The sequence below is a fragment of the Schistocerca nitens genome, chromosome 5 (genome assembly GCF_023898315.1).
Source record: "Schistocerca nitens isolate TAMUIC-IGC-003100 chromosome 5, iqSchNite1.1, whole genome shotgun sequence".
NCBI lineage: Eukaryota > Metazoa > Arthropoda > Insecta > Orthoptera > Acrididae > Schistocerca > Schistocerca nitens.
The window spans coordinates 765,902,790-766,155,213 of record NC_064618.1 but is presented as its reverse complement, the minus strand read 5'-3'; the positions used below and the strand labels follow the sequence as shown (position 1 = coordinate 766,155,213).

Sequence of the window (252,424 nt, the reverse complement as noted above, 5' to 3'; positions counted from 1 at the left end):
TTCAATGTCCACGCTTCCATTCCGTATAATAATTTTGAGAATACATAGCATCTTAGCAACCTCATTTTTGTGTTTAAACAAATGTCTCTCGAACAGAATGCATTTTTCATCTTATTAAAGATACTTCTGGCCTGTCCTATTCTCGATTTAATTTCTTCTGAGCTTTCAATCTCCTCATTTACAATTGCTCCGAGATATTTAAATTTACGTACTTGATCGACTCTTTCCCTATTGATTGTAAGATGTTCTTGTTGGTGTGTTTTAGATATCACCATGAACTTAGTCTTGCTTACGTTAAGAGTCAAGCCAAATTCTTCACTTTTTTCTGCGACTTTGTCAAGAAGTAATTGTAGATCTTTGAGGTTTCCAGCTAGTAGTGCAGTGTCATCAGCAAACCTAACATTGTTAATGTTTAGCCCATTCACTTTAATGCCAGCTATTTCATCTGATAGAGCTGCCTGGATTATGTCTTCTGAATACATATTAAACAATAAGGGTGAGAGAACGCAACCTTGTCTCACACCCCTCTTTATTTCTATATTATTCGATAACTCATTTTCTACCTTCACGGTTGCGGTTTGATTGTAGTAGAGGTTATATATAATGCGGATGTCTTTCTTATCAAGTGTTTTCTTTTCTAACAATTCTATGAGATGATCATGACGAACTTTGTCAAATGCTTTATTATAATCCAGGAAGCACACATATAGTGGCTGGTTAACCTCCATACATCGTTGCGCTAATATGTTAAAAGCAAACAATGCTTCTCTTGTACCGAGGGAACTTCTAAAACCGAATTGTGTTTCACTTATACCTTCTTCTACTTTTTTGTATATTCGTTGGTGTATAACTTTTAGAAATATCTTTAAGGTGTGCCTCATTAAGCTTATTGTACGGTGATCATTACAAGTTTTGGCATTAGCCTTTTTGGGTAATGTAATTGATTTCCAAATGGGTGGCAAGTGTAGACTGTGAACCTGGCTTCTTAAAAGATGTTTTCAAGTACATTGATTTGAACCCAATTGTAAGGGACCAGTTCAGCGATTCATGTCTAATTGTAGACAGTATGGGAATTAGGAAGCAAGTAGTTTGGGACCAAGGAAGTAAGCAGTACATAGGTTTTTTAGACTTTGGAGGGGAAGTGCCTCAGTCAAAAGAAGTAATAGAGGCATCTGAGGTTCTGGTTTTCATGCTTGTCTCTATTAAAGGCAAATTTAAATGCCCGATTGCATATTTCTTTATCAACGGTGTACAGGCAAATAATCAGGCCACACTGATAAAATCTGCTTTAGAGAGGCTGCATAATTCTGGCATTAGGGTTTGGTGTGTTACATGTGATGGCTGTAAGGTAAATATAAGCACTTTACGTTCACTTGGCTGTACTTTAAATTTTTCCAAGGGTGATTTTAAAAGCTACTTTCTTCATCCTGTGGAAAAATACAATGTTTATTGTATCTTGGGCATGTGTCATGTGATTAAGTTTGCCAGAAATGCTCTAGCAGAAGTATCTGCTATTGAGTCTCCAACTGACATTATTAGATGGCATTTCATTGAGAAATTGAACAAGGTACAACAAGAAGAAGGCATGACATTTGCCAACAAACTATCAGGACAACATATAAGTAGTGTAAATATAAAAATGAATGTTTCATTAGCTGCACAGACTTTTGAGTTCTAGCGTGGCAGATAGTATATAGTTTTTGAGGAGGGTTGGTGGTCCAAATTTTAAAGGAAGTGAAGCAACAGTAGAATTTTTGTATTATATTGATAGGATTTTTGATGTTCTGAACTCCAGAAATCCATTAAGTAAAGGGTATAAGAGCCCCCTGAGACTTCACAACAAATCTTGTTGGCTTGGTATTTTCAGAGACACTGAAAATTACATCAAAAGCTTAAAAATCATTGGTGTTCCATTGCTGCTCCATGCAAGAAATACTTTTGCTTTTGGGATAATTTTCAATATCCAATCAGTCAGGCACATAGCTCTGGCAATTATGCTTCGTGTTGAATCTCCTAAAACCACATAGAGCTTTTTTTTCCCAGCATTCACTCAAGGTGGTTGGAACAACATTGCAAATGCATACCAGTTCAAATGTGCCATGAGAAAGTTGGTCTTGAGTAACAGTGTCACTGCAATGAATGGGAATTGCTCAAATTTTAATGTGTGTTGTTTGCCACCTGTTTATGATTTCATGCAAGAAAGCATGTAGTTCAAAATGGTTCAAATGGCTCTGAGCACTATGGGACTTAACATCTATGGTCATCAGTCTCCTGAACCTAGAACTACTTAAACCTAACTAACCTAAGGACATCACACAACACCCAGTCATCACGAGGCAGAGAAAATCCCTGACGCCGCCGGGAATCGAACCCGGGAACCTGGGCGCGGGAAGCGAGAACGCTACCGCACGACCACGAGCTGCGGACAAAGCATGTAGTAGAAAGTGATGAAAGTGCTGCAGAAAATGAAGTAGAGAAGTGGTGTGCAATTCTTGATGATAAGATTAAGTTCTCATTTTTCAAGCAAAACATACTCTATTATATTGCAGGGTATGTGTCATTGCGCCTTTCAAGGCAGATCACATGCAAAGACTGTCTTCACATACTGAAGCCATCAGTAGTTATATCTGCATTAGAATGTATTTATCTCTATGCTTTTCCCAATATGGCCAATAAAAATGCATTTGTAAATTTTGTTAACTGGGGAAAACTGGTTAAAACAAGTGACTGCGTGTACTCTGTTGTAGAATACTCAGAAACTGTTTCAGATGTTTGTGATTGCTGGGGATATGCGACAGAAATATATACAGGCCAAGATTTTGCATTGTGTTAAAATTAAATTTGTAGATTACCCATCTCCTGCTCCTGCTCTTGGTCATGATTACCATTATGAAATTGGGATTGAGGACTTACATCAGACTCAACTTGTTTGTAAGATTGCCCTGTACTCCTGTACACACTTAAAAACATATGGAAAAAAAGCCTGCTGAGAAAATTTTAAACAAAAAATCAAGTACAAGGCAGAAGTTAAATAAACTCATATTGTTTAATCGTGTATAGTGCTCAAATTGGAAAAGATTATGTATTGGTACATTTCATGCAGATGGGTGTGACATTTTGACAGATTTTTTAAAACTATTTTGTCCATAGATTTGTTTTTGTATAATGATGAACTTCAAAGGATGAATCACATTGAAGTAAAATTAACTCTTTACATCCTGTGTAGATATTGTAACAAAATTATAATTGTTTATTATATAAGCTTATTTTAAGATGTTTGGTGTTACAAAACATGCACTTGCATTAAAAACAGGTGATTTGTGTGAAATTAATGAAAAAAAAAGTTCTGAGACTTATTTGACAGATAGCTTTCAGTGTGAGAAAATATTTCCCTCAATAACTATGTTAACTTGAATTTTTCACTTTAAGAAAACAGTTTAATCACAGAATGGGTGTGATCTACTGGAGTATGCAGTGGCCCTATGTTTCAAACAGTAATGTTTGTGGATACTCTGCAACATAAGAGCAATAAAATTGTTACTCTCTTAATTCTTGTTTTAATACGTCCTAGAATGAACACAATATTCCAATTGATCGTAAGCATTCTTATTACTTTAGAACTATTCTAGAATAAGGGGGCCTGATTCCGGCAAAATCTAATTTTCCGAATTTTGTCTTTATTTTGCTAGGAGGTCTTTCTATTATATTTTCCTGTGTTGAGGGAGGGGAAGAGAATGCAAATAATCATATAGAATTATCTTTCTAGCACTACAAAGTACTGAATACAGTGATTACAGTTACACTTGGAAATATAGGAAATTTCAAAAAATGGTTCAAATGGCTCTGAGCACTATGGGACTTAACATCTATGGTCATTAGTCCCCTATAACTTAGAACTACTTAAACCTAACTAACCTAAGGACATCACACAACACCCAGTCATCACGAGGCAGAGAAAATCCCTGACCCCGCCGGGAACCGAACCCGGGCGCGGGAAGCGAGAACGCTACCACACGACCACAAACTGCAGATTAGGAAATTTCAGTATTCATGTTACAGGCCTAATTTTCATCAACATTTACCTTAATTATACAGTTACACTTTTTGCTGATTTGAACTGTGTACTACATGTTAAAAAGATTTTGTTTGGTCGTAGTAATCACAGCATTTCATTTCTTTTTTTTTATGTCATATGTCCCATATGGAACTGAAATTATCAAGTTACGATGAGAAAGGAAGAAATTAACATTAAGGAATCTTACTTCACAGAAATTATGTAACAATGGTTACATTTTTTGCAAGTTAACTTTAACATAAACCATTTAGTTTTCCATTAAGAGTGAAAGCAGTTGCTCGAGTCACGTAAAGAACAAAGTTTCCCATAGGGCACTAAGGTATTTTACGTTTGAGTTATTGCAGACCCAAAGTATTATGATCTTCATATTTCTATTTTAAAAAGTTTGTAACTCAAATTCACAGACATTTTGGAATCTGTACATACATGTGTGTAACAAGGTACTTTTCATGTGTCATGTGGAACCTATAATTTTCTGGTTTAAATATAATTTATTTCTTAAATTACCTTTAATACCAACAATGTCTGAATGCAATATTTACCATTTAGAAGAAGAAATATTAGTGTACAGAATAACAAACCTCATGAAAAATGTGAGAGATTGTAATGTACAGAACTTGGAATGGCTCTTTATCAGTAGCAGGTAAAAAGAAGGCTTCTATTAAATGTTCAACGAAACCAGTCAGTACCTCTTAATTCACCATAGAGGTGATACAGTAATAAAAGAATTTACTTTTTTCAGAATTTCTGCTAAGTATTAAAAGTGTGAAGACCTATTCAATAAGTATTTGCTTTACCAATAACCTGTAGTACAAGCACACGTATAAGCAGGTAATTAAGGGAGTCAAGACTTATGTTAAAATTAAAGATACTGACTGGTATTACTTGCTCACAAAACATTTTAGTTGCTGTACAGTTTATGCTGTAAGTGGTGTACCCAATGTGATTCCTGGAGGACATAATATTCTGTTATCCTATGGGAATTCACTGCTACCACACCTATTGAAAGTAAGTCTTGCTGTGGAATAGTTGTATCAGACGTCTGTACCAGAAAACAAATCTCCACTGTGACACCCTCCTGTTCTTGGTATTCTATTAGCTATTATTACAGGAATACTCTTCACATGAAGGAGGATATAAAAACAAAGATGATGTGACTTACCGAACGAAAGTGCTGGCAGGTCCATAGACACACAAACACACACACAAAATTCAAGCTTTCGCAACAAACTGTTGCCTCATCAGGAAAGAGGGGAAGGAGAGGGAAAGACGAAAGGATGTGGGTTTTAAGGGAGAGGATAAGGAGTCATTCCAATCCCGGGAGCGGAAAGACTTACCTTAGGGGAAAAAAGGACAGGTATACACTCACACACACATGCTTGTGTGTGCGTGAGAGTATACCTGTCCTTTTTTCCCCCTAAGGTAAGTCTTTCCGCTCCCGGGATTGGAATGACTCCTTATCCTCTCCCTTAAAACCCACATCCTTTCGTCTTTCCCTCTCCTTCCCCTCTTTCCTGATGAGGCAACAGTTTGTTGCGAAAGCTTGAATTTTGTGTGTGTGTTTGTGTGTCTATCGACCTGCCAGCACTTTCGTTCGGTAAGTCACATCATCTTTGTTTTTAGATATATTTTTCCCACGTGGAATGTTTCCCTCTATTTTTATATAAGAAAATCATGTTCTTAGGAGGAGCAAGCTTTACAGCAGCATATGCTGTTAAAAGCATAGTGAGATTTTCTTTTTCATCATTTCCAACATTGTACACAACTTTCTTGCACTTTTATTTTATCACATTTTTCCCTTGAGAATGGAGAAGAGAGAGGAAGAAGAAGAAGAAGAAGAAGAAGAAGAAGAAGAAACTGGATAGTTTGTAATTTGGCACTACCTTTGTACCACTGGTATTGGCGAGTGTACTTTTGCAGATAAGAAAATCGACTGGACTAGAATGTCCTGTCAGTATAGGACAAATTCAGACAATATGGAACTTTTTACACTAAATTTGCAGTATAATGTCACCCTTGCCTCACACAGATTGTAGCAGCCATTGGGGTGGCTGTCTGGCCAGCTTCTGCAGCTTTCGCTTTCAGGTTTGTTTTTTGCTTGGGCCATATCATGACAACCAGTCATTCCAGTGATTGACACCATGTCAAAGACTGGAACCAAGATTCACAGAAATAAAATTCCATGGTTGTAATTCATAGTGTAATTAATTTTGCTCACTGACATGTTTTGAATTCAATTTTAAAATAAAACCATGGTACCAGTCATTATTTGGGTGTCAGACTGGAAAAAATGGTTCAAATGGCTCTGAGCACTATGGGACATCTGTGGTCATCAGTCCCCTAGAACTTAGAACGAGTTAAACCTAACTAACCTAAGGACATCACACACACATCCATGCCCGAGGCAGGATTCGAAACTGCGACCGTAGCAGTCGCGCGGTTCCGGACTGAGCGCCTAGAACCGCGTCAGACTGGAAAATTACAGTTTTTAGACAGCCCAACCTTAAAATTAACAGCTGTGATCGATGTTATTTTCAACAAGTTCCTTCACTTCCTACATCATCATGGATCAGTCCAATGTAATATTATTACTACACTTAACTTCCAAATGATACCAGTTATGCATTTAAGAGGAGCCTTAACGTTGGCCTTTGTGTTTGTCTTATTTAAATGTATTTCTTGTCTCGTATCAAAGACTGAAGCACTGTCAAAAACTGGTGCTTCTACCTTATCACTCAGTTAAAATACACCGTGTCATGTACAGGCGTTAATAAAATAATGGCATTTAAATTTCTGATCAAAGAGAGAGCCAAATTCGTAAGTGCATGTTGCAATTACAGTGTCAGCATATATGTTGATCGGTAATGCATCACTTCAGATAAAGAAAAATAACAGTTTTTCCGTTTATAACTAAGTAATACTTTAATAGTTCAGTTGTAATTTCTGTTGCCAGTAAAGATACCCCTCAGCAAACGATGTCAACTTTTTTTCAAGAGACGTCTTCACTGTTTTCCACACTTGATTTTCCGAATTATACCTGCAGTTAAAAGCTTTGGCAACCAAGGTAATTTGTTGAGATCCATTGAATCTTAAATAGTATTTTAAAACGGGCAAATAAGTAAAGCGCTCATAAAATTAATAGTAAACAATTTATAGGCCAGCTTGTTAAACTTCCAAAACACACTCGAATTTAGGGATTTCATAGCAGAACTGTCACTGTTTTTTCTCGCTAGATTAGAAACACTTCATTATGTTGATGTGTAGATATCTAGAACATCCAATATAAAAGACTTATCAGGGCGCAGGACGAAAAGCATTTTCATCCGTGTTTTGACACTTCGTTTCTCGCCAAATTCAGATATGGCGGACTACACTCAATGATATGATCTTTGGCCGGCACGCGCTAGAGCCATCTATCGGTAGGTCCGGTAGTTGAGCATCCCTCATTTCGCTAGCTTTAGACGCCTGTTTCCGACACACTCAAAGATCATAGTGTTTGTAAGATATGAATTGTATATTCATGAGGGCATCGATAACCGTTGTAAAACTTGTTTCTTTGCGACCAAAACAATTTACAAAAATTGACAGCCTTGGAATATTTAAAAAGCAAATTGCAGATCCGACGTTAGTTAAACAAGAAATGGAACTTTTCCGAACATCTTAGTCGGACCAGAGGCATTCAAAATAGTTCAGGGCATACTGTTCCATAACCAGTTATGCCTCAAAACTCGATCGAAAGAAATATGGCGATGTTGGGAAAATCTATATACGGGGTAGTCGGAAGCAATTTGAAAAGCTTGTAAAAGTGCTGCAGGGTAGGTTGTGCTGAGAAATAAATGTTAAGAAAAACGTTCGATACGTTGCGTCTTTTCCGAATTCATTAGCATTGAAGGTAGCCAAGCAGGGCGTTGTGCGCGACGCCAGATGCAACGTATCAGTTGTTCTCCTATCGTAGCTGATAACGTACGACATTACTCAGCCTACGGCTCGGGTTCGACCCTTACTACTGTCCCATGTCCAATTTTTATATCGCTCTCTTGTTCGGTTTGAGGAAACCAAAAGAAGAACACGTTCAGCGTCACTTTCTCTGGTGGGTCGCTTGAATTTGCGCTCGCAACGGTCTGGATGGGAAACCTCAAACTTCGGAAACGGCGTGTGGGGACCGAACAATCGACTGTAGCAAATGACTCCAACTGGAAAGTGTTGTATATCTTTCATACTTGTACCTCTTGTAATTGTGATTCTAATAGAGTTATCCAGGGTATGTGCATCAACCTCGCGTTTGCACTAAGCATTCCTATAGAGATGATCCTGATTATAACGAGAAATGTCGACTTCACTAGACAAAGGAGGGATAAATGGAGAGGACGACGGCAACATGCTGCCTCCACACTTCAACGCCAGTATGAGTGCTGACCCCTCCTCCCCCCCCCCACACACACACACCATAAATCAACAACAGCATCTACTACAGACAACAACGCAAGGTAGGACAGTGTAACAAATGAAATTACAAGCTTTCTGGACGTCCAGACCAGAGCTTTGGTTCTTACAAGCAGAAGCATTTTTGCCAGCACGAAATCGATAATGACATGCAGTTCCATTGTGTTGTGGCACACCTAAATAAATTGGAAATAATTCTCGCCAAAGAGGTTTCGCTTTACCACAACAAAACGGGTCTCAAAAAAAAATCTTTGCCCCCTCTCCAGAGCTCAGGCTGCAGGGCTGATGGCAGACAACAGTTTAGGCACGAGGGAGCAGTAACTGCTGCGCAGAAGCAAACCCATTTCTGACGTTCTGCGCATGACGTCACTGAGGAACAGCCGAGGCCAACGAGAAAGACTTCTTTCTCGTTGGCCTCGGGAACAGCTCTTGGCGCGCGCGAAGTGTACGTCTAAGCTTTGTGTTGTCGTGGTTCGTCCGTGTTGTGTTTCGTCACAGACAAATATATCCAGACAGGCAACCTCCGTAAGGGCCTGTTGACGCGGACAGCGGTGCGGGATGGGGGGGTTACAGCAGTTCTGTCAGATGACACGGGATGGCGCTGGGGTGCGAAACTGCTCGGACAGCGGGCAGCAGGTAACTGCACACGAGGCCGTGGCAGTGGAAATCCCCACCACCACTTCCCCTCAATTGCCGGCACAGGGCACCATCCAGTTCTGAGACATTTAGTCGCTGCGGAAGGTTACGTTATCGCTACCAGTTTTCGGCATAAAACCTAGTTATGAATATTGGCTCATCACGGCTCCCTATTAGAGAATAAGCCAGCTGCTACAGCCAAAATTGCGCACAGCGGAGAAGCGCAAACTTTTGTTGCGGCGCTCCTTTCCATTTTTTGTTAGAAGTATTTTCCAACATTGCTTATTTCAAAAGGTCTGTCTTCACGTACTGTGAAGAACCTGTCTCAAGCTTTGCTGCCTCAGGTAGGGCCCATAGTGTCTGCGCAGAACTGCTCCGATCTGCGCAATACGTCACCGTCGAGAAGCTCGGCACGGTTCGCGCGCACTGTTACGTGTTGAAGCGATTACGTTTCATGTTGTTGCTGTTTATTTTTGTCTTCTTTCGATTTTGTTCGTTATGTTTGACATTAATAATGCCGAATTGTCCTACGGCTGTGTGTGAAAACTGTAATCAGAAGACTAAAAGGCAGTAGTATTACTTGTCATAAGTTCCCTCGAATTCCTGAAATATTTGCTCAGTGGGTTCAGCTCTGTAGCAGTAGTGACAGCATTAACATTAAAAATGCTACTGCCTGCAGCAAAAACTTTAGAGAGGACGTTTGTTTACAGTATCTACAAGCTGAAATAAAGAAACTTCAACCAAAATAGGTTTTAAAGCCGACTGCAAATTCTATAAGCTCGTGAAACTCGTAAACGTGCACTTAACATGCTAGAAAAAGTAGATCAAAGCATAGAATCAGAGAAAGGTATTATCGAGGATGAAATGAAAAAAACTTAATGAAGAATTATCACCATTGAGAGAAAACAATTCAGTGTTTAATTTGCTTTTCGTTCTCAGTATATTGTTATCCGCTATTACGCGTTAAGCAAAGAGAGGAAGTAATGCAAATCATTAAGTATCTACACAGTGCTGACGACTAAAGTACACAAAAGCTTTGCTAAAAGCACTTCACGAGTAAGCAAAAAACAAGCTTAAGTAAAGCAGAAAATTTGTGTGTGTTGAGAATTTGATGAAATGATTGGCATATGCTACGACTAAGAAAGTGACGCCGTATACGGACCACATAGCCAGGTACAGGTTGTGAGACCTGAGTTTCTCCTGGCGTATACAACTTTCAAATAACTTCCGGGAATTCAGCCAGGTAACACTTTCAGCAGTTTGCCTTGAAAATCGCGGGGTGTTCTCCCGCCGAAATATCGGCGGTCGCTGAAAGTGTTACCTAGCTGAATTCCCGGAAGTTATTTGAAAGGTACAGGTTGTTATTGCATGTGGTTTATATGGAGCCTGGAGGCAGTCTGTATACTGCTGGCCACGAAAGAGACGCAAAAATACATCACTGGATGTATTTCTTCCAGATCCGACTCCATAGAGCAATCACTTGGACATCATAGTGACAAGATAATAGTAATATCAAAAGGTCCTATAAGCTCTGCGGCAACTCAGGAACTATCTCGTCCTAGCTTAATCGTCTCTTCAAACGCAGCTCTCTGTGTAAAGAAGCAGATGTGAATAAAAACCTGCCAAAACTTTTAATCGAAAGCTTCAAACTATTTCTCAAGAGATCTCCCCAATTTACACTAAGATCATTACTGTACCTACATCCGGATAAGGCACCTAACACGTTGGCAAAGACAATGAGGGCTAAACAGCTGCAGAAAGGAGCACACACATGGAGAGCTTCCGCAGTTCATTCCAGATGGGATTAAGGTATTTAATTTGTTGTTGTTGAATTGTTGAAGTACGGCGATCAATACTGAAGCTTCAGGATCATCAAACGCAGAAATGACAATTAAATGGAATTATATCGTTTCCTTTCTACTTAATATCTGCACGAAAAAAAATGTTATACACTATTGCTGATTTTGACGAAAAAACTGTGTTTAGAAACTGAAAGCTCTTATGATTGTTGCGTTTCCTGTACTATTAAAAATGTGTAATACTTAATAACGACTGAAGGATTCCAAGTTATAATTTATGTCATAGAAAATGTTAACCAATAGAATGTATATGTCAAGGTGATCCAAAATCTGTCATTACTAGAAAGACAATATGATAACTTCATTTCCGTAGGAAGCAGTAAGTCCCTGTGTAGGTAAGCTTCAATCGAACTCATATCTTATTACATCGCCCTTCAGTTTAGCAAATTAATGGTGGTTTAAGCGGAATACGGCCATGCACGAACGTGAAAAATCGTCTCTTCTCGACAGTGACGTCACGCGGAAGCGATCGCTGCCGAAAGCGTTGGCCCAAATTTTCTACATAAGTATTGCTTGTTGCTGCCTACACAGATGCGGCTACGCTCTCTCGGTCTCACCCCTCTGTCACCCCACCTCGCTACCCATGACGTCAGGGAGGCCGTTGCCGAAGCGCCTCTAGCGTGATCTTCCGAAACTAACCAGGCGACACGCCTGACATCTACTGTCGTCTAACGGAACTACGAGCACACCCCCGGGACAGTGGTTTAGGGGGGGGCTTCATCTCTGTATATGTTACTCTGTGGTTTCGTGCGTGTTGTCGTTTCCATTTGGTTATCTTTGTGCAGTGAGTGTTTGTCCGAAGTATTTGAGTGTGTGGAAGCAATGCCAGGTTGTGCTGTTGTTGGCTGTAACTCTCACAATCACAATACAAAAGGGACTGAAATAGTGTTGCATTGTTTCCCACGTGATGAAAGTCTGCAAAAGGTTTGGCTTTCAAAATGCTTTAGGAAAGATCCTGTGAACGTAGGGAACGCTAGAATATGCTCTCGTCATTTCAACGAAACGGATTATATCCGGGACTTACGTTCAGAACTGTTAAATTTACCGCGGAAACTAATCCTTAAGAGTGATGCGTATCCGTCTTGCAATTTGCCTTGTGGTAGTAGCGCCAGTGATAACACACCGCTTGCAATAGAAGAAAGGAAAGAACGTTTTAACAAACGTGAAATTCGTAGAAGAAGCCTAGAGACTTTAAAGAAGCTCTCACCATTGAAGAGGAATGTTGACAAGTATACATTTACAGATGAAGTTCTTTGTAGTGATCCACATAAAGTCACTTTGCAGAATTCTGTAGCGTCACTACAGAGAAGAAATGCTCATCTAAGGAACATGTGCATGAAATTGCGAGCACGTAATAAAGACCTTAGAGGTCAGCTGCCCTCAATGAAACGACGTCTGCACGAAGAAGAATTTAATAAAAAGGAACTTGTGTCTCGTGAAACTAATCAAATACTGGGCAAAATATTTTCACCCAATCAAATAAGAAGTTAGTTGCATGGTTCAAAACGGGTTCGATGGGGCAAAGAGGACATTTGTAAGTCTATTACTTTATGTGCTCTGTCGCAGAAGAGTTACAATTTCCTCAGAGAAAAACTCAGATATCCTCTACCTGCAGTGTCAACCTTGCGTTCTTGGATTAACCGCAGTTTCAGTTGCCAACCAGGAATTTTGAAGGATGTTTTAGTGATGATGAAAATGCAGGCTGCAACACTGACTGACAGGGAACGTATTTGTGTTTTGTCATTTGACGAAATGAACATTGACAGTAGAATTTGTTACGATCAGCAAGATGACAGGATTCTTGGACCTCACAGTAATGTCCTTGTTGTCATGGTCCGAGGCTTGTTTACAACGTGGAAGCAACCTATCTATTTCAATTTTGACGTTCAGATGACAGCAGCACTCTTGAACGAAGTAATTGTTTCCCTGGCCAGCATTTGCTACAATGTTGTGGCTGCAGTAGCAGACATGGGTGCAAAGAATAGCTCTGTCTGGAAGGAGCTTGGCATTACTCATGAAAATACTTGTTTTCCACACCCGTGTGATTCTCTGATACGTGTGTGGGTGTTTGCTGACGTTCCCCATTTGCTCAAACTCTTAAGGAACCACTTGCTGGATCAAGGAATAATGTTGGAAGACAAGGCTGTGACAAAAACTGTGTTCGAGAAACTGTTAGTTCTGGACAGTGGCGAGATGAAAATATGTCCCAAGTTATCTCAGCAACACATTACAGTGAAGGGCAGAGAGCGACAGCGAGTACGCTTAGCAGCTCAGCTGCTATCAAATACAACTGCACAGGCGATTCGGTATTTGATGCCTGAAGAAGGACACGCCAGTGATTTCATACAGATGGTGGATGAGACTTTCGATGTACTTAATTCAAGGACAAAAGAAAGTAATAAATCACTAGCCTGTGGATTTGGTGTCAATTTTCAGGCCCAAGAACAGTGCCTACGTAAATTTTCGAAGTGTTGTGAGAAGAGGCGTGTTGGCAACTCAAAGCATCTCCTACCCTTCCAGAAAGGATTTTTGAAAGCTGTTCGGTCACTTTTGGGTCTGTTCAGTGACTTAGCTGTTTATAATATTGAATATATTCTTACAGCAAGATTAAATCAAGACTGCTTGGAGAACTTTTTTTCTCTTATAAGAGGCCTTGGACGTTTTTATGATCATCCATCGCCAGTCGAGGTAAAGAGCCGGATAAGACTGTTGTTGTTGGGAGCAAACGCTCATGATATTCCACTTTCAAATGCATCGTCTGTTGAGCCAGATGAAGAAGGAAGATTCGTGACTGCAACTGTTTTTAGCAATATCCTGCCTGATATGTCTGAGGCGTTGGCAATGGTTGAAGGAGAGAAGGAGATAGAAGGTTTAGATTTTGGAGTAGGAGAGTCCGATGTGCCTCCAATGTCACTGGCTTCTGATTGTAGCACTGAAGGATTTAAATATCTTGCTGGATATGTAGCTTACCGATGCAGACAGTATGACAGATCACTGGCCACACCCACTGGAGAGTTACTGACACTGCCTGAGGAGACATCGAGAGGATGGCGGGCATGGTTTCTCGTGGGGGTTTGCTTGTGCCTTCAGAAACGTGGCTCGAAACAATTAGCAGATTTGAAATAATTTTTGCCCAGATCCATGGACACGACAGCTTGTCCAGGGAAACTGGTGTCATCAAGAACCTGTGCGCTATACTTACCGAGCGATTCCCCACTATTCACCCAGAAATCATTAAGATTTACGCTAGGACGAGAACATTTATCCGACTGCGTTGGCTGTCTGCAAAGGACAAGTCGAAGAAAGCAGTTGCCGCTCAGCAACGGAAAGCAAGGAAGTGGTATTTGTCTTCGCTTTAGAATGTAAATAAACAATATTAGTGAAAGTTAAATAATATATAAACTTAGTGATAGAAGTGAAGGTCTTCTGACTGTGTGTTTCACAACTAGCAAGACTCTACACTGACAGTGTCAAGGATTGGCTTATTGTTTCCCACACTACATACCAACTTTGCTGAACGGCGGACTCGGTAAGTTAATTTACCACTATTTCCTGTAAATCGTATTTAGCAGCACTTTTTTTGATTCAATGCTCTTTTATATAAGTGAATTTAAACAACTAGGGGAAACATTATACAGCCACCTTGATAAAAATATAAGCCAAAGGTTTGAGGTGTGAGAAAATTAAGAATGAGTGTGTGTGTGTGTGTGTGTGTGTGTGTGTGTGAGTTCAGGTAGGTAATTCAAATGCTTCCTACAAATAAGGCAATTGCATAATTTCTTGAGTGAAAATGAAATTGTTTTTGTAGACATGATGTAAAGAGAATATAAATGAGCGTTACATAGAGCTTGTCTACAAGTTAACACTTTTCCCAGAGCCAAAGTTAGAAAACTGAATGCTCATTTCGAACGTTTACTTCGTCGAGTACTGCAAAACAGACTGTACTTTGCACTTATTTTTGTATAGTTTGTTCTATAGACGCTTGATTTTATTAAAGTCAGCACTCAGCAGTGTCTGTTTAAAAGCTGGACAAGTTACAGAATATAGCAGTAACTTTCTAGAAATAGCAGAATAACAATTTACCTTTTACTATTTCTGTAGAAACTGAAACATTTCACAAATACATCGCTTAAATGGGCGGGCTGCGTCTTGTAGCGCTGTTCAGAGGCAGCGGCGGTTCCTTCGTGACGTCACAGCCTCAGCCAATGGCAGGACAGAACGCTTACTGCTCAACCTTATTTTTTTTACGGACCTTGAGTTTAGGCAATAGATCACCATGTCAACTTCTACACGAATTTCATTCTCTCTCAGGAATAGATTTAACACAAGAACTATCACTACACACACATTGGCTTAATAGACTTCCCAAAAATATGAAAATCATTTTGGTCATGGACAAAAAGTGCCGGCAGAAAGAGCAGAAGCAATGGTGGCATGCATCGAATTCAAAACAAACAACGTTGTAGGTGGAATTATTTCGATTGAGACCTCTGGACTGAGCATGTCAGAAGTGAATCAGCACATGAGCGAGGCGTAAGCCATCACAATGGAACAGTTGGGAGATGCAGTTCACAGTTTGGCTGCACAGGTGGCAGCACTGAATAACAAACAGCGCACAGGAGGAGGATTAGATTAGATTAGTTTATCGTTCCATAGATCCATGCTGAGGAGATGCTCGTGGATCGTAGTGACAGCAACGGCAGGGGTCGAAACCACGTGCAAAATGATAAACATTGATGAACAAACAGATCTTCGTGGTGTTGGTTTCACCAAAGATTCACTGAGAAGACTCGCAAATGCTTCACATCATGCCAGTAGCCAAACACATTCAACAACCTCTCTAGGACGCTCAGTTGTTACATACAATCATTAAGTTACCCGCAGAAATATGTCAATTGTTCCTCTATCGCCCCTTCAATGCCAGGTTCGCAGGAGGCTATCGCAAAATGTAATTTCCCTGGTGCACAACAGGGTGTGCAACGCAAGAAGATATCTGCAGTCACGACATTGGCTCCACATCCATCAAGTATACAGATGGCAAGTCTGAACAGAATTTTCCAACAGGATACTATGTTCTGCATACTGGAAGCAACAGGCAACCAGCTAGGCAGCCTCGAGCTGGTAGCCAGCACAGAAGTAATATGCACAAGGTGTCATCACATCACAGCAACATCTGGTTATGAAAATTTCAGTTGTCAAAGGCAGCACTTTTTTACAGACACTATCAGGATGTGAGGGTAGGATTCACAACTTTGACAAATTGGGCAAAGCTACTATTCATAACAGGCAGGTACTCCCAAAAGGAGTTTCTGGTAGATATGGGTTCACATGTCTGAGTGTTACCTGTAGGATTGTTGCAATTGGACTGTACAGCCACTCCTCTACATTTAACAGGAGCAAATACGTCAGCAATCTAAGTGTATGGAAGCATATCATTGGTTTAGATCTTGGTTTTCAAATAGCACATGATATGGAATTTCTTGATAGCTGATGTCACCAAGCCAATTCAACGTGCTGATTTTGTACACAGTTTCGACTTTGCAGTGGATATTAAGAGAGGACTACTGCAGAAAGCAGTAGTAGGTGAACACGATGACTGGCACAGCAATAGTACAAGAATCTCTAGGGACCATGTCAAGAGCAAAGGCGCAGGTGAAGGCATGACACATCATGCAACATTTCATTCACACCACACCAGAAGAACCAGAAGTGGTCAAACCATAATTTTCTGCAGCTAGGCAAGACATGGAGGGGAAAATACACAAGAATGTGACAAGGCTATCAGGAGACATAGGAGATTAAAGAGAATTCGCAGACTGCGCTTCGTGCTATCCAGCAAAAGGCCAACCACTTTGGGAAGTGGAAACGGTGTTGGGAGCGATGTATCAAGAGGAAAGTATTTTGAAGGAGACCATGTACAACAAGTAAAAGGTAAGCGTAGAAAAATTTTGTGGACAAAGTTCCGGAATTTTTTTCAGACAGACATTGTATGAACCACAGGAAGAATGACTGAATGCCTTTATGCATGCAGTAATTATTCTAATCTTATCTCACGATCCCTATGTGAGTGATATTTAGGAGACTGTACTATATTCCTGAAATTATCTTCTAAAGCCAGTTCTTGAAACTTTGTTAATAGACTTTCTTGTAATAGGTTATGCCTGTCTTCAAGAGTTTTCCAGTGCTGTTCCTTCAACATATCTATGACACTCTCCCATGGATCAAACAAATCTGTGGCCATTCGTGCAGCACTTCTCTGTATGTGTTGAATATCACCTGTTAATCCTATTTGGTATGGGTTCTACACATTACACTTCGTTTCTATGAAAATTTATCAGTCAGAAAGCTCACCTATATAAACAGGGCTGCCATCTTTCGAATTACAGAGATACAGTTTACTGTAACAAAAGCACCATATCTCACAGCAAACGAAGCCAAACATTAACAAAGTACATAGAACTGGATCAGTTCAGTAGACCATCTTCACAGCGTTGCCACTTCTCACGACACTGGCTTGTGTAAAGGTGGCTATGATCATGGTCATGAAAATCTGCTAAAGAAAATGCTGCTCAGAAACTGATGATTAACTCAACTTTCTCTGAACGGACAGTCAATTTTTTAATAAATGTGTTATTTTGCCCTCACATCGAAAAATAAGACACTAGTATGTAAAAATTTATTTTCTTGTCCTTGGTCCTTTAATGACAGTTCATTAAAATACAACAACATGGGAAAATATACATCATCTGTAGAAGAACCAGAGAGCTTCAATTTTTTATTGTTCTCCTCTTGTATGTTGTGCATAGAATAGGCCTATAGATTTCCTTCTTGACCTATTCCTGTGTAATAGGCACAACACGGCTCATTTTGGTAACTGAAAGTGTTATTTCATGTTTGCCCTTCATCATAATTTTTGTAGCTGTCGAAACTCATGATACACTGAGATAAATCATAATAAAACTCTTCCTCGATACACATGTGCGGTAAACGTCAACACAAATAACGTCTGTCATCTTGTCAGAGCTGCTGTAAATCAAAATTTCCCCTTAATAGGTCAAACACACTGTGTCTGACAAATGTCTCAATCATTGGTGTACACTGTCAAACATAATTAAGTTTGACAAATTCCTTTTGTATGAGGTCGTAATATCCGCAGTAAGCTGTCTTCACAGTATCGCTGCTTGTATAATGGTGACTATACCTCAGTGCAGGCATGTGAGAGCTGGAAACTGCTGCTCAAACAAACCAGCTAGCTTTATGCAAATGAAGCGATGTTACTGTAACACTAGACAATGATTGAATACATTTGCTTAAAATTGTAATGAGTTCCTACCACAAGGTATAAGAACATTTTGGCACGTTACCAACTATTTATTTATATACTACACCTATGTGTATTGTTAAGACTATGATCATATAGGATATTAAATGAAATTTGTGACTAGACAGGACTTTTTGGTAGGGTGAATGCAGCTTGTTATCTTGGATGGAGAGTAATTGTCAGACGTAGAATTAACTTTGGGTGTTCCCCATGGAAGTGTATTGCGATCCTTTGCTGTTCAAGTTGTGTGTTAATGACCTTAATGACAATATTAATAGTAACCTCAGACTTTTTACAGATGATGCAGTAATCTATTATGAAATACTGTCTGAAAGAATCTGCATAAATATTCAGTCAGATCTTGATAAGATTTCAAAGTGGTGTAAAGATTTACAACCTGCTTTAAATGTTCAGAAATGTAAACTTGTACACTTTGCAAAACTAAAAAATGTAGAATTCTCTGACTACAATATCAGTGAGTCACTGTTGGAGTCAACCAAGTCATACAAATACCTGAGTGTAACATTTTGTAGGAATATGAAATGGAATGAGCACATTTGCTCAGTCGTGATGAAGCAGATCCCAGACTTCGGTTTGTTGATAGAATGCTGCGGAAGTGCAGTCAGTCTACAAAGGAGATTGCTTACAAACCACTTGAGAAACCCACCTGAGAATATTGCTCAAGTTAATGGGATCTGTACCAAATTGGACTAATGAGGTGTATTGAACATATACAGAGAAGAGCAACACAAATGGTCACAGATTTGTTTGATCTATGGGAGAGTGCCACAGAGATACTGAAGAAGCTGAACTGGAAGACACTTGAAGATAGATGTAAACTATGCTGAGAAAGTCTTTTAACAAACTTTCAAGAACTGGCTTTAAATGATAATTCTAGATTATACTACAATCACCTATATATTGTACACATAGGGATCAAGAGGATAAGATTAGAATAATTACTGTACACACAGAGGCACTCAAACAATCATTCTTCCATGCTCCATACCAGAATGGAACAGGAAGAAAACCTAATAATTTGAATGTGGAATGTATCCTCTGCCATGCAGTTCACTGTGAGTTGCAGAGTTATATGCAGAAGATAAAATTAACATTTTTCGCTATAAAGTTGGGTTTCTATAGCCATGAATTACATACACAGGCATGCCCCCACCACCACTCACATAAGTGAACTTAAACCAGGAAACTCCTTGTTAGCACACTCTAATATCAACTTATGTTTAATGTATGAAAAACTTAAAACGCATTTAACAATCTTTCTCACACTAAGTCACTAACCCTACCAACACCTACAACCTTCAGCAACTGCCATTAGGTGGATCTACTCCCATTCCACTTTCATTAAATCGACAGTGTAGTTCTTGAGTCGTTTGTTTACATATTTGTGTAGTTATGCCATGTTAAAATAATGGACGTAGTCTTTAAATAATGAAATAAAAGATTTGTGAAAAGGCTATATTTTCGTACACTACATGACATAAATCTGATTATAGCATTCAGATATTCTTTATAATCATTCATTTGTAATAAAGACAAACAGCTGTAGAAATTCATGATACAGTGAGATAAATCGTAATAAAACTCTTTGTCAACAAACACGTGCAGCAAAACGTCAGCAAAATAACGTCTGCAATCTTGTCAGAGCTGCTGTAAATCAAAATTTAAAGTGACCACATGTATTCGAAAAAGTATTTAATTGAGAATATTGACTTGCTGAGGTACATATTACTGCATAGCAAATACTTTTCATTTCAGTATATTGACAATTTGTTGCTTCAGTCATTGGGTGTAAATATTACAGTGAAGTGGAAATTCAAAATTTATTTATGGATTTAGAGATTTAAAGCTGTTCTCGACCGCAATTAAAATCTACAGTATTGCCAGCTGTCGCCTAAATCCCACCCGCCAACTGTACAGCGAGATTTCTCCGCCATCTGCATCATAGCCAAGAGAAATCTGGCAATTGTGTATGGAGCCTTTCGATGCAGCCACCAACAACACAGCGCTGTGGCGCACTTGCCCTCTCTCCTAGGCGCCTGCAGCAACTGTTGTGGCATCTGGTGGCTCCACATTCGCCAGATACAGCGCTGTTATCATCGGCACTAGCTCGCCCCGTAAGCCACATGATATTGGCATAAGTTCTAGGTATTCCTCCACAAGACAGCTTAATAGGATAGCACCCTGCCACTCACCAGTTAATCAGCATCAAGAGTTTACAGCTATGGTTAACTGTGCCAGGATTTTTATTTATATTTATTTATTTCTTGTTCTGGTGATCCATGTTATGAGAGTAACACAGGATATGGAACGTGTTAGAAATCTATGGTAGCACATAAAAACAAAACAAAATGATTTCATCTTACAGTAAACAGTAACTTAGGTTCTACTACAGAAAATCAGTTTTTGAGAGATAAATAAATATTACAAAATAATAAGTGTCACAGAAAATAAATATTACAAAATATGTGCTTGCAATAAGAAACAGTCAGGATTACAAATGTAGATTTGGGCATATATTTGCATTTAACAATATGAGAAATGCTAAATATTGTAGTTCAGGAACTCTTCTATCGTAAAAAATGATACTTGTAATAGGAACTTCCTTAAAGCTTTTTAAACAAGAGCTCATTTTCTACCAAACACTTAATTCTTGAATGTAGGGCGTTAAAAATCCTACAGCCAGTGGAATGGACTCCTTTCTGTACCATACTTAGATTTACCTGTTCATAGTGGATATCATGTTTTCTTCTCATCTCATGACTATGATACTCATTATTCAGCTTAAAAAGGATTTTTCTATCCTTATAAAGCACATCAAAGATAATATATAGTGTGCAGTGGATGTAAGGATTCCTGCCTGTGGCTCTAGGATGGATTCCACATATTATCCTTATGGCTCTTTTTTGTGCACACATTACTTTTTTAGCCAGTGACTCATTACCCCAAAATATAATTCCATATTCCGTAATGACCATAATAGGCTGACTTCATGGTTTTCGTACTTTTATAACAAGAAACAATACGTAATGCTTAAGTTGCTGAACTCGATCTTTTGCATAGATCCAGGATGTGGTTTGACCAGTTCAGTTTGCTGCCACTATGCGAGCCTAGGTATTTTGAGGTATACACCCTGGTTATCATCTGCTCACCTATTTTTACTACTATCACTTCATCTTTGAGTGTTGCATGGAACTGAACATAGTTTGTTTCGTGTAATTTAGAGAAAGTCCATTATTGTTAAACCTGTTTGTTGTTTCACTTAAAACCTTATTTGCTGTCTCCTCAAGTTTATCTAGTGAATTATCAATAACTAGTGTAGTGTTATCAGCAGAAATGGTGAATCTACAATGTTCCATACAAAGAGGCAGATCATTTATAAAGATAATAAAATGTAGGGGGCCCAGAACTGAACCTTGGGGCACTCCACATGTGATGGTACTCCATTCTGAAGGTAATGGGACTCCATTTTGACTATCCACTGTAGCTTTCTGTTTCCTGTTTGACGGGCACGAGTCAAGCAATTTCCCTGATGAACCACTTATACCGAGATGTGCAGCTTTTTATAAAAGAATCTGGTGACTGACACAGTCAAACACTTTTGTTAGGTCAATAAAATCCCGACCACCTTTAGTTTTTTGTTGACAGATTCCAAGACCTTGCTAGAAAATGCAAATATTTCATCTTCTGTTCTCAAACCTTTCTGAAATCCAAAACTGACTTTTGCTGACGATATTTTGATCCCTGAGATGCTTAACTATCCTGGCATGCATTAGTTTCTCTAAACCCTTTGAGAAACTTGTCAGTAGTGATACTGGCTGATAGTCAGCAGCATCCGTCTTATCTCCCGTCTTATACAGCACTTCTACAACTGCATACTTAAGCCTCTCAGGAACTATTCCTTGCTTAAGTGATGCATCAAAAATATGGCAAAGGACTTAACTTCCATGCCTGTAGCAGTATTTTAATAATTTCTTAGAAATTTTGTCAGTCCCAGTAGAGTTTTAACTTTTCAGAGATTTAATAACTCTTTCAATTTTTTTAACATGACCTTTGTTACCTTCATGTGTTGTACTGAGCCAGGTACTCTGGCTTCAAAACATTGATGGATTGGTTCATAGAGCCTTGTAAACCTATTTTTTCTGTTACTGTTAAAAATGTTTGTTTAATGTGTGCAGCTATTTTTGGATTGCTAACAAGATGACCCTCCCTTTTTTTTATATTTTGTATGTTGTTTCTGACCAGACAATAATGTTGAAAGTGTGTCTGTGTCTTTTCATGCCATTTACTTCTGATGTCTTTCCAAATCGGATCTTTATCTTGTTCATGAGCAATGTCCTTTAAAGATGTGGCAATGAAGTTTTCAAAGGCGATTTCCTGAATGTAAAGAATACTGAACTTTTTCTCGAGGTTGTCTTCTGTGTTACTTTCCTCAAGCCCAGCCGGTGCACGTGATAGTGAATCCGCAACGATGTTCTCCTTGCCGGGAATTTAGACTACTGTGAGGTGGAATTCTTGCAGAAACAATGCCCAACGTTTTAACATGTCATGATTTAATTTTGAAGACATAAGAAATTCTAATGCACGATGATCACTGTATACTTTTACATGTTTATCAGAAAGAAAGAAACGGAATTTTTTAAATGCCCAAACGATAGTTAAAGCTTCTAATTCAGTAACGGAATAATTTTTTTCAGATTTTGTTAGCACACGGCTAGCAAAAGCAATGGTTTTCTGAATAGTAGTGTCATTTTCTATGGCTTCTTGAAATAAATGGGCACCAAGACCGATCTTAGAAGAATCCGTGCTAAGGCAGAAATCTTGTGACAGATCAGGGTGAGCTAGTATTGGAGCATTAAGTAGCGCTTCTTTCAAAGAATTAAATGTGCCTGTTTGTCCCAGCTCAAAACAGTATTTTTTTCCAGTGAGAGAACAAAGTTTTGGTGTCACTTGAATTTGCATAGTCAGAAAACGACGGTAAAAATTTATGAGACCTAGATAACTGCAGATTTTGTTTTGTTTTTTTTTTGTTTTTTTTTTTTTGGTTTGAACTGGAATGGCTCTGATTGCTTCTAACTTTTCAGGATCAGGCTGAATGCCTTCAGAAGAAATAATGTGTCCCAAAAATTCACCTCTGTCCTACCGAATTCAGACTTTTCTAAGTTAACTGTAATTCCAGATTCTGCAAAAATACGTAACACACTGTTGAGGATGCGATTATGTTGTTTCCGTGAGGCTTCTGCTATTAGAATATCGTCCACATTTTAAGGTGATGTGACGTTTTAAGAACTCAGGTAATGTGGAATTTAACCCACGAATGAATGCTGCCAAAGAAATGTTCAAACCAAAAGGAAGTTCCCGAAATTGATAACAAACGCCGAAATAAAGAAAAGCTATGTATTTTCTATATTCTGGATAAAGTTCGATATGATAAAAGCTGGATCTGAGATCAATAGAAGACAATACTTTTACATCATTAAAATTTTGAAGGAGTTCTTCCAACGTTTGCGACCTGTCTGTTTCAGGAATGATGATAATATTTTTTGTCTCAAAAGTAAGACAAGCCTGATCGATCCACTTTTCTTCTCAACAATATGCAATGGATTGTTGTATGAGCTTACTGCAGGCTCAATAATGCCCTCGTCAAGCATAGAATGTATTTCTGTTCTAACATGGTCTCTATAAAGTGCTGGAATTAAGTATGGTCTAACACAAAATTTAGAATGCTCACGAACACGAAATTCGTATTGAAATCCCTTGATTGTTCCTGTTTTATGAGTAAAAACTGTGTAACGTGCTTGTAAAATCTCAAAAAGGTCCTGCCTAACAGTGTCATTACAATTCTCAATTGTTTGAATTTTATTCTGAATTAACTCATTAGTATCAAATACGCCATCGATATCATCTTTGTCAATACTTGCAGAGTGATTGTTAGTGTCAAGTTCCATCGAGAGTTCCGACCTGTTGTCTAACAAGAGGTAAAGCCGATTAATTTCCTCGTCATAGTTTGAGAGCCAATCTTCAAATTTCAAAGCTATTGACTTAACTTCTTTCTCTAAACTTATTTCAGCATCGTGAAAGTTTAAGATTGCATTGTATTCATTCAAAAATTCTACTCCCAATATAATTTTTGTCGACGATAATGGAGCGATAAGAAAGTTCATAGTGAATCTGTGGCTTTCACAACAGGATTCTAAGTTGGTTTGTTGGCGTACATCTACACTTTTTCCAAAAATTGTACCTTGTAATTTAATCTTACGTAAAGGAAGTGTGGGGCAATCGTTCAATTGGTTGCATCTGCTAAAAGCTGTTTCACTAATTACTGAAATGGGACTGCAAGAGTCGAGTACTGCCGTAAATTTTATGACATTTACTGTAATGTGAATTACAGGATATGCAATGTTGTTATGTTTTACATCGTGTTCCTGGAGTATGATGTCCCTAATGTCTTATAATTTTATGTAATTAATAGCCACAGCAGCTGCGTCGTCAGCTTCATAAGTACGTTTTGTGGCTGCCACTGGTGTGAGTCATTGTCTACTGTCTATTTGTTGTCGTGCGTTGTTATTGAGATTTGGAGATCTAACCTCTACAATTTCAGCTTGTCGAGAGAGCCCTGCCCTGTTTGAATCCCACCAGTTCTGATTAAATTCTGGTCTATTGTTAATGTTATATCGTCTGTCATTATGTCGGTACTTTCTGTAATTTCTTTCTTGTCGGTTACGTGGTAGAGAATTTCTCCATGAGTCGTAAGTGCGCCATAGACTGTTGCATCTGAAGTTATTCTGTCTCCCTTGATAATAATTATTTTGGTTTCCATATTGTCTGTTTCTCTGATTGTCTCTGTCATACTCATTATTGCAGTGAGGTGATCTTTCCCTGTAATTATTATTACTCTGCCAACGGTTGTCATACGGGTGGTGTCTGTTTTGGTCACGATTTGCGTTGTAAGAATAGCCTTGTCGTGTCCAGTTATTATTTCTGCCATCGCGGAATTGTGATGGATGTGTCCTGTAATGATTGTTATCCTGTTTTCGCATCCCGCAACTGTCTGTGTCAATTTCTTATTCTTGTAAGAGTCCCTGAAAACCTTCGATGTCGTCTTTGCAACGTCCTGCCAAAATAATATGTCTTAAATGTTCAGGCAATTTGATTAAGCAAATGCAGATGAGTTCTGAGGGGCTGTATGGGTTTGATAGGTACCGATTTTTGTGCAACATGTCTTCAAAATGTTTTGCTGGACTCGAAAATTCAGACTGTTCAAAATGCTTCATCATTATGACGCTATGTTTTACTCGGTCTTGGGTAGCTTGAGACCAGTATGCTGAGAGGAAGGCATGATAAAATTCTCCTTCACTGTGACAATCACGAATGACCGATCGCATTCTTACAGCTGGTTCATTCTCTAAGTAGCCACACATAAATTCTAATTTGTGTTCTAATGACCAGTTGGGAGGAAAACAATGAGAGAATTGATGAAGCCATTGCATGGGGGCTTAATTGAATATAATGAAAATAATTTAAATTTTAAATTTTAGTAGCTGTTTGTCCGATTACAAAGTCTCGTAACGGTTGGCCCTGACTAGTATTATTACGCTATCTGACTGCATAGAACAACAACAAAGAATGAAATGGAAATTTTCATTAACACAATTAATTAATTCATTAAGTCCCCAGCAACTATAAAACCTACGAAACCAAGGCACAAGTATAACTGTTCTGTGTGTGGAAGTATGACTCAACGTACGCATCTGGCACGGTTCTTCTTCAATAACACAAGAATTTTTAAATAACATTTGTACTGAATTAATTAAAGAAAATAGAAATACCATAATTACTCAAGAAAACCAGAATTGCACTCTAATACAAGAACACAAGCCAGATGCTTTGTTGACTGAACCTGTAATGACGCATTGTTTAAAACATGGAATTAATGAAAAATAAATCAAGTTTCGTTACCTTCATATATTGACCAAAATCACTCTAATCATTACAATATATCTCCACACCGACTCGCTATTACCACATCTCAACAAGAACTTTTCAGTATCACATCTCAGCAAGCACTCCCTACTAGCACATCTGAACACGAACTGACTACCACGAGTCCTGGACAAGCACTGCCCACTACGACAATAATCACTGCCCGTGGAGGCGGCGGAACAATGCTCTCTAGCGATCTCTGGCGCTGTGGCTCAGTGTAGCCACCTTTCATATGCCCTTCCTCCACGGCTAGAATTTGATGGTATTTTTGCCAGCATTGGTGGTGAAAATACCACCAAATTCGTCAAAAAAATACAGACAAAAATAAAAGATAATATTAATACGTATATATCATATAACTAGATAAAATTTTGGCTTTGCACTGACCTTTCAATAACCTAATATATAAAATACAGTAAGCAATACAAATTCTTTCATACATGTGACTTTACATAACAGTTTACACAAGTATTATGTGGTTAAACAGTTCAATCAATAGCGTCAGCAATGACGAATATGTGCAGGTAAGAGTCTCATAACTTTTCACAAACAGTAATACACAAAAAATCAGTTTATACAAATATTCACATAAACGCTTTCCATAGCCCAAGAATAAGCAGTTGACAGTTCCAGCAGTAGCACCCAGCAATGGTCAACAGGTGCTGACACCAACAAGTGACATCATCTCAGTAGAAGCAGTCCATCAGTGGCACCCAGTAATGTTGAGCAGGTGCAGACACCAACAAGTAACACCATTTCAGTAGAATCAGTCCATTAGTGGCACCAGCAATGTTGATCAGGTGCACACAGCAACAGGTGACTTCATTTCAGTAGAAGCAATCCATCAGTGGCACCCAGCAATGTTGAGCAGGTGCAGACATCAACAGGTGACATCTTTTCAGTAGAAGCAGTCCATCAGTGGCACCCAGCAATGTTGAGTAGGTGCAGACACCAACAAGTAACACCATTTCAGTAGAAGCAGTCCATTAGTGGCACCAGCAATGTTGAGCAGGTGCAGACATCAACAGGTGACATCTTTTCAGTAGAAGCAGTCCATCAGTGGCACCAGCAATTTTGAACAGGTGCAGACATCAACAAGTAACACCATTTCAGTAGAAGCAGTCCATCAGTGGTACCCAGCAATGTTGAGCAGGTACACACAGCAACAAGTCACATTTCTCAGCAGAAGCAGTTCCATAAAATTCAGTATCACTGATCACACTGTTCATCAGAGTTTATAAGCAGAAATTAAACATGTCCTAGTGGCACCAATCATGTAGAAAAGGTACAAGTAACAGTCCATAATTTTTACAATCACTGATCACACAGTTCATCAGCAGAAATTAAACATGACTAAATGTCACACATCATGTTGAAAAGTGCAGCACCAGCACTAATCACACAGTTCAGGCATGAACAATAGTTTGAATACACATACAATGCTTTTACATTAAACATACAAATCATAACAAACACACAAATGATATCAGATAATTGTCCTATTAACTATTACAATACACAAATACCAGTAAACCTATAACATTTATGGGTGTCAGTGCAAGCCACTACCAACAAATAAAATAATATTTAGGAGATAGGTGGGTAGGATTAGAAAAGGAAAACACACAAAACACATCCACTCATCTTTCATCCACATTAAGTACTACTGTGTAATTGAATAGTGTTAACTGTGTAAATGTACCTCTGTCCAAGATTTGATGTTCATCATGTGTACCAAGTACTAGTGGCAGCAATGTATAACAGTCAATAATAGTTAAGTCAATGTCATAGTCATCATGTCAAGACCAATGTTTGCCAAGCCAGATCAAAATGTACGGTTGCTGAACAACTGTCAGTGTACCAAGATATGCAAATGCTTCCTCTCTCAAAAAAAAAAAGTGTATACTGCTTAGTGATTTAACAAAGTGTGTGTATAGACAATCTTCCTTCCACTTTAGTGTTCTAGTCTATCTTCATCCTCCTTGTTCCATATAGACCAACAAAAACAATATGCTCCTCATTTACTTTACCTCTTATTCACCAAAACTCCAATAATCATCATCATCACTTAATCTTAATACTTCAATAATACCTCTCCAATACGTCGATCATCAATATCATTTACCTTACCTCTTGTCCACGAAAACTCCAATAATCATCACTTAATCTTAATACTTCAATAATACCTCTTCACTACGTCGATATATATAAACCTCAGCACCAATATCATTTCACTTCCATAACAACTCTTTCCTCTAGTCAGTCTCCTCAAACAAGTACAGGCAAAATCCTAGTGCAACTTCAATTCATCATCCCATACAATCCGAAGACACAGTGTCCACACACAACCTCTGTGTAATCCATCTGACCCAAATTTTCTACTCATTATAAATTATAAGATACATTTTGATTCCTTGTCCATCATTAAATAAAAGAAATGCATACATGACCTCTAACAGACTTTAGTTCGAATAACTCTCAGTAATTAAGTGCGATTACGGAGTGTGACTGATCATAATATTTCACAGTGTGTACACCACTTCAAGAATCATAGCAGAAGCAAACATGTGGAGTATTTTTTGTGTCAAGTGTCACTTCCTATTTCAATTGCTCACGAAAATGCAGTGTAATACTGTCAATGGTCTAAACCTAGTTTTGGTCTGTCATGTCGTTAGCTTCCTTCCTATTAGCATAAATTTATACAGCTTCCATAAAACCTCAGCTCATGTGACTTCTATGACTTTCTTGTACTAATGTCGTTCGTCGAATTACTGCAGTTCATTTTCTTATCTTAAAAATATAAGGCACTGAGCGTAAGCAAAACAAGCAATAGCGAGTAAATATACCAGTAGAGAACAGAATGTCAACAAGTGGATGCAGCACAATTCTTACAACGAGGCTCTGCCAAGCGAACAATCTATAATTAATACAATAGTGTGACCTAAACTCTATGTACGTACACAGTATATCAGCATTTCTATATTCTAAATTGAAGAGTAGTTATGACAACAAAACAGAAACGTGTAAATATGCAATCCATACGCACAGCAGCAAACATGCCTTACACAATAAACAGGTCATTAGCATCACATCGACATAAGCAAATAAATGTTCATATGTAATCTTAATAAGTACCCATGAAGGCGCAAGCAGATAAATCACAAAGTATAACTTACATATCTAACCACATCAGCACAATTAATCAGGTGACAATTATAATTTAAATAAATAAGCACAGCAGGCACATAATTAAAAAATATGACATCAGTGAAAAAGCATAGCAGCCAAGCGATGCATAATATACACAAGTAATAACACTGTTCATTAATCAATAATTGTCAAAATCAGCAAATGTACACAAGCACGTCGCTTCACAAGTAAATTCATAGAACATGAAATTTAGCACAAAGTATGAATCACGTAATCGCAAGCAGCAAATTACGTCTAAAGTACGTACCTAAGTGGAATTATGTTACCTGAAAAATAAACTCAATCAATAGTTACCCTTTTTAGTTTATTACTTTTTTTTTTTCGAAATTACATTCTTCCTGAAATTTTCTCCAAAGCAAGTCGTCTTAACGTCGGACACGCACAGAATTTACCTGAAGGTCTTAAATATTTTACACAACCGTATCCTGAAAAATACTGAACGTTAATAACATAATTTATAAAGTCACCATAGCTTTATACAGAATTTATTCGGAGAAATTAGACTGTGTATTTGTTTACGTCTGTCAGCGCATTCGCACTGAGCGCTCGATCAGCTGTAGGCGCGTGACGTAGGAAGTGATTGTTTGCGATCAACGACTGCCTTGTGCGGCGCGCAGACTTCACCGTTGCTTTCAGTATCTGCCGCCGCCGGAACACGGCGCGGTATCCTTGTACTTTCCGCATGTTTACGTATAACTGTTGGTTACTCAAAAGTATGTCATTCCACAAAATTTTTTTAAAAGTATATCATTCCACAAAAATTTTGGAAACTACGAACCTCACGTTTTGTGGTAGGAACAGCGTAATTACGAATAGCGTCTAGTTTCTCTGGATCAGGAAGAATACCTTCTGTAGAAATAATGTGACCGAGAAATTTCACCTGAAGGTGCGTTTACACTGCGATTTGTATCGGTACATGTATGAGATACATGTATATGCGACTTTGCGACATGTATCGCGACTTGTATGAGTTGACAAGTATCAATCTCATACATGTATGAGCGTGCGTTTACACTGGTTGATATGTATCACTGTGCGATAGCTTCCGACGACGATTTGGAAGATTTCACATTTTTATGTGCTGATACACTTGCTCTTTTGTAAGATGATAGGAAGAAAAGGCGGAGGAAGCGTAGATGGTGGCACAGAGAGTTTCTCGCGAATTAACGCTAGAAGATGGCGCATATTTTAGAAATTATGTTAGGACGAGTACGGAGGATTTCCGCGGTTTGTTATCACTTGTGGCTCCTCTTGTGTCCAAAACCAACACAAACTTTCGGGAAGCGATTCCACCAGAGGATCAGTTGGCAGTAACACTCCGTTTTTTAGCCACTGGGGTTTCCTCATAAAACGAAGATTTCATGACAAAACATTTGCATTGTCGCGCGATTGCTAATGCCAATGTCTCACACACGATTGTCGGCATCCGTTGTCAACATTATCACGCGAGGCCCGTTGTCAACATTATCACGCGAGGCCGCCGGAATAATAGCAAAACATTGATATACGTGCCAGATGCATGAAAAAATTATATAATGTATTACATACTCTGATATATATATAAAACTTTTACCTTCACTTCTTGGGATAAAACTTGCACAATGGCCTCGCAAACACGAAGAATAATGTTGCATATGGCACTTTTTGATATTCTATGCAGATACATTAACGTCGAAACGACAGTCTGCACCTTCAAAACTCAAACAGCCGCCAAAGAGCCTGGTACTACGCATGCGCTAATCGTCGAAATAAGCGGCAGTCGACAAGACGACAGGAAATGATGGTACTGCGCATGCGCGAGTTCTTCAAATGTCGCTCATACATGTCGCGTATATGGCCAAAAAGCGATATACAAAATGTATACGCGACATGTACGAGCTCGAGGGTCCGCATACAAGTGCCGTGAATTTTTGTATGAGGTGATGTATCGCTACATGTCAAATTGACATGTCGCTCATACATGTCGCGATACATGTATCCCAGTGTAAACGTACCTTGAGAACGACCAAATTCAGATTTTTCCAAGTTCACCGTTCTTGCAAAAATACGTAATAATGAATCCAAAATTTTGTTGTACTCACTCCAAGAATGTTTAGCAATAAGAATGTCGTCAACATATGAAGTAATATTGTCACGAAGATAAACAGGTAAAATTTCATTTAAGCTACGAATGAATGCTGCTGAAGGTACAGTAAGTCCAAATAGTAATTTCCGAAGTCACTTTTGGGTAAAATCGTCATATCCGGTTATTGTTTACCTACTGTCTAGATAGATGGATAGTAGAAGAATTGTTTTTTATAGATGCAAAGAATAGTGAAAGAGTAGGCAGCGGTGCAGAAAACTAAAAGGGAAATAGCATCACTACAGCTCGGGGCCCTATGCTCGCTACGGCACATATTCACTTAGTGTAGTGAATCCCCTGAGGACTTAATAGCTGCACATAAATTTCAGTTTGTGACTCAGTGGCACATCTGGCGGAAGTGCGCACGTAAATCGATCCAACCATGAACATGGACGTATGTCATTCCTAGAATTGCAAAAGATCTTAAATTTCCGAACAGTCAAGAAGTGTTTACAGTCAAAGCTTCCGCCTCGCGGCGACAAAGACCTACCGCGTCTGTCCCAGTCCAAATGTCGATTATTGTCAAGTTCCCGCGCCTGGCGCTCTCTTGTTACATCCCGTAAATGAAACAAATTACTTTCTTCAAAGCCCTCTGCTATCTGTGATACTAAAATTCGTCTGCTGTCTTTTCCTACGATTTCGCTTTCAATATATTTGTCTTGCTTTTGTAATGCCTCAAATTCCCTTTTGATGCGTTCATTAACTTTTCCCTGATTTTCAACATGCTTATTTATGTTCTGGTACTCTTCGGTTTCTGCAAATGGCAATGGTGCTGTATCATCTGAATCTCTGTCCCCATTTAAGTTAAGACTTGTCAATTTATCTGGAATCTCCTCAACTCTTTCCAATAAATCACCTATTTGTTCTTTCTGTTTATTTACGTCTTCCGTAAGTGTCGCGACTCGGGTTTCAGTATTGTCACATTTAGTAGTTAACTGTTCACACTGTTGCGTTAAGTTATTTATTCTGTCATTTGGAACGGATTCCTCGATTCTCTCAAATATTTCTTCCTTATCGTGTGCACGTTGTAAATTTAACTCTGAAAATTTTTGCACTATCACGCGATCTCTTTCTTCCTGTTCTCTATCCTGTTCCCTTTGTCTAATCTCTACTACAATTAATCTATTATTGTGAGCATTCAAAATCGGTTGTACTTCCTCTCTAATCTCTTTCTTTAATTCATCCTTCATGTTTTTGAAACATGTCCCTATTCGTGAGTCTAACCGTGTTTCCATTGTTTCCATCTCTGCTTTAATTGTTCCTATTTGTGATCCCAACTGTGATCCCAGTGAGTCTAACCGTGTTTCCATTGTTTCCCTATCTGTTTTTAATTCAGATCGTAACTGTGATCCCATTGTTTCCCTATCTGTTTTCAATTCAGATCGTAACTGTGATCCCAAATTTAATATTGCACCCAACAACTGCTCCATAATAGCCGGTTCGAAATTCTTTTCGCCCATAACATTTCCCGCGAAACCAACTTCTTTCGTCATGGCTGTAAAGCTATCTGTGTTCGATACTATTTCAGAATCTTCTATCGTTAATCTCGTATTCTGTGAATTTTCTGATTGAGAAAAATTTTGAAATGGTTCCGGACTATTTTCCCGACTTATTAAATTGTTTTCCACTTCATTATTCATGATACTGTTTTCCTCTGTTGGCGAGTTCGCCATGTTAACAATTTCGTCATTCTCACTATCCATCATTTTTGCCTTTATCATCGATCGCGTAATCATTTACAAAACATACAAAACTCGTCACTATATGAAAATTACACACAATGACACTTTATCTCCAACAATACCATTCACACGAAATGTTTCCCTCAAACACGATTAATCGAACAATTGAAATAATTGCACTAAATTGTCAAACGCGTATACAAGACAACAAAATTAAATTCTGAAAAAAATACCATTATAAGAATTACAATTACCAAATCTACACATGCAAAACAGACTATAATTACTAAACTACAAATTGCTACAACAATGCTACTGTCTACTATTTTTACAATCAGAAGATTCCAAGGGACGATCCGAAGCAGTGGTCGCCACGTGCATGGGGGCTTAATTGAATATAATGAAAATAATTTAAATTTTAAATTTTAGTAGCTGTTTGTCCGATTACGAAGTCTCGTAACGGTTGGCCCTGACTAGTATTATTACGCTATCTGACTGCATAGAACAACAACAAAGAATGAAATGGAAATTTTCATTAACACCATTAATTAATTCATTAAGTCCCCAGCAACTATAAAATCTACGAAACCAAGGCACAAGTATAACTGTTCTGTGTGTGGAAGTATGACTCAACGTACGCATCTGGCACGGTTCTTCTTCAATAACACAAGAATTTTTAAATAACATTTATACTGAATTAATTAAAGAAAATAGAAATACCATAATTACTCAAGAAAACCAGAATTGCACTCTAATACAAGAACACAAGCCAGATGCTTTGTTGACTGAACCTGTAATGACGCATTGTTTAAAACATGGAATTAATGAAAAATAAATCAAGTTTCGTTACCTTCATATATTGACCAAAATCACTCTAATCATTACAATATATCTCCACACCGACTCGCTATTACCACATCTCAACAAGAACTTTTCAGTATCACATCTCAGCAAGCACTCCCTACTAGCACATCTGAACACGAACTGACTACCACGAGTCCTGGACAAGCACTGCCCACTACGACAATAATCACTGCCCGTGGAGGCGGCGGAACAATGCTCTCTAGCGATCTCTGGCGCTGTGGCTCAGTGTAGCCACCTTTCACCATGCTTGTGGATGAATGTCGTTACCAGAATTCTTATATGTTTTGAATTTACATGTAGTAATGAATAGCTTATATTCAAAGTCATCGTGTCGGCGATTCGCATATGAACAAAGTATGAGCATATGGACTATCAGACCAATTGTGTGAGTGGATTGAGGAGTTCCTAGATAACAGAACGCAGCATGTCATTCTCAATGGAGAGAAGTCTTCCTAAGTAAGAGTGATTTCAGGTGTGCCACAGGGGAGTGTCATGGGACCGTTGCTGTTCACAATATACATAAATGACCTGGTGGATGACATCTGAAGTTCACTGAGGCTTTTTGCAGATGATGCTGTGATGTATCGAGAGGTTGTAACAATGGAAAATTGTACTGAAATGCAAGAGGATCTGCAGCAAATTGACGCATGGTGCAGGGAATGGCAATTGAATCTCAATGTAGACAAGTGTAATGAGCTTCGAATACATAGAAAGATAGATCCCTTATCATTTAGCTACAAAATAACAGGTCAGCAACTGGAAGCAGTTAATTCCATAAATTATTTGGGAGTACACATTAGGAGTGATTTAAAATGGAATGATCATATAAAGTTGATCGTCGGTAAAGCAGATGCCAGACTGAGATTCATTGGAAGAATCGTAAGGAAATGCAATCCGAAAACAAAGGAAGCAGGTTACAGTACGCTTGTTCGCCCACTGCTTGAATACTGCTCAGCGGTGTGGGATCCGTACCAGATAGGGTTGATAGAAGAGATAGAGAAGATCCAACGGAGAGCAGCGCGCTTCGTTACAGAATCATTTAGTAATCGCGAAAGCGTTACGGAGATGATAGATAAACTCCAGTGGAAGACTCTGCAGGAGAGACGCTCAGTAGCTCAGTACGGCCTTTTGTAAAAAGTTTCGAGAACATACCTTCACCGAAGAGTCCAGCAGTATATTGCTCCCTCCTACGTATATCTCGCGAAGAGACCATGAGGATAAAATCAGAGAGATTAGAGCCCACACAGAAGCATACAGACAATCCTTCTTTCCACGAACAATACGAGACTGGAATAGAAGGAGAACCGATAGAGGTACTCAGGGTACCCTCCGCCACACACCGTCAGGTGGCTTGCGGAGTATGGATGTAGATGTAGATGTGTCGGCGGTTCCACCTCAAAATTCGTTGCACCATACCAAATTCATTCATAATTTCCAAAATACCCTGTATTATTACTCTGTGACTTTTCCTTATTTCTGAATCCCTCTTCCCGTGTCGGAGCGTGAGTCTCCTCTGAAATATGTAATTCTTGTAATACTTGTGCCAACTGATCTTGTACTTCCCGGATTTCCCTTTTGTGTTGTGTATTAATTTGATTCTGATTTTGTTTGAATATTCTAATTTGTTCGTACCCTTTTGTGACAGTAAAGGATACTGGTCTTGTATCATTCAGATCGTCATCTACCTTTGTAGATAAGTTAGTAACCTGATCCGAAAGTTCGGCTACTTTCTCCGATAATGAACTGATTTCCTTAGTGTGCTTTTCTGAACCAGGTTTCTGAGTGTCCATTTGTGTTGAAAGCGTATCTACTGTGTCCTTTAAGTTTCCCTGAGTTTTTGCAAGTTGCATAAACGATTCGGTAGATGCAACTGAGTCAATTTTAGCCTGCAGGGTCTCGTGATTTTCATGAACAATGGTTTGCAGTTCTATTGTGGCTGCTTCGTGATTCTGTAATGCATTTAATGTGGCGAAAAAATAGGTTGAAAAAGGTCACAAATTTGTGTTTTTTTACGTCATTAAAGACTTTTTGACATTTAGATTCAATTTTAAGTATCTCAGCAGTTAAATCTTCACGTGTTTTTTCAAGCATTTGCTCGATTGTATTTAACTTTTGAAGATTTTGTTCCATTGCATCTAACTTTTGTAACTGTTGCTGTGTTCGTTCCTGATTTTTTTCCATTGCTTTTAACTTTTGAAGCTGTTGTCCCATTAGTTTCTGATTTTGTGCCATTCGTTGCATGAATTTCAAACCAATGTATTAGTGTCTGCAACATGTTCCTCTGTGCTTTTCGGCAGTGCATTTGCACCGGCAACATTCGCATTTTGAAAAGCAGAGAATAAGTCTTGACTTAATTGAGCAAAAGATGAGGAAGCAAAACCTGAATCTACGGTTTTTGCAAGATTGTGTTCTGTCATTTCGGGTTCCTGGGGCGAGCTGTTGCCGACCGATCGATCGACAATACTACCATGTTCACTAATTGTTTCACTGTTTATTACTTGCCGTCTGGTCCACTTCCCTATGCACAATTACTAAATTACTATGTTGAATATTAGTTAATTCATTACTCAGTGACGCTAACACACAACTCGCGTCTTCACTGTCATTTCTTAGTTTACTTTGGAGCCTAGTATTACGTTTATCACACGCCATAATATTGCAATATTTCATATGATAACACAGAAAAGCATAATTTGAAGAGTAAAACAAGAAAACACATTAACATAGCACTGAAAATAATATCTAATTAATTGCAAGCGAAGCTGCGAAGTACTTGGTGCAAATCTACATGCACACTACAACTATTTTACTATACAACAATGGAAAACTACAACTAGAAAGGAAATTCTCTCTACAGTTACACACTAGCAATAAACAATAGCTACACTAATTACACAAACTACAAGAAAGTTTCACAAGATTCCAGTGAGGTATCCTGGCAGGGTCGACATACGTAATGTACCCTTAGAAAAATTATAAATTACTGTGCTGGTAAACCTCTTACATTATTTGATTTACAAACAGCTGAGTAAAACTGAACGTACTCAGACATTTCTCTCTTTACTTATTCTGATCATCACTAAACTGACACAGAATATTTTTAGCGCAACACAATCTGCCTTTCAATAATCCCTACAAAAGAATGGCCCTTACTAACAATAACCTATACCTTTCATGAATCACTCACCTCACAAAAATCTTCGTTACTCGAACTACTGCAATGCAGTGAGCGCCAATACTGCCAGCTAAATAAAAGATTCTAATGAAGGCACTAACTACTGATAGGCATAGTTAGCAAATGAAAGACTTTGATAGAGAACAAACAATGTATTTAACTTAATAATGTCCAAAAGTCATCATATGTATACCGGTTCATGAGATCCTGTCTTATAAATTTCCTTTTTCTGATAGACACCCGTTCAGATCGTCCGCTCTCAAAACTCTGGCATCTCTCTCTGCACATCCACCACTGCTGGTGGCTCACCTCCAACTGCGCAACGATACGCACTGTTCACATCCAACTGCCAACACTACACTAGCGAATATTCCAACAATGCGGACCAGCCACAGACTGCACACAGCACAGTCAGTGATTTTCATACAGAGCACTACGTGGCGTTACCAACATAATAACCTAAACAGCCTACTTACAATAATCACTAAAAACTGCATTTTTCCTTGTTTCCTTCATTACAAAGTAAGAGACCAGCCAGATGGTAACGCTATGTCGTTGACACGTTCATAGTATGGACACATGGACCAGAGGAGTTGGATGCCTTCCTGACACATTTAAACAGCATTAATCCAAAAATCCAATTCACTATGGAGACAGAAAGGAATGGGCAATTGAATTTCCTGGATGTGTCTGTGATTAAATGACGGGACGGAACGTTGGGCCATAAGGTGTATAGAAAGTCCACACATACTGATCGTTATCTACACAAAGATTCAAACCACCATCCTAGAGAAAAAGAGGTGCAATGAAAACTTTGGTAGACAGGGCATACAAACTTTGTGAGTCTGTTTATTTAAAAGATGAGATTGAACATCTATGGTCAACTTTCGTGAAGAATGGCTATTCTAGCAACGATATAGATCGAGCACTTCGCTCTAGGCAGACAATCAGGAGTAATGACGAACAACAGTCGCCCAAGGGCAAAGTTTTTCTTCTGTTTATTAGTAAGGTCACAGATCGCATTGGGAAAGTTTTAGGCAAGTGTGGGGTGGAAACTATTTTCAGACCCACCAGGAAAATAAAAGAATTTTTAAGGTCGGCAAAAGATGCACGACACCCTTTGGCTACACCAGGGTATATAAAATTCCTTGTAGTTGTGGACAGGTTTACTTCGATACTACAAACAGAAGTGTGAACACCCGTCTTGTTGAACATAAGAGGAATTGCCACCTGGGTCACACGGATAAATCGGCCGTAGCGGAACATGTTTACCAGGAAGGTGATCATGAAATAAAATTCAGCGAGACGAGCCTCATATCAAAAACCTCGCATTATTATGCACGCTTGTATAGAGAGGCTATCGAGATTGATAAACATCGTAATAATTTTAACAGGAAAGATGAAGGTGTTAACCTGGATAAAATTTGGATGTCAGCGTTGCACCGCAAGCGTGACGGTCGATTACTTTCAATCGAGAATGTTGGCATTACTAGAGACAATCTCATAGCTGACACCATGTGATCGACAGTTGCGCCCTCTGTACCGCCTATATAATCAGCGCTTCCTCGAGTTCTCTTTGCAGTTCTCCCCTTTACCTTCAAAGGATGTCTCCTACAGTCGGAGACGAAACGTCAGGAGAGAATTTTATACTTCGACCATGACCTATCAGCCTGGAAGTTTTGAGTGAAGACAATACCGGCCGTATGATCAAAATTCCAAATAGTTTTTACTTTATTGGTCGTGTGATCAGTTTCTGTCTTCAAGCACGTGTCCTTTGCTGCTTGTATGGTCTTATTCAGAACATTATTGTAGAGTTTATAGTGCATACTCCTACTGAGATCATTTGATCTCCTGGCTGCTGCAAATAGTTCTCTTCTTGTTTCACAAGAAATTTTGATGGGTTTAGTAACCCAAGGCTTGTTTCCAGTTTTTAAGAGGTTTTCTCTCAGGACTTTTTTGGGAAAGTTTCTTCAAAAAGACTTGCAACTTCATTGATAACTATATTGAATTTTGAGCTAACATTAATTGCAGCATACACAGGAGACCAGTCCACTAGCTGTAATTACTGATAAAACTTTCAATGGTGTGTACATTTAAAATCCTAAAGTTTTTAGAAATGAAATTTTCTTTCCTTTGTATATTTATTTGGTTTAGAGTGAGGAATTGCCCTTCATGATCAGAGAAGTCATTTATAATATTTTTCACAGTTAAATTATTGTAAATATCCTTATCCACAAATACATTATCTATTAAAGTGCTAGAACTGGCTGTTACTCTAGTTGGAGTGTCCACCACTGGTACTAAGTTGTAACAGTACATCAGGTGTTTAAAGTCTGTTTTCTTTCTATTTTCTGTAAAGAAGTCCACGATGAAGTCCCTCCGTAACAATGGTTGATTTAGTTTTCCTACATAGGTGGGACAGAAGTGATTCTATAATTCTTAGAAATACATTCAGATTTCCAGCAGGTGCCCTGTAAACAGCCAGTACAATAACTGTTGCACTGTCTGCTGTTAACGCAATGCCACACACCTCAAAATGCTGCTCACCACTGTATTTGCTTAAATCTAGAGATTTATACACTAAATTGTTTTTTACAAATATTGCAACTCCACCTTGTCTCATAATACACTCCTGGAAATGGAAAAAAGAACACATTGACACCGGTGTGTCAGACCCACCATACTTGCTCCGGACACTGCGAGAGGGCTGTACAAGCAATGATCACACGCACGGCACATCGGACACACCAGGAACCGCGGTGTTGGCCGTCGAATGGCGCTAGCTGCGCAGCATTTGTGCACCGCCGCCGTCAGTGTCAGCCAGTTTTCCGTGGCATACGGAGCTCCATCGCAGTCTTTAACACTGGTAGCATGCCGCGACAGCGTGGACGTGAACCGTATGTGCAGTTGACGGACTTTGAGTGAGGGCGTATAGTGGGCATGCGGGAGGCCGGGTGGACGTACCGCCGAATTGCTCAACACGTGGGGCGTGAGGTCTCCACAGTACATCGATGTTGTCGCCAGTGGTCGGCGGAAGGTGCACGTGCCCGTCGACCTGGGACCGGACCGCAGCGACGCACGGATGCACGCCAAGACCGTAGGATCCTACGCAGTGCCGTAGGGGACCGCACCGCCACTTCCCAGCAAATTAGGGACACTGTTGCTCCTGGGGTATCAGCGAGGACCATTCGCAACCGTCTCCATGAAGCTGGGCTACGGTCCCGCACACCGTTAGGCCGTCTTCCGCTCACGCCCCAACATCGTGCAGCCCGCCTCCAGTGGTGTCGCGACAGGCGTGAATGGAGGGACGAATGGAGACGTGTCGTCTTCAGCGATGAGAGTCGCTTCTGCCTTGGTGCCAATGATGGTCGTATGCGTGTTTGGCACCGTGCAGGTGAGCGCCACAATCAGGACTGCATACGACCGAGGCACACAGGGCCAACACCCGGCATCATGGTGTGGGGAGCGATCTCCTACACTGGCCATACACCACTGGTGATCGTCGAGGGGACACTGAATAGTGCACGGTACATCCAAACCGTCATCGAACCCATCGTTCTACCATTCCTAGACCGGCAAGGGAACTTGCTGTTCCAACAGGACAATGCACGTCCGCATGTATCCCGTGCCACCCAACGTGCTCTAGAAGGTGTAAGTCAACTACCCTGGCCAGCAAGATCTCCGGATCTGTCCCCCATTGAGCATGTTTGGGACTGGATGAAGCGTCGTCTCACGCGGTCTGCACGTCCAGCACGAACGCTGGTCCAACTGAGGCGCCAGGTGGAAATGGCATGGCAAGCCGTTCCACAGGACTACATCCAGCATCTCTACGATCGTCTCCATGGGAGAATAGCAGCCTGCATTGCTGCGAAAGGTGGATATACACTGTACTAGTGGCGACATTGTGCATGCTCTGTTGCCTGTGTCTATGTGCCTGTGGTTCTGTCAGTGTGATCATGTGATGTATCTGACCCCAGGAATGTGTCAATAAAGTTTCCCCTTCCTGGGACAATGAATTCACGGTGTTCTTATTTCAATTTCCAGGAATGTAGATCTAGACTATGGTGCAGCTAAACTTGTAAGTTCTCAATTTGCAGCGTGTAGATTCTACTCATAACGTGATGTTCTGAGAAACACAGTATGCCAGGCTCACTTTCACCCTCGTCTTTTAAATTTATTAGTAACTGGTCTGTTATATTCTTGACACTATATATATTTTGGTGGAATAAAGACGAAGTTTGATTTTTGATCACTCTTGCCTTTGCATGATGTTTGGTAGGAGTGGCTGTATCCGTTACACTAGTTGATAGTATTGCTTCAGGTGTGGAACACTCATATTGAACTCACGAGAGAGATGTTTCACGCAACGAATCCTTTTCTCTCGTATTACTCACCATAAAAAACCGTGGGTTTGCTTTCCGTTGCGTGTAGGACGGGCTACAGCTTCTGCTGCATGTGTTGTTTCATCTGTTGGTCCTGCCACTGATGATTCTGCTGCTTTTAACGATGCTGTTGCTTCTTCTGCTACTGAGATTGGTCCTGTACCGGTACACGGAATTTTGCTGTTCACTCTCACTGCTCGCAATGATTTCATTTATCATTTTACACACGAAGATTTTTTCCTTCGTAATTTAGATGCATTCCGTGTTTGGTATGCTAACACCTGTCCAATTTGCGTATATCAAGGACGCTACATTTTCCAAACAAAGAACACATTTGTTTTATTTTAATGTTACTTTTTCTAATTTCGTTGTTGACACACAAGGGATACAATAGGTCATATCTGTGTGGTAAAGTTGCAACTATCGTATTTCGTTGTTTATTGCGTTCCAGGAACTTTTTCAGTTCCATTAGGCAGTTATTTGCTTAGATTTTTGCAATATCATTTGCACCCGCTATACACACGACCTAGTCATTTTTTCCCGCATTTTATCGTATAAGTCGACATCAATAATGCTTTTCGTTGTTGCTCCTGACTTCACAATACCTGTTGCGTCGTATTTTTTGTTTCCTTTGAAAAGTCTCATCATGTTTTTGCCGTGACTGTCCGTTAAAAATAATAGACTACTTTCGTGTTACCACTGTTGTCGTCCTTGTTGATATTGTCTTTATCATTCGTCCCATTATTTCGTTTAAAAGATGGCATGCTCAATTTCTCACCATCGCTGTTTGCCTTAATTCTGAACTTAGAGCCTGTATCAGCATTCTTTTGATAAAGTTCTTTCTAAAGTTCATGTTCCCTTACTGATGTTAGGCCTAAATCCGCTTCTTCACTCATAGAAAGAACATGAAATTTGTTTTTAACCTCCAACTGACCATGCTAGCAGTCCCACAATCAGACTTACATTCATCAGAATGTAGCATGTGTCAGTTGGACCCTGCATCCTCCCAACTCTCTGAGATATTGCTAGATCGCTAGTGGATCATCCAAGCAATATACAGACTTTGTGTCAGTGCTAGTCTACTAGGGCAGACAGTATACTCAAATGTTCAAATGTGTATGAATTACTAAGGGACCAAACTGCTTAGGTTCAAAAATGGTTCAAATGGCTCTAGGCACTATGGAACTCAACTGCTGAGGTCATCAGTCCCCTAGAACTTAGAACTACTTAAACCTAACTAACCTAAGGACATCACACACATCCATGCCTGAGGGAGGATTCGAACCTGCGACCATAGCAGTTGCGCGGTTCCAGACTGTAGCGCCTAGAACCGCTCGGCCACCCCGGCCGGCAAACTGCTTAGGTCATTGGTCCCTAAACTTACACACTACTTAAACTAACTTATGCTAGGAACAACACACATACCCATGCCCAATGGAGGACTCGAGCCTCTGGCGGGAGGGGCCGCACAATCCGCGATATGACGCCTCAAACCGCGCGGCCACTCCATGCGGCAAACAGTATAGTCAAGTTTGGAGATGTAGAAATTGTTTGGTGTAGAAACTGTTATTACATTGGTGTTAAAGTGTTAGCTTCAGGTCTGGACGATCTAAGTTTCTGTTGCATTTGCTCAAGGTTTTATGTAACACAGTTCCATTGTTCTTTTGGCTACCTGGGCACATCTCTTCATTATATAATGCACCACTCACAACTGGATTTAACAAAATATTATGCAGTAGTGCTCATATCGGCACAATCACAGAGTAATGACTATTCTGCACAGTAGTACAAAGGTTGTTACAAAATTAAGAACCATACCAGTAAAGTAAACATTATATTTGCTGCACCTGTGACCTATCAGAACCTTGATTAATTTTAAAAACAAAAACAAATCAACTATTGAGACAAAAATCTTACTTTCTAATGTACCTTCAGTGTCTACAGTACTTCACATAACAATTTAGAATTACCGTTCTGTGGAATGTGATTCTTGTATTGGAGTGTCTATAGTTACTCTTAATTAAGTTGACCTGGAATGGCATCTTGCATTTGTAAATTATACTTTATATAGAGCCATAAATGTGTCTCAGAATAAATACAAAATTTAACAACGGAACATCCGGTAGGAATATCAACAATGTAGGAAAAGGCAGTTACTTACTGTAAAGATGGCACCTAAGTTACAGATGGGGACAATCAAAAGACACTTTCAATAAAGCTTTTGGTAGACCTGGATCTAGGGGTGGGCAAATGGGGTATCTGCCCAAAATGGAATTTCAGGGGGACCCGAATTCATATCCTTGAAGAAAAAAACTTTGTTTCACAAAGTGCCTAGCATCCAGCGCATGTTGGTCTATCGATTATTCATATGGTTTTGAAACACGTCCCTGCCGGTTTTTGAATATTTTTGAACACATTCTAAGTTGATTTCTGAACAAATCATAAGTTGATTCTTGAATCCGTGCAAAACATATGCTATGTCTCTGCCAGGGGAATCCCTGTCGCGTCTAGAAACAAAAATTTTGCTGCAGACAAAATGGGTGGGGCTATATGAACTGAACCAAATAAATCCGAGTGGGTCAATGCCAATCGCTGTTGCTTATGTAGTTGATTAGGTGTGAGAATGATAAGTGTTATTATAATCAGTAGCGAAATTCATACATTCAGGCTGGCAGTGTGGAAATAAACGACTAACAGGAGTAACAGGTAAGAAAGATTACATATTATCTTCTTGGTGTATTGAAGAAAATGATATTTTTGCCAGATCGCTACACCTCCAAAGCTGTCAGCACACAGAACGAAACTGATTATCTTGTTGTGGCGCTCCACGAGTTTTTGACATCACCTCCTGCTATTTCATGTTGAGAAGCTATTGCGTCATGTGAAATACAAAATAAGGTCTGTGATATTTTGGCAATGTGCCTCGCAAAGTAGGGCCAATAAGAAGCAAGCATACTCTTTTCGTCACATACAGATTGTTCCCACTAAGTTCAGACTTCATTTGGTTGCGACATGGTTATAAGGTGGTTGAAGGAACAAATGTTTGTTTTGATTCAAGCAATGAAAGAACAATGTCTGTACAATGTAAAAAGAAGGAATTAGTAAAACAAACATTGTTGTACAGAAGATCTCCCACGCGGTTTTTCCTAAAGTGAAGGATGCTAGACCTTAATAGAGCAACCCAAAAGAGTGTCAAACGAAATTTTATAACATGCATGAAATGTATAATGCAGAAAACAGAAAGAGATAAGAGAGTGTCAGAATTCAACAAGAGCAGATGATTTAGGTATTCACCATTCATCTATTGGTTTATTAATAACTTAAGTATGTACTGGTATTCTACTGTACACTGTGACCAAAAAACAAAGGGCAGCACATTTCTTAAATCGTTTCGAATAATTTTTCAGGTATGTATGCCAGCTGTGTGGTATTTCCACAATCTGGAATTTCTGGACGAATGTTACATACCACGAAATAGTGCGGCAACATCTTTGCCTTCATCCACCCCATCAGCAGAGCAGTTACAGTTTCCATGTTTGTACATTTACCTAAAACCGACTTTGTCCCAATCTTAAGTATTATGATGTTCACTGATAAGTGTTTAGAAATATTTTCCACTTAATTTTGTCGTTATATTCAAATTGCCAACTATTTATGGGCTTTTGAAATAAATGTGTACTATACTGTGTACCAGTTCTTTGCTGTTCTGCCAGTAGCATGATGGTTACATAGAGCATGTATTTACATAGTAGCATCATACATAACATCTAAGTGAAACATTTTGTGATTTTAATTCAAACAGAATGCACTAGTGAGGATGGGAGTATTACTTTCTCGAGAAATTTCACCTTTATATGTGAATCTGCACTTGTGTAAAACTGAAGACTTCGTTTTTCACTTCTACTGTCTGTCTCTGTATTTCATTTGTAAGTATGCATGGTTCTCCTTTTTTCATGTTAAGTATACTGTTGTTAATTGGTTGAATTCAATATTTACCAGCAGAAAGAGTGCACAGATGACTTCATTATTAATCTTAATTTGGACTTTATATCTCCATATTTTTTTTTAAATCCGATTTTGATGGTCTTTGGCAACATGCACTATGTAACACATCCAAGTCCATTTTTTGCATCTGCAGAGCAAGTACTGCTACTACTCCTACTACTACTAGTATTTACTGTTACAAGTGTGCATTTATTCTTACTTGCTTATACAAAGTAATTTTTGTTTATACCATCCTAACACCCAAAGCTGAATACTTTTATCTAAGTCATTGTTTTATATATTTCAGATACATGAAAGTTCTAATGAAAACGATTCTGTGGGATCTTCTACAAATAGTGGAATAATGATATCGACTTTGCAGAAGAAATGGACATTGTAGTTGAAATCCTGCCACCAGCAACGATGAGTGTAGGGCAGAATGCTGCATCAGGAAAAATAATGAAAAGTGAATGAGATTATTGTAGTGCACTTCAGTTGAGTACTTACAGACTGCAGTCCAATACCAATGATGATGATGCTATATTTGTTAAATACTTAGCCACTTGTGAAACTTGTTTATGATGTAATCAATCACTAAATGTGTGAATTTCGTGTGCTGTTTTTTATTCTTTCATGGAAATACACAAAATCCTTATTACCTCCTTAGAGATCAGTGTATCCATATGATACCTGGCTTAACAAAATAACTGTCAGCAGTAGTAATGTACCCTTGAGCTGGCAAATCACTTTAAATCTTGACAATCATAAGAACTGCGCGGTATGGCATGGGTGTTGTCATATTTTGATCATCATTTATGGGTACAGCTGTGTCAAGTCATACCGTGCTTTCTTGAATTTGTCCATCATTGGTGTGAGCTGCACTACAATCCTTAAAGCAATACATGGTAAACCAATATTCAGAAATGTTGTGTAGTTTGTATACCATAACTATGGGACCAAATGAAATATGATGGCTGCATGATTTGTGTGCAACAGTACTGCTCAACTTAAATGAAATATGGCTCTAAGATTTGTGTGTATTTGCACCACAACTCCCACTTATAGTGTAAATTTTAACAGGCAAATAGGTTAATTTTTTTTAGTTGCCAGTTTATTAGAGGAATGTCAGTGAGTATAGGTTTTATATATGAATTAGTTTGAAGCCATAAGTGGTTACTGTAGCGTTCAACCACAATATTTTACATTGATTATGAGTAAAATAATACCTAGAGGCAATGTCTAACACCCAGTTTTTTCATCTTTGTAACCGGTAGCAACAGAAAATTATTAATGTGTTATCAACAAGTGCAACTGTAAATGACTTATAAACAAGTACAAACTAAAACAAAGATAAACTTAGTATAATAAAGTAAAAAATGTTGAGAAAACGTTTAGGCCTATAATTGGCTGCAAATTGAGCTCAAATTGTCACAATCATGATAGAATTAAAACTTTGTCATGGGATTGTCAGGCAACTCAACCATATAGCTGAGAAAAACTGTCTTCTGAACACTACTTAGCCCTTTTTATCTTATGTTTCAAATGATGTAAATGTATCTTTAACCCAAAGCAGTACTGCCTGTCTATGTTCTGGTGATAGTTTAATGTTCCATGGATCATTTGCATGATAAACTGAAATGATTTAGAACAAGTCATTGCAAATTCACTTTTAAATGTGGCTCCAAGCAGAAGATTTAGAAAGTTATATGTGTACATACAAACATGTGTTAGAAATTCCTGCTCACCATGTTTCACACATAGAAATTCTTCTATAGAAGAGAAATTAAGGAGAAATGTTAGTTTTCAAATTTTACTTTGCTGTTTGTCAGACATATTAGATCACTGGGTAATTTACTAAATTTTTGTGGCAGCATAGTGCACACCTTTTCGTACTAGAGAGACCATTAATATAGATGTCATTTTTCCTTCTTGTACTGTATTTATACACATCATAGCTTCTTTTGAACTGCAATTAATTATTTACAACAAACTTCATGAGGGAATAAATATACTGTGGAGCAGTAGTCAGAATGCCCCACTCCTTACACAGATGCCTACAGGAAGATTATGGGTGTGCACCACATATTACCCTAACAGCATTGATTTGAGGAGTAAAGAGTTCCTTTCTCAAAGATGAGTTGCCTTAGAACATTATCCCATGAGAATATACAAAATATGTCATCTTACAGATTCTTCTATCCCCAATATTTGCAGTGATTCTAAGTGAATATGTAGCTGAACTACGTAAACTGATAATATGCACATTAATGTGAACCAGTATTCATGTAGCACACTTCAACACTTCTTGAAGAATAATTCAGTGTTCTTGGTAAATCGTTTATCTTGATCAAGAATAAGACAGCCAAGTACTACAAAATTGTGGAAGACTTTCAAAAAATAACGTGTGGAATATTTATCCTGTTTAGTTCTAACAGAGCAATGTTCTAGAGCTCATATATTCTCAAATCTATTTCATGAAATACATTACTAGCCACTGTTCCACTATTTCCTAATACTGTCTGAAATGTTACTGTAGTGACCAAACCATTGATGGAACTCAGTAACTATGTGCCTTCAATCAGTGGTATTAGACATGGAATAAATATTGAAACTACAACCTATGATGTAATAACTATTTATATTTACCCTTCTCTAGAACTGTGAGTGATAAGCACAGCTGCTAGACAGCTAAAGGTCAGCCACATCTCCTTCCAAATATGTTCCTCCACGGCATGAAAATAGCATAGGCAGTATTTACAGCATCATCTGTTTCTAATAGCAACTGCTGTAATCTTTACTGTTAAGGAAAACTGTATAATTTTTCCAGTGCTAACAAAAGCAAATTTTTGTGATGTATCTTATGCTTGGGAAAGTATGTTAGGTTGTTGATTACAATTTATGTATACAACACATATTGAATGCAAAATGCAGAGTAGAAACATTGAATGATTTACAAAAAAAAATTATTTGTTATATAACAGGTATAAAATACATGAATTATTATCACATCCAAATTTGTACAAAAATATATCACATAGAAGTCGGTACTGTTTGTTAAAGCTCTACATTAGCCACCACCTTCCAGAATCAATGGACCCTTCTTGCCAAGGGACAGCACCTATGGAGTTGAAATATATCTTGAATTCATTTCTGCCATTCAAAGCATCTGCAGCTGCATGCCTTCAGTGTTGTCTTGGAACCCCTTCCATCCCAGAATTCACAGCTGTGTTATGCGTGTCTCCTGGAACAGACCACCTCAGATTCTGTTCCAAGATAGAATTGTGCGGAGAATAACAAGTTCTTATCATTGTGACAACCTTATTTGAAGCTAAACGAATCAGGTTTAGTAGAATACCAAATTCATTGGGTATTATACCAAAAGCATTCCCTGCAACTCTTCAGACTCTACTTAACGTAATTAATTAAACACCCTCTGCTCTTTTTGACAACCCTCTTTCCGGATAGGATTTCATCATATACAGTTTGAGAGCAAAAGCGTCATCTGCTTCAAATATGTATGGCAGGTCAGGTCCACCAAAACTCTCCACATTCTCGGGAGGTGACACATTCATGTTATTGCTCTGGAACATGTCTGACAGTTTGCTTTGGATAAAAACTGCCCCTTCATTAATTCTACCATTGGCACCAATGCTGGTATGTAGGAAACTGTAATCTGTATCAACGAATGCCAGGAGCACAATGCTGTTGTGACCTTCGTAATCTCTGAAGTAGGCTCCTGTTGATCTCAGTGCCTGGAATGTAACCTTTTTACTGTCAACTGCACCTATACAATGTGGGATCTGCCACAATAAATTAAGTGAATGTACTATTTGTTTGCATTCATTAGCTATGTTTGGAATCTGAAACAAAATATTTACATTGTCCATTAACATCTTTAGTGGAAATCTTATAAAGTCCCATCTAATAATCGAGATGAGTAATTTAAAATGTTTATGTTTAAATAGCTTAACAAAACAGTTCTCAAGAAGTAGGTTTCACCATGTAAAATGAAGCAGTCTATTAAGAACAGTTGTTCTATGCAATAGCAAAAAAAAACGTAATGTTACGTTTCATGAAAGTCTTTCACTTTACAGCTACCACTCCTTTCCAAAATATGCATTCTATGACAAATACGTTAACCTGCTTGTACAGCTTAGTTGTATGCATTACAGACCGCTGGTCTATGCAGAAAAATACAGCATGCAGTGTTGCAAGCTGCTACTGTAGAACTGCCTTATGGGCAGTAGTGGTACATCACTACTCACATTATACGTTGTCTGGTATAAAATGTGTATTATTGAAAAACGTTGTACAAAGGGACCAATACAATGATGCAGTGCAGTTATTAAGACACTGGTTCTCTTAAATCATTTCAAGCAAATTCTGGGATTATTGCACCAGCAGGGCCACAGCTGACCAACTGTCCTACCCTCCGAAAAATATAGTTACATATTCTGAGTGTACATACATTTTAGCTATCTTTCATTGTACTACGATGACAGATAGTATGTTACTGATTGATGATCACAATATATAAGTAAATAAATACACAGACATGGTTACCAACAAAATTGGACAGCACTATATACTAATATATTACAGATCATTACATTTTCAAAATCAAAATTAAGTTCACACAACTAAAAAAGAAACCAAAAAGAAATAAACGAAAGAGGAACTTAGATCCCCACCAGTTAATTGGAAATGATAAATATAGAGAAGTCAAACAAAACATAAAACTGACTGATAATTTAGAAGAACTGGTTCAAATTCTCAGGCAACATGCAGAAAATTTAGCCCCATTGAACCCACATAAGAGACATTTCTGGTGAAACTGAGAATGTGACAAAATTCATGAAGAAAGACATCATCATGGATAAAATTTCAAACACACAAAACAGAAGAAAATGCAACCAACCTCAAAAATATGAGGAAAAATTATCAGGCAAACCAAGAGAAAAACATAGAAAGATCTAATCGACCCAATAGAAGAAAATTACCATAAAACGAATTCCAGAGACTTTTACAAAATGTTTGGAAGACAGTTAACAAAATTTGCCCCTCCCACGTTAATGCTGAAAAGGAAAGATGGAAAAAGGCACATCATGACAACGAAAATGCCGAAATCATGCCAAAAGCATTTAGTAAACTTTTGAATTGTGAAGGACCACCGGAACTTATAGCAATTAATACTGACACACGCAGCAAGACTCCACCTGATCTCATAAATCCTCCCACAATCCAAGAGAGATGGAAAATTATAAGGCATGCAGAGAAGACCACGTTTTTGCAGAAATGTAGAAATATGCCAGTGATACAGTTAGAACATCCTTACACATAGCCCTAACAAAAATCTGGACAGCAGAAAAGTTTCTCGAACATTGGACTACAGCCATAATCCATCCACTCCACAAAAAAGGAGATAAAAGCAACCCAGATAATTACAGAGGTATCTCTCTCTTAAGCAGCCCATTCACAGCCTGACCGGTCCGCCAAACCGCTCGCTAAACGGTACCCCCGACAAGTCGGGCTATGTGTGGCCACCTCCGACGGCTGGGCGGCCTCTAGCTGTGACCGCACAGTCGTGTGGCAGCGCTCACCATGCCAAAACAAAAAGGAAAACTTGCTGTGGCTGCAGCAGTGATGTTATGTGTAGATGAAGACAAGAAAAAGAAACGTTTGTGGATGAAAGAATGGTTAAGAGATAAATCCAAGTTTTCTCACATAAATCTGTTACGTACCCTCCACGTTCAAGAGCCTACAGACCGTAAAAACTTCTTACGTATGGATGACAATACTTTTTGTGAATTACTGGACCTCACACGGCCTAAAATCGAGAAGAAAGAAACGCATGTAAGACCTACCATCAGTGCTGAGGAGCGACTAGTAGCAACATAGCGATTTCTGGCTACAGGCAGAAGCTATGAAGACCTGAAATACAGCTGTGCCATCTCATCTCAGCTGCTTGGAAAAATCATCCCCGAAACGTGTTGGGCCATCTTTGACACACTGCAGCCAATATGTTTAAGAGTAAGTGGATCACACTTTAATCAAATTACAAATAATGTTTTCAATATTTGCAGCCACTTTCCCTAGTTGCTACTTCAGTTATGCTTCATCATATAGAAAAGAAAAAACTTATTTCGCTATGAATGTTTCATTTGTGTGTACAAACATGTTTCGCCTATTCACGTTAAGCATTTTCAGTGGTCTTATTAGTCTCTGTCGTTTTTGAGGTCGTTGTTTTATAGGCTGATTCTAAATATTTCATGCACGCTGAAATAAAAAATGAAACTCGTTTTGTTGAGTCAGGTCAGGTTTTATTGCTATTTCATGTTTTAAATAAGGCACTTAAGAAATTTTTCAAAATAAATATGCGGATTATGGTTTGAAAACTGTCTTACATATGGATGAAGGCTAAATCATGTATACAAGATCGTACATTAACATCATTTTATGGAAGAAATGCTCTATTCAAAGACTTTCGTAAGTGTTTTGTAACTGGAATGTCTCTCTTGAGGCGCCAAGAATAGTCCACAAGCATGTTCTCATCCTAGCGAACCTGGTAACTTTCCTCCATGACTCTGATACACTTTATGAAGCTCACCCTGCCCCTGTCTATAGTCTCCACAGTTGTGTCAATGAAGTAATCTAATGTGAGCTGAGAAAGTGCATTTTTATTGACGTATGAACAACATGTATTTTGAAGTTTTGCCGAAATTTCTAGACTGTATTTTCATGTTTTGGGCTCATATAGATGCCAAGAAATATTTTTTATTATAGATTTCAATACCAGACAGGCATTTATCACTGTATCCTCCACACTCTCATCGAATTGTGAGTCTTTCACAAGCTCGCTGATCTGAGGACCAGCAAAAATACCTGCATTAAATTTAGCCTCAATGAAACATGGAAATTTGTTTTAACAAAGTAAAAGCTCTAGTTTCTTTGTTCATCATATAGAACCTCATCAAACCAATTTTAATGTGCAGCAGTGAAAGTGGCATTTTCTGAGGATTCAGGAGGGCTTGTGACTTAACGTTGTGCAAACCAGATGAAAGGGGAGGTCTTGCTTATTAGATGCTTAGGCTCCAAAGAATTCAAGATACATTTTCGTCACTAAAGGAGTGGTGTTTAACTTCTAGTGTGGCTTAATGACTTATCCAATATGCAGCAAAATCGGTCAGGACAATTCTTGCACTTTCGATTCGTTTTGTAACAATATTGCTTTCACTCAGGAAACTTAAGTCATGCTACTTTCCAGCTTACTGCAATATGACATGGAAATAATTCTGCCTTGTGACAAACCTAAGAACTTCGAACGCTTGAATCGCTTATTACCTAATAGGCCACTACCTGAAAATTGAGGTAGAGAAGAAACCTGACCTGATGGAGCAAAGTGAGTTACATTTTTTAATTCAGCATGCACTAAATGTGCAAGATGAACTAAAAATAACCGTGACCTCAGAAAAGAAGTTTTGAAATACAAACTAGTGTAATAGAAAGAAAATAATTTTCTTTCCAGAATATTTATAATTAATTAAGTTTCTTTTGGTTATTGAGCACTCAGAATGCCTAGCATGAATAGACGAAACGTGTTTGGTACACACAAGTGAAATATTTAGTTGGTAAAGTCAGAATTGGCATGTAAATTTGACTAAAACGTATAGGGTTGCTTACGGGAAAATTGTTATTGAAAACGTGCTGTTTCTTAGTGAAATTCATCTTTATTGTTGCAAAATAAAATCAGTAATACAGTAAATGTTGTTGACTATCACTTGTCGATGGCTTACATGCGCCTCCATCAAATGTTCTTCCATGGGGTTGCAGTTGTGTAGCTTGTTGATACGCGCCTGTTTCGTATATTCTGCTATGGTGTTGCAATTGTGTTGCATCGTATGGGAGTGGAAACTGTGGTGGAGATTGCATTACATGCATATACGGATTTGAGTGAGGCGTAAAAATTTGGGAATCACAACTTAATTTCCTCCTCTTTGCCAAAAAGAGTACATCCGAAATAATTTTTTTGCTATATCCTTTTGCTCGTTATCAGTAACTGCCTGGATCTCGAGAGCCACGCTTTTACCAAAGGCAGTGGCATCAGTATCAGGGGTAGAGACGTCAGCCTGCAGGTACTGGGACACAATATCTGCTAACTGAGATCTCTTTTTCGTCCATGATGTTCTCTCCTGAGTTCGACCACATCTCTTTTTCCCTGTAGTGGGCGTTGCAGCTGGTGGGCTTCCAGATGAAGGTAGCTCCTATGACAGATTCACCTGGAAAGCTCAATGTCTGCATCAAAAACATGCAGTGTTTTCACTTTTTGTACAACTTTGCCACTTAATCGTGCATTTCGGTAATTGTATCAATTTTAATTTCAGACTCCTTCATCTCAAGAACACTGAGGAAACGTTGCTCGTCAGTTTAAAGAACTATGGAATTTTGAAAACTGTTTAGGGGCATTGGATGGTAAGCATGTCCTGGTTAAAAAAAACCTGTGGGTAGTGGCTCCTATTACTATAATTACAAAGGTACTTTCAGTGTTGTCCTTTTCGCTGTTGTAAATGCAAACTATGAGTTTATATATGTTCACACTGGCACGAATGGTCGAGTGTCAGATGGTGGTATTCTAAAGCTTACAGACTTGTACACTTTACTAGTATCTGGAACTCTAAATTTACCAGATCCGTTTATCTGGAAGGAGTGGATTCTACAGTGCGATTTGTGTTCTTAGGTGATGAAGCTTTCCCTATGATGACGAATTTAATGAAACCGTATCCTCAAAGGAGCTTAACAAGGGAGAAAAAGATCTTCAATTACAGGCTTAGCAGAGCTCGGCGGGTAGTTGAGAATGCTTTTGGAATAATGGCAAACAGATTTAGAGTGTTATTAACGCCAATAACGGTTGACGTAAAAACTGTTGAAGGAATCGTTCTTGTATGAACAGTTTTGCACAACTTTTTAAGGAAGAAAAGCCCTAAATACATTCATACTGCCGCTGATTGCAATAACTCACAAATTGTAAACCTTACTGATAAAAACTTGCAGTCAGGTAGTCAACAAATGTTAAGACTCGATACGACACGACAAACCAGCACAGTTGTTGCAGAGGACGTGCGAGGAAAATACAAGCAATATTTCAGTGACGTGAATGAAATAGAATTTCAATAAACTTTGATCATTTAGAGTTTATGTCCAGAGCAACATTTATTTATACTTTGTATACTTAATAAAAGAAGCGTTTGTATACTTACAACATCAATATCTGACTCATCATTTACTTCCTCAGTCTGTTCATCCTCCAGAGTCCTCCCCTGTGTTAGTAAAGATATCCCACATCGCACCTCTTCTTGATCCAGGGTGAACTGCAGGAGATCGTAGTACCAAAGCGTCGGTTCTGGCACGTTTTCAGCAGCGCTTCCAATTGCTGATTTAGCGTCCTGTATTTTTCTGAACTGTCGCCGGAAAGAGGCTCGTAGAGAACTAATTTTTTTTAATAACAAACGCCTGGTCTGCTGCACGATTTATCTCTTTGCACTTAGCTATAAGAACTTCATAGGCTTTGTTCCTCATATTCTTATTGTAGTAGTCCTTCGATTTTATCTCCCACAAACATGGCCATTCTCTGTACATATTAAAGAAACACGCCCAAAAGTCTTTGTTTTCCTCGAACGACATTATCATAAAAGCAGCGAAAAGGAGTGACAACGAAAGAAGTAGTGAATAACACAGAGTCGGACACTGTAGTGACGGAATGTGGGCTAGGAGGAAGTGGTCGGCCTGAGCTGTGGCCCCGGCTCAGCAGGTGGAGGTCGGGGAAGCAGGTAGCAGCTCGCCAGTGGAGGTAACGCACCCAAACTTCGGACAGAAGCGCGAGCCACGCCCACACACAGGCGAGCCGGTCGGGGACAACCCCCTCAACGGGTCGGTCGGCGGACCAGTCCGGCTGTGAAAGGGCTGCTTTAGACTGCACATACAAGATTTTCTCCAGAATCCCATACAAGAGGATCCAAGAGCAAATAGAGGAAGAATTAGATGAATACCAAGGAGGCTTCAGACCTTGGAGAAGCTGTGCAGAACAGATCATCACTTTAAAATTACCCGTAGCATATTACAAGAAACGAAATAAACCTCTTGTAATAACCTTCGTGGACTTTAACCCTTTCAGACCCTGTGGTTACAATTGTGTACATTAATTTTCACGACGTCTTAACTGCAATAGAAATATTTTTCCTCAATTGGGAGCTGATGTACACATTTGTGAACGTTCATTCTTTTCACTGTGCACAAGTGCTGCCATCTGTTGTGCAGCACTATAAACATATCAACAGATTAATGTAGCAGTGCAGAGCAGTTTGTGACCTTGAAAGTACCTGGTAGTCTTTGGTAAGCTATAACCCACAGTATAGTAGAGTACCATTATTGTTGTTTTGCATGAACATTGTAGAATGTTCGATTTATTTATTACAACAATCAATATTTCAAAATCATTTGTTTTAGTCAACAAAAAGAAGCGATGTTTTTCCGATTGCACAATTGTAGCCATGAGGTCTCAAGAACAATGTTTTGCATAACATTGAGTATCTTGTGTTTCCTTCACATGAAGTGCTTGTTGGAACAGTTTCTTTTCATCCTGACGATTGTATGAGTTTTGACTGGAATTTATTCTAAACATATTAAGTATGTTGTATTACTAGGTATTGCTATGAGCAACAATTAGGAAGATAGACATAGCACTGAAGCTCCAGTTGATGACAATGTCATTAGATCTACTGTAAATTATTATTTTAGGAAAATACCACTACTGATATTATTTGTGAATATTTCAGTTCTGTTCATCATGTCGAAGAAACAGTATTTCAACACTGAGCGAGATGCAGATGCCATTTTAGAGATGCTGCTGAATGGAGAGGTGTCAGATTTCGATTTATCATCAGATGAAGAATCAGTTCCTGATGTAGAATCCTACTGTTCTTCAAGAGAGAAGGAAGTGAGAGTGGGGGCTGACAAAATAAACAGGGGAGAATCCAATGATGAGTCAACTGCAAATAATGAAAGTGGTGTGTGCAGTGACAATGACAACAACGACAGTGAAATTCAAGACAGTGATCCAATTACCTACAATGAGTTCAGTGATGTAAAATACGTTTTGTCAGGAAAAAAGGACATCAATTGGCGTCATCGCCCTCTCTCTATACTGGATTCATATTACGAATGGGAACAATGTATTGAAGAACAGGAAATACTTTCTCCTTCAACTTATTTCAGCAAGTACATTACCAATGATCTGTTCAGTACTATGGCTGATATGACAAACCTACATGCCTTGCAGAGTGGAACAACTAGCAATTTCAAACAGACTACACTAGAGGAAATCCAAATCTTGTTTGGGCTTCCTATAATTATGGGAACTTTAAAATTTCCTAGAGTCCGAATGTATTGGGACACAACATTGAAAATGCAATTATTCTTGGATAGTATGTCCAGAAATAGATTCTTCCAACTCAGAACAAATTTACATCTTGTTAACAACATGGCTATACCAGCAAACAATAAAGAGAAGTTCTATAAAGTTCAGCCTATATATACTGCCATCTGTAACAGATGCCTGGAGTTATCTGTGGAGGAAGAGCTTGCTGTTGATGAGGCAATGATCCCATTTACAGGGAAGCTGACAGTAAAACAGTATGTGAAGGGAAAGCATTCTCCATGGGGTATCAAAATGTATATGTTATGTGGTAAGAGTGGAAAAGATTTTATTCTTTATCAGGGAGCATCGACTGAATTTCAGACATCTTTGTTGAAGGAATTTGGCCAAAGTCCAACAGTAGTTTTACAATTAGCCCAGAGAATAAAAAACCAAATGGGGTATAAGATATATTTTGACAATTTCTTTTCTTCATACAAGCTTTTCCAAGCATTGAAACAAGAAAAAATTTGTGCTGCTGCAACTGTCCGAGTTAATCGTTTTGCAGATACTCCTCTAATACCAGATAAGGAAGCAATGAAGAAAGAAAGAGGATTTTCAGAAGAAATTTGTAGCGCAGATGACATAACACTGGTAAAATGGGTTGACAACAAAACAGTTGTTCTAGGCTCTAATTTTATTGGAAAAGGAGAAATTGACAAAGTTGAACACTGGGACAAAAAAGACAATAAATATGTTACTATCGATCGACTATAGATTGTAAAATGCTACAACCATGACATGGGCGGAGTTGATCTTTTTGATCAATTGATGTCATACTTTCATACTACGGAATTTTTATAAAGTCAAAGAAATGGACACTCAGAGCTATTTTACATGGTGTAGATTTTGCTGTGGTACAGAGCTGGGTCGAATACAGGAAAAATGCCAATGCAGTTGGTCTACCATCGAAGAAAATAATGGATCTCCTACAATTCCGTATGAAGCTGACTGTTGATACCTCGAATAGAAAATGAGGCTGACCATCTGCCACACCTCCAGATACACCTTGTAATGTTGTTGCTCTAATTTGTTCTGATTACGGTGCTGATATTCAATAAAAGCGGTTTAAAAGCTGTGAGCTGTCTGGGGGAGTTAACCTTGCATTACTGCGCAACTGTTTCTCCAGGTATCCAGTCTAGCTTACCAAATTCCCAACCAGACTAACATTCATTATAATCTTTTAATAGTCACATGACAACCGGTGATATATATAAAATAGAGAATTTAAATAAAAAGAAATAAATCAGTTTATATTTGGAAATTTATTTTAACATTGATCATTGAAATTCCAGCATATTAAACTTGATTCATAATTAAATTGGTGTCTTATTCAGGATTGTGAAAATGTGAGTTTGTAATCTTACGGAACACATCAAATATAGAGCCAAGATTGTGAAACTGCATACTACACTGCATTCAATAAAATAACACACAAAGAACGTTGAAACACATGCAAGAGGAAATTAACCACAACCAACCGATTCAATTTTCACCCAAAGAAGTTGCGTTCATAGCGCAATCCTGTCCGTCATGTAATTACCACACACTGGTATACTAAATTCATACTAACTCTCTGTGAAATCTTCCCAAAAAGAATAGCTGAGGGCTACTTTGATGATTACACCACAAGCTACACGTGGTCAACTTGGTTTACACAAAGAGCGTAACTCCACAATAATTTTGATAACTAAAATAAATTACATCGAAATGCAATTTACAAAAGAAAAACCTCGAACTGGTTACTATCGTCTTACTATTAACCTGATGGGTCGAACAATTGTATAAGCACATGGTACTGGTCTCACAAAGTATACCCCACGTGGGTTGAACGTAAATAAAAGTTGCTATATTGAAAAATATTGTCAAGACGATACGTTATAATCTCACGCACATTCGCATTTAAGATTGATGATCTTAGTTAGAGTTACTGATCAACACGTGGTTCCACTTTACTCACAAAGTAGTGACAAAGGAACTACTGGAAGATATTCTGAACTGTACACTCGAATCACACTGCGTTGCAGTTTAAGATAACATTAGATATTTTAGAGCTAAACCTGAAATGAAGGTGATTAAATTTTCAGTTAGGCTGAACTTAAGAAATCCATTGTCCTACGGACTTAGCAGACACGCGCTTAGCCAGAGATCTTACCACTTCAGACGCTCGCCACGGACAGACTGCCCTGGTCCCTTCCTGAGGGTGGCTCACAAATACAAACGGAAGTGGCCAGAGGGGCAGCTTCCTATACCAACATGACAAGGGACGGACAGGACCATACTAAGAATAGAAACCTCTCTGCTTTTAGAAAGCGTAGCTACCTGTTCCAACGTTGGTCCTACTGTTCTCTAGCAGACAGGCTTGTCTGCTACCCTCAAGCATGCAACTAGAAATACATTTGCTCATTCATCCTCTCCCACAGAAGGGAAGGGGGATGACAGTATCTTATCATATACAGTATATAAAAGAAAGCGGATGTAGGTTCCGTATGAGACTGTGTGACATGAATTACATATAAACTGTGTTTTAAAGTGCAGTAGAGTGACAGATCGTTCTTGTTTATGTGTAAAAGTAACACGTTCCACTACTCAGTCTCCTCCCAGATAGTCAGAAACGGCACAGTAAATTTAGAAGAGGAATTTATGCCGTAAATGACAACAGATTTAATTAATTAACATGAAAAGAATCCAACAGAGACCTTTCATAACCCCAACGCTCCAGGAAAAGACTGTGCAGGGAATTTTCTGGCCATGCTAGGACATTCCCAAGAAAGATTCTCACACCCTACTTAAACCAAAAATGTAAAGAAAAGGCAAAAGGTCACCAGTTATTTGCTAAAACACAATAATTTCAACAAATCTTTAAAATCTACCAATTTCAAACAGAAAAAGAACACAATCTGTGACACCTATTTAAAAGATCGTGTAGACCTAATTCGGTCAGCAAGTAAAAACAATGGTCCCTGTGTCATTAATATGAAAACAATTTCTGGTTGTTACCCTTATGGAGTTCACCAGTATTTGCTCATTGCAACTGATCACAGGAAAATTTATGACTGTTTATTAACAAGTAAAATTTATGAAAATAGCAAAGGTGGCACAGCAATAAAAAAAAGAACATGAAAATAACATCAGTATTATAAAGCAGAACATTACAATGCACAATCCGCAAAAGCAAAAAAAATGTGATAGGAGAAAAAAAACATGTTTTACAAAATGGTTATCACAAAAAAATTCTATATCTTATAAAACTAATAATTTGTAGAATTAAAATAACTTTGTGGCACTAATTTAATCACTCTACTATATTTCAGTTAGTTAGCAAACAATGACCACTGTGTCATTATACTGAAACTACAATTAATTATGTGATTGTGACCCTTAAGGGGTTCCTCGCAATAAATATGCCCAAGCAAATGCTAATCGATCACAGTCCAATGAGAATGAGTAGCTATCTGACTGATAATCGAAGCAATGCCACGGGAATGAATTTACGAAACAAAATATCACAAATCTAATACATCACACAAGAACACACATTGATCAATAAAACAGCTCTGAAAGTACAATAGTCAACATCTAAAAAAAAAAAACACCAATAAATAAAACACCTGCAAAATACAAGAGTCAAAGTCTAAAAAAAGCAATAAATAGGACACCTGCAAAATACAAGAGTCAGTCTAATAAACACCAATAAATCGAACCCCTGCAAAACACAGGAGTCAAAGTTTCTCTGACAGAAACACACGTATATGCATTGAACTAAGAACCGTATAATCACTGTTCACTGACACACTCAGTAGCTCCACTGTTCCGAGGCACAATATAAGAGGGGGGGGAGGGGGGGGGCCTCGTCGCTGCAGCTGTCAGTAGGGATTTGTGTCCATCTGTTGCGTGCAATCCCGCCGTCTCTGCCCTCTCATGAAGTTTCTCTTGGTGGCCTGAGTCACATACATCTCGATTTCGGTCCATGTTTGTGTTGTCAAATTCGTGCAGTATCCTCGTTTGACACGCCAGGTTGATATTCCTGGGCAAGGATGACACTTAATGGCTCTTCTTTGTGCCACCCTTAGCTACCAGAGAACATCGAACTATGATTTACTGTCGCTTGACAGTAGGCATCCGCCAGGAAATGTTGATAGGCGTCGTTGAAGTCTGCCAGTTTCTCTGGACAGTATGTGTCAAAAGGCTTCACGCCGCTTGTTAAATTCTTGAGTTATCTTCAATTGGCTCGCTGGTTTGATATTCCTGGGCAAGGATGACACTTATTGGCTCTTCTTTGTGCCACCCTTAGCAACCAGAGAACACCGAACCATGATTTACTGTCGCTTGACAATGGGCTTCCGCCAAGAAATGTTGATAGTCGTCGTTGACGTCTGCAAGTTTCTCTGGACAGTACCTGTGAAAAGGTTCCGTGCCCCTTTATCCCCTGTCGTTTCGCCGCGGCCGTCTCGTCACGGTCGCGGGCGTGTGGTGCGTTGCCACCAGACGGATTTCCGCGCGGTGGACCGCTCGGCCATCTCAGGTCATCGACTCCACGAAGGGTTGCACTGGTGCGGCCGGCCATTAGCTCCGGGTGCAAGGGAAAGTGTTTGTCCCGTCCCCATCTTTTGTTGTCGACCGCGCTCCCAAAGTGGCCCGGTTGACAGTGTGTCCTGCTGGGAAACCCGCTTGGTTACAACTAGTCCGGCTGCTCCCACTGTCTCGTAAGAGTTTAGCCGGTTCTCTTTCACGTTCTCAACTGCATTCACAAGAATTGTTCATCATAGTTATGTGATTACAGAATGCCATACATAATACCACTTAGTATTGTCTTTCACAATTTTTAAGAACAAAAGTGAGACTTATTTATTTTTTAAATAAAAAATTAGATGAATCGACAATATAAAAATAAAAGTTAAATGACTTGACAATACAAAAAATAAAAGTGAAATGACTTGACAGTATAAAAATAAAAATTAAATGAACTGACAATATAATACCTAAATCCACATCACTAATGTGGTTTACTTGCGTTTTAAGAAATCAAATGTTATTTACACACACACATGCTCACCTGTTGTCTATACTACAAATTAACTACCCATGAACATGTATTACTCAAAATTCTACTTCAATCCACTACTAGTTAATCCAACAAGCTACTTCAATGCTACTTCAACACAGTGTTTATACCACTACAACATCGTTCTAATTCGTCCTCTTCCTGACGCTCGCCGCATATGTCTTGTCACATGATAAATATTGAGAAACTTTCCTGAAACATACACAGTAAAAAGAACAATGGTTATTTACACGCCAAAACATTTATACCAATTGACACACCTGATAAGAGACTCGAAATTATACATTTATCATACTCATACGTTTACACATAAAACAGTAAGACAATTTAATCTAAAATTACGTTATCACAAGAATTAATCACACAGATGACTCTGAGAAGGGTAAAAATATTTTAATTATACAGGTTATACTACATTTTCTTACCCATTTTGCTCCCATTTCGTTCTTTCCTTAAGTTACCTCTCGCTTCCAAATCAGTTATTTCGCCTGTGGTGGTTATTCTGGATTCATTTCTCATGAATGGCAAAATTGTGGTCTCCTCTATTCTGTAAAACAGTTTCATCTTAACATCCTATTGAACTTACAACTGACACAAAATATCCGAATCCTTCTGTAGTTTAAATGACAAATGTTTTGCCTCATCCTTATTACATTAAACCAAGCTTTCCTTCGGCCCATTAGTCAAAATTATTTAATCTTCCTCTACCGTCAAGAGGGAAATTTCCTCAGTACAACTCATATAGGCTGCAGTGCATCCCGCACCAGCGAAAACAGTAAGCTGTAATGCTCACAGCATCAGCAAAACACATAAACATCACTTTTCTAGGACAAGTATTAAAGCAGAATAATTTTTCAGGCTCTGGCTCAACATCAGTCAAGACTACAAAAAGGATCCATATTTCCGTTCCATTCTCCATTTGCTGAAAAACTGCTCGTATTTGACTACCACAATAATATTTCAGGGCGACGTAAATTACACAAACCACAATTCTTCTTTCACCTTGAAGGGAATCAATATACTGACGAAATCCACAGACAGCACTTTACATACTCATCTATAAAGAACAAAAAAGACATATCATCAAAATTAACATATTAGCGCATATTGGGAAGCCATTGGTTAAACAATCGTATTATCGCATCCTGTTTTCAAGATTCCAAACTTACTCATTCCTTTCTCAGAGTTCTCCTGTCTTTAAATATTCATACAGGATAGTAAGAGATCCTCATTTATACTGACAGATATAGAATAGTAATAGATAGATAGTAGCAGTGAAAGCAGAAAATCGGAAACAAGGCTACTAACAACTGGGGACCTGGGTTTGCCAGACCCATAATACCCACAGATCGGATATTCCCCCCAGTTTTGCATTAATTCAACACAGATCTTGCTTCCCTCAGGAGCGACTCGTTTCAATTCACACAAAAAAAACATAAACAGAATTTCACTCGTTCACAAAGAAACCTTTTATCTTCACATTTGAACCAACCTAAATCTTAATTGCACAAGGAAAGAAAAAAAAACTAAAAACATCACTTCAATCAATCGCATAGAAAAATCTTTATCATTATTTTTACCAACATATAATTCAAAATGCATTTATCACAAATGTAAACTAATCAATTCTTTCTCTTCACCATCCTCTCTACTCCTCACTGTCCTTTCTACTCATTTGCCAAGTCGATCATTTGTTCCGATTGGGTGCCTTCTGGGCTGATCATTTGTCATTGCCGGTTTTGTTCATTTCAATTTGCTGGATTATGTCTAGAGTTAGCAGGCCGAATTTCAACATCATGAGGTGCTCCGCCTACAGTCCTATTCCCACCGTATTCATCGTAGTATCGATTCTGGTTGCCGTACCTGCAGCGTTCACGATCTTGTCTACCTCCTCGATCATTTCCGTTGTTCCGCCTGTGTTCGCGACTGTTACCCCAGTTTCTATACGGCCGGTCCTGATTATTGTTCCGTTCGCGTCGCGACGACCAGTCACGCCGTTGATTAGTACTACGGCCACGACTGCGATCGTGCTGCTGTGCCCCGTATTAACTTTGTGCCTGATTAGGCGGGCATTCTGCTGTATCATATTCCAGCTCTCGGAGAAGTGTCTTAAACGTTTCCACGTCCTCTTTGCATCGTCCCACAAGAATGACGTGGCGCAAGTGCATCGGCAATTTGGTGATGCATATCCTTATTAGTTCCGCAGGCCCGTATGGGTCGTATAGAAATTGATTCGCCTGCAGCATGTGGTCGAATAGGCATGCTGGGCTGCCAAAACCAGACTGGTTCAAATTTGGCAGCATAATTATGCCATGCTTGACCCTATCTTGTGCCGCTTCCGACCAATAGGCGGACAGAAAGGCTTGTCGAAACTCCCGAGTGGAGTTACAGTGACGCGCTGCCGACCTCATGCGAATCGTCGGTTCGCCTTCCAAATAGCCACACATATATTCTATCTTATGTGAATTTGCCCAGTCGGGGGGAAGACAGAACCCAAATTGCTCGAGCCATGCTCTTGGATGTATTCCTTTTTGCGAATTTCGAAATAAGTCAAACTTTCTCACCATAAGGAAATGTTTGAAATCAAATCCCCGCATTTCCTCCCGGTGAGGCCCTTGAATGTTTCTATTTTTCTCATGTCTGCCCCTCAAAATACATTCTTCCCTGTCGTCAAAATCTCCCTTGTGGCCGAAGTCCCTCTCTGCACTGTTCGTACGGCTATTTTTAGTGCTATTGGCGAGTTCGGAATCACACCCGATGCGGCTTTCCAGATGTGCCACGCGTTCTTGTAATTCGCCTTTACAGCTTTGTGCCGCCTGTTCACTTCGAACTGTCCTTTCTGAAATCTAAGAAGCGAACGCACTTCTTCGGTCTCTGCGACCGCTACCTGTGTGGTATTGTTATCGCTCTGCGTCACCTTCATCGTGCCTACGATGTCTGCTAATGCCGCAATCTTATCATGTATTTGTCTGTTGTCCTCCGCCCCAGTCTGCTTCAATTGTTCTACTTGCTGTTCGAGTGCGTGAATCGCTTGACTGTTGTCCGCTACTGTGTTGCTAACGGACGTGGGACAATGCGTTTCCACCTCCTGGATCCTCGAAAGTACCTCCTGGCGTTCTCTTTGGCATTCTTCTCTCAGTGCTTGGAAATTCCTAAGTAGCTGTTCTTCGCTCTCTTTCGATTCCGCATCGCGACTCCGCTTGCCCTGTTCTAAGGCTTGCAGACGATCATCGATTTGTTTAAAGGTACGGCCTAATTCTTTCATTATATCACTTTTTATTTCACTTGCCAGATTGTTTATTCTTTGTGAGATATCATTGGACACTCTCTGCATCGACTTGTCAACTTTATTTGTCTGCTGAATTAGTTTTTCGTCTATTTGTTCGCCTAGCTCGCGGATCGATTTTTCAGATTTCTGCGTCATTTGTTCGCCTAGCTCGCGGATCGATTTTTAGATTTCTGCGTCATTTGTTCGCCTAGCTCTCGGATCGATTTTTCAGATTTTTGCGTCATTTGATCGCCTCGCTCTCGGATCGATTTTTCAGATTTTTCTGCGTTTTCTTTATTTTGTTGCAATAAGGCTTTCATGAGTTCTGCCAAATCAATTTGGTTAGCTGGAGCCAAATTAATTTCTGGCTCTGATGTGAGCCCGTTCGTCCTGTTCTGCATTTCCTCTGAAGTATTCCCCAATGCATTTTCGGAACCGTCCGACGCGTTAATATTCGAAATCAAATTATCCCCTTGTCCATGTTGCTTAAGTTGTTGGGCCGCCTACTTTTAGCTTGGTTACGTGTCTGCATTAGTTCAATTTATACCCGGTACGTGACACAATAATCAAAATAAATGTATCCCCCAAAATTTACGACAGTCACACGAAAGGTACCCAACCAAGTACGCACTTTTTCACACGCAAAACAAATTTATATCTTTGATCGAAGTCAGTGCAATTTCCAAGCGAGAAAAAAAACACATACATATAAAACTCATAAAAATAGAAAACAAAACAAGACAAACAACACAAAGCCGCTCAACAACGCCGTGAATCTTTTGAAAGTCTGCTCAGAAACAACGCAGAAGTTGTTTGAGCGCTGCAGGGAAAAAAAATTAAGATTATACAACGCTCGCAATCTAACGTTTCAGAGATTCCAGAGCCTAGAGGAATCACAGAACAGGGTCGCCATGTGTAATGTTGTTGCTCTAATTTGTTCTGATTACGGTGCTGATAATCAATAAAAGCGGTTTAAAAACTGTGAGCTGTCTGGGGGAGTTAACCTTGCATTACTGCACAACTGTTTCTCCAGGTATCCAGTCTAGCTTACCAAATTCCCAACCAGACTAACATTCATTATAATCTTTTAATAGTCACATGACAACCGGTGTTATATATATAAAAAAGAGAATTTAAATAAAAAGAAATAAATCAGTTTACATTTGGAAATTTATTTTAACATTGATCATTGAAATTTCAGCATATTAAACTTGATTCATAATTAAACTGGTGCCTTATTCAGGATTGTGAAAATGTGAGTTTGTAATCTTACGCAACTCATCAAATATAGAGCCAAGATTGGGAGACTGCATACAACACTGCATTCAATAAAATAACACACAAAGAACGTTGAAACACATGCAAGAGGAAATTAACCACAACCAACCGATTCAATTTTCACCCAAAGAAGTTGCGTTCATAGCGCAATCCTGTCCGTCATGTAATTACCACACACTGGTATACTAAATTCATACTAACTCTCTGTGAAATCTTCCCAAAAAGAATAGCTGAGGGCTACTTTGATGATTACACCACAAGCTACACGTGGTCAACTTGGTTTACACAAAGAGCGTAACTCCACAATAATTTTGATAACTAAAATAAATTACATCGAAATGCAATTTACAAAAGAAAAACCTCGAACTGGTTACTATCGTCTTACTATTAACCTGATGGGTCAAACAGTTGTATAATCACATGGTACTGGTCTCACAAAGCATACCCCACGTGGGTTGAATGTAAAGAAAAGTTGCTATATTGAAAAATATTGTCAAGACGATACGTTATAATCTCACGCACATTCGCATTTAAGATTGATGATCTTAGTTAGAGTTACTGATCAACACGTGGTTCCACTTTACTCACAAAGTAGTGACAAAGCAACTACTGGAAGATATTCTGACCTGTACACTCGAATCACACTGCGTTGCAATTTAAGATAACATTAGATATTTTAGAGCTAAACCTGAAATGAAGGTGATTAAATTTTCAGTTAGGCTGAACTTAAGAAATCCATTGTCCTACGGACTTAGCAGACACGCGCTTAGCCGGAGATCTTACCACTTCAGACGCTCGCCGCGGACAGACTGCCCTGGTCCCTTCCTGAGGGTGGCTCACAAATACAAACGGAAGTGGCCAGAGGGGCAGCTTCCTATACCAACATGACAAGGGACGGACAGGACCATACTAAGAATAGAAACCTCTCTGCTTTTAGAAAGCGTAGCTACCTGTTCCAACGTTGGTTCTACTGTTCTCTAGCAGACAGGCTTGTCTGCTACCCTCAAGCATGCAACTAGAAATACATTTGCTCATTCATCCTCTCCCACAGAAGGGAAGGGGGATGACAGTATCTTATCATATACAGTATATAAAAGAAAGCGGATGTAGGTTCCGTATGAGACTGTGTGACATGAATTACATATAAACTGTGTTTTGAAGTGTAGTAGTGTGACAGATCATTCTTGTTTACGTGTAAAAGTAACACGTTCCACTACTCAGTTTCCTCCCAGATAGTCAGAAACGGCACAGTAAATTTAGAAGAGGAATTTATGCCATAAATGACAACAGATTTAATTAATTAACATGAAAGGAATCCAACAGAGACCTTTCAACCTGTTCAAAGATGACGAGGAGAAACTAGGCCTACTGAAGAGATTCAGTATGATGGAACACAACACTTGCCTCTTCATGAAAGTGGTTCATTGCCTACCAAATGCAAATTTCCGGTGTGCAACGGACGTTCACGAGTAAAATGTGAAAAATTTAACGTACATCTTTGTTTGTCACAGGAAAAAAAACTGTTTCCGTTCATTTCATGTCAATTACAACCACATAATGAACATAATTCGTGACTCATTTCATTTTTAATTAAAACTATGGTGAAATTTGCATGCAATTTGTGTGTAAATGATTTCAAATTTATGTGTAATGTTTAAATAAATTAGTTTTGTCTGCTATGACTTCAGTGTTGATTGAGACCCAGTGTACACAAATGTGTACAAAATTGTTTTCGAAAATGGTAACATATCTTTTTATAAATGTTGCTTGTAAAATCATTAAAAAATCATCCAAGTCCATTACAATAATTAAAAAAAATTTCCTTCCTCCAGAAAAAATTCGGGTCTGAAAGGGTAAAAAAAGCACATGACTGTATCCATAGACCTTCAATGTTAAAGTCTTAAGATATTTTGGGGTCCATACAAAGTTAATCAAATTGATAGAACTCACCTTAACCAACACTGTAATAAAAGTCAAGTTTATGGGGGAACTCTCTGAGCCATTCATGGTAAAAACAGGGTTAAGACAAGGATATTGATTAGCACCCCTGCTGTGCAACTGTGCTTTAGAATACATAATGAGGGAATAGTACAAGATTAACCCAAAGAACATCCAAATTGGAAGACCCAAAGACAACATAAGTTTAAATAGTCTAGGATTTCTGATGACCTTGCTCTCTTGTCCAACAGTATTCAGGAAACCAAACAACAAGTTACATCACTACAGGAAATAGCACAGAAAATTGGTCTTGGAGTATCCTTTGAGAAAAGTCATCATGTTAACTGATCCAAAATTCGTAAACAAAATTGTCATAGGAAACCAATAAATGAAAATTGTAGATAAATTTAAATATTTGGGAGAATTCATAACGTATAACCTCAATGAAAAGCCAACATGGCATAACAGAATAAACAAATTGACTAGAGCAAAATATATCACCAAGAACACCTACAACAAAAAGAGCCTGTTGGTAGCAACAAAATTAAAACACTACAAAACAATTACTCAACCAGAAATAGCATATGCACATGAAACCATCTTCAAAACAACTAACACTGCACAAATAAACAAAATACTCAAAATAGAGAGAAGACTCATCAGAACGTGCATCAACAAATCGTACCAGAAAGATGGACACTGGAGTGGAGCTACAAATGGAACAGTCTACAAGGAAATATAACCAGTAATGAGTACAATCAGGAAGAAACGCATTTCATTTTTTGGACATCTAATCAGAGCTCCAGAGAACAGGGTCATCAGCAGAATAATAGAAAAATTGTGGAATAGTAAGTGCAACATTAAGTGGATTACAGAAATCAAGGAGGAGATGGATGAGCTACAGATTACATTCGAAGATCTAACATAATCAGGACACTCACAGACAAACAAACCAGACTACAAACGAGAATCAACAAACAAACAATAAGTCGGGGGTGATTTCTGATGAAGAAAGAAGGATGAGATCCGAGAGAATAAAGAAGTACTGGGCTGACAGGAAACTGAAAAATATTTTGTATAAAGTGGATTAGAGTTGTCCAAAAAAGACCATGAAATGTAAATAAATAAATAAATAGATTACTCGTCCTGTGGCACACAAAACTAGATAATAAGATCATCATAGCCAGTTAATGAGTAAATAATGTATGTGTGAGGTACACATTACCTTTGTGCACTTGTTTTACAAATTATTAAGAACTACCTGCAGTGTTTCTGGGATGATTTTTGACAATGTATTTGGCGCAATTTTCGTTGTGTAATCCGGAGACTGGAATGTTTTTCCAGTCGCCAAAGATCTTAAAGTGACTGCCAGTGTCCACCAAAATAAGTATAAACATAACATCACGCACAGGACCTTTTTGCTACCAGTGAGCATTTAAGTAGAAGATACTTACCTATCTCCTGGTTTCATTGATTCTCTCATATTCGTATGTTGGTGGCAAATGTCATTGTTAATTATACTCAGTAACTATGAAAAATGTCCTCATCCATTCTGGTGAAGTTCCTAAAAGACTATGAGTGTTGAAATGTAAGTTTTAAAGTAAGTTACAGAAGAGCAGTAATTCTATAAAAGTTCGAGAAAACTGTAATTATTTACGTGAAAGCTGAAGGTTGGCACTATATTTTAACTGTGTCCAATACATTCCATAATGTCTGACAAATTTTGTGTTGTTGAACAACTACTGCAGGCATGTACCTCAGATCATTGTGCAACATATGAATTGTTTCTCTACCATTATCATGCAGCCGAATGCAGCGACGTGTCCATTAACTTATGCAGGGTTTTCTCTGCTCATCTTCCACAATAAACAACAAGGCCAACAAAGCTAATTCAGTTTGATTCATTTTCACCTTTTACTACACGTGCTTCGCGCGCCAAGCAGACAGCTAATGATTCGCCCACCAAATAAATTCAACAATTGCCGCTAGAGAAAGCTGAGAGTGCGAAATCACGTTAACTGGCTCATAGCGTGTGCCGACGGCGCTGTGTCTCGTGACGTGGAATCTCTCGTGCACGTCCATGTCAACGTTACATGCCTCATTCCATGTGTCGACGGCTTATGGACCAGTTGTACGGTCCCCGGTTAGCAGTCATGTAAGTTCTATTCTTGCAATTGCGTGGAAAACACAGATAACTGAAATGGTGATTGTGGCAGGGTCAGTGAAGTTACCCAGATAATAAGTTTCGACAATGGCAGGAATAGTTACAGAATTAGTGATGACAAGATTGTTTGTTAGAAATAGGAGGGAGAAGAAACATCACACAAATTATGTGGAAAAATATGACGATTCCAAATTTATAAAAAAATTTCATACTACTAATACTACTTTTCGACCTCATGAGATTGGTACTTCTTGAATTATGTTATTTATGTAAATGAGGCACATAAAGATGACCATCTGTACCAAAACAGTCTTTTTTGGTGTGTGTTACTGTTGCTTCAATATTAGAAAGGCTAATTTTGTTTTATCTAGCATACAGTGACAAAATAGACATAATAAAATCAAGAAACCACACCAGTCTTTGGTACTCTTCATATTAACAGCTTTTTCAGAACAGACAACATTTTTATTTTTCATGCAGCAAAACTTTTGACAAACTTTGATAAGGTAATAGATTCTTTAACAAGGGGAAGCATGCCATGTAAAGCTGTAGTAAAATTAGAGAAAAAATGCTGGGACCTATGAATTGAAGAAATGTGTACTGTCTTGCTTGTCTGTTGTCTTTACTGGATTTATGTTTCGTATATTTTAACCTTATGTCACATAAAAGAGAAAGTTATTAGCTAATAGGCAATAAAGAGTCTAAATTATCTAAAGAGTTCTTATTCTCCTAGTCACAAATAATCACATCCAGTATTAACTGTGAGTTTTTTAAGGGGTTTATAATGTCAAACCGCCGACTGGGAGTGGGAGAGGCTCTACAGAATATTTTAATTTCCATTGTCCTCAACATAGGTTTGATGGCTTCCGTTACAAAATATACACGTTTGAATTCCGCAGATCGAAATATAGTGATGTACGATACACGAATGGTGTGTGAAGAGGTGTGACACCGCACTTTGGCACAGTTAAGGACAAATAACATGTCTTACATTTCCTCCAACATATATGTTTTATACATCAGGCTCTGTAGAAAGATGTGTGCTACAGAATCGATTATTTAAATTTTTGACATCCTATCTCAAATGCTCGTGAGAAAGGGGGGTGGTAGCATTATCAATTTTTTGCCCTGGTTTGGAAATATCTTAGAGCCGGGGCTAGCTTTGTGCCACAGTCTTTGTCAGAAAATAGAAACACATATCATTCATTCACACAAGCAAACAGACTTCATGCACACTTGACCGCCAACATCACATGGGATGAGAGGAGCCCCCTCCAAACTGCTGCTTCCATCCTACATGATAGATATAGTCTGGCCCAAGCTACCAGAGTTGGCCATCATGTGTGTGAGGTGTGCTTGCTTGTGTGAATGAATGGTGTGTTTCTCTTTTTCTGACAGAGGCTGTGGCCGAAAGATTATGTATATGTGCCTGTCTGTAACTTAACATGTCATCTTTCCAGTAAGTAGCAATCTATCTTTTCCTACATGGTAGATGCAAAATTGATTTCACTCATCCTAAAATGTTTTCCGAACGAAATGTCGTCGTCGGCAGATAGCTCCCCTATTAGTGTGTTAGATGTCTCCAAACAATTTATTTGAGATATCCATTTCTGAACAGGACATTTGTTGGTCCTTTGTGTCAAAGTCACTATAAGCTCTTTGGCTAAAAGCGCCACAGCCATATTAACTACGGTAAGAATAACTTCACTTGTCACCTTCATGAAAGTCAAGTAAGTAGTGTTTCCAATTTCGGCACGTGGAAGCGCTAACTTGTATGTAAGAGTAGTGTTGGGGGGATACATAAGTATTTGGTGTCTTGGGAACCTGTCTTAATGTCAACAGTTCACAAACAAAAACAAACTACTTAAGACCGTTATTGGTACGCTGACATTCCAGCTGGTCCAGGAGATATAGTCGGTGTCCAGCTACAACGGTAACACCCCTCCACTAACACATCCGAGCACCCACACACGAACTGTCGCTACTGGCATTAATCTGCCAGCAGCCCTACTACCCGTCCCGACTGTCGCACAGGTTTTTTTTTCCCATGGCGCTTGCCGTGTCATTTTTTTCTCTCTGCCCTTAAAACCATCAACCTTCAATCGTTTTTCTGTCTACTATCGTCTCGATGGAATAGTATTAGTGACCGATCGCACCCAGACGTAAGCCTAGCTTACACGACGACACTAGGTTGCAGTCAACTGCGCTACCGGCCGCTGCGCATGAGCGCCGCTGGTTTTCCCAACTCTTCGGTGAAACTAAACACTTTCGGCGTGATCCAACTTTGGCGATACTTGTAGCATGAGTTTTGAGGTTATGTGTGTTCGTAGAGTGAGACAAATTGAAATATGCAGTGAGGAACGGAGTACAATGTTCGCTTTTTGGATATCTATGCTTTGCATAGGTATTTGTGGGATTTCATTGATGCTTATTACAGAAATAAGCAATATATTGCTGCTTATGAGACCTTCACGTGCGATCAGAACACAGAAAGTTTGAACATATCTGAGCTGCAGGGTAAAATGTATTGAATTAGAAGCACATATACAACAGAATTAAGAAAAATACAAGCAAATGTAATTCTAGCTGGGGAAATACTGTCGTCTACAAGACTAAAATCCCATTGTTCGAGTTGGCCGACTCTTTTTTTTTTAAGGAATATAGTTGACAGGAGGGAAGGCTACACAAATCAAGAAGCTGCATTCTTTATTCAATATTCATCTATTTAAAACGTCGCAGCAGTGCTCAACATTCACATATGTTTGAATTTTGAACATTTTGCCACTGTCAGATGTATCTTCAAGACATTAGTTTGCAAACCATTCTCGTCTTAATGCGGCCTGTTCGAGTAATTACTGCTGTTAATGTTAATAGTTATTACTGTTAATGTTAATAATTATTGGTGTTAATGAAAAAATGTCATGGCCATCTAAAACCGCATTTTATAGCATGTCGAGTGTTCTCAATTGTAATGCACGCAATGTGATATGTAATTTCAGTTCTGGCTAAGTATCTTTATTCCTTATAGCAAAATTAACTCTATTTAGAAGAAACGTGAACAGTTCTGGTGACATTCTAAGATAATTAAAAGAATTTCTTGGGACTTCCATTACAATTTATTTCTGCAAGAATGCCGAGCAACCGAGCTGACGTCTTTTCTTCATCCAGTCACGAATCGAAACACGTTTCTTATTTTTTTTCTTATGCAGCGATTTCGCGCAACAAGCTTTAACTCCACCACAACTCGTTCGACGTGCACCTGCCAAAACTTTCATTTCAGACACGACTCAGGAACCCACAAAACGACGAAACTTAAGTGTATACCATGAAACCATTTGCGTGCAACTCATTCCAGGCAACGAGTGGCACAACCCAAAGTCGTCGTGTAAACTAGGCTGTACGGACGATATCACAGACCCACGTGCTATGACTTCTTGATTAGCATACTGACACTTTTCGCAGAGGTGACAGTAGTACTTTTTGTGTTGGGCACCATGCTAGTAGAAAGTAGATTAAGAAATGGAGAAACCACCATACGTTGAAGCTGTTGGGCGGTAGTGGGGAAATCACGTGAGACTAAGCTAAACTGTTTTTAGCATTTCTGACTGTATGATGTATGTGTTGACCAATTGGACGACACAGGGGGAGAGGTATGCATATGAAAGTTTTCATTGCCTATGGTAGCTTAGTTAAAGACAACAGCTACAGAATATATCTTTGTAATGGGGACTTTGACATGTTACGCCCTTTTGATGTGAAAACAAGAAGTGGTTGTAGTTGTGAGTGTGGGTGTGGGTGGCTGGTGTATTGGTGTCGTTAAGTGATTGGTACTGAATTTGTGTGTTGTTACGATGGCTACGAACAGTGATGATTCGTTATGCTTGTGCGTCAAAAACCTGGAGAACTGGTTCCCTGTTGTTATGTTTGAAGGCCTAAATGTAAGTCTTGTTGTCAAACATTGCAAGACAATCCACAAGTGAATTTAGATCTTATTGTCGTGGCAGAACTGTACAGAACATCTGGATAATCTTATAAGAATTTTTATGTGTACATTTATTTTGCGTGTTCTTACTATTTAAAATATGATTTACTATCGATGAATGAGTTTCTTAATCTACGGTGACATATTTTAGGTCACTTTTTCACTAAATAATAAACTGAAATTGGTCACTTTTCTCATAACATATATATATATATATATATATATATATATATATATATATATATATATATATATATATATATATATATATATATATATATATATATTAGGGCCTACAGCTCTTGGAAAAAACAGATTATGAGTACGTTATGTAGAGTCTTTACTCGGTGGTCATAATGTTTAATCTGGCACTGAACTATCAAGGCTTGTTTGCGTGATATGGAGCACAAGAAAATTCACATTTAAAGTAAACTTTCCAACAAAGTCTAAAATGACATAGTTAGATATGTGATGTTTACGGAAGAAGAAATTAGAAAAAATTATTTATTTACCTGGGAATATCAGGACTCTCTTTCTCTCTTATACATACACACATTCATAATTAGCAGAATTGCTATTTTCTGGAGTGACCTGATAGCATTAGAGTAAAATTGTTAAATGTTTATTATACTCATCATTGTTTATATATATATATATATATATATATATATATATATATATCCCAATAACTGAAAGAAGAACAAGAGTAGTAACAGTGTCACTACTACGATGCTTGTGTCAGATTACTATTAATTCTGCTCATTATGGCAGTAACCTGAAGTGAAAAAATGAAATGATTGTATGGCATTCATGGCTGGGAATCCCCACCTGGGGAAGTTTCGCCACCGAGTTGCAAGTCTTTTTCAGTTGATGCCACATTGGACGACTTGCGTGTCAATGATGATGCAATGGTGATGAGGACAACAGAACACCCAGTCTTTGATCGGAGAAAATCCGCTCGGGAATTATACCAGGGCTCGCTGCATGCCAGTCAGACTCGCAGGACACTCAGATAAGGGGACGAATAGTCATTTGGAGTGATTAGGAACTATGGACCATTTGAAATCCTGGGTACACATTGTAATGGCTATGTACAGTATGTAACTGAGCAGATGAAAAAAGAAAAAGACTTTTGGAATTTGAATGTAATAAAATACCTTTTTCTAAGTTAATCGCAAACTATATCTTATAGTCCTTGGTGATTTTGAGAGATGCCAAGAGCCTCAATGCTTCAAGAATAAATTAAGTAAAATTTGAAGATATTGCCAGAATAATGATAGAACTCAGTGACATAGATAATAAGCCATGTCAGTTGAGGAAGACAGTAGCATGGATTCTAAATGTTACCAAACATAATCAGCTGCTGTCTGATATCCACTGCTGTGTAAAAGCATCCTTCAGACTTCCCCCATGCATTATAGTCTTCAGGCATGGCCATTCATTTTACTCCTTGCTGTTTTCTCATCTCTCAGGAGCAGATTTTCTGTTTCCTTCAAATACTTAAGCCAGTTTCTGGGTGGTTCCTCCTAAAGGGAATGGCCAATTTCCTTCCCCACCCTCCATCAATCTGTGCTTGTCATCCATCTCTAATGAACTTGTCGTCAGTGGAACATTATGCCCTAGGCGTATTCTTCCTTCTTGTTTTTCCTTTTGACCCCCCAATATCTCTCTCTCTCAGTTCAGATGCACTACTTCAGGATGATATTGGTTGATTTTTTTTGGCGGTCATTTGCAGCTAGTTCTTGGCTCTTGGAAATCTAGTCTGCAAGCAGATTTCCTCATGAATCCATAAATATTATAAAAATGGACCGTGTGTATGTGTGTGTGTGTGTGTGTGTGTGTTGGTGTGTGTGTGTTGTGTGTGTTTTTTCCACAACTCTTAAACCACAGGAGTGTTTTCAACCAAACTTGGTACACATATCACTTACTTTCTGGAAAGAATCGCTGTTGTGGTAAGAACCACCCACCTATCAAAGCATTGGGATCAGGGTGAAAAAGGAGTGTAACCCACGACATGCAAAATCCAGAATTTATTCATCCAGTATTTGTGAATGAAAGCAACCCAGGACATGCAAAATCCAGAATTTATTCATCCAGTATTTGAGAATGAAAGCACTTAAGTGACTTGGAGCAATTTTTTATACATAATTTTAAACCTTTATGAAGCTATTTCTCACTGACAGTCCCCACAAAATGATGAAAGGAAAGAAAATTTATCAAGACATGATGTTTTCATTTATTTTTCTTTTGTACTAACTGTATTCAAGACACATTTTGCAGACAGTGTTCAAAGAACCTCTGAATGCAGTTGCAAAATTATGTCATTGTAGGACCCAAAGTTCCAGAGACATGACATCATAAACAAAGAGATAGGCCCTATGTGAAAAACTGCCACTTAATGCATGATTTTTAAATTTATGACTTCTTTGCTACTTACTCTATCCGCAACACATTTTGCAGACAGTGTCCCGATTTGCCGCTGAATGTACCTACCAGATTATATCATTGTGCATTTTAGTTCAGGATGTATGACGTTATAAACCTTAACCTGTGTGAAAACAAAACTGCAGGACAAAATTCGCTAGAGATACAGGTTAACATATTTGTACAAATATGTGTGAAATATGTTAAATGTATGTGACATACACGTGATATGTGCGTACGCAGGCAAAGCCATGGGTGAAAATCTGCTCCTAAACCCCACTACTTAACGTCAGGAAAGAAATACTGTAAGGGCAAGAACCAGCAACCTCATATTGGGAGAGGGGTGACACCATAGAGTGAGAAGTGGGGAAGAGGAGATGGACAGAGAGGGGGAGGGGGAGATGCACAAAGAGAGGGAGAAGAGAAGAGTGACAAAAGAGAGGGGGTGAGGAGGTGATAGAAGGAGAGTAGATGGGTAGAGACAAGGGAAGGAGGAGATGTACAGAGGGTGAGGAACACGGATGGACTGAAACAGTGGAATGAGGATATGGACAATTAGAGGGGGTAGGAGGTGGGCAGAGATAAGAGTTGGAGAGAATGGACTAGTAAAGGGTTGGAATAAATGTGTACCTGGTGGGCAATACTAGATACTCAGCTAGGTGTGTATATTACACTCCAAATGAATACTGTAAGATTTCTTACAGTATTCGTTTGAAGTGTCCCATTATTTGGAAGTTGATAAACAGTAAACATAAAATGTGGATAGAAGCTTTTCAGGTGTAGTGTTGTAGAACAATGCGGGACATTATGCAGGTTGGTTGATTTCTTAGCAATGAAGATGTAATGCATCAAAATGGGCAAAAAAGAGCTGTATGGTACAATTTGAGTAAGTGAAGGGGTAAGTTTTGAAGATTCATCCTGAGAGGGAAAAAAGTTAATTTGGTAATGAAGGGAAGTGGCAGGGGTGGTAGACCAAGGCATGACTACAGTTAACAAGTTCATGTGGATATTGATTGCAGTAGTTATTTAGGTATGAAGATGCTTACGCAGGGTAGACCAGTGTGGAGAGCTGCTTCAGACCATTCTTCAGCCTAAAGGCTGCAATAACCTGCCGGACTGATGCTGTATATGATGCCATTGGCAGGAAATGAGTGCGTCAAAAATCAAGACAAGAGTACTCTTTGCCAGTAGGATGCAAGTAAGGCAGATGGAGTTATCTTAATGTGGGGACTGTTTGCACTGGATGAAGTGAGGTCCGTGATGAGTCTTTCTTCATCTCTCGCTGGTGAGCAACATAGAAATGTACTGTCCTATTTTTCACCAATTTAAGGTAACCTGTACCTTAGGTAATTCACCACTCCACTTATCTCAGTAGCCCGGCTAGACACCTGAGAGTTTTACAAGTTAGAAACACACTGGGAAAATGTCAGACTGTAAAGTTACAGCTTTGTTTCAGTCTGTGATGAAGCTCTGTGTGTCTTCATAGTGACTTTCTAACACAGTTACCAAACCACCTTTTCCATCCCTCACAACCTTGCTCATCACATTTTTGCAACTTCAAAGATAAATGCTTTTAGTTGTGTGCTGAAGTTACTAGCAATCTGTTTCTCTTAACATTTGGTAAGCAGAAATATTTTTTCCTACCATATGAACATCAGCATAAACTTATCCGAGCTATATTACAAATATTTGTGTAGTTGATGCAGGTCCCCCTGCGGGCCCAGGGGTAAGAATAGGCCCGTGGTATTCCTGCCTGTCGTAAGAGGCGACTAAAAGGAGTCTCAAACGTTTTGGCCTTAATGTGATGGGCCCCTAAAGGGTCTGACCTCTACTTTTCAAAATTTTCTGTTAGTGCATACCATATGGGGAAGGATACCTTATGTGGTGCATCATAAATCCATCTTGCCCCAAGATCTGGCACACTCGATATTGTCATGGAGTTGGGCTTACACTGAGCTTCTGGCCACTTTGGCTGCAGTGTGTTCCAGGTGGCACACATTCTCTCCATTGCGCACTTCCATCTTCGCCCTCATGATACAAATATGGATTTTCGACACCCGAAATCCAGCACCGTAGCCAGTCCATTGTGGTGGGGTCGTCATGTACCCTCTTGGTAGTAGCCCCCTAACTACACAGGGATCGCACTGCTGATACCTGAGCTGCTACCTCCCAATGTATGCTGAGGGGTAGATGTCCGTCTGCCTGGGGCATCAGGACTCCCGGCAAAGGCCATCCTGCCAGGTGGTCTTTGCTGTGGCTGGGTGGCACCCATGGGAAGAGCCCCTGCTCGGAGTGGGTGGCATCAGGGCGGATGACCCACACAATGAAGCGTGGGCCTCCACCAGCAGTCTCTAAGCGATCGAGGTCTAACCTCAACGGCAGGAAATATGATCTGAGATCATTCCCCTCCCCGGCCACTCCATGGGAGGAACGCATGGCTAAAGAATGCAGCGAAAGTTATTCAGCCCGGTACCTCGTCTGTACGTGAGTTGATGGCGAATCATTTATGTCGACAAAGCCTCAGTTTTTTGGGGAGCATTTAGAGGACAAGTTTGGGGAGGTGGAGGGCTTGTCCAAAATGCGCTCTGGCTCAGTTTTGATCAAAACAGCATCCTTTGCCCAGTCACGAAGGTTACTCACTTGTGACAGGTTTGGAGATGTTTCAGTTACCATCACGCCCCATAAGAGTTTAAACATGGTCCAGGGTATTATATTCCACAGGATCTTCTTTTGCAGTCAGACGATGAACTGCGCGCGAACCTAGAACGACGGCGCGTCCATCGGGGTCCGAGGGTAATCATGTAGCCGCAGGTGCCCTCATCTTGGCTTTTGAGGGTGACGCCTTCCCCGAAAAGGTCAAGGTGATGGTTTACCGCTGTGATGTGAAGCCATATATGTGTTAGCTGTGGAGAACACCATTCCCCTTGCTAGCCAGACTGTAGGATTGTACAGAAAGAACGAAAGATAATGGTATATAAGGCCCTGGACCGCCTGACCCTGAGGCTAAGCGGAAGTACGAGAGACTCCTTCCTGTGCCTATGACATCTACCTATGCCGCCACTGCGACAACGGTTGTACCATCTCCTGTTTCGTCGCATGCAGTTGTCTCTCTTATCCGCCAGACTCCACCTGCCCCCTTGATGGTGGGGAGGCACTTCACTCCCTGCTGCTCCTGCTCCACCTACTTCAGGAGTAACACCTCCCTAACCATCGGAGACATCAGTCCCCACTTCCCAGCTGGAGAAACGTAAGTCTTCTTCGGCTCCTCTCGCCAGGAAGGGGTCCCTTGGGTCCCTCCCTTCCTATTCTGGCATCCGCTGAGGACCTAGATCTCGCCAGACCCTCAGACACAATGGATGTCAGTCGCACAGGTCCTCGATCGGTGCCAGCAGGTGACCCAGCAGCATAATGTGCCTCCTCAGTCCCTTCACACCTTTCTCGGCCATGGACAATGTCATCCTCCAGTGGAACTGCAGTGGTTTTTTCCACCATCTTGCTGAACTCCGACATCTTCTCAGCCTTCACCCTTGCCTCTGCGTTGCTCTTCAGGAAACTTGATTTCCAGCGATGCGAACCCCTGCCCTCTGTGGCTATCGGGGTTATTATAAGAACCGGGCAGCTTATGAGAGGGTGTCTGGTGACGTCTGCATCTACCTCCTTCACTCTCTTTACAGCGAGAGTGTCCCTCTACAAACACCTTTAGAGGCTGTCACTGTTTGGGTGTGGACGCCCCAGGCTGTTAGTGTCTGCAGTCTCTATCTTCCAGTGGATGGTGATGTCCCGCAGCATGTCCTGGCTGCGCTGATAGCCCAATTGCCGCCACCTTTTCTGTTACTGGGCAACTTCAACGCCCGTAACCCTCTGTGGGGTGGATCAGTGGCAATGAGCCGAGGCAGCGTCATTGAGCAAGCGTTGACACAGCTCGACCTTTCTTTTTTAAATAGTGGTGCCTTCACACATTTCACTGCCACAGCGTCACTCTTCTGGACGCCCCTGTTGATGGGCTATGAATGAGGCTAATTGGGACTTGTTCACCTCCATTGCCACTATTGAGCCTCCTTCCAATGACACTGTTGATGCGGTGGTTCACTCGGTCACCACCGGCATCGTTACTGCCACAGAATCTGCCATTCCCTGTTCTTCTGGGTCCCCTCAGTGGCGGACTGTGCCTTGGTGGTCGCCTGATATCACTGAGGCGATTAAAGATCGCAGGCAGGCCCTCCAGCTTCACAAGCGGCATCCGTCATTGGAACACCTCATCGCATTTAAACAGCTCCGTGTGCAAGTCTGCGCCTCATTCGCCGATGCAAGCAGGAGTGCTGGGAAAGGTATGTCTCCACCATTGGCCTCCGTACCTCTCCATCATAGGTTTGGGCCAAGATTAGGAGAATCTATGGCTATTGGACCCCCATCAGTGTACCTGCGCTTTCACTGAATGGAGCGATCTGTACTGACTCTGACACAATTGCGAACCACTTAGCGGAGCATTTTGCTCAGAGTTCTGCTTCTGCGAATAACCCGCTGGCCTTCCGCTCCCTGAAAGAGCAGTTGGAACGTTGGAGCCTTTCATTTCACACGCGCCACCCTGAATTGTACAATGCTCCGTTTGGTGAGTGGGAATTCCAAAGTGCCCTAGCTGCTTGCCCCTGGTACGGCTCCCGGGCCAGATCGCATCCACTGTCAGATGCTCAAACACCTCTCGGTGGACTGCCAGCGACGCATCCTAGACCTTTTCAACCGTATCTGGGTTGAGGGTGAGTTCCCGTCGCAATGGTGGGAAAGCATCCTAATCTCCGTGTTGAAACCTGGCAAGACCCCCCAGAGGTGGACAGCTACTGCCCCATTAGCCTCACCAACTTTCTTTGCAAGTTGCTCGAATGCATGGTGAGCTGGAGGTTGAGTTGACTACTTGAGTCTCGAGGCCTTCTGGCTCCGTCTCAGAGTGGGTTCCGTAAGGGCTGCTCTGCTGCCGATAATCTGGTGTGCCTGGAGTCTGCCATCCATATGCCCTTTGCCCGCCGTCAGCATCTGGTCGCCGTCTTTTTTGATATGCGGAAGGTGTACAATACGACATGGCAACATCACATCCTCTCCATGCTTCAAGGGTGGGGTCTTCGGGGTCCGCTCCCGATTTTCATACAAAATTTTCTGTCGCTTCACTCGTTCCGTGTGTAAGTTGCGGCCTCCCATAGTTCCTCCTGAGTCCACGAGAATCGGGTAGTGCAAGGATCTGCGTTAAGTGTCTGCCTCTTTTTAATTGCAATTAATGGGCTCGTCGCGGCGGTGGGAACGTCTGTCTCAGCTTCCTTGTACGCTGACAACTTCTGCCTATATTATAGGCGCTATCTGCAAGGTGCAGTCTTGGGCTGTAGCACATGGCTTCCAGTTTTCGGCTGCCAAGACCTGCATTATGCATTTCTGCCAGCGCCGCAGTGTTCACCCTGAGCAATGGCTTTATCTTGATGGCGAACCTCTTGCTGTGGTGGAGACGCATCACTTTTTGGGACTTGTTTTTGATACCCGGTTGACCTGGCTGCCTCATATTCAGCAGCTTAAACAAACGTGCTGGCAGCATCTTAACACTCTTCGTTGCTTGAGTCACACCAGCTGGGGTGCTGATCCGTCTACCCTTCTACAGCTGTACCAGGCTTTAATTCAGTCCCGTCTAGATTATGGTAGCCTGGCTTATAGTTCGGCATCACCTTCCACGTTATGGTTGCCTGACCCTATCCTTCACAGCAGGATTCAACTCACCATTGGAGCTTTCCGGACAAGCCCTGTCAACAGCATCCTTGTGGAGGCTGGTGTCCCTCCATTGCAGATCCGGTGCCACCAAATGCTTGCCGCTTATGCTGCACAAGTTTGTAGCTTGCCTGGACATCCCAGTTACCATCTGCTGTTCCCCAACTTGGTCGTCCATCTTCTGGAACGGCGGCCCCGATCAGGGTGTATGATCGCGGTTCGCATCAGGTCAGTTCTCTCTGGGCTTGAGGTTTTCCCTCTCCCGCCTCTTTGCTGGGCCTCTCTACGTATACTCCCGTGGTGTGTGCCCTGCCCATGCCTTCGGCTCGATCTGGCACAGGGACCGAAGGAATCAGTTTCTCCTGAGGCCCTACGCCCCCACTTTCTTTCTATACTTGCCGCGTTTTGAGACTCTGATGTGGTCTGTACCGATGGTTGCTGGTCACATAGGTTATGCTCTTACTCTGGGGAATCATTATGAACAACGCTCGTTGCCAGCTGGCTGCAGTGTTTTCACTGCAGAGCTGGTCGCCATCTCTCGCACCCTAGAGCATATCCGCTTCTGCTCAGGTGAGTCCTTCGTTATCTGTAGTGACTGCCTGAGCGGTTTACGAGCTATCGACCACTGTTTTCCTCACTCTCGTCTGCTGATGGCTATCCAGGAGTCCATCCATTTTCTTGCCCGTTGCGGCCACTCCATCGTTTTTCTGTGGATCCCGTGTCATGTCGGCATCCCGGGTAATGAACATGTTGACACGCTGGCGAAACAGGCTGTCGGTGCAGTGGCCTTGGAGATAGACCTTTTGGAGTGTGATCTCCAGTCAGTTTTGCGGCAGAAGGTACTCAGTGCCTGAGGTGATGAATGGCGCACCCTGCCTTCACCCAACAAACTTCGCATAGTCAAGGCGACTACAGGTGTCTGGCGCTTCTCCCTGCAAGCCTCCCACAAGGACTCAGTTGTTCTCTCCCGTTTATGCATTGGCCACACCTGGCTGACGCACAGGCATCTCTTGCGCCATGAGGACCCACCTCTCTGTCGCTGTGGATCAGTGTTGACAGTGATCCACATCTTGTTGGCCTGTCCGTTTTTAACCATGCTCAGGCAGACGTTTGCGCTGCCTGATATGCTCCCTGCACTTTTATCGGACACCGCCGCTGTGGCAGACTTAGTTTTGAGTTTTATTCGTGCAGGGGGTTTTTATCGCTCAATCTAATGGTTCGTGTCTTTTTTTATGTTGAGTCTGGCCTTTGGCCTCCGGTTTTATATTGTGGTTTTTAGTGTGTTTCTTGGTGGTTGGCTTTTCCTTTTTTGTTTTCATGGTCAGCCAACCACTGTCTCACACTGTGTGATTTTAATTCCTTTTGTCTGGTCTCTGTCTGTGTCTTTCTTGTCTTGTGTCATCCCTTGCCGTCTCCGTTGTTTGTTTTTATTCTTTGTGGGTGTTTAAAGTTCGTGGAAAAAGGGACCGATGGCCCTTGTAGTCTGGTCCCTCCAATCCCACAAACCAACCAGCCAAGTTGATGCAGGTGCCCATCTCTGTATTTGTATTTCATGCATTTAATTCAGTTCATATATATACTCGATTGTTACATATTCAGATGAGGAACTGAATGAAAAACAAATAATGTACATAAGTATATCAGGTACTGGGTTCCCAGTTTTGGAGCTAATTCTCAGTTACAATAAAACACAGTACTATCATCTCCTTACATATTCTGTTGATGTCACATTGTGGTTTCAATAGTAACATAAGATAAGGGATCACACTTACGACTGTGTGAAGAAACTGAATACACTTATGTCACAGGTTGGGTGCAGTGACCACTGTAGAGGGGTGGAAGAGCTGTTCTTATTGTTTGTAAGGATGGCAATGTCTTTTCTACCAGGGCATTGTGGGTTTGTTGGGTTGACAAGGGCTACGGAAATCTGTTAAAGATGAAGGTGGCTGCAGCAAGACAGATGGTGGGCATGTAAACTCTTTATCATTCCAAAAAGTTACAGTAGTTTGAAATGAATGTCCTTGTTTCGCAGACATGTTCAGACGTTGGTCTTGTGCCACACACTAGTGAGAAGAGCCTAATAGCTACTGCCCCAGTAGCGCCAAAGCCTTGCATGGTTGGCATACTAGCCTGTGCTGCATCAGATGTAGCAGCTTTATGTTGTTATACTGCTGGTGTGGTGGCTGAGTCCTGCCCAGCTGAGGCGATTGATGAGAAATGCAAGGTGTCCACAGCTCAGTGACTGGTAGGGCGTTGGTTCGACTGTCAGTTGTAGCAGCAGCCTGCAGTGGAATGGGTGGCAGCCTCGCCAGCCTTACGGCACTGGCCAATGCACAGCATACACCATTTCAAAGCCCAGCTGTGTCAGCATCCCAGCCTGGCTGCATGAACAGCTTTTATTCACATTCAGGCAGGTCTTGTTGCAGTTGAAGTCACATACATGGCCTGACAAGTGTCGTCGAAATGTCTTGAAACGAAAGTTGCGGCCCCAGTGATGGGCGGAGCTGTTAGTGTGGCGTTAAGTGCTGAGCTCATGAATGTTAGCGGGTGCCTAGATTTTGACAACAGACCTTGAGTCAGACCCTTGTCACTACATTTACCTCTACAATCAGTTTGTTGTCCACCATCAGCAACTGCTATATACTGGATTGCTTTGTATGCTTTTATTCTTTGCTGTCATATAGTATAACATTGCAGGTCAACAGTTAAATAACGGGGCACTTTTTACCCAATAGCATAGCATTCTTGTGACCTGTGGTATGACAGTGTGAACCATTATTTAATACACTCAGAATTCTTATATTATCATTACACTAAATTGACTCTTATCATGTTTGCTGTTGACCGCATGTACTTGTTTCAAAGGAACAGTTACATCAGTTTCGCAAACACATAGCAGAGAAATAACCAGTGTGTTGACCTCACATTCTTATATATCATTCTAAAAAGTGTGCAGTACTCTTCTGTATATACAACAAATGCAATAGATGTAGTTTTATAACCACATTGTTCCGATGGAAGAAACTGTACTGAAGTAAGTTAGCTTCACGTTCCAGGGTTCATTTGCACAATAAATCATGATGATGTGGAACAAGTCATTTTTCATTCCCGTCAGATATTATTTTGTAAATATGGCTACATGCTTGTCATTTAAGATTTTTTAAGGAAAAAAGCGACATACAGATGTGAGTTATTAATTCCTACTCACTACCTTCTACACATTACCTTAATAGAAATTCTTCTATGGAATAGAAGGAGTTGTCAAGGAGAAACTGTTTCAGTTTGTTTTCGAAATTTATGTTGATTTCTGTCAGACATTTTATATCACGGGTTCCGCACTTACGTTTAGTGAAAAAAATACGAGCTTACGGAATATCGGACCAGGTTTGTGATTGGATTCAGGATTTCCTAGAAGAAAGAACACAACATGTCATTCTTAACGGTTCAAAATCGGCAGATGTAGAGGTAATTTCGGGAGTACCTCAAGGAAGCGTGATAGGACCTTTATTGTTTACAATATACATAAATGACTTAGTTGACAACATCGGTAGCTCCGTGAGGCTATTTGCAGATGACACGGTTGTCTACAAGAAAGTAGCAACATCAGAAGACTCGTACGTACTCCAGGAAGACCTGCAGAGGATTAATGAATGGTGCGACAGCTGGCAGCTTTCCCTAAACGTAGATAAATGTAATATAATGCGCATACATAGGGGCAGAAATCCATTCCAGTACGATTATGCCATAGGTGGTAAATCATTGGAAGCGGTAACGACCGTAAAATACTTAGGAGTTACTATCCGGAGCGATCTGAAGTGGAATGATCACATAAAACAAATAGTGGGAAAAGCAGGCGCCAGGTTGAGATTCATAGGAAGAATTCTAAGAAAATGTGACTCATCGATGAAAGAAGTAGCTTACAAAACGCTTGTTCGTCCGATTCTTGAGTATTGCTCATCAGTATGGGACCCTTACCAGGTTGGATTAATAGAAGAGATAGACATGATCCAGCGAAAAGCAGCGCGATTCATCATGGGGACATTTAGTCAGCGCGAGAGCGTTACGGAGATGCTGAACAAGCTCCAGTGGCGGACACTTCAAGAAAGGCGTTACGCAATACGGAGAGGTTTATTATCGAAATTACGAGAGAGCACATTCCGGGAAGAGATGGGCAACATATTACTACCGCCCACATATATCTCGCGTAATGATCACAACGAAAAGATCCGAGAAATTAGAGCAAATACGGAGACTTCCAAGCAGTCGTTCTTCCCACGCACAATTCGTGAATGGAACAGGGAAGGGGGGATCAGATAGTGGTACAATAAGTACCCTCCGCCACACACCGTAAGGTGGCTCGCGGAGTATAGATGTAGATGTAGATGTAGATGTAGAAGTGATCAAAATTTTGGTTGCAGCATTATGCACCCCTTTTTGTGCTAAAGACAACCTCAATGTGACATAAAGAATGACATTTTTTCTTCTGGTGTAGTAATTGTTGTGTACAGCATTGTTCGTTTTGAAATGCAGTGGACTATTTATAACTAACTTCATGATGAAATAAATATACTGTGAATCAGTAGTCAAAGTACCCATCTCCTTGAACAGATGTCTACAAGATGATCATGGTCAAGCGCCACATATCGTTCTTACAGTATTCTGAGAAGGAAAATTGCTGTTCACCATATAGTGGAGATGCTGAGTCGCAGATAGGCACAAGAAAAAGCTTTTCACACTTAAAGCTTTCGGCCAATGGCCTTTGTCAGCAATGGACACACACACACACACACACACACACACACACACACACACACACACACAAATGCTACTCACACACGCGACTGCAGTGTCAGTAAACTGAAACCACAGTTGCCTGAGACTGTAGTCGTGTGTGTGAGTTGCATTTGCATGAGTGTATGTTTTTACGTATGTGTGTCTATTGTTGACAAAGGCCATTGGCCGAAAGCTTTAAGTGTGATTTTTTTTGTGACCCAGCATCTCCACTATATGGTGAATGGCAACTTTCCGTCCTTGATTTTCCATTGTTTGATATTGTTCTTACAGCACATTTTTGAGCAATGAAGACTTTCTTTCTTAATGAGTAGTTACCCCAGAACATTATTGAGTGAAAATATGTCAGCTTACTGACTTGTCTCTTCCCAAGATTTGCAGTGATTTGAAGTACAAATGTGGCTGAACTAAGTTGTTTTAAGAGTTCTAAAATGTGCTTTTTCCTATTTAAAAACTCATCAATATGGACAACTAAGAATTTGAAGTTTCCACCATATTTGTTATTCCCTCACCAAGTGTTACACTTATAATTGGTGTTATACCTCTACATGTGCAGAACTGAACATGTTGTGCATTGTTTACCATTTCTTCAGTTGCTGTATGTGTGCTTGGATTGATTACAGTACTAGTTTCAGCCGCAAAAAGAACTTATTCTGCTTGTATGGGGTGGTTAAAATTAAACTTTCGCTACTTGTGCCTGTGCAGACAGAAAACTATTTACCATATGGGTACCCAACCCTATAGGAATGATGCTCAGATTGTACGTTGCAGGAATGTGTTTCTAGTAGTACTATTGTCATCATTTGCCATTAGGCAGTGGTACTGGAATGACGATGTAGGGTAGAAACAAAAAGTCAGTGCATATTACGGCTACTGACAATTGACATGGATCTGGGCAAAGTGAGCAGGGCTTTACTTGTAAAGCTGTTTTATGAGAACAACAGCAATAGTGCTGCTGCTCTTCATGAATATTGACTCATTAAAGGAATACAGAGAAGTCCTCCTCCTTCACTCTGTTTGAAGAACATTATTTGGAAGTTCGAATTAACTGGCGATTTGGAAAGTGCTCATGGGAGAAGCTGATGGACAGTTGCACCGCAAATTGTTTAAGAAGTTACTATTGTCATGGCTGAGAGTGCTGAGAATGTGCAATCTTCAAGAAGAGCAGGAGCTGTTACGATAGCTGAACATTCCATGGGCCATCATTTGAAAAGTGCTGCGAACGGTTTTGACATGTATCCATGCAAACTTCATTATTCACCAACTTTTAGTGTGTGATGCAGACATTCAACTAAATGTTGCTCTTACATTTCTTTCAAGGGCCAAAGTTGACAATATGTGACCTTGGAAAATTTTGTGTAGTGATGAAACATACTTTACACTCATTTGGGCAGTGAACACTTACAGTTGTTGCATTTTGGGATTTTCACCACCAACGAATATTCGTGAAATTCCCCTGCATAGTGAATGCATCACTGTTGTATTGTGGCTTCACAGCAAAGTTCATGATTGGTCCGTTTTTCTTTGAGGATTTCAGATTCCAAGGACCAAGAAAATGCAGTGTGAATGGCACACATTACTCTGATTTCCTTCACCACATAATCCATGCTCTGTGAAAAAGAGGTGCTGTGGATGCAGCTGTTTTGATGCATGTGGAGCTCCACTTCACATTGCTTATGAGGTCACTCGGTTACTCTGTAGCACATTTGGAGAAAACTGAATAATTGGCCAATTGTTCCATGGCTACTAAGATCACCAAATTTGAACCCTCTCATGTGGAAATTAAAATGTGTTTGTTTCATTGGTTTATTTGTCATTTCTCTTCCGCATATCCTTACAAATGTTTTCACAAAGTTCCATTGTTCTATGATCACTCATTTTTCATGCAGACTCTCTCTCAAGTAGCGAAAGTTTAATATATAATGAGGAACAAAAGCAGACCTAAAATTGAATCTTGGGGAATCCCATATGTGATTTCTCCCCAGTCAGAATAATATACAACTTTCTGCATTCTTTTAATAAGGTGAGACATTATCCATTGGTTGGCTGTACCATCAGTCCCACAAAATCTCAATGATCTAGGAGAATATTGTGTGTCATAGAAAATACCAATAGACACTGTTTTGTTATTTAATGCTTGTAAAATTTTGTGGATGAACATGTCAATGGCATACTAGGTAGAGCAACTCTTCTGAAATCCGAACTTTGGTTTTTGATGTTATTGTTCCTCAGGTGAGATACTCTTCTAGAATACATCACCTTCTCAGAAATTTGGGAAAATGATGTCAGCAGTAAAATAGGTCAGTAGTTATTGATATCTCTGCTGGGAACACCATCAAATTCATATGGGATTTTATTTTTGAAAGAACATATAATTTTCTTAATTTCAGAAGGAGAAGTAGGTGATACACTCTATGATAGAATTTTATGAGAATGCATTTTCAATATACTGTTGTGATTTTTCTCTTGAACTGTTCGTCCCTATATTGTCTACTATAATTAGAAAATGGTTATTTGACATATCTCATACATGTGATCGTGATCATTTAAAGCCCTTCCATTTGAGGCAATAGAGATGTTATCCTATTCTGTGGCTGCTTGTCTTGTGTCTCATTTCACTACAGTCCATCTAGCCCTTAAGTCTGTCCTCGGAACTACTGATTTCTGACACAGTGTACCTGTTTCTTGAGTTTATAATGACTTTTTGTAGTAATTTTGAGTAGTTCTTGTAGTGTACATGTACTGCACAATCTCCACTTGTTCTTGCCATCAGACACATTTTTTTTATGGCTTGGTCTTTATGAGGGGGGGGGGGGGGGGGGTGAAGACAACACACAGATGAACAGTTCATGGTCCTGCAGCAGAATAAAAAATAAGAGCCACTTTCGGTAGAATGACCTAGTTCTCACTAGTCACAATCAGTGTCTGGTCAATTTCTGGTTGATGTCCTAGATGATTATCCGGTTGGTGTCTGGTTCAGTTAGTAAAGGCAGGTTGTTTTGTTGGTTGGAGTCTGGGGCAGCACTGGGTCACATCCAGTCAGAGATAAAGATGGCACTGAAGACTGCTGCTGAGAATCGCTACCAATGGATGAGCCGCAAAGAGCAGTTGGTGTTGAAGTGGCGTGGGAGCGAATGCTGCTGGTTAGTAGTCGTGGAGCATCTAAAATAGTCCAGCAGAAGGATGTCTGTGAGGATCATGTGGGTGCACTTCACGTGGTGTGTGGACAGATTATAGTGCCAAGGTCATGGTGCATGGTACTGGCAGCCAATGCTGGTACCACTTGTGTAGCCCACTGGAGTCTGGCGTGTTCACAGAGGGATGCGCATGTTGCTGTTACCCTCTGACTTGTACACAGTGGTGGTATTTGTTGCTGTTTTCATCTGGTGCATACACAGAGTGGCTTGTCTGGTCAGAGTTGGGATTGCTACAGAGGATGCCCGAGGGTATGGAAGCTGGCCAGCCACATGTGTGTTCTGTTGTGGTATGTTGCCAGGCAAGTGGCCAGATACTTCAGCCCCTACCCCTTCAGAGATGGTGAAGCCATCGGATGTCGATGGGTGGAGGGAAGGAGGAAATGAACAGGAGGTGGAGAGGTGGCTGTGGGTGTAACAGAGGCACCAAAAAGTGGAGAAAGGTTACGAGCAAGCAAGGATGCTGGAGGACAGGGACGAGCCCCATGGAGAGGGCACATCAGATAGAAGAAGCTGTTGTAGGCTGTGACTTCAGTGATGCACAAGGATGAAATGGACCAAAACATTTGAAGAAAAGTCACTGAAGGAAGAGGAAAACCTGAGCATGAAGAATGTGTGGTGATGGTACTCATGACTCCAGTGAGTATCTCACTGTGGTCGATAAGCCGCACTCGAAACAGTTGTAGCTCAGCAGCTGTTTGGGTTGGCAGTACAAACTAAACTATATCGAGGTCCGCAAGGGGCCGCAGGTGCCATCCCATGGGCATCATGTGTGTGGATAGCGATTGGTCAATGTGACCTTAAATACTGGAGCACTGAGATACAGTGGACAGTTCTCTTCAGAGAGCCAAGTCATGTTCAGTTTCCACTTACTGCCGAGTCTACAAGCTGCAGTGTTCGTCCATTGTCTCCAAGACTTAGGCTCCATAGACATTGTACGCCATCTCTGGACTCTACGTAGGAATAGTGACAGGACTTTAATATTTTGGAGGACTTTCAATAATTTCAGACGTCTAATTGTGCTGTACATTTCACAAGAAGAAACACCATTTAAGTTGAGTATTTTCTCATATATAATAAATATCATTTTGTTGCTAATTGTTGGGAATCTTTCTGATTGAAGATCACCTACGCCATCCTCCTGCATTCCCAACAGAATGCACTGATGAATACATTTGCATTGAAGAAGCACAAAAGGAAAATGGGAGACCTATCCATAAAAGTTGGCATCAGACAGTGTAGCAACACCTTGCAGATATGTGGGCCCAGATCCAGTTACGGAGGCAGCCACAGGTGCGGAAGGCTGAAGGACATGTGTGGACACCCGCAGTAGTGCACATTGGAGCATGGCAGTGCATATAGGAGCATGGTGATGCATGTAGGAGCATAGGTGGGGACCTCAGTGCCAGTAGACAAGGTACGCTACCCTCGAAGGGCAGGCTGTTCATGGCTGGCTACATCATTGCTACAAAGGGACAGGAGGACGGAAGTAGTGTCGGGCTCATGGCTAGAGGGAGCAGCAAGTGAGGTCAGGTGCAGTGATGAGTGCTGTAGGAAGATTGGTGGACACCCTGTCTCCAGCACGTGCACAGAGGCACCCTCGAGAGAAGAGACGACCATAACACAAGTTTCAGTCATCAGTCAAGATGCTCAGTAAAACTGTGAAGCTTTTGTTGACTGCAAAAAGCTTCTTAGACACACAAAAGAAATCTGCATACCAGTGATGGTGGTTGAAAAGAACTTCGGATATTTAAGTGTCACGAGCAGCCCCAACTCACCCCTAAATACGAATGCACGGAGGCATCTGAATCAGTCCAGGAAGGACAGCTTAGTGTCATTGGTGAAGAATCATGCTCCACTATCACCACAGACAGTGCAGGGAGGAAGCTACTACCAAATTGGCAATAGGCTGTGGTCTAACCGAGGAACAATGTTGGCGATTGACAGTCATTCTACTTACAATTTTCATATTCTTTGAAATCTAGAGTGGAGAAAAGACAGACCAAGTGGCCCACGGTAAAACACTGTATCATTTCTGGGGATCAACCACGCATTATCTGTGTGAGCCACTGTAACAAATGCTAATAATGGAAGCAGGTGACAACTACCTCTGGGGCATCTAGTACAAATCCCGGCTGCAGCAGTGGCATTCCACCAAATTGGAATTGACCTCTTGGGTATGTTCCTGAACTCAACAAATGGGAATCAATGGATCTCTGGATCTGATGTGACCCTCAGGGAAATACTGAAGACACTGCATGATCACTAGTCAGCAGTATTTGCTCTTGCTCCGGTATCAATGCCAGCTGCTTCTTGCAGCTAATACATCAGTAGCATTCATCAGCAGCAGCCTCCAGCACCGCCCTGATCTCCAACTGAATGTCAATCCAGCGAGGTCCAGGACTCCACTCAGCACCTACACTGGCTGGATCACAGTCTAGGACATCAACCAGACAATGATTGTACACCGATTTGGACTATAGTGAGAACTCTTATCATTCAATCAGAATGGCTCTTATTTTCTGTTCCACATCAGAACATGAACTGTTTATGTGTGTGTTTTTTCATTGGAAACTGTGGAACAACTTTATTATGTGCTGTCCTTGCCATCTTGTAAAGACCAAGACATAAAAGTGGTGGTGAGGAATGATCTTACATGTGCTCCTTTTGTTTCATGGACATGTCTCTAAAGCATCATTGTGATCCGCATGGCTCCTTCCATACTAGATTTCACTACTGTAATTTTCCCAGCTACTGGGTCTGCAATTGCAAGTGTCAGCCAGGGCATTGCTTGCTTGACTCAGCACTAATTGGTGATAATGCCCCCATGTGCCACAGACAGGACAGCACAGCTTCTCCATTTCACACACCACCACCTGTGCACCACTGAACTTCTTCGATGGCACCTCACCTGTGCCGATGCACAAACTCTTACCCCTGGTCAGAACTCAGCACAGTTGCCACCATTTCCTCTAGAGCTCGAAAATGTTCAGATTTGTGACCCATCTTCATTGCAGGAGTGAACCATCTTCTCCACATCTCTGCACTTCCCAGTGCTTCTCTCCTGGCTGCCTCTGGCTCCTCTGCCTCCAGCTGCTCCACCTCTGGCACTACCATCTCCAGTGCCTTTTCCTCAGACTTCAGTGCTACCCCTTGCTCTCGCTCACCTTTGGACTCCGATACCCTCTCCTGCTCTAATGCTTCCTCGGCCTCCACTGCCTTCTCTGGTTCTGACACATTCGTTGGTTCAACTGTCCTCTCTGACCTTGCTGTCTCTTTAGGCTCTGCCACTTCTCCTCAGCCTGGAAGCCTCCTCTGAACTAGCTCCTACGCCACCAAACCCACTGGCTTCACTGCCTAGGGCCCCATCAGTTTCACCCCCACAACTCCAATGCCTCCACCTGCAACAACACTGACTCCTATGCTGCCTGCTCCAGTGCCACTGCCGCCCTCACCACTGGTCAACACCCATCCCAGCTCCAGAAAGGCCAGCTCTAGCACCACTGACGTGTCTACCACTGGCCCACACACCTCATGCCTTCGGCTCGCACGCCACCAGCCTACCCGACCTCCACCCTCCTTCAGACCTCCATCGCTTTCTGTGCCCTTGGTTCCCACCCACTCCTTGGACCCCCTTTCTTTGTCCGATGGTGACGTCGTCGCTCTTTTCTTTTCTGACTCTGTGAACCCAGGTGTGTCACCTCCTGACATGTTGCCCTTTGTTCTGCCTTCCTTTCTGCTTGCTGCAGATGATTCCCCCTTGTCCCTGATCCCCTGGTACCCTCCTGGGCCTCTTTCTTCTGCATGTGGGTCATGCCCATCTCGTTGCACTTTCCTGACGATGACTTTGCCTGTCTCGTGTTTTCTAGGTCTACTTTGTGCCTTGACTGCCCCTCCGTTCTGCTGCCCTTCAGCAGCCATGCCCATTGCTACCATGCTGCTTCTCCTGAATGATGCAAGCAACCGCACATAGCAATCTTTGTTCTGCGTATGTGTTGGAATAGCTGTGTCAGTCTGGAGCTCTGATCTATCACAGTCTTTGACTGCTTGTGATCCCTGGAAGAAGTCCCATCTGAGAATATCATTATGATGACTACATTTAGTTAAAATGACAGATTCAAAGGCTAAGTTCTGTTATTGATGGTTATTCTTGGCAGTACTTGTTCCATCGTCTAGATGTACTTTCCATTTGTGACATTCTGCACGATCACTTTTGTATCACAAAACATAGTTTCCTTTAGCTTACGAATACAAGCAATTAATGTTACTGAAAAAGGAAGTCTGACTCAACTAGTGTCCGCACAAGTAGCCCATGTCCTGGCATCTTGTGACTGCTGTCCATGGAGTATTTTCATCTGTGGCGGCCTCACCACCATAGGTTGTCACCTCACTTAGTTTTCATGACTTTGGTAGTCAGGTAAGTGCCTGGTACATCTGTGCAGCAACAGGGAAAGGCTACGGTGTGTTGGTGTACGACTACGTCCAAATACAGTGATTAGCTTCGCCCACATGTCGACTATAATTGGCTGCAGTCAACTGGTGCTATTAGGACTGTTGTGATGGTTTATGTCTTGCAGCATAGTAGTCAGACATGCATTTTCTCTCTCTGCAGTAGTGCACAACTTGTCCAGGACACTTACAACAAAAAAATACCTGCATTTTGTTCTCTATCCTCCAAATGTCTGTTTGTTTGCTGGCTGTTGTACTTGTCAGATGAGTTGATTACCCCAGGGGGCTGACAACTCTTTTGTGAGTATGTGCTTGCTACAATGGGGCACTATCCTTTGCAGCACTACTGTGCTGCAAGTGTACACTTCCACCATCCCTGTCCTCCTCTCCCTTTCCATCAGATGCTGTTTCTAGTGCAGACACAGCTGGACCTGGTATGTGATTTAGGACCTTGGTTCTCCTTTACACTCCCACTGCTGTCTACATCTTGTCATTAATCAACACATGGTCCCCATTGTGGGCTTGACCTGCCATCACTTTTCCAAATTTTTCAGAAGTGTAGATCAAGCAGGGAAGGTTGCCCAGTGTGGTGTATGTTACTCCTTTGTGCCTTCCCATCTTAGCACCCTTTCTTTCTAATAAGATAGTACACAATACGCCCAGAACCAACACAGTAGCCATCCCTTTGTATGTGTGTGGGGGGAATCGTCTCACTTACTTGCCTGGAAGTAGCTCCCTGACCATTCAGGGATCACATTGTTGGTGCCTGAGCTGGAAACTTCCTATGTATGCCAAGGAGTACCTGCCCATCATGACAGGTACCAGGACTCCAAGCAATGGATTACTACTCACCAGAGACTGGGTGGTGCCCATGTGGAGAGCCCCCGTTCAGAGTGGGTGGCATCATGGCAGATGCCTTACAGATGAAACTTTCTCAGACTGGTGATAATATGGTCCCGTCTGTCTCTTCAGATGCAACCCCAAACTATTTCCTGACATTCTGGTGAGTAATCCATTGATTGGAGTCCTGGTACCTGTCATGATGGGCAGCTCCACGATGACCTGTGTCGTAGTGACCACTTCCCTATCTCCCTCTCCTCCCTCAGCATCACCCCCCTTGGCACCTACTCAGAATGGCTCTCAGCAATGCCACCCGTGATGATTTCACCTCCAGTGTAGTCCTTAGCTCCCTGCTACATGGAGGTATTGATGTGGCTGTCCAGAGTACAACAGCAGCCATCCTATCAGCAGCCAACTTAACAATCATTTATTCTTCGGGATCATCCCATCGGAAAACAGTACCTTGATGAACCTCAGAAATCACCAAGGCTATTAGAGATAACAGGTGTGCTCGGCAATGCCATAAGCAGCTTGATTGGTGGAGCAACTCATTGCCTTTAAATAGCTCCAAGCCTGGGTATGCCACCTAATAAAATGACAGAACCAAGACTGCAGGGAACGGCATGTTTCAACCATTGGACCACAGATCCTTCCTCCACAGGATTGGTTGATGATCAGATGCCTCTACGGATACCAGTCCTCTACAGGTGCATGTGGTATTTCCTTGAACAGTGCTGTCTTCACAGACCTAGATGCTGTCACTGAACAGTTTGCTCTGCACTGTGCTCCAGCCTCTGTGTTTGAGAACTATCAACCTTCCTTTCATGACCTCAAACAGCAGTTGGAGCGGATGCACTTATCCTTCACTACATACCAACTGGAGCCATATAAATGCTCCATTCAGTGAGTGGGAATTCTTCAGTTCTGTAGTCATTTGCCCTGATACAGCCCCAGGGCTAGACTGTAGCCAAAACCAAATGCTAAAACACCTATCGCTGGATTGTGAATTTCATCTCCTTACTATCTTCAACCATATATGAAGTGAGAGTGAGTTCCTATCTCAGTGGCATGAAAGTGTCATCATCCCAGTGCTGAAACGATGTAAGCACCACCTAGAGCTGGACAGGCATCACCCAATTTGCCTCACCAATGTTCTTTACACTCGAACACATGGTGGTTGTGCAGGCTGCTTGAGTCTCGGGACCTTGTGGCACCAGTCCAGGATGGTTTTCGCTAAAGCCGTTCTAGTGCTGATAACTTTGTTTGCCATGAGTTTGACCAAATGTCAACACATTATTGTTGTCTTCTTCGACCTGCAAATGCACGTGATACCACATCCTTGATACCTTACATGAGTGGGGTCTGCAGGGTGTGCTTTCAATTCTTGTCCAGAACTTCTTGTCTCACTGTAGTTTCTAGATATAAGTTGGTGCTTACCACAGTACCCACCATATACCATATATAAGAAAACAAGTGTCCCGCAGGACTCTGTGTTGAGTACATCCCCCCCCCCCCCCCCCCTTTCTCTCTCTCTCTCAGATCTAGCAGCAGCTGTGGAGTCCTCAGTATAACCCTCTTTGTATGCCGATTATTTTTGCTTTTACTGTTGCTCCTTTAGTGTGGTTGTTGATTGAACACTGACTGCAGGGCACCATTCAAAAGGCAGTCATGGGCCCTCACCCACTGCTTTCAGTTTTCAGCTGCCAAGACTTGGGTTATGCACTTCTGTAGATGTTGTATTGTTCGTCCACAACCAGAACTTTACCTCAACCACAAATTACTCGATATGGGGGAGCCTTACCACTTTTTGGGACTGGTCTTCAATGCCCAGTTGATGTGTCTTTCCCATCTTAAGCAAAAGTGCTGGCTACCCCTTAATACACTTCACTGCCTCAGTAACACCAGCTGGGGTGCAGACCACTTTACCCTTCTGTGGCTTTACAAAACCCTGATACTGTCCCATCTCGATTATGGGAGTCTGGCATAAGATTCGGCATTGACCTCAGCATCATGGCCACTGGACCCAGTACACCACTGTGGGGTCCAACTTGCAACAGGAGCTTTTAGAAATAGCCCTGTGAACAGCCTATTTGAGGAGGCTGGGGTCACTCCATTACAGATCAGATGGCAACTAGAGCTACTCAGTTATGCTATGCACCTTCGCAGCTTCCCTGAGCATCTGAACTACCATGTCCTTTTTCATAGTAGGGCGATTCACCTCCCACCATGGGGACCCAGAATTGGGGTCACAATTGCAGTTCGAATATAGCGCCTATGCTCTGAACTCCAACTTCCTCAGTGCCAGGTACATCCCCATGATGTGTACCCTGACCTCGGATTTGTCTTGATTTATCCTTTGGATGGAAAAATTCAGTTGACCCCATGGTTTTTTGCCACCTGTTGGTTGCTGTTCTCAGTGCGTTTCCAGGTTCAGAAGCAATGTACACTGACAGCTCAACAGTCGATGGATGAACCGGCTTTACATATGTACATGCAAGGTGGAGTGAACTATGCTCCCTGCTGAGTGGATGCAGTGTCTTCGCTGCAGAATTGGTGGCCATCAAACAGGCCCTTAGCCATGCTCGTTCTTACAGATGGAAGATGTTTCTGATCTGCTGGGATTCCCTGAGCAGCCTTCAGCCTATAGATGAGTGCTACCATCATCACCCATTAGTCACAAACATCCATAATCTTCTTTCTGATCGTCTGGATGGCCAGTCATCTTTGTTTGGACCCCTGATTGTATTTGGATCTCAGGGAATGAACATGCCATAGCCCAGGGTCCTCCAACAGCATTCTGGGCAGAGACTCGCTCATCTTACTCCCTCTCACTCCTCTCCTGCTTCTCCCTTTTTTTATCTCTGTCTTATTGTATCTTTGTTGCCATCAGGCTTCCCAGTATTTGTGTTTTGTATCCTTCCTTTGAGGATTATTCCTGGTTCGATAGATAAAGGATGATGGGACTACTGACATCACAGTTTGTTCCCTTTAACTCCAAAAAACCAACCAACCAGAGGAATTGGTTGTACCTGTCTTGGTTGGATGCTATTGGCTGTGGTGGTGTATGTCAGAGATGGCCAAGTTAAATCTTCGAGGTACATTGCACTGGTAGTGAGGATTGGTACCAAACACTGGGTTAATGTTCATGGGTGCTACCTCTTATGTACTCGGTTAGACAGTTCTGGCTCCCATAAAATGCCATGTGTCTTCTCTTAGAAGCTGGTATGTGAGAGAAGTGAGGTATTGGTGAGGTGCCGTGCCACAATTGCCAGAGGGACTACACTTGGGAGTCAAACATAGCTCTTTCATCTGACTCTTTTTTTGTTGCATTTCCTTGATGCATTGTCACTACTTGATGAATTCTTCTGTTGTGATGTCCTTTCCAGAAGGACTTCATACATGTCTCCTGTGACTCCCTTCACAAAGTGTGAGGTTTCGTTGGCTTCTGTCATATTTAGATTTACAATGGTCCAAAGGGCCACACTACTCTGTCTGTATGACTGTGTTGGTTCACCATGTTATTGGGCTCTGTTTTTCAATTGTTCATCTACTAAGAGGATTTGCTGGTGACTGTCACCAGAGGTTTTCTTCAGTTCGGCCTGGAATTTTTTTATGTTTATTTTTCACATCTGGTTCTATAGGACCAAATTGAGGAGCAAATCTCCTAGGTCATGGAACATGTCAGTACATGAAATTACAACTTAAAAGTAATAACAGATAAAATAAAATATTTATGAATCGAAAAAAAGACACTCCATAAGTTTATGTAAACGTAATCAACAATATAACACAGGAATCAGCTTAATTTTTCAGGGAACTCCTTGACAGTATAGAAGGAGTGACCCATGGGGCCGGCCGAAGTGGCCGAGCGGTTCTAGGCGCTTCAGTCTGGAACCGCGCGACGGCTACGGTCGCAGGTTCGAATCCTGCCTCGGGCATGGATGTGTGTGATGCCCTTAGGTTAGTTAGGTTTAATTAGTTCTAAGTTCTAGGGGACTGATGACCTCAGCTGTTAAGTCCCATAGTGCTCAGAGCCATTTTTTTTACCCATGGGGAAACACTTCAGCATGAATTGCTGCTAAGATCTTTGAATTATTGTGGTAGCTTATTCAAAATGGATGCAGCAGTATACTCCACAACTTTTCTGCACAAGAATCAAGGAAGTGTGATCCAAATGCAGATTAAATTTCTGCCTACTATTAATTGCCTGAAATTTGCTAATTCTTGGGAATAAGCTGATATTGTTAACAAGAAACGACAGTAAATAATATATATAGTGAGAGGCCAAAGCTAAAATATCCAGACTTACGAACAGGGGTAAACAAGAGGTTCGCAAATTTACACCACTTATTCCCCAAACTGCCCATTTCTGAGCCAAAAATATCATTTGAGACTGGGAAGACTTACCCCAAAATATAATACCATATGTCATAAACAAATGAAAATAAGCAAAGTAGACTACTTTTCATGTCGAACTATCACTTACTTCAGATACCATTCGAATAGTAAAAATGGCAGCATTAAGTCTTTCAACGAAATCCTGAATGTGGGCTTTCCACAACAGTTTACTATCTATCTGAACACCTAGAAATTTGAACTGTTCAGTTTCACTAATCATATGCCCATTCTGTGAAATTAAAATGGCGGGTTTTGTTGAATTGCATGTTAGAAACTGCAAAAACTGCACCTAGCTATTAAGCTTCTCATTTTTCTCAAACCACTGTTGAACTGAGCTTCCCAAGTAAAAGTACATATTTACAAAGCACAACATTTCATCCCACCTGTTGTATATGGTGACTCAGCTGAATCCTTTCATCAATTTTGCTGTCTTGAACAGCATTTCTGCCTATTTGAAGCGACAGTGATGTAGATGGTTTGATGTAGTGGTACCCAGTGCCCCCACCTAATGATGTCATGTTGAAACCACTATACCAATATGAAGTCCAAAGCTGAAGGCAAGGTCGTCAGTGAAGTAAGACACTTAGCACTGAAAGCACATTTATTACTGACACCAACGTACAGCCAGAAGAGAACTGATCTCATGTGCAGAGCTTATAGCTATTTATACAAGTATTGAATATTCCATAATGCTGGTATTTATACAAACCTCAAATACTCCTGATCATACAAATATCATAAACATAAGATATTTCAAGAACCTCCCAGAAATGATGAATACTAAATAACAAATAATTGCTGATGGTTGGATTTGAACTGGTGACCTGCAGCACACCAGCCAGCATGGCTAACTACTATGGTACACTGCACACACTAGAGCTCACGGCAGTATATCTGATTATAAAGGAGAACCTTTAGGAACATACAGCTGGTCAGGATATGCATCGGCTGAAAGAGAAACTTGCCAAAAATAAATATGTGAGGCTGTTTTAGTAACTATTATTGAATTGTTGTACTCTGTTGGTGCTTATGCAGGCTCCAAATAATAAAGTAATAAACTTCGAAATATTCTCAAGTCATTTCTGTCTCCATGAATTGAGGGATTGATCACAAGAAATATTTTAGTTTAATGGTATTATTCATTTAGCCTATTTAATTATAGCTTTTAATAATAGTTCTGTCTGTCTTTTGGCATAATATGTTTTCTTATTATGCCATTTATTTCTGTTTTTAGACTCTCAAATTATGCGGACAAATAGTTGGATGATATCAGTGGAAGTAACGTTATTTCCTTGCATTCACAGGTACCAGCATATCATCTTATTCTGGAAATATTCTTGGGATTATGGGTCCTATGGCTTATATTCCATAAAAGCTACAATCCTAATGACTTGGTGAAGTTGTCCAAAAAGGTATAGTATGTCTTTGCTATTGATTTTACTGAATGCTTTTGCTGGAGAAAGATGGAAAATTTTAAAATTTTTATGTCTAATATATATATATATATATACAGGAGAAAGAACAACTTATAAAAGAATGGCAACCAGAAGAACTTGTTTCGGATGTACCAGAAAATCACAGAGCATTGAATCCATACATTCTGAGTGGGAAGGTAATTTCTTTCTAATAATTATCAGTTATTGAAACTATTTACATATGTCTTTAACTTACACCATATTTACTTAATTAAGAACTATATGTCTTTTGGATATTTCTTCAATACACATGCCACTATGACCTTCAGTTTGGAAGGTTGGCACATTACTTTACCATGGCATTTCTATCACTGAATATACTCAGACGTTATTTTTTTAAAAAAAGAAGGCATTCTTGTTAATCTGAGAGCATATTTTTCCTTCATTAGAACTTCACATATGTGTTTCCTGTTTTCATTGTACTTGGGTCGCACAGTGGGAGAGGAGATAAATAGCAATAGCAATAATAGTAGTAGTAGTAGTAGTAGTAGTAACATCAGCAGATTATTCAACTGAAGATCACTGTTAGAGTGATGTTGTACATTTTGTGGTAGTACAATTTAATAAGAACAAGAAAAAGACATAAATCATATATACAGGTGTTTACATACAGGTCTAGTTTGGCAAGGATGGGACAGCTGGTTAGCTATGACCTACCAGTGGGAACCATCCCGGCACATATGTCTCAGTTTTGTAAAATCGTGTTGTTAAAATTTTAAGAATAATTACTCACATTATGGCTGAGATTTGTCTTGTACTGTCTGCTGTTGGACCCCTTTTTACATACATGTCATGCTCTAGTGTTACCTAAACTGTGAACCCATTCTATAAGTTTTCTTTGCACATCCTGCTTTTGTTTAGGTATTCCAGGACTTCTGTAAATAACAAGAAATCTGGGTGAACAAGTGTCTTTTAAGTACTTTGTGAAGCACCCTCAGCTAAGTTACTGGGCCTGTATTAAAGCTTAAAATTTTTACTACCCTTAAATGGCACAACATGCATATATTATACCTATAGATTTATTTAGTCCTGTTCAAGAATTCATCTACAGTATAGATAGATTACCAAGGAGACATGATTTCAATTTATTTTTAAAACTTACTGCTGACTGTCAGACATTTTATTTCATGTGGTAATTTATTGAAAAACTTTACAGCAGCATATCTTACCCCTTTCTGTGCCAAAGATAGGTTAAGTAGAGGATAGTGTAAGTCTTTCTTTCGTCTGGTGTTATAATCATGAGTGTCACTGTTGTTTTTAAAGTGGTCCACGTTATTGAGACCAAGTGAGGTGGCGCAGTGGTTAACATACTGGTCTAGCATTCGGGAGGATGACGGTTCAAATCCGTCTCTGGCCATCCTGATTTAGGCTTTCTGTGCATAAGGCAGATGCCGGGATGGTTCCTCTGAAAGGGCACGGCCGATTTCCTTCCCATCCTTCCCTAATCCGAGCTTGTGCTCGATCTCTAATGACCTTGTTGTCGATGGGACGTTAAACACCAGTCTCCTCCATGTTGTTAAGAACAAATTTCGTTACTGAGTAAATGTACTGTGTGGCTGTTGTAAGAATTCCTGACCTTTTAAACAGATGCCTTCAAGATGTGTGACTATTATTCTAACCACTTTCTTTTGGGCAGTGGATACTTTTTGCCTAAGTGTTGAGTTACCCCAAAATATTATTCCGTGTGACATCAGAGAGTGAAAGTATGCAAAGTATGTTAGCTTGCTAATTTCTATATCATCAAAATTAGCAATTTTTCTGATTGCAAAAGTTTCTGAACCAAGTCCCTTTAGGAGACCCAAAATATGAATTTTCCAATTAAGATTATCACTTATATGTACACCCAAAAACTTAGTATGCTCTACCGTGGCTACTGATTTCTGTTGATGTGTTATATTTATTGAAGGAACTGTACTCCTTGCAGTAGAAAATTGGATGTACTGTGTTTTATCAAAGTTCAGAGCAAGTTCATTTGCAGGAAACCAATCAATAACTTTTCCAAAGACATTATTTGTATCATTTTCTGTTGGAGTTTCTTTTATTGGATTAATAATGATGCCTGTATCACCAGCAAACAGTGTCAGTTTAGCTTCTTATTTCAGATAAGAAGGGGGTCATTCACATACATCAAGAACAGAAGGGGGCCCATAATCGAACCCTATGTAACACCTAATGAAATTTCACCCCAGTTGGATGAGGTGGGAAATTTCCTTAAATCACTTAAACCATATAAAGAAACTTTTTGCTTCCTGTTCTATAGGTATGACTTGCATCACTCATATGCTGTTCCATTTATACCATAGAATTGTAATTTCTGTAACATAATGTCATGGTTCACACAATCAAATGCTCTGGATAAGTCACAGAAAATTCCTATTGGTGACATTTTAGTATTTAAAGAATCTATTAAGTGGGCAGTGAAATTGTATATTGCTGTCTCAGTATAACAGCATTTTTAAAATCCCAACTGTGATTTACTAAGTATCCCATTACTGCTGAGGCAGCTAACCACTCTTGAGTACAATACTTTCTCAACAACATTTGAAAATGCTGTGAGCAATGCTACTGGCTGGTAATTGTTGACATCTGTGGTGTCCCCTTTTTTATGGAGAGGCTTGACAATGACATATTTTAACCTGTCTGGGAAAATACCTTTAAGTTATTGATGCATTACAGATGTGACTCAGAACATCAGCTGTAACTGCTCCACATTGTGTTAATATCTTTTTAGGGATGTCACCTATTCCAACAGAACATTTAGTTTGCAAAGATTTAATGGTTTTCCTTATTTCACAAGAGGTTATTGGATGAAAACTAATCTGACTAGGATTTCTCAAAACTGATTCTTCCTTGTACTGACTGCTTGGCTTTTTCTTTTGAACTGTTCTCACCAATTGTTTCACCTACATGTAAGAAATGGTTGTTAAATACATTAGCTACTTGTGTACTGTTGGTCCAAATGGTCTCATTCTCTTTAATAGTAATACTACCTACTCCAGTGGTTACTTTTCCTGTCTGTCACTAACAACATTCCATACTGATTTGATTTTATTGCCCAAGTTGTTAATTTCATTTCTAATATGCATATTCTTTTATTTTCTGACAACTTTCCTCAGTATGTTACAATAATTTTTATAGTATGAAATTACTTTTGGATCTTTACTAATTCTTGCTGCCTCATACAATTTTCTTTTCCTTTCTGAAGACAGTTTAATACCTGTAGTGATCCAAGGTTACTTTGACAACTGTTTGGTGTTACATATAGTAATTTTTTTGGGGCAACAATGTTCTAAACGGGATATAAATTTATCAAGAAATATGATGCATTAATCATTGGCATTTGACTCGTTATATACATCTCCCCAATTAACATTTCTTGAACTTTCTCTGAAGTGCTCTATAGATACCAGGTTTACAAGCCTTACACTTTTACTTAATGGTTTCTGAACAGCACACCCTGCATTTTGTAAGTTAATTAGTTGCCCATCATGGACTGATAATCCATTTATTACGGGGAAAGCATGTGTTAGTTTTACATCCTCGTGCTGCACAAATACATTATCTATGAGAGTACTACTGCCTTGAGCTATACATACAGGGAAATTGATCACTGATTGTATGTTACATGTCATTAATAACACTTCTAGTTCACTTTTCGTATCAGAACTGCATAGAAAGTTTACATTAAAATCACCACAGATTAATGACTTCTTCTTTTGGTCTGACAAGACAGCATAATAGGGAGTCAAATGTTTTGATGAGTAGCTCCAAGTCTCCTAATGGGGATTGGTACATTGTTGCTAATATCAACACTACATTATCTAGCTGTAGTTCACATGCACAAACTTCAAAGTGTTGATCGACACAAAATTTGCTTCCTTCTACAGTTTTGTACTTATACCTGACACTTTCCATCCCCACAATTATATGATGTTCAGAGAGACAAAATATATTAATCTCATTCTTATTGTTGAGATCATCTAAACACACTAACAGCCTATCTAATTTATTTTGTATTCCCCTGATATTTTTATGAAGTAAATTGATACTACCCTTAACCTTATTCCTATTTATGGTACATGAAGCTTCTTTTATTTTTCTTGATTATTGTCTGTCTGGACTTTGGCTTTAACCTAAAAAAAAACCCATCTTCCTGGTCCCATTAACCACAAGTATCATCCCTTGTGTGACTGTGCCCCCCCCCCCCCCCCCTTTACAATATGTGCTAATAGAGAAGCTAACTTATCTTTCTCCCTCCTATTTAGCTGCAGGCCATGTGTAGTGTATCCCCACCTACCAATAGCATCAGCTGGAACAACACTCGTGAAATTTCGACGGTGTCTGGAGCATCCTGTTCAGTTCAGTGTTAACATGCCTTACAGCAGTGTTTACCCAGAGCCAATTGTTGTTGTTGTTGTTGTTGTGGTCTTCAGTCCTGAGACTGGTTTGATGCAGCTCTCCATGCTACTCTATCCTGTGCAAGCTTCTTCATCTCCCAGTACCTACTGCAACCTACATCCTTCTGAATCTGCTTGGTGTATTCATCTCTTGGTCTCCCTCTACGATTTTTACCCTCTACGCTGCCCTCCAATTCTAAATTGGTGATCCCTTGATGCCTCAGAACGTGTCCTACCAACCGATCCCTTCTTCTAGTCAAGTTGTGCCACTAACTTCTCTTCTCCCCAATCCTATTCAACATATCCTCATTAGTTATGTGATCTACCCATCTAATCTTCAGCATTCTTCTGTAGCACCACATTTCGAAAGCTTCTATTCTCTTCTTGTCTAAACTATTTATCGTCCATGTTTCACTTCCTTACATGGCTACACTCCATACAAATACTTTCAGAAATGACTTCCTGACACTTAAATCTATACTCGATGTTAACAAATTTCTCTTTTTCAGAAACGCTTTCCTTGCCATTGCCAGTCTACATTTTATATCCTCTCTACTTCGACCATCATCAGTTATTTTGCTCCCCAAATAGCAAAACTCCTTTACTACTTTAAGTGTCTCATTTCCTAATCTAATACCCTCAGCATCACCAGACTTAATTACACTACATTCCATTATCCTCGTTTTGCTTTTGTTGATGTTCATCTTATATCCTCCTTGCAAGACACTATCCATTCCATTCAACTGCTCTTCCAAGTCCTTTGCTGTCTCTGACAGAATTACAATGTCATCGGCGAACCTCAAAGTTTTTATTTCTTCTCCATAGATTTTAATACCTACTCCAAATTTTTCTTTTGTTTCCTTCACTGCTTGCTCAATATACTGATTGAATAACATCGGGGAGAGGCTACAACCCTGTCTCACTCCCTTCTCAACCACTGCTTCTCTTTCATGCCCCTCAACTCTTATAACTGCCATTTGGTTTCTATACAAATTGTAAATAGCCTTTCTCTCCCTGTATTTTACCCCTGCCACCTTCAGAATTTGAAAGAGAGTATTCCACTCAACATTGTCAAAAGCTTTCTCTAAGTCTACAAATGCTAGAAATTTAGGTTTGTCTTTCCTTAATCTAGCTTCTAAGATAAGTCGTAGGGTCAGTATTGCCCCACGTGTTCCAATATTTCTACGGAATCCAAACTGATCTTCCCCTAGGTCGGCTTCTACTAGTTTTTCCATTCATCTGTAAAGAATTCGCGTTAGTATTTTGCAGCCGTGAGTTATTAAACTGATAGTTCGGTAATTTTCACACCTGTCAACACCTCCTTTCTTTGGGATTGGAATTATTATATTCTTCTTGAAGTCTGAGGGTATTTCGTCTGTCTCATGCATCTTGCTCACCAGATGGTAGAGTTTTGTCAGGACTGGCTCTCCCAAGGCCGTCAGTAGTTCTAATGGAATGTTGTCTACTCCCAGGGCCTTGTTTCGACTCAGGTCTCTCAGTGCTCTGTCAAACTCTTCACGCAGTATCATATCTCCCATTTCATCTTCATGTACATCCTCTTCCATTTCCATAATATTGTCCTCAAGTACATCGCCCTTGTATAGACCCTCTATATACTCCTTCCACCTTTCTGCTTTCCCTTCTTTGCTTAAAACTGGGTTTCCATCTGAGAATATTCATACAAGTGGTTCTCTTTTCTCCAAAGGTCTCTTTAATTTTCCTGTAGGCAGTATCTATCTTACCCCTAGTGAGATAAGCCTCTACATCCTTACATTTATCCTCCAGCCATCCTTGCTTAGCCATTTTGCACTTCCTGTCGATCTCATTTTTGAGACGTTTGTATTCCTTTTTGCCTGCTTCATTTACTGCATTTTTATATTTTCTCCTTTCATCAATTAAATTCAGTATTTCTTCTGTTACCCAAGGATTTCTAATAGCCCTCGTCTTTTTACCTACTTGATCCTCTGCTGCCTTCACTACTTCATCCCTCAAAGCTACCCATTCTTCTTCTACTGTATTTCTTTCCCCCATTCCTGCCATTTGTACCCTTACGCTCTCCCTGAAAGTCTGTACAACCTTTGGTTTAGTCATTTTATCTAGGTCCCATCTCCTTAAATTCCCACCTTTTTGCAGTTTCTTCAGTTTTAATCTACAGTTCATAACCAATAGATTGTGGTCAGAATCCACATCTGCCCCTGGAAATGTCTTACAATTTAAAACCTGTTTCCTAAATCTCTGTCTTACCATTATATAATCTATCTGAAATCTGTCAGTATCTCCAGGCTTCTTCCATGTATACAACCTTCTTTTATGATTCTTGAACCAAGTGTTAGCTATGATTAAGTTGTGCTCTGTGCAAAATTCTACCAGGCAGCTTCCTCTTTCATTTCTTAGCCCCAATCCATATTCATCTGCTACGTTTCCTTCTCTCCCTTTTCCTACTACCGAATTCCAGTCACCCATGACTATTAAATTTTCGTCTCCCTTCACTATCTGAATAATTTCTTTTATTTCGTCATACATTTCTTCAATTTCTTCGTCTTCTGCAGAGCTAGTTGGCATATAAACTTGTACTACTGTAGTAGGCGTGGGCTTCGTGTCTATCTTGGCCACAATAATGCGTTCACTGTGCTGTTTGTAGTACCTCCTGCCACCGAACTTCACTAATTCCCACTGTATCTAACTTTAACCTATCCATTTCCCTTTTTAAATTTTCTAACCTTCCTGCCCAATTAAGGGATCTGACATTCCACGCTCCGATCCGTAGAACGCCACTTTTCTTTCTCAAAAACTGATAACAGCGAGGCTGTTTTGGTTAGTGTTACAAGGCCAGATCAGTCAATCATCCAGACTGTTGCCCCTGCAACTACTGAAAAGGCTGCTGCTGCCCCTCTTCAGGAACCAAGCGTTTGTCTGGCCTCTCAACAGATAACCCTCCGTTGTGGTTGCACCTACGGTACGACTATCTGTATTGCTGAGGCATGCAAGCCTCCCCACCAACAGCAAGGTCCATGGTTCATGAGGGGCAGAGCCAATTATGGCGCTGAAAGACCTCCACAAGTTCCACATTTGTGCGCCCAGTCTCTGCTCCTAATACTATATATTTGGATTCATAGACAGGCTGTTTCCTGCTCCCCCACTATAATTATCTGATCTTCCTTCCCAAAGTCCCTGCATAGCTGACCTATGTTTTCTGTCATCAGGCTAAGGCTAGCACATGGTTTCACAAAACTTGTGACCTGCTACCCTTCACCTAATTTCTCCTGAAGCTACTGGCCTACAGCACTCCCAAGACTGCTATCTAGAAGCAGAATTCTTCTTTTCCTATTCTGATTTGATCCTGACCTGTCTTTGTTTTCTTTAAGCTAATATTCTGCTTCAACCTACATTGAGCCACAACTGGGTGTGGTTTTCATAAGTCACTGCAGCCAAATGACCAGATGCTCCTTTAAGTGGGCCGCATTCTAAAGCTCTCCATGTGAGCCTCTTCTCTGATGATCTTAGCATCAAAAGACATTAACTTTAACTCTTTTTTTCTTGTTAGGAGACTTGTAATTATCTTGTATTTGACAGTTTAGTATGTAGATGTAGAGTCATATGCAGGCCAGAAGGTGCAGCATCACTCACGTCGGTTTTTAATTGTCCTGAAGCCAAAATGCGCATAAAAGCATCAATCACTTCAGTTTTTAATTGTCCTGAGGCCAAAAACCGCATAAAAAGCATCAATCAAAATCAAATCGAATTATTAATTTCCTTGTGACTGGCACAAAACAAGTTCCGTATGCTGTCCACCATTTTCTGCAACAAGTTGAAATCGAGAAATAGCATGTCCCACAACTGATCGAAGTATTTCTGGGGTCATGTTCAGAATGGGTTGTGCAATGCGTGCCTTCAGTGCAGCTAAGTTTACAATCGGAACACTGAACACAACATCTTTCAGATAGCCCCACGGCCAGAAGTCATACGGCTTGAGATCAGGTCATCAGGACGGCCAGTTGTAGGGAAATGGTGGCTGATATTCTAGCATTTACAAAATGGCGCTTCAGCAGCTGCTTGACTGGATTTGCAATGTGCGGAGGTGTGCCATCTTGCATAAAAATGATCCCATCCATGCTGTTGGAGAGGTGGAATGGCGTGGTTGTGCAAAAGACACTCATTGCACTTACCAGTGATGGTACAGGTAACAGGACCAGAAGCACTTGTCCCTGGAAGCACCTGTCTCTTCAAAAAAATATGACCCTATGATAAATGATGCCGTAAACCCGCACCACACAGTGACCTTTACAGGATGAAGTGGTGCTGGTTGATTTGCGTGTGGATTTTCCGTTGCCCATATTCGACAATTCTGTGTATTGACATATCATGTCAGATGGAAGTTGGCTTCGTATGTCCACAAAATCTTCCACAGCCAATCATTGTCCACTTCCATGTGAGCAAGAAATTCTAAAGCAAAGGTCTCTCTTGCTGGCAGGTCAACAGGAAGCAACTCGAGCACATGAATAATTTTGAATGGATAACAAAGAAGGACGTTTTGGTAGGATTTTATGCACTGTGCTCACAGGTATGTCCAGTGTTCGGGCAATTCTCCATGCACTACACATTTGCACACCAACACTCATCTCCTCCTGCATTGCTGTGGCCACTGCTTCCACTGACATTGAATCAGTTCGTTTCCTCTCTCCCCCTGGTTGCACACCAAAGAACTCATTTTCATTTTCTCCAGATTCATGGCAGTCATTGGACCAACGCCTTTTTTCAAACCCTTCAGTGTCTGGAACGTCTGCAGAGCGATGTATGCGCAGTAATCATTCTTGTAATACAGCTTTTCAAGCAGAGTGCGATTCTACATTGAGACAGTCACGGCAAACGTCACAGACATGAAAGGAGGAAAAGCCGTGTGTCTAGAGTGTTTATACCAACTTCAATAGGTTGTGCACATGACAGATGTTTTCATTTCTGTATTCTGACACATACAGCGCCATCTATTGATCAATTTTCACACTATTTTTTTTCTTCTGCCGACATCATTCTTACCAGTGGTATTATTTCTACAGCGTTTTCGAAGTTTAACTTTAATTATAAAAAAATGTATTTGAAAAAAAAAAGTTATATTGTTGATTATTTTTCGACATAATTGCCATATCTTTCAAAGCATGTGTTGAGCCGTGGCACAAGTTTCTTTATTCCCTTCTCAAAGAACTCTCCTGCCACCTACTTCCCCACATCAGAATCTCTTTCTGCGCATGCTCATTGGTTGAAAAGTTAATTCCACTTGTGTGTGCCATCTGGGAAGAGAGTGGATGACAGTCTGCTGGCGCCAAGTCAGGGCAGTGTTGGAAGGGCGTGGGGGGGATTCAAAACATTCCAACCAAATGAGTCCAAGTTCACCTTGGTGATTAAGGCTGTGTGAAGATGGGCATTGTTGGGCAACAAGCACACTTCTCTCATCAGCATCCCCCTCATTTTGTTTTGAATGCTCCATTTGATTTTTTTTAGGGTCTCGCAATATTGCTGTGAATTGGTGGTCATCTCTTCCCCAACGAGAACAATGCCTCTTCAGTCCCAGAACAACGAGACCATGATTTTTTACCCAACATTGTGATTTTGAATTTTCTGGCAGATGGGAAATTAGTGTGAGCCACTGTGGTGATTGTCTTTCTGCCTCAGGTGTGTAGTGGGCCACCCATGTTTCATCTCCTGTCACAATAAAGTTCAGAAAATCCTCATCATCCAATTCAAGTCACTTAAGAAACTCATGGGCGCTATTAACACAATTTTTCTTGTGCTGCTCTGTCATCTGTTTTGGAAACCATCTTGCATACAGTTCCTGGTATCCCAGTGTTTCTGTGAGTGTCTCGCAAAAGAGAGTTAATGAACAGTTCCCTCGTGTTTTTTTGCACCAACTCATCAGTCAGAATAGAAGATCTTCCACTCCTCTGTTCATCATGAACATTTGTTTTGCCTCCACTAAACTTCATACACTAGTTAAAATGGCTGTTTTGTTCATAACGTCTTTGCCATAAACCATTTTGATTCGCGAAGAAATTTTGGTAGGTGTTATTTCTTCTGCAAGTAGGAAGCGGATCACAGAACATGACTTGCACTTGGCGGTACTTCTCACCGACATATTTCGTGCAGCTGGACACAACAACATGAGTTTATATGCTATTGTATGCCAGAAATGCTTGCTGTGGTCAGGGGATCTCTCTCCTCTCTCTACCACTCATTGTTGAGATAAGGGGAGAAAAGAAGGCCTCTTTTGGTCACATTACACTACTTTCTGAATATGCCTCATAGATTGCATGTTTGATTGAGTGAAGAACTCTGATTTCCATACTTACCACCAAGTGAGTCAGTTTACAACAGTGAATATTGTCCAAACGATTCAACATGTTCCTTATTTATTAAAACAATAATGAGAGTTTCAGAGCACACACACATTCTTGTAAATGAGTAAGCATAGATTACCGCTTATGTGGTATTGAATGTAACATTGCCATGCAAGCTGTCATTTCATTGCTGTGTGGATGTACCAGGATAACAAGTAGGTAGGTTGCTATCAGTTAAAATCTTCTTGTTCCATGAAGTTTTGGGCAAACTGCCAGATGTCTGCAACTCACTGCCGAAGTATTTCAGCACAGTCTTCTGGTAATCTTCAGGTGAATACCAGCAAAAATACACTGAGCTCCCATATTTAACACTGTGCTGGCACATGCTTGGTGTACCCAGTTGGTGCAGCACATATGCTGCTTGAGCACTTTGGTTTCTGCTGCAACTCTGTATGCTGCTTCACATAGTGCATGGTGAAAGCTCGGCTCATCAGTATCAAATTGGCTATCTTCACATGGTAAAATCACAGAACAACATTAGCTGCATCACGCATAATATTTTCTCCATGACTGGATTCCATCCTGATTGAATTCCACTGTTTCATTGATGAGGGAACTCCGAAAGTTTGACATGTGAGCCACAATTTTTGTTTCATTATATTTCATCAGATGACCTGTAGAAATACCCTGTTCTAAGACTTATTGACTTGGAGGAGGTGAGTACGCCACTGATATTCCATGATACAGTCTTGAACAGGTGCATCTTTTGCTCTATGAGGGAATTGTCACATTTGTATGGAATCCTTTAAACACCTGCTTTGCTTAACTCTAAGTCAACTTTGATAGATGTCAGTAGTGCCGAGATTTTGGAAGGGTGAGTAAAGTTCACTTTAACCTTAGGTCGTCTTAACCTCCTAATGTACCTACTGCCACAAAACTTTCAAAATCTTACCTATTTTGTCCTACTTAATTTTACACTTTTTTGAAAATATATTGCTTTGGCAATTCATTCCTGTGTTTATCTTGAAAATATTAGTCAATATTGTGGGTGGAAGTGGATAAAAAGTATTACCTCGTGATAACTCAGTTCATCAAAAATCTCCGCAAACAGTCATTATAACACAGTATTTCTTACAAAGATGAAAATTTTTGATTTGAATATACAAGTAAGATGTTAGATAAGTTGTGCGTATGAGAATCACACATTAAAATGGTATTAGAAACCCATTAGTGTGTGATAGATTCTGAAACACAGTATGACACACAGGGGGACCTGGCACTGGGGGGCAATAGTATCAGGACGTGGTTTCCACATGCATCCTGCTTCTTGGAGCAAACAATACACACTTTTGTCAGATTGCTCTTTGTCTCCTCTGTTGGCTCGATTTTTTCTGGGAAATGTCTTTCTGTCAATCAAAGAGGGTGGGACCTTCATCCTTGCAGCCTGGCTTAGGAGAAATTACACTCCCTTTATACTTCGTAACTATTTTTTCTGAGAGTTTCACGATAAATTCCAGTAAGTCCTTTTTCCCTCCAGATATGCCATGCAAAATAAGTGAATTCCACACAGAAATTTCCAGCAAACAGTCAAAGGTTTTCTTATAATACTTCTTGCCTTGCTTTCTGGGTATTATATACAATGCCATTCTCTGATTGGCTCTATCCACTCCTCACAATTTCATTGTAGTGAAGTACAAGCTTTGGCTTCATTATTTTCTTTGATCTTTTCTCAGTCTCCATCATTTTATAGTGTGGATAATTGAAAGAACTTGTCCTTTCATTGCAGTGCTAGAACTTTTCCTTGTCTTTCAGGTGCAATTTCCTTGTTTCACATTTTTATTTTTTTTTATTTTGGAGAGATTTTGGCACCTCTTTCCAGGTTATTTTTGTTGTTCTATAACTACCAGTGGACTTCAAAATTAGCAAACCTGCTAACTGTGGGGATGTGTAAAAGTTGTGTGTCATTAGACAGTAATCTTGCTTCAGGAGTTGTTTTGCAAGTGTTAAAACAACTTGTGATGACATTGGAAAATCCATAAATTCTGAATTCAGCTTTGTCCCTTTCCCTGTGTAAATAATTAGGTGTCACTCATATCCACTAGGCAATTCACAAAGCATGTAGAATTTTATTCCAAATCTTGCTCTTTTCATCAGCATATATTGTACCCAACCCAGTTCACCCTTGTACAAAAGTAGACTTTCATCCATCGTAATGTCCCATTCAGGAACATAAGAAGTTTTGAATTTGTTTCCAGGGTGTTGGTAAACTGGCCAAATTTTGTTCAGCTTTGTAGGATTTGGGTGATTTTCAGCATCATACATTTCATTACTAGAAAGCTGAAGGTACTTGTTAGATTTGAAAAACCTCTTGTAAGATATTACGTCATTGAAAAATGGATTTGATATGCTTGCCCACCACAACCAGTACATCAAATTCCTGAACAACACTTTGTAGAATGATTAGAACAAGGAAAATTCTAACAAGGGAACTTCCCCATCGCACCCCCCTCAGATTTAGTTATAAGTTGGCACAGTGGATAGGCCTTGAAAAACTGAACACAGATTAATCGAGAAAACAGGAAGAAGTTGTGTGAAACTATGAAAAAAATTAATATAATATACAAACTGAGTAGTCCACATGTAACATATGCAACATCCAGGATCATGTGAGATCAGGAGCGCCGTGGTCCCGTGGTTAGCGTGAGTAGCTGCGGAGAGAGAGGTCCTTGGTTCAAGTCTTCCCACAACTGAAAATTTTACTTTCTTTATTTTCGCGAAGTTATGATCTGTCTGTTCTTTCATTGACGTCTCTGTTCAGTGTAATAAGTTTAGTGTCTGTGTTTTGCGACCGCACTGCAAAACCGTGCGATTAGTAGACGAAAGGACGTGCCTCTCCAATGGGAACCGAAAACATTTGATCACAAGGTCATAGGTCAACCGATTCCTCCACAGGAAAACACGTTTGATATATTCTATATGACACTGGTGACGGCATGTGCCTCACATGACAGGAATATGTTGTCGGCCCACCTAACTTGTACACTTAGCGAATGGGTAAAAAGATTCTTCTGCCTTGCCCGATTTAGGTTTTCTTGTGGATGTGATAATCTCTCCCAAAAAAGTGATGAAAACATAAGAGTATGTCACATAAACTGAAAATAAAAAATTAAACTTTTCACTCGAGGGAAGACTTGAACCTAGGACCTCTCGTTCCGTAGCTGCTCTCGCTAACCACGGGACCATGACGCTGCTTGTCTCCCATTGTCCTTGAGGTTGCCTATCTTCGCATGGACTACTCAGTTTGTATATTTTACCAATTTTTTTCATAGTTCCACACAGCTTCTTCCTGTTTTCTCGATTTATCTGTGTTCAGTTTTTCAAGGCCTATCCACTGCGCCAACTTATAACTAAATCTGAGGGGGGTACGATGGGGAGGTTCCCTTGTAAGTGATTCACAGGAAGGCAACAAACATAACATCTGGTGGTTGAAACACATTGGCTGGCATATTTAATTGTTTCCACCTGTATCATTTCCATCAAATCCCTATCAGAAAAGTGTTCAAATATTTGAAGTTCATCCATCAAAAAAAGTGATCTTACATCTGGGATTAGCAGTAAATGGAAATCTTGGTCAAGCACTATCAGTATTTGGCTCAACAACATGCCACACTCTAACCTGTGACCAATCTATATCTTTGTCTTTTTCGTCACTGGATGAAAGTTCAAAAGAGTCATCACCAGATTTCGAAACAGGGATCTCTTCCCACTGATCTTCCTCACTGGAATAATCACTATTCATTTTAGAAAACTGCAAGCACACATAATACAACTGCACCAGAATGCTATGAAACAAGACGGTAATGTTGCAATGACTTCATGAGATCAAGCCAGTAGCAACAGAATGTGAACATGCAAAAAAACACTAACTAGTGACAGCAGAAGGAACTACAATGTTTATAATCAGACAAGCGAAATTTGGGGCCCAATTTATCTCATGACAGTCAGGAGGTTAATATTCTGCATATTTTTATGGAAACATGTCCAGTAACCAGTCTTTCTGAAGGCCTCATCCTCATCTCTTTCCTATCACTTATATATCTGTAGCATTTTCTGTACTTGCTAAGATTAAAATCCATTGTTGAGAAATGCAGCCGGCCGTGGTGGCCAAGCGGTTAAAGGCGCTACAGTTTGGAACCGCGCGACCGCTACGGTCGCAGGTTCGAATCCTGCCTCGGGCATGGATGTGTGTGATGTCCTTAGGTTAGTTAGGTTTAAGTAGTTCTAAGTTCTAGGTGACTGATGACCTTAGAAGTTAAGTCCCATAGAGCTCAGAGCCATTTGAACCATTTTTTTGAGAAATGCAGTTTGCAGGTGTTCCGGTTCCATTCACAGATTATCAGCATCTGAGATGGCATAGGTTTGGTGTATTAAGGTCCTCAAAATGCCCATTGTGTGTGCTGGATGGTGGCAAATAGTAGCTTGTAAACACAAGTCTGTATGAGTGGGTTCCAGGTCACTGAATGTCCAAGCATACCATTGCTCTTATGTCACACCAACACATTTAAAAACAGCAAACAACCTTCTTTATGCATCTTCATAGCAAATTTGGTGTTTTCATGTACGGAGTTCAAATGTTGGAGGAACCCTCGGAGGCTGTCCAAACCAGGAGGCCAGACTACAAAAGTGCCATCATTGTATCACCAAAATACTGTCACTTTTGAAAAAGCTGAGGCAAATGCTCGCTCCTCAAAACCTATAAAAAGGTTGGCCACCAGGGGTGACAAGGACTTCCCATGGCAACACTGTCAAGTTGTTCAAAAAACTATTTTCAAACATCCATTGAGGAGAGAGTATGCTTAAGCAATGCTCTAATGACAGCCCCAAAACATTTGCTGATGAGGTGTAGTGAGCCCACAAGAGGCGCATTTGTAAAAAGTGAAATGACCTCAAAACTGACCAAAAAGTTGTTGCTTTCCAACTTAGGTGACTTAAGTCTGCTGATAAAATCAGCAGAGTTTCTTACTTGATGTGGACACTTGCTTACAGTGGGTTGGCCAAATCACAGGTGGCTACTCGCAACAGGATGTAGAAGCAAAATACAGCAATATAAAACTGTTGACCACATGAAATACACAGAGGCATGAAAAAAAAAAATGAATGCCTACACCCTGTTGATATGATGACCAATTATGAAAAGTCACAGCTTTCATCCCAATACCTCAGTTTTTTTCAAACCAGCTCTACCACTGCCCTCCCCTCTTGTGTTTCCCATGGCACCATCTTCGGAAACCAATTCCCGCACATAGCCAGAGGCGCAGCTCCCTCCTATGGCATTTACCAGCGAGTCCCACCCCCCAGAAAACCACAAATCAGAGGCTCAACACCAGCTAGTGGTTGAAGGAACTGTGGCTTGTGGGTTCCAGGGCTGCCCACTCTTTATCTGTCCCCATGCTTCCAGAATGAGATTTTTCTCTGTGCAGCGGAATGTGCACTGATATTAAACTTCCTGGCAGATTAAAACTGTGTGCTGGACCTAGACTCGAACTCGGGACTTTTGCCTTTTGCAGGCAAGTGCTCTACCACCTGAGCCACCCAAGCATGACTCACGACCCGTCCTCACAGCTTCAATTCTGCCAGTACCCCATATCCTACCTTCCAGACTTCACAGAGAGCTTCTGTCCCCATGCTTATTGCACGTAGGCCCTCGAAAGAATCTTGGTTACCAAAGACTGCAAATGAGAAGAAGAATCGAGGGCATCAGAGGCACCAGATCCCCCCACACAACCAGTTTCTGAAAGCCAATCACCACTGATGTGTTTCCATCACCATTAATGACAGGCAGTGATCCTGGGACTTGACCAGTTTGCCTGTCCTCTTAACCACCTAACCTGGACACCCATAAAGGGAACATTCATTGGAACTGTATTGAATATTACTATCACCTGCCTGAATTACAGTACCTTATTTCCTCGTCTTCTGCAATTTGCATTGGTTTGTAAGAAACATGCATGAAAGATGAGCATTCCCCAACACTCTGCAGGCACTGTGCATTCTGTCTCAAGTGTGCTGGACCCGAGAGGTTATCTATAGAGTCTGTACGTTGATTTGCACAGATTTCGGCTGTGAGTGGATTCCCCTTCATACGACAGTTGCAACAATAGCAGTGTGGGTGCAAATGGCCTTAGTAATCACCGTTTGCAACGGTCTCCTCCCCTGTCCCCTTTTTCTCCTTCTTGAGTACTTCAGTGTGCACCACATTCTGTGGGAGAGTACCATTTCATCTGGTAGGGGCCTCCAATTGACAAGCTTCTTACAGACCATAATCTGTGTCTCCTCAATGGCAGTGCTCCTCCCCACTTCGGTGCTGCCCATTATACTTATTCAGCTATCGACCTAAAGATCTTTTCCCCAATCTTGTGACTTCACATCATACTCCGCGGACCAATCTTATCACTTTTACACATCTTCATGCTATGTGACGATCTTTGTGACAGTGATCACTTTCCAGTGATCCTTCACTTCCTTGCCACCACTAGATGGATGAGCTACCACACTTGGTTCTTCGAAGAGCTGATTGACAGTTGTATGACTGTGCTGTTACCTTGGCCCCCTCTCTGCAGATTGGTTCGACAAGGTTGTGCAGGACATCTCCAACGTTATCACCTATGGCACTGGAACTGCTATTCCCCTTTCCACAGGTCTCCTCCATTGCCAGCCAGTGCCCTGGTGGATCAAAGACATTTCAGCAACTGTTCAGGATTGCCAAGGAACCGTGCAATGTTTTGAGGTACTTCCTTCACAGGCCGACCTTATCACTTTAAAGCATAATCATGCTAAGGCTCACCATCTAATCAAACACAGCAAAAAGGAATGCAGGGACCACTATGTCTCCTCCCTGGGATATGCCTCGTCATCCCAGCTGAAGATCACCCTCCGTAGCCTTCTGGGCCACCACAGAACCTCATCTGTACTGGGTCTCTTACTTAGTGATAGTCTCTGTACTCATGCATCACCACTTGCTGAACTCATTGTGACCCACTCTGCAATGGCGTTGGTATTCTCTTCTTATGCAGCTGCCTTCCAGATGCGTGAGCGATGAATTGAAGACATCCATGTCTGCTCTGCCCCTTGGCATGCCAAAGTGCACAAATAACCATTCATTGACTGGTAATTGCTTAAGGCTCTTGTCTCCTCTCATGATTTACCCCAGGTCCTGATTCCATTCACATTCATATGATGCAATATCTTAGTGTTCCTCAACGGCTACAACTCTTCAGAGTCTTCAAATGTATTTGGCTTGACAGAGTCTTCTCTTCAAAATGGTGAGATAGCACCAACATTCCAATCCTTAAGGTAGGCAAAAGCCCAACATCCATTGACAGTTATTGGGTGATTAGCCTCACCACCATGCTCTGCAAACTGTTTGAAATGGCAGTTGTACATTGATTGTGCTGGTCCTCAAATCTTAGAGCCCTTTGTCTCCCTACCAGTGTGGTGTGTGGGAGGAGCAATACATAACTGACCATCTGGTTAGGTTTGAAATGGCAGTCCGACAGGCTTTTTCTAATTGCCAACATTTCATTGCAGTATTTTTCAACCTACTTATAGCTATGACACTGCTTGACGCCATCACATTTTATTACTGTACATGATAGGCTTTTGAGCCTCCCTACCCATTTTTATCTGTCAGTTTTTATCCCACTGGTTGTTCCATGTTACAGCTGGCACTTCACACAGCTTGCTACAGATCCAAGAGAATGGCATCTTACAGGGCTCCATGCCAAGTGTCACACTTTTCCTCAGTGCCATTATTGAGCTAGAGATCTCTGTTGGCGATATGGTCACTCCTACACTATGTGTTGATCCCACAGCCTTGGCTGTGTGCCAATTTCAAGGCACGGCACCACAGGTCTCTGCTTGTATCCTTCACCATAGTTTCCAGTTCTCTTCTGCAAAAACAAGGGCTGTGCATTTTTGTCATTGTACCACAGTTAATCCTTACCCAGAACTTTACTTGGTTACACAGCATCTGCACAGTCCCAATTTTGAGACTCCTCTTTGATAAGGAGCTGAATTGGCTCACCCACATTTGTCAACTAAAGATTAACTGCACACAAAATCATAAACCTCTCTGCTTCCTTGCCCACATCTCTTGGAGTGTAGATCACGCTACTCTCCTTGATATCTACCAGGCTCTGCTCTAGTCTCACTTGGACTATGGTCGCCAGGTTTATGGCTCAACACCCTCATCTTTGAAATTGTGAGACCCATTACATATTCCATCATCATGGAGTGTGACTGGCCACTAGCACCTTCCATATTAGTCCCATAGACAGTCTCCTTGTCAAAGTGTTGATCTTCCTTCTATAGTTCTGACAGTACCAACTGTTGCTTGTCACTCTTCCTTTATTTCTCCCGGAAATAATCCACCGTTGTATGTCGTCTCCACATTTGTCATACCAGACCAACCCATAATTTTGTTGTACTTTATGATCCGTATTGTGTTGTGGAGCCTTACTGACAGTAGCTCATATGCTGATAGAATGTTCCCTCCTCCTGGCTCTCCATGTTAAGTATGGTCATGATCAAAACTAATTGCAAAATGATTTACATAGTGCGAAAATTGGCAATTGACCCAAAATAATGAAAAGTGTGAGGTCATCCACATGAGTGCTAAAAGGAATGTTAAACTTTTGTTAGACAATAAATCAATCAAATCTAAAGGCCGTAAATTCAATTGAATACCTAGGGAATACAATTATGAACAACTTAAATTGGAAAGAACACACTGAAAATCTTGTAGGGTAGGCAAACCAAAGACTGCATTTCATTGGCAGAACACTTAGAAGATGCAAAAGGTCTACTATAGATACTGCCTGCAATACGTTTGTCCATCCTCTTTTGAAGTACTGCTGCTTGTTGGGGAATCCTTACCAGATAGGATTAACGGAGTACATCGAGAAAGTTCAAAGAAGGCAGCATGTTGTGTATTAACGAGAAATAGGGGAGAATGAGTCATGGACATGATACGGGATTTGGAGTGGGCACCATTAAAACAAAGGCATTCCTCATTGTGAAGGGATCTTCTCATGAAATTTTGATCATCATCTTTCTCCTCTGAATGCAAAAATATTTTGTTGTTACTGACCTATACAGGGAGAAATGATCAACATAATAAAATAAGGGAAATCAGAGATTGTACAGAAAGATATAGGTATTCATTTTTTCCGCATGCTGTGCGAGAGTGGAATAATAGAGAATTATTGTGAAGGTGGTCCAATGAACGCTCTGCCAGGACTCTGGGGTGATTTGCAGAGTAGCCATGTAGCTGTAGATGTCAATGGATTCTTTGCCTCTCTTATTGGTGTCGACTCACAGCCAATTGAACTGGTTCTCCGTCATCTCCATGACAGTGATTTTTGTTCTCAGATATAATATTTTAAAATCCCTGCAGGGGGGGAATGGGGGGGGGGGGAATCTGGGGGACCATGCGTGCTTTGCCTGCTGCTTTGTCATCCCTCCTATCCTTTGTTTTATTGCTTTTAGGCAGTTTGCCTCTTTTTCTACCACAACCTGTTTTCTGCTTTGGAAGTAGCACTCTATTGATTAGTGGGTACTGTCCTCCTCTTTAATGTTTTGCTGATTAGTGAGTAGATAACATTCCATTGGAACTACTGACGGCCTTGGGAGAGCCAGTCCTGACAAAACTCTACCATCTGGTGAGCAAGATGTATGAAACAGGCGATATACCCTCAGACTTCAAGAAGAATATAATAATTCCAATCCCAAAGAAAGCAGGTGTTGACAGATGTGAGAATTACCGAACAATCAGTTTAATAAGCCACAGCTGCAAAATTTTAACACATATTCTTTACAGACGAATGGAAAAACTAGTAGAAGCCGACCTCGGGGAAGATCAGTTTGGATTCCGTAGAAATACTGGAACACGTGAGGCAATACTGACCTTACGACTTATCTTAGAAGAAAGATTAAGGAAAGGCATACCTACGTTTCAAGCATTTGTAGACTTAGAGAAAGCTTTTGACAATGTTGACTGGAATACTCTCTTTCAAATTCTAAAGGTGGCAGGGGTAAAATACAGGGAGTGAAAGGCTAATTACAATTTGTACAGAAACCAGATTGCAGTTATAAGAGTCGAGGGACATGAAAGGGAAGCAGTGGTTGGGAAGGGAGTGAGACAGGGTTGTAGCCTCTCCCCGATGTTATTCAATCTGTATATTGAGCAAGCAGTAAAGGAAACAAAAGAAAAATTCGGAGTAGGTATTAAAATCCAGGGAGAAGAAATAAAAATTTGAGGTTCGCTGATGACATTGTAATTCTGTCAGAGACAGCAAAGGACTTGGAAGAGCAGTTGAACGGAATGGATGGTGTCTTGAAGGGAGGATATAAGATCAACATCAACAAAAGCAAAACGAGGATAAAGGAATGTAGTCGAATTAAGTCGGGTGATGTTGAGGGTATTAGATTAGGAAATGAGACACCTAAAGTAGTAAAGGAGTTTTGCTATTTGGGGAGCAAAATAACTGATGATAGTCGAAGTAGAGAGGATATAAAATGTAGACTGGCAATGGCAAGGAAAGCGTTTCTGAAGAAGAGAAATTTGTTAACATCGAGTATAGATTTAAGTGTCAGGAAGTCATTTCTGAAAGTATTTGTTTGGAGTGTAGCCATGTATGGAAGTGAAACATGGACAGTAAATAGTTTGGACAAGAAGAGAATAGAAGCTTTCGAAATGTGGTGCTACAGAAGAATGCTGAAGATTAGATGGGTAGATCACATAACTAATGAGGAGGTACTGAATAGGATTGGGGAGAAGAGGAGTTTGTGGCACAACTTGACCAGAAGAAGGGATCGGTTGGTAGGACATGTTCTGAGGCATCAAGGGATCACCAATTTAGTATAGGAGGGCAGCGTGGAGGGTAAAAATCGTAGGGGGAGACCAGCCTGCAAGATGGCCGCCGAGTAAGTGACGCCAGAAACCATTTCCAGAAAGTTAAGTGATTTAGACAGGAATATAATTTAGTTTAACGCCGACAACAAATTAATTACGTGCATTAGTGTATCGTTTAGTCTTGCCATTAAAGGTTTGACTTTTCTTTGCGTATTTTTTCAGAAAACACGAAAAGATCGTAACTTCGCGAAGTCGCGCTTAGGCTTAAATTTTGTAAACGTGTTTGTTTCTTGTTTCTCGGTAATTTAACTAGTTTCTCGGTAACAAATAAGTAAACTACTGTAAATAGCGTATAACTTCTTGTTTTAATACAGATTTCAGAAAAACAGCGGAATTTTAAATCAGAAACTTGCTTATATACATTTGTGAATTGGCTTAATTCTTGTAACGTCTTTTTTGATTTTCGGTAATTTAATTGATTTATTCTAGCTAAAGTATTATTTTTGCCATGAGTGAGAAGTGCCTGACTTGCCGTAGAATTGTTAGTTCCGGGGTTTGGTGTGATGGATGTAGTAGTTTTTTTCACTGGGGGGACTGCAGTGGCGTGGGTGTTGGGAAAGTGGATCAGGCTCATCAGTGGTTATGTAGGATTTGCAGCAGAGATAGGAAGATAGTGGAACAGGAGGGGAAAATTGCTGCCCTTCAGGCTGAGCTAGATCAGGCTAGGGAAGATCTGGACAGGTTAAGGAGGGAGAAGGGCAAAGAGAGGTGGGAAGTGGCAACAGGTAGCAGAAGGAACAGGCCTAGAACTAAGTCTGACAGTTTTGTGGTGAATGTCAAAAATAAGTTTGACCTGTTGCTTCAGTTAGAAACTGATGAGCCTCAAGCAGAGGTAGGTGTAGACAGGACACAACAAACTTTCAATAGGAAATTGAAAAAGAATGTAGGAAAGTCATCGAAAAGGAAGAAAGTTTTGTTGTTAGGCAGTTCTCATGCCAGAGGTGTAGGCCAACTTCTGCAGGAGGAATTAGGACCAGAATACCAGGTCACAAATTTTTTCAAACCAAGTGCTAGTCTGGATCAGGTGACAGAGGATTTAGGTTCACTCTGTAAAGGATTTACCAGGGAAGACACCGTGGTTATTGTGGGAGGGCCAGGGAACAGCATCGACAGAGATCCTGGGTACAGTATAGAGTGTGACCTGGTAAAGATTGCGTCAGCATCGAGACACACCAATGTTGAATTTGTATCTGTCCTGAGACGCCATGACCGGCCTCATTTGAACTCTTCTGTTTGGAGAGTTAATTTGGAGTTGGAATGGCTGCTTGGGTCGGGTGCGGGGGCTCATATTGGTGTGGTTCCTGTTGATTATCTCAATAGGTGGGACTATACCAGGCACGGCCTACATCTCAACAGGAAAGGGAAGGGGAAACTGGCTGGGGTAATAGCAGGAAATTTAAGGGGGGGAGGCACTGCCGTGAATGGTAAAATACCAGTGGTTACAGGTGTTGGAGCAGCACCTTTTTTAGGATAGGTAAGACAGAAAGATTTCAAGTTCTACGAGAGGTCAGGATTGAAACAAATCTTCAGTTTAGGAAAGAAATTAAACAGCACAATTCTAGCACATTGGATCACCAATCACAGCTATCAATTATAAATTTTCACCAATCACCAGAAATTTTATCTCCACCAAGTTGTATCTCAGTCCTAGGTAATTGCATTGATGAATTAAAGTCACCCAACCCAGTTGACATAAGCTGCCTCTCTGAACACCATGTGACCACTGGTATAGGAACTAGGCCTAAGCACAATGAGAAACTCAGACAGGAGAGTACTGCAAATGTTAGAATAAGGAAAGGTTCTCATAAAAGTATAATTAAAAATAATGTAAGTATATTTCATCAAAATATTGGGAGTTTAAAGAACAAAGTAGATGAGCTTCTGGTTTGTTTAGAAGATTTAGAAGCTGAGAATGAAATAGATATACTATGCCTGTCTGAGCATCACATTGTTACTGATATGGATAAGGTAAATGTAAGTGGATATAAGCTCTCTGCACATGTAATGAGAGAAAATATGGAGAAAGGAGGAGTTGCCATATATGTCAAAAGTTATCATTGTGCAAAAAGTATAGAAACAAAAAAGTTTTGTGTAGAGAAACATTTAGAAGCATGTGCCTGTGAGCTTAAATTAAATAAAGGCACATTTATAATTGTAACTGTATATAGGTCCCCATCAGGAAATTTTCATCTATTTCTGAAAAATTTGGACTCCTTGTTGTGCTATCTGTCAGACAGGGGGAAGCAAATTATTATTTGTGGGGACTTCAATGTAGATTCTCTGAAAGAGGGTAATAGGAAAAATGACCTTGAAGTATTACTCGGTTCTTTCAATTTGACACCCGTTATTGATTTTCCTACTCGGGTGGTAAAGGATAGCAGCTCACTGATAGATAACTTCTTTATAGACCACGATAAGTTTAACCAGATAAATGCTCAGCCTGTTGAGAATGGTCTTTCTGATCATGGTGCACAGCTAGTTACAATATATGACATAGCTCCATTCAGCAATACTAAACAGTCCTCCAAAGTAGTATGTTCAGTCAATGATTTAACAATTGCAAATTTCAGGGAAAGCCTTCAGCAGTTAGACTGGGATGAGGTGTACCGTGAACCTGATGCCAATTTAAAATATAATTTATTTCATGACATTTTTGTAAATGTATTTGAAAACTGCTTCCCCAAGAAAATAGTTAAATATACTCATAAGAAACCTTGTAACAAACCATGGCTTACTAAGGGTATAAAAATATCTTGTAACCGGAAAAGGGAAATGTATCTGACAGCAAGAAAGAGTAGTGACCCAGAAACTATCAAAAATTATAAAAACTACTGTGTTATATTAAGAAAAGTTATTAAAAAATCCAGGAGTATGTGTATCATGTCTGAAATCAGCAACTCTGATAATAAAATTAAAACAATTTGGAATATTATTAAAAGAGAAACAGGTCAATGAAGAGCAGAGGAAGACAGTATTACCATCAAATTGAATGAAAACTTTACGAACAAAAAGTCAGAAGTTGAAAACATTTTTAATAATCATTTTCTAAATGTTGTGGATATAGTAGGATCCAGGTGTTCATTAGAAGATGCTAGGCTGTTAATGGAAGAGGCCATACCTATGCAATTTGATACAATTGAAATCTCACCCACTTCTCCCTCTGAAATTAGGAAAATAATAAACTTGCTTAAAAGCAAAAACTCACATGGAATTGATGGCATTTCCAGCAAAATACTAAAAGCTTGTTCTCAACAGATAAGTAAGATTCTCAGCCACCTGTGTAATAGCTCTCTGGAACAGGGCATTTTCCCTGATAGACTGAAATATGCTATTGTTATACCTTTGCATAAAAAGGGGGATAGATCTGATGTCAACAATTACCGTCCAATCTCCCTTCTAACAGCTTTATCCAAAATTTTTGAGAAAGTAATGTATTCAAGAGTAGCTTCACATATCTGTAAAAATGAAGTACTAACAAAATGTCAGTTCGGTTTCCAGAAAGGTTTTTCAACAGAAAATGCCATATATGCTTTCACCAGTCAAATTTTGAATGATCTGAATAACCGAACACCACCCATTGGGATTTTTTGTGATCTCTCAAAGGCTTTTGATTGTGTAAATCATGAAATTCTGCTAGACAAGCTCAAGTATTGTGGCATGAGTGGGACAGTGCACAAATGGTTTAATTCGTACCTAACTGGAAGAGTGCAGAAAGTTGAAATAAGTAGTTCTCGTAACATGCAAAGATCAGCACATTCCTCAAACTGGGGAACTATCAAGAATGGGGTTCCACAAGGGTCAGTCTTGGGTCCTTTGTTGTTCTTATTATATATTAATGACTTACCATTCTATATTCATGAAGAGGCAAAGTTAGTTCTCTTTGCTGATGATACAAGTATAGTAATCACACCTGACAAACAAGAATTAACTGATGAAATTGTCAATACTGTCTTTCAGAAAATTACTAAGTGGTTCCTTGTAAACGGACTCTCACTGAATTTTGATAAGACACAGTACATACAGTTCCGTACAGTGAATGGTATGACGCCATTAATAAATATAGACCTTAATCAGAAGCATATAGATAAGGTAGAATATTCCAAATTTTTAGGTGTGTCCATTGATGAGAGATTAAATTGGAAGAAACACGTTGATGATCTGCTGAAACGTTTGAGTTCAGCTACTTATGCAATAAGGGTCATTGCAAATTTTGGTGATAAACATCTTAGTAAATTAGCTTACTACACCTATTTTCATTCATTGCTTTCATATGGCATCATATTTTGGGGTAATTCATCTCTGAGGAATAAAGTATTTATTGCACAAAAGCGTGTAATCAGAATAATAGCTGGAGTCCACCCAAGATCATCCTGCAGACATTTATTTAAGGATCTAGGGATATTCACAGTAGCTTCTCAGTATATATACTCTCTTATGAAATTTGTTATTAACAACCAAACCCAAGTCAAAAGTAATAGCAGTGTGCAATACTAGGAGAAAGGATGATCTTCACTATTCAAGATTAAATCTAACTTTGGCACAGAAAGGGGTGAATTATACTGGCACTAAAGTCTTTGGTCACTTACCAAATAGTATCAAAAGTCTGACAGATAACCAAGTATTTAAGAAGAAATTAAAAGAATTTCTGAATGACAACTCCTTCTACTCCATAGAGGAATTTTTAGATATAAATTAAGAAAAAAAAGAAAAAAATATTTTAAAAAAATAAAAAAAATAAAGAAAAACAAAAAACACAAAAAATAAAGTTGTTATATTAACTTAAGTATGTTGTTAAATTAACCTAATTATGTCATGTATTGGAAAATTCGACTCGTTCCACATCATTACGAAATATCGTATTCATGATCCATGGAACTAGTATTAATCTAATCTAATCTAACACTAAGCAGATTCAGAAGGATGTAGGTTGCAGTAGGTACTGGGAGATGAAGAAGCTTGCACAGGATAGAGTAGCATGGAGAGCTGCATCAAACCAGTCTCAGGACTGAAGACCACAACAACAACAACAACAACAACAACGATTAGTGAGTGCTATCCTCCTCTTTAATGTTTGGCTATGTTGGACTGGGGGTGGAACAGCTGTGGGAGGGCCTGCCCCTTCGCATGCAAGGTCTGTGGGGGACACTCATATGACATCCCAGTTGATGTTCTTTAAATTTTTGATCTTTTCCTTTTTCTGGATTCACTAGAAGGCATTCTGTAGTCTGTAGCTGTCTTCGCCCTTAATGGGTTGTGGGTGTCAGTTGCGGGTGGGTTTTTCTCGTCGCCATGGCTGAGCACTGGGGGACAAGGACACTCATAACTGGGGACAAAGGGCGCCTGCAGGCTCCTCCTAGCTCTCAGGGAAAGGAAAAACTATAGTGTAGCCAGGTGTTTCTCTTTCAAAAAAGTATTACACAGGTCTTTAACAGGATCAGAACTGGAACTTATTTATGGCTGCTTTTAAGTTGCCATTCATATTCCAGAATATTAAAAATACTCCATACCCCCCAGTTGTAGCACCCCACCCCCCCTCCCCTACAAACTACAGTAGGGGTGCCCTTACTGGGAGACCACTAGCCTGCTCTAGCCTACATGCCTATCCAATCCATATACTGTTACTTCTCTGTAAATAGTTTTTTTCAGCTCTGGCATCACTATTACCTTCAATGCATTGCTTGTACCGCTCCTGCATATACTTTCCTCATCCAAACACATTCCTGGTGGACACCACTATCTCCGTATCAATGAACCCTTGACCGAGGTACTGATGACCTTGCTGTTTAGTCCCTTACCCACAGTCAACCAACTAAGAACAAACTTGGTGCTCACATGATCTATTAAAGATGACTTAAAGTTGTGCAAGGCGCATGTTAGCAGGATTACATGTGAACAGGGCAAATCTTTTGTTGGACAAATGATGTTCAGGATCACAGCATCGAACATCATAACCATACCAATCGGGATGGTGGCTTTCAGTTGGATTGTGCATGGAATTCTGTCAGAGAAATACAGCTGCACGGCACAGCACACAGACTTGCAGAAGAAGCATATGCGCTCAAGCAATGCATGCACAGCTTCAACTGGGTACACCATACATCTACTTGTGAGATCTTAAATACAGGAGCTCAGTGCATTTTTGCCAGCATTCACCTGAAGATGGCCAGAAAACTGAAATAGCTTGGCAGCAAAATGCAGACATCTAGCAGTTTGTCCAAAATTTCATGGAACAATCTGTATGCTGGGGGTTTTTTAAATTTCACATGAAAACTTCTTGCTTAGAAAGAACAAAGTGATATCAAGCATTTTTTATTTTTAATCTGGGACTTTGATGTATGATTTTCATGCTGATAGTGTGACACACTAAATGGTGCATACATAATGTGAAATTCATTACTCCAAGTTTAAAAATATTTCAATATATTTCATTATAAGAAAATAGGACTGTACAAAATGTTTTACTTCTGCTTTTAGCAATAATACAGGGATCACTTTGTTGTAAGGACACACATTAAGTTTGCAAGAAGGGTGGTTCTTACTGTTAATTGTAAGCTTTTTTGATGTATGTTACCAAATATATATGTGCATTTACATTTTCATTTTTGGAGTAGCATGTTTAACTTCCACACCAGGACTCATGTTACGGTCCATTTTTAAGCTGATGTCCTTGTCTTCTTTGTTTAAGGCTGGAAAGTACATAACATTAAGTGGACATCATTGCTTGAATTTGGCTTCCCACAATTATCTGGGATTTATTGGAAATTCTGAAATTGAAGAATGTGCTGTTCGAACTTTAAGGAAATATGGTGTTGGTTCCTGTGGTCCAAGAGCATTCTATGGGACTGTTGGTAAGATCTGACTCTCTTGAAAGTTCTCTGTTTCGTATAAAATTGCAGTAATGTGTATTAAAAGGTATTATTTCATCCATAATTTTGTACAGGTTGGAGATTAATGATGTTAGAAGTATTGAATACACACAAAACTCTTGACTGAACACAGCTAAGTAAAAATCAATTTTTAAATTATTCCATTAAACACAGAAATTGACAATTGTAGGTGGTGTGGATTTATTTAAAAAATTATTAGCACCTGTGGGACAAGATTCAAAGAAAATTTTTAAATTGGAGGACATAAGTTACATATCACGACTTCATTGTAATTGAATAATGATGATCCATTCAACATCCATTGCTGGACTGTGTTTTTGGTCTTCAGCCATAAGCATCCATGTTGCTCCTGCATGTTTCTAATGTCACTATCCCCCATTCATTGGGTCATGGTCTTATGGGTGTGTGTTATGTGGACTGCAACTCAACAGAATACTTCCTTTCTGCTCCTTCTACCTGTTCATCTGGCTACAGGTTCCACACACCTCCATTTCATGCTCATTATGGTTCATAATTATTTCATCCATTTCAGCTTGTTTTTGCGAGGGTCTCCCCCTCCTCAGCAGTTTCCAGTGTCAGTGAAATTATCTCCATTTCTGCTGTGGAACCCCCCCCCCCCCCCTCCCCTGCCCGCCAGTTTTTGAATAGTTTAGGCATTGAAAGTTCATGTCTCACTGCCCTCATTATCGGAAGCTTTGTTATGAAAAACTTGTCCATTTTACTAAAACACTCTAGGCCATTTATACTTTCCTGTTACAATCAGACCAGTCATTTTTAATTTTTTTAATTATACTATATACAAGAACACAGCTGGTGTTATGACTTCATACAGTTTTCTTTTTGATGTGTCCCTTGAACGTTACATTAGTCTTATTGTAATTACTTTGTAGCCCATTTTTAAGCTTGCCGTATTAAGTTTTTTCATTCATTGTTGAAATACATCTAGTCTAGTTGACTGAGTACAATGTCATCAGCAAAGTAAAGATTGCTTTATCACATCCTCTTTCCCTGTTGTCCCAGTTTAACAATTTGAAAACTTGCTTTGGAATTGCTGAGAGTAGTTCTGGTGATACAGAATCTCCTTGCCTGCTCCTTTCATTTCTAACTTCACACTATTGTGATGAAATCAGAAACTATTGTTCATATAATTTTTCTTTAGTATACTGACTTAAGTTTAATTTTTACCTTGCTTCTCAAGGGCTGTTAGTACAGATTTTTTCGAAACTGAGTCAAATGCTTTCTCATAAACGATGAATCCCCTGAACGGTGATGATTTATACTCATTGATCCGTACCATAATTATGTTAATATTTTGTTCTACTATGGTCGATTCACTTTTAAGGCAAGTGTGTTCTTTTGCTTGATTAAATCCAGTTTTTTTCCTATGTGGCTGGTGATAATTCTAATGAATATCTGGCTGATGTGACCTGTTGTTTTTTTGTCTCATTTCTTCAGAAGTATAATGATTACATTAATTGTAATTAAATATAATATGTCAGATCATTAAAGCAACATTGGATGACTACAGATATCAAAGTCACACCAAAATGGAGAAAGGACTTGCACAAAATAGCCAGAAAAAAGTAATGAAATCAGTACAGAATATTGCTAAAAGAAAGCCAGGGATAGAAGCCACAGAAGATGACATTACTTCTGTTCAAGAGAATAGAAGGATTGTAAAAGGATGTTCATATGTGGCAGATATTTTTAATAATTAATTTTTTAAATAAGATGAGAAAATTGGTGAAAGTAGTTTGGAAGAGAAACCAAAACAGTGAACTGAAGATGCAACACAGATATTTCATGAATTAAAAATTAATCTCCCATCCCAATCTAAAATAAGGAAGATTGTCACAAAGTTATAAATTAAAAGTTCAAATATAGTGGATAATATCTCCAATAAGACACTAAAAGTTTGTGGCCCTGTAATATGTAATGTTCTTAGTCATTTATGTGATGCATCATTAATGCAGGGTGTTTTTCCTGAAAGATTGAAGTACGTAATTGTTAGGCCTCTTATAAAGCGGGCGACTTCGCAGATGTTAATAACTAGCAGCCAGTGACACTCCTTAAATCAATTTGTAAAATTTTTGAGAAGGTAATGTACGCCAGTGCTGTTACCCACCTGTGCAGTAGTGGGATACTTAACCTATCATAGTTTTAACTTCAAAAGGGGCTGTTCTACAGAATAAGCTATTTATATATTTGGTGAAAACATAATAAAATCTTTAAATGAAAAATATCATCAGTTGGTTTCATTTGTGACTTATCGAAGGCAATTGGTTATCTTAGTCATAATATTCTGTTAGAGAAGTTAAGTTTTGTGGAATACATAGTTCAGTAAATGACCAGGTTTAATTCTTAATTAAGAAGCAGAATGCAGAAAGTTACTCTAGGCTGTTCAAGTAATACAAAGAGGGAGCCACACCATCAGCATGGGGAGGAATTACAATTGGAGTCCTACAGGGTTCGATCATAGGCCCACTGATGTTCGTGCTTGGTGTTAATGAGCTGCCATTTTATTTGAATCAGGAGACAGAATTAGTCCTATTTTCAGGTAATGCAAGCATTGTTGTAAAGCCAAGCAAAGAACCAGTAATGAGAAAAATGTTAAATGAAGTGTTTTTGAAAGTTAGTAAATGATTTTGCACAAATGGGCTAGCTTTAAACTTTGAAAAAACACAAATTATTCAGTATTGTACTGTCAGAAATATTCCACCTTCTATTACTGTAGTATATCAGTGAGAAACAATAAACTAGGTAGAAAATTGTAAGTTATGAAGTGTGCTTTGTGATGATAAATTGAAATAGAAACACCACATAGTAGACCTGCTAAAACATTTTGGTTTAATTTCTTTTGCCATAATAATAATAATGGTCAACTTTGTGGATAGAGAAGGCAGTAAGTTAACATATTTGGCATATCTTCATATATTGATGCAGTATGGGATAATATTCTGGGTTAACTCTTCAGTTAGACAAAAAATATTCACTGCACAAAAGAAAGTAATTAGAGTCATGTATGGAGTTCACACATAAACATTTTGCAGGTATCTCTTTAAACAACTGAGAATATTAACCACAGACTCAGAGTACATTTATTCATTTATGAAATTTGTTATCAACAATCCATCTATGTTTGAGAGTAAGAGATACACACAAGTGCAACACCCAACACCAGAAGGAAAAAGGATCTCGTTACCCTTTAATGAATCTAACTTTTGCACAGAAATGGGTGAAATATGCGGCTATAAATCTCTGACAATCTATCCTTGGAAATGAAATGTCAGGCAGCTAGCAGAAATGTTTACAAATGTAGATAAGGAGCTATCTTTTTAGCAGCTGCTTCTGTAACTCACAGGGATTGTTGCATAGAGATAGCATGTGTCCATATAAATATTATTTTTTACTTAGATTAATAGAAGTGTTCTAAGTTACTTCTCTTGACATATTTTACATCAAAATGTTTATCATGAATTTGATCTGTAGAACAACTGTGTAACATTATTCATCTTGAAATTTGTAGTAGCCACCAGAACGATCGCGGGAGGCGCACATTGGCACGGCGCGTCACGGGCGGTAGTTTCCGCAAGTAGAGTCCCGTCCACCAGAGGGCACGCGAGAATTCGGACGCGACCTCTGCCGGCGTAACAACAACAACAACTACTCCGGCAGCACGGGCCGTGCCCAGTCAGTCAACATCGGGAATGCCTAGGACGCAGTCCCGGTCTACGCTACGTGAAGTGCGACGTAAAGTGAACAGTGTTACTACACAATTGGCGACGAGTAGGGTCGTTCTTTCGCGTGTTGCGTCGTTGTTCCGGTTTCGCAGCTTCTCCACGGCATGGAGGATTTAGTGCAGGTTTTGGTTGCGCAGCAGACGGAGCTCATGGCCACCCTGAAACAAGTGCTTCCGGCGTTGTTCTCCACGCCGTCTGCTCCGGCGCAGTTCCCTCCTCCCTTTCCCCCGTATGACGAGACGGCGGAGGATTGGGACGCATACGAACATCGCCTTCGGCAGCATTTCCAGGCGTTTCATGTTGCCGATGCGGAGGTATGTCGTGCTCTCTTTTTGTCTTCGATATCTCCCTCGCTGTATCAAGTTTTGCGGCAGCTAGCGCCGTTGCAGGAACCCTCGTCCTTGTCTTTTGACGCATTGTGTTCATTGCTGTCTTCACATTATCGCCGCCGCACGCATGTTGTGGCGGCTAGGGTCGAGTTCTATCAATGCAAGAAACAGCCCCATCAGTCTTACCGGGCGTGGGCCGCTACCCTGCACGGTCTTAGTCGCAAGTGTCATTTTGTCACGGCGCAGTCGCGAGAATCGTATGCCCACGTTATGGTGCACGACGTCATTGTTCGTTCGGCCCCTGATAGGGAGGTCCGGCAACGGGCCATGCAGTTAGAAGACCCTTCTCTCGAGGAAGTCCTGTCCATTGCTCAATCGTATGAAGTCTCTCACGCAGCAGGTCAACAGCTGGAAGCGTGGTGCGACGTCGCGGAGGTTCAGGGCGGCGCGGCCGCGTCCACTGTGTCCTGGGTGGACGACGTGCGAGCGGTACAATCCGGCCGTTACGGCCGCTCCCGCACGGCGCGTAAACAGAATTCCGGCCGCCGACCCCTGTTGCCGTCCTGTGCGTCGTGCTATATACATCACGATCGATCAGAGTGCCCCCGGCGTTGGGCCGTTTGTCGCAAATGTAATAAAAAAGGTCACATTGCTAAAGTTTGCCGCTCCGCCTCGAAAGAATCGAAGGAAGCAAGTCCAGAGGACATGGACGTTGACATTCAGGAAGTTTCATCGGGCCAGGCTCCCGACGCGTCGGCCCGCAAACTCTTTATCGAGGTGTCGGTTCGGTCGCGCCGGTTAAAACTGCAAGTCGATACGGGCGCGGCAGTTTCGTTGTTGAATGCACAAACTTATTCCGACCTTGGATCGCCCCCGTTGGAGCCCGTTTACCGGCGTCTACGCGGTTATGGTAAACAGTTCATTCCCCTACTGGGTCAATTCACTACCGACGTGACTTACAAATCAGTCACTCGGCCTATTACTTTTATTGTTGTCAGTGATGCGAGTTCCGCTAACCTTTTTGGCCTGGATGCCTTTCAAGCTTTCGGTTTTTCTATTGCTGACACCATACAGTTGGTCTCCGAAGACGTTCCCTATCACTCATTGGAATCTTTGATCTCAGACTTTCCCGATATTTTTGAGGAGGGCCTGGGGCGTGTTTCCGATTTTGAAGCTCACTTAACGTTGAAGGCGTCGGCTCGCCCGCGTTTTCTACGCGCGAGACAGATCCCCTTGGCTCTCCGCCCTCAGGTAAAGGAAGAGCTAGACCGGCTGACAGCCCTAGGGGTCGTTCTTCCCAGTTCTTCTAGTGAGTGGGCTTCGCCCCTAGTTATTGTCAAGAAGCCCTCGGGAAAATTACGTCTTTGTGGCGATTTCAAGGCCACCATTAATTCCCAATTGGTGGTGGACACCTATCCTTTGCCTCGTGCTGATGAATTGTTCTCCGCCGTGGCGGGAGGCCAATATTTTTCGAAAATCGATCTGTCGGAGGCTTATCATCAGATACCACTTGATGAGGACTCCAAACGGCTGGCGGTCGTCAACACACCGTTTGGCCTTTACCAATACCAGCGGTTGGCTTTTGGGATATCCAGTGCCCCGGCGATATTCCAGCGTTATCTTGAGCATGTCACTTCGACAATCCCTCATTGTATTAATTACCTGGATGACATAATTGTCACAGGCCGCAGCACGAAGGAACACTTGCACAACCTTCGCACCCTCTTTCTGAAATTCAGGTCTGTGGGCTTGCGTTGCAACCTGCATAAGTCAACCTTCTTCCAACCGTCCATTGAGTATGTGGGCTACACCATATCTCGGCATGGCATCCAGCCACTAGGAAGTTTGGTCCAAGGTATCGTCAACCTTCCTCGGCCCGCTTCGCTGAAAGAGTTACAAGCTTTTTTAGGCAAGATAGCCTATTACCACCGGTTCATTCCCAGGGCTTCCACTATAGCCCACCCCCTGTACTGCCTTCTGCACAAGGGTGTTCCTTTTGATTGGTCGCCTGCATGCGAGCGAGCGTTCACCTCCTTGAAGGGCCTCCTCACTTCAGCCCCTTGTTTGGCTACTTTTGATCCCCATAAGCTGTTGGTCCTGGCTACAGATGCTTCGCAGTATGGGGTGGGGGCAGTCCTGGCCCATCGCAACGCAGATGGTTCCGAGCAACCACTGGCGTTTGCGTCTAAAACGCTTAGTCCCGCGCAGGCCCATTACTCCCAGGTGGAAAAAGAAGCTTTGGCCATTGTCTACGCTGTTACCAAGTTTCACCCTTTCTTGTATGGCACGAAGTTTCATTTAATCACTGACCATAAGCCGTTAATATCGTTATTTGGCCCCGCCTCTCAGATTCCGGATAGGGCGGCCCACAGACTACAGCGCTGGGCCTTGTTCCTCTCTAAGTACCATTATGACATTCGTTTTCGCCCTACAGGGCAGCATGCCAACGCCGACGCTCTTTCCCGTCTTCCGGTGGGCCCGGATCCTACGTTCGATCGGGAGGAGATTGTGTTTTCAATTGGATGTGGCGTCCCGCCAAGCAGTTGATGGCTTCCCGATCACTAGTTCTCGAGTCGCCAAGGAAACGGCGGCTGACCCGGTTCTCCGGCAAGTAGTTCGCCTCATTCAGCAGGGGTGGTCATCCCGCCCTCCGGGCCGGGCCTCGGACCCTCTTCGTAATTATTTTCTTCTACGAGACCGCCTCTCAGTCTTGGAAGGAGTTCTCCTTCTGGCTACCGATGATACAGCTCCTCGCGTGGTTATTCCTGCAGGTTTACGAAGGGAGGTCCTGACGTTATTACATGCGGGGCACTGGGGTGTTTCCCGTACTAAAACCTTGGCTCGCAGACATGTGTACTGGCCCGGTATTGACAGAGAAATTGAGCACTTGGTGGCCGCCTGTTCCCAGTGTGCGAGCCAACAAGCATCTCCCAGGGCAGCGTTCTCTTCATGGCCGCCGGCAACCCAAGCATGGGAACGTGTTCACATCGATTTTGCGGGCCCGTTTCTCAATGGCTTTTGGCTCATTGTCATTGATGCTTATTCCCGATTCCCATATGTGGTTCGCTGCTCCTCCACCACTTCAGAAGTTGCAATCCAGGCACTAGCAAAAATCTTTTCTGTGGAAGGTCTGCCAATCACCCTGGTCTCAGACAATGGACCGCAGTTTATTTCACAGACCTTCCAGGATTTTTGTAGGCGCTTCAGTATTCGGCACGTTTGCTCTCCCCCCTTCCATCCACAATCGAATTGGGAAGCCGAGCGCATGGTGCGCACAATTAAGACGCAGATGAAAAAGTATGTGCACGAATTTCCTGCAGAGGAAGCCTTGACGTTTTTCTTGACGGCATACCGGACCGCACCAATGGGTGAACGCAGCCCCGCAGAGCTCCTCCATGGGCGTCAACCTAGGACTCTGCTGCACCTTCTCCGGCCTGGTCCTCGCCAGTCTTCACAAACCGGAGTACCTGGTTTTCCACTGGGTATGTCGGTCTGGGCCCGTGGGTTTGGTCGCAATCCACGTTGGATACCGGCGGTGGTCCTGCATCGAAATGGCCGCCGGCTCTATACCTTGCAGGCGGGGGATCGGGTGGTACGTCGTCACCAAAATCAGCTACGTCCACGTTCGGGCACCCACCCTCCGACCTCTCGGGCACTGGCTTCCCCATTGCCGGCACCTGTATTGGTTTCACAGGGGACGTCACCTCCTCTCCCCACGGTGCCTCTGCCGCACTGCGATGGTTCTCCGCCTTGGCAGCCTCCAGTAGCTCCAGCACCGGCATCGCCGTCATTCGCGATGCCCCAGCGAGAGCTGGCCCCCCTAGCTGGCCCGGTTTCTCAGGGGGCTAGTTCACCTGTGGTCGTCCCTTCCCCTTCGTCCCCACCACTGGGTCTTGGCCCTCCCGAGGTGGAACATGATCCGGAGTTCGACAGCTTGTCACCCGTTCTGTCCCGAGCTCCGGTTGTGGGACGACGGGGGCCTCTTCGGGTGGGTCACTTCCAGCCGTATTCGAAGGTTCCAGCTCGAGGGTTGGCAGATCCCCTCGACTCCGGCCATCCAATGGATGTGGAGGTCATCGCTCCTGCCCGACGCTCCACCTTCCGACGCAGTGGATCACAGTGGCTCCACCCCCCGAAGGAGGAGGAGTGTAGTAGCCACCAGAACGATCGCGGGAGGCGCACATTGGCACGGCGCGTCACGGGCGGTAGTTTCCGCAAGTAGAGTCCCGTCCACCAGAGGGCACGCGAGAATTCGGACGCGACCTCTGCCGGCGTAACAACAACAACAACAACAACTACTCCGGCAGCACGGGCCGTGCCCAGTCAGTCAACATCGGGAATGCCTAGGACGCAGTCCCGGTCTACGCTACGTGAAGTGCGATGTAAAGTGAACAGTGTTACTACAAAATTGAAGCTTATTCTCATGTCTGTGTCTGCTTACAAATAAATTAGTTTTTGGATGGGATCAGCCTTGAGTAAACACATTTTTCTTTTTCTTTCTTTTTACCCATACATATTTAGCTGAAATTTCAGCATCAGTGTGTGGTAATAAGAAAGAAGGAGAAAAACCACTGATGAAGCTGTAACATCGGCTAAACATACTGTACACAAGAAGAAATGAAATATATGATGGAAATCACAGTTATTACTCACCATATAGCGGAGATGAAAATATCTGCAACTCAGAAAAAAAATGGTTTGCTCAAGGCAGATTCCATCCAAAAACAAATTTAACAGCTTTATTTTAGTTAATAGGTATTGCTGTCCTCTGGAAATACTCTATAAACAATGTTATCTATTCTTTCTGTATTTTCTTGCCTGCAACTTTAACTGTTTCTATTAAAACACCATCTCCCAATGCCCATGCTTTTCTTCATACCCCATATGGCTTTGTACACTCCATCTGGCTTTAGTTTCTCATTATTTTCATCACTTAATATATGTTTCTGATTTATCTCTTTCAGTGAAACCTAGGACTGCTTGTACAATGTCCTTTTTGTTGATGTTTCTTGTGCCATCTGCTATCTTAGCTAATTAAACACCATGTCTGCACAACAAGAATTTCTGTTCAGTTTCTTTGTATTTTCATGGTTTTTCAGTTATTTCTATTATCAAATTTTCATTGTATTTTCCAACATCCTCTTGATGACATTGTTTAATTTGGCATATGTTGTAATGTTACTAATATCATTTTTTTTACACTCGCATCTTATTGTTAATAATTGCTGTGTTTGATTTATATTTTTCTTTTCTTGTGCATACTTCAAATTCACTCATAAAATTGTTTGTTGTTTGCCTAAGTCCTTCATTAACCCTTTGACTGCTGCATTGTGAACTCATTGGATGTACTTCAGGACTTGTCTCTCAAAATTCCTTGGCTTTTTTGTTGTTCTGGGCTTCACATAGGCTCTTGAAGACTTAGGAGTATTCATTCACAATATTTACTCTATATGCTGCAGTATTTAACAAAATTTAGTCTCACAATAAAGCACAACAACATAAAAGTCTACTAAAAACTGAATGTATTATGAAATGTCACCTATTATATTTACACTAAACAATGTATTTGTATACAGTACACTGCCAATTTTATGGGTTTTAGAGCGAATGATTAAAGTTTTTCAAGAACCCTCCAGCAGCACAGTAATCAAATGGACCTCTTATTATACCACAGCTAAAAGATAAACAAGCAAATGTCTGAAAAATTCCACAGCATTTCAATGCACTAATTGCAGATTGCCACTGAACTGCTGTAGCAGTCAACAGTACAGGGCATCGCGCACTTCGATTGCTGAGGTAGCCAGTTGCATTAAAAAAAAAACTGAATAAGCGCCCCTTTATCCTTGTCTGCATAATCTTTGTTTCCTAAGATGCTACACTTGTTGGTTAATTTAATCTGCCAATATGAACTGTCCAAAAAGCACTTTGCATACCCCCCCCCCCCCCCATGACTTTCATCATTTGTATTTTTCTTATTGGAAACCTTTTTTTCAGTACTCTTTTGAGCACAGAAAATCACTACGTCCAACTGCCTGTTTAACAGAGGTAAAAGTAAATCTACATTCTCAGTAGAGCACACTACCTCTCCAACCACAAATGGGACAGTCCGGCTTGTGTGCACTTTTCAATCTACCAACATGCCTTTAAGGGTTGTTTGAAGCATAGGCCATGTGTACATTTTATTTAATAACAAGAAGTGTTATCAACAGTGGAAGTTGCCTACAAAGTTATCATGTACCATGACGGCACCATTTGAACATTCAGCCGCTATTGTGAGTTACAAAACAACAAAGACCTGCTTCATAATGATTGCCTACAGTCAAAAACACGAGCCCACTACATAATGGATTGAAGATACTCAGATGAGAATGATACAAAACCATGTGCTGCCTCTTGGGAGGCAATTGGGAGGGCTGTGTAATGTCAGGTGGTACACAACCAGTCCCACAGCATCACATCAGCCTTTAGGGATCTATTGCAAACAACAGTGCAAAGCTTCCAACACTTTTGTGCACTATGATGGTTTGCAAGGGAACATCTGCGATAGAAGGGCTACAGCATTTGGTTCTCTTCACCAGCAAGTAGACAAATTCTCTGATCTTTGATGATTCTCATGTAAGTGGATGGAGGTGGAGGGGTACCAATGCACATCTCGTACATGCACTTACACGGGTTCAGTAGGGATGTTCAGCCTAGCATCTTGCCTGAGTATCTGATATGTCTTGTCACTACGAAGAGGATTTTGTTGGCCGGTGCAGTAATGCAGCAGGATCCTCCAATCTACTGTCCAGTCTCACAATCAACATTAGTCTTTAAAGATGATAAAGCGTGAGCAAACTGTGACTACCTCATGAACACTTTCATTCGGCGGGTGTAAATCAAGCTACTGACATGAACTCGACTGAGCATTCTTGAGTATGGTTGAAACTTACAGAATGTTGCAATAGTTCTCTTCACATGCTTGGTGACCTCAGGAGGATGCCCATCAAAACGTGGATAGGCATAGGCTTTAGCAACATTTTGACCTAGTTAGGGACTATACGCTACAGAAGATTCCTGTTACAATCCACAGGCTGGAGCAACATGTTACCGAACATTATCATGTTACCCTGCAGCAGATAGTGTTTCCATACATGTGTAAAGATGTGTTTGTAGACACACGTGTGCGCGCACGTGCGCATTCACGTAAGCGCGCCCCCCCCCCCCCCCCCCACACACACACACACACACACACACACACACACACATACACACAGAGAGAGAGACAGTGTGTGAGTGAGTTTGTATTATAAATTACTGTGAAGTAATTTTTTTAATTTCATAAAGCTTATTTTTTCATTTCCTGCTTCCCTAGCATCTAAACCCACATGTGATTTTATGTTGGGTACCACACTCATTTTGTCTTTCCTCCAAATTCCCCACATATCCTGGTAGCCAACTTCACAGTAATATATAATACAAACTCTCTCTCTCTCTCTCTCTCTCTCTCTCTCTCTCTCTCTCTCTCTCTCTCTCTCTCTCTCTCTCTCTCTGTGTGTGTGTGTGTGTGTGTGTGTGTGTGTGTGTGTGTGTGTGTGTGTGTGTGTGTGTGTGTGTGTGTGTGTGTGTGTGTGTGTGTGTGTGCGCGCGCGCGCAGTAGTTCATCTATAGGCTTCCACTAGTTTTAGCCGTTCTGGGAGCAGAGACTGTTCTCATGCTTCGCCAAGGGTTGAGATGAGGAGCTTTGGTGAGTAAAATGTGGTAGCCTGGTGGACTGGACTTGTGATGGCAAGGTCATGCCAGGCAGTGTGAGTCATGTAGTTTTTGTGGCTGCACCCAGTTTGTGTCGCACTATTTTGTCTTGTTCGGCAGCTACTTCAAACAGTTGAAACCCCTATGACCAGTGATGACCCATTGAGTCTACTCCAGTGTATCTGTGAGTGCAGACCATACGTTAGCACATGTGTGTCCTTGTGGGCTGTGCTCAATGGTTTGGGCCCATCACCATTTTGTTCTTTTAAAACATGAAAATCCTGACCAACTGCTCTACTTCAAAGTTTGATGCAAAGTGAATGTCATGTGTGTTAAGCTGTCTCTTTGGAAAAGGAACGGTACTCAGCCATTGTGAGCTGTAGGCCATTGTCAGATATAAATGCATGTGGTGCTCCCTCCATAGTTAAAACTGTCGCATGTAGTTCCCTTTAACAGGCTTCTGAAGGTGATATGACACCTTATCAATGCCTGTACCTCAATATCCTCCAGTGTGCCTTGCTTAGTAGCTTGATGGTGTTAGGTTGAAACATAGTCAGGATTTTCACCTGGCACTCGGACTCCTCTGTGGCCAGCAGGTGTTTCTGGATGGATTTATCAGTGACACATAAAAAATAGGTCTGTAGTATCAGTTTTGGGTAGATGCTCTAACTGAAACATGCCTAATATTGTACTTCGCTGAGTGTGAGGCCCTGATCTGTGAGTCTACCCACATGCTAGGTCTTCACAGTTAATATGTCCTCCATGTTCCTAATGCTTTCGTGAAGATGTAGACAAAGTGACTTGCTTTTTGAAATTATTATCTGAAACCACCAATAAATGCAACAGGGCTTTGGTGTGGTGAGCTGTGGGCCTGGGCCAGCAGTGATGTTTCGTAATGGTAGTTGCTAAAAAAACAATGCCAATTACAGTAATCATTGCACCATCTTATCAAGTAGGTTTGCTCGGGGTAAAACAAGTGAAATTAGTTATTTGTGGTCTGTGATCAGGTGGAATTTTGTACATGTGAGATGATGCAGAAGCTTTTGATACTAGAAATAACAGCCGTTACCTTTTTGTATTTGGCTGTAATTCACCTGTGCAACTGTTAATGTTTTATATACTATTCAATTGGTGCTCCATGTCGGTGAATTTACTTGACATTATTGCAGTGTATCTGTTACCAGGACTAAATATTTTCCTGGTGTAAACTTGGGCAGGCAGAAAGCAGACTTCAAATCAACCCTTTCTGAAAAGTAATGGTTCACTGAAATTTGACTCCCTTTCTTTTAAGCTGTTGGGGGGGGGGGGGGGGGGTCGTGGTGAAATCAGTGTAGCATTTGATATATTAATTTACCTTACCTGGGAACTAACAACTGGAGCTCCTTAAAACGTTTAGGCATAGTTGTTTCAATGTGGGTTGACGTATTATGTGTGAGACCATATTTGTTCAACATATGGTTAAGGTACTGAACACTCAGGTGGAAAATATCTGTACTTAACTATTTTGTGTTTGAACCCACCTAGTAACTCTAGGTTTGTTAAATAACTGTTATTAGTTGTTGAGGAGATGTTCCTGAATAGATACAGAGACTATTGCCATGTAAATACACTAACAGAAAAAAAATAGCAACAGCAAAAAAATGATTAATGCTGAGTTATGAAATTTCGAGAATACATTTGTCGACCACCCCATGAACCATGGACCTTGCCGTTGGTGGGGAGGCTTGCGTGCCTCAGCGATACAGATGGCCGTACCGTAGGTGCAACCACAACGGAGGGGTATCTGTTGAGAGGCCAGACAAACATTGGTTCCTGAAGAGGGGCAGCAGCCTTTTCAGTAGTTGCAGGGGCAACAGTCTGGATGATTGACTGATCTGGCCTTGTAACATTAACCAAAACGGCCTTGCTGTGCTGGTACTGCGAATGGCTGAAAGCAAGGGGAAACTACAGCCGTAATTTTTCCCGAGGACATGCAGCTCTACTGTATGATTAAATGATGATGGCATCCTCTTGGGTAAAATATTCCGGAGGTGAAATAGTCCCCCATTCGGATCTCCGGGCGGGGACTACTCAGGAGGACGTCGTTATCAGGAGAAAGAAAACTGGCGTTCTACGGATCGGAGCGTGGAATGTCAGATCCCTTAATCGGGCAGGTAGGTTAGAAAATTTAAAAAGGGAAATGGATAGGTTAAAGTTAGATATAGTGGGAATTAGTGAAGTTCGGTGGCAGGAGGAACAAGACTTTTGGTCAGGTGATTACAGGGTTATAAATACAAAATCAAATAGGGGTAATGCAGGAGTAGGTATAATAATGAATAAAAAAATAGGAGTGCGGGTTAGCTACTACAAACAGCATAGTGAACGCATTATTGTGGCCAAGATAGACACAAAGCCCATGCCTACTACAGTAGTACAAGTTTATATGCCAACTAGCTCTGCAGATGATGAAGAAATAGATGAAATGTATGACGAGATAAAAGAAATTATTCAGGTAGTGAAGGGAGACGAAAATTTAATAGTCATGGGTGACTGGAATTCGTCAGTAGGAAAAGGGAGAGAAGGAAACATAGTAGGTGAATATGGATTGGGGGGAAGGAATGAAAGAGGAAGCCACCTTGTAGAATTTTGCACAGAGCATAACTTAATCATAGCTAACACTTGGTTCAAGAATCATAAGACGGTTGTATACATGGAAGAATCCTGGAGATACTAAAAGGTATCAGACAGATTATATAATGGTAAGGCAGAGATTTAGGAACCAGGTTTTAAATTGTAAGACATTTCCTGGGGCAGATGTGGATTCTGACCACAATCTATTGGTTATGAACTGCAGATTGAAACTGAAGAAACTGCAAAAAGGTGGGAATTTAAGGAGATGGGACCTGGATAAACTGAAAGAACCAGAGATTGTAGAGTGTTTCAGGGAGAGCATAAGGGAACAATTGACAGGATTGGGGGAAAGAAATACAGTAGAAGATGAATGGGTAGCTCTGAGGGATGAAGTGGTGAAGGCAGCAGACAATCAAGTAGGTAAAAGGACGAGGGCTAATAGAAATCCTTGGGTAACAGAAGAAATATTGAATTTAATTGATGAAAGGAGAAAATATAAAAATGCAGTAAATGAAGCAGGCAAAAAGGAATACAAACGTCTCAAAAATGAGATCGACAGGAAGTGCAAAATGGCTAAGCAGGGATGGTTGGAGGACAAATGTAAGGATGTAGAGGCTTGTCTCACTAGGGGTAAAATAGATACTGCCTACAGGAAAATTAAATAGACCTTTGGAGAGAAGAGAACGACTTGTATGAATATCAAGAGCTCAGATGGCAACCCAGTTCTAAGCAAAGACGGGAAGGCAGAAAGGTTGAAGGAGTATATAGAGGGTTTATACAAGGGCGATGTACTTCAGGACAATATTATGGAAATGGAAGAGGATGCAGATGAAGACGAAATGGGAGATAAGATACTGCGTGAAGAGTTTGAAAGACCTGAGTCGAAACAAGGCCCCGGGAGTAGACAACATTCCATTAGAACTACTGACGGCCTTGGGAGAGCCAGTCCTGACCAAACTGTACCATCTGGTGAGCAAGATGTATGAGACAGGCGAAATACCCTCAGACTTCAAGAAGAATATAATAATTCCAATCCCAAAGAAAGGAGGTGTTGACAGATGTGAAAATTACCGAACTGTCAGTTTAATAAGTCACAGCTGCAAAATACTAACGCGAATTCTTTACAGACGAATGGAAAAACTGGTAGAAGCCGACCTCGGGGAAGATCAGTTTGGATTCCGTACAAATGTTGGAACACGTGAGGCGATACTGACCTTAAGACTTATCTTGGAACAAAGATTAAGAAAAGGCAAACCTACGTTTCTAGCATTTGTAGACTTAGAGAAAGCTTTTGACAATGTTAACTGGAATACTCTCTTTCAAATTCTGAAGGGAGCAGGGGTAAAATACAGGGAGCGAAAGGCTATTTACAATTTGTACAGAAATCAGATGGCAGTTATAAGAGTCGAGGGGCATGAAAGGGAAGCAGTGGTTGGGAAAGGTGTGAGACAGGGTTGTAGCCTCTCCCCGATGTTATTCAATCTGTATATTGAGCAAGCAGTAAAGGAAACAAAAGGAAAATTCGGAGTAGGTATTAAAATTCATGGAGAAGAAGTAAAAACTTTGAGGTTTGCCGATGACATTGTAATTCTGTCAGAGACAGCAAAGGACTTGGAAGAGCAGTTGAACGGAATGGACAGTGTCTCGAAAGGAGGATATAAGATGAACATCAACAAAAGCAAAACGAGGATAATGGAATGTAGTCAAATTAAGTCGGGTGATGCTGAGGGAATTAGATTAGGAAATGAGACACTTAAAGTAGTAAAGGAGTTTTGCTATTTAGGGAGTAAAATAACCGATGATGGTCGAAGTAGAGAGGATATAAAATGTAGACTGGCAATGGCAAGGAAAGCGTTTCTCAAGAAGAGAAATTTGTTAACATCGAGTATAGATTTAGGTGTCAGGAAGTCGTTTCTGAAAATATTTGTATGGAGTGTAGCCATGTATGGAAGTGAGACATGGACGATATCTAGTTTGGACAAGAAGAGAATAAAAGCTTTCGAAATGTGGTGCTACAGAAGAATGCTGAAGATAAGGTGGGTAGATCACGTAACTAATGAGGAGGTATTGAATAGGATTGGGGGGAAGAGAAGTTTGTGGCACAACTTGACTAGAAGAAGGGATCGGTTGGTAGGACATGTTTTGAGGCATCAAGGGATCACCAATTTAGTATTGGAGGGCAGCTTGGAGGGTAAAAATCGTAGAGGGAGACCAAGAGATGAATACACTAAGCAGATTCAGAAGGATTCAGGTTGCAGTAGGTACTGGGAGATGAAGAAGCTTGCACAGGATAGAGTAGCATGGAGAGCTGCATCAAACCAGTCTCAGGACTGAAGACCACAACAACAACAACAACAACAACATTTGTCGAGGTAACATATTTAAGTGATTAACATTGCAAGATCACAGGTTAATGTAAGTGAAAAATACACCATTGCAAAGGTGAAATGCTGGTACGTTAATAACCGGTTTAACCACCAGAATGTTGAATGCAAGCAAGCAACTGTACAGGCATTGTGTTGTACAGATGCCATATGTCGGTTTGTGCGATGGAGTTCCATGCCTGTTGTATTTGGTCGGACAAGACAGGGACGGTTAATGCTGTTTGTGGACGACACTGGAGTGGTTGTCCAGTGATGTCCCACATGTGTTACATTGAAAACAGATCTGTTACTCGAGTAGGCCAAGGTAACGTGTTGATACTCTGTGGAGCATGTTGATTTACAGCAGCAGTATGTGGGCGAGCGCTATCCCATTAGAAAAACTTCCTGGAATGCTGTTCATGAATGGCAGCACAACAGGTCAAATCACCAAATTGACGTGCAAATTTGCAGTCAAGATGCTTTGGATAACCACAAGAGTGCTTCTGCTGTCACATGAAATTGCTCCCCAGACCATAACTCCAGGTGTTGGTCCAGTTTGTCTAGCAAGCAGACAGTTTGGTTGCAAGCCCTCAACTGACCTCATTCTAAAGAACACAAAAATCACTGGCACTGAGACAGAAGCAGCTTACTTCAGAAAACACAACAGACCTCCACCCTGCCCTCCAATGAGCTCTTGCTTGACACCACTGAAGTCACAAATGGTAGTGGTTCAGGCTCAGTGGGATGCACGCCACAGGGCCTTGAAGTAAACGATGTGTAACAGTTTGCTGTGTCACTGTAGTGCGAACTGCTGCCCAAATTGCTGCTGGAGATGCAGTACGATGTGGAGGAAAGGGAAGGAGCTAATGATATCAGCTGCATTGGGACTTTATGCGGAATCAGCAGCGGCAAGTGAAAATGTGTGCTGGACTGGAACTCAAACCCAGAATCTCCTGCTTAGTAGGCATTTGCATTAACCATTTTACCACCAGGACACAATGTGTATAACAGATTTGTGGACTGTCTTCGCACACTCCCTGGCCAGCACGCATTCCTATCTAGCACCATCTACCTGCAGTCCCCGTTCACGTCTTCCATACTCACTAATTTTAGATTCCCACTGGAGGCCAAACGTAAATGTGCATATGCACTGAAGGTTGTGGGTTCATTGCCCATCAGGGTGAATCAGTTATATGAATGTGTGGTGTCTGTTCTTTCTATGGCTGAAAACATAATACAGAGCAAATGTTAAGAATGCAAGTAATGTGTGCTCTAATTGGTGCAGGTGAAAATAAAAGCCATAATCATCTTCAGCAACACCACACACAGTGTTTCATAATCAATTCAAAATCCAGAAAGTGAGTTAACAGTTGTTTTGGGTATCAGCGTAGTATAGGCTTCAGTGGCGAGGTATGAACTGCCAATCCAGCCAGTTGGTTGGATATGCGTTTCCTGCAGCATCATCAGCACTATGTGACGTGTTTGGTATAACAATTGGCATCCAGGTCACCGCAAGTGGAGCTATCTGCTACATAGAAACTATCACCGTCACTGTCTTAGTCAGTTGTGATATCTCAGAAGTCAGAAAATCAATTTCCATGTTTTGTATTTTTGTTTTTAAAGTGTGCTATACAGTTCATTACATCACTTACGGTTTAATTCTTCTGTCAGAAACAAAAATATATTGAAGGAATTTATTCACTAAGCACTATCAAAGATTTATTACACTACCATTTTTGACAATGGTCTTTCCCCCAGATTTGCCACTTTATGCCCAGGACATCACCAGCTTATAGGACTGTGTGCCATAAAAAGCGAATTCAACTTAAGTTGCATGTATGTGGGCAGACAACCTGATCACAAACACTTGCAGCATATAGTTATATGGTAAAATTGAAAATTCATTGTCACTTTCTAACTGTGGTAATGGTTTTTTTCTAACTTTCTTCCAGATGTTCACTTCGAGCTTGAGCAGAAATTAGCCGATTATATGCTAATGGAAGATGCTGTTGTGTATTCATATGGATTTTCAACTGCTGCGAGTGCAATACCTGCTTATTCCAAACGTGGTGATATAATTTTTGTGTGAGTTGTAAGAAGAGATTGTAATGTGTTTAGATAGATTGGCCAGAACTAGTCTATGCTTTCAACACAGAAATCCTTCAACTCTAGTGAATGTATGTTTGGGTAGTGCCTCCATTATTTGGCAAATGTTGACAATTCTGCAAACATATATAGTAGGTGCATATAGGGGAAATATCTTTTTCTGGCATGCTCTACAGTTGAATTACGAGGGATGACCATAAAATTTACTTCCTGCAAATAATTTCACTTTCATGTGTTCACACAACAGAGCACACTGTGGTAATCCAGAGGCATTATAACCAGTGGTTGCAATTATTTTGAAACATAGTCGTTGCACATAAGTTGAATGAGTTAAGGTGACCATATAACTGGAACATTGAGACTGTGCAAAGCGCTATTTGAGTGGGGTAACTTAGTTGTAAATGAATAAATTTTTTTTTTTCAAAAATCAAATAATACTTTTTTTATTCTTAAAGAAAGAAATAAGAAGAAAGCAGAGCTCATAGTTGAACATTGAGTTGTTGAGTAGCCATTAGGCACATAAACAAGACTGAAGTGTTACTAATCTTTCAGGCCCAGTTGAGCAGTGTAAGTACAATTAGGACACCAATACATCAACGTTCTCAGTCGTGTTTATGTGTCTGTCAACAGATGAGTACCACATATATACGGTGTGTTCAGAAAATAAAAGGAAATTTTGTTTTTTTGGGAAGAATTTTATGTGGTCATCTACGTCAGTGTTGTTGGTTATAGTTGTTGTCTTCATCATTGTTGTGGTCTTCAGTCTGGTGTATAGTTTGATGCAGATCACGTCAATGTTACCTGTCAATATAGACCCCAGTAGATATTATACATTTATGTTATTGCTTTGTCCAGTCTCTGAACCTACAGGAGCTCAGTCTTTGAGATAGCTTTTAGCTCTCTCAGCAGTGTGCTTTTAATTTTGTCTATGCTTTTTAAATAACGGACCTTCAAGGTTTTCTTGAGGTTTTTGGGAACAGAAAAAGTCGCATGGGGCTATGTCTGGCGTATATGGAAGCTGATAACTTAATTTCTGGTACTACCAAAGCACATGTAACATTTTGACAGCTGAAATAGACTAAATGTCCAATACAACTAATACTTTACAAATACATTTCATCCATGATTACAGATACAACAAAGACAAAATTGCACAAATCGGACTAATACAACATAAGAAATTACAAAATTCCTATTATCTTTTTTAGTTCTTCCATCATTTTTATATTCCATCCAGGTCTTGCCATTATCATAGTTATATAACATTAATGCATACAAAATCGTTAATGGAAATTTAAGTTTCAGTAAACACACATTGGCCATACTGGACCACACAGTGTACATCAAAGGACGTTTCAAAGTTTTGTTTTAGGCCTTTTTTGTGCTCATGTTACTTATAATCTCTCAAAATGGCTTCTTTTTCTATTATCAGACCAAGTAGTTTCAGTCTACTTTTGTTTTTTTACCAGGCTAAGTGTCTAGTCACGATTTTTCTACTAAGATTTCTTTTGCCTGGTATGCCATTTTGAGTTACACCTCAGTCTTTCACATCTTCTTTTACTGCACAGATCCGCTTTTATTTCCTGAACTTTCAGCTCTACTGTGACTTTCATAGAATTCAGCATCCTGTCTAGTTAATCTGGTTTTTTCGATTCTGTTTATGTTCCCATAAAATTTTATCCTATGTTTTTATCATATCCATATAAATGAGGCATATTTCTCAATTTTCTTATTTGCACTTAACGTGTGTATTACTTATTCAGTATGATTTGGTCAGGAGACGTATACCTGACAGCTTGGCTAAATCAATTTTTATTCGTATGTTCAAAAAAGGAGACCTGAAAAATTGTGATAACTACCAAGGAATAAGCTTATTGAACTTGAAATATAATATTTTTTCCGACATCATGAAAAATAATTATACAGACAATATGAAACCATCATGGGTGAGGAGGAAATTGGTTTTTGAAAAGGAAGGTCATGCTGTGATGCCTATTTGTCATTGAAAATGCTTATAGAAAAACATGGAGAGTTCAGTCTAGAAGCACACATTGCCTTCATTGACTTCACAAAAGTTTTGATAAAGACAATAGAAAAAAAAATATTTCAGTTTCTGGTAGATGATCATATTCCCCAGCAACTTATTGATAGTAGATACAAAATTTACTGAACAGATTTGATTTGTGTCAAGTAAGAGGACAAATTATCAGAGTGGGGCAGACTATATGCAGGAGAATGACAGTGATGTGGCCTTTCACTACACTTTTTTTATTATTTCTATGCATAAAATCATCCAAGAGTAAAGACAAATGCCATACGGATTCATTCAAATCAACAGAAAAACAAAGCTAGATCTCTTACTACTTTCTGCAGTTGATTTAGCTCTTGTAGGATCTTTAGAGGATGACCTGCAGTGTTCTCTACACTATTTACAGATTTATTTCCAAGCAATACAGCATGGACATCAAAACCTAAAAAACGAAAACTATGGGCTTCTGCGGAAAATACCCAATATGCGGTAAGGTCTGTTTGAGAAAAACCAGGCATACGAAAAGAATGGGAGTCATTAATAATGTGATTAAACCTTCCATAGCCCTGGAATGCCACAAAACACACCTTTATAAGACCTTGTAATTGGATAATAATAATAATAATAATAATAATAATAATAATAATAATAATAATAATAATAATGTCTGAGAAAAGAAAGGATAATATAATAAAGATTTTATTGTCTTTAGGCCATTACAGCAATTGACAACGTCAAATGAAGATACAATTTATAATACAGTGTGATAAGGTATTGATTTCTGAAATATTTTAACTTACGTTACAATAAATGTACAGTGAGTCATCTGTTGGATTACTGCATTTTACAGTTGAAGAATTCAATGATATCATAGAACGGGTGGGCAACAAACCGTTCATGCAGACTTTCTTTGAATGTATGTTCAGGAAGATCCTGTATAGCATGTGGCAGCTTGTTAAATAGTTTGTGCCCTGTGACTTCATAGCTATTTATTGATTTTGATAATCTGTGGTAAGGTGTGTATATGTGTTTGATGCTTCTTGTATTGTAACAATGTACATTTTCTCTACATTTCACATCTTGTAGGTTCTTCTTCGTAAAGATTAAGACATTGCATATATAGAGGTTTATTACTGTCATAATTTTTTGTTTAGTAAATAAGGGTTTGCAGTGAGCCTTACGTGAAGAATTTGTAATTATCTTAATGGCTTTCTTCTGCAATAATAGGATGTCATGTATATGACTACAGTTACCCCACAAGATAATACCATAGGATATTATACTTTGGAAAAATGCAAAATAAGATGATCTGATGTATGTTTCAGGTACACAATTTCTGAGTTGTCTTAATAAATAAATTACTCTAGATAGCTTACTACTAATATAGTTTACATGTTGGCCCCAGGATAACTTTTCGTCTAAATAAACTCCCAGGAATTTAACAGAACTAGGGTCATCAGATAGTGGCTTGTCTCTTAGAGTGAAGATTATCTGCTGAGTTTTATTTTCATTTAGCAGGAAACCATTTGCTCTCAGCCAATTTGCTACGTGAGTGAGTGTATTTTCAGCACAGGTTTTAAGATCATTAAGATTGTTACTGCTATGAAGAAAAGTCATATCATCTGCATACAATACAGTGGTGGATCTAATAAACGAGGGGAGGTCATTGATCATTATCAGAAACAGGAAGGGGCCCAGTACACATCCCTGAGGCACACCTACTTTAACATTTTCTATGTTTGACATTTCCTTACCAACACAAACTACCTGTTTACTGTTGTTGAGATAAGCTTTTAATAGTCTGAGACTGTTTCCTTTGATACCGTAGAATTCTAGTTTCTCTAGTAGTGGCGTGTGCTCAACACAGTCAAAGGCCTTGCTTAGATCACAGAATGAGACCTGAGCAAAGCCTTTGTTCTCAAAAACTTTGAGGATGTAACTGACTACCGTGTCGATTGCACCAATGGTCGACAGATTCTTCCTAAACCCGTATTGTGTAGCATTAATTATTCCTAGATACTCAAAGTGAGATGATAATTGTTGGTACATGATGCATTCTATTACCTTGGAGGACGCGGGTACTATTGAAATAGGCGTATAACTAGATGGATAGTATTTATCTCCCTTTTTGTATACTGGGACGATGCTAGACAGTTTTAACTCATCAGGAAAATATACCTAGTGTAAGCACTTGTTTATGCAATGGGTTAAATGGTACAGAATGCAATCACACACTTTTTTTAGCAGGTTGCATGATATGCCATATATATCTAAGCTATCAGATGATTTCAGTTGTTTTATGACCCATTGTACAAATTTAGGCAATACTTCAGAGAAGGTTAGCATGCTTGTATTTAGTGACTGTCTACCCCAATTTTGGGAGAGAAACTCTGATGGACTAATGTCTGGTTTGATAATTGACTCTCCTATTTCTTTCACTGAATTAATAAAAAACTCATTGAGTGTTTGAAGTGGGATATTAATTTTGTCTTTTTTAGTATCTATGGCAGCACTGTTAATTACTTTCCAAGCGGTTTCGCATTTATTGGTTGAATTATGTATGCTGTTGGCATTGTAGGATTTTTGGCTTGCAGGATGGCTTTTTTGTATTCATTCGTGTATTCCACATAGGCTGATTTGGCATAGTCAGACTTCATACTATTGTATATGTTGTACAGTAACAAAACTTGTTTCTTTAGATCTGTCAGCTGTTTAGTGTACCATATATTTTGTCTGTTTTGAGATCTGGATTTGTGGCTGACATCCATTATTTTGATTTTCTTTATGGGAATACTATGGTTAAATAGGGTCAAGAATGCATTTAAAAATCTATCAAATATTATTTTGGCTGGCAGGTCATTACTTGATGTGTAGTGTCCATTGACACTACAATGGCCAAACCAGATACATAAAAACTCCCAAAACACACACACACACACACACACACACACACACACACACACACACACAATGATTTAACTTTTACAAGTTTTCAGAGACAGTGGCTCCTTCTTCTGGAAGAAGAGTTGAAGAGGAAGGAAGAGGGGTGAAGGAAAAGGACTGGATTGGTTTAGGTAAAAGGGTACAGTTCAGGAAAGTCATCCAGAACCTCGTATCAGGGGGGACTTACCAGATAGTTTGAGAAGGAAAGACCTTATTAGCAGGACACCTGGACAATAAAGGCTAAAGATACAAAAAGACTTAACAGCCTATGAAATGAAATTCTTGAGACAGACAGCTGAGTATACCAAATGTAATCACAAAAGGAATGAAGATTTGGTGGAGGAACCCACCACACATTATATTCTGAACATCTAATGAGCTCAAGGAAGATCCCAAAATCCATGTTACACTACACCCAAATGGTGTGAGATTGCTAGATTGACCACTGAAAAGATGGATGGAGAAATAATTTCTCGACGACGCCATAAAAGTCAAGAAGCTTAATATTTGTAAAGTGGTGGTGGTGGTGGTTGTGGTGATGACGACGATGATTATGATTACAGGTGATTTGTCCTGATTACTAAAAGGATCGTTTCAGCCCCATGAAATAGGCACTCTGGTTTATATCTGCAAAGCTCTTGTTTTAGTTTAATTATTGTGTTTTATTGCCAGATTCCATCAACATGCATCATTGTTCCTATATCCTGTACTTCATAATATTTAAGTAATAAATTATAAAGAAGTAGCATTGTGTTTTAATTTTTTCCAGTCATTTGCATTTTAAATGTTCTGTTTCTGATTATAAATCTCCTGAAAGCATGATTCTTTCTATGCTATTACTATTAGGTACACCAGGAAGGAAAGGTTCAGACATAAAATCAGAGTCGATGAATTAACTCTGTGAACTGTGGTGAAATGGAAGGTGAATTACTTTTTATCTTGTTCACTAAAATTTATTACATGGTCATTTAAAGAGTAGAGCAAGACGTATCTACACTACATGCTCTGTTTTACACATTTTTGCAACAAGTTCAATGTTGTATATAAGATTCACTCATTGCAGCTGCCAGAACATATTATCTGTTTTGGAGGCAATGTGATGAATTTGTAGGTGGAATTAAAGAACTTTCAATTGGGTAACTCTTCCAAGTCATTGAAGAATATCTTAACATAAACACTAAAAATGAATGTTTCAAGTTATGGTAGAATTAATATTAGCACTCACTTGAGAGAAGTGTAAAATTATGAGACAGAATGGCTGTCCAGTAATTACAGTTTGTAGGTGACGTGTCAAAACTATTGATATGCACATTAAATAAAGAAATAAGCATGTTGTTGGAAAAAGTATGACTTTCCATGAACATACGTATGTGTGTGTTTGTTTTCATTTTGCCAAAATCTATGAAGAGCAGCTACTGCTTATACCTTTCTTGAATTTTTAATTTTGATTGCTATTTTCTAAAAGCACACTTAGCTACATGTCACTAATGTCACTCATTACACATTATAATTTCAGTGATGAATGTGTGAATTTCGCTATTCAGAAAGGACTTGATGCATCTCGAAGTACAATACAGTTCTTTAAACACAATGATGTTGAGCACTTGGAACAGCTTTTGAGAGCTCAATATGAAGAAGACATAAAGGTATGAATATATATTACCCCTCATATTATTGTTTTGTACTAATTTTGTTCCATTGGAATGCCAGGGGATTATTTCTGTCAATTTTCTAATGTGTACAATAATAGAAAACCCTTATGGAATAAAACATGAGTCAAGACTACCACTCACTGTATAGATGAATTATTGAGAAAGAGGCAAGAACAACAATTCGTTCAGCAGAAACTAATGATTAAGGCCATTGTTTGCAATGAGAAGAAAGTCCAAGCTTGAGTCCTAGTCCGGCTGTTTGCAGGGAAGGCCTTCAGACTGCTTTTTTAAAATTTGTATTGGTTGGTTGGTATGTCATTCTAATTTTTGTGTTTAATCCAAATAGCACTGCTATTCTTTCAATGTGCTACTGATTGTGTACTATGTTTATCATTAAACAAGTAGAACGGAGATACCTCCAAAGAAAGTATCTTAAAATTGTTCTTAAGTACTGCCAAGGACAGGAACAGAAAGGCTGTGATATCCTATTATAAAGAAGTGGGAAAACTGTGCAGATTATTTCAAGGCACTGTGAGAAGGCCAGAAATAATGGAACATATTATAACATTGGACAAACACAATACCAGAATTCCCGCCAACCAACTTTAATCTGCGTACACTTGAAGGAACGTAACTAAGACACTGAGCGACTTAGTAATCAGTATAGCCACACAAAACCAAGGAATCATTTATGGCACATTTTGAAAATGAGGTGTAAATTTTTCCTATAAATTTTAGAGTGACAGAGAGCCCAGTGCACCAGTTTATATAATGCTGTTTTTCACACAGCGCAGTGCTTGCTGCGCCATCTGTGTTGATGTGAGGCAGCCTCTTTAGGCCAGCCATGGAGGCATGCGCTGTTTAATTATGTGCTCTCCTTGCCCTGTTGGGGGATAAATGTTCATCATGTAGATGTCTATGTATTCATTGGAAGAGGACGACTGCTGGAGCAGGTGTCGTGCCATCATAAGAGAAAACAGTCTGAAATGACACTGGTGTGGGCAGGTCCCCACGAGAGACTGTAAGGGAACACCAGCGACAGAGGCATCATATCCATGTCCATATCCAGGCAGGCACTCGTTGACAGGGGCAGCAGAGAAGACAAAGGCAGCAACTGCAGTATCGACAGGAACTGCAGAGAAGTTTGGAAAATACGGACCATCTGAACTGCATCACCATTGGACTGAGTATGAAATGGAGAGGCCATAATGTGCCAAATGCCAGTCTTTGTACAAAAATCTTCAAAATTCTGAGACACAAATTACAGGCTATTGTCCAGTGCAAGAATAAATTGTAATCTTTGCGAGGGCCGTGACCTAAGTTGCCGTGGATGTGGACAAGCAATGAAACATGTAAGGAAATTTTGAGAAAGTGTCCCTGCAACAAGCCAAAAGGAGTTAAGGAAGGGACCAGCAAAATGGGCATGAATACACTTCCGGGGGCACTGGGTGGGGGGGGGGGGGGGGGGGGGTCTTGGAGAAAGAGAGGGGAAAGGTGCTGCTTGATGGGTAGCACACTGTAGGCAGGCTGACACAACACTCATGAACTCATTGTCAATAACCGTCCAAAACCCATGGCAGCAGGCCAGCAATTTTGTACGAGAAACACTCCAGTGGTTTAGGTGGAGACGGCACATGACATCCTGGCACAATGCGGACAGGGTCACAACCCTGGGTGCCTACTCTTCAGTAGCCAACAGTAAGACACCGGACCGATGACCGTAGCAGTCTGGTCCCATTAATCCCACAAACCAACCAAGTAAGACACCATCAAGAATGGAGAGCATAATAACTACTCAAGGGATCCAACACCTGTCCCAGCAGTTCATCTACGAGGCATGTTTTTTAAGTAAGTACCATTTTGAAATTAAAAAAGACGTGCTAAGATATCTTAATAATTTTATTTTTACATGAAAGCCTGTACCTTAATCTACTTTTCTACATAATTTCCATCAATATTGAGGCATTTAACATAACGTTGTATCAGTTTTTGAATACTCTCCTCATAGAAGTCTGCTGCCTGACTTGTTAACCACTGCATCACCACTGTTTTGATTTCGTCATCGTCTTGAAGACGCTGACCGCCCTGATGTTTCTTAAGTGCAGGAAAAGATGGTAGTCACTGGGCACAAGATCGGGGCTGTATGGAGGATGATCTAGAGTTTCCCATCGTAAAGATGTGATTAGATCTTTGGTCTGATTCACCACATGCGGACGGCCATTGTCTTGCAGCAAAACAGTACCCTTGCTCAACTTCCATGGACTGTTGCTTTGATTCTGGTGTGATGTAGGCCACCCATGTTTCATCGCCTGATGTAGGCCACCGATGTTTCATCGCCCGTAACAATTTGGCTTAAAACGGTGATGACCGTCGTCATGGTACGCCCAGGGAAAGTCAATGCACTCTCTAAACGTTTGGTTTTGTGCACATCCGTCAACATTTTCGGTATCTAACGTGTGCACAATTTTTGGTAATTCAAGTGCTGGGTCACAATGCCATACAAAACACTAAGAGAAACATTAGGAAAGTCATCCTGCAAGGAGGAAAAAGCATCTGTTTTCTCTCACCTTATTGTCCACTTCCTGCACCAAACTTTCATTAACGACCGAAGGACACCCACTCTGTTGTTCATCGTGCGGCCGTGTTTAAATGCTCTCACCCACTTTCTTACCATTCCATCACTCATAATGTTTTCTCCGTAAACTGCACAGATCTCACGACGAGTATCTATCACTTTTAGGCCTTTAGCACTAAGAAATCTTATAACTGCCCGTACTTCACAGTCGGCGGGACTCACGATTATCGGAGGCATCTAAAACACTCATTACACAATGCAAACGAGGAAAATCAGACTGTAATGGTGTCAACACGTAGATTAAGGTACAGGCTTTCGTGTAAAAATAAAATTATTGAGATATCTTTGCACATCTTTTTTTAATTTCAAAATGGTACTTACTTAAAAAACATGCCTTATAGTCAGCTGTGGTGGATAAGTTGAACAACCTGACTTAAGACAGGATCAGTCACGACAGCTGCTGAAATCTGACATCTGGTAATGGGAAAAACATTCATGGCATTCTGGGTGTCAACGTCTAAATGAAACCACAGCAATGCAACTTGATCAAATGCTGGATTGGGTCCAGCCAGCAATCTAGAAAGAGCGTGTTGTGCTATGGAGTGAAAATGTAGTTATAGTGCAACAAAAACAGAGCCCAGCATTGCAAGTCGTGGGTCACTTTGTCCAGAACAGATGCCGAAGAATGGAACAGAGAAACCAGAAGTTTATGATTAGTAATTGAATTTAGAACCTATAGGAAAACATGAAATTTTTTTAGTGTGCACACAACAGCAAGGGCTTCTTTTTCTATCTGTGAGTAGTGCTGTTGAAACTTATTCAGGGTTTTGGAAGCATACACAATGGAGCGTTTGGAACTGTCCATTTTTTGTCCACGAATACAGTCCCAGGGCCATACTGGGAGGCGTCTGCAGCCGAAACGAGATATTGGCTGGTTGGGAGGTAACCAGGCAAGGTGCCAAATGTAATTTTGACTTCAACAGGGTAAAGGCACAATCACAGTTGGACGGCCAGTGAAAAGCAACACCTTTATGTAAGAGAGCATGAAAGGGCTGAGCCACTGTGGCCACATCAGGAAAAAATTTATGGTAGTATGCAATCTTTCTGAGAAAGGCCTGCAAGTCTTTGTTATTGGTAGAATGCAGCAAAGCCACAGTGGTGTCAGCATGATGGCGTCAATGCTTTACACCAGTATGCAAGACTTCAAAATTGAGATAGACAATAGAGAGTGAAAAAATTGTAATCTGTCCAAGTTACATTTCAACCAGATGGCCTGCAGCACCATGAACAAGGCACAAAGATTCCGCAAGTGTTCATCTGTTGAGTTACTGAAGACCACAATATCAACCAGTTAGTTAATGTACCCTGGCATAGAGACAGTGAATTGCCACAAAAATCATTGGAAAATAGCAGGGGTGCTAACTGCGCTGAATGGCAGGTGCTGGAATTGCTATAACCCGAAGAAGGTATTCACTATGAGGCCATGTTTGGAATCATCATACAGATGCAGTTGCCAATAGGCTTCTGACAAGTCTATTTTGGAAAAATATTGGCCCCGGGAGAGCCATGCTAAAAGTTCACCCTGACAGGATAAGGGATAGATATCAGTTACGGACTGTATATTTACAGACTTTTTAAAATCACCACAGAGCCAAAGGTTGTCATTAGGTTTTGTGACAATTACCAGTGGAGCAGACCATTCACTATGGGAGACAGCTGTGACAGTTGTTGGTACAGAACTTGATCCCATACCAAATGTATTTTGTCAGAAAGAGAATCCAAAAATTCTGAAGACAACTAACCCAAATGGTTTTCAGTTTTGGCATTATCCACCACTAGAAATGTCGAAGGTTGAACAAGCACTTTATACACTACAGGAGTAGAAAACTGTCCTAATATGGGTATTTGTTGTTTGTTGTAACTCATCAGCCAATGAGAGACGGGGGACAATACCTGTGATCCAAGATCCACCTAGGTTTGAGAATGTAACAAAGTCACTACCGCACCTCTATCTACTTGCATTTTTTAATGTCTTGTTTATAACACATACTTCAATATAAAGTTTGTTTCAGGCTACCATCATGTGGGAAACATTGTTCACATCCATGTTCATCTCTGATGGAGGAGGTTGAGGGCTCCACACAGAAGCAGTATGTCCCTTCTTTTTTTACAACAGTTGCATGTCACCCAATGCTTTGGGCACACAGCCCACTCATGTTGAACAAAACAATAAGGCGATGACGTGAGAGGAGCACATATTTACCTTTGTGACACTGACTGCTGTTGCTGTTTAGCACGGCAGTGCCCCATGCATCATGGAGACCGTGACTGCATGGCCACGAAATCATCTTCCCCCAATGTACGAACCAGTGGTGGCTGAGGAGCAGAAGCAACGGCTACTTCAAACCAAGCTTCTATCTGATTTTCTGCCTCCCTAGATACTTCAAAATATTGGGCAGTGTTCAAAACCCCTGTGAGAGAGGGGTTTTCACATTGTAAAGCGTGTTCACGAACTTCTGTATCAGGGGCTAAGCATGTTATAACATCACAAACCATCAAATCAGATATGAGTCCCAGTGACCTTCAGTAATAAACTGGAAGATGGCTAAGCCTTTGATGTTCCTCTGCACAAACTCTGTACGACTGCAGCTGCTTTTGACAGTGGCAGAACTCATCACGAGCAGCAGTATCATGAGTAAGTTTGCAGTGATACATAGAGAGCAACTGACACATTTCATAAATGGAGAGATTGAAAGGTTCCTGAAGAGGAGCTAGCTGACACAAAAGGTGATGAACACATGGAGAAATCCATTACATAAAGAAAGTCTTACACACATTGGGGTCGGCAATGCCAAAAGCTTTGAAATGTTTCCGAAGGCATTTTTCTTGTGCATCCCAATTTTCTGCAGCGTCATCATATGGTGTGAAGCAGTGAACTGTGGTATGTCAAAGATGCTGCAAAGTTGTTTACTGTCACAGAGAGAGCCTGCTGCTAGTTGATGAGAGCTTGCTGCTATTCAAAAAGAAACTGATGAATTTATTCCACTGACAAGTTGGCCATATGAGCCATGAAACGAAAACACACGGAACAGATACCATATTCATGGTGAAAAATATCATAATGTTGAACAAACACAGTATCAGAATTCCCAGCAACCGACCTTAATCCAATTCCACATGAAGAAATATACTAAGACACTGAATGCTGTTAGGAAATCAAGGAGTCAGTTAAGGCACAGTCTAACAGTGAAGTGTACATTTGTTACACTAACATTAAAGTGACCGAGGGCTGGCGTGCCGGTTTATGTAAGGCTGTTTTGCACATGGCGCAGTGCTCGCTGCACTGTCTGTGCTGATGTGAGATAGCCCCTTTAGGCCAGCTGTGAAGGCTTGCGCTGTTTAATTGCGCCTGCTCACTGTGTAAGGTTACAACAGAACAGACAGAATACACTGCCATACACCAACACGTCTACATTGCCTCAGCCAACTGTTTTGTACCGATACTACAGCCGATAATACAGCCGTCAAGCGTAATAACATGAGACTTGGGGGTGCACTGATGACAGAAGGCATGAGTCACATTTCAGTGGTGTCGGTGGAGTCTATCAGCAGGACGGATTTCACTAGACATGGCCTGCACCTCAACAGGTATGGAAAGGGAAGGTCGGCAAAGCTTATAGGTGACAGCATGGGTGGGGGTGGTGGGATCACACATGGGAAAATTCCTGTACTAGTGGGTGTTAGAGCTGCACCTTTTTTTAGATTGAAGTCAGCTGATAGGTATTCCTGCTTAAGGGAAGTCTCTCTAACAAAGAAGCCACTTTCGACAAAGCTTAGGTATCCAAGTAATGAGGGAATTAGTATATTTCATCAAAATATACAAGGTATTAGAGATAAAGTTAGTGAACTGCTTATAGATGTTGGCTCTGAAATTATTGGTATATCTGAACACTTCTTAAATAAGGAGATAATTCAGAGGCTTCCTTTACCAGGCTACAGGTTGTCTGGCAGCTTTTCTAGGAGCTCTTTGCGGTGTGGGGGAGTAGCCATGTATGTGAAAAACTGTATCCCATTTGAGTCAATTGATGTTTCAAAGTACTGCACTGAAAAGGTGTTTGAATGTTGTGCAGGTGTGGTTAAATATAGTGGAGTTAAACTTCTAACTGTTGTTATTTATAGATCCCCAGACTCTGATTTCACAACATTTTTGCTAAAGCTAGAGGAGGTTCTTGGTTCACTTTATAGGAAATACAAAAAGTTAGTTATATGTGGTGACTTCAATATTAATTGTATAAGTGATTGTGTAAGGAAAAGGATGCTGGTAGACCTCCTTAATTCGTATAATCATATGCAAACTGTATTCTTTCCAACTAGAGTGCAAGGGAACAGTAGAACAACCATAGACAACATTTTTTCTCATTCCTCATTACTAGAAGGGCATTCTGTTAGCAAAAAAGGGGAATGGCCTTTCAGATCATGATGCACAAGTTTTAACTCTAAAAGGTTTTTGTGCTGCAACACATGTTAAATATAGTTATCAACTTTTTAGAAAAGCTGATCCAGTTGCTATAGAGACCTTTGTAAACCTTATCAAGGAACAAGGGTGGCAAGATATTTATAGTGCTGATACAGTAGACGATAAATATAATGCTTTCCTCAAACTTTTCTCGTGCTCTTTGAAAGTTGCTTTCCGTTAGAACGTTCAAAACAGGGTACTAGCACAAACAGGCAGCCTGGGTGGCTGACTAGAGGGATAAGAATATCCTGTAGAACAAAGTGGCAATTATATCAAAACGTTAGAAACAGTCAAAATCTAAATGCAGCAGCCCATTACAAACAGTGTTGTAAGGTGCTTAAAAAAGTTATTAGGAAGGCAAAAAGTATGTGGTATGCAGATAGAATAGCTAAGTCTCAGGATAAAATTAAAACCATATGGTCAGTCGTAAAGGAAGTGGCTGGTCTGCAGAGACAGGTCGTGGATATAGAATCAGTGCGTAGTGGGAATGTCCGTGTTACTGATAAGTCGCATACATGTACAGTATTTAATAATCACTTTCTGAATATAGCAGGTGAACTAATTAAAAACCTAGTCCCAATCATATAGTGCTCGTAGAAAAAAGTGCTCCGAGACTGTTATCTGAAATGCTCCTCCATGATACTGACAAGAGGGAGATTGAGTTAATAATTAAATGACTAAAGACCAAGAACTCTCATGGATATGACGGGGTATCTAGCAGAATACTGATGTATTGTTCTATGTATGTTAGCCCAGTACTTAGCCATATCTGTAACTTTTCCTTTAGGAGTGGTCGGTTTCCTGACTGATTAAAGTACTCGGTAGTGAAGCCACTTTATAAAAAGGGAGACAGGGATAATGTTGACAATTATAGATCTATTTCTATGCCATCGGTGTTTGCTAAAGTTATCGAGAAGGTTGTATATACAAGGTTACTGGAGCATTTAAATTCACATAATTTGCTGTCAAATGTACAGTTTGGTTTTAGAAATGGTTTAACAACTGAAAATGCTATATTCTCTTTTCTCTGTGAGGTTTTGGATGGATTAAATAAAAGGTTACGAATGCTAGGTGTTTTCTTTGATTTAACGAAGGCTTTTGACTGTGTTGACCACAAAATATTACTGCAGAAGTTGGACCATTATGGAGTAAGGGGAGTAGCTTACAATTGATTCGCCTCTTACTTTAAGAACAGAAAGCAGAAGGTAATTCTGCGCAATATTGAGAGTGGTAGTGGTGTTCAGTCCCAATGGGGCACTGTTAAGTGGGGCATTCCCCAAGGGTCGGTACTGGGGCCGCTGCTGTTTCTTATTTATATAAATGATATGCCTTCTAGTATTACAGGTGATTCAAAAATATTTCTGTTTGCTGATGACACCAGCTTGGTTGTGAAGGATCTTGTGTGTAATATTGAAACATTATCAAATAATTTAGTTCATGAAATAAGTTCGTGGTTGGTGGAAAATTATTTGATGCTAAATCACAGTAAGACTCAGTTTTTACAGTTTCTAACTCACAATTCAACAAGAACTGATATTTTGATTAGACAGAATGGGCATATTATAAGCGAGACGGAACAGTTCAAGTTCCTAGGCGTTCGGATAGATAGTAAGCTGTTGTGGAAAGCCCATGTTCAGGATCTTGTTCAGAAACTAAATGCTGCTTTATTTACCATTAGAACAGTATCTGATATAAGTGACAGATCAACACAAAAAGTAGTCTGCTTCGCATATTTTCATACGCTTATGTCATATGGTATTATTTTTTGGGGTAACTCTTCTGATTCAAAAAGGGTATTTTTGTCTCAAAAACGGGCTGTTCGAGCTGTATGTGGTGTAAGTTCGAGAACCTCTTGTCGACCCCTGTTCAATAGTCTGGGAATTCTGACATTGCCCTCACAGTATATATTTTCTTTAATGTCATTTGTTGTTAGCAATATTAGCTTAATCCCAAGAGTTAGCAGCTTTCACTCAGTTAATACTAGGCAGAAATCAAATCTGCATGTGAAATGCACTTCCTTGATTCTTGTGCAGAAAGAAGTGCACTATTCTGCTGCATCCATTTTCAATAAGCTACCAGAAGAACTCAGAAATCTTAGCAGTAGCCCAAACGCTTTTAAGTCTAAACTGAAGAGTTTCCTCATGGCTCACTCCTTCTATTCTGTCGAGGACCTCCTGAAAGAGCTGAAAAATTAAGTAAATTCCAGTGTTACATTGTTGATTTTCTTTATTTAAACTTACGAATTGTCGCCTGAATATGTTTCTTGTATTTCATTTTATCTGTTTCTGCTATCGTGCATTGACTCATTCCATGACCATGGAGACTTCTTCTTAATTTGGCCCCACGGAACAATAAATAAATAAATACTACAATTTGACTGGTTTACATAGATGGATTTATATTTATTACACAGCAAGTAATTCTTGTCAGCATGATGAGATTCCAGAAGTCATGATAAACCTATGTGCTGGTGTGAGAGAGATTATAATGTGGGCTAGGAATTAAATGGACTCCATTGAAGGCACGATATATGATTCTAAACTGCTGTCGCAAACTACCAAGATGAGATGAATATTACAAATTGCAGTAAAAAGTTGGATGTACTACTCATTCTAAACCCCCCCCCCCCCACCCCCACCCCCCCGCGAAATGCATTATTGTGCTCTGATAGTATTGTTGAAACCTTTCCAAAGCCTGTTTCTATAGATTCCTTGTAAGCATCCAGTGATCTTATCTTGCATGCACACCAGTATTTAGAGAGTTGAACTCCCATGTATAAAAGAGCTACAAATGTCTGATTCTTTACAAAGGAGTTAATGTGTTACATCTTTGGTGTTAAGTGTGTAAGTGAGTAGTAGTTTGGAAAAGGTTTTAAATTACATTTAAAGTTTGTTGGAACACAGTAAGTGCTCTCATTATGAAACACTGGATGAATATATTCTGGGTAATATGTGCTCTGCTTTAAGCAAAACATAGTTTTCACACATATCAACATTTATGATGTCGTATCTCCTAAACCACGTATATAGTTAATTTTTCCAGCACATGTAGTGATATATGTGGATACTGTGCGAAATGTGTTGTGAACAGAGTTTGTAGTAAAGAAGTAATAAATTAAAACATGGTACCTGATGCTGAAGTTTCATTGTTTGAACAGCAAACATGCAGTAAGCAATAAATTTTTTTAGTAAATTTATGACTCTAATGTATCAAATTTCTTTTTTTCCAGAATCCAAAAAAAGCGAAGAGAACTAGAAAATTTTTAGTAATTGAAGGAATATATTTAACTCAGGGTGATATATGTCCCCTGCCTGAGCAAATAGAAGTTTGCAAAAGATACAAATTACGAATTTTCATAGATGAAAGTGTTTCTTTTGGCACACTTGGTGCACATGGGAGAGGGGTTACGGAATACTATGGAGTTGATGTGAGTATTGTTTTGCAAGTTATAAATTATAAATTATAACTAATGAGAATCTTTTGTCTATGATTTGTCCTGTATTGCTTAGACTTTCATGGTGAAAATGTCCAAAAGCTGCTTGCATGTGTACTTCGCTTTCATGCAGTTGCGGCTTGTGGTTTCCAAACTGGAGAAATCTGTGAAACTGTTACCAGTGTGGTCAAATTCTTAAGAGCGAGAGTCCTACTGATTCTTTTGTTCGCATCGGTTATTACTTAAAGTACTTGTTTTTGGCAGTTCTATCCCATTGTGAAGAAACCTTCAAAATGCACCTCAAGTAATAACAAGAAATTTGCACTATATCAAACAAACACAGTTAATAAGCAAGGAACTTCTTGGAAACTATGAAATAGTCTTCAAAAATCTTGTAAGGTTGCTCAAAAATTTTAATTGGTTTATTGTGAATTTCTTAACTTTTTCTTATGACATGTTTTGGGATTATTGCATCATCTGATTTTCAGTCCAATGTAGATTTCTCAGCAGCTAAAAATAATGGAATGATGTAATCACTCATGAAACTTTCACTATGTCATGGCAAATACAGGGTGTTCATAATTAAAGTTCCAGTTTCAAAACACTGTAGGGAAAAAAATGCCAATATATGGCACTGCGAGGACCAGAATATCCATATCAACAAATGTGGAGCTGTTCCTCATTTTGCGTCCAAGATGCCCAGCATTGCTGTCTCCATGAAGGATCGCGCTGTTGGTAAAGTTCTTTTACAAGAACAGTGACTGTGTGCCAGTAACTCTGCAGGAGTTCTAGACACTCAAGGGTATGAAAAAAGGCATTGGTCTGATGTTTGCTAAGAGCCAGGAGAAAATCATTGCAAAGTTCAAAAAGACAGGTTCTTTTGAAGTAGAGTGTGGCAGAGGGAGGAAGGAAGTTGATCCAACATCTGTTGAAGATGTGGCCACAGTATTGCAGGAGAGCTTGAGCAGTGTTGAGCAAACATGCAGTGCACGAGGAATTGCCCAAATGTTGGACAAGCTTGTGAGCACGGTGTAGGAAATCCAACGAACCATTCTTCATTGCTATCGATACAAAGTCACCTATTTTCAGGAGTTGCTTCCTGCTGACCTACCGGCAAGACAAATGTTCGCTCTGGAATTTCTTCTCACACAGAAGTGGACAAGGAATGGCCATGGAACATTCTGTGGACAGACGAAGCCCATTTCCATCTCTGAGGACATGTCAATATGCAGAACTGCAGCATATGGGCAATGGAAAATCTCCACGCACATGATTCTGCAAATGTGACTGTATAGTGTGCAGGTTGATGGCATTGTTTTATCATAGGGCCTTATTTTTTCAAGGAGATGAGTCCTGCAGGTCCTGTTACCTGTGCCATCACTGGTAAACACCATAAGAGTGTTTTGCGCACCATCATCATTTCAACCCTTCAACAGGATGGAGGATGTGTTGGTAGGGTCATTTTTATGCAAGATGGCGCACCTCTGCACTTTGCACAGTGAATGACGCAGCTGCTGCAGAGGTATTTCAGAAATACTAAAATTATCAGTTATCATTTCTCTACAACCAGGCCATCCAGATCACCTGATCGAATCCATGTGATTTTTTGCTGTGGGGTTATCGGAAAGAGGTTTTGTTCAGTGCTCCAGTTATAAACATAGCTGAACTGAAGGCATGCATTCCGTGATGCATTCTGAATGTAACCCCATGAGTCCCACTCATCTATTGTGAAACATGTTATTTCTCAATTTCAACTTGTGCAGAAAATGGTGGACAACATATTGAATATGTCTTGCACCATTTCACAACAATTACAAACCAACATCATTTTGCTGTTTATGCAATTTTTGGCCCCAGCACAGTTAGAAACAAGTGTCATTTTGTTTTGTTCTTTTTTTATGCGGTTTTTGGCCTCAGGTTGTAATGGATCTGGAAGATGTTATTTTTTTTACCATATTTGTCGATACCGAAGTGTAAATGTTTTCTTATATTTTTTGTCAGAATTTATTATAATTTGCCTTATTATGTGTTAATTTACTTCTGTTTTTGAGAGTGAAAACATTTTGATTACTATTAGTAAATGTATCGAAGAATAGCAAAGAGACATTACAAGTGGAATCTTGTGTGTTGTGTAAAATATCTTTGACGTTGGAGTCGTCTTTGACTATAGTCAGTCGGCAGCTAACTCTTGGTGTGTGTTGACGGAAGAACAATGTGAAGGTTGAAGTCCTAAATAATTTTGAATTATGTTACTATTTTTTTGTATTAACTAAAAAAGAAGAAACTACATTTGAAGAAACTGTATTTTAAACACCAAAATGAGGCAAACACGTTGAACCACGTCAATTCTGCAGCCAACAACGATGCATTGTGGAATCATACTTAGACAACTGAAGCCAAGACTAATATCGCCTTGCAAACATCTAACGGAAAAGGTACTGTCACGAAATATGGCAAATTTAAGTAAATAAAAAATAGTGACCATATTTTCAACTTGTGTCTTAGGTGGGAACCGTATTTCAACTGGGGACTGTAGCCGGTAAGCCGTATTTCAACTGGGGGCTCAGTGCCGGGATATTGTGTTCACGAGATCTTCAACAGTGCTACGAGGAAGAAAATTTTTGTGTGTTAATACCAGTTTCTTCAGAATGTGTGTTACATTGTTTGTGTTCATCGGGCAGTAAAAGTTTTGGAGAAGAAATGTTTCGGCAAAAAATATAATTTTCGACAGAAGAAAATACTTCAAGAATTTTGGTCAACAATCACATGGATGGAAAACGTGGTTTTGCAACAGTAGAAGAGTGTTCCAGATAAGTCACGAAACCCTCGTATTTTGTTAAAACAATATTTTTATCTTGTTTTGTATTGTTGTGTATAAATTTTTGTTCTTCACAATGACTTATGAGATTTTCGAGAGTATTGTGCCTAAAGTAGAAAGTAGTAATTTAATAGACTTCGAACATCAGGACAGGTCAAATGAAACAGAAAGAACCGATCAATTTGATTTAAAATGTTTTCTTGTAAATTTCACGAAAGAAATTAAACAATCAGTTGACGACAATAAGACTTACTGGGATGAAAAAATTGATAACATTTTGTTGCAAGTCCAAGCAGTCAATACCCAAGTGGGTGATCTTTCGAACAGAGTTGGCAGTGTTGAGGAAAAAATTGAATCTGTGGAAGCAAAAGTAAATGAAATTGATGCTAAATTGAGCGGTGAGATTAATACTGTAAAAAATGAGTTACTGGCAGATAGGGAAATAAATTTAATTTATTTTAATGAGATAAAAGGGGAAATTAAAAATTTGGGTGAGAACACAAAAGTTTTAGTAAAACATGTACAACAAGAAACTGACAATCGTTTGGTTACTCTAGATAAAAAAGTAGAGTGTAATGATTTAGAAAACAAAAAATCTGTCAAAGAACTTAGCGAAAAAATTGAAAGTTTTGACATTGAATTTCAAAGCAAAAATCACAATGTCAACACATGCAATCTTGTATCTAATATTCCAATGAAGCACTTTTCGGTAGATGGACCCGTACATCCCGTTGATTTTATACAGTATTGTAAGGATTGTTTTTTACCTCACTCACCAGATGATATGAAAATTAAATTTGTAAAAAAATTCTTGGAAGGGGAAGCTTTGACTTGGGTAAACCAGATTGTAACTTTGGGGATGACCTTTTCAGAATTTGAATCAAAATTTCTGGAAAAATTTTGGGATGATCTTAAACAAACTAGAATCAAAAGTGAATTTTTGAATGGGAGAAAATATAGAGAATCAGATGGGAGCATGAAACAATTTTGCAAAAGTGAACTTCAAAAACTTATTCATTTAACAAAACCTTTGGATGACGTGATCAAAATTGATACCTTAAAGAGAAGATTGCCATCAGCAATGCAGTTGAGTTTAGTTCATTGTCCTGATAGTAATGTAGAGCAGTTTCTCAATTATATTGAAAAGTTGGATAGGGTAACAACAAGAACACACAGTGGGTTTACTCAGAAAGGTAATGGTCAAAATTGGGGAAATGACAACTTTCAAAAAAGGGAACAAAACAATTATCATGGTGTCAGTCAAAATTCAGGGAGATATAACAATTTTCAAAAGAAGGACCATAATTTTTATCCAAAACAAGAACGACATTTTCACGGAAATAATCAACAAAATAGAGAACACTTTGGGGATCAAAATCACAGAAATTTTGCTAGAGATCAGTACAATAGTAACTACCAACAATCAGGTAATGTTTGGCATAGGAATGGGAACAGAAATGTTGATCAGAGACATTGGCAGAACCACAATCAGCAGTTCAAACAGGAACCGGAAATAAAAAACAAGTAGACGCCCCCTTGAAGGTCCGCAAGGTTAAGGCAGAAGGTGAGCATGAAGAAAGGACCAATGGATGTGACTATCATAAACCCAAACATGACAGTTCCAAACCTAAGCTATCACATGAGGTCATTAGTTGTTACTTATTGAAAAAATTTCAAGAGGAAAATAATGATGATAAAGATAACATTTTCAGTACACAAGAACATACAGTAGATAAAAGTAATTGTGATTCATTTAATTTAACAGAGTTTTACCCTTGGGCAGAAAAGAACAACACTGTGTCAGATGATGTAATTTGTAGTAGTTCAGAGATGTGTGTGAATGAAAGAGAGAATGCATGCTGTGAGAATGAAAATATTGGTGAAAGGGCTGTGGTAACTTTAGAAAGGGGAAATAATATTTTGGGGGATAATTTGAATGTGTATGACCTGAATATGTGTAATGATAATGATGTTGATGATAAAGTTGATAATGATGGTAATGGAATTGATGATGATGTTGAGGAAAGGTATTTCATTAGTTTAAATAGGGAGTTGGGTATACACATGGTTGAAAATGGATTAAATAGTGAGAATATTATAGAAATTCCCAGGGATGTTACCAGGATGAATAAGGCTCACAAGCTGGATGTATGTGAAAGTGTGAATTTTGGTGTTTGTAAAGAATCTGACTACACAAATAACAATGACACATGTATAACTTCTAGCCTAAGTGAAACTTTTACAGATACTAATGACACACACACATTTCTTATGAATATATGGCTGAACAGTGAAACTATTTCTTTTGACAAGAACTTTAGAAAGATGCTTATTAATGTATGTGAAACTGTATGTCCTGAGTGGTGGAAAAAGATATTTTATTTTTGAAAAGCTGAAGGATAAGTACTTCAATAGTATACCATGTGATTTGGATGAAAATTCTTGGCTATTTGAGATAATAGAGAGTACTAATGACAATTTTGTATCTTGTGCAAATTTTATAACTGTAACAAATAATACATGTAATGATATACCATATGATTCTGATAAGTATAGGTTTGGGGAAATTGAAAGTGATTTATTACATGAGGATACAGGTTCAGAGAAAAGTGATCAATTTTGCAGTCCTTATATAAAAGTTCAAATTGGGTCATGGATTGGTAAATGTTTAATTGATACAGGAAGTGAGATCTCGGGAATATCTGAAAGGTTAAGCAAGAAATTGAAAGTGGGGAAAGATTATGTTGAAATGCCAGTTGTTGGGGTAAAGATAAAAGGTGGTACTGGGAAGAGCAGTAAATTGGTAAAAAGCCAGGCTTTAGTGACATTTTTAATTGAAGGCAAGTTGTTCACACATGGATGTTTTGTAATTCAGGAATGTAATGAGGATTTTCTTTTGGGTATGAATTGGATAGTAAAAGTAAATACAGCATTTGATTGGGTTGGAAGAAAACTTTTGATAGAAACTAGTGAAAGGGAATACATTCAGACAAATTTTGTGAACACACTTGGTGATCAGAGTAATGGAAATTTTGACAGTATCAATTTACTAAAAGAAAATAGATTGGAGAATATTGAAACTCATAGATTTGATACTGATGAAGTTGAATTTGGGAATTTAGTAAATTTGAAAATTTCAAAAACGCAAAATTTATCTGGGGAGCAAAAACAACAGTTAGAAAATCTGCTGTGGGAATACAGTGATGTTTTCAGTGACATACCTGGTAGGGTAAAGGGTTATCAGTGTGAGCTTCAGGTAAAGCCTCATGAACCATTTTTCATAAAACCATACAGTATTGCAATATCAAAAAGACCTGCTGTTGAGAAAGAGCTGAAAAAGATGGAAGGATGTAATATAATAGAAAGGAGTATCAGTGCATATAATAATCCTCTAGTAATAGTTTCGAAAAAAGATGGTGGAGTAAAACTATATAAACAGAAATCATAATTTCAAAATTTAAATAACCTATTATCATCTAAAACAAAAATCCTCCACTGGAATATGCTTGTTAGAACAAAACTGCCTGTATAACCAAGTGTGTATATTTGCATGTATAAATTAATAATTTGAAGTCACATGTTAATTGAAACTGATGAAAAAAAACACTGTTGTAACAAAGAATGAGAGAAAGATTTATTTTTACTTTTTTACAAAAAAAAAAGTCTCCATAGTGAGCATTTCTGAATTTTTCTAATTTTTGGAAGCTAAGTCTTCCCTGTGGGTGAAGGCATGCATGTGAGGACATGCATGCAAAAGTATAAGTTTCGAAACCAATTTTAGATAAAGCCTCATGATATATGAGCAGTTTATTGTTGTTTATACTGATGTTGTGGGGAGCAAAAGTACTCTTCACAATAATGTGACTAGTAGTAATATTGTAGTAGAGAGGAAAGTGTACATAAATAATTGCAAAAAATTTAGATAATACTGATGTACCTTTAGCTGTACTAAAAGAAGAAAATCATAAGCAAAAAAAATACAAAAAAAACATGAGTAAAAATTTTTTTTAAAAAGAAAATCATGAGCAAAAAAAATATACAAAAGAAAAAAAACATAAATAAAAAAAATAATAAAAAAATCAAAATAAAAAAATATGTCTATATATATATATATATATATATATAAGGTAAATATAAAAAAAAATTAAATCTTATTCTAGGAAATGAGTTTTACCTTCCAATTATTTTCAATCTGTATGCTGCATGTTAGAATATTTCTCATGTATGTTTTATACCATATATATTTGTCATGTCAAATAATTTCTTTACTTGAATTTTTTTTGTGTATGAGATTGATGGTGAAATATCATTGCAACAACAGCCAGTAACAAGTCCACAGATTCAAAGAGTCCAAATTTGGAAGAGGTTATCAGACTGAATCATTAATGTACTAATTGTGTAATACAGATCCATTTCTGAGTGTGGTCGGGATTTTGTTGTATATGTCCATAACAACAAAAGCCCTGGGGAGCAATTGTAATGGATCTGGAAGATGTTATTTTTTTTTTTTTACCATATTTGTCGATACCGAAGTGTAAATGTTTTCTTATATTTTTTGTCAGAATTTATTATAATTTGCCTTATTATGTGTTAATTTACTTCTGTTTTTGAGAGTGAAAACATTTTGATTACTATTAGTAAATGTATCGAAGAATAGCAAAGAGACATTACAAGTGGAAGCTTGTGTGTTGTGTAAAATATCTTTGACGTTGGAGTCGTCTTTGACTATAGTCAGTCGGCAGCTAACTCTTGGTGTGTGTTGACGGAAGAACAATGTGAAGGTTGAAGTCCTAAATAATTTTGAATTATGTTACTATTTTTTTGTATTAACTAAAAAAGAAGAAACTACATTTGAAGAAACTGTATTTTAAACACCAAAATGAGGCAAACACGTTGAACCACGTCAATTCTGCAGCCAACAACGATGCATTGTGGAATCATATTTAGACAACTGAAGCCAAGACTAATATCGCCTTGCAAACGTCTAACGGAAAAGGTACTGTCACGAAATATGGCAAATTTAAGTAAATAAAAAATAGTGACCATATTTTCAACTTGTGTCTTAGATGGGAACCGTATTTCAACTGGGGACTGTAGCCGGTAAGCCGTATTTCAAGGTCAATTAAAAACTTATTTTTCCCATCTAATGTGGTATGACCTTGCCATGGTGGATTGGCTTACCTATCTAATAGTGCACAACTGTTGACTGCCAGACTTGTGTGGTAGTGCGCATTGAACAGTATAGATGGTAGGCCTATTGTGATCTATGTGTCATTTGAAGTCGATCCCATTTGCATTAAGTCTCTTACAGCACCATCTATTGCTAAAAATTTCTTTAGATGGTTTTGTTCCATGTTGTTTTGCCCGGCATCAATAATGCACTCATCAAATACACCTCATTCCGAGCAGTGGTTCTCTTTTTACAGCCTTTTTGAAACTGGAGCTTTAATTATGGTCATCCTGTATATCCACGGATTCTAGTGCACTCCTATGAGACAATTACAAACTTGACATCTTCACTACAGTGGATATAATTTCCATTGCAAGAAGCAACACCATCAAAACATGAGTATTAAACATTGATTAATAAAGCAACATATCTTAACAGAGCGATATAGAGACTGAGATTCGAGATGGAAGTTCAGGAGTCCTATTGATTCCCCTTCTTTGTACGTAGCAGAACATGAAAAGCATATCAAGGTTGGTAGAATACCTTAGGCTATGACTGATAAGCCTTGTAGGGGCTCATATGAGCCTTACCGTGTAGAACCCAAAGCTCCAAACCCCTGTCACACAAAGCTGATTTCATGTCAAGGTGTTGCTTTAGCTACTAGCTGTTTTTCCAAATGATCTGAATTCTGTAATACATTATTGGAAAATATATTTTAATCTATCTTTTGGCGTGGCTCCAGCTCAGGGTTTTTAACTGTGAGCGACTCCTGCTTTTATATACCAGTACTTTCTTCAACACACATGGTAATGCTACTAGTCCACAGAAAGTTGTTGATAAAGTTGCAAGTTGTTATATGCTGTCCATCATTTAGAAATCAATAGAAAATCCATCCTTAGGCTGAAAATGTGAACAATTTAGTAAGTAGACTAACACTGATACATCAGAAAAGCATTAAACTGAACAATAATATGGTAATGTAAAGGCTTTACAAATGTCTGCTTGTGTCTGTGTATGTGCGGATGGATATGTGTGTGTGTACGAGTGTATACCTGTCCTTTTTTGCCCCAAGGTAAGTCTTTCCGCTCCCGGGATTGGAATGACTCCTTACCCTCTCCCTTAAAACCCACATCCTTTCATCTTTTCCTCTCCTTCCCTCTTTCCTGATGAAGCAACCGTTGGTTGCGAAAGCTAGAATTTTGTGTGTATGTTTGTGTTTGTTTGTGTGTCTGTCGACCTGCCAGCACTTTCATTTGGTAAGTCACATCATCTTTGTGGGCGTTATCTCTTTCTCTCTTCACTGTTGGAGAACAACTACTATACATATCAGTAAAGTACCATTGTAGGTGCCCAGGCTGCTTCTACTGAAAACTGGCTCTCAATATATTTCATAGAGTAAAAGTAATAAAATCATTTATGTACCAAATTAGATTGAAATGCTGTAGAATACTACTACACATATTCGGGTTAACAAAACATGTTAAAAATTCTTGAGTTAGATATAGGTATGATAAAATAAAAGGAAGAGAAAGGAAAATTTTTAAGAAATACCTAAGAAACTTACCTCAGAAACCAAATCAAGAGACAGTCACACATTAAGCGATAAGACTTGCGTTAGCTGTGAATGCAACAGATGAGAATAGAAAATTTAAGTACTGTTTACAAAAGTGGCATAGGGAACACTGAGCAAGTGAGCAAATCAGCAGATGAAAGACAAGAGAAGGAAAGACTAGGAAAAGTAATGTACACTATATGATCAAAAGTATTTGGACACCTCCATGTAATGCAGGATTGATCACTAGGTGTCACAAGAGGCAGACGCACCAATATAAAAGAAGATGGGGAGCATTGTGTTGTCATCAGATAAGCAGTAACAGCAAAGTGGTTCATTGAGAAGAGCTCAGTAACTTTGAACATGGACTGGTCATTGGATATCACGTTAGTAACAAATCCTTCAGAGACATTTTACCTTTCTAAAGCTTTCCCAAGTTGACTGTTGGTGATGTGACTGTGAAGCGGAAACATCAAGGAACAACCTCAGCTAAACCAAGACTGGGCTGACCTCATGTACTAATGGATGAGCATTGCAGAGGATGATTTTAAAAAATCGCTTGAAATTATTGGAAGGAATCACTCATGAGTTCCAAAGTGCTATCTGTAGTCCAGATCGCACAATGACTGTGCATAATAGTTCCTAATAAGCCACAGATTTCTGTAATCAGCACTAAGTGCAGCAATGTTTGAGTTCATGCAAAGAGTGACACCACTGGCCAGTGGATGACTGGAAACAAGTAATTTGGAGTGATGAATCATGCTGTACCCTGTGGCAATCCAGTAGAAGGGTTTGGGTTTGACGAATGCCTGGAGAATGTTATCTGCCATAATGTGTAGCGTCAGCAGTGATGTACAGAGGACTTGGTGTTACCGGCTAGGAGTTGGGGGAGATTGCAGTTGTAGCCAAGGTATGGTCTCCGTATTACACATACAAAAATGCTAAGTACAGAAGGATATGAATACATTTTACAGCATTGTGTACTACAAATAGACGGACAGTTTGGAGATGATGAGAGTTTATATTAGAATGACAGTGCACCCTGTCACAAAGCAGTATTTATGAAAAAAAATATTTGTGGACAGTATCACTCCTGGAATGGATTGGCCTTCCCAGAGTCCTAACCTGAATCCAATGGGATGAGTTAGAACATCGACTTCGCTCCAGACCACAGCAACCACCATTGTTACCTTTTGTGGTTTTGACTCTTGAGGAAGAATGAGCTGCTATTCTTCTACAAATATTAAGACACGTAATTGAAAGTGTCCCCAGCAGAGTTCAAACTGTCATAAGGGTGAAGGGCAGACTCAACTGATATTAATGTCTCTAATACGTGTCCAAATACTTTTGATCAGATAGTGTACTGGAGATGCTGGTATTTAGATGTTGAAATAGAACAAACAATTTAGGATGTAGGAAGAACAAAAAAAGAAAGAATAACAAAACTTGGAAAATCCAGCAAAAATGATTCAAAATAAGTAAAAATGATTGAATGATGAAAAGTGAAATATTCAAAGGTAAGAAACTGGTGAGAACAACACAAAGGCTTAAATAATGGTGAGGAAATGAAGAGATTGATTGTGGCTACAAATTGCCATCTGAAAATATAATTTCATATAATTTTACTGTGTGTCAGAATTTGTGTTGTTTAAATGTCATTGTAATCTTTGTAAGGCATCTTCATTAATAGATTATAGTGTTGACACACATTACTGTGAGTTATATCTCTCTCCTTTTACAGCTTGCAGATGTTGACCTGATAATGTGTAGCATAGAATGGCAATTAGGCACAATTGGTGGATTCTGTGTAGGAACATCCTTCATTGTGGAGCATCAGCGCCTTTCTGGCTTAGGTAATGTACTGTTTGTAAAGATGCTCTGCACACTTTAAAATGTATATTTATATTCTTTATTTCAGTATAGTGTATTGGCTTATATTTCTCATCATGTATAATTTCTTGATCTAGTTTGTTAATTTATTATACAGTGGTGAGGAAAAAATACACATCTAGGTTAAATTTTTGTTTCTAACATCCTGCTGTTTGAAATGAACATCAACTACTGGATTTTTGTTATTGTGTACATATACAATAATTCCACATTCAGTTATGCTTTGGGCTCTTTTTTGTGTAACAGACTCCTTTTATTTCCCTACCATACTCCTCCTTTTCACTTTTCACCTGTTCCTCAACTGTAAGAATTTCACAGTTCTTCAACTGTTAACATATGAATTGAGTTACATTGTCACTCTCAATGATTTTGTCATTCACTACACCAGAAAACTACTTCCTCACTTTCACAAATGATGGATCACTATGAGAGATTGACTCTTGGGTATATAGTTTACTCCTGCAGCACCTAATAGGCTACTTCAAAAAATAGGCTTCTCACTAGCATACGGGAATATAATATAGTGATCAACAGATCATTTTTGCCTTAACTTTCTCTTTGTGTCCAACATATGAATGGCCATTTGTGTGTGCTGCACCCACTCTGCCATTTATTTATGCTATGTGTTGGAACCACCCCCATGAACCATGGACCTTGCCGTTGGTGGGGAGGCTTGCGTGCCTCAGCGATACATTTAGCCGTACCGTAGGTGCAACCACAACGGAGGGGTATCTGTTGAGAGGCCAGACAAACGTGTGGTTCCTGAAGAGGGGCAGCAGCCTTTTCAGTAGTTGCAGGGGCAACAGTCTGGATGATTGACTGATCTGGCCTTGTAACATTAACCAAAATGGCCTTGCTGTGCTGGTACTGGGAACGGCTGAAAGCAAGGGGAAACTACAGCCGTAATTTTTCCCGAGGACATGCAGCTTTACTGTATGATTAAATGATGATGGCGTCCTCTTGGGTAAAATATTCCGGAGGTAAAATAGTCCCCCATTCGGATCTCCGGGCGGGGACTACTCAAGAGGACGTCGTTATCAGGAGAAAGAAAACTGGCGTTCTACGGATCGGAGCGTGGAATGTCAGATCCCTTAATCGGGCAGGTAGGTTAGAAAATTTAAAAAGGGAAATGGATAGGTTAAAGTTAGATATAGTGGGAATTAGTGAAGTTCGGTGGCAGGAGGAAAAAGACTTTTGGTCAGGTGATTACAGAGTTATAAATACAAAATCAAATAGGGATAATGCAGGAGTAGGTTTAATAATGAATAAAAAAATAGGAGTGCGGGTTAGCTACTACAAACAGCATAGTGAACGCATTATTGTGGCCAAGATAGACACAAAGCCCATGCCTACTACAGTAGTACAAGTTTATATGCCAACTAGCTCTGCAGATGATGAAGAAATTGATGAAATGTATGACGAGATAAAAGAAATTATTCAGGTAGTGAAGGGAGACGAAAATTTAATAGTCATGGGTGACTGGAATTCGTCAGTAGGAAAAGGGAGAGAAGGAAACGTAGTAGGTGAATATGGATTGGGGGGAAGAAATGAAAGAGGAAGCCGCCTTGTAGAATTTTGCACAGAGCATAACTTAATCATAGCTAACACTTGGTTCAAGAATCATAAAAGACGGTTGTATACCTGGAAGAATCCTGGAGATACTAAAAGGTATCAGATAGATTATATAATGGTAAGACAGAGATTTAGGAACCAGGTTCTAAATTGTAAGACATTACCAGGGGCAGATGTGGATTCTGACCACAATCTATTGGTTATGAACTGCAGATTGAAACTGAAGAAACTGCAAAAAGATGGGAATTTAAGGAGATGGGACCTGGATAAACTGAAAGAACCAGAGGTTGTAGAGAGTTTCAGGGAGAGCATAAGGGAACAATTGACAGGAATGGGGGAAAGAAATACAGTAGAAGAAGAATGGGTAACTCTGAGGGATGATGTAGTGAAGGCAGCAGAGGATCAAGTAGGTAAAAAGACGAGGGCTAATAGAAATCCTTGGATGACAGAAGAAATATTGAATTTAATTGATGAAAGGAGAAAATATAAAAATGCAGTAAATGAAGCAGGCAAAAAGGAATACAAACGTCTCAAAAATGAGATCGACAGGAAGTGCAAAATGGCTAAGCAGGGATGACTAGAGGACAAATGTAAGGATGTAGAGGCTTGTCTCACTAGGGGTAAGATAGATACTGCCTACAGGAAAATTAAAGAGATGTTTGGAGAGAAGAGAACCACTTGTATGAATATCAAGAGCTCAGATGGAAACCCAGTTCTAAGCAAAGAAGGGAAGGCAGAAAGGTGGAAGGAGTATATAGAGGGTTTATACAAGGGCGATGTACTTGAGGACAATATTATGGAAATGGAAGAGGATGCAGATGAAGATGAAATGGGAGATAAGATACTGCGTGAAGAGTTTGACAGAGCACTGAAAGACCTGAGTCAAAACAAGGCCCCGGGAGTAGACAACATTCCATTGGAACTACTGACGGCCTTGGGAGAGCCAGTCCTGACCAAACTGTACCATCTGGTGAGCAAGATGTATGAGACAGGCGAAATACCCTCAGACTTCAAGAAGAATATAATAATTCCAATCCCAAAGAAAGCAGGTGTAGACAGATGTGAAAATTACCGAACTATCAGTTTAATAAGTCACAGCTGCAAAATACTAACGCGAATTCTTTACAGACGAATGAAAACTGGTGGAAGCGGACCTCGGGGAAGATCTGTTTGGATTCCGTAGAAATGTTGGAACATGTGAGGCAGTACTAACCTTACGACTTATCTTAGAAGCTAGATTAAGAAAAGGCAAACCTACGTTTCTAGCATTTGTAGACTTAGAGAAAGCTTTTGACAATGTTAACTGGAATACTCTCTTTCAAATTCTGAAGGGGGCAGGGGTAAAATACAGGGAGCGAAAGGCTATTTACAATTTGTACAGAAACCAGATGGCAGTTATAAGAGTCGAGGGGCATGAAAGGGAAGCAGTGGTTGGGAAAGGTGTGAGACAGGGTTGTAGCCTCTCCCCGATGTTATTCAATCTGTATATTGAGCAAGCAGTAAAGGAAACAAAAGAAAAATTCGGAGTAGGTATTAAAATTCATGGAGAAGAAGTAAAAACTTTGAGGTTCGCCGATGACATTGTAATTCTGTCAGAGACAGCAAAGGACTTGGAAGAGCAGTTGAATGGAATGGATAGTGTCTTGCAAGGAGGATATAAGATGAACATCAACAAAAGCAAAACGAGGATAATGGAATGTAGTGTAATTAAGTCTGGTGATGCTGAGGGTATTAGATTAGGAAATGAGACACTTAAAATAGTAAAGGAGTTTTGCTATTTAGGGAGTAAAATAACTGATGATGGTTGAAGTAGAGATGATATAAAATGTAGACTGGCAATGGCAAGGAAAGCGTTTCTCAAGAAGAGAGATTTGTTAACATCGAGTATAGATTTAAATGTCAGGAAGTCGTTTCTGAAAGTATTTGTATGGAGTTTAGCCATGTATGGAAGTGAAACATGGACGATAACTAGTTTGAACAAGAAGAGAATAGAAGCTTTCGAAATGTGGTGCTACAGAAGAATGCTGAAGATAAGGTGGGTAGATCACGTAACTAATGAGGAGGTATTGAATAGGATTGGGGAGAAGAGAAGTTTGTGGCACAACTTGACTAGAAGAAGGGATCGGTTGGTAGGACATGTTTTGAGTCATCAAGGGATCACAAATTTAGCATTGGAGGGCAGCGTGGAGGGTAAAAATCGTAGAGGGAGACCAAGAGATGTGAATACACTAAGCAGATTCAGAAGGATGTAGGTTGCAGTAGGTACTGGGAGATGAAGAAGCTTGCACATGATAGAGTAGCATGGAGAGCTGCATCAAACCAGTCTCAGGACTGAAGACCACAACAACAACAACAACAACAACAACATGTGTTGGAAAGTTAATGGCATAAACATTAGGGTTTTTTCTGTACATGTAATTGCTTCAGTAGCCTATATGATGAAAAAAACATTCTTATGATTCAGACTTGATTACTTTCATAGTACTTTGCTAGAAGTTTCTTAATTTACTCGTAACATTACTGTCATGAAGATTTGCTGTTAATGGTACAAAGATTTCAGATATAACAATAATAAAAATTCCTGGATGGATACAACAATGGAATAGTAACCACTTACCTACAGAGACTGATGGGTGCTGCATAGATACGTGTAACAGGAAACCGTATTCACTAGCTCTTGAGCTCTCACTGTACTTGTACCAGAAAGTATACACATTCACTCACACAACCACACAGACACCCAAACGCACACTACGGAGGCCATGGTAACACTGATTATTGAGAAAAATTGCTTGGGCTGTGGAATGTGTAGGAAAGGATGCACGAAGCAAGGAGGCTGTTGAATAGTTTAAGGCAGATGAGGGATTGGCAGAGGGCACAAAACAAATGGAGTTCTGAGGGGGTAAAGAGGATATAAGAAATATAGAAAGAGGATAGGGGGAAGGGAGCAGGGAAATGAGGGATCATGAGGGGATACAGGATGTACTGGAGAGAGAATTTCAAACCTGAGTAGTTCACAGAAATTTGTATTGGAAAGGAATATCCAAATGGCACGCATAGTGAGGCAGCTATTAAAGTCATTTGTGTTGTGGTGCACATCATTTCTGGCAGTGGATGGTCAGTTTTGCAGTTTGCCATTCGTGTAGTTGGTTCTGTCATGCCCACTTCGAATGCTGCCCAGTAATTGCAATGTAACTGATTTATAAGATGTGCTAATATAACAACAAAAACAATCAATTTTTGACATAATAATTTAAGTGGATGGATAAAAAATCTACTCACCAACCAGCGTCAGTGTCTTTCCTTCTCATCCCATGTGGTAAGTCTCCCCTGACCCGCGGTTCTGCCCCCCTGCGGGTTCGGGGGCTAGAATAGGCCTGCGGTATTCCTGCCTGTCGTAAGAGGCGACTAAAAGGAGTCTCAAATGTTTCGGCCTTATGTGATGGTCCCCTCTCGGGTTTGACCTCCATCTTTCTAAATTATTCCGAAGAGCGAGCCAGTTGGGGAAGGGCGCCTTACATGGTGCACTGTATCCATTGTGCATTGAGACCTTTAGCCGACTTTTTCGTCCTTGTAATGGTGTCCCGCTCGTTTTCCGTCTCTTGGGCGGGGATACGTCACTGGGTGCGATTACCACACTGCACTCTGCAGTGTTGCTTTTAACTGCGACAACGACCTTGGACATTTTTGCACCTAAGAACCAGCACGGTAGCCAGTCCGTTGTGGTGGGGCCGCCAGGTACTCTGTTGGTTGTAGCCCCCTGACAACACAGGGATCGCTCTACTGATGCCTGCACCGTTAACTCCCCACGTATGCCAAGGAGTAGATGCCTATCCTCCTGGGGTATCGGGACTCCCGGCAACGGCCATCCTGCCAGGTGGCCTTTGCTGTGGCTGGGTGGCGCCCGTGGGGAGGGCCCTTGGTCGGAGTAGGTGGCATCAGGGCGGATGACCCGCAATGAAGCGTGGTACATCATCTCTCGCTGGCGGCCAGCAGTGTCTAAGCGTTCTCGGGCTCAATTTAATGCTGAAAAGTACGATCCGAAAACGTTCCCTTCTCTGGCCAAGCCGTGGGAGGAGCGTAAGTCTCAGGATGGAGGTAATAGTTATTCGCCCCGATTCTTAGTTTGCACGAGAGCTGATGGGGAGTCTTTTCTCTCCACAAAGCCTCAGTTCTTCGTCGAGTATTTAGAGGACAAGTTTGGGGAGGTGGAAGGCTTGTCCAAAATGTGCTCTGGGTCAGTACCGATACAAACGGCATCCTCCGCCCAGTCACAAAGGTTACTTGCTTGTGACAAGTTGGGGGATGTTCCCGTTACCATTACACCGCATAAGAGTTTAAATATGGTCCAGGGAGTTATTTTCCACAGGGACCTACTTTTGCAATCTGATGACAAGCTGCGCGCCAACTTAGAGTGTAGAGGTGTACATTTCGTCCGGCGCGTTCATCGGGGTCCGAAGGACAATCAGGTTGCTACCGGTGCCTTCATCTTGGCCTTCGAGGGTGATACATTACCGGAGAAGGTCAAGGTGATGGTCTACCGGTGTGACGTCAAGCCCTATATCCCTCCCCCGATACGGTGCTTTAAGTGCTGGAAGTTCAGGCATATGTCTTCTCGCTGCACTTCCAGCCTCACATGTCGAGATTGCGGACGCACATCACATCCCAATACTCCATGTGCCCCGCCTCCCATCTGTGTCAACTGCGGAGAGCATCATTCCCCTTGCTCGCCTGACTGCAAAGTCTTTCAGAAAGAGCGCAAAATCATGGAATATAAGACCCTGGACCGGTTGACCTATACTGAGGCCAAAAGGAAATATGACAGACTCCATCCTGTGAGAATGACATCTTCTTACGCAGCTGCTACAACGACTGTGCTAGCGTCATCAGTTTCAAGACTTCCAGCCAGCTCGATAAGCAGTACGACTCCAACTGCCCCCTTGCCCGTGGGGGGCTCTACCCCACTGGTTGCTCCTGCACCACCTACCTCAGGAGCAACATCCTCCCACCCGTCGGGGACGTCCGTCCCCGCTTCTCAGCCGGAGAAGTGTCTAACTTCTTCGGCTATCTCGCCCGTAAGAGTTCCCTTGGGACCCTCCCTTCGCAGGGTTCCACCAGCGGGAAGGATGACGGCCGACAGTGGCATAAGTCGACCTTGATCTCGCCGGTCCCTCAGACGCCATGGATGCCACTCGTATGGGTACTGAATCGGTGGCAGTGAGTGAACAAGCAGCGTAAATTGCCTTCCCAGTCCTTTCACACCTTTCTCAGCCATGGACAATATCATCCTCCAGTGGAACTGCGGCGGTTTTTTCCACCATCTAGCTGAGCTCCAACAACTTATCAGCCTTCACCCTTTCTTCTGCATTGCTCTTCAGGAAACTTGGTTTCCAGCAATGCGAACCCCCGCCCTCCGTGGCTATCGGGGTTATTATAAGAATCGGGCAGCATATGAAAGGGTGTCTGGTGGTGTCTGCCTCTATGTCCTTCACACTCTGCACAGCGAGTCTGTCCCTCTCCAAACACCTTTAGAGGCTGTCGCTGTTCGGGTGTGGACGCCACAGGCTGTTACCGTCTGCAGTCTTTACCTTCCACCGGATGGTGATGTCTCGCAGCATGTCCTGGCTGCGTTGATAGCCCAATTGCCGCCACCTTTCTTGCTACTGGGCGACTTCAACGCCCATAACCCTCTGTGGGGTGGGTCAGTGGCAACAGGTCGAGGCGCCACCGTTGAGCATTTATTGTCGCAGCTCGATCTCTCGATTTTAAACGATGGTGCCTTCACACACTTCAGTGTGGCGCATGGCACATACTCCGCCATTGACCTTTCAATCTGTAGCCCTAGCCTCTTACCGTCTGTCCAATGGAGTGTGCATGACGACCTGTGTGGTAGTGACCACTTTCCGATCTTTCTGTCACTACCACAGTGTCACTCTTCTGGGCGCCCTAGCAGATGGGCTATGAATGAGGCTGACTGGGACTTGTTCTCCTCCACTGCCGCTCTTGAGCCTCTCTCTAATGATGACATTGATGCGGTGGTTCAATCGGTCACCACCGGCATCGTTACTACCGCCGAATCTGCCATTCCCCACTCCACTGGGTACCCTCGGCGGCGGACTGTGCCTTGGTGGTCGCCTGCGATCGCTGTAGCGATTACAGATCGCCGGCGGGTGCTACAGCGTCACAAGCGACATCCCTGCATTGAACACCTGATCACCTTCAAACGGCTGCGTGCGCGGGCCCGCCGCCTTATCCGCCAAAGCAAGCAGGAGTGCTGGGAGCGGTATGTGTCCACCATTGGCCTCCATGTCACTCCATCGCAGGTCTGGGCCAAGATTCGACGCGTCTACGGCTATCGGCCACCTGTCAGCGTCCCTGTGCTCTCACTGAATGGAGCAGTTTGTACTGACTCCGACGTAATTGCAAACCACTTAGCAGAGCATTTTGCTATGAGTTCCGCTTCTGCGAATTACCCCCAGGCCTTCCGCTCCGTTAAAGAGTGGATGGAACGTCGGAGCCTTTCTTTTCGCACCCACACTTCTGAATCCTACAACGCTCCATTCAGTGAGTGGGAATTTCACAGTGCCCTTGCCGCTTGCCCTGATACCGCTCCCGGGCCAGATAGCATCCACTGTCAGATGCTGAATCACCTTTCAGTGGACTGCAAGCGACGCCTCCTCGACCTTTACAACCGTCTCTGGGTCGAGGGTGAGTTTCCGTCGCAATGGCGGGAAAGCATTGTCATCCCCGTTTTGAAACCGGGCAAGAGCGCTTTGGAGGTGGACAGCTACCGCCCCATTAGCCTCACCAACGTTCTTTGCAAGCTTCTCGAACAGATGGTGAGCCGGCGCTTGAATTGGGTACTGGAGTCTCGGGGCCTTCTGGCTCCGTCTCAGGATGGGTTCCGTAAAGGCCGCTCCGCCACCGACAATCTGGTGAGCCTGGAGTCGGCCATCCGTACTGCCTTTGCCCGCCGTCAGCACCTGGTCGCTGTCTTTTTCGACATGCGGAAGGCGTACGATACGACATGGCGTCATCACATCCTTTCTACGCTTCATGGATGGGGTCTTCGGGGCCCTCTGCTGATCTTTATCCGCAATTTCCTGTCGTATCGTACCTTCCGCGTGCAAGTCGCAGCCTCATATAGTTCCTCCCACGTCCAGGAGAAAGGCGTGCCACACGGTTCTGTTTTAAGTGTCTGCCTGTTTTTAATAGCCATTAACGGGCTCGCTGCGGCCGTGGGAAATTCTGTCTCCGCTTCCCTGTATGCTGACGACTTCTGCCTTTACTACAGCTCTATTGGCATTGCAGCTGCTGAACGTCAGCTACAGGGCGCAATCCCCCAAGGCGCAGTCTTGGGCCGCAGCGCATGGTTTTCAGTTTTCGGCTGCCAAGACCCACGTTATGCATTTCTGCCGGCGCCGAACGGTCCATCCTGAACCGCGGCTTTCTCTTGACAACGAACTTCTTGCTGTGGTGGAGACCCACAGGTTTTTGGGGGTGGTTTTTGATGCCCGGTTGACTTGGCTGCCTCATATCCGGCAGCTTAAACAGACGTGTTGGCGGCATCTAAACGCTCTGAGATGCTTGAGCCATACCCGCTGGGGCGCCGACCGATCTACCCTGCTGCGGCTCTACCAGGCGTTAATCCAGTCCCGTCTGGATTATGGGAGCCTGGCTTATGGCTCAGCATCCCCATCTGCGTTGCGGGTGCTGGACCCAATTCTCCACAGCGGGATACGCCACTGGTGCTTTCCGCACCAGCCCTGTGGACAGCGTACTAGTGGAGGCAGGTGTCCCTCCAATGCGGTTACGACGCCAACGTTTGCTGGCCACTTATGCTGCCCATGTTCTAAGCTTGCCCGGGCATCCAAACTATCGTCTCCTGTTCCCGCGATCGGTCGTCCATCTGCCAGAACGTCGGCCCCGGTCTGGTTGTACAATTGTGGTCCGCGTCAAAGAGCTTCTCTCCGGGCTTCGGGTTTTCACTGTTCCACCTCCTTTCCGGGCCACTTTGCATACACCCCCATGGTGTGTTCCTCGCCCTTGCCTTCGGCTCGACTTGGCACAGGGCCCGAAGGACTCAGTCCCTCCAGAGGCCTTCCACCGCCGCTTTTATTCCATCCTGGCCACGTATCAGGGCTCTGGCATTGTTTACACTGACGGTTCGATGGTTGCTGGTCGTGTCGGGTATGCGCTCACTCTAGGGGACCATTCCGAACAACGTTCCTTGCAGGATGGCTGCAGCGTTTACACTGCTGAGCTGGTCGCCATCTTTCGTGCCCTAGCGTATATCCGATCCTGCTCAGGTGAGTCCTTCGTTATCTGTAGCGATTCCCTGAGCGGTTTACGAGCTCTCGACCAGTGTTTCCCTCATTCTCGTCTGGTGCTGGCAATCCAAGAGTCCCTGCATAATCTTGCCCATTGCGGCTGCTCTGTGGTCTTTGTGTGGACCCCCGGTCATGTCGGTATCCCGGGCAATGAACATGTTGACCGCCTGGCGAAAGAGGCCACGAGTAAACCATCTCTGGATGTTGGCCTCCCAGAGACTGATTTGCGGGCAGTCCTCCGCCGAAAAGTTTTTGCGCTTTGGGACGCTGAATGGCGCGATCGGATCACGCCCAATAAACTCCGTGCCATTAAGGAGACGACGACTGTGTGGCGGTCATCCATGCGAGCCAACCGCAGGGACTCAGTCATCCTTTGTCGGCTCCGCATTGGCCACTCCCGGCTGACACACAGTTATTTACTGCGCCGGGAGGACCCTCCTCTATGTCGCTGCGGGGCGGCTTTGACAGTGGCCCACATTTTATTGGCCTGCCCCCTTTTAGCTGTGGTCAGGCAGACATTTGCGCTGCCTGATACGCTCCCTGCCCTTTTATCTGATGACCCTGTTATGGCTGGCTTAGTTTTACGTTTTATTCGGGCAGGGGGTTTTTATCGTTTACTCTGAGTGTTTGTTCTGTTCTTTTGTGTTGATTCTGGCCATTGGCCTACGATTTTACGCTGAGTTTTTAATGTGTTCTCGGTGGTTGGCTTTTCCTTTTTATCTCTATGGTCGGCCAACCACCGTCACACTCTGTGTGATTTTAATTTGTTTTGTCTTATCTCTGTAGGAGTATTTCTTGTCCTGTGTCGTCTGACGTTTTTCCTGCTGTTCGTTTTTATTCTCTTTGGGTGGTTTTAATTTTTTGGAAAAAGGGACCGATGACCGTCGCAGTCTGGTCCCTTTAATCCCCCAAACCAACCAACCCGCGGTTCTGGGTTACTTTCCCAAAATCTACCCCTTTTCCTAGACCTCTCCACTCCTTTTCCTTCACTCTAATTCCTTCCCCTTCAACCCTTCTGCCTGAAGAGGGAGCCACTGGCTCTGAAAGCTTGCCTAATTACAACCCTCTTTTATGTGTGTCTTCTGCCCCCGCTTGGTGAGTAGATTTTTTTTATCTAAATGATTTATAACGTGGCTGCTTTCACAAGTGGCCCTGCCTTTTATTGGATAGGAAATTCCTGTGACTGGGCTGTCATAGGTGGTGTGTGTGTGTGTGTGTGTGTGTGTGTGTGTGTGTGTGTGTGTGTGTGTGTGTGGGGAACAGGCCTTGCACCTGGGTCATCCTCAAGTAAGTGATCTGGGGGGGAGGGCGGGGAGCAGGATTGGAATAGGCATGGGCAAGGATAAACAAGGCCCCAGGGGCCAATGGAATGTCTGTTACATTCCTTACAGAATTTGTGGCTGAGTTAGCCCTTCTTCTAAATTTAATATTCTACAGATTCCTCAAACAAAAATATTTGTTATGTGTATGTAGATACTTCCACATTCGGGTTTCTCGATTTCTCATAGCTTTCACTTTCTGCATCTGAAGTAACTTACATTACAACCATGTAAGTGCAGCTGGACAGATCTTTGTCGATACTGTAGTTTTTGAGTATACTGGAATTGAAATGTTTCAACATGTATGAGACTTTCATTAACAGGCAGGAAGAGCTCCCTTGCTACTACCCTACATTGTCTCAAAAGTGCAACAGCTTCATATGTTTGCAACTTTATAACTTGGAGAGCTGGACACAAGTTGAGTTCTTAGCCTCCGACATAAAAGTTGTAACTCCAATAAATCCCATGTATATTCTTTTGGGTTAAAGGATTGAGGTCACCAATAGGCAAAAACAAAAAGAAAGAAAATTTGCTGGCTTTTGGAATAATCATTCTCCGCGCGTGCGGAGTATTGTACCACAAGGAAGCAATGGAGGGAGTGTTGTTACGGTTGGCCGGTATCCTCTTTCTACAACACAAATGCACAGGTGGATTAATACGATTCTTTATTCACATAAACTGGAACATTTATGTAGCTTGAATAGAGTCCATGTTTGTAGTACAAGCTCATCGGTAATAGTCCTGCTGTAGTCACTAAGTTGGTCACTATGCACTCTCATAGCCTGTGATTAACTAAACCCTCTTTGTGAGTAATTGACAGGCGCCAAACTGGATGACTGGGTGAGTGAGGCCCTACAGTTAGCGGTGGCGACCTAAATACATGCTGTCGAGAGGGTATTGATGGCGTATTGATATTGCTTGTGGGAATGTGTCTGGCCTCTCTCGTGATAGGCACACTTGATACAGCACCTACTAATTGATCTTCGCACTTCATCTTTGCTGACTGGTTTGCTGGTGACAGCTTACACCAGCACATTGCGCCCCCCCCCCCCCCCAAATGCCGCACCATTGTCATGTAGAGAGGATGTGGATGACAATGGGGGAGAGGCAGGTTGCTGGATGTAGAGATGAGCCAGGAGCCGTGACTGTGGAGGACAGCATACTCCGACCAAATCCCACCATCTGGCTTGCGAGGCAACAGGAACATCCTCCAGAAAACTGCTGCCTGGGCACAAGTCAAGGCCTGAGGGCGTGTGCTGGGGTGGTGATGGCGATGGCGACAACGGATCCACATCCATCGGGTTGGCAAGTGGGGATGGCAGGGGCGAGGCCACATCGTCCACATGCTCCTCCTGGGATGCCCTGGTGGCATCAGCAATTGGCTGTGCGGTTCTGTAGGCCATGAATCTTGGGGAAGAAGAGTAGCAGAATCACAGGGCAGATGACACCCACGAATTTGGTTCTGGTGGTGGCACTGCAAACCGTCAGACCTGCAATCAAGTACATAAAAGAGCCAATGCGTTCCTGGATCACACCTCTTTGACAGTGCCCACAGTTGCAATAAAGCCTGAAAAGAGCAAGATTGCACAATGCAAAGTGATACTTGTGGACCATTGGTGGTGCCAGATGTTGTGGTGGTTGTAGCAAGTGGAGCAGCATTCGATGGTGGCAGCCATGCAGAAGTTCCGCTGGTGATGGTCCGTCTCATGGGTGGGAGCAATAGGAGGTGAGAAAGAGTTGCAGTGCCTGTTCCCGTGTGTGGGAAGTGCAAAGCTTCACAATCTGTTGTTTAAAAGTGCGTATGAAGCATTCTGCTGCTGCGTTGGACTGAGTGTGGAAAGGAGCACTTGTTAGATGATGAATGCCATTTCGTTCACAAAACTGTTCAAAATCACGGGACGTGAACTGCAGTCCTTTGTCTGACACAAGTACTTCTGGCAAACCTTCTATGCAAAATGTGGAGGACAACACTGAATGGTGCTACGTGATGTAGAAGCCGTAGGCATTGCAGATGGGTAGTTGCTGAAAGAGTCTACCACTATGTGCCAACGAGTGTTCCAAAATGGTCCTGCAAAGTCTATGTGTACTCGTTGCCATAGGGATTGAGTCTTGGGCCAAGCTGAGAATGTCTGTGGTGGAGCGGATTGGTTTTCTGCACATGCATGTCACTGTGATGTCATCTGTTCAGTATGGGTGTCCATCCCCTGCCAAGTACAGTGCCGTCACACAAACTGTTTAGTGCGAACAATTCCCCAATGTCCTTGGTGGAGCAATTGAAACAATCCTTTTGTATCACTTTGGGAATAAGCACACTTGATTGCCCACTGTCATTTTGAACTAGAATCACACCCTGTTGAACTCAAAGGTTATGCCGATTAGCAAGGTATAGGTGCATGACTTAGTTCTGAATACTGTTCAATGAGCGAGCCAAGACGTGCGAATGTAATGCAACAAAATCATCAGATCGGGGTTCGCTTTTGTGGCCTGTGCAATTTGTCTGTAATTCAAGGGAAAAGATTACAGCAATTCAGAGCCCGCCATATCGATTTGGCAGCAAGAGAGCGGCAGATGCATCAAAATCTGAGTCCGGACCAATCAGGAGGTGAGACAGGTTGTCTGCATTGCCATGCTTTGCAGTAGGTCTGTTCACAATTTCATACTGATACTGCAAAAGCAACAAAGCCCAACGTTGCAATTTTTGAGCAGTGCATATAGGAACCAGCTGTGATGGATGAAACAAGGACTGCAAAGGCTTGTGATCTATCACTAAAAAGAACATGTGACTATACAAATAGTGATAGAATTTGGTCACACCATACACAATAGCGACAGCCTCTTTTTCTATTTGAGAATAATTGCACTGAGTTTAAATTAACAACTTTGAGGCAATAACAATAGTTCTTTCTTGTGCACCAATTCTGTGCAAAAGCACAGCGTCATTTCCGTAAGAAAAAGCATCGACTTGCATAACTACTGGCTTTGCAGGGTCAAAATGCACTAAAGAATTGTCACTAAGCAAAGTATTTTTGAGTTCCTGAAATGCATCGTGACAGTCTTTAGTTCACACAAAAGGTACATCTTTGTGACGCAAGCGATGCAATGGAGCCGCAATCTGAGCAGCATTCAGTATGAACCAATTGTATTATGTCATCTTGCCTAGTACTGACTGAAGTTCAGACACATTGCAAGGAACAGGCAGGGCACAGATTGCAAGCAAATGAGATTGGAAGGGGTGCACACACTGATTGCTTATCACATGAGCTAAGTACTGTAGTCCAGTTTGAAAAAAGTCTCACTTTTTGGGGGCGACACTTGAGTCCTGGTTCCGGCAACACTCAAAAAAGAGTATGCCAATTGGCAATGTGTTCCTCTGGTGTATGACCTGAAATGACAATATCACCAAGGTAGTTTGAACAAAATGGCACTTTTGCAGTCAGCTGTTCCAAGTAACTTTGAAAAATGGCAGGTGTGGAAGCACTACTGAAGGGCAACTGCAAATACTCGAACAGTCCTAAGTGTGTATTTACAACAAACTCTTTCTGTGATTCTTCATCCAATGGAATTTGCAAGTAGGCATCATGCAAATCTATCTTAAAAAAGTTATGTCCTGCGCGAAGCCTGTCCATAAGTTCCTCAGGGCAAGGTAATGGATAAGTATCAACTACTGTCTGTGGGTTAACTGTAGACTTGAAGTCAACACAAATGCAAATGTGACCAGAAGGCTTAGGCAACAGAAGGAGAGGGCTTGCCCATTGTCTGCCTTGAATGGGAGCAATTACCATTATCTTGCAATTCTTTCAATTCACTGGCTACTTTGTCTCTTAAAGCAATTGGAACAGGGCGGGCCTGGAAAAATTTAGGCTGTGCACTGTATGTAATGTAACATGCACTGCAAAGTTATTAGCTTTTCCCATTCATTCTGAAAATAATTCAGGAAATTCTTTAAGCAAGCTAGCTACACTGTCTTGTGGTTCAAAAGCAGACACTGAAAGTACATTTGTTTGTGACGCTAAGTCCAAACAAATCAAAAGCACCTAAATTGAATATGTTCTCACTGTCTCTTGATTTCAGCACAGTAAAATTCACTGTCCTAGTGTGAGATTTGTAAGTGGCAGGCAAACTACACTGTCCAGGCACTGGAATTTCCTGTATGTTGTAAGCAGTGAGGTTCTTGTTAGATTTAGAAAGGTGTGGTGAGACCAACTGTTTTTACATGGCACGATTAAGCAAATTTACTGTGGCAACTGTGTCTAAATGAAAGTTCACACGACGGCCAGCAATTCACAGTGAGACAAATAATTTGTTAGAACGTCGTTGCACAGCACTAGGGCGAGGAGGCGGCACAACCTTAATCTTACTTTTGTCAGAACTTGTAGGGTTTGAAAACACAGCAACTGTATGTGCATGAGCCTGTTGTTCCTGGAAGCATTTTCGTGCCATTGAAAACAAACTGCTTGGACATGGCCTTTTTTTCCACACATGTAACATGTTGCGTTACTTGATGGGTGATCCTGTCTTTTATGGTGAGCAGAACATCTAGGGCAAGACTTCACTAAATTCACAGGCTTGTGTACATGTCTGTGTGGCTGTCTGTGCAGTTGTGGCTGCTTGGGGCAGTCACGAAAAAGGGCAACTCGACCCGACAAATCGAGGCCTGGTCAAACATACCAGTCGCTATGGCACTAAATCATATTGCTCAAAGATTTGCAGTACTTGGGAAAGTGATGGATTAGAGTACTTAAAGATCTGCTCCTGAATTCTACTATCTGGGACATTGAATGTTATTACATCACGTATCATTAAATCACTGTAAAAGTTCCCACAATCACACTTAAATTTAGGCTTCTTAGTAATGCCCATTAATTCTGTGTGCCACTGGCATTATGTCTGTTCTGGATTTTTATGCAAGTGAAAGAACTGATGTGTATCTGCAGCTACTTGGACTTGCTGGCCATAGTATTTAGTTAATGCAGCAATTACTTGGTCATATACAAGTTTGTAGGGAGACGTGGTTGGGAATAGTTTTTGTATTAACCTGGGGATCCTGCAGTCGAAAGGAGGTATTGTACCTTTACAGTACCTTGAACACAATGAACGAACTGAGTCAGGTATTCAATCCATTCCTCCTCTGTTTTCTTAAATTGCCAGAATGTTGGTATACTGGTCAGTGGCACTTGTTGGTGTGAACGGTTGGTCAGTTGTGTTTGTGCAGCCTACGCAGCTTATGCAGCCGTAGTTATTGTAGCGTCATCAGTAAGTCAGTGATTTGTTGGTTCTGAAACTGAAAAGCTTCTGTTAGATCCATCACATTGATGGTCTGTAGCTGAGACGTGGGAGCAGGGGCTGGAGGGGGCAGGGAATTCATGGTTTACACAAATATGTTTTATATCAAAAAGCAAGCAAAGCCTCTGAAAAGAGAAATTTGATTAGTTCTGCAGCTGCCCTCCTGGAGTACATGCAAGAATACAACAAAAAATTTGCAAATAGAAATGCTTGAACACAATCACCCCTAAAAGCTAAAACACAAGAGAAGCAAGCAAAATCTTCGGCCAAGTTGGTTGTCTTAATCGCCTCTGAATTATCCTCATTCGCCACCTTAGAGTCTTGTACCGCAAGGAAGGAAGGGATAGGATGTTGTTAGAGGTAGTCAGCATCATCTTTCTGCAACACAAATGCACACGTGGATTAATACGGTTCCTTATTTACATAAACTGGAAAATTTACTTAACTTGAATAGAGTTTATGTTTGTGGTACAGAGCTCATCAGTAATAGTCCCACTATAGTCAATAAGCTGGTCGCTATGCACTTTCTTAGCCTGTGACGAACAAAACCCGTTCTGGAAGTAACTTACAGATGCCACACTAGATGATTGATTGAGTGAGTGAGTGCGTGGGTGGGTAGGTAGGTGGGTAGGTAGGTAGGTGAGGCCCTCCGGTCAGCTGCAGTGGCCTAAATACATGCTGTCAAGAGGGCGTTGACGAGGTTTTGCTTTTGGGTGTGTCTCTGGCCTCTCTCGTGATAGGTATGCTTGATCCAGTGCCTACTAATTGAACTACGCACTTTATCTTTGCCAACTGGTGTGCTGGCAACAGCTAACACCAGTGCACTTTAGGTGGCTGTCCCCCATTTCAAGGTATGATGAGGGATACTTTAAAGCCCTGTTTCAGTCCAGCATGATGAGAGAGGGAGGTGGGGTGCTCCTTTGTAGCTGATTCTTGGGCTTTGAGGGGATAGGAGGTCTGTGAGGACATTGCATGGGATACCTGAGCGTACTAGTTGGGGGGGGGGGGCTATTCCTGACTGTGTAGGCCTCCATGAGATCTTCAGCATACTGGGCAAGGAAGTTCTCATTACCGCAGATACACTGTCCACAGATGGTTAGGCTGTATAGGAGGAATTTTTTGGTGTGGGAGGGATGGCAGCTATCAAAATTCAGGTACTTTAGTTTTTAGTGCATTTAATTTGGATAGAGGTGGGGTTGAAGCCATCAAAAAAGTGGAGGTCAATGTCCAGAAAGTTGGCATGTTGGGTTGAAGAGGACCAGGTGAAATAGATGGGAGAGAAGATGTTGAGGCTGCAGAGGAATGAGGATAGGATGCCTTGGACCTGAGTCCAGATCATAAAGATGTCATCAGTGAAACTGAACCAGACTAGCTGTTGGTAATTTTGGGAGGCTAGGAAGGTTTCCTCTAGATGGCTCATAAACAGATTAGCATAGAGGGTTGCCATGCAGGTGCCCATGTCTGTGCCATGGATTTGTTTATATACCTTCCCTTCAGAGGAAAAGTTGGTGTTGGTATAGACTTGGTAAGATGTATAATGAATGAGATGGTGGGTTTGAAGTATGAAAGATATTAGGAGAAATAGTTGCAACAGTAAAACATCAGCTCAAGTGACTCAAGAAGCAGCTCCCCCTTGTCTGTTCTGGGGAATATATACAGTCTTCGTTTAGTTATTATATGCTTTTTTAAAATAATAAATAAACTAATAAATTTTTCCCTTGTGGCTTAATCAGGTAGACAAATAATTGCTAGGCTGAACATAGGTGCATTTGATCTTAAATAACTCCACATATACAGTTGTTAAAGTTTATCTAATAAAGTTCATTATCTTTAAAATTAACACCATAATTTGTAGGCCGGTGATAGCTATTTCGAATAAAGTGAGTTGAAGGTAGCCTGAACTTCCAGTATTGTTTAGTGAATGCCTGGAAAACACAGACAGTGCTTGCAGTTTAAAGTTAATGGAAGCTAAACTCCATACTAACTTGTGTGTAATAGGAGTCCAACTGACACACAATGTACTAAATACAATTACTTATCAATAGCAGAAAATACTCACAGGTACATTGAGTTAAAATTCAGACACAGAGCAACTAATACAAAGTCCGAAAAGTCCTGCTGAACTACCAGCAGAAATAAAGCAGTCCTGACTATTGCAGAAAAATTCTAAGTCCCCAAGGAACTCATGTGGTAAATTTCTACCACTGAAAATCTGCATGGCTGGATCACTGCTCAGACCAGCATAGATCTTTGCCTCCTCAGTCTCATTCCGAACTGTGAGAAGGAGCAAGATGGCCATTGTCCTTGTAAAGTCTTCGGTTCACCCCCTCACACCTATTTTACTTAATGACTTTATACTTTTACCAGCCTGTACACAACTTTTATTACATATGTGATACCAAGAATTTGAATGTGCCATTGCCTGGACACTAAAATTGTAAACATAATTGATACCTTACATTTAGTTTTTACAGGAAGTAGTTTGCACAGAATTTAATGTTAAACAAATGTAAAGCCTTGTTGCAGTCCAAAAAATCAGTTCATAGTATCTGTGCCATCTATTATTACAATAAGTATGAATATAGCACCACTTTCTTATAGGATTTTTCCCCCTCTTTCCATTGCAGTATTCATAATAGCTTTAGTAGTTTTTAAATTTTGGTCAAAACTCTGCACAGTAATAAACGTTTAATTAAAAAGCACAATAAAAATTATGAACCTTATGAACTAAATGTTGCAAGTGGTATGTAATTATCTGGTTCATACTTCCTTGAAAATTGTCTCGGTCTCTTGCATCAGTTGACTTGTTTAACGAAATCGTCTCGGAATATGAATGGAATTGATTTGATTTGAAATTTCGTTAAAGAATAAATAATAAATTTTATCTTTGCTTTTAAGTTAATTTACTTTCGTGCGAACTTTGTTGTAGAACCACTCTCTTATTTTCGTGTGGTAATAAAAAATTTTACTTTCTTAAGAATTACGTACATTTAAAGAAAAAATAATTACGTGCACTCATATTAACTGGATAATAATATTTAGTTGAGAATTGAGTCCTTTAAATCATTGGGCCTTGGCATACACTTTCCAGATGCAGTGGGTTTTTTGTTAAATATTTTTACTGAATTTTATCCCGGCAACAGCCACAGAACACAAGATTATCTCCATTAGCAGAAAATGTTTTAATTATTGCCAAGCCGACATTTATCACTGATCAAACCTACTTCACTATGCATTTGAGTTATTTTAAAGAACCAAACTGTTTAAATTTCAATGTTAACTAACATTAACTATCCGCCTACGAATGCACAAACGTATAATTAATTCAAATTTTATCAGCCACAGGATCACTGAAAAGGAAAAACAATTTCTTAATTCACTATTGATTTTTATGCATCTGTTCCCGATTTACGGGTTTGATAATTTTTTAAATGTGCCGCCTCTTCAGATCTGCGATTGTTGGTCGCGGCACAGCCCAGCAACACTGCTAAAAAATGCTGAAAAATTCTTAAAGAAATTTTATAGATGACTTGGGCAAGCTAATTTACATAAATAATTCACACTTTTGATAAATACTGATATATTTAGCTCAAACAACAATTCAACTCACATTAATTCGTAACGCATCGTCTAATGGCGGCTAAGTCCAGACAGAGACAAAAGAAGTCTACACATTCGTTAAAAGCTTCTTCACAGTGTCCTACCTCGATAACGTCTGAACAGAGAAGACCAAAGAATACATAATGTTTAGTCCTTATATAGCATTTCCCGAATATTAACATTTCTTTGTAAATTGACGATATTATTCTCTTCTGGCACATTTTTATATCTCTGATACCGCAAATACTGACACATTTTACATTCACATAATAAATACAGAAAAATTCCTATCCTAAATACAGAGAAATATTACAACAAAAATATAAGGAGAATACAAATGTTTGTTACACCACATTCAGTAATATTTTTGTTCAATAATTACGATATATACAACTTGCCCAGAGCGGCGTATATGGTACAAATAAACTGTGAAAATGCCAGGGAACGTTACATTGCCCCCTGGCAGCATTTGGCAAAGAGTTTTTACACTTTGACACAATGGTGCCAGTAACGTTCTTTACACTTCTGTATGTTTTACGGAATGGCTCTTTTATTTAGTCCCAGGGTTATATAAGTTCATGGCTCCCCCATTTGGGCGTAGGCAAACAGGAAACCTGGGCAAAACTGTGCCGGAGCCCAGCCATCCCAGTTGGTTCATAGTCAATATTGTCTTTTTAACAGTTATTCATTTGAATTAAATTAGCAGTTTGTCACAAACGGGGTTACACTATTACACAATATCACAGTCACATACAGTTCAATCTAAGGTTTTTTGTGTGTGATACTATTATTCTTGTGATACACTACAAGGTCACTTGTCCTAGGATATATCACTCACGGACATACATAGTAAATGTTCAATGTTTATCGAAATGAAGTCATTGACATGTTATTCAGTTTATGTGAACATTTCAAAAAAGTCAATAATGTTGTATTTGGTGAGCAGTGCGGAGTGATTGTTGGGCGGCGCTCGGCGCGGCGCGCTGACTCCGTGTAGGTCACCGCCCCCGGCGTTGACAGCTACGGCGCGGAGGGGCGTGGCTGTGTGGTCTGCTACGGGCTGCTGCGGCCGCTGCATAGCTGATGTAGCCGGATGCGCGTTGGATATCAGCTCGCCCGTGCGACGTCTTCTTGCGGTGCTCCAGGAAACATGCAACAAGTTCACAAACAGTGTACTATCCTTATAGGCATTTTTCCTGCTGTGGGAAAGAACGCACACAGTTAGTGGTAGTTATTACTCAGTAGGCCTTCACTAGTCTGGTTTGCACAATGTTTCGTTGTCACAGTAACACGTTTTATGGGCACACAATATTCTTCACCATGTCATGACTTGTCATTAGTCACACGCAAGTTTTCACCTTAGGACAAAATCAAAATGTATTTCTGTAGTCAATGCGCTTTCCTAGCGTCCCTTGACACACAAAGAGTTAAAGTTTGACACTAACTTGATCCACCGTCCGTTATCGGTTCGCTGTTCGTGTCGTGCTAGTTCCTTGTCCACTTGCACACATGGCGATGATACAGTTTTTTATTACTTGTACACAACTACTCCGTGACGTATTGCTGCAGGTTTAACAGTCACTGTCTGTCTCTGCCGCACAATACTGCACTTTTGTTTAAGTTCCTTTATTTTTATTTACAATGTCCGCTGCTCAATTTTGTTTGTAACAGCACATTCGTAACTCTTTACCAAGGTGTGAGATTTGCGTACATGGTAACAAATATTCAAAATTCGGTATTAGTTTGCCCAAAGTCATCTATATTCGTGTTCGATTAGATTTTATTTGTGCATTCCAGCCGGATTCAGGCATATTGTTCAATAACTCCTTTGTACTCATGTCACACTTTACTATCAACGTCCTACGTAACTACAGTGTAGTCTCTGTAGGCAAAAATTGACTTGGACTGTATCTGGCTAGCTCCTTTTAACTGATTGAATATGCACATGCTTCAATTGAAGCTTCTTTGTGCGTAACTTTGCGTTACATAAATTTGCAACAAGTTTGCCTCCCGTGGTGCCCTCGGGTCACTACTGGGTGCATTATTTTCTCTGATAACATTGGTGAGATAATAAAGTTCTCAGGGCCTCATATTACTGATATTATTCTGGGTTCAAGTCTGTCAATCTGACAGCTACACATATATACATACATACATACACATAATAGAAAAGATTGTGCCAAGAAATATTTCAAATTTGACACACATATTGGAAATTATGTAGTACACTAACTAATCCTTACTAAAATGTTCTTCTTGACTGAACTTTGTCACAGCTTAACACTACAAATAATTGCACTAATCAGATTATCTGTGCAAACATTTAGAGCATGGTTTAGATAACACAAATTAAAAGAGTACATAACACAAATATCCATACACATGAGAAAGTCAATCATATTCTTATAACTAAACACTTCTACACTAGTACACACATTATCAATGTTCATTATTTACAAAAGAGTGGTGTCCACATAGGACTATTAGTCTTTTACTGTAGGAATGCTTTTACATCCTTACGCGGATACAGTCCCCGTACTCTCCCTGAGTGGGGATCTGCTAAGAGATAGCTACACTCACGTGGCACAGTTACTACTCTAAAAGGTCCATTGTACACCAATTGCCACTTGCTATTCTGTTTCAAGGATGCCGAGGACTTAGGATGATTGCGTAAGAGTACCAAGTCCCCAACACTAAATTTTTGGTTATTCGTCACATGTCGGTTATATTTTTCTTTCCTTTTCTGAGCACACCTGGTAAGGTTGCACCCTGCTTTTCTTATCTTCCATCTCATGTGTTTATATGCAATGTATAACCTGAAAAATTTATTTAACTCTCCAAATGTTCTCTCTACTATTTCCTACTCGGACCAAGGAATGGAGTATGAGGCTCGACAGTAAGTTTCGTGAGGCTTTACCTCGATCTTGTACTGATATCCCTTAACAAATCTGTATAATTAAATAATAACTGGTACCAAATCCTGCTGTTGTATTGAATTCAAATTTTCGGACTGTGATACTTTATTCACTAATGTGTCCATATTTGCTTTTGATTGATCACCTTGTACGTCAGGATAATAGAGATTCTGTCCTAGACAATGATTGTCTAAATGTAGTATCGACTGATTCCTACATTTTATGTTAATAGGGTTACAATTAGGTACAGGTACCTCTTCAGATCTGAGCATGGACAATTCTATTCTCCTACCAGCATTCATCAAACTTAATTTTCCCCGAGAAAGGTCGATTATTGCGTCCCTTTCTCTTAAAAAATCTACCCCCAAAATGCAGGCTACCTTTAAACCCTTTACTACCAGGAATGAGCACGCTATGGCTTCATCCCCTAAATACATCTCTACCCGCACTTGGAGTTTAATTATTTGTCGCTGTGCACTTATGGCTCCAGTGACTCTACAATTATTCACGGGAAAAGTTAGCATACGCCTTTCCTTCCCCAGTACTTTGAATAAGTCCATACTCATGACACTAACAGTAGCACCTGTATCTACGACTGCTTGCACATCAATATTGTTAATTTTAATCTCTATTATCGCTTGTACTTTGTCTTTGTGCTCCTTTATGCACGTGGATGGTTCAGTTATTAATTCATCTCCCAACTGTACCCCGTCATTATACCTAAGGATACAGATTTTGTTCGGTGTCTTGTTCTGTGTCGGGCTGCTCTCACTCCAAACCTCAGCCGACGATGGAGAGCGTATCTCGGCTGCATCTAGTTTGTTGAATTATTGCTAGTGGATGGGCGTGGCTGCTCTGTGTCACTGACCTCCACTATGTGCACGTTGTGTTGCGTCGGCCGCCACGGTTGCGCAATTGGCGCATTTTGTGGTGGCGGTCGGTTATTGTCATACCTATCACTGTTTTGCCGATCCGGACTGGGCCTCTGGTTCTGTGGCCAAGTTCGGTTTGCATCATTATAAGTATTAGTGTTGTACGGCCCCCTGGCATTTTTCCATCTATGATTGCTTGGTGGGCCTGTTTCATACCGGTCATCAAACCTCCTCTTCCGGTCATTATTCACCGGCGGACTATTGACGTTCCGGTCTCTACCTCTATTTCCGTTTTGTGCATACTCTTGTCTCCTATTATTACCTCCGCCGTTTCCATTACTTGGTGGAGGCGTGTTATTTCTACCATTTCTATAACCGTTTCCGTTACTTCTAGCCTGTTCAAAGGCTGCCTTAACGTCCTCCTGAATCAGGTCAATTGAGTCCAGAACAGACAAGAAATGTTCCATATCATTTTCAGGCACGTGTATAAGTTTTTCCTTTACATGAATCGGCAAGTGTGATTTCAAAAGCCTGATCAAATCCCGGGATGAAATCTGTTCGTCCCAGTAACGGGTCTTATTAATGTACTTCTCAAAATATTTTCGCAAATTGCCTAGTCGTGGAGAATACGGCTCTGGATTATATACCTCCTTCCGTAATCTCTCTTGAATACATGTTGACCAATATTTGGCCAAGAATGCCTTTTCGAATTGCTCATATGTATCGCAACTGTCAGCTGCTTCGGTTGCCCATAATGCAGCATCTCCTTGTATGTAAGACATAACGAACTGTATTTTCTGGGTATGACTCCAAACGCTAGGCAAAATGTTTCTAAATCCCTTGATAAACACTACAGGATGAACAGATTTCTTCTCCGTTGTAAAGATCTGAAACTGTCGGTTCCTAATCAGACTTTCTTCAATCACTACTTTGGAATGACATTTATTTGTTCCGCTTACATTGGTTGCCTGTTCTGTCTCGCAGTCGCAATTTTTTACTGCAGTATTTATATGCCTATCATTGTTGGACCTGGCTGGCGTGACATACGCCTGCGCATCGTCATGCCGCAAGCTAAGCTCTATCTCGGCAAGACGACGGTCCACACTCCGCTGCCACAGCGGAATGTCTTTTTGCATAGTTTGAGCCCACATCTCTGGCCTCAATTGCGGCGTGCACTTTCTCATCTATTTCCTTTGTGAATTTACGTTCTACTTTGTCCACTTGTTCGATCACTTTGTCCTCAATTACTTGAGTTGTGTCAAGTTCTAGTTGTTCGACCTTATTAGTCAGGACACTAATTTCCTCTACGATATTGGCGTTAGCCACTTGAATACTGTCTACTCTTTCGCTTAATTCATGCACTATTTTGGGTATGGTTTCATATTTTTGTTTCAAACTAACAATATCACTTTGCATAACTTCTAAAGTTCGCATCAACTGCAAGTCCCTCTCCTGCAGGCGTCAGTCACGCTCTGCTTGTTTAGCATCACGTTCTTTATCACGCTCTGCTTGTTTGCATGCAAATTCAGCTACCAATCTCTGGTCACGCTCTGCTTGCATATGTACAAATTCAGCTTGAAAATTGAGCATGCGCTCGAACATAAGTCTTAATGATTGCACTTCTGACATCACACCACTCTCTGGTCCGTGTCCAGTGCTTGCGGATGGCACAGTATTTCCGCTATCAACTGAATCACTGGGTGGCAGTGGCAACATTTCTTGCCCTTCTGCCCCCAGATTCTCACATTGTACTTCCTGAACTACGTCACTAACATTACATTGTGTCCCACTTTCCAACTCGGTATCACTACTTACTGACTGTTGCTCATTATCCATGTTGATATCTTTCTGACTACGCAATCTAACCATAGTAAACAAAAGAAATAAAATCTGATCTAAATATCCTAACACTCAGGTTTCACTGACATAATCACACAAGAAATGGACATTAACTAATACACACTTACTATATACCACAATGACTAACTACCTAAATGTCCTGTTATTTTAAAACAAAGTACTAACAACAAGCACACCACTAATGATCCGAGAACACTGCACTGAGGCTACTTTACTACCCACAGGACAACTACACTGTAGCTTTACCTTTTGGTGATTATCTTGGGTGCAGCTGCCCCCTGATATTGTGGTAGGTAATTAATTTTTCGAAATAATGAGCTCTCTTCTTCAGCTTGCCTCTGGGTACATAGTGTTCTCATGCAAAAAATCATACACAGGTATTACCACACAATATTGGTTATGAAATACATACAATACATAGAAAAATTATTAAATGTTCTGCAACAAAGTTCGACTATATTAATTCCCTAGTTATCTCACTGGTATTTAGTGGCCACTGCACATTCGAGCCCCACGTTGGGCGCCAATTTAACGAAATCGTCTCGGAATATGAATGGAATTGATTTGATTTGAAATTTCGTTAAAGAATAAATAATAAATTTTATCTTTGCTTTTAAGTTAATTTTCTTTCGTGCGAACTTTGTTGTAGAACCACTCTCTTATTTTCGTGTGGTAATAAAAAATTTTACTTTCTTAAGAATTACGTACATTTAAAGAAAAAATAATTACGTGCACTCATATTAACTGGATAATAATATTTAGTTGAGAATTGAGTCCTTTAAATCATTGGGCCTTGGCATACACTTTCCAGATGCAGTGGGTTTTTTGTTAAATATTTTTACTGAATTTTATCCCGGCAATAGCCACAGAACACAAGATTATCTCCATTAGCAGAAAATGTTTTAATTATTGCCAAGCCGACATTTATCACTGATCAAACCTACTTCACTATGCATTTGAGTTATTTTAAAGAACCAAACTGTTTAAATTTCAATGTTAACTAACATTAACTATCCGCCTACGAATGCACAAACGTATAATTAATTCAAATTTTATCAGCCACAGGATCACTGAAAAGGAAAAACAATTTCTTAATTCACTATTGATTTTTATGCATCTGTTCCCGATTTACGGGTTTGATAATTTTTTAAATGTGCCGCCTCTTCAGATCTGCGATTGTTGGTCGCGGCACAGCCCAGCAACACCGCTAAAAAATGCTGAAAAATTCTTAAAGAAATTTTATAGATGACGTGGGCAAGCTAATTTACATAAATAATTCACACTTTTGATAAATACTGATATATTTAGCTCAAACAACAATTCAACTCACATTAATTCGTAACGCATCGTCTAATGGCGGCTAAGTCCAGACAGAGACAAAAGAAGTCTACACATTCGTTAAAAGCTTCTTCACAGTGTCCTACCTCGATAACGTCTGAACAGAGAAGACCAAAGAATACATAATGTTTAGTCCTTATATAGCATTTCCCGACTATTAACATTTCTTTGTAAATTGACGATATTATTCTCTTCTGGCACATTTTTATATCTCTGATACCGCAAATACTGACACATTTTACATTCACATAATAAATACAGAAAAATTCCTATCCTAAATACAGAGAAATATTACAACAAAAATATAAGGAGAATACAAATGTTTGTTACACCACATTCAGTAATATTTTTGTTCAATAATTACGATATATACAACTTGCCCAGAGCGGCGTATATGGTACAAATAAACTGTGAAAATGCCAGGGAACGTTACACTTGGTGAATGTTAATTAAAGTTCAGTTAAAAAGTGGATCACAGCTTCATTAGTTATGATGTAATATATGTGAGTAATTCAGTCAATGCACATTACTGAGAGCTACAATTTGGAGGGCTGATCGCTTTTGTACTATAAATATTGTAAGTTATTAATCATTTACAGAGTTTCAGTCATATAAAACTTCTTAATGTTGTAACTTCCCATTGCACAGAATAGCCATAGCGTACGGATCTCTGTGCCGGCACGTTCCCAGGAGCTCAGTCTGTCAGTTTACCTGATGATGGCGACATGTATGATCTGATCGCCGAAATATTGTGCCCGTTGGACACTGTAGACCAGCAGTACACCCGTGGATATTTTGATTACTATGCTTTATCTGGTTGATTTGTATTTATACTTTCGTGATACCAAAATATGCTGGTGTACACATTCCCACACATTGAAGATCTGCCTTCCTCTCTCTCTCTCCTTCTCTTTTTTTTTTTTTTTGGGGGGGGGGGGGTGGGGGTGGTTAGGAATTCCTGCACTGGTGTATAAACCCTTCACCATTCTGGAGAAAATCCAGGATTTTGTTTTCTTTTCTGCATATACTCCCTGACGTCACCCATCTATTGCAGAATCGTATAATGTTTTTTGATCTCAAACATAAGGGAGGATCCTAAAAAGAACGAACTACTCCATACTAACTAAGATGGATTGTGATAACATCAGTTGTGCAAAACCCATCTTGGGCTTATATCACATGACATCCTAAAACCTATGGTGGTGCAATACTTCTTGACTTCTAAAAAGCATTTTACTCATACCACACCAATGCTTATTAACAAAAGTGCAGGGTAGTTATAATTAAACTACTGCTACTTGAGTGTGCTCCCATGAAAAATGAGTGAGTGTAGGATAATGAAACTTTGTGGAAACATTTGTAAGGACATGTGAAAGAGAAGTAACAAATAAATCATTGAAAGAAACACTTTATAATTTCCACATTAGATGGTAACATTCATTAAATGCATACCATGTTTACATTCCAGGTTGCAAACGTTGCTCCATGTGATGACCATCTGCATCCACATCATCCTGAACCCACACTAGAGACACCATTTCACAACTGTTCGCAGCACTTTTTAATGGTGGACCATGGAATGTTCAGCTGTTATGACACAGCTTGTGCACTGCGTAATGGTTGCACATTGCATCCAGCATTCTCAGCCATGATAACAGCAACTTCTTCAACATTTTGTGGCACAATTGGCCGTCGGCCTCTCCAAGAGCAGTTCCCAAATGGCCAGTTTATTCGAACTTCTAAATCATGTTCTTCAACCCCATTGTGGAAAGAGGACCTCTCTGTATTCCTTTAATGTGTGGATATTCACAATGAGCAACAGCACTTGCTGTTGTTTTGATAAGACACCTTTACAACTAAAACACTGCGCACCTTATCCAGACTGTCAGCAACTATAATGCACACTGATGCTTGAGTTTCATCTCTTTATGTCACCGTATGAGCACCAGTGCCTAATGGCAAGTTATGAGACTAAAACTACTAACAGCACAGATCCTGCAGCACAATCTGCTGAATATCATTCCTAGGTAGTTGGGTATCCATAAAGTAAATATTTTCCATTACACCAGGTCAAGTAGCAAAAGTTTAATTATAACCACAATATGCAATCATAGGAGTTATCATACAGAATTAACGACTGACTTGTGAATTTCTTGGTAGAAAGAGTGCAGCATTTTATCCTCAATGGAGAGTCATTGACAGGTGTAGAACTAACTACAGGCATGCCTTAATTTTCATGTCGTATATTAATGAGGTGGGGAAGAAAATATTAATAATAACTTCAGATGTTTTGTAGATGATGCAGTTATCTCTAATTAAATACCTACTGAAGTAATCTGCACAAATATTCAATCAAATTGTGAGAAGATTTAAAAGTGATGCTAAGGCTGGCAAATCCTTTTAAATGTTCAGAGCACTTTACAAAATGAAAAAAACATAGTGTTCTATAACTACAATATCAATGAATCACATTTTTGATCAGTAAACTCATACAAATACTTCGGTGTAATAATTTGTAAGGATATAAAATGAAACGATCACTGAGACTCAGTTATAGTTAAAGCAGGCAGCAAACTTTGGTTCATTGATAACAGATTGGGCCTACATTGGAGACTGCTTACTAAGCACTCATGTCACCCATTTTAGAATGTTGCTCAGTTTTGTGGGATCCATACCAAACAGGACAGATACAGTTGACGTTGATATACACTGTTAGCTGCCCCAAGCAGAAGACATTCATTGTTGGTGCTCCACAGTTTTCACGATTTGCCCCAAGCAGAAGACATTCATTGTTGGTGCTCCACAGTTTTCACGATTTTGACTGTGATAATCTAATGCTGTAGTATTCATCCTTAGCATGCCTGTGTACAAGGTGTCACAAATTCACCATGTTTTTCTGTTTTAATATCTCATTTTAGCTGTTAATAACATCAATTCTTAAAACCAATTGGTATTACTGGTTACATGCCAGACCTGTAAATTAAAAGAGAATTGGGAACCTAAATTTTAATTCAAATTATTTGTTTACTGTTCTGTAAAATATTACACTAGCCTCAATTGATCTCACTATGTATGCTATCCTCAGGCATAGAATGAGTTAGTTGCTGTTCATAAGCAGCTGGAAATTGCCCTGGCTACTGTCAAGTGACTTAAAGCTTCTGCTATTGGATGTGGTGGGAGGCCTACTAAGAGTCATGTACCAGATTTACCAAAAGTACATCAAGTACTGTCCTCTACTGTGGATACTGTTCCCTTGACAAGAAGCACAAGATCTCTCACTGTTCAGTTACTTGACTGTGAATAATAAGTCAAGTAGGTCTAGATGCTCTGTATAGGGGAGACAGGGACCAGGGACAACTCATGGTATTGTACGAAGCTGCCTAGCTGACAATGTGGAGGTGCTACCTTCCATTGAAACCAAAACTGAGCCATTGAGATTCACTTCACTGTTGGAAAATGTGTTGTATTCTGTGTCAAGGAGAGGCAGTGTAAAATGACAGGGGTGTATCAATCCTCGGCAGTTCAGACATGCAACGAATTATGTTTCCCCTGAGGGAAGTGTCAGCAACGGATGGGAGGATGAACTCAGTGTATATGCCTGGAGGCCATTCCGACAGCCATTGAGGGAGCAGGGCGCAAACCAACAGCAGATTTTGGCATATGTTGGGACAAATGATGCCTGTCATCTGGGCTCTGCGGTCATGCTTGGGTGGTTCCAGATGGCGTAAAAGGTTGAGAATATTGAGTTTCAACAAAGCTCACAATCTGCAGCATTGTCTGCAGAACTGATCGTGACCCATGGTTCTGAGTCAGTTGGAAGCTATAAAGAGATTGTAGAGGTTCTGTGGCAAGCTAGGCTGTGACTTCCTAGACTTGGTCCATAGATTTAACTGTAGGGACACTCTAAATGGGCCAGCTGTGCACTACATATCAGGAGCTAGAAGCTGCTATACAGGTAGCTGACTGTATGTGGGGTGCACACAAGGGTTTTTTCGGAATGGGCAAATATCAATCTAGTCCAGATAACAACAGTTGTAAGAGACTGAGAAATATCAGTGTAAGATCCAAAGAAATGTCCCTCCCCCCCCCCCCCCCCCCTCAAGGTGAGACTATTAAAATCCTAATGGTTAACTGCCAAAGCATTCACAACAAAGTGCCAGTATTTGAAGTGCTCAGAAGAAGCAGTGAAACTCACATGATTCTAGTTACAGAAAGCTAGTTAAAGCCGACAATGTGAGAAGTCTTAGCTGTATATTATCAAAAGATCTCTCACAAAACCCAAAGAAATTCTGTTTGTATGTAAAGGCTGTTAGTGGGTCAAACTTGGTGTACAAACACTCATGAGTAAGGCAAAGCTCCAGGGCCTGATAGAAACCATGTTAGATTCCATACTGTATTTGCCATTGAGTTAGCCCCTCTTTTAACCACAATATACCAATGATCCCTTGGACAGAAAGCTGCCCAGTGGTTGGAAGAAAGCACAGGTCACACCCATCTGCAAGGCTGTAAGGAGGGCAGCAAAAGTGATCCACAAAACTACCATCCATTATCCCTGACATCAATTTGTTGTATAATCTTAGGACATATTCTGAATTCACACATGATGAGGTATCCCAAACAAAATTAATTCCTCCAAGCTAAATATCATGGATTCCAAAAACATCAGTCATGTGAAATGCAACTTGCATTTTTCGCATATGACATTCTGAAAGCCATGGTCAAGGCTTTTAGATGGGTGCAGTATTTCTTGACTTCCCAAAGACATTTGATTCAGTATCCCACATACATTTATTTTCAAAAGCACAAATACATGGGGTATCAAGTGAGATTTGTGACTGGAATTGTGAGGAGTACACACCTTGTTATCTTAAATGCAGAGACATCAACAGAAATAACTTCTGGTGTGCCCCAGGGAATTGTGTTGGGACACTATCTGTTCATGTAGTGTATCAGTGTCCCTGCACACAATACTAATACGTAGTAACCCCAGACTTTTTGCAGATGGTGCAGTTATCTATAATGAGGTATTGTCAGAAAAAAGCTGCACAAATATTCAATTAGATGTTGATAAGATTTCAAAATGGTGCAGAGATTTGTAATTTGCTTTAAATTATCCAAAATATATATTTTTGCACTTCACAGAATGGAAAAACCTAATAACTATGACTGCAATATATCAGTGTCACTGGTGTAATTGGCCAACTCATACAAATACCTCAGTGTAACAATTTGAAGGGATATGGAATGGAATGATCACATTGGCTCAGTTGTAGGTAAAGCAAGTAGCAGCCTGCAGTTCTTTTGTAGAATACTGGTGAAATGCAATTAGTGTAGAAAGGTGATTATGTACAAAACACTTATGTGATCCATCCTAAACTATTGCTCAAGTGTATGCAACCATACCAAATAGTACTAAGAAGGGGTGTTTAATGAGTATAAAGAACAGATTGTCAGAGAGGTCCTGAAAGAAATGATCTGGCAGACTCTTAAAGATAAAAGCAAACTATCCCATTAAAGTCTACTTCAGAAGTTTTTTGAAGCAACATGAAGTGATGGGTGTAGGAATATACAGGGTGCATTCAAGTTCTAAGGCCTCCGATTTTTTTTCTAATTAACTACTCACCCGAAATTGATGAAACTGGCGTTACTTCTCGACGTAATCGCCCTGCAGACGTACACATTTTTCACAATGCTGATGCCATGATTCCATGGCAGCGGCGAAGGCTTCTTTAGGAGTCTGTTTTGACCACTGGAAAATCGCTGAGGCAATAGCAGCACGGCTGGTGAATGTGCGGCCACGGAGAGTGTCTTTCATTGTTGGAAAAAGCCAAAAGTCACTAGGAGCCAGGTCAGGTGAGTAGGGAGCATGAGGAATCACTTCAAAGTTGTTATCACGAAGAAACTGTTGCGTAACATTAGCTCGATGTGCGGGTGCGTTGTCTTGGTCAAACAGCACACGCGCAGCCCTTCCCGGATGTTTTTGTTGCAGTGCAGGAAGGAATTTGTTCTTCAAAACATTTTCGTAGGATGCACCTGTTACCGTAGTGCCCTTTGAAACGCAATGGGTAAGGATTACGCCCTCGCTGTCCCAGAACATGGACACCATCATTTTTTCAGCACTGGCGGTTACCTGAAATTTTTTTGGTGGCGGTGAATCTGTGTGCTTCCATTGAGCTGACTGGCGCTTTGTTTCTGGATTGAAACATGGCATCCACGTCTCATCCATTGTCACAACCGACGAAAAGAAAGTCCCATTCATGCTGTCGTTGCGCGTCAACATTGCTTCACAACATGCCACACGGGCAGCCATGTGGTCGTCCGTCAGCATTCGTGGCACCCACCTGGATGACACTTTTCGCATTTTCAGGTCGTCATGCAGGATTGTGTGCACAGAACCCACAGAAATGCCAACTCTGGAGGCGATCTGTTCAACAGTCATTCGGCGATCCCCCAAAACAATTCTCTCCAGTTTCTCGATCATGTCGTCAGACCTGCTTGTGCGAGCCCGAGGTTGTTTTGGTTTGTTGTCACACGATGTTCTGCCTTCATTAAACTGTCACACCCACGAACACACTTTCGACACATCCATAACTCCATCACCACATGTCTCCTTCAACTGTCGATGAATTTCAGTTGGTTTCACAACACGCAAATTCAGAAAACGAATGATAGCACGCTGTTCAAGTAAGGAAAACGTCGCCATTTTAAGTATTTAAAACAGTTCTCATTCTCGCCGCTGGCGGTAAAATTCCATCTGCCGTACAGTGCTGCCATCTCTGGGACGTATTGACAATGAACGCGGCCTCATTTTAAAACAATGCGCATGTTTCTATCTCTTTCCAGTCCGGAGAAAAAAAATCGGAGGCCTTAGAGCTTGAATGCACCTCGTACAATAGCCCCCTATCACTTCCATAGGGGTAGCAAAGACAAAATTTGGCTAATAACAGCATGGAGTGTGGTCTTTAAGCAATCATTCTTCCTTTTCTTCATACTTGAATGGAACAAGAAAAAGCCCTAAGTATTGGAACAATGGGAAGTACCCTCTGTCATGCACTTCTTTGTGTTTTGCAGGGTTATGTATAGATGTAGATACATAGAGGGGCAACACAAATGGTCATGGTCTTGTTTGATCTTTGAGACAATATCATGCAATTGCTGAAAAACTATCTGGCAGATGGTTGAAGATACAGTAGACATCATACAGTGCTAAAACATACTTCCATAGTGTGCAGAATTAGTGAAGAGAATTAGTCACATCACACTATTGGCTGAGAGACTCTAAGGGGTTGTTCAGCTGCCTGATCAAAATCATTTTCTTCCTCCACACACAAATGCTTTCTTTCCACAGGGCATAGAAGAGGTACATCATCTAAAGTATATTTTTTTAGGATAGGTGACCGCAACGTGTGTGTGTGTGTGTGTGTGTGTGTGTGTGTGTGTAGAAGGGGAGGGGAGGGGAGGGGGGGGGGCTGTACCACCAGGATTCAGATTGGTAACTTTCGAATTGAACACCACTGCACAGATGTGCACTAGCATCCTTGCATACAAAGATGGATTTGAGGCACCAGTCATAAGCCAGTAATGTAGGGATATACTACTTTTCCATACATTTTGCTCTGATAGGAATCATGAAGATAGTAATTGACTAATAACAGCATTCACACAGGCATTTAAGCAGTCATCTTCCCACACAACAGTATGCAGATGGAACAAGACGAAAACATACTATGTCGCAAAATTTCGAACCACCTTCTACCTTGCATTTCACAATAGTTTGCTGAGTATGGGTGTAGGTGCAGAATGGACCACCAGCAAGACATAAGCAAAATAATAGAATGGAGCAAAGACTATGAATTAGACCTTTGTCTGGATGCCATAGATTTTGAGAAAGCTTTTATTTTAAAATCAGCTACCATTCTTTGAGAAATGAGGCATTGATTCAACATATGTTAGTGCACTGAAGAATGTACACATCAAGAAACAAAATGGCGAGTGTAGATTAGAGGTTTCAGGTGGCCCTAGAGGAAGTTTTCGCAAGGAGGAATAGCGTTATCAGTGATTGTTAACCATTTCTGCTTGTTTGTCTACTAGTTTTCTTTGTTCAGTGACCTCTCATTTTGTAGTGTATTAATGACAATCAACTTATCAACTTAAGGTCTCAGAAACCTGCCCCTCCACCCGTCTCCCCACCTTCAAATCTTTTCTGTTTTCTCCCTGAAGAATATAGTTAGTTGTTAGGTGTGAAAGCTAAGAATATTGTTTATTTCTCACCATATAACGGAAATGCTGAGTTGTGCGTGTGCGCAAATGCAACTAACACACACAAGTTGCGTTTGCATGTGTGTGTGTGTGTGTGTGTGTGTGTGTGTGTGTGTGTGTGTTGTAGTCTATTTTTGATGAAGGCCTTTTGGCCGAAAGCTTATTTTGTGACATTCTTTTTGTTGTGCCTGTCAGCGACTCAGCGTCTCTGCTATATGGTGAGTGGCAACTTTCCTTTTCATAATATTGTTAAATTCCATCCTGAATTTTCCATTGTTTAATATTGTTTATTTTCTATTTGAAATGTTTCTCTTGACAGTAGTGGAAATTGCATCTCCTAAAGAGATGTACTGGCCAACCGTTTTGTCTTCCTCTAATTTTAAGAAGGAAATATTTTGCTGTGTTTCAAGACATAAAGGAAAACTAAAAATCTGATCAATAGTAACTGGGTGTATGACATTAGAAAACCTGCTGAAGCAGCATATCTACAGGTTGCTGAAGATCGTATGTGGTCTTTATCCAACAGAGATGTCAAAAAGATAATTATGATAATATGTGACCCTTTCGTCATACTCATACCCGACAGTAAATTAAATTTCACTGCTTGTAGTTGAGTGTAGTGCAACTTGCCCATTTGTGATAAATTATCATTTGTTTACGTAGCTGACAAGTAATACTTAGCAGGCTTAAGTATTGATTACGGTGCGATTCTGAAGGTTTGAGGAGTGCTGCTCCATAACAATTCTCAAAAATCAGCTAATCAGTTTCCACCAAATATTGTGAATGGTATTTTTTACACTGTGTAGGAAGTAATAAAGGTTCATTTTGTTCTTTTCAGGTTATTTCTTCTCAGCATCTTTGCCACCATTGCTTGCAACAGCTGCTATAACAGCCTTGGAACTAATGAATAGAGATCAAAGCATGTTTGTGGATCTTCGGAAGAAATGTGAACTTGTCCATAGCAAATTTCAGTCAATAGAAGATCTGAAAGTGATAGGCCATTGTTATTCACCTGTAAAATATTTGGTATTTAAGGACCACATAAGCTCTGGACTGCATTCCAAACGTACATATGAAGCCATTGCTGACTATGTAAGTTGCTATAATAATATACTCTTTTATGTTTACTCTGAAAGGTACTTGATCATTAATGTATAAATGCCTGGAAATGCAGTCTGTTGTTGATACTTATTTAATATTTTTCAGTCCGCAGCTCGTGGTCGTGCGGTAGCGTTCTCGCTTCCCGCGCCAGGGTTCCCGGGTTCGATTCCCGGCGGGGTCAGGGATTTTCTCTGCCTCGTGATGACTGGGTGTTGTGTGATGTCCTTAGGTTAGTTAGGTTTAAGTAGTTCTAAGTTCTAGGGGACTGATGACCGTAGATGTTAAGTCCCATAGTGCTCAGAGCCATTTCAATATTTTTCAACATTTTCCTGATTTCAGTGAAATACTATCAGAATTTGATTAAACGTCTAGGCTATCCAGACATCTTGTTACATTTTCTTTGATTGGCTTATAGCCAGAAAGTTGTTGATACTACAGAAATTTCTTCAGTTTATTTTGAAGATATAGTTTAGTTTCTTAAATGTATCCCTGTGACATTTAAGTGTTAATTTTAATATTATAAGAAGTTGGTGCCCCACAGTCCATAAATATTTGAAAAATGTCATGATCACAGCCAAGAGCTGCTGATGGAAATGTCCTTATCGTATAGTGAGTTTCAGTCTACAGATCATCATCAGGTATCATAAGATATTTACAACAGCATACAACAAAGTATAAAATCAGTGACATCAAATAATGTAAAATCTATTACTCATCACTGTTGTTAAATAGTATTAAAAATTACACTGTCAGCAGTAACAACGTACCAGACACTGTTTCCTATTTGGCTTGGTCACCCGTGGGTGGTGTATCTGAAGTGACGAAATTCCCTTGCCCAGTATGCTGAAAGTCCCACAAAGGTCTTCACATACAGGCACTGTTCCCTAAATATAGTCCACAGTTTTCCCGCATATCATTACACACCACTAATCCTTTGACCAGCACAAGAACCAGCTGGAAAGAAGCATCCCCCCTCAGCAGACGTTATCATTCTGGGCTGGAGCAACTAAACCATGTCATTCATCAGGGCTTTCAACTAACTGTCATTATGCCCAGAAATGAGGTACATCTTACTCATTATCCCTGAGGCAAAAGTAAACCAGAGAAGTGGGAGTGGCATAGGGAAGAGTCAGGTTGTTGTGTAGGTTGCGTGGGTGATGGAATATCAGTTTTAGGATGAGTGGAAAGGATTGTAGGTAGGATGTGCCTCCTTTCTGGGCACGATGATAGATAGTCAAAACCCTGGTGAAGGACATAGTTCACTTGCTCCAGTCTGGGATGATACTGAGGTGATGAGGGGTGTGCTCCTTTGCAGCTAGCTCTTGGGGATGGTGGGAGGATTACGTGAGTGTGATGATATGGTGTGGGAAATCTGTTTGCAGACTAGGTTCAGGCGTAGTGTCTGTCTGTGAAGGCCTTTGTAAGACCTTCAGCAAACTGGACAAAGGAATTCTTCTCACTACAGATATGGCATCCATGATTGGCTGTTAAGTGGGAGTGATTTTTTGGTGTGGAAGATATGACAGCTGTCAGAATCCAGGAACTTTTGAAGGTTAGTGTGCTTGATATGGGCAGAGGTATGGATGGAACCAAGAGAGAGGTGAGGTCAATGTCCATGAAGAGGGCACATTTGACTGAGGAGGACCAGGTGAAGCAGATGAAAGAAAAGGTTTTGAGGCTGTGGAGGATAGGTTGTCCTGGCCCTAGAGCCAGATCATATATCACCAATGAACTAAACCAGAGAAGGGGTTTGGGAGGCTAGGTAATTTTCTTCTAGATGTCCCAAAAACAAAAAATTTTTGACGACCAATATTACATGTGAAAGCTTTAACTTTTCTTGTGGCTGTACTGTATGTATATTATTTTAAACCATCAACTTTTCCTATTTGTGTGTTTGGATGACTACCTCATGTATCCTATTCTCTGAATATCTGCTGTCATTGGCTCTCAAGATCATGTGACATGAGCTATGATTGGCTGACAAAAGCGCATTGCACGTTATCTTATTTCAATGCTTGGAAGCTACTGTGCTATTTTTGGTGGAATTCATGTTCACACTTCCGTACGAAGATATGCAGTGTGCATGTTACCGCACATCAAAGATCTTTCCAAAATTAATTGGTTTTTTGCTGGGTTCATTTCTGAAAGTGCCCCATGCTATTTGTTGGTATATAAAACCTGCACCATTCAGCGGATCAATAAGGTTTAGAGCTCTGAGGAAAAGTGTATTGTCACATAACATGAAAAATTGTGCTTTTCCCAGGGAAAAAGTGTATTTTTAAGTGGGAAATCCAGGAATTTAAATTTGTTTATTTACTTTTTCCATGGATACACCCTGCTGATTTTTGATTCTGTAGTTCATGTCATGTTTTCATAGGTTTACTGAGATTGAATATTGTTGCAATCCAGTATAATAGTTATTTCTTTTGACGAGTGAATCATTACCTTCTTTTCTTCCACGTTCAGGACGAGGACAGTTCAAACCTTCATCCAGCCATTGTGGTGTTACCTTTTTATTATCTTCTCCTCATTAGCTATTGAAACAACATCGCTTTGTAATGTAATTTTAATTTTCACCAAAAGCACTTTCTACACATCGCGGAAAAATACACGTCTTTCGTATCAAGATAAGAGAGAGAGAGAGACGTCCATTAGTTCTTAAAAACAAAAAACTACGCAAAAGTAAAAAAAAAAGAACAAAATTATTTATAAAATTGGTCGCTGGCGCAGCGCTCTTCTGCGTGCGCGATCGTAAATTATAACTTTGCGGAAGTCAAAGTACCATTACAATGCCTCCTCTACTGACACGCTCCGCAAGCGAGCGTGGCAGTATAGAAAATTTACATAGATACATACATATATGATAAAATAAGAAATTTACATATTACAAAAAATATTTCTGAGCACAACTCCAAAAATTTCATTACAAGTTCCCATTAGATTAGTGTTAAAGTGTTATAGGTTTAAATCTTCTGGTATATTTCCAACAGTGGCTGCTGTAAATAATTCTTTCCACATAAATCTATACGTTCACCTTTAGTTATAAGAATATATAAGACATCACACAAGTTATTATCTCAGGCATACCAGTCTTTCAATAAATAATATTTTTTTCACTACTTTCATTCTGTATTCCATGAGTACATGTGATATAGCGTTCAAATCTAGTTTCTCTCCTCTCAACATATTCTCAATTACTCATAACATTCTCACCTATCCATTATTCATTCTTCACAAAATAACATATACTTATTCCTCAGCATTATATATATATATATATATATATAACAGAGGGAAACATTCCACGTGGAAATATATATATATATATATATAAAAAGAAAGATGATGAGACTTACCAAACAAAAGCGCTGGCAGGTCGATAGACACACAAACAAACACAATATATATAATAATCATAATATTCATAATAATCATCATTTACTTTTTTACTTCAACAATAATAATAATAATATAATACCCTTTTTCTCATCTTATATTTTATTTACCTCTCTCCGTATTACTATTTGTCCTCTTATTAAACTAAAATTACATTCACTCATCTCATTCAGTCACGCACATCACTCATATCAACATTACTATTATCACATGCCTCCTAAAGAAAATAATTCTGTTTAGTTCTCTGCCTCCTCTAATGTGTATATGCCTCCTCTAATGTGTATATGCCTAAATAGCAACTCCTCTTATAACCAAATATCTTATTAGCTATTGGATGGTTCACATTGCTTTCTAGACTTACCTGCATTCATTAGATTGTAAGTATCTGTATAACTTAAATGTAGGCTCATCATAACTGTATATCATATTAATTATCTTCTCCTCAGTAGCTAACATTTTACTGTATGTATTTTTTCAAATGTCTGTGTGGATGTAGACCTCTGGGTTTATGTGTTAATGGATATTCTAATGAATAACAGCCAGGGTGTGGAATATTTGCAATTCGGTATGGTCCAGAGTATAAGATCTGCCATTTCCTGTTTAAATGTTTCAGTTTTGTGGGTTTAGGATGTGTTCTTAGTAAAACTAACTCATCAACTTGAAATGTTTGTGCTTTCCTGACACCTCTGTCATATTTCTGCTTTCTTTCCTTAGCTTTGTCACATAATGTTGTGTAAGCTTGTCTTACCTTTTCTTCTAAACTAACATGATTTGTTGTTGCTGTAAATTTAGGTAGAGGGTCTGTCCATTCATTTCTTTCTGTTTTATCCATAATTAATTCAGTTGGTGTGTATCCAGTAGAAATGTGAGTTAAATTGTTCACTATTTGTTCAAATGGTGCTAGGTATTCTACCCATTTTGTGTGCTTCTCTGGTGTGTGTGTTCTCATAAACTGTCCAAATTCTCGAAATGTTCTTTCTACCGGGTTTCCTGCTGCGTGAAATCTTGAAATTAAAATATGTTTAACATTCTGTTCTTCAATAAATGTCTTCCATTTTAAACTGGTAAAATATGCTGCATTATCCGTGATCATAACTTCAGGTTTTCCTATTCTTACAAAATAATCTGTTAATAGACGTCTGGTAATAGCAGTGGTAGAAACTGAACGTAAAGCATATAATTTTAAATACTTTGTGAAAACATCTAACACAGCAAGGATGTATTTCATTCCTCCACGTGCTTGTGGATAGGGTCCTGCAATATCTAAAGAAATTAGCTGTAATGGCCTCTTAGGTATGATTGGGTGCAATTCATTCATGCTTGTGCGATTAGAATATTTGGCTTTCTGACATATGATGCATTTCCTAATATTACTCAATACTCTTCGCCTTAAATTTGGAAAATAGCAATATTGTATAATCTTATCTGTACATTTGGTTACACCATAGTGTCCCCAAGTTCTGTGTGTAAATAAAATAAAATCATCAACATGAGCTTCAGGTAAGCAAACACACCAATGCTGTGATTCAGGGTTTCGTCGGTGAAATAATACTTCTTTGTGTAACGTGTAATATTTTTCAAGATGTGGGTCTGTTCCTGCACGTAATTTATTCTTTATCTGGATCCACCTGGGATCATTGTCCTGCAATATGGCTAACTTCCTGCACATGTTTTTGTAGTAAGGTGCAAATGTACCGTCATACATGAGTAAAATTTTGAAATCTGATGTTTGTTCTGTCACATCTGAAAATTCTTGTAGGCCTTGTGGCAAACGAGATAGAGCATCGGCTATAATGTTGGATTCTCCTTTTATATATATAATATCAAAATCATATTCTTGTAGTGATGCACACCAGCGTGCAAGACGTGGATGTAATAACTTGCATGATAGCAGGAAAGAAAGAGCTTGATGATCAGTATAAAGCTTAGTACGTTTTCCCCATAGAAAGTAGCGAAACTTGCGAAACGCCCATACTATGGCAAGTGTTTCGCGCTCGGTCACTGAATATGACTTTTCGCATTCAGTGAGCGTGCGGCTAGCAAAACTTATAGGTTTTATGACTGTTGGTTCATCTTCTACATGAATTTGGAATAAAAATGCTCCGAGCCCATAGGAACTTGCATCTGTTACTAGGCAAAAGTCTGACGTCATGTCAGGATGACATAACAACGGTGCATTAACTAAAGCATTCTTAATCGCTTCAAAATCTGTCTGACAGAACTCTGTCCATTTCCAAATATTATTTCTTTTGAGTAAAGATAGAAGATGTTGACTGTTAAGAAGGTGGTAGGGTACAAATTTCCTGAAGAATGAAGATAGACCAAGAAAGGCTTTGAGTTGTTTACGATTCTGTGGGGATGGAAAATTCTTTATTGCATCAATTTTTCTTGAGTCTGGATAAATGCCTTCAGTTGATATGATGTGACCAAGGAATTTGATTTCTCTCCTCCCTAATTTCGTCTTTGATAAATTGATAGTGACACCTGCGTCAGAAAATTTAGTCAGAAGTTACTTCAAAAGATTTACATGTTCTTCCCAAGTAGTGGTGGCAATGACAATGTCGTCAACATAAACTGTGATTTGTGATAACAATTGTGGTCCATGAACAGCATCTAAGGCTTCAATAAATACTCCAGCACTCACTCGTAGACCAAAGGGTAGAACACAAAATCGATAACTACGTCCCTCACATAGAAATGCAGTGTATTTACGACTGTTTTCATGGAGGTTCACCTGCCAAAATGATGAGCGGAGGTCGATATTGGTTAAATACTGTATATTATGAAATTTTAAAAGTTGTTCTTCCAAATTAATAGGTCGTGTGTTGATTGGGATTATAACTTTGTTAATTTCTCGTGCGTCCAGCACTAACCTTACACTACCATCCTCTTTATTAACTGCTAGTATCGGACTGCAATATGGTGAATGTGACCTTTCAATGATACCCCAAGCTTGCATTTTTTCAATCTCTTTCAAAACTGCGGGTTTCTTTGACCAAGGAATATTATAATATGTTCTACAGTATGTTTTGTGTGGTTTAACATCCATCTTATAAGTATAGCCTCTAATAATTCCAGGTTTCTCCACAAATACGTTAGCAAATTGCTGCAAAACTTCAAGTAATTCAAGTTGTTGTTCCTTCGTCAGATATTCAGATTCTGTGCATTTCTCATATAAATCATTAGGTTTAATTCCCTGAGATACAGCTTCATTAAAAGTTAAATCACATATGTTTATTGCTGGTGGATACACAAAATGTAACTGTTCAAATTTACCTTGTTTACTGTTTAAGTTTTTACCCTGTGTTAACTCTATTGTCAGTTGTTGTTGGTTTACGGTTAAATGACATTTCCCTTTTCCTAAATCTATGATTGCTTGATATTCATTCAAAAAGTCAATTCCTAATATGCAATGCATAACTAATTTGTCTACTACCAGAAAACTGTAATTGAGTGGTATATTTGAAAATGTGAAGTTAATTAGCACTTGAAATTTCACATTCTTTGATTTGTTACCGGTGGCACTTATAATGTGACAATTCTGTACTGGCAATGTTTGTATGTTCATTATTTGTTTGAGTTCATTATATAAGGACATTGAAATGACACTTGCTGCTGCTCCTGTATCTAACATTACTTCCACTTCATAACTACCAATCATAACTCGTGTTATAGCCTGAATAATCTTCTTTGTTTTACTGGTACTATTAAAATCTACATTCTGATATAATTCTTTTTCTATTTTCTTACCGTCATCATATCGGAGAAAACAAATCGTCGGTTCTGTTGCGCTCTGCTCCCTATTGACCGTAACTCGAGCGCTTAGCTCGGTCGTCGTTCGTTTTCCGGCAAATTCGGTTGTTGCTGCGAGTTGGGTTCATTGCCCAACTCAATAATATTTACATTTCTGTCGCGCGTCACCCAAGTATCAGCTGTTTGGCTGTTCACATTACCTCGCGTCGCATTGGGAGTTCCGTTAGGTACGAATTGAGGGTTGCTGTATTGCATGTGTCGTGGCGGTTGTCCATTGTGATTTCCCCATACATTATTTCGCCCATGACTGTAACTGGTATTGTCATTACTGTTATTCCTGCAATACATGTTTGGATGTTGTTGAATGTTATTTCTCTGAAAATATCCTGGATGGTACCTGTTATCGTCTCTTCTTTGATCTCTATAATTTCGGTTCGTTCTTCTGTTGTTATTTTGAATATAACTGTTATTGTTCTGATTGTAATTACTGTTCGGATAACCATTATAGTAATAATTACTGTTTCCTTGCCAATGCTGCGAGTTGTTTCTCCTAATATTGAATGGATTTGTCCCAGTGTAGTGTGAATTGTTTCTTTGAGTGTTTTGTTGTGGTGTCGGAGGCGGATTCCAATAGCCTCTGTCATTTCTGTTGTGTGTACGCGAATTGCTTGGATGGATCGGATACAGTTGATTGAAATTCCTGATCTCATCTCTGTAAACAACATCTATTTCATCAACATAACTAAAAAAATTCTTTATGTTGTCCTCGGACACTCCTATTAATTTATCACGGTAAGGAAATGGTAAGTGGCTTTTAAGTGTTCTAATTACATCTGGTAAATCTGCTGGTTTTGTCCAATATAATGTTTTGTCTAGGTAGCGTTCAAAGTATTGTCGTAAAGTCTCTTTCTTCGGGTTGTAAATTTCTGGATTGTATACTTCTCGTTTTAAACTTTGCTGTTCTGTGATCGACCAGAATTCCTCAAGAAATGCTTGTTCAAACTGTTCAAATGTTAAACATTGTCTTTTAATTGCTGCTCCCCACTTAGCTGCTCTTCCACGTAACAAATTTGTAACATATCGAATTTTGTCGGCCTCTAACCAATGTCTCGGGAAAATACCATCAAAAGAGCGAATGAAAACAATCGGATGCACTTTGTCTTTCTCATCACATGAAAATGTCTGAAAGTATCCATGTCGTACTAATGTTTCATCAGCTACTCCCGATGGTATTATGGGTCCTGTATTTTGTGTCAAATTGTGCATAGTATGTGGTGATGTCTGATAGTAATTTTGATCTTGTGGTAGCATTGAAAATGGTTCATTGGGATTTGTGTCACTCATTGGTAATTCTATTTTCAGCTGTGTGCTGGGTCTAGCATTATTACGATTCTCATTTATGTTTTGGTTGTCTGTTATGGGTTTTGGTATCACTGACGAACTTGGTATTACATTCTCTTTAAGTTTACGTACCTCTTTCTGAATATTATCTGTCTCTCCCTTTACTTGTTCCCTTGTCTTATCTAAAATGATCTGTGTCATTGTCTCAAACTTCTCATCTAAATAATCATCACATAATTTGCATTCATGAACAAGTTTTTCTGCTAGAGTTGTGTCATTCTTTAAAGATGCTACATCTGCTCTGTCTTCAAGCTTTTCTAACTTTTCCTGTAAGGATTTCTGCTCCAATGTTACATCATTTAATCTGTCTGAAAGGTCTGTAATCGTCAGGTCTAAGTGTTCTTGGGTTGTTTTTACGGAATTGTGTGACTGTCGTAATTCGTCAACTTGGGTACTGGTTTTCTGTTGTTCAAAAACTACTGTTAACAATTTCTCATTACATCGTTGTAAGTCAGTTTTTGTCTCGTCACTGAATTCCACAAATACCTTTTCTTGTCTCGTAACCTTGTCTGATAAGTCAGTAAATTTCCTTCCAAGACTACTGGTGGTTTCTGTCAAGTCGGCAATTTGTCTCGATTGTTTTTCAAAATTTTGTTTTATGTCCCGTGTCAGTTCATCGAATTTAGTGTCAAATTTCCCAATGTCACGTTTTAAATTGTCGTCTAAAGCGTCAAATCTTTTGTCTAAAGTGTCAAATTTTCTGTTTTGGTCACCAAGTAACCTCAGAATCTGGTTGAGCATCTCAGAGTCCTGTGTCTTAGTTTCGTCATTTTTTCGTGTCTGATTGATGTCTGGTTCTGAAGTTGACGATGTCAATGTCACGTTTTGTCGCATAGTACTCACTCTCCATTCGCCTGTATATCTGTTTAAATATAGAGGTTGTTGTCTTAATCGATCCGGTAAAATTATGTCTTGAACATCCTCCCTATTAAGTTCAATATTCATTTGACTGTCGGACATGTTTTGCAATGTGTCACTTTCACTAAGCTCGTCCGCGGAAACAATTTCTACGCGTCTAGCGTCCATCTTGCGATTTTCATAATTAATTGCAAATAAAACTTTCCAATGGTAAAAAAAAATTTTTTTTAAATATATGTTGAAATCTGAAATTTCTCTTATGGAAATGGATATTTCTATATGATTTCTAATTAGAAATTGAATTATTAAATTGGCACTGAAATTTCCCTCTCACAAATAAATGACTGTGAATATGCTCTTCACTTACCATTTCCAATAATAGTAGTAAATCAATTTTAACTACAATTTGAAAAAATAATTTCGAAATAAATGGATCGGAATAAAGGAAGTACAGATGGCTGCTTGAAACTGGAAAAAATGTAAATTTCTGTACTCACCAATTTTTTTTTCAGTCTTATGTTGCAAATGTAGCGTCAAATATACAGTTTTCAATCCAAAATTTTTTTTCGCGTCCGTGCAAATTATTTTATGGAACGTTATCCTTTTCCCTTTTTTTTTTTTTTTTTTTTTTTACCAAATTAATTTCCTCAGCATGAAAATGAAAATTAACACAAATTAATAACAGGGAAAACAATTTTGTTGTAAATTTCATGCACGTAAAACTACAATTGAAATGAATGAGACTTAGTCCAAATTCATTTTCTGATGCTATTAAGTGGTTAAAGTTAGACAAAATGTCCAAAATTTATAATAACTGCACTTGTATCAAATCCAAACTGCACTTGTATCAAATCCAAACGGCACTTGTATCAAATCCGAAGATTGCAAGTCCTGTCACCAGGACGCCAATTGTGGTGTTACCTTTTTATTATCTTCTCCTCATTAGCTATTGAAACAACATCGCTTTGTAATGTAATTTTAATTTTCACCAAAAGCACTTTCAACACATCGCGGAAAAATACACGTCTTTCGTATCAAGATAAGAGAGAGAGAGAGACGTCCATTAGTTCTTAAAAACAAAAAACTACGCAAAAGTAAAAAAAAAGAACAAAATTATTTATAAAATTGGTCGCTGGCGCAGCGCTCTTCTGCGTGCGCGATCGTAAATTATAACTTTGCGGAAGTCAAAGTACCATTACACCATCTTGATTTAATTTGTCCGTGATTTCTCTAAATTGCTCCAGGCAAATGCCAGGAGTGGTTCCTTTGAAAGGGGACAGCCGATTTACTTCCCCATCCTTCCCGAATCTGAACTTGTGCTCCATCTTTAATGACCTCATTGTCAACGGGACGTTAAACACTAATCTCCTCCTTCCTTTCTTGTTTAATATGTTATTAAATCAAACCTATGTACACCTATTTTTCTTTAAAATGAGTTGTTTAGCAACAATTCAAATAGCTGCTGCTATAAAATTTTCTTATTTGCAGTGTATCAAGCATGGTGTAGCGGTTATCACGCCATCATATCTAGAAGACAGAGAAAAACTCGACAGGGAATTGCAAAAAGGCATTCGTGTGACAGTGAATCGTTTGCTGACTGAGGATGAGATTAATCATGCTGCCTCTGTGATAAATTCTGCCTGTAAGGAAATCCTGAAATGTGCAAGTGACTGTTGTGAACAGTAACTGTAAAGATTTATTGAAAGGTTACAGAGTGTCCGATACATTAATCAGTGCTGTTGCATGATATTCATCCTTTTTAAAAGCCATTCCATGAAGTTTGTAGATATGTTGAAATGCACCTGTTTATGGGGAGTTGTAATTTTATAAACTATCTAATGTCACAAATTCGACTGTTTGTTTTATGTACATTACAATATACACTAAATATTTTCCAACTGAGTATTGTGTCTGTCCTATGTAATTCAACTGAAGTGACAGCAGAAAATTTGTGCTGGATCAAAGATGTGAACCAAGAATTCCTGATTTTACAGACAGTCACTGTACTGTTAAGCTTTTCAGGTGCTCTGATCCACCTCAATGTCATCCACTGTTCCCTATTATATGTAATTTCTTGCAACACTTAAAAAATTTACCAGGAACAGAATAAACAATCCTCATGAAAATATTAATTTTCAACAGATAGTTCACAAGCATGATTGTCTCATGAAGGAGGGAACTGGTAAAGTACAATCTGTATTTGGTCCACAGCTAGATGGTACACCAGAATTGCTGTTTATTTCAGAATTTAAGATTTTGTGTAATGTTCTAATGCATAATGGTAATAATTCATTGGTATTAATGATTTACAAACATATGACTTGTGCACTGATTTTTCTGCCTGCATCTCCAATGCTTTGGAACATAAGGTCTACTGTTCTTTCTGTGATTGTGCAATTTCTACTTCAGCTAATATCAATGCAATCATTGCTTGGTGGTAAAACCTTATCAGACACATAGTAACATTTAGTGTAGTGTGGAGCTTAACTGTGTGGCAATACTGGGACCAAATCCTATTGATGGTGGCAGATTAGAGAAAAGGACAGACACAAACCAAGGTTCCAACAATTTATTTTTAAAAAAGAATAATTTTTTTTTCTTTTTCTTGGAATACACTACCACATGCAGAATTCACCGTACCACATTAACAATACATTTTACTATCAATAAATCACTAGAATTAAGTTTTAAAAGACCAAGGAGCTCTGCTGAAATCTAACCTGATACATTTACCCAGGATACTTTTATAACCATCAGTTGAAATTTCCTTTAAAATATTGTTAGGCATATACAATTTACAGTGAAGATATTTACACTGAGCTTTTAATTAAAGCACAATACATACAGAATTAAGCCACATCACTATCCAGTCTGTAGTAGCTGTCTCTTACCAAAATTGCTCCAGTTTTGGTTTGGGAGCTGAACATGTTGGAATGTATTATCTTCAGTTATCCACATCAACAAGAAATTGGATCCATGGACAGACCCCTTATACACATAAAAAAGATTATCTTCTTCGTTAAGTGTAGAGTGTCTCTGAAGCACAAGTACTTTGGGATTAATTCAAGTGATTAGTTTATACATAGCCACAACACAAGTTTCACTATAGATTCCTCCAACAAGTATCATACTCCAATAACTTGTCACCATTGCGAAAACAAAGCCAGAAAGAACATGAAAAAAAACATAGTTCATAATACTAGTCTAACAAGGCTGCATCCATGTAGGAAGAATCCATAACTACAACTGCCCTACATACACCCATTAAATGTCACAGTGCTGAACATATAAAACATACCATACAAATACGGAGTCGTGTTGAGTCCACTTATGATGTGCATCTGTCTGGAGCAAGCAACACCTGTCACCCAATGCTCAACACACTCTTACATGCGACAGAGATTCCCAAGGCTCTGCTTAATAGCAAATGTACTTAGTACTCACGTCTTTATTTGCGGCTGTCAAACGGGTTCCACCTCAAAGAAATTGCGCTCTGTATAATAGCCACTTAAGAAACATAGGTAATTCATGTAAACAACTGCACAGCAGGTAACCTCTTTCAGCGTAAAGAATTATCACTCTGTTCCACCCAGACACTTCCGAACATAGACATCTCGTACACTACTACTCAGTTGCTGCCAGTAGAGAGAGACAACCACACCATGCGACTGCCCAGAACTACTAACTTCCCTCTTCACTCCATAGACATGCCACTCCACCTCCCTGCATCTGCGATCCTTTTGCACAATGGTGCCTAATTTTGGTGCATACAATACACATCAGTTTTTTTAATCATTACTGTATCCTTAGGTCCACTGTGTTCCTCAACTGAGCTAACTTCGAATAAACCTACCATCCAGCCACTTATAACCCTATTTTGTTTAATCTTTTCTTACCCCATTCCTACTCCAATAAACCTACAGTAGTACAAGTTTATATGCCAACTAGCTCTGCAGATGATGAAGAAATTGATGAAATGTATGACGAGATAAAACAAATTATTCAGGTAGTGAAGGGAAACGAAAATTTAATAGTCACGGGTGACTAGAATTCGTCAGTAGGAAAAGGGAGAGAAGGAAACATAGTAGGTGAATATGGATTGGGGGGAAGAAATGAAAGAGGAAGCCGCCTTGTAGAATTTTGCACAGAGCATAACTTAATCATAGCTAACACTTGGTTCAAGAATCATGAAAGAAGGTTGTATACCTGGAAGAATCCTGGAGATACTAAAAGGTATCAGATAGATTACATAATGGTAAGACAGAGATTTAGGAACCAGGTTTTAAATTGTAAGACATTTCCAGGGGCAGATGTGGATTCTGACCACAATCTATTGGTTATGAACTGCAGATTGAAACTGAAGAAACTGCAAAAAGGTGGGAATTTAAGGAGATGGGACCTGGATAAACTGAAAGAACCAGAGGTTGTAGAGAGTTTCAGGGAGAGCATAAGGGAACAATTGACAGGAATGGGGGAAAGAAATACCGTAGAAGAAGAATGGGTAGCTCTGAGGGATGAAGTAGTGAAGGCAGCAGAGGATCAAGTAGGTAAAAAGACGAGGGCTAATAGAAATCCTTGGGTAACAGAAGAAATATTGAATTTAATTGATGAAAGGAGAAAATATAAAAATGCAGTAAATGAAGCAGGCAAAAAGGAATACAAACGTCTCAAAAATGAGATCGACAGGAAGTGCAAAATGGCTAAGCAGGGATGGCTAGAGGACAAATGTAAGGATGTCGAGGCTTGTCTCACTAGGGGTAAGATAGATACTGCCTACAGGAAAATTAAAGAGACCTTTGGAGAGAAGAGAACCACTTGTATGAATATCAAGAGCTCAGATGGCAACCCAGTTCTAAGCAAAGAAGGGAAGGCAGAAAGGTGGAAGGAGTATATAGAGGGTTTATACAAGGGCGATGTACTTGAGGACAATATTATGGAAATGGAAAAGGATGTAGATGAAGACAAAATGGGAGATAAGATACTGCGTGAAGAGTTTGACAGAGCACTGAAAGACCTGAGTCGAAACAAGGCCCCGGGAGTAGACAACATTCCATTAGAACTACTGATGGCCTTGGGAGAGCCAGTCATGACAAAACTCTACCATATGGTGAGCAAGATGTATGAGACAGGCGAAATACCCACAGACTTCAAGAAGAATATAATAATTCCAATCCCAAAGAAAGCAGGTGTTGACAGATGTGAAAATTACCGAACTATCAGTTTAATAAGTCACAGCTGCAAAATACTAACGCGAATTCTTTACAGACGAATGGAAAAACTGGTAGAAGCAGACCTCGGGGAAGATCAGTTTGGATTCCGTAGAAATGTTGGAACACGTGAGGCAATACTAACCTTACGACTTATCTTAGAAGAAAGATTAAGAAAAGGCAAACCTACGTTTCTAGCATTTGTAGACTTAGAGAAAGCTTTTGACAATGTTGACTGGAATACTCTCTTTCAAATTCTAAAGGTGTCAGGGGTAAAGTACAGGGACCGGAAAGCTATTTACAGTTTGTACAGAAACCAGATGGCAGTTATAAGAGTCGAGGGGCATGAAAGGGAAACAGTGGTTGGGAAAGGAGTGAGACAGGGTTGTAGCCTCTCCCCGATGTTATTCAATCTGTATATTGAGCAAGCAGTAAAGGAAACAAAAGAAAAATTCGGAGTAGGTATTAAAATCCATGGAGAAGAAATAAAAAGTTTGAGGTTCGCCGATGACATTGTAATTCTGTCAGAGACAGCAAAGGACTTGGAAGAGCAGTTGAACGGAATGGACAGTGTCTTGAAAGGAGGATATAAGATGAACATCAACAAAAGCAAAACGAGGATAATGGAATGTAGTCAAATTAAATCGGGTGATGCTGAGGGGATTAGATTAGGAAATGAGACACTTAAAGTAGTAAAGGAGTTTTGCTATTTAGGGAGTAAAATAACTGATGATGGTCGAAGTAGAGAGGATATAAAATGTAGACTGGCAATAGCAAGGAAATCGTTTCTGAAGAAGAGAAATTTGTTAACATCGAGTATAGATTTAAGTGTCAGGAAGTCGTTTCTGAAAGTATTTGTATGGAGTGTAGCCATGTATGGAAGTGAAACATGGACGATAACCAGTTTGGACAAGAAGAGAATAGAAGCTTTCGAAATGTGGTGCTACAGAAGAATGCTGAAGATAAGGTGGGTAGATCACGTAACTAATGAGGAGGTATTGAATAGGATTGGGGAGAAGAGAAGTTTGTGGCACAACTTGACTAGAAGAAGGGATCGGTTGGTAGGACATGTTTTGAGGCATCAAGGGATCACAAATTTAGCATTGGAGGGCAGCGTGGAGGGTAAAAATCGTAGAGGGAGACCAAGAGATCAATACACTAAGCAGATTCAGAAGGATGTAGGTTGCAGTAGGTACTGGGAGATGAAGAAGCTTGCACAGGATAGAGTAGCATGGAGAGCTGCATCAAACCAGTTTCAGGACTGAAGACCACAACAACAACAAACCCACACTCATGGGGAGAGCTGTAGGTCAAAGTGGATGACACCTTGGTGACTCAGTCACAGTGAAGAGAACCAAGCTGAACCACACTTGTGGCCTTATGGCCCCAGCAGTCTTAGCAGAGTGATCAGCTTACTTTTTTTAACACAGGACCTCACCCCAATAAGTTTGCCTCATTAGTTGCTAACAAGATGAAAACCAACCTGTCAAACAAGGGGAAATATACGAGCTTCAATTCTTGATATGTAACATGCTGACGGTGCATTCTTCTTAAGCACAAAGTCGTTTTTTGCGGAGGAAATAGAAGACAAGTACAGCAAGGTCACTTGAAGAACCAAAATTTGGAATGGATCCATACTGCTTAAAACTGCCTCCCACAACTCACAGGCATTATTAAGCTGTGAAAAACTTGCAACATCCCAGTCACAATTACCCCTCACAGGGATCATATACAGGGCTACTCCAAAAGAAGGAACAAGTTTCAAACATTTATGGCTTCCAAACTACAAAAGATAGAAACACAGTTCCAATGTTCCTGGAAAGAGAAAAGTTCAAATTTATAGGCATTCAATGTGAGCACCATGCGTTACATAACAAATATCAAAATGATGGCTCATTTCCTATCACACTCGAAGCAGCTAGTCTCTCATTATCGAATTCACAGCTCCAATATTGTCATGTTCGAGACTTTCAAGAGTGTCAGGCATAGGGAGAGGGGGGGGGGCAGAGATAAAAACTAAAGGTCACAAGGTGTGAGGTCTGGCAACGTCCTGGAATGGTGTCAATCAAGTAATGTCAGACTTGCTTGGAGAATTTCTCTAAGGACATCCAACATTACCTGAATGACACCATTCCAGGATGTTGCATTAAAGGAGAAGGAGCAGAGAATTTCTCCCCTCATTGGAAGCCAGTTCCATGGTAGATTGAAGAGCTCGTAAAGACTATTGAGTGCTATAGAAGAGCAATGTGACAGTATTAGTGCCATTTGTCAAAAGACACATATATCATCTTTAAAAATCTTCAAGCCATAGTCTACTACCTTATAAAAAGACAAAAGAAGGAACTGAAATTTGTATCTTTCTCACAGACATGGACCAGATTCTGGTGTATCTTTGGTCAAGAAAGAATTACTGATATCACAAGCAATTGTAAGGATGGCATACTCATATCTGAACCTACTGTCATCACCGGCTATGTAGCAGTGCACTATGTCCGAGTTCAGTGTCTGACATCTACATTCCCCTCCCTGCCCTCTGTCTCCACAAAAGGCTAGCAAGAAGTGCCACGGTGTCTTTAAACACAAAATGTTTGGATCCCTATAATGCCCCTTATTTTGAATAGGAACAACACAGTGCACTTAATAAACTGCTGAAATACAGCTCTGGCCTTGATCAAATACACGATGAAATGTTATGGCATCTAGCCATTAAATTCAAGCACTACATCCTTGCAATTTCTAATCAAATCTGGCTTGAGGACCAGTTCCCTTCTCAGTGGAGGGAAGTATGATTACTCTGCTTTTCAAACCAGGGAAAATCTCACAGGAAGTGGATAGCTGCACACCAATCTGTCTTATCAATGCCCTTTGCAAGAGGTTTGAGCACACGGTAAGCCAACGACTATGGTGAGCCCTAGAGATGAAGAGTGTATGGCCTAACTTACAGTGTAATTGGTCTGCAGGTGGTCACCTACTGTGCCTGGAGTCTGTTATATCCGCTTCTACCTTTTGTCACCATCTTATAGCTGTCATCTTTGACCTAAATAAGACCCATGGCACCACCTTACATGAGAGGGGCTTCCATAACTCCCTCGTTATCAACAATTTTCTCTCAGTGATTCTTCACAGTCCAAGTTGGTAATTCCTACACTGTTTCCCATGTACAGGAAAATGGAATTCCACAAGGCTTTGTTGTGAATGTGACTCTCTCCTTAACAGCAGTCAATGACCTTACACAGGCAGTGAGATCTATAGTCTCACCATTCTTATATGACTTCTGTGTGTACTACAGTTCTTCCAATCTTCCAAAATAAGGGTTGCTGAGCAACAAATATAGAGCACTATCAGGAAAGCAGAATATCGGCATTAACTGATGTGTTCAATACAGCTTCACCAGCTCACAACCAAAGTGCAACCTATCAAACTAACCTAGACCTCAGACTGTGCTACAGATCAGTCAAGTCACCACAACTTACGTTCGAGAAAATAATACAGATGCAACAGAAATTTTGACAGTGATGTTTTCTCTTTTTGCACTCTAAATTGTTATGTAACACATCATCACTACTTTATAGGATGAAGCTGATGTCCAGAATTGGTAAGTTCAACGGCCCAAAATATTGGGCAGTTAACATCAAGATGATCTTTCCATTGGCAAAATATTCTGGATTAGTCCTCCATTCAGGTCTCCGAGAGGGTACTGCTAAAGGGGAGGTAACCCAGAGAAAAAGATTAATTATTCAATGAAAGGGTAACACTGTATGAGATGAAATGAGGAATGTCAAATTTTGAATGTTGTAGGAATACAGAACAATATGAAAAGGGACATGCAGGGCACAATCTGGATGTAGTAGGGGTCATTGGAGTGAAATGGAAATAAGATAAGGAGTTTTACTCTTATGGATATAAGGTAATATCAACAGCAGCAGAAAATGATATAACGGGAGTTGGATTCGTTGTGAATAGGGAAGGTAGGTAAGAGAGTGAGTAAAAGTGAACAGTTCTATGATAGGATTGTTATCGTCAGAATTAACAGCAAACCAATGCCAACAACAGTAGTTGAGGTATATATGCCAACAAGCATAAGATGAAGAGGTAGAAGTAGTATATTAGTATACAGAATGAGTAGTTCAGTATGTGAATGGCAATGGTAATCTAATAATCTTGGAGTACTGGAATACAGAAGAATGACTTATTGTAGAATGTGGGCTAGGAATGAGAAAGGCAAATGACTAATTGAGTTCTGCAATAAATTTCAGCTAGTGATAGCGAAAACACTATTCAAAAATCACAAGAGGAGGAGGTACACTTGGAAAAGGTGCAGAGACATGGAAAGATTCCCACTGGATAACATAATGTTCGGACAGAGATTATTAAATTAGTTATCTTGTAAGGCATGCCCAGGGCGAGATAAAGACCCAGATCACAATTTAGTAACGATGAAGAGTAGACCGTAGTTTGAGGATTATTTGGAATAATCATTGTTGAAAAAAGTGGGATGCTGAAGTACTGGGGATTGATGAAATGCATTTGAAATTCATTAAGGTCATAGATGTTGTGATAATGAATATCACAGTATGCAGTTCAGTTGAAGAGGAATGGAGAGACAAACATAGGTGCAAGGAAGGCAATGATGAAGAAACCTGGGCAACATAACTGCTACTTCAACTGATCAATGAAAAAAAAGAGAAATACAAAAAAGTTTCAGGTCACCATGTTGTAACACCCCCTTATGCTTACAAATACATTGACCAAGTGCAGAGGGTGATACAGAAAGATGAAATGTAGTTACCAAAACAAGGAAAAAATGTCCTGTAAACATGGGCTCTAAAGTGCAAATATGAGGTCTGTTCAAAAAATTCCGGAACTTTGTCCACACAATTTTTTTTACACTTACATTTTACTTAATGAACACGATCTCCTTCGAAATACTCGCCTCAGCAATTGATACACAACTTCCAACATGGTTTCCCCTTCCGGAAGCTGTCTGTACACCTCTTGCTGGATTGCGTGAAGCGCCGTCTGCAAATTTTCTTTTATCTCATCTTTGTCCTACCATCAGGGTTTTCAACTTGTGGTGGGGGGGGGGGGGGGGGGGGGGGGAGGGTGTGCAAGGGCCAGGTCTGAAGATTACAGAAGATGAGGGAGGACACTGATTCTGTTTTTTACACAATAGTCATGCACCAATAGGGATGAATACACGGGTGCATTATCGTTGATGCAAGAGCCACGAGTTGTCTCACCACATTTTAGGCCATTTCCTTTTCACATTTTCTTGCAGGCGTCCAACATGTTCCAATAGTACCACTGATTAACAGTTTGTCCCTAATCTTGCAAAGTCAAAGAAAACTATCAGCATGGCTTTGACATTTGACCTGACCTGTTGAGCTCTTTTTGGTCTTGGAGAAGCTTTCTTGATTCATTGTGGAGATTGAACCTTGGTCTCAACATCATAACCATAGACCCATGTCTCATCACCAGTTATGATTCTCCTGGGGAACATCTCGTTCTCATTTGAGCGATCAAAAAGCTCTTCGGAAATTGCTAGGCGAAGTTCTTTCTGGTCTTGACTCATGAGCCATAGGATGAACTTGGCAGCAACACAATGCATTCCAATATTCTGTGTCAGGATTTTATGACACGATCCAACTGAAATTTTACATTCTTCTGCAATCTCTCGTACAGTCAGTCTTCGATTGGCACGCACAGTTTCGTTGATGTTCCTGACATGAGCTTTGTAGGTATATGTCGAAGGGCTTCCTGAACAAGCGTCATATTTAACTTCTCTCCGGCAATTTTTAAACCACGTGAACTATCTATAACACCAAGTATGGTTTAAGCACTCATCACCGTAGACTTCCTGCATCATTTGGTGTGCCTCTGTAAAGGTTTCCTTGAGTTTCATGCCAAATTTAATGCAGACGTATTAATCCTCTAACTCTGCCATTTCGAAATTCGCAAACTGTGCGTCACAACGTTCTGCTCAGTACAACACTGAACAATACCTAACAGACATACAACACCGAAACTTCCAGCAGTTACACATTAAACACGTATGCGAGGATGCCAATTGCATTTTGCTCCAACACACCATTGGCATGAAATTACGGATGTTCCAGAATTTTTTGAACAGACCTCATTTTAAGTTTAGGAGCACTTGTTTGTCTTTACTATTGTGAAACAACAGCTCCCACATAGCTCTTAAGGTATGCATTGCAGAAACCGTGTTCACCAGAGAATTTTTTCTCGTTTTGCTTCATACTATCCCCTTCCAAACTATGGAGAGCAAAGAGCTGTGTATAAATGCACTAACATGACTGAATATTTGTATTCCTGTTTACATGCTGGTAGCATTGTCTCGTATGAAAAATGTTACTGTCACATTATGAAAATATCCTAACCAAAATGCAATGATTACTGTATGTTTATACACTCCTGGAAATTGAAATAAGAACACCGTGAATTCATTGTCCCAGGAAGGGGAAACTTTATTGACACATTCCTGGGGTCAGATACATCACATGATCACACTGACAGAACCACAGGCACATAGACACAGGCAACAGAGCATGCACGATGTCGGCACTAGTACAGTGTATATCCACCTTTCGCAGCAATGCAGGCTGCTATTCTCCCATGAAGACGATCGTAGAGATGCTGGAGGTAGTCCTGTGGAACGGCTTGCCATGCCATTTCCACCTGGCGCCTCAGTTGGACCAGCGTTCGTGCTGGACGTGCAGACCGCGTGAGACGACGCTTCATCCAGTCCCAAACATGCTCAATGGGGGACAGATCCGGAGATCTTGCTGGCCAGGGTAGTTGACTTACACCTTCTAGAGCACGTTGGGTGGCACGGGATACATGCGGACGTGCATTGTCCTGTTGGAACAGCAAGTTCCCTTGCCGGTCTAGGAATGGTAGAACGATGGGTTCGATGACGGTTTGGATGTACCGTGCACTATTCAGTGTCCCCTCGACGATCACCAGTGGTGTACGGCCAGTGTAGGAGATCGCTCCCCACACCATGATGCCGGGTGTTGGCCCTGTGTGCCTCGGTCGTATGCAGTCCTGATTGTGGCGCTCACCTGCACGGCGCCAAACTCGCATACGACCATCATTGGCACCAAGGCAGAAGCGACTCTCATCGCTGAAGACGACACGTCTCCATTCGTCCCTCCATTCACGCCTGTCGCGACACCACTGGAGGCGGGCTGCTCGATGTTGGGGCGTGAGCGGAAGACGGCCTAACGGTGTGCGGGACCGTAGCCCAGCTTCATGGAGACGGTTGCGAATGGTCCTCGCTGATACCCCAGGAGCAACAGTGTCCCTAATTTGCTGGGAAGTGGCGGTGCGGTCCCCTACGGCACTGCGTAGGATCCTACGGTCTTGGCGTGCATCCGTGCGTCGCTGCGGTCCGGTCCCAGGTCGACGGGCACATGCACCTTCCGCCGACCACTGGCGACAACATCGATGTACTGTGGAGACCTCACGCCCCACGTGTTGAGCAATTCGGCGGTACGTCCACCCGGCCTCCCGCATGCCCACTATACGCCCTCGCTCAAAGTCCGTCAACTGCACATACGGTTCACGTCCACACTGTCGCGGCATGCTACCAGTGTTAAAGACTGCGATGGAGCTCCGTATGCCACGGCAAACTGGCTGACACTGACGGCGGCGGTGCACAAATGCTGCGCAGCTAGCGCCATTCGACGGCCAACACCGCGGTTCCTGGTGTGTCCAGTGTGCCGTGCGTGTGATCATTGCTTGTACAGCCCTCTCGCAGTGTCCGGAGCAAGTATGGTGGGTCTGACACACCGGTGTCAATGTGTTCTTTTTTCCATTTCCAGGAGTGTATTATCCTCTGATGGATTATACACTGAGGTGACAAAAGTCATGGGATACATTCTAATATCGCGTCGGGTCTCCTTTTGCCCAGCATAGTGCAGCAGATTGATGTGGCATGGACTCAACAAGTTGTTGGAAGTCCCCTGCCAAAATATTGAGCCATGTTGCCTCTATAACTGTCCACAATTGTGAAAGTATTGCTGGTGCAGGATTTTGAGCATGGACTGACCTCTCAATTAAGTCCCATAAATGTTCAATGGGATTCATATTGGGCGATTTCAGTGGGCAAATCATTCACTCGAATTGTCCAGAATGTTCTTCAATCTAATCATGAACAAGTGTGGCCTGGTGACATGGTGCATTGTCATCCATAAAAATTCCATTATTGTTTGGGAACGTAAAGTCCATTAATGGCAGCAAATGGTCTCCAAGTAGTCGAAAATAACCATTTCTAGTCAATGGTCAGTTGAGTTGGACCAGAGGATCCAGTCCATTCCATGTAAACACAGCCCACTCCATTATGGAGTCATCACCCACAGGCACAGTGCCTTGTTGACTACTTGTGTCCATTCGTGGGGTCTGCACCACAGTCAAATCCTACTGTCAGCTCTTACCAACTGAAACAGGGGCTCATCTGACCAGGCTACAGTTTTCTATTCATCTAGGAACCAACCAATATGGTCACGAGCCCAGGAGAGGTGCTGCAGGCAATGTGCCGTTAGTAAAGGCACTCGTGTTGGTCATCTGCTGCCATAGCCCATAAAAACCTAATTTCGCCACACTGCCCTAATGGAAACATTCATTGTACGTCCCACATTGATTTCCGTGGTTATTTCATGCAATGTTGCTTGTCTGTTAGCAATGGCAACTCTACCCAAAAGCCGTTGCTCTCGATAATGCCTGAAATTTGGTATTGTTGGCACACTCTTGACACTGTGGATCTTGGAATATGGAATTTCCTAACAATTTCCGAAATGGAACATCCCATGTGTCTTTCTCCAACTATCATTCCTTATTCAAAGTTTGTTAATTCCCATCATGCAGCCTTAATAACATCAGAAACCATTTTACATGAATCACCTGAGTACAAATGACAGCTCCACAATGGCCCTTTTATAACTTGTGTAAGTGGTACTACTGCCATCTGTATATGTGCATATCACTAACCCATGACATTTGTCACCTCAGTGTATTATCTACATCTATTCACTGCTGGTACAGGGTGCAAATTAAGAAAACATTTCTTCGCTCCTTACAAGTATCGTATTCTTTAGTGTGCAGTCATGTGCAACACATCCTTCAAAAGTTTCCATCAGTTTTAAGCTATTGTTTAAACTTAGAAAACAGAAGAAAATTGATTCTGTTTACATTTTAGCTCCTATCGTGAATAAGTAAGAAATGTCTGTACTGTTCACTACATTTATACTTCGTGTGAACCACACGACGTCTGCATGTGTGTATACCACAAAAACCATAGTAAATAAAAAAGTTACAACCAGTAATTACAAATTAGTAAGTGGAACATGTTGAGAAACTACTTGCAAGAAAAATAAATGTACTTAAAGATAGACAAGTATTATACACATTGTACAACACATTTTTATTGGACACACTGCTATCTTTATTGCTTGTGCACTTTACTTGAAAGAAATAAATTAAACACATTGCTCTGCTTTTTATTCTTTCTGGTAATAATGTTCATAAATCACTTCACAGTAATGTTTTGATGTCAGGAGTACTGAGGAGGCTACTGAAATCTCAAATTAAACGGCACTGGGAATCCGCTGCCCTTTTATGTAGGCTGCCAACGTAACTTTCGGGCTATCTTGAACATTGCATCACTTGTGAAACTTTGCCATCTGTTTCACTCCCTTCCAGGCACCAAAGTGACATCTTGTACGGGGAACGTAGCAGATGCAGCCACCGTCAGACCTCAGCCCCACACGCCGACAGACCATGAAAAAGTCAACCAATGTGCCTCAGAACATTTGCCGTGTCGCTCTATATGCACGTGCTCACAAGAATATAAAAAACTGTTCTGGTCCTTGCCTACTCTGTGAAGTTAATAAACCATGCAAGCACAGTGTATCCTGGTACAGTCATTCATGTTCACTTTACAGCCTACAAAACAAGCACTTATAATATCACTGCAGTTGAAGCACCTAAACTATTATAACATAACTCATTGCAGCTGAATACTGGTAGCCTCTTGCAACATATGTGGTACATAGTTTATTTGTTCAATTAATTCACATTCTGCAAATAAGTTTACATCTCACTAGTTTCTCCGGCATCCTGATTTGGATTTGCACTTCTCATCACTGGTGATACAACCTGATGTTCTGTACATGCTGAAGCCAAATTGTTTCCCCAATACAACACATTTTGCTTCTGCTGCATTCGTGTGTACAATCTTAATAATTTCAAAGCGAACCCTTATAAACTTGATGGAATTTCTGTATCTTGTTGGTCATTTTCAATGAGTCACTATGCGTTTTGAGTATAGTCTGATTAAAATTACTTGGCAGTTGACACTTCACGTGTTGGAGGTTTCTTTCTCGAACCAAGCTCTCAACATCACACATGAACTGTTTGCCGTTGCCAAACTGCCACAACAAATAGTTAACTTCCAATTCCTTGTGTGGCTTATTTTATTCTTGTGTTTGAAGTCCCAACCCTGGGTCCGGCCCTTTTATTTCGCATTTCATCACATGACACACACACACACACACACACACACACACACACACACACACACACACACACACGCGTGTGTAAACATGGTAATGAAATACGCACATTTTGTACACACCACTAGCCAGAAACTACTGGATCCTTTAGCACAAGACAATTCAGCTTCATATTTTCATTTATCATCACAGAGATCAGCCTACAGTAGGTAAAATTCATACAACGTGGTGTAAAACTGAACTTTTTTGAAGTCACAAAATGATTGTTACAACTGGTTGTTTGGATACACAAATATAATGATATAACCTGAAGATTTTTCATAGTGCAACGGTAATTGCACAGTGTACAATGCAAAAGGATGTGTGTTCGTATATCATCAGGTGACTATTATTATTTTCACTCTTTTTTATGTTTAATGTTTTGTTCCATCATTATATTGATGTTTTTATTTGCTCTTATTTTTCTTCCAATTTTTTGTTTTCGTTGGAATCTGCCTGTGTCGCCTATAACCTATAATTAAGATGCAACTAGGACTGCTCATCGGTTGGTATTGCATCAGCTTGCATAGAAAAAGAGGCAAGTTACAATTTGCTTTTAGCACTTAAACTGATTTTTTTTTCTGTTCCTGGTTTTGTCATGCACGTAAGCTTCAGTCGCTGTGAGCAAAGCGAGCATGATTAATAGTTCTGCCGCAGATTGCTGACCGCTGTTTTCTCGGGTACATTGCATGTCAAGTGGTTGTGCTTAAGTTAGTATATGAGTGTAAATTCAGGGCTACAAGACACGTTGTCTGCTGCAGTTCAGTCACTGGTTATTTAAAATCAGCTGTGGACGGAGCATCCCATGTTCCCGCCATACATGATGGCAGCATCTTCCAGCATTGCTCCGCCATACGTGGACAACATTTCAGCACTTGTGGACTGACCCTCTGTGTTTGTGTGTCACCTTTAACTGAGCAGAGCTGATGTAGCACACTGTAGCAACAAGTGACAAACATCAACTATCGAGTAATTTTAAACGGATTATAAAATCCAGTTCCCCACGTGATACACTCCTGGAAATTGAAATAAGAACACCGTGAATTCATTGTCCCAGGAAGGGGAAACTTTATTGACACATTCCTGGGGTCAGATACATCACATGATCACACTGACAGAACCACAGGCACATAGACACAGGCAACAGAGCATGCACAATGTCGGCACTAGTACAGTGTATATCCACCTTTCGCAGCAATGCAGGCTGCTATTCTCCCACGGAGACGATCGTAGAGATGCTGGATGTAGTCCTGTGGAACGGCTTGCCATGCCATTTCCACCTGGCGCCTCAGTTGGACCAGCGTTCGTGCTGGACGTGCAGACCGCGTGAGACGACGCTTCATCCAGTCCCAAACATGCTCAATGGGGGACAGATCCGGAGATCTTGCTGGCCAGGGTAGTTGACTTACACCTTCTAGAGCACGTTGGGTGGCACGGGATACATGCGGACGTGCATTGTCCTGTTGGAACAGCAAGTTCCCTTGCCGGTCTAGGAATGGTAGAACGATGGGTTCGATGACGGTTTGGATGTACCGTGCACTATTCAGTGTCCCCTCGACGATCACCAGTGGTGTACGGCCAGTGTAGGAGATCGCTCCCCACACCATGATGCCGGGTGTTGGCCCTGTGTGCCTCGGTCGTATGCAGTCCTGATTGTGGCGCTCACCTGCACGGCGCCAAACACGCATACGACCATCATTGGCACCAAGGCAGAAGCGACTCTCATCGCTGAAGACGACACGTCTCCATTCGTCCTTCCATTCAAGCCTGTCGCGACACCACTGGAGGCGGGCTGCTCGATGTTGGGGCGTGGGCGGAAGACGGCCTAACGGTGTGCGGGACCCTAGCCCAGCTTCATGGAGACGGTTGCGAATGGTCCTCGTCGATACCCCAGGAGCAACAGTGTCCCTAATTTGCTGGGAAGTGGCGGTGCGGTCCCCTACGGCACTGCGTAGGATCCTACGGTCTTGGCGTGCATCCGTGCGTCGCTGCGGTCTGGTCCCAGGTCGACGGGCACGTGCACCTTCCGCCGACCACTGGCGACAACATCGATGTACTGTGGAGACCTCACGCCCCACGTGTTGAGCAATTCGGCGGTACGTCCACCCGGCCTCCCGCATGCCCACTATACGCCCTCGCTCAAAGTCCGTCAACTGCACATACGGTTCACGTCCATGCTGTCGCGGCATGCTACCAGTGTTAAAGACTGCGATGGAGCTCCGTATGCCACGGCAAACTGGCTGACACTGACGGCGGCGGTGCACAAATGCTGCGCAGCTAGCGCCATTCGACAGCCAACACCGCGGTTCCTGGTGTGTCCACTGTGCCGTGCGTGTGTTCATTGCTTGTACAGCCCTCTCGCAGTGTCCGGAGCAAGTATGGTGGGTCTGACACACCGGTGTCAATGTGTTCTTTTTTCCATTTCCAGGAGTGTATATGATTGGCTTTAAAAATTTATCATACCATTTCATCCTCTCTTCAGCTCTTTTTCATATCATCTCCAACATTGATTTAATCAGATCTTCTTTTGACATTGATTCTCCTGTTGGAAAACCTATCATAGCAGTAAACCAGTTAACTCTTGAGACTTGTTTAATTGAATAGTCATTTAGCACATACTTTATGCTTATTTCTGCAATATCTCCTAAAAGAGATGCCCTAATTCTTTCAGTGTGTGTCCCAATGGGTTTGATGCTGGATCCTAGTGAGAAATCCAGATCTGGTTTGATACTGGATGGTAGTGGGAAATCCAGATCTACCTTAATTCATTTGATGTTCGATAATGTTTTCAAAACAGTCTTCTTGCAATTTCCTAATTATGATATCTGCATTATCCTCTCTCAACATGTATTTTACAAATTTCAGAATCAAATCGTGCACAACCATGGTATGTATAAAGATAACAGTAGTGGTGCATATTGTTCAATGGCAATCATTTGTCCAAGCTGTTCTGGAATTAAGTGATGCCTTAGTTCCTGGTGTTGCACAGGCAAAAGTGTGTTTTTATGGCATTTGTTACACATTTGCAGTAGTTTTCTAGTTTATTTCGACATATTATCAAAAATACAGTGTTCCTGCAATTTGCATGCATTCATTAGGGCTAAACTGTGTGGACTTAAGGTGCATATATTTTTCTAATTCATCTATGGTGTGATTGGGAATTCATACCTTCCATTTATCAAAATTTGAATTTGTTTGTCTGCACAGAACTTCCTAATACAACAAGACAGTATGCTCTTTTTTTTATGTGAAATATCATTATACTTACCTTTTATCATCTGCAGAATAAGGTCAACATCTTGTTTTGGCTTACTTCGACATACAGTATGTACCAGGGGGGATAATACAGTACCAGGCACACTTTTACACCTGCCCAAAGGCAGTTTCCAAGCTGCAGCGGATGCCACAAATCTCTGTGCGCTGAACATTTTTATGTTATGATTCACAAAGGCAGTGTAAATGAAAGAAAAGAAGAATGTCTCATTTAAAAAGTAGTGGTATGCTATTTAATTATTAACATTGCTGTTATGCATTATTTTCTTTGATTGTACAGCTGACAAAGTGATGTAAATCATTAACTTCATGTTAAAATTTTTTTACACACGCACACACACACACACACACACACACACACACACACACACACATCCTCTCTCTCACTACTGCAGAATATGAGTATTGTTAAAACAATATGGAATGTGCAAGAGATTGAAATATCACATACTCATTTTACTTATTTTTCACATTTAATAACACATTCTCGAACAAGATTTCAAAACATGTTGGACACATATAACCACCTAGCTTTCCTCCTCCTTTCCATTCAAAATACGATAAATAGGAGGGCACTGGTTACGACTCCACAGTGTAGTGTTCCACTCACGCATTATGTATCTGTAGAGGGACAAAAGTGAATGACACACAATTATGCATGCAAAAGTTTGAAAGCTGTGCTGTCAGGTCATAACTGAGTACTATCAGAATTATGCCCCAAACTGACATGCGGGATTGGTTGCTGAGGCTGATATCATGCAAGTGTGTGTTTTTCTCCTTAAAATACAAGGTCAAGTTGGTGATGTCTCCCTATTAGATAATTATCGCTCAAAATGCTGGTGGTAGCAACACTAACTTCTTTTTGTTTAGCTTAAAACGTTGTAGCAATTTCTTCACACAGTATCTCTCGCTTCGAAACTTGGTAGTTTCACTTTTTTCAGGGGATGTGCAGATTTGACAAATTTGTTGCTGCGACTCACTACAGCGACTCTCCCGGCCAACAATGCCATACGGTCATTTTCACTACAGCGACTGAACTCTGCTGGTCATTTCAGTTAATGATTCTTTGTTCGCCTAGCATACACCTTTTGTTTCTGGGATTTTACTGTTCAGTTTCTCATTCTGCATGGATAAATTTGTCGTTTTTATTCACACCACACTTAGTGTTGTACAAATTCTCCTTTAAAGACCTTTAACCTCATTCTCAATTTTTTTTTTTTTTTTTTGCACTAAATTTTTCTCTAAGTTCTTTATTACTTTTCTAAGAACTTCCATGACAGAAGCACTGATATTTTTCTCACTTGTTCCAATCAAATCTCTTTATTCACAATGACTTTGGATCATTTCATGATGACAGTTTCCAAATTTCTGGTTTGAGTCTGGTTACCTTCTTTAAGAGTATGCAGAATTTGCATTGCAAGTTAATTACCATCATTATCTATTGTCAGTTCACAGCGACTCGTGGGTGTTGAGGTTTATATTGTCGACTGCACAGTAATTACACTGCCATTTCCTATTCCTGGGTCACTTTCCTATCCAGTAAATTCAGAAAGTACTAAAACAATTGCAGTTATTTGTACTCCCCAATTTTCTACTCTCATGCTGTTCTGCCTTGACTGACTGTTGACACCACCAGGCTATTACACGGTCTCTCTAATTTCTAAAGAATACTGTTAGCTGAAAAAAATAATTGTCATAATCACTTCTAGTAGATCAAGATTTTGCACGTCCATCCTTCTGGTTGAAGTTTTGTGGAACTCCGGCCATTCACTTATACTTTTTTTTTCTTTAAAGCAACGTTTCTGTGACTCAATGCATCACCTTCACTTCAGGCCTCAATTGACACTGAGGGGGCAGCCTCAATTGACACTGAGGGGGCGGGGGTGGGGGTGGGGGTGGGAGCTCCAGTTGTATACTTGATCCCATCAGTGGCTAAAATCTATGAACTGGCTTCCTTACAAGGGAACCTCCTCATCGCACCCCCCTCAGATTTAGTTATAAGTTGGCACAGTGGATAGGCCTTGAAAAACTGAACACACATCAATCGAGAAAACAGGAAGAAGTTGTGCGGAACTATCAAAAAATAAGCAAAATATACCAACTGAGTAGTCCATGCGTATGATAGGCAACATCAAGGCGCACGTGAGCTCAGGAGCGGCGTGGTCCCGTGGTTAGCGTGAGCAGTTGCGGAACGAGAGGTCCTTGGTTCAAACCTGCCCACGGGTGAAAAGTTTAACTTTTTATTTTCAGTTTATGTAACAAACGCTTATATTTTCATCAATTTTTGGGAGTGATTATCACATCCACAAGAAAACCTAAATCGGGCAAGGTAGAAGAAGCTTTTTACCCATTCGCCAAGTGTACAAGTTAGGTGGGTAGACAACATATTCCTGTCATGTGACGCACTTGCCGTCACCAGTGTCGTATCGAATATATCAGACGTGTTTTCATGTGGAGGAATCGGTTGACCTATAACCTTGCGATCAAATGTTTTCGGTTCCCATTGGAGAGGCACGTCCTTTCGTCTACTAATTACACGGTTTTGCGGTACGGTCGCAAAACACAGACACTAAACTTATTACAGTGAACAGAGACGTCAATGAAGGAACGGACAGATCATAACTTTGTGAAAATAAAGATACTAAAATTTTCAGTCGAGGGAAGACTTGAACCTAGGACCTCATTTCGCAGCTACTCACGCTAACCACGGGACCACGGCGCTCCTAGAGTCCCATAGCCCTTGATGTTGCATATCTTCGCATGGACTACTCAGTTTGTATATTTTACTAATTTTTTTCATAGTTCCACACAACTTCTTCCTGTTTTCTCGATTGATCTGTGTTTAATTTTTCAAGGCCTATCCACCGTGCCAACTTATAACTAAATCTGAGGGGGGTGCGATGGGGAGGTTCCCTTGTTAGAATACTGTAACATTGGTGAAGTGTCAGCAACCATCAGCTACCAACAGACTCACAGCTACAAACATACTCTGTGAACCACTGTGAAGTGCATACAGAGAGACTGAGTGTGGTAATACATTTTTTCTAATCATGTATAAAGCACAGAATGAATTACTGTTTAAATGCTATACTTAGTTTAATCTTGCCTTCACTAAGGGACTGATGCACATGGGGCTGAAGAATGTCTCTACATTCTTCACTTAATACTGGTTCTTGAAACTCTGTAATCAGGCTTTCGTGAGGTAACAGGCATTTAACTTCATGCATCTGCCAATTCAAGTATTAACATTTGCATAACACTTGCCTGTGTGTCAGATGAACCAGTAGCTGTTTGTGCCACCTTTCTTTGCAGACTTTCAATATCTACAGTTAATCCTGCTTGGTATGGGTCCTGCACAGTTGAGCAACATTCTAAAAGGAGGGGCCCAACCGATTTGTAAACACTCTCATTTGCAGAATTATTGCATTTTTCCAGTATCCTACCAATAAACCAAAGTTTGCCACATGCCTTACCTACTATTTCGCTCATGTGACCATTTCATTCATATCCTACAAATTATTACTCCCGAGTATTTGTACGAATTTGATTCCAATGATTAATGTGTTGACATGCAGGTACAATACTACATATCTGTGTTTTATGAACTATAGTTTTACATCTCTGGACATTTAAAAAGAGTGCCAATCAAACACCAATTTGAAATCTTACCAAAATCTGACTGGATATATTTGTATAGCTTTCTATAGATAACTACAAAAACTGAAATGTTACTTGTAAAACTTTTCTACCAGATAAAGTATACACCATAAAAATAAAGGGTGTGAACGTAGTTTCCTGGGGCATGCCTAAAGTTACTTGTACATCTGTCGATGATTCTCCATCCAAGATAGCATGCTACTTCCTCTCTATCGAACTGACTGTCACCCCATATGAAAATGAAATGAAATGAAGTCCCATGCTTCTTTACAGAGCGTAGGGGAACGATGCGGGAGACCCGCACCGCTTTACTAGGCAAGGTCCTGGTGGAGGTGGTTTGCCATTGCCTTCCTCCAACCGTGATGGGGATGAATGATGATGATGAAGACGACACTAAAACATCCAGTCATCTCGAGGCAGGAAAAATTCCTGACCGCGCCAGGAATCGAACCCGGGACCCCATGCTCGGGAAGCGAGAACACTACCGCGAGACCACGAGCAGCGGACGTCACCCCATATAATTGTATTTTATTAATAAATTTTGATGTGATTCCAACTTTACAATAAACCCATCTCTCTCTAGGTGTAAAATAGAATTCGCCTGTTAACATTGATGGCAATGCTATCAAAATAAATTTGTCTTCTTGTGCTTCCACCACACTGCACAGAAATCTGCATTCTCATGAAGTTATTCTTGCTAGATGAATCGAACAGCACAACTGTGATAGTAATACTTAAGAAATGACGTAGCAACCACTAACTGTTTTATTAAACTCTACCGGTTAACTGTTTCTGATGCTTTCGCATCCATCTTCTAAAGCTATGCGTCTCTTATGCCATCTTAACACATTTTAGATGTACTGAAACAATGGTTTCTGTTTTCCTCTGTTTCTTCATCTCCACTTAAACTGCAGCCCATTTCTTAACCTTTTTGTAAGCAGTTTGTGATATGCCCAACACTCCCAACTGGGTGTTGTGTTGGTTTTATTCCCTGAGTATGTAAAGCAGCATGTAAAAATGTTATAATGTGCACAGTGATTCCACACTTAACATGACTGCAGCGTGCACAGTGATGGATGTTTCACCGCCAGGCCAGGCCCCGGTGCAAGGCTCTGCTGTGGCAGCTGGCAGACTCGTGACAGTCAGAGTGTTAGTCAACAAGCCTGAAGGACGAATAGTGACAGCTACATTTGGACAGTGCTAGTTTCTACTACTTGACAGTGAAGTCGGCTAGGTGCTGGCAGTGTATGCCTGAAGTTCTCCTATTCAGCCAATCCATATTCCTCCCGATGTCTCTGTCCAGGAATCTTAGTGCACCACTAACTGCCATTCAGCCGAGTGCTCCCGAGACAACCAAGGGTGGCTGAAGCTGGTCTTCAGTTTACTGCCCCGAGCCACGAGGGAAAAGAACCATGAATTTAGTAAAATAAATAAAAAAAAAAATCTGCCTGAGGGCATAAAATAGCTGGGATGAATAACAGACTGTGCCTTTTTACTGAGCTATTCTGTCAGTAGATCAAGGAAATAAATATTAATTTTTCCAGTTGACTTTCAGTATCTTGACCAGAACAGCTAGTTTGCTGTGTGGAATAGTCTGTGGCCCTAATTTTGCAGTGTGTGCATTGCCTAAAACACTAATGTTTGCACCCCAAATGTGTAAATATACCATGAATCCTGTGGAACTGACTGTTTACTTTTGACATAAAGTGTGACTGGTGGATAAACATCTGCAAAGTTGTCTGTAGCTATGCACAGTGTGCATTACAGATCACAAGATTTTGGAATTAGTAATTTCCTGAGTTGCAGCAATACAGAAAAAGTAATTTTGATTGTGGTTAGGTGTAACATAGCCAATAAAGAGCCTGACAAAAAAATGAATTTACAAGCAAGACAACTAAAGGTATAATAGCCAGTCAAGTACAAAACTATGTGTTAAAGAATGTGAGTAGCAATGACATGCAAAGATAACCAGAAGCAGAGGCAGTTTATCCATGCAGCATGCCACATACTGTCAAGAGGTCCACAGCTGCACTGCCGCATTTTGAGGTAAATTAACCATTTGCAGTTTTGCAGTAAAAATAATAGTACCATATATGAATATATATGCATGATGTACAATATTTTTAAAGTACTTGGAATAATAAATTAAACAATGGAATATCCAGAATGGAATACTAACAACATCATGAAACGGTTAGATTGCTACACACCATACAGCAGAGATGCTGAGTCGCAGACAAGCACAACAAAAAGACTGCTAAACAAGTAAGCTTTTAGTCAAAAGGTCTTCTTCTGAAGTAGACAATACATACAGACATGCAAGCGCATGCGCACAAACACACACACACACACACACACGCATTAAATCACTGACAGAGTTGTGTGTATTTCTAAACAGTTAAAGAATACAATAGTTATTCCACATTACTAAACTATATGTACACACTGACTTAAAGTGTATCAATTCAAGTTCTGTTACATGCTGCTTTGTAGTGACATTACTATAAACTTGCAGCACAATATTGTCAAAAGAGATTATTTGCCATACGTTGTTAATACTTTGTACCTAAGAAATTTTTGTTATATACCATCACACCAAATGACATAGGCCACTAAACTTAGCAATTGGACAACCAGAATACTTCTAAAGTCAATTTGAAATAAACTTTGCCATTTTGATTCCAATTTTCACCACTTCAGCACAATGCATATTCAATATTGTGAGGAATTCCCTTTTGTCTTTCTGCTTGCAAACAACACATTGTTATTTCCCTGCCATCAGATCCTTCTCCAGTTTCATAGCAGCTGACAATTTTGGGTCTGTCTTTCTGGTATCGTGTAATGTTACAAACACACAGTTTCGTCATAACTATAAAAATTGTCAATATAAAGGATTAAAACCTTTGTTGAAATAGGTTTTCATCAGGTACATAACAGTTTTGGATATGTGGCACATCTCTTCCTTTTCTTCTGATTAGCTGTAACAGATTTTTGAGAGCAACATTATTACATTCACAACATACTTGGGCTTCAACGGTCTTCTTTATGTATGGTTCACAGCTGATGTAAATATATTAAACGGAGTAATTTTTCTGTATGGACAGTTTTACTTATTCTTTTTAAGATTTTGACATGTATAATGTATTATGTATGCTACTATGGTGAAAAAACCATATACAGATTGCACTTTTAGATTTTTCTTATTATGCGATTTGACAGTAATATCGTATGATATTTATATTTTCTGGCTCTTTATTGCAATTATGTTGACGTGCAAACAGTTTGCGTCCATACTTACTATGGCTCTGCTGAACTCTTACTAGGGACTCCATTACATATTGTTTTTCCACGTTGCCGTAGCTAACATAACCTGCTGTGAGCTCAACATAATTGTAGGTGTGATGTAGTTAACTGGGGTGAACACTTTTATGTTTTCCCACTTTTTTATAGTAATTATTTCTTAAATTACTTTGAAAGCAGCGACAGAACACACACACAAAAGTGGATTGTAATTAGGCAAACTTTCAGAACCAGTGGCTCCTTCTTCAAGCAGAAGGGTTGAAGGAGAAGGAAGAGAGGTGAAGGAAAAGGACTGGAGAGGTCTAGGAAAAGGGGTAGATTTCGTGAAAGTCATCCAGAGCCTTGGGTCAGGGGAGTCTTAACGCAGGGGACGAGAAGGAAAGACTGATTGTTGGGGACTGGACTGGACCAGATTTGAAAACCTGAGAGCTTAAAGGTGGAAGACAGGGTAATATGTAAAACAGAGATTACTGCTTAAACATTATGTATGACTTAATAAGAGTGAAAAGCTAAGCACATTTTACATAACAGAGGTGGGAGGTGATAAATAGACGGGTAAGACAACGAAAGCTGTAATAAACTAAAATGGAGTGAAGAAAAGAGTAGTTACTGTAAAGAAATGCTGAGATGGAAGAAATTAACGTAAATTAAGGCCAGGTGGGTGGTGAGTACCAAAGACATGTTGTAGCACTAGTTACCACCTGCAGAGTTCTGAGAAACTGGTGTCTGGGGGAAGACTCCAGACGGTGCGTGTGGTGAAACAGGAACTGAGGTCACAACTCTGATGTTGTAGAGCATGCTCTGCAACAGGATATTGTGTGTTGCCAGTATACACCCTCTGCCCATGCCCAGTCATCCTAACTGATAATTTGGTGGTACGTCTTGCCGATTTAAAATGCAGAACAGTGTTTACATAACAGCTGTTATATGATGTGTCGTTTCACAGTTTTCTCTCCCTTTGATAGTGTTTGTTCTGCCAGATACAGGTCTGCTATAGGTGTTAGTAGGAGGGCGCATAGGGGAAGTCTTGCAACAGGGACAGTCACAGGGATAGGAGCCATAGGGTAGGGAGATGGGTGCAGGAGCAGCATAGGAACTGACTAAAATATTGCGGAGATTTGGAGGGTGACAAAATGCTATTCTAGGTGCAGTGGACAAGATTTCAGACAGGATGGATCTCATTTCAGGACATGATTTTAGGAATCATGGCCCTGTCGAAGTAGCTGATTAATACATTCCAGACCAGGATAACACTGAGTCACCAGTGGTGTGCTCCGAAGTTGTTTTTCTGGAGGGCTAAGCAGTACCAGGATTGGATGTGATGGCCCAGGAAATCTGCTTTTGAACTAGGCTGGTTGGGTAATTACGTGCAGCGAAGGCTGAGGTGAGAATGGTGGTGTCTGCATCTGAAGAAATACATTTGTATTGAATGCCAAGGCTGTATGGGAGGGAGCGTCTTACACGGAAAGGACGGCAACTGTCAAAATGTAAGTACTGTTGTTTGCTGGTGGGTTTAATGTGGACAGAAGTGTATAGCTGGCCTTTGGTGAGGACAAGATCAACATCAAGGAAAGTGGCATGGGATTCAGAATAGGACAATGTGAAATTTAACTGGGAGAAGGTATTCAGAGATTCCAGGAACTTTAACAGGTCAGCCTCGCCGTGAGTCCATATGGTAAAGATGCCATCAAAGTATCTAAACCAAACCAGAGGCTGAAGACTTATGGATCCCACGAAAACCCCTCCTAAGAGAGCCATGAAAAGGGTGGCACAGCAAAGAGCCATCCTTGTTCCCATGGCCGTACCCCTGATCAGTTTGTAAGTCTAGCCCTCAAAGATGAAGTAGTTGTTGGTAAGTATAAAGTTGATTAAGGCGAATAGGAAGGTTGTCATAGTTTTGGAATCAGGAGGGTGCTGACTGAGGAAATGTTCAGCAGCAGACAGACCATGTATGTGGGGGATGTTGGCATCAGTGGTAACAAGCAAGGTGCGTGGTGGGAGTGGGATGGGCATTGATTTCAGACGATCTAGGAAATGGTTGGTCTCTCTGGCTTGCAGGTGTTGATCAAGTAAGGCAAATATATGCTTGAAGGGTGCTTTGAAGCCAGTAGCTATAGGATGGCCAGGATGACTGGTTTTGTGGATCTTAGGAAGAAGGTAGAAGGTGGGAGTGCGTGGTTTGGGAGGGGTGAGAAGTTCTATGGACTGACGTGTTAGTCTTTATGAGGGGCCTGAGATCTTAAGGAGGGGCTGCAGGTCAGTTTGAATCACAGGGATGGGAGCTTGAT

General features: G+C 40.5%; 1 protein-coding gene across 3 annotated transcripts; it reads left to right on the top strand.

The window, feature by feature from the left end:
* The first annotated feature begins 74,316 nt into the window (after window positions 1–74,316).
* Window positions 74,317–226,030, top strand: LOC126260939 (serine palmitoyltransferase 1-like). Of its 3 annotated transcripts, XM_049958445.1 has the most exons (11): window positions 74,317–74,872; window positions 102,059–102,166; window positions 102,268–102,366; window positions 130,613–130,775; window positions 149,540–149,672; window positions 156,182–156,311; window positions 166,638–166,835; window positions 178,123–178,234; window positions 214,458–214,711; window positions 214,826–214,949; window positions 225,617–226,030. In XM_049958445.1, exons 1-11 carry the CDS (start codon window positions 74,786–74,788, stop codon window positions 225,727–225,729), a joined length of 1,521 nt encoding a protein of 506 aa, XP_049814402.1. In that variant the 5' UTR covers window positions 74,317–74,785; the 3' UTR covers window positions 225,730–226,030. The 3 variants fall into 3 exon arrangements, 1 of the variants encoding a protein (XP_049814402.1); XR_007546667.1 differs by lacking the exons at window positions 74,317–74,872; window positions 102,059–102,166; window positions 102,268–102,366; ... (4 more) ...; window positions 214,826–214,949; window positions 225,617–226,030 and adding an exon at window positions 134,341–139,265 and having other exon boundaries at window positions 130,639–130,775; XR_007546668.1 differs by lacking the exons at window positions 74,317–74,872; window positions 102,059–102,166; window positions 102,268–102,366; ... (5 more) ...; window positions 214,826–214,949; window positions 225,617–226,030 and adding exons at window positions 134,341–139,265; window positions 155,512–156,162 and having other exon boundaries at window positions 130,639–130,775.
* Window positions 226,031–252,424: the final 26,394 nt, after the last annotated feature.

Coding starts and splice junctions, on each gene's coding strand:
- LOC126260939 (XM_049958445.1), top strand. CDS start 74,786: ATGGCTACGAACAGTGATGATTCGTTATGCTTGTGCGTCAAAAACCTG. Junction 130,776..149,539: donor AGCATTCTATGGGACTGTTG/GTAAGATCTGAC, acceptor ACTTTCTTCCAG/ATGTTCACTTCGAGCTTGAG. Junction 149,673..156,181: donor CGTGGTGATATAATTTTTGT/GTGAGTTGTAAG, acceptor TTATAATTTCAG/TGATGAATGTGTGAATTTCG.